This window comes from Arvicola amphibius, chromosome 6, assembly GCF_903992535.2.
Source record: "Arvicola amphibius chromosome 6, mArvAmp1.2, whole genome shotgun sequence".
In the NCBI taxonomy this organism is placed as follows: domain Eukaryota; kingdom Metazoa; phylum Chordata; class Mammalia; order Rodentia; family Cricetidae; genus Arvicola; species Arvicola amphibius.
The window spans coordinates 26,574,794-26,863,151 of NC_052052.2; the positions used below are offsets into that span (position 1 = coordinate 26,574,794).

A 288,358-nucleotide genomic window follows, 5' to 3' on the forward strand; every position below is an offset into this window, starting at 1 on the left:
GTATGTGTATAGATGCTTAAAGAAAGGAACACCCCTCCATCATTAAAATTGGCATTGCTTTGCACAGCTCAGCTATGCAGGTTTGCAGCCCCTCCCAGCTCTTGGGAGGCTGAGGTAGGAGGATTGCAAATTCAAGGCCTGCCTGGGCTACTTAGTGAGTTGGTGTTGATATTTTTTAAAAAATAAACTTGGGGGGGGGGCTGGAGAGATAGCTCAGTGTTTAAGAGTACTGGCTGCTCTTCCAGAGGTTCTGAGTTCAATTCCCAGCAACCACATGGTGGCTCACAACCATCTGTAATGAGATCTGGCGCCCTCTTCTGGCGTGCAGGCAGACATGGAGGCAGAATGTTGTATACATAAGAAAAAAAATAAATCTTTAAAAAAAAGTAAACTTGGGCTGGGAATATGCATAGCTCAGTGGTAGAACACTAGCATGCACAAGGTCCTGTGAAGCACAATTAATAAAAGTCCAGCATCAGAAATTGGGGTTCATCCTGAAGATCTGAAAAGCAAAACAGCCACTGGCTCTTACCTCAACCTCCGTCTGCAATGGCGATCCTGCCTCCAGGAATCTCAGAATGAGACTGCGTGTGAGAGCTGTCTCCTCCCATTATATATTCCTCTCTAGGGCTAGGATTAAAGGGGTGCACCACCCGGTTTTTATGGCAACTAGTGTGGCTACTGGGATTAAAGGTGTGTGTTACCATAACCTGGTCTGTAAGGCTGACCAGTGGAGCTGTTTTACTCTCAAATCTTCAGGCAAGCTTTATTTATTAAAATACAATTGAAATGCCACTACAGTCCTGGGTTCAATCTCTGGTACCAGACTGAAGGGAGGGAAATTATTTTTAAAGTCTGCGCTAATTCAGCACAGCCGTAGGAAGCTACCATACCTCCTGAGGCAGGCCCAGCCTCTTGTCCAGCGCCAGCTCACTCTGACCTGCAGCAGGGGACCTTGTGGGAGGATAGCACAACTCTCTCATTAGCCTTCACCCCTCGAGTCTTGACTTGGCACCTCTAAAACTCAGTTCCATTTCTTAACTCTTGAGGCTCACTTTGAAATCCCACCTGCCACAGTCGCCTTGGGATCTGATGTTTCCTTCCTTCTTGTTTTTACCCCCAGGCCTTCTGCAGACATTCTGAAGCCAGCGTGGCAGAATGGTAGGCTCTGATTTCCCAAGATCTTCTAGGATCCCAAAGCTGTGTACCCCTTACACCTTATACGACAGCAGCTGGCCCTGGGAAAAGCCTGCCATTGCCATCTCCAGGAGCAGAGAGAATGGACTCTTTGACCGTGTTCCCTAATGACTCCACCAAGCGGTCAGTTAACACTGAGCTGAACTGACCTCAACGATTCCCCAATAATCAAAGCTACTGTCTGCTGAGCACCCGGTGTCTGAACTGTAGCAGGAAGTTTTCATCTGCTTCACATAGCTAACCCCGGAGAAAAGAAATCCCACCACGCCCCTGCTCTCCCACTTTCCTCTCCTCTCTTTTGTGCTATCTTGTCCCCACTTTTTAGGCAGGCTTCTCCTCTCTTGTGCGCTCTCTCTCTCTCTCTTTCTCTCTCTCTCTCTCTTTCTCTTTCTCTCTTTCTCTCTCTCTCTCTCATCCCCACTTTTTAGGCAAGCTTGTTCAACGCTGCGCCTGGAATTCACTGTATAGTCCAGATTTGCCTCAAACTCAAGAGGATCCCCCTGCCTCAGTCTCCCAAGTGCTGAAACTACAGATGTGCACCACCATGCCCAGCTCAGTTGTCCTGTATCCCAGGGGAGAAAATGGGGTCAGAGAAACTATGGCAGAGCTATGATGTGAACCAAACTGTGGTTCGGTACCTCTCTCTACTCTTCCTTCCCCTCACTTTTCTTCTTTTTGAAATAAGATCTCAGTATATAGATCAGGCTGGCTTCAAAATTCTCAATTCTCCTGCCTCAGTCTCCCCAGAGCTGGGATTCCAGATGTGAGCATCCCGCACAGCAGCGCCCACCTCCTTCACGGTATTCTTTATGCTTTTGCTTTCTTTCAGGCTTCTTTTACCCAGCTGTGGGAGGATAATAATAATGACAGCAGCACCATCACCCCCTGGTCAGGGCTGCAGGATTTCTCTGGGGCTCTGGAAATGCCAAGGTGACTAAACACTATTCCTGAAGCTTCTGATTTCAGCCTGAATGAGTACCAACTGCCTTGGATTCCACCGGGATTTACTATCCCAGGGTACAGCAACAACTGGAACATTCTCCTGGTGCTCTTCATGAGATACTGTCTGTCTGGGAGGATGGAGAGCTGGTCACCAGCAGGAACAGGGATTGTCCACCAATCCTGCCCCAGCATTTCTCAAAAATGTCTTTTAAGTGGCATAGGCACCCATGTCTCTCCTGCGCCAGCATTGGTGGCTGCCCTCATTAGATTAGATCTGATTACAGAAGTGACTTGGGGGCTCCGGGGTGTGAAAATGGTCAGGGTGGTGGTCTTGGGATGGGGACCAATGTGGAATTCCCAGTGAAGCCGAGGATATGTGTTGACTCTTCAGGGACCCATTCCCTGTGATCTGCTCTCTTGGTGGCCTGGGTAAGAGGTTCTACCTTCATTATCTCTGCAGGCCTCCCAGGAAATAAAACACTGCGCTCCTTCGACACGGTTCTGTGCTATTTTGCTTTCACAATCGTTTCCTTTTAAATGTGTTTAGTTTTAAGCTCCTCAAATCCTGTTTAAGTACACGGGGATAAGCCTTCCATGAATAAAGCAATAAATGGAAGAGTTCGAGAGCTGTGTGCTTCCTCTTCCTCCGTCCTTCCCCCTCTCTCCCCTTGAGGCTCCAACTCACAGCAGCTGGGGCAAAGCCCTCAGTCAGGGGTCAGGGGTCACCACCTCTGGGCATCAGGCCTATCCATTGCTCCACAAGTCCACTCTTGAGTCATGGCTGGAATTGAGGGTCACCTGTGAGCCTTTGCACCCATTCTTGGAGCCGTGTTCTATTCTCTAGATGCCAGATGATGAGCCAGAGATGGGGCAGGGTAGCTATTGTGCTTGGGGGAGGGCTCTCAAGAGGAAGAGGTTGGGGAACCCCTAAGAAGCTGATCCAGAAGCTAGGCAAGGAGGAAGTTACAGCGGTGGTTGCTTCAGGCTGACTCCACCCATCAGACTCTAGAACTGTAAGTCGCGACTCTATGCGGGGTGGAACGACCCTTTAACAGGGGTGGCTCGACCAGTAGCAAAATTACAGTTATGAAGTAGCCACAAAATAATTTTGTGGTTAGGGGTCAGCACAACACAAGGGACTGTAGTAAAGGGTTGCGACGTTAGGAACGTTGAGAGCCACTGCTCTAGAATGAAGAGCCCACAGCGTCTCATCTCAGGACACAGGAGCCTCCCTAAGGCTACCTCAAAAGCATCTGGCTGAGCCTCTTTCAACAATGCAGATGGGGAAAGGGAAGTGAAATCCCACGGGGACAAATGTGCCTGGGAGGGGACTGCTGGGAACCCTGGCTAGCCCACACTCCAGAGCAGTGGAGGGATTAAGTGCGTTGTTGAAGGGGTCAGGTCAGGGTGGCGGGTAACCTGGTCTACCTTGGTGATTCTGCACCTCTGGAATGGTATTCTCCCACCTTGTCCCCCAGCTTAATGAACTGTGAGTCAACGCTAACTGGTCTCCCTGCACATCACCAGATCACAAGAAAGAATCTCCTAGAGATTGTGCTGTTGGTCCAAGAGTACACAGCTCTTAGCTGCCAGATGCTGGTTCACCTGTGGGCTGAGGGTCCGTGACACACACCCTCCTCAGAGGAAAGCCCTCCTTCTTGGTTTCTGGCCTGTCCTTTATTCAGTGAGGCTCTCCTCAGACACCAGGAGCATCATCTATCCAAGTCAAAGTTCATGGGGGCCTCTTGATGAGGAGAGACCTACATCCTCTGAGGTCCCGGCCGGCACCTCCATCATGTACATCCTTCTGGTGATGACAGATGTTTGTCGCGGACTCTCAGAGGTCAGACTACTGTCAGATGCTGGAGGCCTGCATACTGGGGTGTCACCAGGTTGATGACAGTCTCTTCAGCCACAGGACAGGAGTCAAAGGAGAAACTTCAGGAATAGCTCTCCTCCTGAAAGCAGAATCACTTGGAGGCCAGCATAAGATGGGGACAGTAAGGGCTTGTATTTTCTCTGCCGCACTTTGGGAGAGCACAGGACAGAAGCAAAGGAAGGAATGTAGAAAACTGAGTCAGGTTGACAGCTGGCAGTGGATCTCAGAGAGGTGCATGGAAGGGCCTATGCCAGTGAGCATGCAGGGAGAGTTCAGTGAGGCCCACCTGTGGCCAGCCTCTTATCCCTCCTGGATGTGGGGAGACACTTTCCTGGTGCCACCTGCCGGTATATACAGCTCTTGTCTCTGAGCCCCAGGTGGATGGGCTGTCTCCGCTGGGCAGAGGCAGAAAGAAACATGGCATATTTTCTCCAGCTCCCGTGAGGCGATGATGAAGGCAGCTCCCTGTTGCGATGGTAGAGACACAAGATTGCCTTACCTCTCCAAACCTGTCATGGTACCTCTTCACAATAGAGAACAGAAGGTTAAATTTGTGAGAGAAAAACAGATGTCAATGTTAAGCCACTAGAGGGACTGGTGGTCTCAGCATCACCTACCCTATTCCAATTAATGCAATTACTGTTTATTAATCACCTACCATGTGCCAGGTTCAGCTAACTCTTCCCCACCCATGGGTTTACCCAATTACAGATTGAAAAATAAGAAAACAATAGTGTCTGGACCTAACATGTAGACGGTTCCCCAGGCAATACAATATTATGATTACTGACGTAGAATTTGCATAATGTATTAGATATTATAAGTCATGTCAAGATGATTTAAAGCCCAGAGAGGGTGCGTGCCAATTCTGTGCAGATGCTGTGCCGCTTTGCGTGAGGGACTGGAGCACTTGAGGCAGAACTGGAAAACTCCTGGAGGCAATGGCCGTGGGCCCCAGGAAGAATTACATCATGCTTAAATGTTCAGCACAGATCACCTCTCAAGTTCTTGGAATAACCTTCTGGTAGGGTCTGTAGTCACAGATAAGGAAACTGAGGCTCAAGGATGAAGCACCTCCCACAGGTTGTCACAGAGAGTCAGTAGTAGAGCTGGGGCTGAAGACCAGAGCAGCCGGACTCCAGAACATTCTTCCTGCCCCATCCCAGTCTGTTGGGTTTTCTGCCCCATTAGGCTTTAGGTCTCCATGAGCACGTGAAAGCTGTCCAGAGAGTGTTCCAGACCTGAGTGTAGTCCATGAGCTGTGTTTAGCTCAAGGAGGAAGAGAGAATCAAGGGCTTCCGGCACACGAGTTTCTGCTCTGTAGAGCTGCTACACTGGCGGAGGACCCAGTGGGGCGTAAGTGTAAAGCTGGGACTGCACGGTGCGGGTCTGTGTGGGCACAGTTGTGGACATGTGTGAGGGAGTGGTGTAGAGAGGGCCAGCGAGGAGACAGAAGATGATAAAGGCGGAGAAGGAGAGGACCAGGGAGAGAGAAAAAATACTTCCTCCAACCAGGGGGAAATGGAGGTACGTGGCTGGTCTTCCTCGCCCACTCCAAAGCCCCCCACTTCCCATAGTTCAGCAGAACCCCATCCAGTGTGGTACCTGCTACACCCCAGGGCCTGCTGCTGGCTCAGACTACAGCAGCACTTCTGAATTTAGTTTTGATTTTTGCTAATCCAAGGGCCAAGTCCTGAGATTGGTAAAATAGGTAGACAGAGGCGTGTTCAATTCATATTTAACCAGTTCCCCCACGGTGACCTTGAGCAACTCTTGGCTGTGCGTCTTCATTTGATAAATGAAACAATCACATTTTCCTGGAAAGCCACTTGTGAGGACTCCCGGGGAGTTCTCCCAGCCTTCACATTCACACTCCGTGAAAACTCCTTCAACAGCCCCTGGTGACAGTGGCAGCGTTAGGTCCTCTTCCTCTTAGGAGACCCTTCTGGGAATCATTGCTGAATTCAGAGAGAGTTCTGCCTGAGGAGGACACAGGGGCCATCTGTGGGTGGCCCTGCCTTTATCCAGAAAAGAACGAGCCACTTGAGCATGAAGCTCCCCCAGTCTCTCCCCGCGCTATGTTCCCGGAGGGAGTCACAGGCCCAGTAATGTATGGCTCCATTTTTAGATGTTGCCGAATTCCATTTGCTGGAGATCTGTGTTTTATTGCCGTATCAGTGTTTCTAAATTGCACTATATTTTCTTAGCTTGATGGGAATTTACAGCACCCGGATTGGAGCAAAATTGGGCTCTCCCCGAGGCTCGGAAATCACTGGGGTCGATTGCTATGGCTGCTGTCTCCCCCTCTGAGTGTTTCTGCTAATTATTCATATTAAGAAGGAATCTGAGTCTGAGGAGGGAGGCTGGGAGGCCCATTGGGGGAGGCATCCATCAGGACGAGGAGTTGGTGACTGCTTCCTGCCAGGATCTGGGCCACCCAGAGGGAGATGGGAGGCCCTATGTGTGGGGTGTTCACAGAGACATGGATTCCAGACTGGAGAGATGGGAAAGGCCCAACTAACAGCCAGCTATAGGCCTGGCACATTCTGGGGAATATTAGACATTAGGATGCCAGCCTTAGTAACTGGAGCGAGAAAACTTCTCACCAGAGAACCCCTTGGGTGGTCTCCAAGCGTTTCCCTGTCTTTTTGATTTGCTTGTGAGGAAGAGAGGCCAGGGGACACCAACTCCATTTTACAGATGAGGAGGCTGAAGACCTAGGGGATGAAGTCACATGGTACAGCTGGGGTTGTAAGCGAGGCTGTCGGACTCTACAGTAGCTCTTGCTTCATCCTTGTATGTGGCTGTTTCTCCTTTTAGTTACCGCATGGGGACAGGATAGGGCTGCTCTCCTTTCAGGAGCCTCACTCTGCATGCACCAGACATTGCATTGTAAGTTCCAGGCATCATCATTTCAGAGGTGGGCACTCGCCCATTTTATGGGCCAGGCTCAGGATGATCTTCAGTTTTACATAGTCACAGGGGTATCTGCTTCCAAATGCCACTCTGAACCGCCGTGCTCTCCTGCTTCTGGTGACAAGGGCTCTTCCAACGTCTGCTGAGGTAGAACGAGCTGCCTGGCTCTGGGTGGCAGTCCCGGTGCATTCTGGGAGTCAGATGGCGGTGTCTGGGGCTGACATCCAGAAGACCCCGCAGTGATGGCTGGGTGCTTGAGCTGCACCTGTGTTTGGAAGTCACCATTTTCCTGACTCCCTCCTCCCAGGGTAGCATGATATGACTACCGGGGGCACTGGACAGAGAGAGGAGAGAGTCCCGAGGACCCAGCTGAGACCCATCCCTCTGGCAAGCCCGGGCAGTTTATCTCACTTGGCAGTGATGCTCTGTCTAGAAGCACGTCTGACGTTCTGTGCAATAAAGTTAATGGACTTCTCCGTCTCGGAGCAGCAGCTGAATTCTCTTGGAGCAGATGCTGAGGGTTATGGATGTTCTAATTAGGAAGCTGCCTTTGGCATCGAGGAAGGGAGGGGAGTCCTGGGATGCGGTCTGAACGCCCTGCAAAGACCCCCTGCTGAACCGCTCTCTCAGAGCTTGCCAGACCCAACTGGCTTCAGCAGAGAAAGAAGGTGGCATTTTCTTCCTCTTTTTACAGTCTTCTTCCTTTCCAGCCTCAATGTCCTTCTCGGTGAGCCGGAAATGACTGGCAGAACCAGGCAAGGTGGCCAGAGCCACCCAAGTTGGAGCAACCAGCAAATGGGGTTTAGTGTCAGTGATCAAATAAAACTCGCAACCAAGTTAATCTGACACATTTATTGATGTGCATAATTGTTATTGGGTTGCACTGCAATTAGGAATAAATGGTAGGTCGTTCCTGTGAGTGACTGTAATTAGTAATTCACATTTTGGGGCCCAATCAAGTTTGGATCTCCCTCCCACCCCATGGTATCTAAACAGCCTTGCTGCGGACTGCTTTCCGCTTCATTCCTTTGTTTAACTTTTCATTCCCCTGATCTACGAAATCAAGGTCTTAGACTGGAGGTCCCCTCTGCTGCCTACTGGATGGTTGTGGGGGGAATATTCTTCTCTTGAACTTTGTCTACCTGCAGTGTGGGGATGGAATGCCAAAGCTCAGAGTGATGTGAGACTTCTGTGAGATGTGGCATGCGGGGGGGCCTCACCGAGTGGCCACAAAATGAATGCTTTAACTTATTAGTATCATGTGACAAGCCTTCCTGCTGAAGCGCCAGGCACTAAGAGTTCTTAGCTCTATTCTCAGACAGGAGGGGATGCTGAGTGTCCACTGGGCCTTCAGGGCTCAACGTCTAGGTCATGTGGGAGGACACAAAGCTGATGACATTGGGTCTCGAGACTGCTATAACCTCCTTCTCGGTCTCAGCTGGTGGATCCGGGAAACTTCTATTTTTTCCCATCTTTCATTTCACAGTTTTCCAGGCTCTGGGAAATGTGGCGAGGGTCTGCGCTGCTAGCAGAGGAATGCGTCCACCCAGGGTGCAGTGCTGAGAAGGCTCTTGGGAAATTCTTGCCTGTGTTCCTACTCCAGGACGTGAGCTATCAGATTAGAGACTGAGTTACAGGGAAGGAGGGTGCTATGGCCGGCATATGTTTTAAGAGGTTCATGTGCTGGGAGTATGGGTTTTGATGGCTGTGTTGGGGGTGGAACCTTTAAGAGATGAGTCCTAGGTGAGTTGGGAGTGTATCCCTGGGAAGTTCCTGTGGGCAGACTGTGTGGTAAGAGCTCTGGCCTTGGTGCTCAGTGTGACTCCTTGCTACCCCACCCCTATTCCTGCCAATGCCTTTGGCCATGATGTAGCTGAATGGCTGGCACCAAAGCCAGGTAAGACACCCATGCAGCCACCGTGCCTCTGAACCTCCAAACTATGAGATCAGTAAGCCTCTTTTCTTTATAATGCAAGCCTGGCTCATCTATGTTATTGGGTGTATGAACGTTATTTGAACACACAGAGGAAGCTGGCTTTTGCAATAAGGTGAAAGCAAGGGCTTGAGGCACGGGGACTGGATAGAGACTCCCAGCCCCTTGAAGAAAACTTTCTCTGCACAGGGAAGCTGCTGGGTTCCCTGGGGAGACTGTGTGCTTTGTCAACATGTTTATCACTGAGAAGATGGCCCAGGGAGACAGCCTAGAGCCAGCTGGGTGGTGGGGAATGCCAGTAAGCCCAGAGCTGCAGGAGTTGGGGGAGGGCTAGACCTGATTGAGCTATGTGCTGCAGGGAGGCTAAAAGGAGGTAAGGTGCTGTTAGCTGCTTGATTTGGAGAGGCAGAGAGTCCTGAGTTAGCCGCTGAGTCTACTTCCCCAGACTCAAGCCAGTCATTGGTCTCTCTGAGTCTCAGGTTTTTTTTGTTTGTTTGTTTTGGTTTGGTTTGGTTTTGGTTTTTTTTGAGACAGGGTTTCCCTGTAGTTTCTAGAGCCTGTCCTGGAACTAGCTCTTGTAGACCAGGCTGGCCTCGAACTCAGAGACCCGCCTGCCTCTGCCTCCAGAGTGCTGGGATTAAAGGCGTGCGCCACCACTGCCCGGCTGAGTTTCAGTTTCTTCATCAATAAAGCAGCCCTAGAGCAGACACTGTCAGCATACATTTTCCACACTTACAGTTCCTGCAGCACTTGGCTGCACATCTTAGCTCTCTTTAGTTGAGAACTCTTATGTCTCATGGTCTCTGCTGGCTGCCCGAGGCCTTGCCCCAGAAACAGGATCACACTGCCCCTTTCTCATAGCATTTTGTTTCTTTTTCATTGTGCTGGGGATGGCCACTCAGTCTGCTGGGCTCTAGATATTGGTGAATCTGAGATAGAGGCCCGAATCCTATGGGACTGACAGTTGGGCCTTTGTAGGTTAAGGACCTCTGCATACCAGAAACCGTCCGGGGGCCTTACTGGGGGCCAGAGGAAGCCTTGTTTCAAGTTGGGGCTGCTGCTCTGGAAGCCATCTCTGTGGGTCTCCACATCCTGGATCCTGTCTGGAGTTGAGGCAGGCAGGCAATAAATCCCCTTGGTGGAGTTGGTCCCAGCATGGGCCACCCAGCAGAAAGGCCTCATCAGCGGCCTCATTTGCATAAGATAATGAACCCGCAGTAAAAATAGGGAAAGAAAAAAATGGCCTGGCAACTTTGTTTCCATAATGACAGATGCTTCTTAAATACTTAGCTTCTGTTTTCGGAGGAAGTGTCATTAAGGCCCTGTGGGCAGAATCCAGTCCAGCCTGCAGTCCCTGTGACCCGGCCTTGACCTCTTCTTAGCTTGCTCCTGGGCATTCCCCGGGGAAAGAAGCATCCCCCTTGAGAACCCTCTCACACCTCACTCTGAACATAGCTTTTGAATCTTTTCTGACAGGGTGAGCTCCCCAAGGCAGAGAAGCGGGCATTCCGTCGTCACACAGGAGAACCACCTCAAAGCCATGAGTTGTGCAGAGAGTAACCTGAGAAAATCGAGGCAGGGGTAGGAGAGTTTGAAGCTCATATCCTGCTCCGAGTCCATGTCGTCTGTCCTGTCTGCCTCAGGAGATGGTGGAAGAGAAGGTTCACATACTGTTGACTTCTGACAAGCTGGGCCTGTGACGAGCTGGGCCTGTGACAAGCGGTTTACACCATCACTCTGAGTGGACAGTCCTTACCGTTATGTGTTTCACAGAAGAGGAAACTGAAGCTGAGGGCACTCAGCCGTTTGCTCAAGGTTACACCTTCAACCAGAACTGTTGCATGGGGTGCTAAAGTCCTCAGTGGAGGAATGGATGGGCAAGTGGTCACTGCTCTCCCTCATCCCTGCCATGGTCTCCTTCCTCCTCACTCTCTGCTGGACCTGCAGTCCTCCCCAAGGCCTTGCGTGTTCACCTCCAGGACTTCTCCCCATGATGGACAGACGTCCTTCAATCCACAGAATAATGGGTGCTTCTTTTACTGAGATTGTTGGGGTCTTGCCTGACCCTTGTCTGATGATGAGACAGGAGGGCAAATTTTTCAGGATGCATGCCACACATGATGGGGAACTGCCTTCAGCCAATGACCTTTAAGAGGTTGGACCAAGTTGGGGCGTGACTTTTGGGTACCCAGAGAAAACTGCTGGCCCACCCAGCTCTCCTGCCATGGTTCCTGTCCTCCACACCTTGAGGTTGGACACTCCCACCCCTTGTTCTGGTTCCATGAGTTTTTCCTTTATAATAAAGAATAATCCTGGAATCTTTTTGAGTTACCTTGGGATTATTTGACTTGTGTTTTCCTCCCCTTTTACGTGTTCAGCTCCATCTGGCGTCCAGCTGCTGAAATGGTGCACCTCTTAGAACTTTCTGGCCAGAACTCCAAATAAGAACTTTAGAAAAACCCTATAGACTACTCAGAGATCATTTGCAATTATACAAGACAGTAATCTTGAAACTTAATCATTGTTTTACTTTTACAGGATCCCATAGAAAGAGCATTGCCCCCATGACAGCTGGAAGCAGTTCTAGGAGACTATGTCCCCTCTCCCAATAAAGTTTGTCCTCGGGGTTAGGGAGACTATTTATGGGTTGATTATTACTTGTTAGGGGTTGGGGGTTGGGGTGGAAATTATGTAGGCCCAGAGATCTTCTTGAAAAAAAAAAGAAGGAAAATTGTATGGAATAATAGGTAGATTAGTGTGAACTTACACTAATAATAATAATAGTGAGTAATAAAGTGAATACTTGTGAGCTATTATTTATGGACAATTTACATTTGTATAGAGTCTTGTATATTAATACAAGTTCAAATTATATGTTATATGGAATATGCTCCTATTTCTGTTTGCAATATTTGTATACCTACGCAAAGTTATTTTGTCAGATTGTATGCATGCATGTTTCTACCTCTGTTTAAAACATTTTGTATACGGATGCAATTTTTAGGATATATTTATCATATTATATATTTCTACCTCTGATCAAGATACTTATACATTGTTTACATTTTGAGATCATTGTCCTCATTTACTGCACAGTTGTTTAAAGATTGCTTAATATTCTGATATGAAGTCTTAAAGTTATACAGGTATTAAGTATAGGTCAATAGTCATTCATGTTTGTTATACTTATATTCAGACTAATTAGGTTCTTTAAATACATAGAGATTGTATTCTGCATAGATAGATAATCTTCAACCACTTCAAAGATCTGTAGAACATGGTATTTAAATAACTTAGGATCTCTGTTGACATGAGATACGATTGCTCTTGGCAGCACCAATTTATTCATGAGGAAATATTGAGCACCGAAGACACTCCACTTGAAATTTGTTTTTTTCTTGGCACACCTGGCCTTTGGGCAAGGAACTGCCCATGCCTCAACCAGTGACAAAGTGCATGGTGTCTGGACTGAATAAGCAGTACATAAGGAAAAGAACTGCCAAACCTTGCCAAGACAGTAAGATGGTTCTGAAAATTTTCCTGCGTCTGAAAATGATCTGTTAGTTACTCTAGGCCTTAGCCAAAGTTGGTTGTTCAATATTGCAAATGAGACTTTGGGTGATTGCCCAGGTAGCCAGTTGTCTCTGGCATATACTGCACATTTTGGAAGTTGCTTGATTGCACTTCCTGGTTACTCAAGTAATATTATCTCCCTTCTCAGGCCTTCAGTGGGGTTGAAGATTAGATAGTTGTAGTTACCTCCGCTTATGATCTAGCCAAGCCACTTCCAATGCAAGGCTTAGACTCCATAGGATAGAATGCTTATTAAAACATTTAACATATGTTCCTTGCTTAATATTGTTTATGCTGGTTGTAATTCTAATTTTATACTTGATATTTGTTCCTAGTATATATAGTCTTGTATTGGGTTTGGAACTCTTTTTATTTAGACAAAAGGGGGAGGTGATGGGGAACCTCCTTCAGCCAATGACCTTCAAGAGACTGGACCAAGTTGGGGAGTGACTTTTGGGTATCCAGAGAAAACCACCAGCCCACCCAGCCCTTGTGCTCTGTTGCCCACGCTCCACACCTTAGGGTTGGACACTCCCACCTCGTTCTGGTTCCGTGAGTTTTTCCCTTATAATAAAGAATAATCTTGGAATCTTTTGGAGTTAGCTTGAGATTATTTGACTCACATTTCCGCCCCCCTTTTTACGTGTTCAGCTTCACACACAGTCTCTGGAATCCTCCAGATCTTTCAATTCCTCTAACATTATGAGCCTATGTCTCATGACTATACTTAGTGACCTCTCTCTTTCCTCAGGTCACAGCTGATTGGACCACAAGTGGCCACCTGAGCCAAACTGCTTCAATCATAGCCACTCTCCTGGGAATTACAATTACACAGGCTTGAGAGTTTAACATAGGCCCACCCACTGGGAGAGTTTAGGGTAGGCCTGCCCAGTGAGAAACCCTGAACATATAGTGACTGTTTTCTGATTGTGTCATAGAGCAATGTGAAGGATTTTGAGGGAAGTCAGCCTCTAAGTGAATCTGTCTATGTGAGTCTGAGAGGCAGAGGGGCTGCAGAGCCCCCTTCTCGCTCTCATCTGGAATATTCTGTCTTGATAACTTGAGAATGTTAGCAGCATCTGTCCACTACCCACCTCCAGCTTCCTGGCCAGTGAGATGCAATTTTAACAGGGGTTCTGATGGTAGCAGCTTTTCAGGTGAGACTTCTAGAAGCCTGGTTTGCAATTCCTATGTCTCTCCCTCCAAGCTCTTGTGCCAGGCTGAGAAGAAGATAGCTGTCCATCTGGGCCAGCTCTGTAGTGTCTTGGGAACCATTCTTGCTCCCCACCTTGCACTGGCCTTCGGTCTTTCTCATCTGTCCCTCTGACATCCAACTCTTCCTGCTTAAAACAATCACTCTGAACTCTGACATGAAATCTCCATCCCCAGAGAGTAACCCACAGGGCCTTCTCCCTCCCGGCTGAGAACAGCTCAGGAGAGATCTGACTAGCCAACATCTGGTGACGCATCATCTGACCTCATCAGCTATGACCAAAGGGACAGGGTCACCCAGGGACACAGCCGCTCCTTCAGAACCTGTGACTGGTATATTGTGGTGGCACATGACCAAGAAGGGGGAAGACTGAGATCAGCCAGGTGACATTGTGGCCTTGATGTCTGAAATGGGACCAGGAGCCTGGGCTGGAAGCAGCCACCTGCTCAGCGCAGGGTCTCCTTCCCTGGAAACTGTCCTTCCTGGGAGGCAGGAAATCAGCATGAATTGCCTGTGACCTCTGGTTCTGAAGGGAGATGAAGAACAGAAAACATACCTCAGGAGGAACCCGTTTTCTAAAAACATTTATTTAAAATTTAAAACCATATTACTTCATACAGCAAACTGTGCACTTCTGATATATCACAGTGTCTTAAAAAGGAAAATAATCAGATTTGTTTGGAAATTTATTTACATCAGCTTAGAATGATTGGCAAGTAACACAGTTACTATGAAACCCAAATTGTTACAAAATGTTTACAAAAAACTATATTCATAGAAATTCTGCATGTCCACAAAGGGCACCCCCTGAATGGCCCAGAGACCAGTGTGTGGGAACCTTGTTGAGTGGGAGTCGGGGGCGTCCAGGCACTCTGGTCTGGGTAGTGGGACAGGCCAGGACTCTTGGAGTCCCATGGTGCTGTCTGGGGACTCAGCCCAGGAGTTGGGAGCTGAGGTCCCCACCACGGAGGCCCAGCCAGGAAGTCAGCCCAGGCAGGGATGGGCTGGGGTTTCAGAGCACAGTGGCGTGAGGGCTCCTGGAGCCTCTGGTCTCTACGGAGCCAGGTCAGGACCCTCCTCAGCGGCTGGATTTAGATGCGCTTGGCCATGGCTGCAGGAGCATGCCTGGCCTTTAAGTGCAGATGGCCTGAGGGCTGGGGCTGAAGCAGAGGGCAGGCTGCAGACCACACAGAAGCAAAACTCAGGTCTCTTCTCCCCAGCACACTCTAGTGATGCTTGGACCCAGGAAAGGGCCGAAGGCCTCAAATTACTGGCAACAGACAGATCCAGGCATGGCAGGGACAGAGGTCTGTGGCCTACCTGTCAGGGGCTCTTTGCCAGCTGCTGTTTGGAAGAAGCAACAGAAAGAAGGACTGGCAGACAGTAAGGGGCTGTGCAAGGCCAGGTGCCGCCTTCTTGAATCTTTCATCTCTCCGGTTCCTTGATAAGTCCCTCCCATCTTGTATCATGTCAGAATGAACTGGGGCAGATTCTTGGCTGGCATCTGACTGAATCTATAGCTCTTCCTTTTACGGGGAGGCCTCAGAGTTTTGGTCTAGAAAAGGAAAACAGACAACTACGGGGTGATTTGAGGGCTGCTCTTCTAGAAGGCAGGAGAATAAGAGCTAGATTCATAACTAGGTTATCAGGGTGCTGAACGGGCATGTCAGCCGTGCCCTCAGGCCTTTCTCTTTAAAAGACTCGCCATAGCTATGAGCTGTGGGTGACTTGCACACATGAGGCCTACGCCACCCAGGGTTCTCTGACAGCCAGAATGTTTCAGATGCAGCCTGACACCTTCCAGGCCATTCTGCAGGCAGGCATAACTGACTCTGCTTTCCCCATTCTTCTCCCTAGTACACTAGATACCGGGACTAGACTGTGATGTTGGCTCAGGGATCAAGGACCAAAAAGGCCTTGTTCTCCAGACATGCCCACAGCCCTGCCTTAGAGACGCCCAGGTGGAGACTTGCACCCGTGGCTGCCCCTTCCCTGGTTCACCTGCCAGCTTCACACTATTCTGTCCTCTCTGCATGGTCCACAGCATTGACGCTGATGCTGGCAAGGCCTGGCTTGTTCCAGAGGGCTGTGCAAGTAAGCGTGATTTTTCTGCTGCAGCCCCCATCTCTCACTGGGTCCCCACCCATACTGGCTGGGTTCTGTACACTGTGTGCAGACGTGCAGGGAAGGGTTGTATACACAGGGGTTGTGGGTCATATATACACTGTGCATATATATATAAGCATATATATATATTTTACATTCATATATATATTGTACAGAACATTAGCCTTCTACCTAAAACATTTCTGTGACTTCACATAAACCTCAGCTCTAAAATGTCAACTCCAGAACGTGGAGACAGAGGGCAAGGCCCCTCCTACTGCAGCAAGTGGCTCGGCCTATTCCAGCTGTGCACCTTGCCCCAACAACCTGGGATGTCCAGGATGACTCTTACTCAAAGACCTGCCCACAGGGCTGGGCCCAATTCTCACATCTGTCCATTGGGCTGGGTGGGTTCCAGATGTTTACTCCATACAGTTGTTTGTCCATGACAGCAGGGCCCTTCCAGATGGGCATCCACGCAGGGCAGTTCCAGAGGAGGACCATGGAGTTGTGTTCAGATGCTGGTGCCTACAGTAGCGAATGTCTCTGGAGTGCGTGTGCATGCGTGTGTGTGTGTGTGTGTGTGTGTCTGTGTGTGTGTGTGTGGAATGACCTCATGCAGCATGAAACAGCAGCAGCTGCACCCCACCTTCAGCCCTCCCTGGACTAGAAAGAAAGTTAGGAGAGGTAGAACGTTCTTGGGGACTATGGGCCCAGCATGACTTCTGGCTCTCCCAGGGATATATGTAATCTGCTCACCCCTCCCCCACTGCATGCCACAAGGGCAGGTCCCAGGAAGTGCTCTTCCAGATGAGACACAGTCCAGGCTGAAGATGGGCAATCTCCTACCTCAGGGATTCTAAGCGGAGCTCACTGGCCAACACCCTATCTTCCCCTCTTGTAAGACACCTGCAGATGGGAGCCACCCAGAGTGCTCAGGTTTCATCATCTGTCCATAGCAGAGAAACGGGAGTAGGTCATGGTGGCAGCAGAAGGAGGCTCCTTGTATAATAGCCCCCAGGGCCTGGACAGGGTAGATGTTGCCCCTCTGATGGGCTAGTATATGGAGGTGGAGCTCAGGCCCAGATATAGTGGCATGAGGTGCTCTTCCGTTCAGGGTTGGTCTACAGGACCAGACAGAGACAGCCAGCCGACACCTGCTTAGGTATACCCCATCTGCTCCACCCAAACCGGCTCCCGTGTTTCTCACCGTTCCTCAGTGCCTCTGTGTGCTCCAGCCCCAGTTCTGTGCACCCCTTAGGGGGTTGAGACAGGTTTCCACTTGAATGATCTGCCTCCCTCTTGACTTCTTTCCCTACCCTGAAAGAGACCCAGCTCAGCTGGGCAGGGTGGTCTCCAGGGTGGGCTGGCACTGGGATGGTCTCTAGGACAAGCATAGGATTTCAGCCAGAGGCAGGTATTAGCCATACCTCTGGATGTAAAGCTCAAGCAGAAGGGGAGATCCTGTAGCATGCCACCCCTTTCCCCATGAGTCTATAAACCAACCCAATGCCTTCACCCATTGCTCTTCATTCCCTCTCTGAACATCCTTCCTGCCAACTACGTCCCGCTCCTTCTCCCATCACAGTCTACGTATGTGCATAGCCTCAGAAGAACATGACACATCTGCCGTGTCATGCACAAAAGCACATGTGTGATATGAACACGGATGTGGGTGTGTGTTATAAAACTGTATTGGACAACATAAGACAGTGGTTAATGAATACAGTGGATGAGAATGCTTTCATTAGAATCCTGTTGGCAGGGTTGGTTTAAAAAAAAGAAAGAAAAAGAAAGGGAATGTTTCTCCTCCCAACAGGATACCATGAAGAGCAAAAAAGGAGTCACCAGTTGTGAGCCCCGAAGTCCCTGCGCACTTCCCCACGGAGCCTCAGGAAAGCTGTGGCAAATGATCCCTCCTACAACAGGCATGCAAACGAACCCTGGTGTCCTGACTGATTGCTCTGCTGCCTCAACTCATGATGTGAACTGGAATTTAGGTACACGTCTGCACATGCATGGGTATGAGTACACACATGCATGCACACATACACACTCACACTTCATTTTCCCATGACTTCTCCTGCACAGCACACATCCACCTGTGGGGCACACACAGCAGTCTGTTCTGCCCTCCCCTGCTGTCTTCAGGGCACACAAGGCTGCACACGTGTGTGTGTGTGCGCACACACTCATACAAGGACCTCTGATGACATGGCTTCTCCTTTTACATATATTTGGCTATACTGCAGGTTGTATCCTGCTCCCCAATCTGTCATTCAGTATACAGATGCACACACATGTGCATGTGCACGCATGCACATACACAGACACACAAATTCATGCATACTTACATGATCCATATACTCATCAGAACCCCATCTCAACATGGCTTCTCCTGTTTTTTACATAGATGAGGCTCTGTTGCTGGTCCTGATTGGGCTCCTTCCTCCCCATTTTACTCATGTACACACACACACACACACACACACACACACACACACACCATCTACAACCAGGTCCCAAAGGAGGCCCCTATTATTGCCTGCTACGGACTACTTATATACCCATGTCTGTCCTTTACCACCAGCCCCCAAGACTCACACACACACAAAGTCATACACACAGACATGTACACACTCCTCCCTCCTGCCAGCATGGCTTTTCCTATTGTTCCATGCACCGGGCTTGGCTGCAAGTCTCCCTTCTCATCCCTCCAGTGAAGATAGACAGTCAGAGCTCCCAAGAGCCAGCATGATGGGGTTAATCACATATGCCAGTGGGGGGACCCTGCTTGGCTGAAGGGGTTACTCTACTTCTGCTGAGAAGGCTCTTGATCTCTAGATGTAGCTCATCCAAGCCTGGCAGCACCAGGAAAGCGAGGGAGAGTGGGATTAGAGTCCCCCAGTTCTCAACCCATGTTGCCCACCCCGGTCTCTCATCGGAGACCAACTTCCATCTTTAGCAGCTGTGGGGGCCCTGATGGCCCTGTCATGCTCTCTGTAAGGACACTTTTTGCCTAACCCCTCACATCTGGATGTTTCCTAAGACTTTTATAGTTTCAAACCTCCAGAGTGGGAACCACAGGTCACCTTCTCACGCCATTGGTTGTCCCCTCCCTGGCTTCTCTTCTGCTTCTTCTTTTCTCCCCCAGACCTCCGAGACCATAGCTGCTCCAGATAAGAGACCTAGACCGGCATGGCCTTGTATCTCTGTGTTGGGTCTTTGGTTAATTTTCTAGGAGGCAGCTTTTCCCGCCCCACCCTGGAGGACTCTGGAGTCCTCATATCCCACCGCTGAAAGCTTTCTTTCTCTAGAGGGCTCTTTAGCTTGGGCATGCCCAGAAAGTTCTTCGGTCCACTCTGGCTTCTCCCGTCTACCCCAAAATTTGTCTGCGAAGGAGAACACCAACCCCTCTTTTGACTTGACTTGTACTTCAGTTGGGGCTCTTCTATTTTCAGGATAACAGAAGGAAGCCAAAAGCAAATGGGCAGGGACAGGAACTCACTAATGAATAGATGATGGAAAACCCAGGGTCCTGAATGCTGGCTTGCTTACCAGCAAAGCTGGTCTACTAGATCAAGGGCCTGTGGGATTTTCTTGGCATCCATATTTCTTCTGTTGGCCTTCCAATGACAACTGAGTCTTTGGACACTCCTTAATGAGGGAGGGTGTCTTCTCTTCTCCATTTCAGAAGTGGAGAAGAAATTTGCCATGGTTGTTACCTCTTTTACATTCCCAGAAGTGTGCCTTGGGACACTGACCTCAAACACCTGTGACCGCAGCCTCCGCCTGTGCATTCTCCTTCTCCCGCACCAAATTCCTCCTTTCCACACCGCATTCTGTGTTGCCAAGGGGCTGCTGTGGGTGAAGTCAAGTTGAGAAGACGAGACCCAGGTAAACAGCCTTTAAGGGCTGAAGACTTGTTTCTGTCCATGTGTGGGTGGCTGGCGGCCTTTGGACTTCCACCAGCAGCCTCATTAGAACATCCTTCAGGTGTTCAAAGTTGGAGTCTCCGCTCTCATGGCTGCATGCTAGAAGGCCCCGGGCTTGAGGGAAAGGAAGAGAGGGTAAGAGCCATCTTCAGAGGCCTCTGCGCAGCCATGGCAGGAACTCCTGGCTGTGGAGAAGAGAGGGGTGGTGGGTGGAGCCTGAGAGGCGTGTGCTTCCGCTGGCCTTCACAGCTTTAGAAAGCCATAGAAAAGACAAGAGGAGATGAAGCCCAAGCAGCTGGCCTAGGGCCCACTGGTTTCCTGGTAGGTAAGAGCCGATAGTCCACAGCTGGATGTGAGTAGCAGCTCCATCCCCAAGGCCAGCATGAGATGAGGATGTCCCTTCTGGTCTCCTTTGCTTTCCCCTGCGTGGACCAGGCCTGAAGTCCTCGCTGTACCCACGTCTAGGGGAAGACAGGGGCTAGCGAGGTGCTACAGCTCATGCTGTCCTTGCCTGGAAGCCTGCGGTCGTTAAACGTGTGCATGTTGATGACCGCATCAGTCTTGACCATCATCGGAGGCTGCGGCTTGTGCTTGAGGCGGCGCTGGCAGGTGAGGGAGAAGCGGATCTCATCGGCTACTGTGCTGCAGAAGGAGCGCTGGGGAGAGAGAAGGGGCACAGTGAGACAGACCCTCTCCCTCTCTCTCTTCTGCACTGTGGCCACCAACCTCTTGAGCCCCGGAAAGAGGCCTGGAAAGTTCTCAGGAGACAAAGGAGGAGGGGCAGATGGTATCACCTCTGTTTTACAGAGGAGCCCACAGTTCCCCAAAAGCCATGCACATAGAGCTTAAGGGGTTTTTGACAAACCTGCTGGGGGATCCCCTAGACTCTAACTTTTTGTTCCCATGAACAAAAACAGTAAGCCAACAATAGGTCTGGCCTGGAGTTAGGGGTGCAGAAGCCCAAGACACACATAGGGAACCCATTCTGACGGGTCCTCCAACTACTGCTTTCTGCTCAGGAGTCCAGCCTATGTCTAAGGTGGGCACCCGGTGAAGAGGCCCTTTAAAGGACCTTCTGATCATGGTTCCTTCCTGCAGCTAGGCAGAGGGACAGTGGGAGGGTCATCCCCACAGGTATCTAGGAGCAGTGGTCCTGGACTTACACGGTGCACAGTGGGGCAGGCTGATTGCCCAACTCAGACAGCAAGGCTATCGCTGGAGCACCAGTGCCAGGAGGGTGCACGCAGGCTGTGGTACGGGCGAGGTCCCCCACCTTTCCTGCTCTGTGTAGAACATTGTTCTCTTCAGCCTGGCTTTCTGCATCCTGTAAGTGTTCCCCCCACACAAGGTTGCATGCTGGAAGTTAGCACAGAGCACAGGTAAAGCAAGCAGGAGAGGACTTGACAAGGGAGTCGCCGGCTAGCAATGGGATGGGAACGGGCAGCAAGCACGTGAATGAGTAAATCCCCCAGCCAGTCAGTCATGCCTGTTATTAAGAGGCTAAAGCCGTGATGTGGAAGAGTGAAGGGAGGGCTAGTTAAGGAGGTGACAAGAGTTAAAATCTATACGGCCAGATGACGCCGAGAACACGGTGTACTTCAGGCAGTGCCCTCCAGGTAGGTGCAAAGGCCCGGAGGCATGCTGGGTGTGCTGTGGACTCTAGAGGAGTCCTGTGTGAGGGAAATCAAAGGGCGAGAATGGGGAGGAGCAGGTCTAAGAGGTGGGCCAAGGCCAGGTCTTCTATGTTTTAGTGAAATTTAGAAGTCAGTTCATTCTTAACGGGGATTCCTAAAAACCCTGGCAGCTGTTCTTTATCGAAGTATAATGTTTAACCGTCTCCTGTTAAACATTTAGGTATTTTTCCCAAGGTTCTATGTTGTGGGCTCATACTTAGACAACCATCACGAGACAAACAATCCATATTCTTGACCAAGTCAGACACCACCTAGTCAGCTGCGCGGGTGAGTTCCAGAGGGATGGTACCTTTCCACGCTTCTCAAAGGCCGTGGCTAACTCACACAGCCAGGGCTGTCTCTGCCCTCTCTCGGTTGCTTTCGGCTTGCCGATCATTGAGCAACTCCAGTTCATTTTGATGGATCTATCAGACACTGATTGTAATGGGCCCTCCACATGTGACCCAGCGGCAGGCTCCTGTCAGCCACACTGGGCCCAGATGCTTTTGAACTTCCGCCGGGAGAGGCGATTGCCTAACCCAGAGGCTCTTGGCTCAGGTGCATGCTTAGATCACCCCATGAGCCTTCTGCAGACTCTAGAGCTGGGCTCCACCATGGGCCAATTAAACAGAGTCTCTGGGAGTGAGGCCAGGGTATTAACACTTAAAACTCTCTCTCCATGCTTCTAATTTGCCACGGGACCCAGGGCTGCCGCCCCGACCACGCTTGAATTAATCAGGCAGGGGAAGACTAGCTTCGCTGTTTGCGCACTTGGGCCATCCCTCAGAACTTTTCGTTTTTAAACTTTTCATTATGGAAATTTCCTAATATATGCGAAAGTAGAGAGTACAATATAATGAACCCTGTGCCTCTGTCACCCAGCTTCAACAATTACCCTGGGGGTTCAGGAAGCTGACATGGTTTGAATTAAGTTTGAAACGGGGCACTGGCTGCTATGGAGCTTGTTGGTGGCAGTGGAGAAATGTGGTGGGCAGGAAGAACCGGAGGCTGGAAAGTTAGCCTTGGGGGGCGGGTTAACCTGGTGGAAGCTGGGAGGCCAGGTAGACGGAGGCTTCCAGGCCAGGTGTGGAGGCTGGGGCATTGACCTCATACTGGCTGGGGATGGAGTGGAGCGGGGGTTGATGGGAAAGCAGGGGTTGATGGGAAAGCATGCTCAGAGCAGGACAGAGGAGAGCAGGGAGGTGAGATGAGACAGCGCATGCCCTTGGGAGGGTGAAACCAGCTTAGTCTTGCCCTTGCCTTCCTTCCCTGTCCAGCGCAGCCTCCGCCAGGGCCTCACCTGCTCCCGCTCCGCCGTCTTGCGGAGTTTGTATATAAACTCGCCCACGGCCACCAACACGGACAGGACTAAGCCGGCGGCCAGGACGATGAAGATGCCGCCGATCTTCTGGATGCCCAGCGCGCTGGCCTCCTTGTTCTCCTCCTCGGGGCACCCGCTGCCTCGCCACCATTTTTCCTTCATGATGTGCAGCTTGTCCTCCTCCTGCAGCTGCAGAATGGCGATGGTGATTTTGTCCCGGTAGGGGGAGCCTGTGGAGGGGGCAGGGGCTTGGTCAGTGAGGGCTGCTTGCCAAAGCCAGCCACCATGACTGTGCCTTTGCCAGCCAAAAACAAGGGCTCCTCTCATTGAAGTCCGCTTCCAAGTCCAGGTACGGTAAGTGGGGAGGCCTTGCTCACTGGATGTGGGTCCTGTGGCCGTCCCCAGAGGCCCTGAGTATGTTGGTGTATCAGAAAGGACAGGGCAAGGGGAGGGGTTGTCCCAGCTCTCACTGCTCCAGGCGAGGGCTGCTCAAATCAGGGGTGTGGCTCCATCCCTCTGCTCCTGGCTGAGGGATCAGTGGACTGATCCTGAGGACTGTGTGTGTGTGTGTGAGAGAGAGAGGAGGGTGGAGGGGCTCGAGAACCTCCGTCTGCAGCACACCTCTCTCCCTGGGCCCCGCTCACCCATGGGTGTGCCGATGCCATAGCCCTTGGAGTCAATGAGGCCACCAATCTGGGTGAGGTTGCAGTTCCTCTGTGTGATGTATTCTATGGTAGTGGACTCCATGAGCAGAGCGTAGTCGGCCGTGAGTGTCCGCTGGATCCCTTCCTCGTTGTTCTTCACCAGCGCTGAGGGCTTGCTGCTCATGAAGGCCCACATCTTCTCGAACGTAGAGATCTTGGATTTCTGGGTGGCAAGGGACGGGACTGTTTAAACCGGAGTTATGGAGCCCCTCCCCGCTCCCCGCACGCTCCGCCCCCTTTGGTCATTCGACATGGCTCCAGTTATCTAGTTCTGGGTATACTCTTCGGGGTGCGGGAGCACCACCCATTGCCTGGGTAGAGAAACTGAGGCCCTGGGAGGCGAGGCGCCAAAGTGCACAGCTGGGGGCTACTGAAGCTGAGATTTGGACTCTGGCCCACTTCCTGGTAACCCTTCATTTTTTTTTTTTTTTTTTTTTTTTTTTTTTTTTTTTTTTTTTTTTTTTTTTTTTTTTTTTTTTTGCCAGAGCACAGTCTTTGGAATTAATTAATTACATTTTGAGACAGGTTTGAGGCTACCCTCAGGATGGCCTCAAACTCCACAGGTAGCTGAGGAGGACTTCAAACTTCTGATCTTCCTGCCTCTGCCTTCCAAGTGCTGGGATTACAGGCGTGTGCCATCGCATCTGGTTTATGTGGCACTGGGGGTTAAATAAGGCTTTATGTATATGAGGCGGGAACTCTGCCGGCTTAGTTGCAGTCCCAGCTCTTGGACTAATGTCTTCAAAATGAGTTTTCTCCAGCATTTGTCAGACAACTAACAAGTAGAGGTCTTGTTCTAAGGGCCTTATCTGTATTCACTCATGGATCCCTCACCGAAATCACAGGAAGTATGTGTTATTAGCCCCATTTTGCAGATGGGGAAGCTGAGACACCGTTAAGGAATCCACCCAAGGCTGTCCAGAGACTAAATGGCAGAGTCAGGCTTTAAATCCAGGCCCTCTGTGCCCACCCATACAGCTGCACTGTACCCAGGAACCACTAGGGGGCGCACACGGGGGCAAAGCTCAATGAATTTTTGACTCCCTGCTTTCACTTCAGGCAAAGCTGGCCCCCTTTTCATACTCTGTGTCAGGGGAGGACTTAGGCATGGTTCTGGTCTGTTCTTCTCAGGACTGAGAGAGGCACAGTGGGAACTTCAGGCAGGAAGGCAAGGCTCCTGGGAGCAGTGGTCTGCTCCATACCTGAGACCAGAGGCACCGAGTAGGATGGGCAGGCTGGTGGGTGGGCTGTTGTGTTTGCCCCAGATAGATTCAGGGGGTCCTTGGGACCAGGAGAGGAGACAGGGCTGGGAATGAATGCCTCCTGCTGTCGAGGCATGCTAGGTGTTCAGGAACCTTCCTGGTAACTGAATGCATGCCAGCTGCCTGGTCCCATCAGACCAGCCTTGCCTTGGTCCCAGGGGGAGAGGTAGCTCAGAGAGTCCCATTGTATCGGCTGTTTCCAAGTCTGGATGTGGCTTTCTGTGATGTCAGCCTGTCTGATTGGCACCCAGCCCAGCTCTGGTGCACGTGACAACATGGGTGCACTCCCACAGGCTGGCACAGGCTTGGTGGGGTTGGGGGGAAGGCAGGGAATGAGGCCATGCCTGCCAGAAGGAGCAGAGAGCCCTAAAGGAATGTGTACTTCTCTCTGGGTGCTTCTGGGTGCTGGCAAGGGATGGGCCCTCTGCAACTGGCTGCTGAAGTCCATAGCATGCCCCAGGGGAGGAGGTGACAGAAGAGGAGAGGGCATCAGAGCAGGAGGCAGGAGCCTTTGGACTCCATTTTAGGTAGAAGCAGCTGAGTGCCACAGGGCATGAGACCCTTCACCGAGAAGCTCCTCCCCTGCCTGCCATCTAACTTGCCTCAAAGCCAGCGCCCAAAGGGTTCTGAGGCACTGGCTCTCCTGGCTTCACCAGACTGCTCTAGCCTGCAGCCATCCCTGTCCTCGGCTGCTCCACCTGCTCCACCTCCAAAGCCTGCACCTTTTGCCCCACTCTGAGGCCTGCCACCTCCCAGCCATTTTTCCACCTCAGCTCATCCCCAAGTGCTCCCCCGCTAACACGCTAACACCTCTTCCCTCGACGATGACTCTCACTGCCGGCTTTTCTGGTGCTCCAGATGTTTCTCATTTTCCAGATAATTTCTGATATGCAGATTCTCCTCTGTCAGCTTCTCTTGGCCCCTGCTCCTGCTCTGCATGCCTCTTCTCTGGGCACTGCACAGCTTCTAGTGACCCCCACTTCCCGTCAGTCGTACCCTAGTTCTGTCTCCTCCTAAGTGTGGACTGGATCTCTTGACTTGCCTTTGGGTCATTTTCTGGAAGGCCCGGAATGGCACTTCTGAGTGACTCGACTTTGTCCTTCATCTCCCTGTACATTCCTCGGCTCTTCTCCTGGGTGGTGGTGGTGGTACTGTCACTATGAACTGCGCTTAAGAAGAGAGCCCCATGGCAAGGGCAGAGGGCAGCATCTGGCCGAATCATAGCAAAGTACTTTTCTTGCACAGTCTGACAATCCCAGGGGAACTGAGCATGTGCATAAGCCATGAACTAGAAGCCACACCTCAGAGTGACTGCAGCCTTGCGAACAGCTGGATCATAGCCCACTGAGGAGCCTCGAGCCAGAGGACTCTCAAAACCCCGCTGAATTCCTGACCACAAGTGACTGAACAACAGATGCTATTTTAGGACATGAGGTTTGCGGTAATTGGTTAAGCAGTGGATAACTAATACACTTGCACAGACGTGCTCCTGAGAACTGCACTGCTCCTGAGCTAGCTGCGTGTGCAGCTCTTCCTGGGACCAAATCACCCAATTCCAACCCCTTTCACTTTGCCAGACATGCTGCTCCACAGACGCGCTGCTCCACAGATGCGCTGCTCCCCAGAATCACTGCTCCCCAGACGCACTGCTCCCTGGACTCACTGCTCCCCAGACTCGCTGCTCCCCAGAAGTGCTGCTCCCTAGACTCACTGCTCCCCAGACTCGCTGGCATTCTGGGTGTTCTGACCTAACTTCTGTTCTCCATCCAATTACTCCAGCTCCTCAGCTGTGTTACATCCCTGCCTCCTGCTTCCCAAATTCTGTTTTCTACAGAGGTGGGAGCCAGGGTCGGATAAAGCACCACGACTCTCTTTTACCTCCTAATGCATCTACCTGTGAGTTCACCATCAATCCATGCATGCATCCATGCATCCAACAATCCACCATGCACCCACCCAGGCATGCATGTACCCCCTAATCCTAGCAGTCTATCGTCTAACCACTCTACAGCCCGCTCATGCATGTACCCAGCCCTCTTTCCTCTTCCCATTGGCCACCTGCTCATTCTTCCTACCCCACAGTACTATCCTCCTCATCCAGTCTATAACCGCTCTATTCACGTTCTTTTTACATATGTGCATCTATCCTCCTTCTTTCACATCTGTCCATTAGCCAGTCAGCCACCCTTGTCCCCTCTCACCCATCATGTCCACTTACCCTCCCATGCAACTTGTCACCTATAGCTTCTTGGCCTTGGCAAAAATGACCAGGGACCCTTTCTGCCAGCCTGCCCTCCTCCCTGTGCCTCAGGATGTGAGCAGAACACCTCTCTGTCTCAACTCCACCTTGCGCCCTCTCCCCTCCACTCCTCCTACTTACAGGCCTCTGCCTGATGCCAGCAGAGCTGCTTTTCCTAGATCATAGTCTTAGGCAGGGAATTCAGTACAAAGAGGGAGACAGGCTCTGAGGAAGACACATTGAGATCACCGGTGGGTAAAGGGACAAGGAAGGGTACCAGAGAGTATGGGCAGGTTAGGATGGCAGATGACACAAAGCGGAAGTCGGCTGTTGACATGCCTTTCAAGAACACTACCTTCCAGTTCCAACGCTCCAAACTCACATGAGTCTGCAACCTGCTTGCCTTGGATGCCCCGCACCATTCTTGACCCAGACCCCACTGGGCCCCATTGTCAAATACACATTATTTTTTATCCTCGAACAGTTCAGACATGCTGGAGCACAGCCCGAAGCCCACCCCCCCCCCATACGTCCACCACAGAAAGAAGCAAAGTCCTCTTCATCAGAGGCACGCGTTCCCACTACCGGCCTGAGCTGCAGTCACCGTGTCCCTGGGGAGTGAAGTCCCACATACCGATGGCTCCGGAGTCATCTGCTATCCTGGCTCTGGTGGGAACCTTAATAAGGGTGACTGCAGAGCCAGTCACCTAAATCAATTAATGGAATCGTTTGGTGCAGCCAACACGGGGCGATCTGCCAGGATGAAGATGCTTTATTTATATCAGGGAGAATTGGCAAGAAAGGGAGTTCCAGACTCACGACTCTCCATTTCAGCCTCCTCGAAGGAGCGGATTGATTTTCCCCAACCGAAGACACTTAATCTTGAGAATTTAACATTTCTGTACAAGAGAATGTATATGGGGCTATATGTGCATATATAAACACATATCTATCAGCTCTGAACGCAGCTAAATCTCAGGCAATGTGTGCAGAGAGGCAGCTGAGTGTGGCTCCGTGTGAGGCTTCGGGTATTTTCCATTATGGAGAAGAGACCTTTCCCAGATTAATTAATTAGTTGCCTATCCCGGGATGCATGCAGGGGTGAGGGGTGGGGTTGGGGGGGGGTTGTCTTTGGCCCCATCAGAACCATGTCCTGGAGCAGCTAATCACATCTCCTGGTTTATTTCTATGGGCACCAGGAGGCCTCTCTGAGTGCCCTTCTGCTATCACAGTCCCGAGAGAGCCTGCAGCTGTCCTCTCAGAGGGCTCTAGAGAGGAGGGCTGCAGCTGGGGATGAGAGATCACAGAGGGCTCAGCCCGATCACAGAGGGCTCAGCCCCGCTGCATGGACCCTGGAGTCACACCAACCTGTGTTCAAAGAACAGCTCCTTCTTCTGTCACACAGCACCACTGAGCCTTACCTTCCATGTCTGTAAAATGGAGCCTGTGAGGACGCCTACTGCCTTGGGCTACCAGCAATGTCAGCGGAGGAAAGGGATGGGGGCACTAAAGAACACAAGAGCCTAACCCTAAGGCTCTCTATGTGGCTGGCACCGTCACGATCCCGTAAGGCTCCTCAATTCTCTTTAAAGACTAATTTTTCCCACTTAGAAGGAGGAAGTACTCTTCCTAGTGCAGAGTAGTTATGGAAAGAAAATGACACAAAACTTTGGGGGAAGGGACTGCGGGAGCCGGCTCAGTGAAAGTGCTTGCCTTGCAAACACAAGGACCTGAGTTGGATGTCCAGAGTCTATGTCTTAAAAAAGAAAAAAAAAAAGTTGGGCATGGTGACATACGGTTTACAGTCTCAGCGCTGGGGAATCAGAGATAGGTGGATCCCTGGGAATCACTGGTGCCAGCCTAGCCTATTTGGCAAGTTCTAGGCTAGCAAGAGACCCTGTCTCAAAATGAGATGGATAAAGCCTTAGGAAGAACCTGCCTGAGGTGCACCTGCACACACATACACATGAACATCTGTGCACATGCATTCAGGCCACCCCCCCCCACACATACACACACACATGTGAACATGCATGCACACATACACACACACACACACACACACGCACACACGCACACATGCACAAGTGCTGACAGGGTCTGGGACACAGCTCCAGGCTAGGTAGGACTAGAAGCCAGAGCCGGTTGCTGCTTCTGTGTTTCAGGAGCCGTTCTGCAGGAGCGCCAGCTTGGAAATGCCAGATCGCTCACATTTGCAAGAGACTGGAATTCTGAATATTTTGAATGCAAAAGTCTCTAGATTTCAAAATGCCAACAACCAGCTTAAAAAATATTTCTGCAGGCTGGAGAGATGGCTCAGCAGTTAAGAGCACTGGCTGCTCTTCCAGAGGACCTGGGTTCAATTCCCAGCACCCACATGACAGCTTATAATGGACTATAACTCCAGCTCCAGGGAATCTGGCACCCTCACACTGATATATATGCAAGCAAAACACCAATGCACATAAAAACATTTCTGCATCAAAGTAAGCAACGGATGGCCTCAGAATCACGTCTATGGGGCAGATGGGCCTGTGTCACCAGCTTGCATTAGTAAATAGTAAGGCTGTTCAACATTATTGGACATCTCCTGTACAACGGAAACCATTCTAAGTTGCATCTAGGAATCGCCTAGCTAAACATTTCAATAATTCTGTAAAGTTGAGGACAGTACCACACCCAGTTTACAGAAGGGAAAACTAAGGCCCTGTTCTTCGGAAGTTTAGGCGCTTTCAGTGACTTCCCTGCCATCCTGAATTACCTTACCTATTGCTTTCTTTCTGCCAGCTCCTTCTAGAATTCTTCTTTTTGTTTTGGAGACAGGATCTCACCATGTAGCCCTCGCTGGTCTGGAACTCACTATGTAGACCATGCTAGCCCTAACTCATAGAGATCTGTCTGCCTCTGCCTCCCCAGGGATAGATTCCTTCTGTTTTCAGAGCTGACTCCCAGCTTCCTCTCTGAGCAAAAGTACAATGGTCAGGATAAGAGGCATGGAAATCTACCACAGAGTCCACTAGGCCCAGTCCAGAGGACCCAGAGAAAGGACAGTCTACAGGTGTCAAAGATGCTTTCCGCTTAAGTCATCTGCCTCGGGAGGGGACCTTGGGCAAGATATCCCCTGAACCCCGATGAACGCTGAATGTCTAGGAGCTCACTGAATCTGCTAGTGAACCATCATAGGTAGGAATCAGCGTTTATCTGTCCAGGTGAGCAAGGTGGGGTTTGGAGCAATGAGACACACCCAGGACACATCCCGGGGGGGGGGGGGGTCTGATTTTAAACGCGGTGTTTGATTGCAACAGGCTGGACCAGGTTGGTTGCTACTTGGTCCTCCCACCCTGCTTCTGCTGCAAGTTAGGAGGGCTGTGAAGGAGGGCAGCAGAGGGAGGGGCTGGAGCGACTGGGAGCTGAGGTCTGGGTAGCCTCCTGAGTCTCCAGCTTGAGGAAGCATCACTGTTCAGCTGGAGCACAGGGATGCAGGACAGTCCCTCCAAACTCCTTCCAGGTAGGATGCTGCAGTTGAGGCTGTGTAAGGGCGAGGGCTCCGCCATGCCCAGGGCTGGGGAGCCTGGCTTTTGAGGCTCTAGATTCCCACGGTTTTTCCCCAGCAACCCCACTGTGCTGAGCTCCCAGCTCTACCACTCAAAGAGGCCACAATCCCCGCAGAATCTCTTCCAGCATCTTCTCCCTTCAAAGCCGCCCAGCTCCCCTGCAAGGAGCTCACCTCCCCCACAGCCTCCTTTACATTTTTGCCTACATAGTTTTACAGCCAAACAGTGCTTTCAAAGGCCTCCTTTTTCATCTCCTAATTAATTTTTATCTTCCAAGACAGAGGGAGGACAACACAGGAGACGGTGTTTGTTATGTCTGCTGCTCCCTGACAATTCTTCCAGCAAACCTCCTTCAGAGCCAAGGGGCATACTTGAGCCACCCAGCTTCCTGTGAGCAGCTGGCTGAGCTCAAGGGGCCCAGGACCCAAGAGCTGGGCATCCTGCTTCCTGCTGCTCCCTCTCTCACGTTTTACTCTTAGCCATGGGAGTTTTATTTGCTTATCTATTTTGGGGTGTGTCTACATGCTCTCTCTCTCTCTCTCTCTCTCTCTCTCTCTCTCTCTTGCACATGTGTGTGTGTGTGCGCACGTGCATATATGTGTGCATGTGTGTGTATATGTGCAGATTTGTGAAAGCTAGAAGCCAATATGTGGTATATTTCTCATCTGGTCTTCATTTCTTGAGACAAGGTCTCTCGTTGAACGTGAAGTTTTACTGATTCACCTACACAGTCAGGCCACTGAGGTAAAGGGATCCTTCTCTATCCACCCCACACCCAATGCTCGGTTACAGGTGGGTTCCTACATGCCTAGCTTTTCCATAGGTGTCCAGGATATGAACTCGAGTCTTCATGTTTCCGTGGCAAGCTCTTTACTAACTGAACCATCTCCTTAGCTCCATGTGAGCCTCCTAACCAGGAACATGCTAACCACAGAAATAGCATTAGCTTGCTTTAAACTTGGGATATTTGAGGTAGGGGTGGGGTGCTGCATGCTTGCTGCCTATGCTCACACCTGCCTCCTGCACTGGCTTCTCTTGGCTTTGCCATCTTTCAGTCCTGCCCCTCCACAGCACTAGACACTCAACTTAATTAATAATCTGCCAAGTCACTACAGTGTGTCAAGACTGTGCTGGGCTAAGAGCATGGCCCAACTCACATGACTTCGCTATTTCCCAAGACTCTCTTGGAGTCTCTATGGAGGACTGTGGTGGGATCCTGAGAGAAGGTGCAAGGGCAGAAAGAATACAGGCTTGACAGTCAGGTGTGGTCCAAATCCCAGCTCTGCGGTTTTCCAGCTGTGTGTCATTAGGCAAGTCACTGAGCCTTTCTGAGCCTTGCTTCCACTGTCTGTAACATGGAGGGGATGAGACTCGTCTGCCTTGCAGGGTTCTTAGGAGGAGAATGACAGAGAAACAGGTGAAGTGTGGGCACACACCTGGGACACCGTGGCTGGTTGCAGAGAAGGATTAATTGGTGTCAGGAGAGCATGGGAGTAGGGCTGGTCTTGCCTGGGGACACTCAGCTGCTGTTTCTAGCTAATGGGCCCTGGAGCCCTAGAGTCCTGGCTAGGGAGCAGGTTCTGGGTCCCTTCTCTGCCCTCATCACTGGGCCACCTGCAGGGGAGGAGGGCAAGGGTGCAGGGGCTGCTTGATGCTGAGGACCGAGCTCGGTGGGGAGCTGGGACTGGGCTCTGAGAAGGCAATCTGAGCATCTCTGCATAGAGGGAGGCGGGGGCCTCCAATCAGCCAAGATGAGCCTGCACTGGGCTTATTTATGCCTCTTCGCTTTGATCGGGAGCCCTGCTTTGAGACGGGCTCATGCGTAATTCATGAGAAACTCTGGTAGTCAAAGGGCTGGGCTGTGGCCTGAGGACAGAGAGTGTGAGCAGGCAGGTTTGTGCGCAGGCACACGCATATAGACAGAGGCACACATGTATACATGATCACACACACACATGCACACACACATTTAAGTATATAACATTCTGTGCACACACACACACACATGCACACACACACACTTAAGTATATGACATTCTGTGCACACATACACACAGATACTCTGGCATGCACATCTGTGTTCCTAGATGGTGATCATGCATTTGTGCATTAGCACACATACACATACAGATGCAAACATTCATGTCCAAGCAGAGATCTACCTATGCACAAATGGGCACACTCTCACGCATGTCACGTGTGCATGAGGAAAATGCTCATTTACATGTGTCATTTATGCTATACATAGTCGGTCATACATGTATGTACATACTGTCAGCCTTGCTCACACTCTTAGGGCTTCAACAAGTGCCTAGTGTGCCTCTGACAACATTTTATTTCCCCTTGATCTCAATGCACACTGTACCCTCCCCAGCTGATGCTGTGACCAGCTTCCGGTGGCAGTAGCCATGGGCCAGGGTAAGCCCCTTTTCCTCCTCCCTCCTGCCTGCAGCCTCAGGAGAGACACAGGGAGCTGGCAGAAAGTGCTGGGGCTCGAGCACCCATGGGATGGAGGCATTTTACACTCTAACTTCTTCCTTTATTTCCTCGGGCCCCGCTGGGGCTCATTCCTTTTCTTGAAGTCTCCAAAGAGGCGAGGGCTCAGGGATGAAGAAGCAGAGCCCAGAGCAAAGGGAGATACACAGGCTTCCAGACTGGTAGAGGGCAGCTGATTAATAAGCCAACAGATGTACTGGCATGGTTCTCAAAGCCTGATGCTTCCAAGGGGTAATTAGAGGACCAGATCTCAAAGTATCCCTGCCACAGCTCCAGCAGCATTGGGAACTCGTTAGATCTCTCTCTCTCTCTCTCTCTCTCTCTCTCTCTCTCTCTCTCTCTCTCTCTCTCTCTCTCTCTCTCTCTCTCTCTGGGCCTCATGTAGTTCAGGATGATCTCCCACACCCTATGTAAGAGCTGCTGACCTTTCTGTTTCCACCTCCCCAGAGCCCAGACTACAGGTGTGCACCGCTATACCGTTTTTTACTCTGCTGGGATTGAACCCAGAGCTTTGTGCTCAGTAGGCAAACACTCTACCAAATAAGTTATTTCCTCAGCCCAGAAGACTCCTTATGAGTCCACCCTAGGCCTCCTGAGTCAGATGTGTGTGTGTGTGCGCGCGCGCGAGTGCGTGTATGTATGTATGTATGCATGAACACCAGAACTCAGTCTTTTCTGATATCATAGACTCCGCAGCATTCGGACGCACATTCAGGTCCACCACCACTGATTTAGCACCTAAGTTTTGGAGAAAAGCAGAAGAGGATGGGGCCAGATTCTCAGATGAGCCACTGATCTGTCGGGGCTCAGTTTCCACACATGGATTGGGAATAATTACAGTGTTCACCTCACAGGGTTTGAGAAGGTTAATAGAGACCATGCAAGGAGCAGAGTCTGGCCCGCTGGGAGTGCTCAGGCTGCAGCCATTGTTACTTATCTAGAAGCACACTGAACTACCACTTCTCGGGGTCAGGCAGAGTCCCTTGGCCTCAACTATGATGTCAGAGGGGAAAACAGCGGAACTGAGCCAACACTTCCAAAGCTGGAGGAGCAAAAGTCATGGCTGCTATGAAAGCAGTCACATGGGCAGGTGACAGGGACTTTCCCTGAAGGCGTTCTAAGAGAAGGAGGTTGCCTTGTGCTCTTGGAAATGGGCAAGCCAAGAGCAGGGTGCCAATGGTCCCAGGACTGTCTGGGACTGGACCATCTCTCTCCTCCTGCCTCATCTGATCCTTTCCTGCTTATCTGCCTTCAGTGATCCACATGGCTTGCCCCAGAAACTTTCAGAACTTGAGACCAATCTACATGGCTCGTCATCCCAGCTCCCTAGAGTTAACTGGCTTTACCAGAGAGGGACTGAGACCTGTGGTTTCAGGCCCCTGGATTCCAGGTAGTGAGAGAGGGAGGGGTAGAGCCTCCCCTCTACTACTCAGTAAAGAGTCCAGGAAGGGGAGCTCCAGGTGACGCATGGAAGAAAAGGAGACTCTCACCTTGAAGAAGGTCATGGTGGCCCCATCCTTGACAGCACCATACTCAATTTTGGTCTGCTTGGCCAGGTCATCGGCAGAGTCAATGGGCGACTCCATGCGCTCCACAGTCAGGAAAGCAGCCAGGTTGGCTGTGTAGGAGGAGATGATGATGAGCGTGAAGAACCACCAGATGCCGCCGATGATGCGGGTAGACAGGGCTTTGGGCATCAGCTCCGAGCCTGGGAGAAGGGAGGAGATATCATACAGTGTGGAGACCCTGACAGTACCTGGATACTCACACAGGCGCCGAGGCCGTTTCTCCAGACTAGCTGATCAGTCCCATGGTCCCTCGGTATCGCTGGAAACCTGACTGAAAGGCAAATTCTTTGATTCACCTCAAGAGTCAATAACTGGAGGTAGGGGTGGGGGAGGGATGGGCAGAGTGTGCACTCAGCCCTTCGGGTGAATCTGATCCAGGCTTGTATTTAATAATTTACACTACACACACACACACACACACACACACACACACACACACCATTTTATAGGTTCTTTGGACCCTCTGATGCCTATCTGTGGGCCACAGTATTGGGGTCAGAATCTATAGGTTCTAAAAGAAAATCCTGTTCCACGTTCTCTGGGTGGTCTTAGGCCAGACAATCTCCTGCTCTGGAAGAATTGTCCTTCCTCTGCCCCAGCCTCATGGAAATACTGAGATGCTGCAATGGTATAATTTGAAGAGAGATGCGTCAGAAATACGAGCAGTATACAAATATGAGATTGCTGTGAGGCACTTGGCAGGAGAAGAAAAATCAACATTTTCGGAAGCTTTTTGCTGAAATATATCACTCTTCCTTCCTGACCTTGGGCGCAGAGCACAATTCAGATGAAACCTTCTAACTGAAGTAATTAACTAGACGGCTTTCAAGAGATTTAAATAGTAAGTGGCTCCTGAACTTTCTGGAATATTTGGACCTGCAATCTGAAAGCGCCTGCTTTGATATGGATGATTTTTTCCCATCTCTCAAAGAAGTCACTCAAGGGAGAGATTTTCAAATACATACCTAGCTCTCCACCCCCACCCCCCCATCCAAACCATGCGGGGAACGCGCTGGGGCTTGGACTTGAGTAGCAGCAGGCAGCAGCAGAGAAGTTATCACTGCAGCGAAGGGCCTTCTAGGTCTTTCTCAACTGTCACCGAACAAAGATGATGGGCAAAGAAGGAAGGTGAGGCTTCAGGACGCTTGTTAACAGCAGGGACAGATGGAGGCACTTGCCATGAAAGCTGCCTGTCACTCCCCAGCTGCTGGAGACCACCGAGCGGGGGTGGAACAAGTCTATTTCCTCTTCTGCCACACTCGAGCTCCAGTGCTTACAGCCCAGTGGACAGCTGTGTGACGGGCAATAGGAGAATGCCCTTCCTCCTTCCTTCCTTCCTTCCTTCCTTCCTTCCTTCCTTCCTTCCTTCCTCCCTCCCTCCCTCCCTCCCTCCCTCCCTCCCTCCCTCTCTCACTCCCTCCCTCCTTCCTCTGGCATCTTTATCATGCCTTCTGAATAGCAGGGTTTGTGCTGGGTCTTGAGGTTTCACACAGGGGTGTGAAGGACAAGGGCCTTGCAGTTAGGGTAGGCGCTGTGTAGGTTCCCATCAAGTCATCAGCCTTTACCCATTGAGTCATCCTGCTGCATCTTCCCCCCTTTTGAGACAGGACCTTGCTTGTCTTGGACTCACAATAATCCTCCAGTCCCAGTCACCCAAATGCTGGAATCACAGATGCGAGCTACCATGCTCGGCTGTTTCCTGGACATTTAAGCATCTCCAGACATTCCAAAGAGCTCATGTCATGCTTAGGGCCAGTCATCTTAAAACCCTGTCTTCAGGATGAAAGACAATCTTCTTCTATGGACACTGTCTCTGATGCACTCATGTAGAAGCCCCAACCTCAGTCAACCTCCCCTAGCCCTGACCTAACAACCTGGAGTTCTCTTAGTCTCCTAAGCCACAGACACTCGCAGCACTGTTCTGTAGCCGCTCCTGCCCACCCTCTGCCTCTACGGTCCCAGCCTCTGGCTTGCACGGATCAGCTTTGTTCTGATGTGGAGAACCAGGGTCAACCCAGCAGGCAGCATGTTCTGGTCCATCCCAGCAACAGTAGAAGGTACTGGGAATGCCTCTCACGTGCCACAGGTTGGGGTGGCTGACCTGCTTCAGAACCTGAACTGGCTCTGGGCCAGAGCAGCATAGCAGGGTGTGAATCTGGGGCGAAGATACACACCAGGGTATCCTCAGTGTCTCCAACCATCTGACGGCTTAGAGAGATCTGACCCCCAAGGGCAGCTGACTCCAGAAAGGCCCAAGGACCCAGCGGGGAGAAAAGCTACCTTCCTCAGACGAGAAGGCCCGGAGAGGGCAGACACCCACCTTGTTGCATCAGGGAGCCCATTCCAAACCAGAAGCTGTTGAGCAGTGTGAAGTTATTCTCCACCACCTCGGAGCCAGGGTTGCAGGGGTGAGCATCGTACCACTCATAAGGGCTGAATCTGCAGGGCAGAGGGAAGCAGTGAGACCAAGCTGCAAGAAAACTGCTAGTTAGTAACAAAAGTACCATGTGGACCACCACCAACTCCAGAGTCCTTTTCTTTATCGTCTGTCTGGAGTGATAGACAAGGACCAGTTGGGACCGGGTGTCTTCCTGTCCTTTACTGCCAGTGCCCTTTTCTGGTTATAAAGTAATTCCAAAGCACCTTTTCAAATTAAAAGCATGCAATGCCCTTCTACCTCGGGAAGCTGCGAGTCATTATCCATGTAGGAAAAACATCAGACAGGCGCATAAAGGGAAGTCCTCAAGGATGTTTGTCAAAGTGTTGTTTGCAGTAGCATGCAAAAAAAAAAATAACCTAAATGTCCTTCAGTAGAGGGATGATTAAATACACCATGCCACAGCCACACTGAAATATCACACAGCTGTTAAAGAGAACAGCATGCTTCTAGATGTCCCGAGACAGGGGAAAGCTCTTCAACACAGACTGTTGGATGAACAGCGATCAAAATAAAAACAATACAATCACATTTCTGTAGGTTTCCTAGGGCAGCCACACAGCTCTGTGTGTATATGGATGCACACTAAGAGGCCTGGAAGTCTCTATAAAAACATCAGTGTGTGGCTCTGGGGACAGGGCAAGGAGGGCAAGAGGGGTTTCAGTCAAACCTGTTGCCTTATTTGGACCACATGGCTCTTTTGAAAATGAGAAGACGCATTTGAATTTCTTGTATAATAAAAAAGTGAAAAGATACTCATGATAAAATGTTCAAATAGTATACAGGAATCTGATGAGAAGACACAAACGCCCCAGAATCCTGCCCCACGGAGAAAACATTGTGGGATTTCATTTCAGATTTTTGTGTTTGAGTTTATGAATATAGGCTGGGCAGGAAAATGTTGTCCAAAGCCCCGACTCCACACCATCCCCTTCTAAGGAAGAGGATTCCCAACTGAGGGGAGGAAGCCTGGTGGACTGGCTGAATCCTACTTACAAATGGGTCAGTTTGAAGATGCAGAGACTGAGTAGTTCCTGGATCAGGGCAGTTGTATGTGTGTGTATTGGGGGTGGGATGGGGCAGGATACAGGAAGCAAAGGCAGATTTTTTTGAAACCAAAACATATTTCTGTTTCACTTTTTAGTGTGAAGCCCTTTATGGTAACTCAGTCTTCCCTTTCTGGCTCCCTTCTCAAGGCGGGAGTATTAGCTATCACTCACTGCTCCCAGGGCTCAGGTGAGGACAATCCCATTCTCAGGAAGCAGGATGCTGCCTCAGGCAGGAAATTCCCATGTGAGACTTCACAGTGAGTTGAGGATTGCCAAAGGGAAGGAGAGGAAACTGGTAGAGACTCTAGAATCCCCAAGGAAGAGGCTGAGGTTCAGGGGAGAGGGCCGGCAGACATTTGGGGGAAGGGGATGTAAGAGAAAACCTTTGGAGAGCCGGGTGTCCAGAATAGATTCTGGGTACATTTTTGTGGCAGGGCAGACAAACCTGAGTTGTCTGGAGGGCCGGGTCTGGTGGGTGCTGGTGTAGGTAGGAGAGTCCCTGCTTCAGGCCCAGAGTCTGCCAGATCTAGGGGTACTGGGTACACAATGCCTCCCCCACTGAGTTCACAGAGATTGGAACCTGATCCAGGTCCACTTTGGCTCCATGTTAGAAAAGTAATGGATTTCAGCAGAGACCATAGGCCACTGGAGACTCAGAGCAAAGCGGGGAATGCACTACCTAAGGAGGCACGACCCTTAAAGGCCCAGGGCTAAAGAAGAAATTATAAAAGAGTTAAGGCAGGGCTCTCACAAAATCTATAGAACCTCAGCCTTCAGCTTCTAGACAGAAACAAAGCTTGTAGCTCAGGGAGCCCTGGGACTGATCTGACAGCGAACCGAAGGCGTGGTTTGTACCGTGGACCAAGAGACCAGGCTCCCCTGGGACCTCTCCAGGCTGGAGGGCTGGCATCAGAAGAAAGATGAATTCTGAGCAGTGCTCAGGGGTCCAGCCCTTTATTTATTTATATTATTAAGATCTATATTACATTTATTTGTTTAAGGCACGTGCGGGTATGTGTGCCATGGCCGGGGGTCAGAGGATAACTTGCAGGAATCAGTTCTCTCCTGCCGTGTGGGACCCTGGGATAGAACTCAGGTCTTCAGGTTTGGAGCCAAGAGTGCCTTTACCAGCTGAGCCAGCTCGTCAGCCCTAGGTCCTGCTTGTAATGTAACACACAGACACAGACAGGTAAGACGGACATACACATACAGACACATGCACATACAGACACAGCACACACACGCACACACACAGACAGAGACAGGTAAGACAGACATACACATATAGACACAGACATACACACGCACACACACAGACAGAGACAGGTAAGACAGACATACACATACAGACACACACACAGATACATACAGACACACACACACACACCACACAATTTTTAACATAAAACATGCCGCATCACCCCTGTCATAGAAATTTCTATGTAGAAAGCTGTCAGTTACCCCTGTCCACACCAGTCCCTCGGAACCGGAACCAGACTGTGTCCTTCAGTGACTCACATGGGTCTTAACACTCGACCCTACCGGTGGGCACTGAAGTTGATCCAGTTCCCACAACTGGGGGAACAATCTGGGCAATCCTCTGTGGTCAGTGACAACAGAGGGGAGCTGGGTCCTCTGGGCGCTGCTGCACTGGCATTTAAAGATCCAAGGTGCCACTCAGTGGTGACGTTTTAACAGGACAAGTGCCCAGAGACAGAACTTGCTTATTTTGATAAACATAGCTGATTCCAGAAGGGGCCTTTTGGTAATGAAATGTTTTCAAAGGCTGAAGTTTAACCAGAAAAAGGATCATAGTACCGGGCACCCTTCTTACAGTGCCAGAGGGGGCAGGAACCTTACAGTGCGGGAGGGGGCAGGAACCTTACAGCGCTGGAGACAAGAGGGAATGGATGAAGGCTGGGCAAGGGTCCCACATGTGGTTCGCTGAACCTGCCTCTCTTGCTCAGCCCTAAGCCTGCAGGTGCCCAGTGGCACCCCCTTGAGCCATCTATGTGTCCTCTAGTTTGCAGGCTCCCCGATGCCCAATCCTGTGTTCAATTTAGAATGGGAAATCTTTGTGACTTTGGGTACTGACTTCACCTCTCTGAGCCTCACTTGGCTTCTGCTTCTGGAACACGGGGATCGTTCTCCCCACCTTATGGGACTACTGTAAGGGCAGACACGACGGTTGGGAGCTGTGCCGTGCGAGTGTTCCATGGGGTGAGCAGTGTACTTAGATGCCTCTGGTCAGCTCTGTGGCCCAGAATTTCCTCCCCTTTCCTCTGCAGGTACCTCACGGCATCCTGGCCACTGCAGAAAACCCCACTTTTCCTAAGCATCCCACACTAGCCTTAGGTGGAGGGGCCACTTCCCCTGTCTTCCTAGCCATGATGGGGAAGCTGGACACCCAGCTGCCTGCAGCGGATGGATGGCCCATATCTGAGGGGAGAAGAGACACACACATCAAACAGACAGAACTAATGCTGGAAATGCTCCTGCCTCAGAGGGATGGGTGGCTGAGAGGCCACTGGAGCTTCGAGAAAATTACGTTGAGAGCGCAAGAGAGCAGCTCTGCTTTCAAAGGCTTGTTAGACCATTAGTGAGGAGAGGCGTGATGAAGGTCTCTCCGTGCTGGCTCGCTGTTGGCTGGGCTGAGGAGGCAGGGCAGCTGCAGCCGCACCAGGCTCGGCAGCAAAGCCTAGGGAGGTTGGGCGACTTCGCCTCTCACATTTTTCCTTTGGTCTCTCTCTGGGTGGGAGGGGGCAGAGAGTGACAGGCACAGAGGCGAGGGGGGCTTTCAAAGGAAGCTCTGGAGGAAAAAGGCAAAACACCAGGTCCTTGGATCTCAAATTGCCTCTCCAGAGAAGTTTCTCTTTACACCATGTTAGGCTTTAGAGAAAAAAGGATCCAGGGCAGGGGCAAGGATGGGGCCTGGCGGGAGGGGCAGAGAGCACAGCTGGGAGGGGGTGGGGAGCTTGAGATGTGTGTGTGTGTGTGTGTGTGTGTGTGTGTCAAGTAGTGGCCAGAGGTATGAATGACAGACAAAACCTCAGTGGAACTAAGTTCACCTCCTAGATGTGTCACTTATGGCTTATCCGGCCTCAGTGGGTCTTGGGTGCCTTTAAGGGAGGCTGCCAGAGAAAATAGAAAGGTGGCAAGGCGCAGAACAGGGTGCTTGGTAAACGCTGGGCATTTGGTAAACCTGGGCTAACTCTGCTTCCTTAGTGGCCCACTTAGCAAGGATGTACTTCATCTGTTTCCAATGAACAATGCGACAAGGGTAAGCTCAGTGCATGCGTGGATTCCCAGCAGGAGGCACACGTGTGAATGAGTTGGTATGTAAGCATGGATCCCACGCATGCATGTCTGTGTGCCATGTTTCTGCATGTGGCGTGTGCGCAGCTAGTGGTGATTGGTTCTCCAGCTGTGTGGACAGCTTAGATATAATTTGTTTTCTATGTTTTGAGCCATTTGTTAGGCCATGCAATGTGCTTGGGTCTGGTCTGCCATCCCAGGTACCCAAGTCAGGTAAGCAATGGTCTGGCTTCCCCCAATCTGTTTTGGGCCCCAGGGTGCAATTTATCATATCTGAGTCATGGAGGACAGGGACCAGAGGGAGGATTCAAGCCCAGGGAGCCATGGGACATTTTCTGAAGGGACAAAGGATCTGAGCCACAGGGAAGAAGAGAATGTCAGGTGGTTCAGTAATCCAAACCTTGGACTTTCTCAGCCAAGGGGCACTCGCCTAGCTTCCTATGCTTTCCAGCTTGGCCCAGAGCTTCAGCCAAGGCACAGCCTTACCTGGCGATGACAAAGAGGACACAGCTGACACCCAGGTAGGCGAGGAGCACGTACATCCAGATGTCCGGGGAAAGGGGGTTGAGGAAGGAGAAGACACTGGGGTTGGTGCCATTGGGCTTGCGATATAAGATGCTCACTCCAAGGGTCATAAAAGGCTTAGAGAAATCGATGGCCTTCTCTCGGACATGGGTGATGGTTAGGGGAGCCACGGCCAGATCTGCTTTCTGTAACAAGACCACAGGTAGACAGACAATGAGCAAAACCTTGGGCTAGAGGTGATGAAGAACTCCCTTATGGGATACAGACTGAGGTGGTGCGTTAGTCCAAGGTTACTTAACCACTCGTGTGTGTGTATGTGTGTGTGTGTGTGTGTGTGTGTGTGTGTATGGTGTGTGAATTGCTGAGGCCAGAGGACAACCTTAGTGTCATTTCTCAATTGCAATTGACCCTTTTTGTGTGTGTGAGCTTTAGTCTTTAACAGCCAAACCATCTCCCCAGCCCTGACCTTTTTCTAAGGCAGACTCTCTCACTGGCCTGGAACTCACCCAGTAGGCTCTGTTGCTTGGCGATCAAACTCTAGGGATCTGCCTGTTTCTGCCTCCCTGGCCCTGGGATTCTAGGTGTATGCTACCACACCTGGCCTTTTTCCTCACGTGAGTTCTGGGGACAGAACCCAGGTCCTTGGCTGGAGCTTCTCTCCAGCCTATGTATTCACAGTTCAGTTTCAACACTGACTGACCCTCACGGCTGGACCGTGCCCAGGGTGTGGAGGAGACAAGGGTGCACACACGTTAACAGAGGACAACTTAAGCTTTGTTCTCCAGTGGCTGATGGAAGAGGGCCGTGACAAAAGCAGAGAGAATGGATACAATAAGGTCCTTTTTCAAGGTGGGACGGTGTCACATGAATTCAGCTTCCCCCTTTCAATCACTTCCTGACCACTTTAGCCCCCTCAGGATGCTCATTAGATCCTAAAACCTGCTCTAACGCTAGTTAGACAAAGATAATACCCTCCTAGAAAGTGGGGAGATGGCTCAGTTAGTCAACTATCTGCTATGCAAGCCCGAGAACCCGAGTTTGGATCCCCAACACTCATGCAAAAAGCTGGTCACCAAAAGAGTCCATAACCTCGGCACTGGGGTTACAGGCCCCAGAGCTCACTGGCCAGCTAGTCTAGCTATTTGGTCAGTTCCAGGTTCAAAGAGAGATCCTGTCTCATAAAATAAAGTGGAGTGTTATGGAAGAAGACAATGATTTTGATATGTGTGCGCGCGCGTACACACACACACACACACTCTCTCTCTCTCTCAACACACAAACACATACACACATGCTACACAGAATACATACAAAACAAAAACCAAAAAAAAAAAAAAACCTCTTTAGAGGGTGTGGGTGGACAAGAAAACTGGATGGACAAGCCCAAGTCCAGCAGTTCACCTCCCTGGCAGGGGTTGCCATGGAGGCAGGAGAGGCAAGGCTAGAGGTGTGATATATTCATACAGGCCATTGTATCACAAACTTAATGAAGGGGGTTCTTGAATCTGGTCTGGGGTTTTCCTGCTTAAAAATTAAAAAAATCCTCCCCCACCCCCTGCATCTTATCTGCGGTTCTCTTAACACAAGGTCCCTTTAAAGACCGTTCTGTCCTTAAGCCCATTTCTTCACACCCATGCTTGGCCCACAGTGGCCTCTTTGTCTAATTCTTCCTATTGTTCGTATTATTTCACACATGCTGCCTCTTCGAGATCCCTCCCCGGCAGTCTTGCATTCTCGATTCTCAGGAAGTCCACTCTTTCCCAAGGGAAGGTCTGCACTGCTCAGTGTGCATTGCTGCATGTCAGCAAGCATGCAGCTGCTTAGATTCACACTCACAGACTCCTCGCATGCTAGAGCTGTGGCTGGCCCACTGTCCTCTCCTCGTCTCAAAGCCCCTTCTTAGGCTCTGCAATATCTAGTAGTGCTTCCCTGGAAAAGGCTGCCTCTTAGGCTCCTGTAGGTATTGTGGCTCAGTTATGAATCAAGTTACAACTTCCCTTCCGTACATGGGCACAACTGAAGGGAAGTGCTGAAAACCCTTTGCCAGGAAGGAGCATGTTTCTGAAAGACCCTGCCAAGGCAATGCCTCTAGGTAGCCACTTGCTGGATTGACCCATTCATCCACCCACTGACTCAAACATTTATCCATCCATCCATTATCCCTCCACCCATTCTTCCATCTGCCCACCTTCTGGACCACCCATCAGTCCATCCATTATCCATCCATCCTTCCATCCACTCACTACCCACTTATCCATTCATCCATTCATCTATCTGCTTATCCATAAATCTACCAATCCAGATACCCATCAGTCGCCCATCTATCTATTCATCCACCAGCCCACTCATCTTTTCACCCACCCACGATTTTATGAGATCCACCAGGAACTACAGAGACAGAGCTGTCACCAAACGGATATGATTTCTGCTCTCCTGGCTCTGAAGGTTTAGTAGGGGACATATGTGCCAATCAAAGTGTTCATCTTATCAGTACTAACGCAGACGCCACTTCTCTCAGAATAGGAACAAGCACTTCAATAGAAATCACATCAGGAGATAAGGCTAATATGTGTGAAATCCCAGGATAGACCACTTGGTGAGTACCCCATGCTTGGTGCGGGAGGGGAAACTAGGAGATACTCTGATACTAGTATCCGCAGTGTTTCTCCTTCTAATGCTGTCTCTACTCCCCAACATGGATACTTGGGGCCCAAAGATTTGGTAAACTTCAAAATCCAGGAAAATGCCAGCAAGATGGTCCATGGAGTGCAAGGCACCTGCCACCAAGATAGATGATAAGCTGAGCTGGATCCCTAGAACCTACCTATATGGTGGAAGGGGGTAACCAGGTCCCAAAAATTATCCTCTAAACTCCAAATGTGAGACTTGACATGTATACATGAGCATGTACCCATATGCACATATGTGATGAACAAATAAACAAATAAATGTGAAACAAATCAACCCCAGGGAATACAGGGAGGTAAGGCCAAGGAAAAGGCTCAGGGCACTGGAGCCTCCGTTTATAGATTTTTTGAGTGCGTGAGTTAGAACTTACCTGGCTTTAAAGGTACAGAAATAGGGACCGGGCAGCTAAATTAGCTCCTGGACGCCTGTCAATTAAGAGCATGAACAAATGGATGGGGGGGGGGAGAATGCTTAGGGACAGTAAAGACTGTCTAATACACACTTGATCAAGACATACTACGCCCAGACACTGGCCTAGTTGGGATACAAGAACAAACCAGAGACCTGGTATAGCGAGTCCCTGCTTTAGGTATAGACATGATTCCTGGGTAGCAAACTAATTGAGGTGAGTGCCCCGAAGGTCTCCTTCAGTCTTGAAGTTCTAGGATCTTCTACAATGATGGGAGGTGAGAGAGATCTAGTGGTGTGTGAGTCTAGATTCCTGCCTCCCTTAGCCCAGTTCCTTCAGTTCCAAACAGACCCTGGGGATGCTCTGTTTGACTCCAAAGGTAGAATGCCTTGGTCTCTGAGAACGGCCTCTGGGTTTGCAGCGGCTTCTTAGACAGGACTTCCAAGTCAGTGGTGGAGGGTCCTCCGTGGACTCTTGACAGCAAGGCGCACGAGATCAAGGTGTTTGCGCAAAATGTTTATTCAGCAAGAAGGTCCCAGGGGCTGGAGAGGAAGCCAGGCCCAGGCCCTCAGCACCTCTCTTCCACTCTTCCTGCCTTCTGGCTCTAATGGGCTTGGGCAGCAGTTGCGTCCATGGCATTATGTGCCTACAGCAGCAAGGTAATTGGCCAACGTGACCTTCTCTGGGAGTTCAGATGAACGTTCTCCCTTGGGCTTCAAGAAAGGCTGGCATTCTCCACTTCATTTTTGGCTTAGGCAGAAAATACTATATTTCACTGTTGGTAACGATTTCCCTGAAAAAGGCATTATTTTGTCCAACTTCCCTTGAAAGACTGGAACAGATGTCAAGCCTTCGCGGTTTCGGTTCATTACTCAGAATGAAAGGCCCAGTCTTGGCGGCTCTTCCCACTCATGCATACTTCTTCCAGCGTGATTCACGAAATCACAGGCTGTCAGAGCTGGACGAGAGGCCTTCAGGAACATCTGCTCCAACCCCGCATTTTAGTACAGGAGGGAAACTGAGGCTTGCAGAAGTTTGTTCTTTCTTCTCACGTTACAAAAACCATGACCTCGAACAAAACCAAACCATATTTGACCCGTCCCCCCAATACCTTCACTCTCTTATAGGTGACATTGTTCGTCTCCTGCCGCGCTAAGCTCCTCTCTGTATATCTTCTGAATTTCTCGGCCAGGCAGGATGCCCTCTGAAGACATTGTTTTATCCCTATAAGTAGGTTTCCGCTTACCAAGGTTTTGTCAGAAGGCACCCAGTCCAGCCCTGCTCAACCCTCCCCCTCCATCATGAAGCCATCTGACCTTGGTTCCAGCCCAGATCCTACATGGCTGACAAGAAGTACCTTACTCAACTCCAGCTCTGTATTTTGGCCCTTGATAGTCAGTTGTCCTGACTTATAGGACCCTGAACTTGTTCCTATAATAAAACCCGGGCCAACTCCCATCAGGCTAAGAACTAAGATCTCATGGTCTTAGTTCTGGCCACTGGCCACCAGTCATTCTTTCCTTAGGACAAGACCTGCTCACTCCCTGGGTTTGCTGGTATGTTGGCACTTCCTGTTGGATTCTCCAGTATTCACCACTGGATTCCATATCTCTGTGTTCCCCCCAGTGTGCCTGTCTGCCCAGACAGTCAACTGATAAATTAAAATATTAAGAGCTGCCATCATTACAGGACGCTGCCTCCCTAGAGCCCCAGGGGGCAAAAGACATCACCACATTTTAGATGAGGGATTTGGTGTCTAGAGCAGACAGGATGCTTGTTCAAGCTGGTGAGTGGCTGAGCCAGTTCTAGTACTCGATTCATTATGGCTTAAAAACCCAACATTGTTACCACACTGTTGTACAAGCCAAGTATAGTGGGATGATGTGGCAGTGGCATATAGCCTTAATTACATTCCGCTTCTCTGACTGTGAGCTAATTCAGAATAAGGTCTTGCAGATAATGTTCTTGCAGAACAAAGTCACCAAGTTAAGATGGCCCCATCCTGAATTAGGGTGGCCCCTCCCAACTACTGGTGCCCTTTTAAGAGGACACAAATATATACAGAGAAGAGTGTGACAATGGAGAGAGAGGTGGGGACAGCCCAAACACAAGTCCAGGAGCACCAAGGGCTGCTGGTGGCACCAGAACCAGGGAGGATGGAGTCCATCCACCTTCAGAGCCGCTGGAAGGGAATCAACACTGCTGACACCCGATTTCTCACTTCTCTCCCATAGCGAATAAATGCCTGTGTTTTAAGGCATCTGCTTGGCTATCATTTGTTATAGCAGCCCAAGAAAACGAATACACCCATCACTTAGAGACGGTGTCGAGAACAGAGCTCCTTCTATCATCTGCTCTCAGTCCTGCAGTCTGTGCTCACGGGGCCTCATGCTGAGTCCCCTGCAGTATTCCCAGACACCCGAATTTCACCTTGGCCTCTGACCATGCCTGCCATTGGGGCTTCCCTGGGATTCATTAACATTCAGTGGGGTTTGGAGTGCTAAAGACTTCTCGATTCATCTTCTGTCTCTAGAGTGGCCAAGAAAACCACCCATGACAAGTCCCTTCCTGATAACCATGAAGGGATTTGATTCATCCTGGGAGCTCTGTCTGCTCCGTCTCTCCCATGTCTCTGGTATTGGGTGCTAAGGCTTGGACATGAGAGATCCCCCAAAAGGTTCATGGGTTGAAGACTTGTCCCAGGTTGATGGATCTAGTCACTGAGATCCCTCATGACTGGATAATGCGTGCCTTGAACGTATCAACGTATCAATCCACTGATCGATCCACCCTTTAATAGTGCTATTACAAAGGGAGACCCTGAGGGAAGTGGGTAACTGGGGTGTGCCTATGAAGGGTGTTTTGTCTCTGCTTTCTGTTTAGCAGCAGCTAGGAGGTGAATGTCACCCTCTGCTCCATGCTTTTGCTGCCAAGATGTCCTGCCTCACCACAAGCAAGCTGCAGTGGGGCAAGCCGACCAAGCTGCTGAAACTTCTGAAACGGTGAGCCAATACTAATCCCCCGCTAAAGTGTTTCCCTCAGAGGCACCTGACATGCAAGCATGAGGACTTGAGCTTCTTGAAGCCCCAGAGCCCACAGGAAGCCAGGCACGGTAGCCCCACCTACAATCCCTGTGCTCCTCCTGTGAGATGGGATAGAGAGACAGGGGAACCATGGGAAGTTTGTGGGCCAGCTTAGTGTGTTCAGCAGTGAACAAGAGACAGTCTCAAACAAAGCGGAAGGTGGGACCAGAATCCAAGGCTGTTCTCTGACCGCCACATGCACACCGATAGTTGGAGAATGCCAGCAGCACTCACACACGCACACGCATGTACACACATACAGGTTTTTAAAGAAATGTGTTTCTCTGTTTATCACAGTGATGTAAAAATTGATTCACACAGGGCATCCTCAGGATTCAGCTTCCGCACTTTCTCCCAAGTGCTGTTTCTCTAGCTAGGTGCTTTCCATCCAGGCTGAGGAAACAAGGTACCTCTTGAAGACAAAACATCTCCTGAGCCCCGACATCTGTAGAGACCCAGAGAGCTGCCAGACCAGCCTCCATGACCCACCTGGCCACTTTCGGAACTATAGCAGCCTCCATGACTGACTGAGCAATGATGTGAGTACCGTCCCCAGGCCTGGGGAAAGGCCCCACTCCTTCCCTGCAGGCTCCATCCTGTGCCAGGGTCTATCAGGAAGAATGACATGTCCGGTCTGCCTCATAGTCATTAGCACCTGGAATAGATGACCCATCTTCTGTCACCTTGAGTCCTCTCCCCAAACTCCACAAGTGCTGATAGTGGTATCAACCCAGACAGGACGGGACCTGCCATAGCAGAGTCCGAGAGGGATGGAGCTGTGACCCCCCCCCCCCACACACACTTGAAGCAAGTCTGACTCCCATTATACATCTGACAGCTCTGTTCCCCACACTGCTCCTTGCTGCTCTGCTCACAACAGGATGGTTGTGATCTATGTGATCAAATGCAAGCTATTGCTTAATCTCTGGTTTCCCTGTAAGTATATGAGCTCCAAGAAGGCAAGGATTAAGCTTGTTCCCCTCACCTATGGTCCTCTCAGGATTCATGCAAGGCCCAACATCAGGTGGAGACTCCAGGATATTGTATTGGAAAAACAAACATTAAAACACCCACCAAAACCGAGTTTGATTCCCAGGACCCACGTGGTAGAAGAGAACTGACTCCCACAAATTGTCTTCTGACCTCTACACACTTGCTGTGGCTCTCTCTCTGTCTCTCTCTGTCTCTGTCTCTCTCTCTCTGTCTCTCTCTCTCTCCTCTCTCTTCTTTCTCTCTCTCTTCTTTCTCTCTCATTGTAAGAAAAATAATGAAAGACCAACCTGCCAAAGGCCCTACTTTGCCCCCCCCACCTAAGGGATTGATCCTGGTCTGTTTCCCCACTCAGCATGCATACTTCTCCTGAAGTCAAACCGACTCTGACCATTTGACCTGTATCTTCTCAGAGTAGGAACTGCTGCCTGCGTGCTGGCCCTGATGGGCGAACCTGCACTTTGCTCCTCTCCCCTGAACACTCAATGGATTCTAGCACAGACGACTCCTCCAGCTCTCAGGCTCACCTTGGAATGGTCTGGGGTCATCTTCAGTTCCTCAGAGCACCATGTCACTGCCTGCGGGGCAATTCTGTCCAGTGTTGTCTGTTCCCCCATCCCACCGGCCCCAGCTCCCACATGTTCCTGTTCTGCCCCTAGGTGAGTGTCTATTGTGACTCATTTTGAAGTGTGCTGGTTCAGGGCTGGGAACAGGCTTGGGTAGAGCCCTCCCTGGCCTTGCAAACATGGCTTGGGACTCAGGCACATGGGCCAGAAGCAAGGTCTGGTTCTGGGGAGGGAAGGGACAGGATACAACACAAGCAGTAAGGGTGTGTCTCTGTCAGTTGCTACTCCTGTCACACCTGGAGGCTGGGAGACCAATGCTCACAGCCCTGCAGCCATGACTTCTGCAGAGTACAGCTTCCCAGGTCCTCTGTTCCTTTGCCATATTCATTGCCATAGTCTGTGCACCAGGGACCAGAAATGACCTCATGTCCTCCTTGGGTTAATCAAACTGCTACTGGTCAAGAGGACAGCAGTGATCGCCGTCTGCCTTGCATGAGTCTCTCAGACCTTCCTCTTGGGCCGTGATTCTCAAGCTGCGATCCCACTAGCAAACCTCTATTGCCCAAAATATTTACAATATGATTCATAACAGTAGTAAAATTACAGTTATGAAGTAGCAACAAAAATAATTTTATGGTTGTGGGGGTCACCATAACATGAGGCACTGTATTAAAGGGTCGCAGCATCAAGAAGGTTGAGAACCACTGTTTTAGGGCTTTCTGGGATGGGTCAGAGCAACTCACCACTCTCTCAGTCCGCCCTGTCTGGAAGCCAGGGCAGGGCTCCCAACCAGCTGCCTGACCATCAGCTTGGCTGGAAACTCAACCCAACCTCCTGCTTAGAGGTGAACGCTTACTGTGGCTGGAGATGTACATCCAGTTATCTATCCATAGTCTACTGCCCATTTCCTACACTAGAATGCAAGATGCTGAGGCTGGGTCACTGGGGGGGGGGGACACCTTGCCTGTATTTACTCCTGTATCCACAGCATCCAGCATGAGGCCTCAGGCGATAGATTTACTGAATTACTTGACCACTGTGAACAGCAGAAGGCTTCAAAAATGCCACCCAGAAAGCCCCTCCTGAGATGTGACATAATGCTCTCAGGGGTGCACTGAGTCGTGGGTGCTATCTGCTGTGACACCCTGAGCCAGCTGCCAATGTTGACAGTGAGCGCTGCAGCCACCGGTAACCCCAGAACTGGCATTCTGAGCAGTTCACATAAATCTAACTAGATGGGGGACAGGTTCTGGAAAATCCCCAAATGTCATCTGTCAGGTCCTCCATCTGTGGTGCTTGCATAAGCCACCTGAGCTGAGGATGCCTGGCAGTGGCCTCTCCTATGCCTGGGACAGCTGTGTGATTCCTAAGTCCCCAGGGAGGGCACTGTGCCTGACTCAGAGACTGGCTGGCTGGACAGGTTTCCCTGTGTCATGGCACACACCCTGCCCTATCATTCCTAAAAAAAGAATCCTTCTTGTCTCATGTACCCAGGGTGAAGATCCCCAAGGCCTTCTGAGCTGCCTGCACTGAGGACCTCCAAGCACCCAGCTATAGCCTCAGTCAGGCCCCAACTGTGGGAGACTTTGCAACCTTGGTTGTGGTCACCTCAGTAAAACTGGGCACCTCTTATGCACACTGTGCAAAACCTGGTACCTCTTCCTTCTTTTCCAAGTCACAGATCAGGAAAAGCTAAGTCATGGCCCTCTGTTTTAGTTTCTTCCAGGCGTCCCCATATTCCTTTTGCATCAGTGGCCAAAGTCCTGATGGCATTTCACTTGTCTGAAGACTGCTTCTCTCTGGCTTGGTCACACCTGCACCCACTGACACCGCACCCCAGCTGGCATATTGTCGGTCAGGGCTGGGTTCCGACACCTTCCCACACTAGTTCAAACCTCTGGCTGAGGCCAGTTCCATGCAGGTATGCTCAAAAAGCATCTCACCCCAGTTCCAGGGCTCTGGCGCACACTGCTGCAGGGTTCTGGACTGTTCTCACGTCACCAAGTTCAGCCAGGCTGCACAAATGCCAGGGCCAATGTGTGAGCCTGCCTCTGCCTCTCCTTACCACATGGACGTGTATAATGTCTCAAGACATTATAGGGCTTTTCTAAGGTGCAGAGTCACAGACTGACCCACTCGTCACTGTGCTGGTCAACACCATCAATTTGACAGGATCTAGCATCACCTAGGAAACAAAAGTCTGGGCATGTTTATGGGCGAGCTTCTCAACTGGGTTATCTGTGGCAGGAAGAGCTGCCCTGAGTGTGGGCAGCACATCCCAGGGGCTGGAATAAGCAAAAAGGAAAAAGCAGGCTGAACGCTGCATCCACGTCTCTCTGCTTCTTGGCTGTGTATGCTGTGTGCCAGAGGCCTCGGGCTCCCGATGCCATGTCGTTCCTGCCACGGGGGACAAAACCTTCAAACTATGAGCCCAAACGAACCTTTCCCTTGTTAGGGCCCCTGGGTCAGGTGCTTTGTTACAACAGTGAGAAAAATAAATGACACAGTCTTGTCTGACTCCATCTTCCTTGGTGTCACCCTCCCGGGCTACGCAATGACAGGCTTTTGTGTGGCTCTGCACGCTATGAGCCTAAGGTGACAGTGGCACTTAAGATCTTTTGGGTGAATAACAGGACCATGACACCTTGCAGGGGAGCTTGCCTGTCCCAGCCACTGGACCTGTTTCCCTCTGACTAGGAAGTTCTCGTGTGTCTGGTCCTCCTTGGCACCTGTCTGTCTGACCCCTTTTGCAGGCTGAGTTCTAGAGCTGATAGTCAAATGGGAAATCTCTGTGGGGTACTACGGAGGTACGTGTTCTTCCTGCCTCTCCTACCTGACCGCCCACTTGGTCCTTCCCATATTTGCGCTGATGACCTCTCGAACTCTCCAACACTCTTCAGGTCTAGCTCCGGGCAATCTGCTGCCCTGACAACAGCCGTCTGCGTCCCCTGCCCTAATGGTCCTGTCCCTGAAGCCTTCTGACTAGAGCCAGGAGAGCTCCCAGCATGGCTTGTAGTCAAGGGCACCTGCCCAGCCTGAACGAGGTAGGCTGGGCAGAGCTTCTCCTGGACTAAAGGGCTTGTGTCCAACGTTAGTGCACACAAGCCAGAGGAGCAACTGGCTTATAGTAGGAAAACAGTGGACCCATTAGGTGAGGAGGTCACAGCTTTGATGCCAGACCTTTCTCACATATATTTTGGATGTGAAGCTGAGTCATGACCCACAGCTTTTTCTCTGAGCAGGGTGAGAAGTCCATGCCCATTTATGAGTCTTTCTTTCACCAATGCCTGCTTTGCATCCAAGTGCTGGGCAATGGCCAAGCTAAGTGCATCGGAGAGTTCTGTCTAGAAGAAGAGTCCAGCAGAGGACACTGTCCTTCCTGGCTGTGCCACTTCCTTGGCTGGACTCTGTAATGGGGGGAGAAGGGACATTTGGCCGTGGCTATTTCCTCCACGAAGGAAGGATGACATATCAAGGTTACCTGTGACCATTCTTTGTCCTCTATCTTGTTGCAAGCTTATTAGAAACCAGGGAAAACTCTAGGCCACACATCTCAGGTATGAGCCTGGTCCTAGTACCCTCCCTACCTACTCTCTCCCCATTCTCCTCCTTGCTAGACTGGGCATCCTGGGTAGTCTCCCCCTTCACCCTGATCTGGCTCATTCGTCACAGCCTGTGACTAGTCACCTGCTGAGAAGAGTTCAACCATGCCTCAAGTGACTTTTCAGGGAGCCTGAACTTGGGGAAAGAACCAGCATCACCCCAGAGGTCCATGCCGGAATTCTGTCTGGTCCTCCATCACCACCCTTTCCTGACCCCTCCATTCACCCATCACCAGCCTGCAGCCTGCATGTCCTCGATGGGCCCTCAGTTTCCTCCTTTCCTACTGCACCCCCTCCTCTCATCCAGACCTTAGCCACACCCCGGGCCGGCTCCAGTTTGACTCAAGAGTGGAGGACTTTCCCTCTAGAGCCAGGCTGATGTTACCCTCTGGCTCCACCTCCTCTACTGGTGCTCTGTAGCTCTCAATATTAAAATTAAATAATTTGGCTGGGTATGTAGCTCAGTGAAAGAATATTTGCCTAGCGTGTACAAGGCCATAGGAACCACCTGCGGGATGAAAAAAAATTAAATAACTCCGTTCTTAAGGCTAATACCTCATCTTTCTCTCCATCTGTGGCCCTCCATTGGCTTCAGGATCTTCCTTCTTGGGTTTTTTTTCTTCACACTTCCTAACTAGGATCCTGGGTACCAGCAGAAGGACAAAGAAGCTCTAGATGGCAGGCAGAGGTTCCTGGTGTAAAAAACCATCATGTGCCAAGCAGGGCGGTACTCTAGTGTGTGCCTCAGTTTCCTATGAATTGGGTGAATGTGGGTCAGCCTTCAAGGCTGTTTATTTAGAGTCAGGTAGGGAGGGTTGAAGACCCGGTCAGTCCTCGGTTACATATTGCCTAGCAGGATGACTATGGCTGATGGGCTACTTTCCCCACTGCCCCCATGTTTGAGCACAGACCCTTTAGAGGGGTGGAGGAGGGGGCTGCACTGGGCACAGCTAGTACTGAGTAGGATGCCTCTTGCCTATGAACGCTCACTGAACATGAATCAAGACTGAGAGGCTCTGTTATCATCTGCAGCAGTGGGGGCGGGGAATGGAAGCCAGACAGGTCGCAGGACTCCTCTCACGTCAGCTGAAATGCTCAGCCTGAATCTGAGTCTATTTCCATTGGATCCTAGAGTTGCCAGGACTCATGGCAGGACTGAGGGAGTGAGCAGAGACACCTGGGAGGGGGTGAGAGCGAGCAGGCAGCGGTGGGGGTGGGCAGGCAATGGAGAGAGGTCAGGAGAGACTGGGACTGAAGCGTGTTTGCGGCAAGGTGAAGGTGAAGGTGTCAGGGAAGGTGAGTGTGTCTGCGGGAGGGGTTTGCTCTCCTAGGTGCCCACTGCCCATAGTATTAGCTCCTTGGACAGCCATGTGGTATGGACCAGAAGCTAGCTGAGTGTCAGGGAAGGACGTCTTAAGTTCTGTTGGTTGGAAGGTCTGCTCAGTACCTCCAAATAGACCTCGGGGGGCAGATACTTCCAGAGGTGGGGATCCATCATCTTTACACCTCCATTCGGATCCCTAATAAGGAAGTAATAATATTGCCAAGTCTTTACCACGCTCTCTATGAGCTAGTGAGAAGACTAATTATCTGACGACACTAATAAATGGTTATGATGTTATTAAAAATGGCACCAAGCTAGGATTAACAGGCTCATCAATTGTAGAGAATCGGGTTTAACAAGGTCCCCCGCATGTCCCATCCAGGCTGGCCTTGATGGGTACCAGGCCTCCAAAGCACTGCCCAGCAGCACAGAGGCTGTGGATGAGGTTCCCTGTGGTTCCCCAGCAGAGGGGCAGTGAGGGGCTGCTTGCTGCTGGCCCTTCTCATCATGTCCCGCTAGGAAATCAGCTCTTCAAAGTTTGTGGGCCACCGAGACATGGTGGTGGCGGGACTGACTGTCCCTCCCCTCCTACATGTGGTCTTGGCCATCCGTCTTACAGGAGCTCCGTCCTCCCCATTCCCATTCTGTCTGCAAATGCCAGGCTCCAAAGTCCAACTCACAAGGCTTGGGGGAGCGGCTAGGAGGAGGCGCATCCGGTCCTGCTGGCTCATTTCCATAATAATTACAGTTATTACTAATAACAGTGACAACACAGCTCTCCATTTACACGGAAGCCTGGAGCTCAGAAACCCCTTCCCATCCATTGTCTCCTTCTAGCCTCACAGTAGGCAGGGGAAAGTGGAGACAGTTATCATCGTTCTCATTGTGGAGCTTGGGGACACAAAATGAGTCCCGAACAACTCCCTCCTCGGTCTCCAAGGAACAACTGGGAGGATAAAAATAAAAACAATAACATCATGGCCTGATGCTCCGCCAACTACACCAAGCACACCTGCTAACGGAGTCCTCAGAGCACCCCTGGGAAGCAAGTTCTGTGCGTGTCACCCCCCCCCCCCCACTTTACAGGTGAGGGGACAGACACATTCAGACGGCCCAGGGACACCCAGCTACCGAGTGGCAGCATCAGACAGGCTCTTCAGTGTTGCCCCCTCCCACCAGGCATCCATACAGGCCACGTTTGCCAGGCCGGGGTATAGGTCCACCACGTCATACTCTCCCTGATTCTTAGGGTTCAACTCTCATCCCCACCACTTGCCTCTGAGGTCTCCACACAGCACCTTCCCAATGTCTGGTGTGGTGGGGCAGGACATCTGTCAAAGGCTGGTACAGCTGCCTCCACCTGGAGACGCACAGCAGTGAGAAGCCCAGACACTGACTGGGACTATAGGGCATTGAAGACTGTGTCTGCCATGAATGTGCTTCCGCCCTGGCTCTGGGCCAGCGTGGTCTCTCTAGGGAGATCAAAGCCCAGGGCCGCTTAGGGACATAGCCTTTAAAGACTCCCCGGCTTTGAATCCAGCCCACCACTCCATATCTGAGACTTGGTTCCCATCTCCCTACCACTTCTGCCTCAGTCTCTGTAACTGCCTCAGTGGGCTATTCTAAGGACAGGAGAGAGCAGGACTAGGGCACCCAGGGCAGATCTGGTCCTCGCCACCTTTAACTGCACGCAGCGTTTCTTTCAGGTAGGTATTATTTCTGTACTGCTGAGGACCCTGAGACGGAAGGTGGGGGAATATTTCATCTGTGCCCTGTAAGCCTGGCAAACAGTACCTGGTTATATTCCCATACCTTCCTTAGAGGCTTTGGTAGCTGCTCACTACTCCTGTGGTGAAAAGAACGACACGGAGCTGTTTTGTGTGTGTGTGTGTGTGTGTGTGTGTGTGTGTGTGTGTGTGTACAGAAGAACTTCCTAGGTCATACATATGCTAAACCTAAAAGCTGTTTTTTGACCCTCAGATCTGCTGATCCTGAGCCTGGACATCAAGAGGGAGGGTGTGTTTGCTGTTAGCATCACACAGGTACCCGTGGCTCTGCATCACTGTCCCAGTACTCCTGGTGGCGATGAGAGACAGGTGACCTTCACATTTCACCGAGAAGGAAGCTGCTCAGAAGCTGGGTGACTTGTGTCTGCACCCATAGCTGAGGGCCCCAATTCCTCCCTTGGCCTACAAATTCTTGTCTTTTTCCTTATTTTCTACAAACCCAGGCTCCTCCCATGGGCTTCTTCCCCTTCGCCCTGCCTGCATGGCTCCTTACTCCCTAGGTTTTCCCTGTCCCAGGCAGGGTATGAGGTTCTTGGTGCTGCTCAGTGTAGCCTTACCCACCCCTCCATTTTAGCCCTGAGCCCACCTTTTGAGCCATCTGCCTCACCAATGAACCCACAGTGACTAGAAGAAGTGACAGATATGTTGTCGTGCCCCTGAGCTGGAGAGTGTGTTTGTTTAGGCTCCTCAATCCCAGGACTGAGACATCTTTCAAGGACCAAAAGGCCGAGAAGATGCAAAAATTCTCTCCATAGCAACCTCACCAAAGATGCCTCAGGAAGACCCAGAATCAGAGGAGCCGATCTGTGCATGTAGTAGGGATGTTTGGAGGTGGACAGCCTAGGCCAGCCAGGTCTGGCAGTGCTGGGCAGACTTCTTGTGGATCTTGATCAGTCCGCAAGAACACAACCTTCACCTCCATCTCCCTAGTCCTTAGACCTTCACGTGCTGGGATGCCCAGAGGTTCAAATGGTGCGTCACTAGAACGTCCCACCCTGTCCTTACCCCAGCCTCCACGCCCACGCCCTGGCTTACGTGGTCAATGAGCTCCTTGACCATGCCGTTCCACTGGCCCTTGTCGTCCTGCGCCCCGTACTTGCCGTCTTCCACCAGCCGGATCTCGTAGGAGAAGCCCAGGATATGCGCCAGCTCCTTAAGCAAGTCGATGCAGTAGCCCTCAAACCGGTCATTGCCATAAAGGGTCCTATCAGACTTGCGGAACATGACAAAGGGCTCCTCCTGTGTGGATAGAAGGGAGACAGGATGCTAGGCTATGTGGTTGGGGTGGGCATAGGCGCTGTAGCTCAGGCTGACCTTGCCATCTCTAAGTAACTAAGGATGACCTAGAACCTCTGATCTTCCTGCCTCCACCTCCCAAATGCTGAAATTACAGGCATGTGCCTCACCTCTGGCCTAGGCTCTTGTACACACACACACACACACACACACACGCACGCACGCACGCACGCACACATACACATGCACACACACATACACACATATATTCATTGGGTACATTTGTGTGTATGGGCACATGTACATATGTGTGCAAGTACATGTGGAGGCCAGAGGTCAAACTTGGGTGTCATTGTTCAAGTATCATCAATGTTTTTTTTTATTACTTCCATCTTAATAATAATAAAACTAACATGCATTAAATATGTAGAAAATATTTTTAAATATTCCTCCCTGGCCAGCTAAGATGATTTGTGCCTTTAATCCTAGCACTCTGGAGGTGGAGACAGGAGGATCTCTGTGAGTTTGAAGCCAGCTTAGTCTACACAGAGTTCCAGGCCTGGCAGGATGACAATAGTGGGACCCTGTATAGAAAAGAAAAATCCCTTTGAAAAGAAAAGTACATGTATTCACGTAATCTGAATTAACCACTTGAAGTTCAGTTTGCTTCAGTGGGGTGGAATGGCTACCACAGACCATCATACATCCTGGTTTCGTGACGAGGTCTCTCAATGGCCTGGAGCCCCTCAATGGCCTGGAGCCCCTCAATGGCCTGGAGCCCACTGAGTAAGCTAGACTGGCTAGCCGCAGAGCCGCAGGGATCCACCTGTCTATGCCTCCCCAGCACTGGGATTTCAAGCGGGAGCCACCACACCTGGCTTTTTCTGCGCTCCTAGGGCTAACACTCAGGCCTCCCACTGGCCCCACAAAGCACTTTGCCGACAGCCGTCCATCTCCTCGGGCCCCGGAATTTTCTTTTGCTGGAAACATTTCAAATGGCTTGAACCAGGGAGAGGGCAAATCTATTTTCTGAAAGCCAACTGGGTGTCTTGCAATGGCACCTGCAGGGAAAGTCCCAGCAAAAAGGGACAGGGCTCTGCTGGTGCTGGCCGACTTAGGTGCCAGTGACCCTAGAGCTATGAAGTGGCAGGGAAGAAGCTACCTGATTCCATAGTGCAGGTTTCTGCTGTGCTGTATCCCAGGCCAACATCAGCCTGACCTTAGAATCTCTGAGGAATGCACTCTTGGTTTTTCTACTAGACCCACTGAGGCAGGAGCTGTGGGCAAGCCCTTCATCAGCTATGGTGCCTTCCTGACCTGTTCCAGATTAGACACCCCTCCAAACACTGCTCTGTTCCCAAGGTCCTCTCAGCACCCCAAGTCAGGACCTGGCAGTGAGCCAACACTGACCGTGGTAATAGCATCATCAGCAAGCGGCTGTGCCTCTCCCAGGGGTCAGTTGGTTCTCAGGAAAGCAGTTTGTGGGTGCAGGCATGCCTGTCCTGTGTCATGGGATGGGAAGCCAGTGGAAATCAGAGAGTAAGGTTTAGCACAGCCCTGGGCTACACCACAAATGTAAAACTATGGGGAGAGGCAGGAAGCCCATGGGGGAGGACTGAACTGACAGCATCCAGTTGGAGATTCTCAGATGTAGCAAGATCCAGACCCCCAGAACCCAGGAAAACAGGCGAGTCCATGATTCTGTGGGCCTTAAGCACCAATCTCCACCCACAATTCCCTATGGTGAAATCTGGGGATGGTGGAGTCGAATCCCCACCCCATCTGCAAACTCCACATTTGTTGAATTACTACTGTGTACCAGGCACCATTTTCAATGTGTGCCTGTCTGTTTGTTTAAGTCTTACTAGCATACAAAATAGATGGTCAAGTTTCCATTTGATACATGAAGAAAAAGACTCAAGAGATGGTAACTACATAACCCAAAGCCATACAGCAGTTGACAATAAATAGTTCAGAGGAGTTTAATTTCGGATAGACACAGACAATCAGCACCCTCCTTCACCCAGCTCCTTTCCTGTCTGTTGTCCCTAGGCTCAGACCCTCCTGACTTTACCTACTCCTGCAGGTCCTGAACTCAGGCCGAGAGCTGCTATACTTTCACCTGCTCGGGTCTCTTGGACCTCAGTCCTGACCCATCCTTTCCCCTGGCCTGCTAGCCACCTTCCCCCACACCCACCGTGGCACCCTGCTAAATGCCTCTAATCCTACCTGAGAGCCATTCACTGACAGAACACATGTTCCCAATAACACAAGTACTTACTTAGAGGGGTTTCTCATTGTTCTCCCCACTGGCAGGGTACTTTTCTTGACCCCCTGACCCTCTGGGAAAGGGTGGGAAGAGGAAGCCTCTGGTGACCATTGTTGGATATCCTCGGGCAGAGACCTATCAGTGCCTAATCCGGGTTCCTGACCATCTGGGAACTCCGAGGACAATGTTTTCCCATTGAATCACACAGGAACGTGGACCTTTGGGTTAGTCCTTCCCTAGACCTCAGTGCCTCTGATGCTCCCTGCAGGTAGGAGCCAGGCAAGCAGCTCAGCATGGGAAGGGAAGCCCATGGGGGCCTGGGTCAGGCTGAATGGAGGTTAAGGGAACATTGAACTTTCCCCAGGTAATACTGCCCTGACACCCTGGGCATGGGGCTTGGGTGGGCTGTCAATCCACTGACCCCTTTGACAGATGCTCTTGTGCAGTAGCCAAGCTGCACCACTGAACCTGGTGGCCCTGATCTTATTTAGCTTAGGAAAAGAATTAGAGAGAAGGCATCATCCTTCTCAGGGAAATTGCCCGGACAGGGGGAGATGCCCTCTCCCTTCTGTAGAATGGAGATTTCGACAGACCTATCCTAACGGGAGTAGGGGAAAGAAGAACCCACCAGGGAGAAGACCCCGGTGCCTGGCAAGTGTCAGCTGCCAATATTATTACATTGCTCTTATTACTATTTATACACACTCCTTCTTCCTGTGTACAAACTGGACTGTTACTTCAGTGACCTTTCCCTCATAGAGACCACACCCAATGTCACCAAACGGTAACGATCACGGTTACCAAGGGAAGTGGAGGGAATCTTTTGGGAAAAGCCCCTAAGACTGCTCCCTTCCTGACCCGCCCCCTCCACGCCTCTTCTTGGCCTTCGCCTCTAAAATTAGCACTTCATTTGTGAAGCCACCACAGCCCCAGAATCTATACATCTCCATCTAAATACGCTGCCTTCGGAGCAGCTGCAAAATGCCATTAATTTCGGAAAGTGCTTTGCGGATGGCATACATATTTAACAGCTGAAGCCCAGGGCATTAAAATGGTGCTCGCCTTAGTAATGCGTCTCCAGCCCAGCAACATTTCCTAGGGGGTAATTCTCAACTCCGAGACTACTTATTCATGGACTATTTCACAATTTATTACTGGAAATGTCCAGACAGCCAGTTCACCGGCTCCCTCAGCTGCTAATCGATTGCTCAGTGAAGGTGCCCTCAATTTCATAACTTCACGCTCTCCTATTGCTCCGGGAGAAGAGCCGTGGGACCAGGGGTAATATTTCTCCTCAACAAGTTACTGAAAACAGGGGTCCAGAAAAATAACCTTTCCCCACTTTCTGTCACAAGGCTCTCCATCTGGGCTCGCTACAATCACTTAGCAATAGAAAAGCCAGACCTAGAGCTAAGCTTCTGCCAGACACAGGGCCAGAAGGTTGAAAGAGGAGGCAGGGAGCGGGCAATCCCCAGAAGAGAAGGGTTCAGAGATTAGCCACCCGATAGCTGGGCCCCTGAGTGCCCTGACTTACTTAGGCTATGTCTCCTCACGTGTATGCACACTGGTAAAATGACCCACATGTTTCTGTACGCTGCCCATCTGACCCTGCTTGGACACACAGACCAAGAGCCTAGACCTGAAGCCTTGGCTGTTGCAGCACAGAACAAGACAGGGCATTCAGAGTCACATGTCTCTAGTGGGTGGATCCAGAATGGCCCCTGGCCCACATTCTGGCCTTGGCATTCCCCTTCTCCTGCTACTAGGTGCTGGGGTCAGCTTGCTTGGCAGCTGCATCGATGTGGGTCACAGTGTGCACGCTGTAGTGGTGTGTATCCAGAGGCCATTTGTGGCACATCCCAAGAATTCACATCTGCCCACACGCACCCGATTACCAGTCACATCCACAGCTGAAAGAACCTCGAACCTTCAAAAGCAGGGCCCCAGGAGCACATGGCGTGAGCTTTCTTGGTGTGAGCAGAGGTTTGGGTACATGAATTTTTCATGAGACTGTGAACAGCAGAGCCAGAAGAGAGGTTGGGCCTGCAGGGAGGGTGGTGGGGTAGGCTTCCAGCTTTGGAATGGGGATCTGCCCAGTGCTCTGAGTGGACAGAGGGCACAGTCAGGCTCCTGCCCATTGGTCTGTTCAGGGAAGGCACCCCGAGTACCAAACCCCAGAGGGTTGGCATAGTGAGAATGGAAGATGGGGTTGGTGAGCTCACACAGGCCTGCCACATCCCAGGAAGATAGCCGCCTTTCTCATCAGGGTTCTCACCTCCAGGCCCTGGTTCCCTGGGGCAGAACAGTTTGATGTTCCGATCCTGTACCTGCCTATCACTCAAATGTGGTTGCCTTGACAACGCCAAGGCAAGCCTGTGCTCTCAGCAGGAGGTGCTGGCCCCGTGCACAGGCAAACCAAGCAAGGTGCTGAGTTTTCAGTTGGAACAGCTCAGCCAGCGCTGGGCTGAGTCACTCCCTATGACGCGTGTAGCTGTCCCAGGGATAGGTGATTAGCCTGATCCTAGGGTCAAGAGCTCTGACTGTGCCCAAGGGAGGGGAGGGCATAGGAGCCGATCTGGAATGTTATGTCTCTCTGAGACGCCAGAGCTCTGGGAAGGTCCCTGGTGGAGGGGACAAGATTATATAATCTTAAAAGTATATAGCAGAGTATAGGGCAGTGGGGGTTGGGAGGGAGGCTCATTGGGCTTGAAAAATGTTCCAGTGAGGGCTGGAAGTTTGTAACACTGTGCCGCAATGCTAGGAACCGCCACTCTGACTGTGCTCAGTCTTTGTTGAAGTTCAGGGCTCTGACAGCGGCCATACACGGTTGGTGTATGACCAACCTGAGCTCACTGGGTCCCGGATCAACAGCAATCCATCACAATAACTGCTCTCACCCCACCATGAGTTTATCAACATCCACCCTCTCAACTCCAGGAAGTAGGTGTGATCGCTCCCATGTTTTCCTTATCAGATAGGCCACAGGTATAAAGTAGGAAAGTCATGTCTCAGGCTGACACATTACATCAACAGAAGCCAGGACGCAACCCCAAAGTCTGGGCTCTTAGCTACTGCTCATCCCCTGTTCCTACGGGTGCCAAAGATCATTTGGGCCATTTCTACCCAGCTGATGTGAAGCTGAGGGGCAGTGGGACAGATGGAGCTGTGTCCGGGCTATAAGCCAAGACTAAAGAGGGGCTTATCTCTCCCCATATCCTCCTGGGGTTCCTGGGAGCCAGCCAGTTCTGGGGATGGGACCTTTGATGATATAGTGAGCCCAGCAGGTTAGGGTCCAGTGCCACTTTGGCGAAGATTGACAGGTCAATGGTTTGCTTCCTGATTCAGTTAAAAAAAAAAAAAAAAAAAAAAAAGACCTGTGCCTCTGCAAAATATGCTCTTTTGGGGCTGGGCGTCGGGGGTGGGCAGTGAGCGGCTATCCTGGAACTCAAATGTAGACCAAGATGGCCTTGAACCAGATACACCTGCCTCTGCCTCCTGAGTGCACGCACCACCAAGTCCCACCCAGTTCCACACCCTTGAAACAGGGCAGCTGCCATTTGACCCAGTGGCCTTTCAAGGTGGCTGTGTTTTGCACCCTGTTGGGGAGTCCTCTGCTGGCGCTCCATTTGGAGTCTTGTTTCATGGCTGCATCCCCTCGGCTCCTGTAATCATCTCTCCTCTGCCTCTCTTAAATCATATTTCTCTCACCTCGTTTTAATCTTGCCTTGCAAAAAGTGTTTTATTTATATCTCACATTTCATGCAATTCTGCTTTTAATCTTTTACCACCTTTTTATTATTTTATTTTTACCCTTTTATATTTTAGCGCGGCCACACTCTCATCCCTTTGCTTTTGGACATTTTTTTTTTTTGGGGGGCTTGAGCATTTTTTACTTTGTCTAGCCAGCACTGTGAATTATTTAATTTTTCGCCTTTCTTAATATCTTCCCTTTTTATCTCTCTCCTTACCTTCATTATCCCCCTCAACCTTTCTACTTAGCTCTCCTTTTGCTGCCCTTTATCTTCCTATTTTTATCTGCATCCATATTCCTTTAATTGCTCATCAGTCTCCCAGAAGTCCCTGGGTGCTTTTTGTTTATTTTTATCATTTATCTTTTACATTCATTTTGCTTCTGTTCCCATTGCTTACAGCTTTGACCTACGGCGTTAGTACTGCTCTCCTTAATAAAAAGTGGATCCCTAAAGACTAGAAGGGCATGTGATTATTTGGAAGACGCCCGGGCTTCCCACTCACTCCCGTTCCCCCTCCCCCCCAGCCAAAGGTGGGAAGTCACCTTCTTGGCTCTCTTCCTGTGGCTTTATCAGCCACCTGTCCCCAAGACCCATTCAATCTCTATGGGCTTTAAGGGGATCTCTTAGGACTATGACCCTGGGGGCTGGAGCTGAGACCCATTGGCTAAAATTCCCCTCAACATATACAGTGCTCCAGTGTCCTCGAGATTCCTGGAAGAATGGGGGTATTTTATAATTGCTTCTCTAACCACCCAGATACTGCATACATACTTGGTGGGCACCATGACACTAGAGGGGAGGATGGTCTTGTTTGACCTGGCTGAACCGCCTCAGTTGGGGATGTCGGGGGAAGCCACCTCCGAAAAGCTCCAGTATTTGGGTCCAGGCCTCACCCATGGAAGGCTCCCCTAATCCTAATGGCCCCATTTTGCTTTTGTGTAGAGGAACAAGCCCAGGTATCCAGGTATGGGTCTTACAGATTTGGCTACTATATTCTAAAAGGTTGACTTGGGCCAGAATTGTTCTCAAAGGCGTCAGCTTCTGCTTGGCTGTGGTGAGGATCCCTGCTCCTAGGGTGGCCCTGGGGTAAGTGGGGAATTGTCCCTAAGAGCAGGGCTGTGACACTGACACCGTGAGGATCAGCTCTCAGCCTCCGTTTGTCTTTGCAGACTACCCAGGAGGCAGCTGCACGTGAAAAATGGGCACAGCACCAGTCAGTAAGGGGAGGGTGGTGGCTGCCAGCTGGGCAGCCTGGGAGAGGCAGGGAGCCACTTCCTGGTTGAAGCGGATCCAGAGAGCAAGGGCAGGAGGAGAACGGAAGGCATGGAGAAGGTGCCTGGCTAAACTGCCTCAGCTGAGGAGGCAGGTAGGAGCTATCCACATCTAAAAGATGAGACCCCGTCTCATCACAAACAGGGGATGGGATATGGCTCTCTTCAAGGGGAGAGGTACAGCCTCCAGCTCTTGGGATCTATAAACCTTGTGCAGTACGGGTGTGTATAGGCTTCTGGGGCTCTGGTGTGGCCCTAGCACCTGCCACAGCTGGAGGGACTCAAGGGAAGGGCCTTGGCCCTGGGTCTTGGAGTGGGAGAGTTGTGTTGAGCAGTCGCTCTTTCGTGGGCCTACTGAGAAAGCAGGGACTCTGTGTGCAGGTGGGCGAGACAGCAAGCACAGGTTTCTCTTGGGGGATGGAGAGAGCTCCCGGGTTCCAACCTTCCTAGAAGTTTCTACTTTCTTGTGACCCACTTTGCCACTGTCTCCTGGGAGCCTCCTAAGGGGTACCCAAGATGTGACAGGCGGGGGATGGAGGGGTCTCTTAGGTCAGCAGGGCCTGAGGTTCTTACCAGCACAGTGGTGACAATGAGCGACCTGTTGGTCAGAGAGTCGGTGACATTAGGACCTCGGCCTTTGGCAACCTCAGTGATGTTGAGACCGTCAGCTGGACTCCACACCCCAACCTGGATGGACAGACAGACAAAAGGCAGGTGCTGAGTCTTTCCTCTCTCCACGTCAACAAGGCCATCTGCTTCCGGGCATTGCAGCCAACGCTGCTAGCACCGCAACTGTGTGTTCCGAGTGAACGATTCTGATGACAATCCTGCTGCCCTCCCTCGTCTGAGGAGACTTCAGGGTGTGAATTTTTCCTTCTCCTCTTGCTGACAAAGTCTCAGCTGAGGGAGAAATGCAGAGGAGCTGCAGGGAGCTGGGAGGACGCTGCAGAAGATACCCAGCAGGGATAGAAGGGCCAGGGGTCCCGGGATAGGCCAGAGCAACCTCCTGACAAGACTCTGGGCACACAGCTACTTACTCAATGGTCTCTTCCAGGGGAGACACCTGCAAAGCCCAGCTCACCCTGGAACGAAGGCGACACCTCCCATTGGGATGAGGGAGAAGTGCTCCACATGTGTGGACCAAGGGGAAGGAAGAACTGTGGGTGAACAGGCAGCAGGCCCGCCTTGGAAGCTGTTTGGGGTGACAACGTAAGTCCTGTGAATTACACAAAGGTTGAAGGCACTTTGCTTGGTGGTTTTCCCTCTAAAATACACCCTGGTCACCATGGGAAACACCTCACAGCATCCTCACCAATATCAAGTCAGAGACTAGAGTCAAGGAAGGAGGAGCAGGGTTTAAATGTCATCCCAGGGTGATGAGAAGGCTCGGCAGGGAAAAGCACTTGCTGCTAAGCCTGATGACCTGAGTTCGATCCCTATGGCTCATGGTAGAAGAGAGCTGACTCCTGAAAGTTGTCCTCTGGTCCTCACAGGTGCACAGTGGTGTGATTTCATACATGCACACACAATGAATAAATAAACGCAATACATTTTTTATAAGTCATTCTAAAGCCCCGGGCCTCTTGCAGGTGCATTCTGAGCAAACTGCCCAGCTGGGCCTCATCTTGGCTCCTCTCCCACGGAAGGCATTGGCACGCCCCACTCTGTCCTTGGCCCAGTTGGGGGTACTCAGAAAGCCTAATCAATTAAACAGAGAGGCCAAGAGCAAACATCCCACTCAGAGAGCTGTGCACAACAGATAGCGGGAAGATACGTAATTATGCTTGGGTAATTCTGCCTTAATCCTCCCAAAGCCACCGGCTGGAGCTAGCTGGATCAGCTCTGACCCAGCTTAGCAAACAGAACGAGGCAATGAGAGGCTGTGGTTGCGGCGGGGGTTCAGCACGCTCTCTGCCTGTGTGGACCGCTGGGGCCACAAGGAGAGTTGACAGGCAGATGGGACTGGAGAGGCTCTTCTCTAAAGTGGGCCAAGTTCAGTGCGGAGATGTTGAGCAGAGGGTTGGGTGCTGAGCAAGAGGGCTAGGTGCAGGAGGCACTCGACAAACATCTGTCCAGAGGCCGGTGAGCAGCAGGGAGCTTCAGGCTGGCAAGCTCTTTGAAGCCCCCGATAGATGCCAGGCGTAACGGGAATGAAAGAACGGGAGTAAAGAGGCTCTCTGCTCACAGGCCCAGGTGGCTATGACCGGGAGCCTCTGGTGGGCACCCTGCAGGCCAACCTCCATCCAGGGATAATAGAGTTTTCCTTGAGTATTAGCTACGGTCAATTTGTACCAGCTGCCTGGAGGGCTGTTGGGAGATAGATGCTGTTAGGGTGGGCTCAGATGAAAGAGTGCTCCAGTGATCAATTACTGATGCCTGCCACGGGCACAGGAGCGGAAAGCAATGGCACGTGTGCCATCTATCTACTACCCCTAGAAGCTGATGCTATCCCTAGAGCTGAGAGGCTGAGGAAGCCAAGTTAGGACAAGCCACCTGTGAGCGCCCTGTCAGCTGTGCTGCTGCCCACGAAGGAGACTGTTCTCTAGTACTGGTGACCTTAAACAAGACTGACAGGAACTTGCGGAGTATACCTGGGGCTGGAACAGTGGCCCTTGGGCGATCTCAGGAACAGAGGCCTCAGACCCCGTCCTTGGGAATTAATGCCACGTACGGCATGAAGTAGCTGTGGATGGACCGTGAGGATTCCTGGCTACTCCTCCCTGTACATTGAGTGGGAGGATTCAGGAAAGAATCAGGGAGCCATGGCCATGTGTATAATGTTCTACTTGAGGCCACGTAGAACCAGGTCCATGCCTGGGGGCACTCTTACAGCCAGGACACCTGGGATGGGGGTCACACTCAGAAGTTTTGGAGGATGGGAACATGAGTTAACTATAGGGCATTTCAGGAAGCAGAAGAGACTGGGCTGGGCGGGGAGGCCAGCTGAGGAAATTCTCAGCATCTAAAAGGCCTTGATGAAGGGCTGCAGTGTACTGACTTGGAATTGGGGAGCCATCGGCAGGGCAGATCTGGGACGGCTTCAGTAGAACGTTTCCATGTTGGCCAGATGAAAGGCCCCAAGTCCAGATAGGATAGGTTTCTTGTACCAAATGCTGGAATCAGTGGTCTAAGAAGCTGGAATTGATGGAGGGGAGCAGACCCCAAACATCCCAACATCTCTTTGAGGTAAGGATTTTCTCAGTTTCCCAAACAAGCAATCTCTCCATATTTGCTTAGCTGCCTCCAGGAACTGTGAGCTTACTACCCCAAGCCAGAGCTTTGAAGGTTTAACTTAAGAACATATATGTCTTTATTGCTGACCCAACCCTGCAGGACCTTGGAGACAGTCAGCTTGTGCCATAAGTCTTTGATTGTGTTTCCCTGACAGGCCTAGCTCAAAGAGCGATGGCACAGGTGTCTGTTCTAGCTAGGCCACTGAACTCAGTACACTCAATTGTAACAGGCCCTCCGGGTCTTCTCTAGCACCCAGCCCTGCAGAGGCCATGCTGGCTTGGCTGAATCTCATGGGGATGCCTGCAGTGGGTCTGCTGCTCTTCTAGGAGTTTGTGGAAGGCACTCCCGACATCCCTGGTCCTCTGCTGAGCCTCCTCTAGCGCCTACGCACCTTCTCCAGGCCATCCTCCTTCAGGCTGATGATGTCCAGATCAAAATCAGTCCGCAAGCCACTGGTTTTGTTGAAAACAATCCGTCCAGTTAATCCTTCCCATTGAGCCTGCGGAGGGGAGAGGGCAGAGCAGCAATTCCTCGGGCTCATAAATCATCATTCGGTACAACTGTACAATGCTTCATTTTAATTACTCCTTGCACTGATACTGTTCCCCCAAGACCATGATTAATTAATAATCACCTCCATCATTGCTCGGGCTGTGGTGCGAGCCAGCGATTTCCATAAATTCTATTACGCTCTTTAGCCAGCTCTACATCTGCACCTTCTCGTGTACAACATCGATCTCGGATGCGCTCAAACGAGCCCCCGCCTCGAAGCCCTGGGAAGGGGGAGCCCGTGTCAGATCCCCGGAGAGGGCCAGGGAGGCAGGTGAGCAGAGCTGGAGCACGTAAGACCCACCAAGAGGTAGGAATGCCCACAGGCCCAGCAGGCTCTGTTTACAAAGTCCCTCAACCAGTTGCCACAGATGCATCCCACAGCTGAGAACTCGGGTCCAACTGCTGGGTTCAACTCCACTAGCTGTGACCTAGAGTACTCTCTGCCTTAGTTTCCTTGGCTATAGAATGGAATTAGTTGTGGTATCCATCTTTTCAAAATATGAGTGTGAAATAAGCCAGGGAAATCAGAGAGAAGGGCATGGACTAACACAGGCCCTAGATAAATGGCAACTTCTGTTTGTCATTAACGCAGAGAGAGGCAGGTGTAACTTATTGCAGACTATCTTCTAGGCCAGGGTGGGTCAGTCTGGCCTCAGTGTGTGCTTGTGAATAGGTGATAAACCCACAGTCATTCCCACCCATCTACGGGGAGTCCTATGGACCCATCTGTCTGCCTTCCCAGCACTGGAATTACAGATCTACACTGTGCCAGACTTATAGGTGGGTGCTGGGGACTTCAGCTTTGAGTCTCATGCTTGAGTAGCAAGCCCTTCACTAGTGGAATCACGGCCCTAGCCAGAGAGATGATGCCATAAGACACGACCCCATAATTGGTGTCGCCCAGCTTCCCTGGCAGCCTTGAGAGTTGGCCCAGTGAGGATCATGATTCCCATGTTACAGAAGGGCAAACAGGCCTGGAGGGAGAGGGTCTTGGGAGTGCCAAAGCTTGGACTACACAATAGGCAGACCCCTGGTCCCAGGCCCTCACCGTTTGCACCCCTTCCCTCTTCTTTCTCCTTGGGGCTGATGTTGGTGGTTATTTTACAGTTAGATTTCTGCATCTGAGAGAAGAAGACCCATCATCCATCCTGGGGTCCTGGGAGGGAAACAGCCAGCGTGTGTGTGTGTGGGGGGGTCCTTAGTTAGAGGAGTGAGTGGAGGGGAGGAATTAGGTACCCAGGGGAGAGGTGTGCACAGCAGGAGGTCTGAATTCTGGTAATCTGGCCGAGTGCTGGTTTGGACATAACAGGTTCCTGTTCACCCTCTCTTCTGAGTTGGGCACCTAGCCTCTCCCTGGAATGGGCATGAGAACCCATCAAATGACCACTTCTCAAGTTTCCAGGCCCAGAATCTTAGCTTTGGATCCTACCTAAAGACTTAGAGGGTCTCGTGTTCTTGGTCAGCTCGGAGTCTCTATAGACTTATACAATTAATGGTAGAGGATAGTTGGGTTAGAGGTAGGAGGATTGTGAACTGGGCTACTTACTGAGGTTCTGTCTCAAGCCCTTCTCTGCCCACCCCCAAAAGAGTAGATGGACAGAAGGTGTCCTAACTCAGAGGCAACATCCTGGAGCCCCAGAAGGCCACAGAACAAGAGGCTCAATCTATCTAACAACCCACTGATGTGCAGGTCCTTAAAGAGGCGGGTGAAGTGCCCAGTACCAGGCCTGTGGGTATGATCACGTATGATCATGACAAGTGTTACGGGTTATCACATTTCCTTTGTGGGTTCTGGAGCCTCAGGGTCTCCTGGAAATGGAGCTGGTCCTCAGTGGAGGAAGAGAAGGACTTTGGACACAGCCAGGCTCGAGGAGGGAACTTATAGCAGAGAGTTACTATCCCACCCTTAGGGAGCCCACTGAACTTCCACTGTGACCCTACAAAGTGGGCTCATCATTGTCTCTGTTTCCCAGATGAGAATACTAGATTCAAAGATGGACCGAGGCACCAAGGAGATAGTTCAGTTAGTAAAGTGCCTGACACGGAAGCATGAGGTATTGAGTCAGATCCCTAGTGCTCACATAAAAATGTCAGGTGTGCTTTCAGGCATCAGGAATTCAGCATTGGGTGTGGGTGGGGTGGAGGTGAGATGATCTCCAGGGTTCACTGGTCAGCTAGCCCACCTAAACAGTGAATGCCAGGTTCAGTGAGAGCCAGGCTCAAAAAACCAACCAAGGTAGAGAGTCGTAGTGAAAGATACCTGACATCTACCTCTGGTCTCCATGTGAATGTACACACACACACACAAACACACGAATGTGCAGTCGCAGGTACACATGCATGTGTCCTCACACACACACAAATGTACAGTTGCAGGCACACACGTGTGTGTCCTTATACACACACACATGAATGTACAGTCACAGGCATACACACATGTGTCTTTACACACACACACACACACACACACACACACACACACACACACGCGCGCGCGCGCGCCTGGGAAGCTGGGAGCCAAGGGGACAGAGATTAAAAACCACATCAGAGAAGGTGAACAGGTCTGTTTATGACTTCACAGGGAGGCCAGGCTTCCCTCAGGCTGGCTCTCCCATCCCTCTGGCTTCCATCTCTCTGTGGCAGCCCCACACCCTCTGGCTATCTGCTGGCCCCCAGGGAAATCTCAGCAGGTGTCTTCAGCCGCCTCCCTCAGACAGAAGAGGCCTTCCTTCCTGTCAGTGGCAGAGGAATTAAATGCCAGCAGGTGCAGCCTGTCTGTGGGCGGGTGGGCAGGGGCAGGGCAGGGAGCCACGGGCAGCTCCTCCCTGTGACATTTCCCTGCCCACCCGCCCCCTCTAGCAGCCGCTCAGGCCTCACTAAATGAAAGATGCTTCACACGCTCTGAACTCCGGCCTGGTATTTTCCAGCTCCTCTTGGAAATGCCAAGTCTTTAAAATGATTTACTGTCACGCAGTCAGACAGGGAGATGGGCAACTTGGAAATGGACAAAGGGAAGACTGGACTCTGCAGGGTACCTGGGTTTTGGAAGTGGCCGGCTACAGACCATGAGCATTTCCTGGCTGCTCTTGGCTGCCCCCCCAGGGTCCAAAGGAGAACAGAAGGAGTTCTGTAAGGCACGGGAGTGTCTGCCCCAGCCTGGGTAGGAGAGCTCCAGGAGGGGAATGGCACTTCTCTTTCTAGGCTGGGCAGTGGGGAATCTGCTCCCCTTGGGCATTCATGGCTGAGCCTCATGCTTTCCAAGGGGCAAAGGGTGAAGATGTGGGGTCCCTGAAGCAGTGTGGGCTGCAGACCCTCTGACTGGAACCCACTCTCCGAAAGGAACTTAGAGTGACTACAGATGATGGTGACTGAAAAATCAGGGCTGTGACGCCTGCTATCTCTGGGGAGGGCACAGCTCTGAGATCAACCCTCGGCCCGCGGCTGTCAGGAGATGAAAGAACTCCAAGAAATTAGCTTGCTTCTCTCTGTTCTAGTCTCTGAACACATACATACACTCACAAGCATGCACGCACATGTGCACGCACACACATGCATACGCACATACAGAGAGAGAGAGAGAGAGAGAGAGAGAATCTGAACCTTCCTAGAGGGCTCCACCTGAGCCCCTTGGTGTTGGTCATGGTCCACTCACCCACTCATTTTAGCCCAGGATAGCCCTGCCTGGAGCTCATCCTTTTAGCCTTGTCTTGCTAGGGAGGAGATGCTTGGTCAGACCCTGCGTGTTGCTGTCTTCCCAACAATAGGTGAACTGAGGTTCAGAGAGGTGGTCATCCCACCAAGCCATGTAGCCAGCTGCAACGCACTGGCACGTTAGGCCCTGATTGAGTGTATTTGTCTGTAAATGGGAGCCACAGACTCTGCATCCAGAGTGATAGCAGCAAGGACAGTGATGAGAGAGGATCCTTTGGTCTCCCCGGTTTCTCAATCCCCTGTGAGACTGGGGAAACTGAGGCTGGGAGATGTGAAGCGACCTGCCCGAGTCTGTGTGTAACAGAAACCACTTCTCTCTGACTCCCACACCTGGGCACTCCAGCTCTCTGCTCCTTGCCGGCCCTAGGGGGAATCCCGGGGAGGGCATGGGACTCACCTCCTTGATGAAGTTCATGAAGCGGCCGCCGAAGCGCCAGGCCTTGTGCCGATGGCACTGCAGGGAGTTCACGGTCATCTGCGGTGCTCGCTGGTAGCACACGGACACGATGTGGACAGCATCATAGAGCAGGGCCGCGTCGGTCTGCAGAGGGCACAGGCCTGCCTGAGGGCTGGGGCTGCTGCACCTCGGCTCCTGCCCCACCTGCCCCTCTCTCACTACAAGCTCACGGTGTCCTGGGAGGGAGCAGGTCCGCAGGCCCAGAGGGAGCCTTGTCCTTTTATCTCAGTGGCCTATGTGGTGCCTCAGTGGTCCTATGAGTCTATGGCGACCCCAGTGCCACCCTCTTTTCTGCAGCTCAGACTCTCTAGACCCTCTGCCCAAGCCATTACCTAATCCCACCCACTTCTTACTCCTTTCTTGTCTCCTCAGACTCACACCTGCCAGTCACACCCTAAGTCCCCCGTAGTCTTTAGCTCTTTTTTATGTAATCCGCTGGCTCCATCAGAGGTGGCCCTTGGGGTGGGACAGTTGTCCCCGGGGCTCTACTGATATATGGCAGATCTTACAAAAAGAGATGGAAGGAAGGAGAGAAGAAAGAAAATAAAGTAGGTGGAGAAAGAAGGGGGGGAGGAAGAGAGGAGAGCCCCTGGGGCCCATCCACCCGTCTGCCCACTGTACCATCATCACTCCATCCAACAGGCCGGATTCCGCCCGGGGAGCAGCCTGGAGCCGCTCCATGGACCACTTCTCCACAATGGCTGAGACATGGGGATTGTCCACGTTGAGGATGCGGAACCCGGTCAGATTCACCCCCGAGTAGCGGTAGGGTTCCAGGTCTAGGGCATAGAGATCCTGACGAGAGAGAGAGAGAGAGAGAGAGAGAGCGCTTGATGAGGTTAAGGGCTGGCCCCATCCCCCTCCCTCACCCTCCGGACCTGGGCACCCCTGGGCCTGAGCTGTGGCTCCCCGCAGAGCCCTCTGAATGAAAGTTGGCTGGAGTACCCACAGACAGACTGAGCAGAGGCCACCCCTTGGATCTCCTGATACTGACCCTTACATGGTGACTATGGGAGCCGTCACCCTGTTTCTTCGTCTACAAAATGGGGATCACTTTACAGGACCCAGAAGAACCCTCCCACTTTGGGAGGATGAAGGGTGCTGGGCCTGGGCATCTTCAAGTAATACTGAAGGAGGCAGAAAGACCTCCTTTCACGGAGGGGTCCAAATGGGGACCAAAGAAATCCACTACCGTCTTCCCTGACTCTTTGGGAAGTCCCTGCAAGGCCTTTTCATGCTGCCTCCTAGGATAGTTGTCTAGAGGACTCTCCATGGTCAGGTCCCACGCAGCCTGGTAGGTGGGCAGGCCTTGGCTGACAGCCCAGGAGAACAGGATATTAAAGCCCAACCAGCCCTGGCCTCTTTTGCAACCCCAGCTCAGGCCAATGGTTGGTGAGGCAAGGAGCCAAGAGGTAAGGCCGTGGAAATAGCCAGCTGCCCTTTAGCAGAGAAGACAGCGTATGGAGGGGGTAGTTAGCCTTCGTAGGAGCCGAGCCGAGCACCGCAGGATCAAAATGCCTCCAAACTCAAGGAGACACAAGAGAAACATCATGTGCTTTCAATTCATGGAATGGCTGCTTACGGATCACTGGGGGCTTCTTAACTCCGCTGGGTCAGGAACTGCTGTTAATGCCCAAGCTTCTGCTTAACATGAGATTTGTGTCCAGCACAAAAGGTCATCCCTACGGCTGAGGTTTTATTGCCTTGCAGGAGATTAATCTATTTTGTATGGAACCCGGCTGTTCCACTCTATGTCCCTTCCCCCTTAAGGCCCTGCTACTCGCCCCATTCCTCAAATACCCAGCTTCACCACAGGACTGTTCCCTTCAGACTTAGGAACACGTTCAGATCTACACTTCAGACTGCTGTTTTGATTTTCAAAAATAAATAACGTGGACAACGTTTGGCTGGCTGCAAGCCAGGACTGGGGAAACCGAGTCCTTTTTCTGTACCTTCCCACTTATCTTCACCGAGCTGCCTTCTACCTTGAACCTGAAGCCCACCCCCACCTCCACCCCTGCCCTAGTGCCAACCTTAGATAATAAAAGGGACACAGGCTGGAGCCCATAGAGCAGATCTCATGCAATGCTTGGGCATCCTGTGGGCTCCGAGATGCTCCTTCTTGGTGCTAAATTCCGGCTCTTCCTGTATTTCCAGGTGGACCCTTCTAGAAGGCACTGTGTGCAGTCATGTCAGAGAAGAGGAGGGCTTGGAGTCCAGGCAAGAAAGTCTCATCTTAACCTGCCCAAACAAATACGGCCAGCCTTCTAAGACTGTGCATCTATGAATTCAGCCAACTCTGTGTGTGTGCGTAATTTATTTTAATTGCCCATCTATACTGAACATGAAGACTTTCTCCCCACAACTCCCTAACAAAATCATGCACTACACAGCATTTACATCACACTGGGTACTGTAAGCTATCTGGAGTTGACTTAAGGGAGATAAGAGCATGTATTAGTAATATGTAAATACGATGCAATTGTATACAAGAGGCTTGAGCATTGTGCTGGCTAGTTTGATGTCAACTTGACACAAGCTAGAATTATCTGAGAAGAAAGAACCACAATTGAGAAAATGCCTCCCTAAGATTGACCTGTAGGTAACTCTACAGGGTATTGTCAGGATTAATGACAGATGTGGGAGGGCCCAGCTCACAGCAAGTGGGGCTGCCCTTTGGCAGGTAGTCCGGGGGTGTATAACAAAGCAGGCGGAGCCCATCGTGAGAGAACAAGCCAGTAAGTAGCACTGCTTTCTGTCCTCTGCATAAGTTCCCGCCCTGTTTGAGTCCTTGCCATGACTTCTTTTCACATTGAGCTGAATGTGGAAGGGTAGGTTTCTCCCCAAGTCACTTTTGGCCAGGGTGTTTCACGGCAGCAATAGAAACCCTGACTAGGACGGACATCTACGGAACTTAACTATCCAAGGAGGTCCTGGAGCCATTCCCCTGTGAATGTTATGACTATCGTGGAACAACTCACTATGTGGCCCTGCTTCCAGGTTAGTGTTTAGGATGGGGAGGATGCTGGGTAAGAGCAGGAGGCTGTAGGGAAGGGAGATCACACTAAGGTGGCCAGAGAGTGTCTGAATGGTACTGACCTCAGTGGAGAGTGAGTGTGGGGATCATCGCAGCATTTTAGCTTCCATAGCAACTTCCCTTCTCATTTTATAGGTGAGGAAAGAGCCCTGGGTTGGGGGTGACTTGCAGAAGAGGTAATTAAGTTACAAGGTCTCTGCCCTCAGCAACACTTCCAGAGGCAGTGGGTTACACGGGAGAGGAAGGCTTGCTTCTAAAGGCCAAGTTCCTGCTCCCATGTTCAACGACTCATCCACCATACTACGATGAAGCCTAGAGGTCCTCACCAGAGGCCAGCACCATGTTCCTGGACTTCTCAGTTCACAGAACTGCGAGCTAGAGAAAGTCTTGTTGTTTGCGGCTCACACAGACTATGGCATTCTGTCACATACCCACTCAGCAAGAAAAAAGAAAAAGAAAAAAGAAGAAAAAAGAAAAAGTACGAACTCCTTAGCATAGATCAGAAACTACCTCTGTATCCTGTTTTCCTGTACCCATCCCTAGTTTTTACTCCACGAAGACTGAACTACCTCCGCCTTGTCCTACCTACCCTAGCTTCTCATCCTAAGTCAGACGTGTTGTAGATATCCCAGACACCAGACCCATGGAGCTCACAGTGCCTCTGAGCCGCTCTCTTAGACTCAGACAAGCATCACGGCTTCCTGGAAGCCTCCCTGGTTGTTTCTTTACATATGCACAAGGTCTATCAGAGATCCAGCTCTGATGTTTGGGTTTTCAGGTGTTCACCCTCGCAGGCAGGAACAGTTAAGATCTGGCTCTATGGGCATTCTGATTCCCATCAGCCTGGCTAGTAACTTCCTGGGTGTTTACATATTTACCTCCCCTTCGGAGGAAGCTCTCTGTGAGGAAGTAAGTTGGGTGTAGCTTGGTGAATTGACCGGGAAGGAAGATGAGCTCTGCTGGATATTTGCTTTACAAGATCCAGGTCTTAGAGACCCTTCCAGAAAGGTCGGGAGAGCTGGCAGATTTTGCCTTGCAGTGGTGTATGCAAGTTTGGGGCCGGAGCAGAGCTACTGGAACCCAACCAGGATGGTTGCCATCCTCACCCTTCTCGACATGGGGCTCAGCCTCTAAGATGTGGCAGATGCTAACACAGTAGCCTTTCCAGGAACTCTGATTCAGTTTACCCACCCCTGGGCCCCGAAGCCGACCTAATTCATGTGAAGGACGGCATTTCTGCATTGGTAGGGAGGGTGTGTGCTACAGAAGCTGCCCTCCCTGGTCCCTAGCTGCAGCATTTGATCTGACAAGACAGCCACAGCCAGGGAGGGCTTGCTAGTTGCTTTTTGTTTTTCTATAGCTGTGACAAAATCGAGGGAATAAAGGTTTATTTCAACTCATGGTTTCAGGCAGCCCCATCCCATCACAGTCAGGGGGAATGGACAGAAAAGCAGTCGACATCACAGACGTGGGAGTCTTTCAACAACTATTCACGTCATGGTAAACCCGGAAGCAGAAAGGATGGCTAGAACCAGGGGCTGGGTGTGACCTTGAAGTACCTGTTTCTAGCAGCTAACCCCGCCTCCTAGAAAATAAGCAAGGCATGAGCTGAGCTGGTCAGGGGACATTCTAAATTGAAATCGTAGCAGGTTCTCCTGGTCGGCAAAGCTGGAGTTACTTTCCTTCACGCCATTCTCTGGTCTGGGCTTTCCTGCAAAGCTTCCAAGGGCTAGCGAGGCTGAGTACCCCCACCTCTGAGACAGAGGGCAGTGACAGTGGGGAGCTGGTGAAGAGGCCTCTTTTTCCAGCTCCTGTTACTGTTTTTTTTTTTTTTTTTGTTCAAACTGCCCTGGGCCAAGACCCTAAGTGCTCAACACGGTGAACTGTGGGCAACTTTGCAGCTTGGCAAAAAGTTGCATTTCCGATGCCAAATGTTGACACACTGAATTCAGTGTCGACTGGGGACCTTTTAGAAACATTCAGCATAACATAATAGACTAATTCATTAGCACCCCATGGGTCTAAATGGGAAGAAGCCGATGCTCGGAAAACATGGCCTCAAGGAACGACAGATGAAAATATCTTTCCCATGATGTAACTGTTACTGCCGGGAAGTGGCATTAATTGTGATTGCTTATCTATTAATTTATTATAATTCTCTCTTTTTTTTTTCCACCTCCAGGCTCTTACCTACACATGACATGCACCAAGGGCTCAGCTGGGGCTGATTAGCACAGGGTTATCTGGGAATGGCTCAAAGCTGGCTGACACCGATAATGGCAGCTGGGGTAATTAAAACGTCTTCTGCATGGGAGAAGCGACTTTGGAGAAATTTTTTTGAGAGGAAGGGTTGATGATGTGCCTTTCCTAAGACAAATGCCAAATGCCATTCCCCTTCCCAACACAGCCACCACTGACCAATGGGCATGAAAGAGAGAATCACGAGGTAAAGCCCTGAGCCAACAGGGCTGAAAGGAAGCTCCTGAAGCTGGCAACGGGCTGTGGCCAGGGAAGAGGACTGAGGGAGGCACAGAGGATGCTCTGACAGGTGGGGGCTACTAGGATTGACCTGGAGGATACCCGAACATATTCCACCATGAAGCTATTTGCATCATGGAGGCCACATCTTCCTGGAAGAGTCTCCTATGCCTCCGAAAGGGGCAGAAGGAAGAGCAGCGCCCTGGAGCAGCCCACGGGCAAGAGCCGGAGTGGGAGCCTACGCCAGCATCACTGATGCGGTGGGACTCTGGGCAAGTCATGCCATCTCTCTTGGTGTGGAGCAGAAAGCACACTTCCCCTTGTGGCCTCAAAGGGAAAATCAGAGGATGCAGGCAAATGACAAAAGTGGGGGCGCTGCTGGGATTTGTGGAGGCTCTGTTTACTCCATTAGTGTCAATCACCGCGCTGGACCATTTTGGCCAGGCATCATGAAAAGTCTATCTGCTGGAGAAGGCCGGGGACACTGCGGCGGCAGATGTCGGCAGAGGGTTTGGCAGCTGGAAAGCTGGTGCTGGACGAACGCCTGCCGTCTGCTTGTTGCCGAGTCACGTCTCTGAGACTCAGTTTCCATTTTTTCGGGGGAAACGGGAGAGTCACAGTTCCTACGGATGCTTGTTTTGAGGGATGGAGGACACACAGGAAGCAAAAGCAGGAGGGGCTTCATGGGTTTATTTTGACACTTACACGATAGTAAGTACCAAGTGTTGTTCTAGCCCTCACCACTGTCAGTGCTTTGAACACCGGCCCTATCAAGTAACACGGCTATTGCCATTGCTTTATAGATACAGGCATGAGGCAAAGAGAAGGAGGTGCCTTGTTTAAGGAAGTGAACCATCTTTGTGGTGGTGCTGATGTATGTGTGTGTGTGTGTGTGAGAGAGAGAGAGAGAGAGAGAGAAAGAGAGAGAGAGAGAGGGAGGGGGGGGAGGGAGAGAGAGAGAGAGAGAGGGGGGGGGGGTATGTATGTGATGACATTGGGTGACCTGCTCTATCATCTCCATCTTTGGCGCAGGGGCTCTCATTGAACTTGGAACCAGGCTGGAGGTCAGGAAGCCACAGGAACCTTCTGCCCCCACCCGCCACAGCCACTTCTGAGGTTGCAAGAGTGGGCAGCCACACCCGGCTTTTTGATGTGGGTTCTGGATATTGGAACTCAGTTCCCATGCTCGAGCATCAAGTGCTCTTAACTCCTGAGTCATCTCCTACTCCTTCACCCGAAACAATGAAGTCTCTTAATCCTGACCAGACACACCAGAGTCCACGGTCTTAACTGCCCGTGGCAAGGGATGCTAGGTACCGATAGTGCTCATCTACCACTCGGGCATCACCAAGCACCTGCTGCGGGTCAGGCACTCCATGGGCGTTACTCCGTGGGCATTCCAGACAGACAGCCTTGCTTACAGAAGGAAGTTTTGGAGCCTGTGTGTGAGCTTTGTGTCAGGTCCATCTCTGTGCACCCAGATCCGAGCCAGGAATCCCAGCATTCGCGGATGGATAAATGAAAAAATGAACAGTCGCATCAAGGAAGCCAGGTCTAGGGTAAACGGCACTGCGTGGGGCTGGAGGAGAGGTCTGGGGTGTTAGAATGCTTTTGCTGAGACCTTTGATCTTGGCCTCCTTGGAAAATGGCATTACTGCAGAAGACACTGGGGCCAAGGTGTTGCTATCTCTAGTCTTGGCCCAGAATGCTGCCAGGAATTGAGCACCTTGCCCTAAGCTCCTGGTGACTTTTCTAGGACACAGAATGGCAGAACGAGACTGGGGTGAGGTGAGCCCTTAGGGAGAAGGTGCCCTGTCTCAGTCCCCAGTTCTCAGGGTCCCTGTCTCCCCACCGCATTTTCATCAGGTGCCCAGGTCTGATTTATATTCAGCACAGTGGGTCCTGAGCTCTCACAGCATGGAGCTGCGAGAACACGGCTGATTCTCCAACTCGAGCGCGAGCCAACTCCAACACAGCACTCAAGAGCTAACCTGCCTCTTGGCCTTTGCTCACGCTGTTGCTTCTATGCAGAATACCCTTCCCATCTCCCCCACCTGTTGGTGAGCTCCTAGTGAGCCGTCATGGCCTAACTCAAGCACCTGCTTTTTCGAGAAAGTCTGCCTCAAGCTTCCTACCTGTTACCAGCCCTACAACTCCTAACATCTCCTCGTGCTGTGACCTGTGGCTGTCTGCCTGAGGTCAAAGGTCAGCTGTATCAGAGCCAGATATGTCGAGGAAGACAGACTGGAAGGTCTCAGTCCTAGCCATCTTGAAATCACCAGCTTAGCCCAGATGCAGGGTAAAGACCGGGGGCCGGAGCTCTACGAATGAAGAAATCATCTAGAGGATTGTATGGCTGCAGGGGTGGGGCTACAGGTCCCTGAATGGGGAAGGGTAGGGGGGAGGGTGGGGCTGGCTCCACGGCCAGGCTGCTCAGCAGTGGCGCCCTCTTTGGCACAGGAAACCATGATTCTGCTGATCTTGGATCACAACTAATTATTCTAATGGGTTTAAATGGCCCTACATGTTCTCAGAGTTTGGACAGGACCCATCTGGAGCCAGCAGGTGGGCTGGCCCCAGTGACAGCAAGGGGCTGACTTCAGAATGGATGGTGCAGGATCCAAGGTGGTCATTCCAGGTGTGACAGGAGACCTTTGACAGGTGTGGATGGGAGGATAATCTAAAGAGTGCTAATGGCCACTCTCTCTAGCGCTAAACCAACCAAGTTCTGCTCTCGCCCCTGGGCCCGATCAGATTGCTAGGCCTCCCAAAGAAATATAAGCCCATTTTGCAGAGGAAGAAACTGAGGCACAGGAGGTCTGGTGACTTACCCAGGGTTCCCACACTAGTCAGCAGAGGGCTTATTTGCCATTCTGGCTCCAGAGACCAGGCCCGTGACTTTTCAAAAGTGGGCAGTTCACAGAGATATCATGGTGGCCTCACCTGGAGCACCATCTACAGCCTTAAGAAAGCTTGGGTCTGCTCCAGCTATGGCACTGTCCCCAGCAGGCTGGCCCAGGCCCCTTCATTCAGGGAGGTCCCACCCCTCCTCACAGGACCCGGGGGTACATTACCAGTGTGGTGAAGATGAAGTGGTAGTACTCTGTCATCATGCCCATGGCCATGGCCTGCGGGGAAGCAGAGTGTTAGCCGGGGGCACAGAACACTCTGGCAGTCCTCCATTCGCCAGGGGCGGGGGAGTTGAGGGCCAGGCCAGGCCTGTGTGACGCTGTCGGCTCAGACCTAGGGCATCCACTGAGACCTTGGGATTAAGATGTAGATCGGCTGGCAGATGGTAGCAGGTTCCCACTGTGGTTTGTAACCAAATCACCTGGGGGAGTTTCCAGGCTGGGATTTGGGGCCATATTCTCCAAAAGTCCCCAGTTCTGCAGGGCAGCAGGGAGACACCCAGCTGTCTGGGTTTTCAGTCAGTGTCTCGGGGCCTCTCACTCAGACATCCTGACAGAAGCTTGAGCTGCCTCAAGAGCCTGGCTCTACATGGCGAGGCTCTCCCAGTCAGCCAGGCTCAAGGGGAATGTCCTTAGCAAGAGTGTTCCCCAGGAGCAATGAAACCTCCATGCTTCCCCGATCCCATCAGGCCACAAGACATACCATAGGCTCCTCTGGGATTCTTAGTGCAGAGCCACACGAGGTCTCTCTGTGATGTATCTTGTGTGTTTTATTAGAAGCCTGTAATCTATAACACTAATGACTGTAATGCATTTTCTACAGAGTTCCTCAGAAAGCAGGGCCCACCATGGGTTCTGGAGGAAAATGTCACAGGGTCAAATAGATCTTGAACTGCTGCGTGTTCTGTCACCGCGTTCATGCTGGGAGGGCTGGGAGGAGGCCAGCAGCCAGGAAAGGCCTCAACCCCCTTTAATCCACTTTTAGCTCAGCCCAGGGTCCTCATCTGTAACTCTGGATGTTTTGCAAGCAGCCAGCCCGGGGATTAATCCGAATTCCTAGCTGGATGACCTCAGGCCGGCCGCCTTTCCTTCAGCCTTGGTCTCCTCACCTGTCAAGGCTGTAATAATGATCCCCGGCTTCCAGGGTCAACGAGGAGGGACAGATACCTGCCGAGTGACTCTCTGATAGAGTGTCATTCTGTCACACTTGCAGGGAAGAGAGGGGATGTCCTACAACAGTGAAGGTTACAGGATTTCGGCGCAGGTATCCCCCACGGGGACCCTAGAGCCTCTCCAGGCACAACACCCGAACCTCCCATTTCTGCCGTCCTGTCTCACTGACACCCCCAGAGCTGCTTGAGGAGGGATTATGGATGAACTCTGCCCACAGCGAAGGAGGTGGTAATGGTGGTGGTGACTCCCTCATGCAACATGGAAGGGTTAGAGGCAGGACAACGGGAAAATATTTTCCCCACTAGGCAGGGCTGCCTGTACCCCAAGCTGACCTTGAACTTGCAGGGTGAGAATGACATTGAATTCTGATGCTCCTGTCTCTGCCTCCTGACTGCTGAGACTACAGGCATGTGCCATGCCACACATGGCTTGTGTAGTACAGGGAACTGAACCTGGGGCCTTGTGTATTATAAGTGAGTACTCTACCAATTGAGTGATATCTCCAGGCCTCAGATACTCTCTGTCTCTCTCCTAACACCGCATATCACTATATAGCCCTGGCTGGCCTTGAGCCATGATCCTCCTGTCTCTGCTTCCTTTGCAGGGCATAGATATGGGGGCTGCCAGTCAGGATGGGTACCCCAAATGAAGGGTGGTGGTTGAGCCCCTCAGGGCTTTGAAAATGTCCCAGTCCCTGCTTGCTAACCCCATCTCTCGAAAGACCTGCATCACCTTGTGTCTTTGACTCTTGTGTTTTTCTTGATCAAGTGTCAAAGTCCCCTCCAGTCACCAGAATATTTTAAGGGATAACTAATGGCCTTTTACATAAAGCACAGGCTTGGATCAAATGTCTGGGGTTTCACACTGTACGTCCTTTTGTGCTTGCCTGCCTCCCTCCCTCCCTCCCTCCTCCCTGCCTCCCTGCCTCCCTCCCTGCCTCCCTCCCTTCTTTCCCTCCTTCCTGAGACACAGTTTCTCTCTGTAGCTCAGGCTATTCTGGAACTCACTTCATAGACCAGGCTAGTTTCAAACTCAGAGATCTGCTTGCCTCTGCCTCCTGAGTGCTGGTATTAAAGGAATACACAACCATGCCCAGCTGTGGTTACTTTTTTAGGTGGCTGGCGGAGCTTGGCTTTCATTGCCAGCATGAGTCCTGTTTGGGAATGGAGGACCATCCAGGCTGGAGAACCATCTCCTTTTCCGCCATCATTGCAAAGCTCAGCAGATTGTCTAAAGAGCAACCTCCCAGCCATAGGCAGGTGCTGTGGCTAGGGGGATTTAGTCACTGGGAGAGACAGCGAAGCGTCTGGGACTGTGCTGAGCAGATGAGGCCCTCTGTGCACCCCCTACCCTCCACCAGGGCGGTTCTCAGGCCTCTTGGCAGCTTGGTGGAGGGGGGCTAGGAGGCAGTGTTTATGCTGGGGTTCTCTGAATACTAAGACATGCCATGGGGACGATTATACATCTTATCACAGTGGGAGTAAAAGAACCATCGTACTGCTGCTGCTACTGAGGCAGAGTCGAAGTGGCCCCCAGGTCACACAGGCAGCCAGAGGGACAGCTAGGATGCTCACTGAGGTCGTCAAGTTCTGTACCTGGAAAAAAGGAGCCATGGCAGGTCCCCACCTTAACCCCTCAGCTTGGACCGCGCTCACCCACCTGCTTGAGGATCTGGGCTGCCATGGTGTGGCTGCAATCGAAGATGATGCGGAACTCCCGGCCCCGCTTCATCTCCTTGAGCAAGGGTCGTGAGTCATCTGAGTCGATGGGGAGCTGGCGGATCTTCAGGCGAATGTTGTACCTAGATGGGGCCATGATGAGTTCCTGCAGCCGGATGAGACCTGGGGGGCCCAGGACACAGAAGACACACATGTACATGCATGCATAAAACACTGTAGGCATCTACTCGGATACCTCCATGAAGCGTTCCTTATTTTCTGTTCAGAAAGGGTTCCCTACCCTCAATCATCCCCCCACCCCATATCCACACCAGCTTAGAGGGCTCTTCCCTTAGTCTCCTCTGCCTACCCCATCCCCTCCCCCAAACCCCTCCTCATTCTGCCATGACTAGTGCCCCATAGCACCTGGCCCAGGGCCGTGACACGTAGGGAGTACTCAAACAACATTCCTGTAATTGGATTGACTTACTGTTTTCTTCTCCCCACATTGAAAAATCTATCCTCCTCCTTGGCATTTTGTAAAACCACTTAATCTGGGGACTTCCACGGAAAACGGAATGCCACTTCCTAGAGACAAATGGCTTGCTTAGGTCTAATTAAGTTCATTTCCTTCCCTATTTCAGGCTCCATTCTTGCTGACTCCTCTGTGGGTTCTGGGAGGGAGGCTGCTAGACGCTCTCCACCGCCCCTACCCAGGCCCACTGAAGTAGGCCTGAGCTGGAGGTGCATGCTCCCTTCCTGCATTGTGCCCTCAGCTTGGGCTCAGCAGCTGCACAGGTTCACACACCCACCTTTCATCCCCGGCTCACTTATTGCAACTCTCCTTGGGGGAGCACCTCCTCCCCATCCCTCGTTCATATACCCAGGAAGGATCCACCCCAGCTCAGGGAACAAAGTACATGGCCCCAACCTGACCAATCAGCACATTCACTAGGAATAAAAGCACAGAGGTTCCGTGATTAATTAGTGGCAGGTAAGAAAAGTCCCTTTTTATGCAAGCAAGGAGGATGTAAGTCTGGGGTCATCACATATAACCAGAGATAGGATCCATTAGGGCAGATGTCAGAGAACATGGAAAGGGGAGGAAACATAACCTAATGGTACCTATTTTAGTCTCTGGGTCAAACAATACTGTAAACTGATGCTGTCCTCCAAAATCTGAGTAAAAGGCTACCAATAAGAATCACATACACACACAAGAGCCTGGGCGGTAGTGATGCACGCCTTTAATCCTAGCTCTCGGGAAGCAGAGGTAGGCGGATCCCTGTGAGTTCAAGGCCAGCCTTGGTCTACAGAGCTAGCTAGTGCCAGAGCTACACAGAGAAATCCTGTCTCAAAAAAAAAAAAAAAAAAAAAAAAAAAAACCCAGCAAAATGTTGATTCTAAAGAACCACACACACGCACACACATGCCTGTTTCTTAAGCTAATGTGTGCTGAAATAAACTTCGTGGTCACCTATTACAGTGTTTCCTATCTGGACAGCATTTCTCTACTCTGTCATTCAACTCTAGGATCCTTCTAATGGAATCCCCGTTTCCAAAGCAACCCCTAGTAACCAGAGTAAGTCTATCTAGTTCTCCCATTCCTGGGGGTTTGCTTCCATCAGCCTCCTATGCCAGAGAGGCTGTAACCAAACCTCCCAAAGGGCTGCAAAACTTTCATGGGTTCTGGATACACAGGCAGAAGAACTCTGCTTCAAACAGGCCTCCGAGGTCCCCACACCAGAGTAGATAAGGGAGGGGAGGGGAGCAGCAGACTTCAGCAAACGAGGGGCCACAAGCTACCCCTGTCACACCCAAAACTCCATCTTCTCCAGGTATTCTGGGTTCTTCCACTGCTACTGCTGGCCTCTTATATCTGTTACTGAAGGCCCTCCACGCCCACTTCATTCCTGCCCACTCGTTTTTCTGACTCCTGTCCGGCATTAGCAGGCCTGTGGGCTCTGGAGACCCAGATCATGAGGACGGGGACAGGATGGACGCTGGAGTGGAAGCCACCAGGGCTGCCTTGTCAACCAAGCACATCACCCCGTGTAATGCATAATGACCTGAACTCTCCAGCAGCAAAATGTCTCTTCCCATCACTGTTGTCCCCAAGGAGACCGAGGCTCCTTCTGGCCCACCTCCAGAGGACCAGGCTGTGTATGTTTGCCTGAGACCGAGCTTTCTTTTGCCTGTCTCCTTAATCAATCCCTCCCAGAATATCTGCACTGAATCACGGTGGTTGGGATGGCGTTTTTCACTTACGAAGCACTTCTGTGCTCGTAGCATCGTTTAACCATCTCTGGATCCTGGGAGGCATGCAGAACAGGCACCTTCATGCTGGTGGGACAGATAAGGAGCTGAAGGGCCACAGAGATGAAGGGACCTCCCTTAATTCTGAACCACGCCACAAACAGGATCGGTGTTGGAGGAGCAGCGTTTTGCCTTCTAGGCAGAGACCTTTTTCTTCACCCTAAGACTTTCCCCCTCCCTCAATCTTTTCCTTTCAGCCCTGGCAGGAGTTTGTGCACAGATTGGATTAGGAAGGTGGAAACATGGCACCGCTCAAAGGTCACCTCCTGCACAGCCACTCTCCTTGGGCTACTGCTGTGAAAAGGATAAGCCAAACTCCTCACCCCTCCCTAGATTCATACCCTTTGCATGGAGCTGGGCAATGCCTGCCTACCAGGCTCTACACTGTCATTTGGTTTGTTCGGTGGGCTATTAATAAGCATGATGGAACTCCACACTGGCTGATTCTCTTGCTCCTTGGCCATAGCTAGGACAACAATGGCCGGGTTAGCCTGCTGGAGGACAGAAACACGTGGAAGAGAGCCAAGGGCAGCCTAGAGATACCAGCAGGCAGGCAAGCAAGCCAGCTGAAATCAAAGAAGTAGCTGATCAGGCCCAGTAAGCCACTGACCTGGTGGACTCAGGAGCTAAAGCAATGTTTGTTGTTTTAGGCCACCGGATTTTGGGGAGTGGTTTGTTACACAGCTTATTATAGAAAGAGCTAACAGATGCATCCTCGGCTGGCATGCCAAAAGGAGTGTGGCAATGTGCCAGTCCTTGTGACTGTTAGGAGCCAGTTAGTGTCAATCTTACTTCCATTTGACAGTGCCCAGGAGCAGTAGGCATAGGCTCTGTGAACTGTAGAATACTGTATTGTCTTCTAGAAGGTTGATAAGGGTTATGAGTCACATTAAGACAAATTCCTTTGTCTCTTTCCTGCATGGGGTGTCAGCATCTGGTGTTGTCTGGAGATGGCAGCCACACTATTGTGCCCAGGAAGAGAAGGTCAAGAGGGGTGCAACAATACCCAGACAGCACTGTGACCCTGTCGAGCTGCTAAAGGACACCGAGAAAGGCCCAGCTCATAACGTCTCCCCGCAAGAAAACTAAATGGCAATTACTTGAGTTGATTTGAATTGGGTCGTCCCGTCAGCGAGAACATGCTACTGGACATAGCCCTGCCACACACACTCAGAGCCTGTTAAATACACTGTGCTTCTCACCTGGTGGTGGCCCAGCCTGGTGAGGGTCTTAGAGAAGTATGGCTTCCCGTTACCAATTTTCAACACTTTATTACTGTTCAATGCAGATCTGAATCCTAGAACCTTCTGTTTTCTTGACCAAACCCTATTCTCATTGCCTCCACTATAAGGACCTTTTAAACGGAACTAAACTGAGACAAGTTGAAAATCAAATTGAATTAAATGTTAATAAAATGTTTCAACAAAGAGTACATTAGGCACTGAGAAGGTGAAGAAAAGAAGGCAGGGTTATCCCATATTTTTGGAATGGCTAATCAGATTATTGGAGAGTCGGGGTGCTGGGAGTGTATCTCAGCAGTAAAGTGCTGGCCTAGAATACACAAGGCCCTGGGTTTGATTTCTAGCAGCTTGTACAAAATAGAAGTGGGGAGGATGGTACTGTCTGGAGGTCACTGGCAATTCCAGGCCGTCAGCGCCAAGGACCAAGCTACATGGATTTGTGGGTAGACCTAGGGCTCAAAGACAGGAAGCTACAGACCTAAGCATCAGCTCCAAGCAGTCCCACTAGCATGGTGCCTACCATTCTGGTAGATCCCCCGCCTGGAGGCCTGCACCCCTGGACAATGGTTCAAGCAGCGATCTGCTCTGCCCACTTCCTGTGACACTACAGTCATTCTGCCCATATCTGTTTCTTCTCTTCCATTCCACTCCCAAGTTCTCTTCCAGGCAACCCCTTGAGATGAAGTCTAGCTTCCTTTGTTCCTGTGGGGACCATCCAGCCCCCCAGCTTTATGCTTTCCTTCCAAACCTTCTCACATTCGGCTCTCGGGGGCGTCTACTGAAACCCGGCTTTCATTATTCTAAGGCTATGCTCGACAGCACCCGGCAGTGCTCTGTTACACACAACATAAAATCTGAAGCCTGAGGTTGCATGTCAGACCTGCACAGCCAGGCGAATCCCGTCTGTCTCCCTTGCCCTGCTCACACTCCACACTCAATCCTCTTCCCATTCAGGCTGGCATCTTCATAACACTGCCCACCCCGCCCCATCTCCTCTCCTCTGCTCACATTGCTCCCTTCGCCTGCTATGCCCACGACATGCCCTATTCTGTCCTTCTGTCCCTCTATCTTCAAGCCCAGGGCAAATCTCTGTCCTCTTCTGGTAAAACAGTACACTTTAGCCAAGGCCACTGAGCTCTCTCTTCTACCCAGGTACCTGGAGCTCTGACTACCTGTTTTTGTTACTTGATTCTCAGCTCTGACGGCCAAGAATTACCAGTGTCCGGTAGCCAGGTACCTGCGCTCCTAGAATATGATTAACTCCTCAAAAGATAGGGTAGTGGTCTCTTCACTCCTGTACCCTTATGCCCTTTCTTGAAAGCCTCAGCTGAAACTCGGAGCCCAGGCTTTTCCTTCTTCCTCAATGGAGGAAGAGGCCCAAGCCCAGAGCTCATTTCTATAGACCTGACATTGGCTGGGGTCAGCAATCACCTAAGTAGGGGGGAAGCTGGCATCTGAGTTTAATTCAACATGATTTTCAACTAACACCAAGTCAGTTTAACCAATGTTTCAAAAATGTCCACATTGTACCAAGCCTTGTGCTGAGTCCCAGAGGCAGAAATCTGGAAGCTCACATCATAGACAGAGGTTTCTACAGCAGCCTTAACCTGTGGGCCGTGACCCACAGGTCATATATCAGATAGCTTGAATATCAGATATTTAAATTACGATTTATAACAGTGACAAAAATTACAGTTATGAAGTAGCAACAAGAGTACTTTTATAACATGGGGGGGATCACCACCACATGAGGAACTGTATTAAAGGGTCGCAGCATTGGGAAGGTTGAGAACCACTGGTTTAGAAAGGTAGGACCACCAAGTTGCAGAGCTGCTAGAGGGGATGAAGCACCATGGAGTGCCCCATGGTGACAGAGCCGCATGCTGGGATCTCAGGGATGGCTTTTAAGGACTGCTGGTAACATGAAGCGCGGTAGCTGTTTACAGAACTCTGAGATGGATAAACAGCATCCCGATTCTCTTGTCTGCAGGCTCCCATCCTGCCATCCACGCCCCCCATTTGGAAGCAATCAAGAGCTGACATGGAATGCAGGTAGCTGAGAACCGGAGGGCTTCTCAAGGCTGAATGCTCCGCCTCTCCACACGTGTGGGGAGAGCCAGGCCAGGTGGGTTAAGTGACTTGCCAAGGTCACTGTCGCAAAAGAGGCTGGGTTAAGAATAGTCTTGAGGCTCAAGTCTTTGGGAAGAAAGGGGACCCAGCTCCACGCTAGCTACTAGTCATGGCCTTGGGCTCAGACAGGCCTGAAGGATGGTGCACGCTGTGATACTGGCTGTTGATAGTGGGTGGGGTCTGTTACCTTGCTATATCTGTCTGTTGCCTTGTTTCTGATTTACCACCCCAAAGAGTCACCGAGAGACTTGCGCAATTAAATGAGGCTATCCTGGTGCTGCTCAGCTCATGGTACACACAGCAGTCTCTCCTGTGTGCTCATTGGGAGGAATGCCTGCTCCGTCTCCAGAAAGCGAACCTCCTAAGGGCAGCTGAAGGTGAAGGCAGGGTCTGGCAGTCGTTCTTTTCTCCCCTCCCCTCCTGACCCTCTCTCTGCTCACCCATAGCACACATTTTGCCAAGACAATGGCTGCAGACTTGTCACAGATCACAAGGTACAAAGGAAAGGCCCAGAATGTTTGTTGGAGTCCTTGGTGGCTCTCTGCTCTAGGCCTATATCAAGGGGCCTGGGACTTGGGAAGTAAAGGGTAACATACTATCCTAAGAGGGTTCTGGAAGGTGAGTACCATGGTAGATTTGGGTGGCTGGGCAGGACGGGGCTAAGCAGGCCCTCTGCAGACAAACGAATCTGATGTGATTCCAGTTCGGCAAGGCAAGAGTGTAGGAAGGGTGCCAGGACTTGGGAAATAAAGGGTAACACACTATCCTAAGAGGGTTCTGGAAGGTGAGTACCATGGTAGATTTGGGTGGCTGGGCAGGATGGGGCTAAGCAGGCCCTCTGCAGACAAATGAATCTGATGTGATTCCAGCTGGGCAAGGCACAAGTACAGAAAGGGCACCTCTGCCCCAGGGGCGTCCAGCCTCAGCTGAAACTCAGAACCCAGGCTTTTCCTTCCTCCTCATCGGAGGAAGAGACCCAAGCCCAGAGCTCATTTCTACAGACCTGGCATTGGCTGGGGTCAGCAGTCACCTAAGTAGAGAGGATGCTGGTATCTGAGCACAGTGGGGCATGAACAGGGGCATCTGAGAGTAGGTAAAGAAACGGGGGAAGGGTGCTGCTGCATGCAGGTGTCAGGATGATCAGGAGCTAACCTCCCCTGCACTGAGAATCAGGTTTCTATATATACTCTTCCCTCTTGATTCTGGAGCCTCCCCATGAGGAGGTGAAGGCACGGAATGGCAGCCCAGCCAGCAGGCAGGAGAGCAGGGATTTACGCACAGCACAAACACCCTGCACACCAGGCCACACAGCGAGTCAACTGTTAACGGGTGCGGCAAATATATGGGGACATGCCTCCTGCAGGGTACAGGTGTAGGAGCGCAGGCCAGTGATGGGTGGCCATCGAAGTATGAGCATGGGGCAATGCGTGGCAAGTGTCAATCACAGGTCTCAGCACTCTGCTGCAGAAGATTATGCAGGCATGCTGGGGAGGGGAGAGTCGAGTGTGAGCCAGGCTAGGGTTGAATAGGTTTTTGTGAGGTTGACGTGCATGGGTGTGAGAGACCCTAGGGACAAGTGTCAGTATAACTGGCTTCTGTTGGTGTCTTGGGTGAGATGTGACCTTCTCCTCAGAGGCAGCGATGCTAGACAAGCAGACAACCCTAATCTTGGGGCTCCGCAGGCCTGGCCACCCACCTGTGCTGTCGTCATAGACCACGGTAGCTGACCGCCACTTGAGGGACTGGACCAGGTCGAGGATGGCATGGCTGAGAGAGGCATAGTCGGGGTACAGGTTCACATAGAAGGTGTCCTTGTTGTCCAGGGGATGGTGTTTCCAGCGCAGCTGGATGTGAGGCACCTCCAAGGCGTTGCAGATGGACTGAACAGCATTGGTGCAGGAGCCCTGCGATGGCCCAAAGATGGCTACTACCCCCAGTGCCAATTGGTCACAGGCTGAAAGAGAGTGGAGGGGACACAGGGGTCAGTGAGGGGCGATGCCCACAGGGAGTAGGCAGCGATTTTGACAATCCCATGAACTCATGGGGGAAAAGATCCAGAGGCAAGCACACAAACAGACAAAAAGACTTGTGTCATTCCCTTGCCCCCACAAAAATCCGCTTCATGGGCCCACACTTGGCTCTGACCTTGAAACAGGCAACCAAGGATATAACATCCCTTCCATCCTCACAGTGGCCACTCTTATATGTGGTGCTCCTATCCTGGACCAAGGGCTGGGCATCATGTTTGACTGAGACAGGAGACAGTAGAACAGGCACAAGGTGTGTAACGCAGAAGACAGTGCTGAGATGCTGATGTTGGTGTGGAGGACATTGCTGGTGATAAAGATGTTGTGGCATCTTAGTCATGGAGAATGAAGCCAGCAGAGATGGCAAGAGATGTGAGCGGAGAGATAAAAGGAAATAAAAATGGGCTTCTGTGGAACACTGTACCCGTGGGATGCTGCTGCTGCTGCTAAAGATGTTGTTGTCAGGGAAATGATGGTGTTGAGGACCGAAGGAAGGATGATGTTGGTGTTGACAAGACTGGTGGTGATGACGACACTGTCATAGCAACCATGGATATGATGGCAGTAGAGGTAGGGATAGAGGTGGTAGCATGGATAGGGATGACAGTAATTGTGGTGGTGACAGATGAGAGTAATGTCACATTAGACTCCATTCTCCCAAAGGTGCAGGGTCTCGACCTACTTGGGCTCATTCCCGGCCAACTTCCACTTCTTTTTTCTCCTTGCCCCCTCTCTACATCTGTTCTCTAGTCCCTGCTATGTTTCTTCCACTCTCTAAGACACTTCTAGGATGGAAGAACTCTGCTACCAACAAAGCCCAGGACACAGGTTGTCACAGCAGCAGCAGCAGCAACAACAGCAGCCTTGCCTGCTTCCAGATGTTCCCAGAGCAGCAGCCAACCTTGTCCTGGCAGTCCTGTGCATACACTGCAGTAATTACATTATTTGTGGCTTCAATTTTGAATCCATTTTCTGGTCATTTTACAGTAACTCGATGGTTCACAGTCATTGTAGGAGTCCCCAGCCTGAATACGCCCTCCCTTCCATGGCAATTGTAGTTATAGCTGAAATTATCCCAATCAATTTGTGTCTTAAAAGGAATTGAGCCACCCAGAGAATAAGTGCAGGCAGAGGAGCCTGGGGAGTGCTGGGTCGATTCCAGCCTGCTCTGGCCAGGCTTGGAAGAAAACACAGTGTTTTCTGGGCTGCTGGCTCAGATCCTGCTTGGCAGACATTCTTCTTTTAATTTTCCACAAAACACTTCAAAATAAAGGCAATAGTGAAAGTCCCTTTTAATAGGGAAAGGCCTCCTGGGCCCCAAGCAGGAGGAAGAACAAATTCAGCCAGAGTCGGTGGGGTAGATGGTTCCAGGTTTTGTGTTGCTGTGTCCCTTTGCCCCACATGACCTAAGGTGGTTGGATCCAGGCCACAGGGGGAAAATGGTGGTGCTAACTTCCATCTAGGAACAATGAACTAACACTGGAGTCCTCGGAATTGGGCCCAAGTGCATCTCCTTGGAAGGGTCCTAAGGAAGCTCCTGAGGAACGCAGCTTGACAAGCAAAGATCAAAAGGAGAACAGACCAGGGAGTGTGCAGCTCCTGGTGGGGTGGGGCGGTGTTCTGTGGGAGCTAGCCCAGCAGAAGAAATGCCTGGAGGACCAGACAGCGTTGCTTCCATCTGTGGAAGAGCGAGGCTACCTGCCAGGTTTGAAAACCTGAGATACAGTGCCACATTCTAAAGCCCCGTGTCGGCATCTGTGTGCGCATGTATTGGAGATGGAACCCAAGGTGTATGCCAGACAAGCTCTCTACCACTGGGCCACACTCCTGAGCCTTTTTCTTTATGGCTGCTTAAAATTCCATTGTTTAATTATGTGCCAATCTGTCTGTTCTCTTGTAGATGGTCCTTTCATCCATTTCTAGCTTTTGGTTGTTAACAAAAATGACTAGATAGAAATATCTTTCTATCACAAGGTTTGGCAGATATATAATGTGGTGGTTTGAAAGAAAATGGCCCCCATAGGGAGTGGCACTACTAGGAGGCACGGCCTTGTTGGAGGAAGTGTGTCACTGTGGGGGTGGGTTTGAGGTCTCCTATGCTCAAACTACACCCAGTGTGGAACACAGTTCACTTCCGGCTGCCTACGGATTAAGATGTAGAACTCTGAGCTCCTTCTCCAGCACCATGTCTGCCTGCACGCTGCCATGTCCCACCATGAAGATAATGGACTAAACCTCTGACACTGTGAGCCAGCCCCAGTTAAATGTTTCCCTTTATAAGAGTTGCTGAGGTCATAGTGTCTCTGCACAGCAACAGAGACCCTAACTAAGACATAGGCACACACAAACAATGCTGTAGTGAACCTGAATCTACCCCACTAGCCTTGTGGACAAGAAACAAATCTCAACAGTCATGTCTCACCACACAGAGACAGATGAGAGAGCCAACTGTGAAAGACACAACCACAGAACTCCTAGAAGAAAACAGGGGAGACTATCTCTAGGCTAGACAAAGACTTTCCAACCTGGACACACAATGGGAATTAACAACAAATCGGACTTCTGACAATTAAAGACTTTGCTTCTCATGAGATACAACTACTTAGAGAGCATTAGAGACAATCCCACATGAAATGGATATAATGCGTATAGAAATGTACATATTCACACATACACACCCAAAATGACTCTTACCAGAATATATAAAGAACTCTTTTAAATCAACAAGGAAATGATAAGAAGCTCAATTTTTTTTTTTTTGTTTTTTGGTTTTTCGAGACAGGGTTTCTCTGAAGCTTTAGAGCCTGTCCTGGAACTAGCTCTTGTAGACCAGGCTGGTCTCAAACTCACAGAGATCCGCCTGCCTCCTCCTCCGGAGTGCTGGGATTAAAGGCCTGCGCCACCACCGCCCGGCTCAAGAAGCTCAATTTTTAAAAGGTCATTGAAAGGTTACAAAAAAAGCACTCCAGAAAAGAGAAAAAGAATTATTCAAAGGACCTATTCAATATTCAAATTAGCACCATGGGGGCATGTTAGGTCTTATGGAGCAATGGAACACAGAAGGACAAAACCTGGCACCACCTCCCCGACCTGCTCTGGCTGAATTAGTCCTTCCTCCTGCACTGAGCCCTACTTTCCCCATTAAAAGGGACTTCTGTTGTCTAAACATCTGATAAATATAAAAGAAAGCCACAATAAGACAACCACTTAACAAATCAACATAACACTTAAAACCTTAAAAAAAAAACCTTAAAAGTCTAAGTGACCTTCCTGCATGTTGGCACAGACGTGGAACACCTGCCGGCCTTGTGCGTGCTGTTGTGGGAGTGCAAATTTGTGCAACCACCTGTGAAACCATTTGGCTGAACACGGTGACCCTATGCTTCAGCTCCTGAAAACAAACTCAACAAAACCGGGTGCCCGTGCCCCTGGAGACAAGCACACAGCTGTTCACAGAAACACTGCAATAGTAACTCCCGAGTGGGAGCGACTCAAGGGCTCGCGGAGAGTGAGAAGGCAGGGCCATCAGTCATGATGACCCATGAGTGCAGGGCTGAGTTGACACTGGAGGGGACTCTCAGGGATGGATGGTGGGGCTCTAGGAGCAAACCTCATAAAGGAGATGTTGAGTGATTCTAACCTCCTGACCTCTGAGGCCAGGTCAAAGCAGTGCATGACAGCAGCATGTCACAAGCAGACAGCATGGTCACAGGGACTCCCAGAGGCCTGGAAGGGCTTGCCTGCTCTCTGGCTTGATCTGGGCCCTAGGATGCTGTCTTGAACTGGCTTAGATGGGTTTGTTTCTTCTGAGTACTCCCTGGCCAAGCCCAGGCTGGGCTCTCTTCCCCTCCATCATTCCCAGTGGTTCCCAGGCCTGGGGCCATCTTCCTAGCCACCATAAACAGAAGTTCTGCCTCCACCTTTCTCACCTTGTGACCCTGACCTCTGCCACACATCAAATGCTCCCCAGGGGTGTTCCAGTGCGTTCCTGTCGTCCAGCAGATCCGCCCTGCTTTGATGTTACCCTTGTCCTTACTGTTTCCCACCGACCTTCAGAACACAGCTGAGACGTCTCCTACTCCAGGAAACCCTCCTGCCTGGGCCAGCACGCGTGTGATTTGTTATTATTCTCCGGCTGTGTCGCTGGTGGTCTTATGACCCAGCTTCCTAATATCGTGGATGTGACCTGTAGAGGGGCAAAGCTTTGTCTCCCTCTGGGATTATCAGGAGATTTAAATTTAAAGTGACTTTGACACACCAGGAATTCGTCCATACTGTCTCTCACTTGTGCATTGGATCAAGGCCTCTGTTATGACTCTGGGCACTCTTGAGTGCGGGTCCATGAGGTGCTCTGGTTAGTATTGCCAACGTGGCACAAACTAGAGACACAACTGAGGAACTGCACCCGTCAGGTCGATGGGCCTGTGGGCATGTTTGTGGGCTGTTGTCTTGAGTGATGAGGGCCCAGGCTGCTGTGGGCGGTGCCACCCTGGCAGGTGGTCCCAGGTTGTATAAGAAAGCAGGCTGAGCACAAGCAGGGGAAGAGAAGCAGTAGGCATGGTCTCTGCTTCAGTTCTGGCCTCCAGTCCCTGCCTTGGCATTCCTCCAAACTGGATCTGGTCACTGTTTTATCATAGCAACATAGAGCAAACTAGGACACTAGGTTATACAGTACAGTAATGAAACGTTAATAGGGATTGCAGCCTAGTGACGACACACACACACACACACACACACACACACGTGCTTGCGCATGCGCGCACACACACACACACACACACACACACACACACACACACCAAGGAGTTGAGATTGCAAAAGAAAAGTCTAGGATTATCAAGACAGAGGTGAGGAGGCCTGACCTTTCCTTATTTTAGATAGAATATAAGGAAAAGAATGAGTTAGCTCACTACAAGCAAGGCTCGGTGTGGGCAGAGTGTGCCTATTTGAAGGAATTAGAAGCAAGGGGAACAGGATGTACAAAAGCCCTGAGGAGGGAGGTAGAGCCAGAAGACACAACTGAGTCTAAGGGACTGGGGGGTCCAGATGTGACAGGAAGTCAGGAAGATGTAGGGCTAGATCGGCCTGGACCTAAGGATGACCTGAGGAGGTGGCACACCATCTAAGGCTTCAGGGGAGTAAGCCGTGTGGTCTGATATGGAAGGAAAGACTATAGCTGACTGCTGAGAGTGGGCGTTCTGCCTCTGGTCTCTGTGAACAACCTGGCAGTGTTGCATATGAAGTGTAAATCCTGGAAGGAAGAGCCCTGGGAAGGCTCCCAAACAGTGCTCTGCTGCCACCAGGTTGGGGAAGGTGCCTGTGTGGGAATACTAAGCATCACTAGCCAGACAGCATAGCCTTCGGGCTGGCTAGACCTATGAGGGCCTCGGATCTGACGCCAGGCATTTGCTGAGCCCTGAAATTTCTGGGGCTAGGCCTGATCCAGTGTAGTCATTTGCATGTGGGTGTCAGCATGGCAGGGAGATGGACCCTTGGCTTCCTGGTGCTGGTCGCAGGGTGCAGGGTATGCCCGGAACAATCAAGACTAGTTCAGGGAGGTAGGGCTCAGGTCTAAGCTAGGGTGGAGTGAGGCTCATGAATGTCAGACATAACAGCTCAATCTCATGGAGCCTCTTACCTTAGGCACACACAGGAGAGGAGGGGCAGCCGGGAAAGCCTTTGTGGGAGTCAGGCCCCGCCTAGTGTGTGGAGGGCCAGGGAGCCCCATGTACCCAGAGCAAAGTCCTATTTCTTAGAGAACCAGACACCAATGTAAGCACTTAGCAGAGGCACTCTGTCCAACACAGCTAAGGTCAGGGTGGTAGCGATGCCAGTTTCTATGCTCTGCAGACTCTGACCTCAAAAGCTAACCCACAATGGGGCTTTGGAAAACAGCAGGTAACATCCTGGTGGCTCCACCCTGGCAGCCTAGGAGGCTTAGCAACCAGGAACTCCTTAGAGAGACAAGGCTAGCCTACCATGGATGATGCTGACCCCTAAGCTCAGTTTACAGCGGTCCTAGACAATGAATCTTAGGTTCTCATGGTTTACCGGTACAGTCAACAATCACTTCACTGAGCAGTTACTACAGTCTCTTATCCTTTAGGTGCCCCAGGAATAGAGCAAATACCAAAAGAGAGTCTTCCCTTCAGCAATGCGAGGGAGAAGAGAAAGTACATTAGAAACCCAATGATTTTACTAAAAATTGTGATATGAGCTTTGATGGGTTATGATATCATATTTCGGAAAGGATGACCTAGTCATTTTGGAAATGAGATTCCTTGGGCTCGAGATCTTTAAATGGTTACATGGAAATCTAAGGTTCTATGGAAGCTATTTCCAGTTATCTAAGCCTTTAAGTTGAATTTGAATTAAATATATATGTAAAAATATAGTTCAGATATGCAGTCTCCCTCAGGATCCGCAGGGAATTGGTTCCAGGACCCCCTGCAGATATCAGACTCACAGATGCTGGGTCCCTGGCACCGAGGGGCTTGGTATTTGCATATTTCTTCCACACACTACGCCTTATGCTCTGTCATCTTAAGATGCCTCATCCCACAATGCAATGCAAATGCTATGTAAATAGGTGCTGTGCTTATTGTTTAGGGGAAATGACACAGCAAAGTCTATATATGTTTAGTACGGAAGAAATTCTTTTTTCCCTCCTGGTGTTTTGGGCCCATGATTTGCTGAAACCAGAGCCCACCTGGAGGGCCGACAGTGTGCATGCACCCAAGCACGGGTTTATGTATACGAACTGTCATTTAAAAGACATTAAAATGGGGCTGGAGAGATGGCTCAGCGGTTAAGAGCACTGGTTGCTCTAGCAGAGGAGCCAAGTTCAGTTCCCAGCACCCACACTGCAATTCATAATAAAATTCCATTACCACAGGGATCCGACACCCTCTTCTGGCTTCTTCAGGCACTGCATACATGTGGTACCCATATATACATGTAAACACTCATACACATAAAACAAAAGTAAATAAATCTTTAAAGAACATAGTAACAACAACAACAAAACCCACTGGGCACTTGGGTATGCTTTATGGCACACTGACAACTAGCTACTCACCCAGGCACTGAGAAGTTAGTTACTGGTGTGTGTGTGTGTGTGTGTGTGTGTGTGTGTGTGTGGTGTGAGGCCCCTTATCTTTAAGAATTCTGGTGTGGAGTCACTTGAAATAGACTTACCATACCTTGCTATTGCGAGCCAGGATTTTCTAATGCAGGTGCGGGCAACAGAAAGTACAGACACACACCGAATATGGGACAGGGGTCAGACTCAGGACTCAGCTATAGCCTCTGGGGTCAAGCCACTGCAGGAATTGAGCAGCATGCCGTTTTCATGAAGTCTTTTTTATGGCAGGCAGATGGTGTGCTCTCGGGCTAATACGGTATCTGTTTTATATGGACGCTACCTATTGCTACTTGAGTAGGATACTAATGAAAGATAAAATAAGTTCCATAGCAAGGAGACTATGGTTAATAATAATGTAGTGCATATTTTGAAATAGCTGAAAGAGGGGATCTTCAATGTTCTTACTATAAAGAAATTATGAATGCTAGATGCGGTGGGTGTGTGAGGTCCTCTGATTTGAGCAATATGCAAGACACACATGTATCCAGACAGCACATCCTATACCATAAATAATTATAATATTTGCCCATTAAAAATAAAACTAACAGCCGGGCGGCGGTGGCGCACACCTTTAATCCCAGCACTCGGGAGGCAGAGGCAGGCGGATCTCTGTGAGTTCGAGACCAGCCTGGTCTACAAGAGCTAGTTCCAGGACAGGCTCCAAAGCTACAGAGAAACCCTGTCTCGAAAAACCAAAAAAAAAAAAATAAAATAAAATAAAAATAAATAAATAAAACTAACAGAAAAAACCTCAAGTTTGAAAATGTTCATGTTGGTTCAAAGGTCCTGGAAACCTTGGCTGGCTCCTTTAGGCAATCCCAGGCCCTGCCTACCTTTCCTCCGCTAACCAACCACCCTTCATAGCCTCTCAGGGTCTTGCGTGTAATTCAGGTTGACCTTGTACTTGCCACATAGCCCAGATTGGCCTGGAGCTCATGATCTTCCCTTGGCTTCCTGACTGCTGGCATTACGGGCTACAGCACCATGCCTGGCTAGCCTGAGACTTCCTTGCAGCCCCTGCCCCTGCTCCTGGGAAATTGGCACAGGCTGCTCTAGACAGAGAAAGAATCAGGCCCCCAGACCAAGTGAAAAAGGCTTCATCCCCGCCCCAGCCTCAAGTTGTAAGTGTACAGCGAGGATCCACGCACTCACCCTTCTTGGTGGCCTCGAAGCTATCATGGAAGTGAATCCGCTGAATGTCGTAAGTCAAGGTTGTGTTGGGCAGCAGAGTCCTGTTCCTGTTGATGATGTTGGCAGAAAATCGAAAGGCATGCTCCTCGGCGTTCATGACCTGGGCGTTGGGGCCGTCTGCATACTCAAAGATTCCTCCTGTGAGAGACGACAGAGCTGTGTGTGCGTAGGAGGGATGGGGCCGGAGCGAGGATGTTCCACGCAGGTCATATAGACAGGGTCTTCCCACCCCAGTGTTCAATAAGATCCTAGATAATTTCCATGTTCAAAAAGTATACATTTTACACAGCTGGCAGATTCCTGCTAACAAAATCTGACAGGCCAAAATAAGATTACCAACTTAATACTGCTATGAAAATTCTTAATAGAGTTCTGGCAAGTAGAACCTACCAGAATATTACAGGGCTAACATACCATGACCACATAGTTTTATTTCAGGAATGCAAGACCCGTTCAGTAAAGAAATCTGTGAGTACAATTCCACCACGTCGATAGTTCAAAGGGGATGAAAATATGATCAACTCTCAAAACTCAGGAAGGCATCTGATGAAATCCAGGGTCTACCACCATAAAGAACGTCTGATACGGCAGCGGCAGGAAAGACACTTCCTTCAAGCAACTTTAGCTCACGTCAGCCTTAATAGCACAGTGACTAATACCTAATGAAACCCTGGAGGCGTTCTTGTCAAAGGAAAAATTTAAAAAGTGTTGGTAAAGATTCACACTGCGCCACTAACCTGCAAGACGAGACAGAAAGTGAACGGGAGGCAGGGCTGCCACAAAGGTGCAAACTCCTATTTGCACGTGGGATAATTGCTAATATACTGTGATTGTCCTCAATCCCCACTATGTCTCTTATCTCCCTCCCGCTCCTTCCTGGTGAGGTCCCTGCTACCTCCATGGCTTTCTCTTTCATAGTGCATGTACGGGTCTTGTGCAGGTGGTCACGGATGCTGTCTGTTCACGACTACAGTGGCCATACCACACGCAAAAGTCAGCATTTCATGGCACTCCTCCCTAGCCTCTGGCTCTTACTGTTGTCCCACCCCCTCTGGGCCTCAAAGGGCTAATGGGGATATCCCGGTTAGGGCTGAATACTCAACACACACTTATTCTTAGCACTTTGACCAATCATGAATCTCTGCTCTGACCATCGCATATAGCCCACAGAGGTTTTCCTGACCAAAGCTGCCCCAATCTATGGGTTTAAACAGACAAAAGTAGAAGGCAGCTTAACTGCACAAGCATTTATCAAATCAGCAGCCGCAGATTTTCTCTGTAAGGCTTGTATATCCCTAGCTATAGGTTGTTAAGCAAGTTCATAGCACCATGCACACATTCCTTTCCATGGAGCTGACCTCAGATCCAGTCAGGAATTGGTTGGTTATGCCTGGAACATCAGTGCTACTAATGCATCAGTGGGTGCAATGGGGAAAAAAAAAATCAACCCTAACCACGAAGACAGGTGAGAATGGTTAGGAAGAGTTAAACAAGTAGTTAGCACATATTGACAGCACCGCTTTCTATCAGTGAGAACTCAGAAGGAAACCTCACAGTGAAAGGTCCCCCTTCACAGCATCAGCAAACACACTGAACAACAAATAATAACCCCGATATAAACGTACAATTCCAATAGCTTACAACGAAAGCTTATCAACACCGCAAGCAAGAGAGACAGCCAAGCCTGAAGTGGTGGCGCAGGCCTTTAATCCCAGCACCCAGCAGCAGAGGTGGTGGATCTCTGGGAGTTTCAGACTCGCCAGGCCTACCTAGTGACCCCCCCTGGCAGGAGGCAGAGACAAAGAGATGGACACACATAGCTCTGATGCTGCTGCCCCGGGGAAAGCAAAATTTCAGGTCTCAGTTTTCTCCAGCCATTTTTCAGTTTAATTCAGCTCCGATCAAGCCACAAAGGACTTCTCTTTGACTTGGAAAAAAAAAATGACTCCAAAATGTGAAAGCTAAGCACGAGATAATGACTGAAAAAAAATGTCTTTACAGAAATGATGAAAGGTGACGCGTATTATCAGATTTGAAAATATATCATTAAGCCCAAATAATTAAAACCATGTTGTAATAGCGTCTGAAAACACAGGAGATCAAGAGAATGAGATAAAAAGCTGTCGAAAGAGGCTCAAGCAGAGACAAGTATCTAAAACACGGATGAGAAGATGTTTCGCAGCAGTGGCAAAAGAATGAATTATTCATTAATTGTGTCCTGACAATTATTTTATTATTTGGGATTTTAGGTTTTTTTTTTTGATACAAGGATTGAATCTAGGGTTTTATACATGCTAGGCAAGCACTCTACCACTGAGATACATATTTGGGTCTCTAGATTCCAATCTTATTCCATGCATCACAATCATTTCCAGATGAGTTAAAGATTAGTAAGAAAACAAGAGAAAGGGGAACGAGAACACTATACAATTGCCAAAAATGGAAAATAAGGGCAAACAGTATATAATATTGGGCTAGAAAAAGCCTGTCTAGGGCTGGAGAGATGGCTCAGAGATTAAGAGCACTGACTGCCCTTACAGAGGTCCTGAGTTCAATTCCCAGCAACCACATGGTGGCTCACAACCATCTGTAATGGGGTCTGGTGCCCTCTTCTGGCCTGCAGAAATACATGCAGGCAGAACACTGCATACATAATAAATAAATAAATCTTTAAAAAAAAAGAAAAAAGAAAGAAAAAGCCTGTCTAAAATAAAGTCAGAAAATGTAGAGAAAGACTGATAACCCCAAAGAAGTAGCGTGAGATTTCTATGCACCAAAATCACCACAAACAACATGGACTTCTAAGAGGCTAGCCTGAAATAGCTGCATCATAGACAGCAGTGTAAAAGTTAATGTTATAAAAGGCACTTAGACTCAGCAAAAAAGACAGATACCCCAGTGTAAGCCAGCACAAAGGAAAAGAGTGGGTACTCCATTAACGACAGCAACAAAAATGGAAACAAGCTAACAGTGGACAGAGAGAGCTGTCAGCTTTCCTTGTGACTAAACACCCAGCTGAAATCAAAAGGAAGATGCTGGTTTAGCTCATCTGATGAGCAATGGGAGAAGGCAGGTTAAAACACTGGGGCCTGCTTCATTGTCGGCAGATGGGGAAGATGGCACACACAGCTTCTCCTAATGGCCATGCGTGGAGAAGATCTAGAAACCCAGCCAGGGGATAGTAAGCCATGTATGTCCACGGGACTGCAAAAACAGAATAGTATGACTCCTCATCAGAGAAACTTCTCTTTGTAACAAATGGTGTTTCAGCCAGGGCTTCTATTGCTGTGACCAAACACCATGACCAAAACACATGGGGAAAAGGGTTTATCTGGTTTACACTTCCAGATCATAGTCTATCATTGGAGGAAGTCAGGACAGGAACTCAAGCAGGGCAGGAACCTGGAGGCAGGAGCTGATGAAGAGGCCATGGAGGGGGGCTGTTTACTGGCTTGCTTCGCCTAGGTTGCTCAACCCGCCTGCTTCTAGAACCCAGGACTACCAGCCTGGGGATGTCACTACCCACCGTTAGCTAGGCCCTTCCCCATTGACCACCAAATGAGAAAATGCGTTATAGCTGGATCTCATCAAGGAATTTCCTCAACTGATGCTCCTTCCTCTGATGACGCTAGCTTGTGTCAAGTTGACACGCAACACCAGCCAATACCAATGGAGACCATTGCAGAAAACCCACAACTGATCAAAATGTAGAGTCTGGAGCTCAGCCCCAATGGATGCAACCTCACCACAGCTCCTGGACCTAAAGCTCAGGGATCCTTGCAGAAGGCGGGGCAGAAGGAGCCAGGGGACCAGGAGGTTTGCTGCAAGGTTGTCTCTCCTAGAAATGTCAGAGAAGCTATATCCAAGACGTCTCACCAACATGGCTACCTAAACAAGCCCCGAACAAGAATGACATCTCGTCAGATATGCAAACATGGAAGAAGGAGAGTGCACCAGGCCTCAACCCATAAACAAGAACCACAGGCAACTAAGGATGCTGGGACCAGGAGGAACAGGCTTCCCCCCAGGGATGGGGACATAGACTGGTTATCCAATATCAAATGGCCAGCCCTGGAAACATATATTATATTATATTATATTATATTATATTATATTATATTATATTATCTGATCAGGTTGTATTTCTATGTTTTGGAGTGTGTGTGCAACAACAATAAAGGAGAGACCATGAATTTGAAAAAGAGCAAAGGAAGTACATGGGAGGGGTGAAGGGAGGCAAGAGAAAGGGGAGATGATGTAATTATATTATAATTCCACACCTCCCTTTTTTCTGTGTGTAGCCCCGGCTGTACTGACTCACTCTGTAGACCAGGCTAGTCTTGAACTCAGAAATCTGCCTGCCTCTGCCTCCCGAGTGCTGGAACTAAAGGTGTCCGCCACCACGTGTGGCTATATTCAAAAACGGCAATGATATGGGAAATGGCCATGATGTGTTTTGTTTGCTGTTGCCATTTTGAAGAAATGAAGGAAAGAAAGAAGAATGAAGTGGGGTGGGGACGGGCTTGACCCTGGGGTAAGGGGGACCACTGCATATTTTATACTGTCATGTGTTTATAGATAAGCCTTTATTCTTTTCAGTAATGAGCTTTCTTGGGAGATTATTTGTGCTCCACAAAATTGACCCGTTTTATGTATATGGTGGTTTTGAGTAAGTGAAGAAGTCATGTGAGCATAGCAAACCCAATTTTAGAAATTCTCCATCTTCCAATAACACCCCCTGTGACTCTTTCACTGTTTGCACCAGCAGCCCCAGGGAACCACTAATTTGCTTTTTGTTTCCAAAGATTTTTTTTTCCCTGAGCATTTCATACAAATATAATCCCATACTGGGTGCTCTGTGACTGGCTTCTTGTGCTCAGCGGGTTTGAGGCTTATTGATGTGTAGCATGTCTAAGTACCTTGTTCTGTTGTATTGGTAACTATCATTACTGTGCATAGATATGCTACATTTCATTTATCCATATGCCAGTTGAGGGTATTTGGATTGTTTTCATTATTTGAGGAAACTAAAAGAAAAAAAAATGTGGCTTCCAGTTTCTGGTCGGCCATATGAAAAGCTTGAAAGAAGTCATCACTCCATCAAAGAAGCAACTGAGAAACCAACTTTTCTTGAGTCTGTAAGCATGAAGCCATGGAAAATCATTTCCCCCAAATTGGTCAGAGCAACTAGAGAACAGAAGAATCTCAATATATCCGAATTGTTAATGAGAAATGCAGGCTTAATGTGTTTGAACACTTGGTCCTCAGTTGGGGACACTGTGGAACCCTTTTGGATACAGGGCCTAGCTATCAGGCATAAAACCATAGGGACAGGGCTAGAAGGTTATAGCTGGCCCCAGTTCCAGCCTGACGTCTTAGCTTCCAGGTTCCCAACCAGACCCAAAACACGAGGCATCTACCAGCTCCCGCTGCTGAAGATGGAGTCCCAGACGCTGAACCTCACCCACGATGAAACCCTAAATCAAAAATAAAGCCTTCTTCCACGACGTGGTTTCTGTTGGGTATTTTGTTCTATCTATGAGGAGAGTCTGCGGAAGTACAGACCTGGGAGCAGAAACCAACACAGGATCCAGAAGTAAAACCCAAACTGCAATTGGCAGGTACCTGCAGAATTAGTGTAGATAAGCCCGAGGGATGAGATCTCCCCAACGTGAGTAGCACTTATCAGGGTCCTGAATCTCTGGGATCCATTTCCGAGCCCATCCAGGTTCTCAGAGTGAGTACTGTGGAGGGCGGGTGTGTAGTCGGCAGTAGAAGGGAACAGGACTGACTTAAAAACATGTCAGAGAGCTTTCCTCTTCACAAGGTCTGCCTCAAGTGAAATTAGCTGACTAGAGCCTAACCTGCTAGCGCTTGATTATGGCAGGATATCTGCAATTCTAGCACTAGAAGGCAGAGACAGAGACCCCTGGAATACGCTGGGTAGCCAGAGCCAGTGAGTTCTGGTTCAACTAAAGGAATCTGCCTCAGGCAATAAGATGAGTGCTTGAGCGAGGCTTTAAAAATTAGCCTCAGTCTCCACGGGACTGAACACCATTACACAAAACACACACACACACACACACACACACACACACCAGACACATACACATAAATAAACATCAGTTCCTTTATCCAGTTCTCTCCCCCTTTCCTCCTTTCTCTCCCCCCATCTCTCTTTCATACACACACACTAGAAAAAAATATAGACAAACAAGTAACAGACTCAGACAGAGAGATCTTAAGTATGCTGGAACTGTCCCACTAGGAATTCAAAACAACCGTAAGCACTCTCGTGGTAAAGTGAACAACATAGAAGACCATGAACTTCTGAGAAAAAGACAAAAAGAAATGCTAGAGAGCAGAACACTATACAGAAACAAAGAATGCCAGTGACAGGGGCTGGAGAGATGGCTCAGAGGTTAAGAGCACTGGCTGCTCTTCCAGAGGTCCTGAGTTCAATTCCCAGCAACTACATGGTAGCTCACAACCATGTGTAATGAGATCTGGTGCCCTAAACTGAACTGAAGGCATACATGCAGGCAGAACATTGTATACATAATAAATAAATAAATCTTAAGGAAGAAAGCAAACAAGCAAGCAAGTCAGTGACAGGTTCCTAGCAGGTGGACCATGAGCTTAAGGAAATCTCAATAGAAATCTTCAAAACCAAAAACTGGCCGGGCGGTGGTGGCGCACGCCTTTAATCCCAGCACTTGGGAGGCAGAGGCAGGCGGAGCTCTGTGAGTTCGAGACCAGCCTGGTCTACAAGAGCTAGCTCCAGAGCTAGCTGCAGAGAAACCCTGTCTCGGAAAAAAAAAAAAAAAAAAAAAAAGAAAACCAAAAACTGAAGCAGGGTGGGTGGCGCGGGGCATAGGACGGGGAGGAGAAAGCAACAGGACATAATATCAATATCTGAGAGCTGCAGGTTGTTTCAAATTAAAACCGAAATAGAAAGAGCAGAAGAGAGCCGTGAGAAGAAATGATGGGAACAATCGTTGCTGAAAACGTTTCCCAAATTAGTGTAAAACACCACACTGCAGGTTTAGGATGCTTGGAAAATACTGCGTAGGGTACCCATCCCAGTCGTATCTAAGCATACCATTTTCAAATAGCAGAAAGTGAAAGATTAAAAAGAATCCTGTTGGAAGAAAAGAGAAACACACCTTCCCTAGGGACGAGTGAAGTCGGGAATTGTATCTGACTTCTCCAGGAGACCACCTTGTTGTGGAGAGGGTGGTGTGAAATGTTTGGAGGGCAGTGGGAAACAAGCAAAAATTCTTTTTTTAATATTTATTTATGTATATATTTATTATGTATAAAACATTCGGCCTCCTTGTACGTCTGTATGCCAGAAGAGAGCACCAGATCTCATTACGGATGGTTGTGAGCCACCATGTGGTTGCTGGGAATTGAACTCAGGACCTCTGGAAGAGCAGCCGGTGCTCTTAACCTCTGAGCCATCTCTCCAGCCCCCAAACAAAAATTCTTTATCTGGAGAATTTAGCCTTCAAATGTGAAGAGAAATAACAACAAAAATGGAAGAAATTTGTTTACCGTGGACCTGCACTTCAGGAAATGTAAAAAGACATTTAGAGAGAAGGAGAATGATGTAGGTCAGAAATGGGAACCAAAACAGAAAATGAAAAACACTAGAAAGAAATTAAGTGAAGGCAAAATTATGTCTTTCTTATTCTGAATTGATTTAACAAATAACTGCTTGTTTGAAATAACAGTTAAACACGCGCATGCGCGCATGCACACACACGCACACAGTTATTTATAAACCAAATCAACGACATCACAGGCGCGAGGATGGAAGGGAGAATTGTCGCAAGAAAGGACCTACTTTGTGAGGGATGTAATGCTACCTGGGGAGGGCTTGGGTTAGTTGTAAATGGACCTTATGAACTTTGGGGTGACCGCAGAAGACGCTGAAAGATGGAAGGTACCGGAATCATAATATCTTTTTGATTAAAGCAAAAAAGGCAGAGAAAGAGTAGAAAATTGAAATGGGACAACAAGGGCAGAAAGCGGTGAGAAACATGGAATGTATTAGCCTAGCTCTACCCAATTTGGCTTTAAGCACCAGTGGCTCAAATGCATCTCCAAAAGGCATTGACAGAGTGAACAAAAGACGGTAAGAGCCAAGTGCTTATTGTCTGCAAGAAAGTACGCAGAGAGAAGGCGTGCAGAGTAAGAGCGAATGGATCGACGGTCAGTGGAATTCACGGCTGGAATGCAAGGACAGCTCGAAACACAAAACCTGATCAAGGCGAGACACTGGACTAAGCAGATGAAGTAGGGAACCTCACACGAGTATCTCAAGCCCTGAAGAGAAAGCTTTGGAAAAGTTCAGCCCATTTTTTTTCTAATAAAAATCCTTAAGAAACTACAAATTAAGTAAAAGCTGTATATGAAAAACCCACGGCAAACATAGTGAGTGGTGAAAGATGGGAGCTTCTCTCAAGGACTGGGAACAAGACAAGGATGCCATTGTGGACTGGACATGGGATGTCCATCACCGGCTCACTGGACATGGGATGTCCATCACCGGCTCACTGGACATGGGATGTCCATCACCGGCTCACTGGACATGGGATGTCCATCACCGGCTCACTGGACATGGGATGTCCATCACCGGCTCACTGGACATGGGATGTCCATCATTGGCTCACTGAATATGAGATGCCCATCACTGGCTAACTGGATATGAGATGCCCACCATTGGCTCATGTGTTTGAACATCTGCTCAGAGACTGTGGGACCTTTGGGGTTGGGACACATGGCTTGTGGAGGTAAGTCAATGGGAGTAGGCATTTGAGGGGTTATATCCTGCTTTGCCCTACATCGTCTTCTTAGTCAGGACCACATAAGAAGTCACAACAGCAAGCTCCTCCCCACAGACTGCACTACTGCAGCCACAGGACCATCTTTGCCATGGTGGACTTGAAATCCCTTAAACCACAAACCAAATACCCCTACCCACCTTAGCCCACTTCTCTCAGGTATTTTGTCAATTATAAAACAACCTAATACAGATGCCGACTTTTGCCTCTAGAATTGAACATGCTAGTGACAGTTCTGTCCAAAACATTAGGCAGTAAAAACAAATAGATACCTGAACTAGAAAAGAAAAAAATTAGATTATCTCTATTTGCAGATATGATTTTGTATGTAGGAAAATTTTAATAGTTCATAAAAACCCTTAGAACTAGTAAGATTTGTAAAGTAGAATACAAAGCCAAAATGATACAGCTGTATTTCTATGCATTAGTTATGAATAATAACCAAGAAGAAAATTATAAAAACAACTAAACTTATAATAACATCAAAGAGAAGGAAAAAGTATCAATAAGATTTAAAAGTTTTTAATTACATGTATATGGATGTGTGTGTGTGTGTGTGTGTGTGTGTGCTGATGGCTACAGAGTCCAGAAGAGGTTGTCAGATCCCCTGAAGCTGGAGTCTCAGGAGGTTGTGCGACACCCCATATGGATATAGGAACCAAGCTCCAGCTCCCTGCGGAAGTTATGTATATGTGCCCTTAAGCACCGAGTCATCTCTCCAGTTCCCATCTTTTAAGAAGGATAATATTTAAAATTTAACTTAACAAGGAGATAAAAGACATGCATGATGAAACTACAAAATATTGCTGAACAAAGTTAAAGAAAATGAAAATAGGGGCTGGAGAGATGGCTCAGTGGTTAAGAACACTGGCTGCTCTTCCAGAGGTCCTGGGCTCAATTCCCAGCAACGGCATGGTGGCTCACAGCCATCAATAGTGAGATCTGGTGCCCTCTTCTGGCATAAAGTCACACACGCAGATCGAGCACTGACAGATTAAAAAAAAATAAATCTTTAAAAATATACATAAATAAATAGAAACACATGCCGGGAGGACAGCATGATATCCAGGTATCAATAGTGCTCCGCTCTACAGAGTCAATGTAATCTAGTAAAAATCCTGATGCCTTTTTTTAAAACAGAAAATCAACACAGACGCTCACTGAACTTTGAATAATCAAAACAATCTTGAAAAGGAACAAATTTAGAAAACTCTCAGTTCCTAATTTCAAACTTTCTACTTACTAAATATAATGTCTAAAACTACAGACTCATAGAAGGAAATAGGGCAAAAACATAGGATTTGGCAGTGTTTTTCTTGATGCAAATGTCAAAAGCATCGGCAAGAGAAGAAAAACCAGACAATTTGGGCTTCATGAAAAAAAAATTGTGTGTCCAAGGACACAAGTAAAGAGTGAGAAAAGGTAACCTAGGGCATGGAGAGTATGGCCACAACTGACAAAAGATTAATAACCAGGATATACAGAGAACTTCTAAAACTCAGTAACAGAAACCTAATTTAAAGAGGTCTTACGGTGTGGGGGTGGCTCAGTGGTTAGGAGCACTGACTCCTCTCCCAAAGGACCTGGGTTCAATTACCAGCACCCACAAGGCATCTCACAACCATCTGTATGTAACTCTAGTCCCAAGAGATCAGATACCCTTTTCCATCCTCTAGGGACAGCAGGCACACATGCAGTATGCATACACACTTGCAGGCAAAACACCCATATACAAAATAAAATAAATCATTTTAAAAAAACTTGGATGTTAGCCTGACGATGGTGGTATATGCCTTTAATCCCAGCACTCAGAAGGCAGAAGCAGGGAGCTCTCTCTGTGTTAGACGCCATTCTGGTCTTCAGAGTGAGTTCCAGGACAGCCAAGGCTGTTTACACAGAGAAACCCTATCTCGAACAAACAAATCAAAAAAAAAAAAAAAATCAAAAGAACAAGACAAAACCTGGATGTATGGTTTTAATATTACCTGCTCCCCTCTCTGCCCTCCTCATAGGGTTCAAGCTTAATCTTCAGCTGATGATGCTAATTTGGCTGAAAACATTAAGGGGTGTGGCCTTGCTGTAGAATGAATATCACTAGGCTGGTTCCTTGGGCTACATCTTGTCTCTGTTACTTCCTGGCCCCTCTCTGCTTCCTGTCAGCCAGCAAGGGAGCTGCTTTGCTCCACCACCAGCTGCCCAGTGTCACCTCAAGTCCACAGCAGCAGAACCAACCAACCATAGACTGACCCCTCTAAAACTCTGAACCAAGACGGCTCCTTCCTTCTTTAAGGTGTTTATCTTAGGCATTTAAGACAGACAAGAGGAGACCAGAGAGATGGCACAATGGTTAAGAGCACTGGTGTTCTTCCAGAGGACCCAGGTTGGGCTCCCAGCATCCACATGATAGCTCACAACCATCTGCACTCCAGTCCCAGGGGAGTCAATGCCTTCCTCTGGCCTCCATGGGCACTGCATGCACTTAGCGTGCATACTAGAAGGCAGAACACCCATGCACATTGTCCTGGCTGGTTTTATGTCAGCTTGACACAAGTTGTAGTCATCTGAGAGGAAGGGACCTCAATTAAGAGAATGCCTCCCTTAGATCAGGCTCTAAGCACACCTGGAGGGCATTTTCTTAATGAGCGATTGATGGGGGAGGGCCCAGCTCACCATGAGTAATACCACCATGGGCGGATGGTCCTTGCTTCTAAGAGGAAGCAGGTTAAGCAAGCCATGAGGATCAAGCCAGTAAGAAGCACTCTTCCATGGCCTTTGTATCCCTATTCCTGCCCTGCTTGAGTTTCTGCCTTGGCGTCTCTCAGTGAGCTGTGACTTAGGCTATGGAAGTCAAATAAACCCTTTCCTCCTCAAGTTGCTTTTGGTCATGGTGTTTAATCATAGCAATAGAAACTCCAGTTATATAAAATATATAAAAACAAAAGTAAAGGTTCAAAAGGTAAAAAAAAAAAATCTATTAATAAATAAGGACAAAAAATCTGACCAATACAGTATATAAAAGGCTTGAGTAGGCACTTTGTTTTTCAAAGGAGATATGGAAATGGTTATTAAGTATCTGGGAGATGTTCAGCATCACTAATCCTTAGGGAAATACAAATTAAAATGGCAGTGACATGACCGCTGCGTGCTCCTTAAGACAGACGCGACTAAAATGTTGCTAAATGGTCTGGGGAAATGGCTCAGTTGGCAAACACCCGCGCCACCAAGCCTGATGTCTATGCGTGTGCACCGTGTCACGCACACACACACAGACAATACATATCTAAATGCAATTTGAATAAAAATAATAATAATAAAATTAATGCAAAAATGTAGATGAAGGGTTGGAAAAATTGGGACTCGTGTCCCCTGTTGGTAGAGATACAAAACAGTCCAGCTACTCTGTAGAACAGTATATCAGAAATAGAATTATCATAGTGAATATATCTATGGCTATATAATAGGTACATACATGGGAATAGACTCAGAACAGAGGGCCAGTATCTGTACACCCATGTGAATAGCTCCTTCACTTACAATGGCAATAACACAGGGGTAAGCCAAGGTGTACATCAGAAGATGAGACATTACACAAAATGTGGCACATATATGCAAGAGAACGCTACTCGGTTATTAAAAGGGTATAAATTCTGACACATGTTATGACATGGATAAACAATGAGGACATCATGCTAAGTGACATTAGCCCAAGAAGCCTATTGCTTTCTAATTCACTCGCAAAGAACAAGTGTGATTTGAAGAAATTAGAAAAAACCCATAATGCTACCCACATTAGCAATCAGAGAAAAGGAAGAGTTAATAAATCTAGAAATGGCTGTATAGGATCTATCTGAAGATGACAAGACTCTGATAAAGAAATCAAAGGAGTAATTTAAAAACGGAGAACTGTCCCATGATCCTGGATAGAAGAGTCAATATTGTTACAGGGCTTCTGACTTAATCTATAGGTTCAATGCAGTCTCAATCAAACTCCCACAGCAAGTTATTTTGTGGCGATTAGCAGAATGATTTCACACTGTGCTCGGAGAGACGAGAGGTATCCTTTTTAACGGTGCGCAGCTGTGGTCCACGACACTGTGTAGCAGGTGCCATGGGGCTAGCCCACATTGAAAGAGGGCAGAGCTGTAGGACTGACACCACTCCACTTCACAGCTGACAACGGGGGACCGAGGAGATGGCTTGATGGATAATAGCGCTCGCTGGGCAAGCTCGAAGATCTGAGTGTGAATCTCCAGAACCCTGGAGGCAGCGTGTGAGCATCTGTTATCCCAGCACCGCTATGGGGACACGGGAGGCGGAGACTGAGAGCCTGCCGATGCTTCTGGGTCAGCTAATCTGGCACACAGAGTGGGAAAACAATGAAGGTACCCTGTCTCAAACAAACCAAACGGTGGGGACTGGCACCCATGGTTGTTCTCTGACATCCACACGTGCAATGTGGCACACACACACTTACAGTCACACACACACACATACACGCACACATCATAATAAAGCCACAATAATCAAGACAGCTCAGTATTTGGCATGAGGATAGTTCAGAATGCACAGGGAACCTCCAAATAGATGAACATCAAGTACGGCCAGCTGATCTTTGCCAGAGGCGCAAAGGCAATGGAGAAGACACAGGCTTTTCTAACAGATGAGGACAGAATAACTGGATACCAACAAGCAAAAGAAAAAGACCTGGACATGGATCCCTCATCTTTCACCAAATAAGATGAATCGTGTGAACTGTGATGCCCTAGAAGATCACAAGAACCAAGTTTAGACCTTAGCTTTGGCAATGACATTTTAGTATAACATTAGTATATACTTTAGTATAAGGCAGGCTCTAGAAAACAAAGGCTTGATAAGCTGGACTTGATTAACTTAAAATGTTTGTGCTGCAAGAGATACTTAGAAGAATGAGAAGATAAGCTATGGGCTGGGATGCTTTTAGTCAAGGAATGCTGCTATCCAAAACACATTTCAAGTAAGAAAAGAAGAAACACAAGAGTGGGCCAAAGACATTAACAAGTAGCTCATCACAGAAGATATACATAAGATAAGCAAGAAAGGGCTGGAGAGATGGCTCAGTGGTTAAGAGCATTGACTGTTCTTCTAGAGGTCCTGAGTTCAATTCCCAGCAACCACATGGTGGCTCACAACCATCTGTAATGAGATCTGGCGCCCTCTTCTGGCCTGCAGGCATACATGGAGGTAGAATGTTGTATACATAATAAATAAATAAAATCCTTTTTTAAAAAAAAGATAAGCAAGAAAAAAAAGACACTTCATGTCCTATATTGTCCTTGCAAAGCAAACAGACAATGGTGTGTCTATTAGAACAGCCCAAATCGACAATACTGACTGGGATGGCTCATCTGCATTGCCGCTTGACTGGATTTAGAAACACCTAGGAGATACACCTCTGGATGTGCCTTTGACGGTGTTTCCAGAGGGCACTAAGAAGAAAAGACCTGCCCTGAATGTGGGTGACACCATCTTTAGGCTGGAGTCCCAGACAGAATAAAAAGAGAAGACAGAAGTGAGCTGAGCCCTAACATTCATGTTTCTGCTTCCTGGCTGTAGGTGCGGAGTAACCAGCCATCTCATACCATTGCCATGCCTTCTCTGCCACCAGGGTCTATATCTCCTCAGATTACAAACCAGGATAAGCCCTTCCTCCCTTAAGCTGCTTCCTGTCAGGTGTTTGGTCACGGCACTGAAGGGAACTAACATGCTGACACTAGCAAGTGCCAAGGAAGATGAGTCACCGCTGGTGGGAATGCAGAGCTGTGATTCCAGCACTATTTCAGACTCACTCCATGGCCCAGACTGGCCTGGAACACACTATGTAGCCCAGGTTGGCCTCAAACTCATAACACCCCAACTCTCCTCCTGCCTTAGCCTCTCAAGAAAACCAAACATACACCTTTTTGTAAGCAGAGACTACTCGTCAGTTTCTTGGCCACCCAGACCCAAATAATTACACAAAAGTAATTACAATTCTGTTTGGCCAGTGGCTCAGGCATATTCCTAGCTAGCTCTTACATCTGAGATTAGCCCGTTTCTATTGATCTATGTATCACCACGAGACTGTTGTGGTAAAGTTCTGGCGTCTTTCTCCTTTGGCAGCTACATGGCATCTCCCTGACTCTGCCTTCTTTCTCCCTGCATTCAGTTTAATTTTCCTGCCTAGCTCTATTCTGCCCTGCCGTAAATAGTAATAAAACATATTCACAGCATACAGATGGGAATCCCACATCACTACTTGCCACTCCATCCAGTGGCAGTGCTCTTGGGAATTTACTCAAAGGCGCTGCCAATTTAAGCCCACTTAGAAGTTCGTACAAAGGTGTTTACTGCAGGTTTATTTAAGATTGCTTAAACTGGTAGGCAATTGTAATGCTCTTCATTAGGTAAGCAGACAAACATACCAGTTCATCCATGCAGTGAGATGCTAGCCCACGCTTACATAAACGAGGCATCAAACTCTGCAAAGATTGTAAAGATACAGAGGAACCATAGATACATCTTACACAGAGACAAAGACCATGCAAAAAAGGCCACAAACTGGGTATGCCAGCAGTATTCTGGGAAGGAACAGCATAGAGACAGTAACATGATCAGTGGTCCCCAGGGGTCGGGAATAAGAGAGCAGCACAGGAGGAAGCACAGAGGCATCTTAGGGCAATGAGATCACTCTGCATGACTCCAGCCACTGTGGATTTGTCAAAACATAGAACGTTCAGTACTGAGAGTGAGCTTCACCCTAAATCACACACTGGGAGACAGTACGTCGATGCAAGTTCAGCGCTTGTAAGGAATGCCCCACTCACTCTAGTGCCTGGCAATGACAGTGGAGGAGGTTACGGACATGTGTAAGAGCAGGGCTTGTGGGAGATCTCCGTGCCTTCTGCTCCTCTCTGCTGCGAGCCTAAAACTGCCTCCCTCAAATTATGTCGAAAAGAGAAACGAAGGGGTAGAGGGATAGTTGAGCCAGCAAAATGCTTACCTTGTAATCATGAGGCTCTGAGTTCAATCCCTGAAAGCCATGCAACAAACAACAAAAATTACATTCCAAACTAAAGGCATGATGGTATGTGCTTATTACAATCTCAATCTCGGAGAGGCAGAGATAGGAAGATTCACGGGGCTCCACGGCCAGCCAGCTCAGCCTACGAAGTGAATTCCAGGCCTGTGAGAAACCTAGTCATAACAAGTGTGGAGAGCCCCTGAGGAACAACACCAGAGTTTGTCTTCTGACCTCCATATATACACACAAGCATGGGCATATGCATGTACATGAACATGCGCATGTGCACATGTGTGTGCACGCACACACACACACAATACAAACAGGATAAAATAAATAAAAATAATTAAAGGAAAAAGAAATCGGGAATAGTGAATATGTCCAAAAGTAAAAAGCAAATCCATTCCTTCCCAGAGGGCCTTAGCCCAGCTGTAACAGCTGAGTACACAGGCGTGTTCTCCTGTGTGGGTGTGCATAAACCTTCTCAAACGAGCATGAAACAAGATGAGAAGGACGTGTCAGATGGTGAAGAGTCATTGTCTCGGAGTGGTCATCTCTGGACGACTCATTTTCTTCTCTGTGTTCTCCCATCTCTCCAGAAAGTTCTGCATTGAGCATGTGCACCGTTTCTAATGAGAAGAGTCATCGTATTACATGCTTAATGGGAGATAAATGACCAAAATGCCATATGACATGGCAACTCCATGTCTAAACCTTATGTGTTAAGGCTCCCTTTAGATAATATTAAAAACAGAATCTCCTCAGCCGGGGGGCGGTTTAGTGCCACTTCCTATGAGCTTATGGAGGCCAATTATATTCAAACTACTACAACCTGTAACCCCATCACTGGAGCAGAGGCGAAGGGATGGGGCAGGGAGATGGTAAGATTGCTCAGGCTTGCTAACCTCCAGCCCAGCGAAAACAGCCAAAAAAAAAACCCTGAGTTCCAGGTTTAGTGAGAGACACTCAACAATCTCCTTTGCCCTCCATGCACTGATGTACACATGTGTGCACACTCGTGCCTCTCTCTCATGCACATATGCACACACACACTGTTTGCAGATGATGCTCATTAATGTTCCCTTAAAAACTCAAGGGAATCAGAAGAAAACAGAAGCAACTTAGCCCGAAGCTCACAAGGGCCAGCATACAAATAACCCCAAACATACAGCCTTCCTACATTATCAGCCATAAACAGCAAGGAATTGAAAGAATAAAAGAGACCCTACTCACAAAAGCCACAGCAAAATAATAATAATAATAATAAAATGCTTTACAATAAACGTAGAATTCCCCCATCAAGCCAAGTACAAAACTTTACTGGGGAACATAAAAGAAGACTTGAATAAATGGGGAGACACAACTTACTCCCAGAAGGGTTGGCTCAATATTGTAAAGATGTCAGCTCTCCTCAAATTAATTTATAAATTTAATGCGATTCCAATTAAAATCAAAAAGGACACACCAGAAGGACACACACCAAAATGTTAGTGGTACTTTCTAGAAAGTAAAAACGTAATGGAGCTTGTGCTTTTGCTGTTGTTCGACAAGCCTTCCATGTTAAGGAAAGGAGGTTTTAAAATGCTCTTAAAGAATATTTAATAGCACAGAAAGCAGCCATCTTCTTTCCTCAAAAGGCTGCAAATAATATCATATGATCCCTGTTTATCAAATGAAAAGTGGGTTTTAAAAGGTTATTTATAGCTACAGGAAAAAAAAAACTGGAAGGCTTTGTATGCAAATGTTACTATAGATTAAGTCTGGGTAGAAGGGGTTAATGGATTGCTTTGAGCTTCATGTTTCCTTGAGCTTTTTTCTCAAATTATTTATAGCAAATATGTACTCTTGCTTCAAAATAATTTTGTAAAAATATGTGTGTGAGTGTGTGTGCATTGACTCAGTGGGTAAGAGTACATTAATATGAGGGCCGGAATGTGAGCCCCAGCGTCCATGTAAAAAGCTAGGAGCAGCTGTGTCTGCAGCCCCAGTGCTGTGGGGATGGGGAGCTGCAAGGATGGAGACCACCAGAGCTTGCTCCAGGCTCGGTGAGAGACCCTGTATCAAGGGAATGAGGCAGAGACCGACGGCAGGACACAGGAAGTCCTCTTTCAGCCTCTAAACACGCACGCACATATATGCCAAATACAAAAGCGAAGAAATGGATAAACTGCCAAATAAAAATTTAAAAGCAAATTAAAAAGACCAAAAATAAAAAACAAAATAAAACCAAGAGCTCCTGGAGTCTGGTTGCTTTATATCTGAAGAGAACTCCCCCTGTACATCCCAAGGCTATGGGCATGCTCCTTTTCACGGGACTGCCACAGGCTGAGACCTAGCCTACACCATGCAGTTCATGTCCTGTGCCAACCTGCCACTGGACCCTCATGAGCATAGGCCCTGTTTTCTGACAGTGCTCAGCCCAGCAGGCTGGCTGATCACAACTAATGGGTGCCGGCAAGTGTGCAGCTCCTTTCTTACACACAGCGGTAGAAAGAGTCCCCCCTCAGGCTTTAGTGACATCATGGCTTGCATCAAACCCCACTATCTCCACCAGAAGAAGCTCCTCCATGTTTCCATGTGCAGAGTGGGTTCAACATCCAAAGGTTCACTGCTCTGGGGAAGAACCACCCCAGGCAAGCTGAGAGTGTTGATAGGCTGAAGTCTCAAAAGGCAGCCATTACAGGAGGAAACAGTGTGATTTAGAAAAATGAAATTAATTTCAGCCTTCATATCCCAGGGCAGGTGCTGATAGTCTTTTCTTGTAGAGATCCAGAGAGCCAACATTTCTGCCCTACTGGGTCAGCTAATCTTTGTTGCAGTGACTCAACTCTGCCATTGTAACAATGAAGGCACCCACAGATAACATATAAACCAATGGCTGTTTCAATAAAACTTTATTGACAGGGGCTGGAGAGATGGCTCAGAGGATAAGAGCACTGGCTCCTCTTCCAGCGGTCCTGAGTTCAATTCCCAGCAACCACATGGTGGCTCACAACCATCTGTACTGAGGAGATCTGGCGCCCTCCTCTGGCGTGCGGGCATACATCGAGGCAGAATGTTGTATACATAATAAATAAATAAATCTTTTAAAAAAAAACTTTATTGACAAAAACAGTACACCAGATTCACCACTGGACTGTGGTCTACACCCCGATTTTCAGGAAGGGAGGCCTTCATCTTGGAGAGATTATTTCCTTAAGAAAAGCACTTCTGGGACTTCCATTAATCAGCTAAGGTGACAATTAAATTGTTGTACTAAAGAAACAGAGAGTATACTGTGTCTAAGGCAACAAGACATGAGAGAGATGGAGACAGCCCTGGAGAAGTGAAGGGACTTGAAAGGACCTAAGAGGAAGAAAGGCAGGAACTACAAGCCATGGCTCTAGGAGGTGAGGCTGATGGGAAGCCCCTGGGGCAGCATGAGGTCTGGTGATTTAGAGCATGTAGAGTTGGTGTTGGGTCATTTTCCCTTCCAGAGCCCTACGATTAGAAATGCTGGCCACAGCAAACAGACATCAGCTCATGCTCTTTGGGAGAAGATGGAAACATGCAGCATAGGTGAATCAGCACAGGAAAAGGACCAGGGCAGCAGGGATGGGGACGGTGAGACGGAAACCCAGCAGAGAAACTGGAGAAGGGGGTGACCAGCAGACACTGGAATGCTCCAGAGCAGTGGGGCTTAAGCAGAGGGTCGCAATCTTTTACAGGGGTAACATACAGCTATCCCGCGTATCAGATATTCACACTGTGATTCATAACAGCAGCAAAATTCGTTATGAAGTAGCAACGTAAATCATTTTATGGCTGGGGGGGGGTCACCACACCATGTATTAAAGTGTCGTAGCTTTAGGAAGGTGAGAGCCACAGCTGTAGAGAATTCTAGAGACTAGAACGCAGTGCAAAGCTGGAGGCTCCTGTGAGTGAACATGTAAGGGCAACGTGACCCCAAAAGTTTGCCTGTCTTGCAATCCCTTAGGTTCATAGACTAGATTCTGGGTTCAGGCAGACCTCACTTGAAAACTTCCTCTAGAGAACTCACTCAATAGGTCTAGGAAGGGAATTCTGGGAAATTTCTGGAACAACAGAACTCAGAGGGAAACCCAGTTGTCTAGAAGTCAAGACCGCTCACAGGGTCGCAGGGCCAGCTCTGAGCCAATACCTGGTAGATACTCTTGTTCTGAACTGTGCCCCCCTTGCTCAAGGTGGGATAGCTCTGAGGCGTGACACATCCCAGAGCTCCTCTTGCCCTACCTCCACTTCCACCTGGCATCTGACATGGCGTCAAACCTTAGCTGAGGCTACCTCATCCCCCCAGCCTCTTCCTCTAATCTACCTTGCTCACCCCTCTTCTCTAGAAACACCACACACCTGCGTCCATGGGATCTGACCTATGATACGGGTGATACCTGCTGGGAGGTGCCAACCACACTTTAGTTGGGGGAGAAAAAAGGGCTCTAACCTCATCCACTGATAAACAGTCAAGGACCCCTCTACTTTCCCTTCTTGGTCTTCCCACTCTCTGCACACTCTCAGTTTCAGAAGCCCAGGTGCCCCGTGACCTGGGTTCTGCAGCAAGCAGCGCCCCCTGTGGAACACAAGCAACGCCCCCGTGGAGCGCAAGCCCCGCCCCTGTGGAACACAAGCAACGCCCCCGTGGAGCGCAAGCCCCGCCCCTGTGGAACACAAGCAACGCCCCCGTGGAGCGCAAGCCCCACCCCTGTGGAACACAAGCAACGCCCCTGTGGAGCCCCGCCATTGTGGAACAGGAGCTCCTTTAGGCTTTGGCTTCTGGAGAGCGCTCCAGCCCCACTTAGAGGCAGCTCCTCAATTCCCCTGGCTCATCTCCATTCCCCCCCCCCTTCCCATACATTCCTCATGAACAGTATTTAAAGAGGCTAATAAGTAGGTTGGCACCGTTGATTAATGCACAATCTTAATCATGATTGCATAGTGTAATTGGCATTAATTTGAAGAGCCAGTTCATTATGAAAATAATTGTCACTGCTTTCTGCTTTAATAAAATGGAGCAACGACACCAGGGCTGCGGAGAAAATGGGATAGGGTGTGTGTGTCTCTGTGCGTGTGGTGTCCCGGAAGATGTGAGCGCTGGTGGCTTGCAGCACAGCTGGAACACTTTCTTCAAACAAACCCTTTCCTGAAAGCCTAGCGTGCAAAACAAACGACGGTCCTGACAGAAACTGATTGTTCAAGAAGAAGACGCTTAGTCCCAACCCCTTTGTCACACACTCCCCCAAACCTCTGCAGTCCTGAGAGACAGAAGCTATGGTGCCCCATTTTATATGACAGGGAAGAGAGGCCCGTGAGCACTCAGTGTACCATGAATATTGACTAAAGGCCAAATCCTCTTCTGTCACCAAAGGGCTGACCCAGGTCAGCTTGTGAGTTAAATCTTCAGGGTCTTTTGAAGCCAGAGCTCATGCTGCTGGGTGCTTGAAGGCAGCCATAGCTAGAGAATTGACATCACAGAAATCAGCCGAAACTACCAAAGCAGCTTGCTCTGTGGACAGTGCTTTATCAGCAGGATGCCGCTCAAACGTGTTTTCATGGCCTAGGCTCTGAGAAGGTAGGGTGTCACAGCCTCCGAGGGGCTCCACCCTGCATGGCAGGCAAAGCCTTGCTTCCCTTTCACACCTGACCCAGGGCAGGAGGGAAAGGAGGGACAGGACTTTGATGGATCTTGTTCCTTTCTCCTTTAGTATATGACAGTGTATTTTCAGAAACATCATGGATCAGATTCCTGTGTGTATGTTTGTGGCTATGTGTGCAGATGTATGTGTGCACATCTGGAGGCCAGAGGACAGCCTTGGGTGGCTTTCTTAGGAGCACCATTCATGTTGAGACAGGCTCTCCCATTGGCCTGGAGTTCACCAAGTGGGCTCAGCTGGCCAGTCAGCGTCAAGGATCTGCTGGTCTCTGCCTCTCCATTACTGGCCTGGCTTGTTCACATGGGTTCCGGAGGAGTATACTCAGTTCCTCAGGTTTGCATGGCAGGCATTTTACTGACTAGCTCTCTCCCCAGCCCAGTTCCTCGATTTTCAAGATCAGTTTTTAAACCCCTAGGAACGTACCTATGTGGTAGAATCTCTTGTCGTCCATATAAAGATGCTATGATAGCATAGTCAAGTTGGCTATAACTGTAAATACCATCACAGAAGACTGTTGGCTCTGAACACTTTATCATCAAGACTACAGGTTCAAGAGGAGGCTCACTATCCCGTATCTCCAAATCCTTGTCATCAAGATGGCCCCAGAGAGTCTCCAGGCGGGTGGGACAAAAAGTTGGCCTCCTTGTTGAGGTTCTTCTTTAATTTGGTCCTGGCAGAAGCAGTCAAGCCAACAGGTCCCTAAACGCAGTGAGCCTGAGAGATGCAGGCACGGCCTGCAGCAAGCTGTCTAGCAGCCAGACCCAGGAGAGATGCTCATGTTTCTAGTACCCGCCCTGGGATTGGCCTGTCCTTGGGCAACAGCTCTGCTCTTTCTAGTCAGTCTTCTTTGTTCTCTTTCTGAAGCTTCTCAGGTGTCCTAGAGATTAACCGAGCACTGAGAGTTTTGCTAACTCCTCTTTTTCAGGCCCTTTCTCAGATACCCTTCTCCCGCCAAAGCTCCCCTCCCCCATCACCACGGTCTGGGAGAAGTGGGCTCTGATATCACTCAGGCAGCCCTGAATGGCACACAGAGGTGAGGGGCTGTGTGCCTCTGAACTTGCTTCTTAGGCTTCTCGGTGCCCTTGTCTTTGGGGGAGGAGGGGTAGTGGGGTAGTGGGTAGAAGGATATGGTGGCTAGCTTTCCCTGCTGGACGCAGCACAGACGATCCTGACTTACAATAGTTTGTCAAGTTTACGATGGAATGAGAACAAGGCATACTGAGCAGTAATTGCCTTGGAATTCTGACCTTGTCCTGGCCTAGCGGGACAATGGCATCAGATTTCTGTGACGCTGGAAGCAATGAGTGGCAGTTCTCAGTCAGCCGCACTCACTGGCAAGAGGGAGGTGATTGATATACCAGAGTCCTGTGTGCTCGACTTCAGTGCTTGAGGCTTGCATGTGCAGGATGCACGTTCAGCGTGTACTTATGGTAAGTTTAGAAAGATACTCTGTATGTGGTTTAGAAAGGCTAAAGAGCACCCAGCAGAGAGGCCCAGGGATGGGCTTTCCGCAGGTCTGTGTTCCGGAAAAGGAGACAGGAGATGCATGTCTCTCTTTTCCTTCCTTCCTTCCTTCCTTCCTTCCTTCCTTCCTTCCTTCCTTCCTTCCTTCCTTCACATATTCATTCATCACGCAGCTCCTGACTGACCACAACTACAAGAAGGATGGCATAGAGCAGGTACCAGGTGAGTATGAGCCATTAAAGCATCCTGGCATTGCAGGAACTCAGGGCATAGGCAGGAAATGACTGTGGGCTGTAAACAAAAGCACTATAAAGGCTCCAACTCTCCTGTGATGAGATCACTTGAAACAGCAGGGGACTCAGGAGAGAAAAGGCTGCGGACATTAGAGGGGAGGCAACCTGTGACCTGCCCTAAGCCCAGCTGTGGAAGGAACATGGCAGCCTAGGTGCAGGAGACTGGCCGTGGTCTATCATGATGAGCAGGACTTGTGCTTGGAAAGAAGGAAGGAGGATGGAGGTGTGTGCCTCAAGGATTGCTATTCTAGGCCTGGCCAGTGGAGAGCTGAGTAGGCTCTGCGAAGGGGAAACAGATGAATGGAAGATGTCCCCAAGGCTTAAGCAAGGACACTGCACAGTTAAGTCACCTGGCATTGATGCCACCACTTCTCTACCCACATGACCTTGATCAATTTTCTCTGTGGCCCCGTGCTTCTGTTGCTTTGCCAGAAATGGGGACACCAGTGGCGTTTACCACGCAGGGTACCCTGAAGCTTTAGCAGCATAAATCCACAAACAGGCTTGGTCAGGTCTCAGGAAGGGACGGTTACACTTATGGGGCTATACGGGGGCTGAGGGCCTTTGCCTGAGATGCAGGTTTCCAGAAAAGCAGCAGTTCAGTTCTGAGGAGGGTCTGCGCCCACCCCTAAGGTCCCAAGGGGGCCTCCTGATTGAGTCCCGGGGACTGGTGGCAGTTGTTTTAATTGATCTGGTGATATGTGGAGCTTTGTCTGTACAACTCAGGGACATGCAAGTCAAATACTGGGACATCGACTATGTCAGGAGGATGGCCGCAGGCTCCTGAGCTGCCCGGAGACCCTGATGAGGGATGGGCTGTCATCAGGCGGGGGAGTCAGAGCCTGGCTACTGGGGAGAGGGCTGTGCTCGGGGAGCAGTGGAATGTCCTTGCCAGAAGGCAGTAGGATCGGAGATCTAGAACTACCTCATGGGCCTCTTAGAGACAAGCAGGGCATCTGCTTCTATTTACATGCAGTACATCCCCACCACCCATCCTCCTGCAGGCCTGCGAGGAGTTGAAAGGCTAAGCCCCTCATGAATGGCTTAGACCCCCCTCTCTAGCCCCAGCCCTTTATTACAGTACAGACTCATTGCTATCCTCACCCCCCAAATGCCCTTTTGCTCATGACTTCCCTCAGTCTTACAGTCTCCCCCCCACACCTCCACTTCAGCTCCTAATTCTGTTCTGAGCCTGAATGGCAGTCACCACCTTCCTTTCATCCTACCTGGACACCATCTACACACAGCAAACCTGCAGCCCTTAACATTCTCTCTGTCTCTTGGCTTTCTCTAAGAATCACAAAGCTTGGCTGGTGAGGGGACAGGCTACAAGGGCCAGACAGTGACCAACCCCACAGCAGCTTCAACCAGGGGGATGGAAGATGTGAACAGACATGCAGTTCCTAGTCTACCACACAGTCTACCCGGTTGCTCTAGGTTCCAGCATTAAGGTGCCTAGCAGGAGTTCCTGGTGCGGCTCCACAACCTAGGAGCCGAGCCCTCCTGGTTTTCTTTCTTTCCTATTCTGCCCTCCCTGCATTTCAGGGTGCTGCTTCCTAGGGACTTCCCCTAAATAATCTTTCATATCCTTGCCTTTGTCTGAATTAGGGTTCCCCCCAACCAAGACACCTTTCCTGAGCTCTGAGGGTGTCTTCCCCATGTGGTGACACTCTGTGGAGACAGGGTGTGTTTCCCACTCCACTCCCTCCCTATTTACTCTGTGGTCACCTGTCACCTGTAGGGTGGGGCCTGCCCCTTTGTCCTTCAAGTGCCTCCTCATCTTTCTCAGGGTCTAACACAACAGCCAGAGGCTGTTGAGAAAGTAAATGCTTACACACACACACACACACACACACACACACACACCACACCACACACACTGTTTGCTTTAAGAAGCTAATTCCAATTCAGACTTTGATATTTACATGACAAATCAGACAACATACAAATACCCTCAGGGCTATCAGCAATGAAGATGCCCAGCCAGGAGGATCCCAGTTCTTGCAGCCCCTCACCCCTATCCAGCATGGATTGGTCATTATTAGCTGAGGAACGCTGAGGATAAGACGCCCTGACCCTCCTGTGCTCGGAGAGGATACCAGTGACTGACCTGTGGGTAAGTGGCTGAAGAGAGGCCCCGCTAGTCCCTGGTGGTCGAGGGACTTGTTCCATACAACCCAAGTAATACATCTCTACACCAAACAGGCATCTGCTGGAGAGAGCGGCTAGCACCAGGGAAAGAGCGCTGCCCCAGCGGTCACTAGGAAACGGGAGAGGGCAGAGTGAGGTGTGGACGATCAGCAGAGAGAACCCTGTTAGGTGCAGTCACTCTTATCCTCGTCTGTTTTAAATATCAATTGCTATGCAGGTTAAATACTTATTCAGATGCCTTTTAGCTTAAAAGCAAGCTAATTGATCTCTGGAGATGGAGAATGAACAGTGAAGAAACTACACTAATTAAAGAATCAACTTCCACTCTCTGTTTTATTTTGTTCTTTTCTGACAATGCTGCTGGAGCGACAGAAATGGGCCTGGGGGAGCGAAAAAAAACACATGCTGTTTTTACTACTTGATATCCAAACATGCTCCCCCTCCTCCAACAGGGTTTCTGATTGGGAGGAGCTCCACCCCCAGGCAGGGCTCTCCTGCAAACTGTTCCCATACAGTATGATGCTACAAATGTCAGCACATTTGTTCTGAGTCAGGATCCACCAACGTTCCCTGCTCTCTGCCCTCCACCCTCCAGTCCCCACCTGCTCATGTGGGAGGGGCTTGCCTGAGAGGCCAAGGAACTCAGTGTTGCTTGGACAGGGGCGGGAGCTTCCAGTCCTTTATATGGGAGTAAGAAATAAACATCTACAAGTGTGAAACTTTCTGAGTTGTGCTATGATGCTCCAAGAATCTCAGAGTTTGAAGCCGTCCAGATCTCGCACTTAGGGATGCTCTGTGACAATTCAGGCGAAGATTTCGAAATCATGAAGCTGAGATCTGACACACTGCTTGTCCCAAGTATCTTGGATAATGGGCACTCAACCTATAAGGTACAAAGGACGCATCCCTCCTTCTGTTCTCCTGAGGTCTGGAGAGATCTCGGGGTCCATTGGGTTTCTCTTCTCATCCCACCCCAGACTCTCACAACACCTGTGTACCCTGTGGGGCAGAGATCGAACGACTCTGGCTTGCTGATGGGACTTCAGCCCCGGAAGTGGAACGACGTGCGGGCTCCTCAGGGCCTTTGCTCCGCTCACTGTGCAGTGAACCTCTAAGACAGGGGTCCGCAACCCTGCCACACCGACTTGACAACCGCGGAAACCTTTTCTGGCAGATCATTTCGCCAGAAACGCGCTTTGGGAATCGCTATGTTCCAGTGATTTAGGCAAAAGTTTTCCTTCCCCTTGCTTCCGAGGCAAGAGGCACTTTTAAATCTAGGGCTATATTCTCCACGTCTCAGTCAGCTCCACGCACTCGGTGCTCAGCCCCTGAGCACTAGAGAGGAACATGACAGAATGCAGAAAAGATGAAGTAAGGGTCTACTTGTCCCCAGGGGGTCCTAGAGAGACAGGTCCCTCTCTCTCCTGGGCTGATTTCCGGAGCCAGGAGGCTGGCGGCTTTAAATAAGCCTTAGAGGAATGCATGCTCATACGGCTCTCATTAGTGTGTCGCTGTGTGGTGTGTGCACACCTAGGCAGGTGTGGGCACACGTCTTGCCGAGGTGTAAGCCCAGCAGGGAGGAGAGCATGGGGAGCCAATTCATCAGCCTCATGCTTTGTGCCTTTCTCCCCAGGGCCCTTGTCTGAAATAAGAGACTCTGACTTAATTATGATCATTAGCAAACGGGGCTGCTTGAGTCTTCACCAGCTTGCGGCTGTTCGAAGGAATCCCCAGCGACCTTGTCGTCCACCCACGCCAGTGATAGAGACGTTCAACCATTCGACTCGCCTCTCACTGAACACTCAGCGAGGCCAAGACCGTGTGTCAGGCACCTGAGCCACAGCTGTGAACATGGCAAGCGATGAGGACACCTCCACTCCACACCTCTTGCTTATTCCCCTACTCTATAACGTATTTCACAGATAATTGCTCGTAAACATTTCTATTACGCTACTTTCTTGACTGTGTGTGTGCACCATAGCACAGGTGTGGAGGCCAGAGGGCAGCTTGTGGGAGTCAGATCTGTTCTTCCACAGAAGAAGTGTCCCGGGGATCAAACTCAAGTCCTCAAGCTGTATGACAAGAGCCTTACCTGCTTCGTCATCCTTCCAGCCCCCCAGTTCATGATAACAGAAAAGATCTGTTTGTTACTTTGTTCTGTCGGTCTGTCTGTCTGTCTGTCCATCCTCCACCTTGCACAACGGAATATAAACTTTGTCAGTCTGTATATCTGGTCTATCCACAACACAGAGGGCTCATTCCATAAACACTTCTTAAATATATATATATATATATATATATATATATACATATATATGAATATGAATGAAACATATGAACCTGTATAGGCAGGCATGCCATTTCTAGCCAGCAAATCTCCAGAAAGGTAAGAAATGGACAGCAGTTTTGAATCAGAGCTTCTGTCTCAGGGTGGCAGAAGGGGACACTGTACAAGGTTAAGACTATAATCCAGGTCTTTAAGCAATGGGATGGGGCGGGGCACCCACAGAACTATCAAGATCAGAAAGCTGAACGAACTCCTTTAACCCAAAGCCAGAAAGACACCTAGGCCCTCCCTCATCAAGGCCACTCAGAGAGCCCAAGGCGGTTTGTGACAGGGAGGGCAGCAGGTGCGTCTTCAGGACTGCAGCTAAATTGCAACCTCCAAATTTGCATGGGCCGTCAGCAGCAACAGAGAAAATAGATAGTTTTGAATTTTTAAAATTGAGGTTTACAGGTGCAGTCCCCTAAAACCTGCACATTGAACTAATGCAAAGGCTGGGATTCCTGTATCTCCATCTGACAGAGGTGGAGCAGGGAGACTCTCCCCAAGGCTATACTAGAGCCAGCAAAACAGAACCATCAGTAGCAGCCACTGAGCCCGCCTTCCGAATCACTACCATCACGATTTCATGTAGTCCTCATGACAGCCCAGTGTGGTGGGTTCTACCATGTGTCCCTGCTTGCAGAGGAAGGGAAGAAGGCTCATCAAAGCCAGCAATCTGCACGGAATCCCATGGGCTCTGCAGATCCGTGGGTGGTGAAAGACCATCCCAGGGCCCGGTGAGCTTTTCCTAAGTCCCACCGAGGAAGGCTGTCCCCTGGAAGTCAGCCCTGCAGCACGCGGTCCTCAGAACTCCAGGTTCTCTGCCAGAGGCCGCTCCGAATCCATCCTTTCTATGGTACGTGGCATGTGGCTCTCATTCCGGTCATTTCCAGTGAATTCTTTCATTGCCTCGCAGGGTTACGATTAACAGCAGCTAAACCTACTTCCCAGTCGAAGCAATTGAGCCATGAGACTACATCAGAGGCAGACCTTTCCCCAGAAGGACTGGCTGGGTGACAGCCTCGTGCAGAATGTAACTTTTCCATGTTTCGGTGGTCCCCTATCCAGCTCCCCGTCTCCCACACAGGTATGGTTTTCCATGGGAGGCTGTGACCTCTGGGCTGTGGCTGAGGGACAGGCTCTAACGAGGGGCAGGGTCTCTGGACTACAGGGTACACTCAGGTCCTTCACTGTGTCACCAACACATTTCTACAATCAACTGCCCGATCTGCTTCCCAGACCTACTCTGCCCTTGGGCCTGCCATCCAAGGACATGGATGACCCTTCCACAGTCCAACTGGAAAGCAGGGTCATTCTCACCCTCTCCGTCCCTTGCTTTGTGATCTGCCCTGCCACTTGCAAGGCTCCCACTCTACCTTCCCTGCTTCCCCTTGCTCTCCCCCTTCCTGCTATTCCCAGGGGACTGGGGGCGTCACGAATCTAGCTGCCACCCCCACTCCGCCTTACTTCCCTGCAGCCTCCTCATGCAGTGTGCGATTTAGTCACACCAGAGTTTCGCTCAGCCCAGCTGAGAGCTATCACTTCCTCATGACCTTGCTTTGGTTTATTCGTAGTGACAACGTATCGGAGCACTTTTCACATATCGGATATCATGCCAGATGCCTCACACACATCGTCTTGCTTAATCTGGGCCATGTCCCTAAGTATTAGACACTCGCTGACATGGCAGAAGAAGCTGAGGTTCCAACGAAGCTGTAACCCGCTCGTGGCTCACACCTAGAAGCCAGAGGTGCCAAGTGTCTCCTTCCCCTAGACGCCACTTATTGGTGGTTAATGGCCTTGTGTGTTTGCCCCATGGCTCTGCCCATGTCAATCCCCACACTTGACAGTAAAGTCCTCAAGGAATGAACTGCTCACTCCAGACCCAGGAGCGAGTAAACGGCCCTGTGTGGTGACTCAATCTGTAACTTATGTTAATGATAACAGAAAATTCACCAAATGCCCGCTATACCACCCTATTCTAAGCATGGGGAATGTAACCTGGAGCTAAGTGAGCCAGTCCCTGCTTTCAAGATGGCATCCTCTTGTGCCAGGAACTAGGAGGAGAGTGTGCAAGGGGAGGCTCTGGAGAGAGGCAGGAGAGACTCGACACAGCAAGCATATCCAGTCCCTTGGTACTACAGGCGATAGGCAAATGGGCACGTGTTTCTGCCCACCACACACTGCTCACAGCCTAACCTTGGGCAGGGAGCGGGTAGTAAAATACAGCAATCACCAACAACAGGATGGCCCTCTGCTGCGGATCCCATACTCTGAGTACCGAGGATGGAGACAAGGGTCCAAGAGTTTCCTCAGACAACAGGATGTAGGCAAGGCCTTTAAGGGCAAGAAGTGGACAGAGCAGAAGAGAAACTGCCCAGCAGGCAGTGGGAGCAAAGAGGGAACAGCGCACTGTAGTTGGGTGTGAAAATCACGCCCTGCCTAGTCATCTCTCCTCAGAGAAATCCTTTTCTGCCTCTGGAACCTCAGTTCCCTCCCGCGGTGTGGCCATGCTGTCTGAGAGCCAGCTCACTGCAGTGGTACCTCTCCTTTAAGGGGTGCTGGCTCTGCACGTGAGCACAAGAGGTGGTGGGAATATTCCAAAGAGAGTTGTGGCCGCTCAGACCTTCACGCAGCCAGGGCATCTGAAGGTCTTCAGAAGAGCACATGGTGCAGGAGAAATGAGGTGGCATCCCACCCGGCTGGGCAGCAGATTGCAGCCACCAATGCTGAGTGGGTGACCCGGGGTTCCCAGTTCTCAGCAGCAGGGTATGTCCCATCTTGGCCTCTTCATGGAGTGAAGTAGCTACAACCGACACATCTCCAAGGCCAGGCTTCTCACCAGGCATCCTCCAGAAGCTCACCCTGCCTGGCTTCTCTGTTTCATGCCTCGTTTTCCCTGGAAGGACCAGAATACAGTGGCCTGGCACTTGGCTGCTTTGGTGCAGTTTTGCATCCCAGCTACTCACCAGCTGTTACTTATCCCCTAGGTGAGTTAATTTTTACATCTGTGAAATTCACCTTCCAAGACTGCTGGGTAGGGTAAAAGAAAATGTCTGTGTGCCTGGCACAGAATGGCTGCACCTTGCCAGCTGCAGGCTCTCATTCCTTTCCACCCTACATGCGAGGCTCCCAATAAGGCTTATCTCTAAATTCGCAAGTCCTGGATTCAACTCTATCTTCTGTCCATGTCTGATGCCAGAAGGCACCACCTGCCCTGGGTTAGACATCAGGTAGATCCTGACCTCCTGTGTCCATGCAAATTTAGCCGAAGAACATCTTGGTACCGCCTCCCTAGTGCACCAGCTCCCTGATCCAGCCCCAGTTCTTACTGGAGGATGCTGCCCCAAGTCTCTGTGCTCCTCTGGAAATCAGCCACTCTACACTGTACCATTCCCCATGCCCGCCCACGCCTGGCTTTTGCTCCAGCCACCGGCCTCATGCTAGCTGCCTGGTAATGGTTGGGGAAGTGAGCTGATGGGCAAAAAAAGAGGCTCCATTGCTCTCTGGGACCAATTTGTGAGTTTTCAGCGGCAGTTCTTGCTCTCAGTTTCTGCTTTGTCCTTGCCTGCCTGCTGCTCTGCTCGCATATCCTGGCTGTTAAGAATCAGAAGGAGGTAGGAGAAGTGGGGATCACCCTCCACCAGGAAGTTGGCAAGGGAAAGTGACTCTTGTTTAGAGGTAGGCTGGGCTGGGCTGGGGGCAGTCGGTAGAGGAATGGAGGGCCTGAGAGATGACAGGTTTGACCCGTTCCATGCAGATCCAGAGACAGAATCCACTTCATCTGCTGCCTTTTCCTTCTTTGGAGCACAGGCTACAGATAAATGGGGCAGGTTTGGAAGCCCAGCTCTGTCCCTGCTTGTGGATCACAGACCAGTGGAGTGGCCAACCAAGGAGTTCTCTGCCACCTGCAAGCGATGTGAGCCTCATCATCCTTAACTGAAGATGAAGGAAACAATCTTGAGAGGCCATGATCATCCTTGAGAGCTCTCAGAGGACTATCTTTTGACCTCCCCACCACTGCTTGACCTCACTGAGCTATATCTCCGACCACAGGGTTCCACGAGGATCTAATGAGATGCCGCCATCGACAGAGTGCCCGGGGCACAGAACCCTTGGTAAACCACAGCAATGCTATTTTCATTTCCATATTCCACTGATCCCACATCACACTTTTTTTTTCAATTTTAACATCCCTGAAATCGAGATGGGTCTTGCAATAGATGATAAGAAGGTGCCGTGTCATAGTTTAATTGGTGGCATTTTTTTTCCCTTAGGGAAGTACATGAAAGTCTGAGCTTACAGCTGACAACATCTCAGGCTTTAGGAAACCAAAACAGCCCCCAGGCAGGAGGAGTAGCTCCCATAGAGGACCTGACCTGTTGTGTCCTGAGTATATTGTACCCACCAGGGACCTTGTCCAGGACAAGTCCTCCGCTCGCTCACTTCAGGGACACTGGAAGCCTTCAGAGAGAAGCTTGCTTCATTCACACACATCCCCTGGGCCTCATGACCATAGAACCAGGCTGTAGAATATGGCAGTGCCATGTGGGCTGACGCCCAGCCCAGCAGTCTCCAGTTGTTTGGTGGGAAAGTGGGTTTAGCAGTGGAAGGGGAATCCCCCAAATCCCCAGAGCTTTGTTGCACCATGGCTTCTGGGGTAGGTTAGCAAGGAGTACCCCAGAAGAGAAGAGGTGAAGGAGGTTGGGGATGTTCATCCACTCTTTAACCGAGCATCTTCTTAACCACCCCCACCCTCCCTGTGAAAGTTCTCTGTTGCCACAGTTGCTTCAACGCCCCCTTGATGAATCCTTTCCCTGAAATACCCCTTGACCCAGGAACTAAATGGCCAGTGTGTCAGGCCATGTGAGTGGAGCGTGGGCTACTTGAGGCTCCTGCCCTCTGAACTGGTGGTTACACGTACTGAATACAACCCTTGGTTCACAAAAGCCACTCAGACTTGCAGCCCTTCCGGGATGGATCTCAAAGATGTAGGACCAACAGTGTTTTATCAAGGAAGGAACCCTTCCTAGATTGATGTGGGAGTCCCCTCTGTATGCTATGAATATGTTTTATTATCATTGGTTATTAAAGAAGCTGTTTCAGACAATGGCTTGGTAAAACCAGGCGGGAAATCCAAACAGAGCTATAGAGAGAAAGTAGGTGGAGTCAAAGGATGCCATGTCCCTGCTGAAGGAGAAAGACGTGAGCCACCAGCCAGAACCTTACCAGTAGGCCACAACCTCATGGTGATTCACAGATTAATAGAAATGGGTTAATTTAAGATGTAAGAGTTAGCTAGAAATATGCATAAGCTATTGGCCAAACAGTGTTGTAATTAATATAGTTTCTGTGTGATTATTTGGGTCTGAGCAGCCAGGAAATGAACGAGCAGTCTCCGCCTACACTAGATCAAGCCAAAATGGCCTTTCTTCCTGAACCTTCCCAGTAATCAGAGGTCAACAAGGATTCAGGTGAGCTATGTGGCCAAGGACCAGCAACATAAAATACCAGAGCTCAGATCTTACAGCTAGCTCCTCCCCCAGCTGCTCTCCCTCCTTGAGCTGTGAGCAGTCTTCCATCTTCTCTCCTAAGCCACAACCCTCAACAAAGCAGATATCAAAGGCACAGGTGGGAGGCGGCATAGTCAGAGCCCCAGGGTGGAGAGAAGCCAGGCTTCCAAGCGGCAGCCTGGGAGCCCACGTGGCATCCCTGGCCCTTACCCTTGCTCTGAGAAGCCATTAACTATGCAACATCTCATCTTGTTCCTGGGCAGCCAAGGGCTCTGAGTCACAGGAGGTGACATTGCTCTCCAACAGGTAAGTTGTTCAACAGATGGGCAGTCGGGTGGCAAAGAAATACATTATTAATGTTTCTGGTTAAATTAACTGATTAAAACCACCCCAGGTAAAAACGTACATATCAGCGCTTTGCCCACAGCAAATGAGGAATTAATGGAATATGGCTGTGTCTCTGTAATGAGACACAGACAGGGGCTGTCTGGAAAAGTTTGCTCTCTTTAGCTCAGCGGCAGGGGGTTGGGGGCAGCAGGCTGGGATCCGCCTGTTAAAGGGACCTCTGCTAGACTGGCTCTGGGCAGGGCAGGGAAGAGCGGCCCAAGAGCTTCTTCGAGCCTGAAGGAGATCCCTTCAAAGCTTCTTGCTTTGCCGGAGGCCTAGAGGGAGCTTGAAGCAGAAGCAGGTGCCCACTAGCAAGAGCCTGGATCAGGTACGGAAGGGTGCCTGCGGAGAGCCATTATAGAGTGAGGCCTGGCGTGTCCCTGGTGACTTAATAAAAATCAGTCTGCTCAGCAGGCCTCACTTTCCTTATCTGCAAAAAGGAAAAGAGACTACGATCATCTTGAATGTTCTCTTCTAACTCTCGCCCCTGCATCTAGCTTCTAGGTAGTACCTGGTGTTTGTCCTGTCCTCACCCTCTGGCTAACACTAGCGGCAGCTGAGCCCCACGGGAGATGTATGTACCCACACATCTTCCCTTGCACGGCTCCGAGGAAGTCTCTCTTTAAACACAAGCACAGGAAAGCACTCATGCGAGTCTAGCTGTTGAACACACATTCCTGTGCTCTAACTGATTCTTCCAAGCCCACATACAAACACAAGCCAGGCTGTGCACAGACACACACCTCAGGGTCCACCCCCCCCCCAGCTCAGTACGAAGGTGACGCTCCATGGTGCAAGGACAAGAGGATGGCATGCTCAAGTGGGGGCACTTGAGAGACAGCGCTACAGCTGAGGGGCACAGAGAGGAAGCTGCTAACACGGCAGACTAAGGCCAGTTTTCTCCTCGGTAAGATCAGTTCTATGCCAGGGTTTCAGGAGCTCGGGGAAGCTGTGACCCAGTTCCAGCAAGAGTGAGATTTTGCATTCATTAGCCAGGCATTCATATCCTAACCAAGGCTTTCCTTGATCCAGAGACCAGCGGTGGCTGGAGTCCCACAGGCCCAGAGGACCTGCCCATGCTGGGTGCTAATGCAGGGGCAGAGGCCTGGCTGCTCTGGTAGCTTCCGCCCCACCCCCCAGGAGTAGGTGGTAGATGCTGATGTCGGAGGGCAAGGAGGGATTGGCTAAGAAAAGCTGTTTTTCTCCGCTACTAAGTCAGCTGGCTGGGAGGAGAGGAGGGGAGGGAATGTTGAATTGCGCGACCCTATCACAGGCCTTTCTGGCCCGGGGTTCCACGTGAGAGAACAGGGAGGGCGGCACCAGCTGATAGCCGCCTAACAGCTCCCTGCTGGTAAGGGGGCCTGCTAGGGGGTCAGCGGCGGCAGGCGAGGCAGTATCATTAGCTGTTTACCCTGAGAAAGTTCACACATTCGGAGGCCGCGCTCTGAGCTGTCAAAAACACAGCATGCAGGGCTGGCAGCTCTGCCAACTGCGCTCCCCAGGGCCCAGCAAAGCAAATATTTAGCAGGCGCCTGGCTCTCCAGTGCACGTGCGCACACCTATCCGCAGGGGGCAGGCATGCCAGCACACAGCCTCAAGCTACGGAGTAGGGTTACTAGCCAGATACACAGATCCTAGGGCACAAGTGCCAGGACACACACACAAATGGGCACACACTCTCAGGCTGATAGCCTGCTGCCTCACACATGAAGCAGTCATTATGCGTCAGAATCCTCTCCAAGAGCACACCAACACACATCTGCTCACTCAGACACATGTATGCCGACGCTCACAGGCATCGACTTAGACTCACACACGTGTGAATTCACTGAAGTATTCTCACAGGCTCATGTTCCTGTCCCTGTGCCACAAGCCCACAGCAGTCTGGCTCCCTAGCTCTCCCTCCCAGCATCTGGACCCTCTGTCCACTCTCCCAAACATGTCCTCAGAGCCCTTCTGGAAGCTCTCTAGCCTCTGGTCAGACTACCTTAGCTGACGTCTTATGACAGCTCCTGGCAACCACAGAGAGGGATCCGCTGATGGGGAGTAGGTCCAGATGGTGGTAGGAAGCCCCAGATGTTGTGTGGCAACAAACAAGCCTGCTAAAATAGAACTTGGCTCCATCTTGGCCCTGCAGAGTGCCCCTTCCACAGGCTGGGGCTATGCTGCCACAACGCAGGCAGGGTGGCACTGTCATAAGCCAAGTTCAGCCAAGGAAGGGTTCAGCTTTGGGATCTAAATTTCTTAAGAGCCTTGGCTGCTTGGCTAAGGCTCTCTGGAGCACTTGGGTCCTGGCAGCCCTGAGGAAGTGAGGGTGTTCAGTGCTGAGGTGGGCATCTGGGAGAGGACGCCTGAGCAACTCTCCACTTCCTCATCCCCCACTGGCCTGGCCATTTAGGCCTACAGCCTCCTAGCAAATACGGAACCCCCAACCCTCAGGAGTTTCACTTCAGGCCCATCGCTGCACTGATTTTTCAAGGTCACTGTCTCCTAGTTCCCAAGGTCACTTGAGAATAATGCTCTACCCACATCAATTTTGTATTAATTTTTCAAGGTCACTGCCCTCTGGCACCCTAAGACATGGCATGTGTATCTCAGAAGTCGTCAGCTAGAAATCCTCAAGACCATTCTCTGATGACCTCTAAGGTCACAGTGACTCTCAGATTCCTGGGGCCCTATTTCTCCTTTAAGAAGGCTCTCCCTGCCTTCTACCCTTTGCCCCCTATTTGGTGGTCTTGACAAGACAGCAAACCTCCCCTCGGAGCAAATGCCATGATCCTTCTGTCAGCATCAGAGAACAAACAGAGATGGAAAAGAACATAGGGAAAAGATGATTGGCAAGGAGAGGGCCCAGGCTTCAGGGCCTAGAAGACTGTGGCAGTTCACACACCGTGCACACATGCACACACCAGGGTTTGCCTTTATCTCTCTCTTCCTTCTTCCCTTCCTCCTTCGCTTTCCTTCCTCTTCCTCTCTTTCCCTCCCTTCTTTTCCTTCTCCCTTCTCTTCCTCATCACCTCTTCTCTCAATTCCTTCCTCCCTCCTCCTCCTTCTCTCTTCCTCCCTCTCCTTCCCCCTGCCTCTCTCTTTCCTCCCCCATCTTTACATTGTCTCTAGGGTCATGAACACAGCTCAAGCTTAGACTTCCAGGATTTTATACTCAACTAGCCTTTATGATCTCCAGAAAAGATCCTGGCCCTCCCTCTGATCAGACAGGTCCAGGTGGCTCTGCGGGTTCTCCTGGGGAGGGGGAGGGTGGCATGAAAAAGTACCAGCGACCCCCTCCTAAGACTTCACTGAGGCACAGGAGGAAACTCCTCCTTCGAGCCCAGTAGACACATCCCTGTTCCCCAGGCACTGCCTGAATTGCTAAGCAAGGAAAACATACACAAATAAAGTGTTGTGTCTTGACATTTGATAATTTAAATCCAGCATGGAAGGGCACCTGCTTAATTACACATGGAGGGAGCAGCAGAGGAACAGCGAGACAGACTCCAGGGGAGGCGAAGACCCCTGCCCGAGAGCGCTAACAGCTATGCAGCCCAGGGCCTACCGACAGCCAGATTCATCTTTTGAGGTTAAATTAAAGCCTGAATTTCATTTTTGACTCAGCCTAATTCTTCTAGCTTCCTCGGTCTACCTCCGAAAACTGGGGCTGTAAGTGGGAAAGATGCATTGAATAGCAAATGCAATTCAACAAATATTATGACACACTGTTCATCACGAGCCCTAAATATTTAACGGTTCAACTTTATGGGCGTTTCATTTTGTTTTATTTTCACTTTTGCTAGATGCGATGAATTCCACACTAACAGGCCCCGTGCAGAGGCGCCACCATGCCCTACTTTGCAGGAGGAACAAAGTGAATCCGGTTCAGATGATTGTGACCTCTGGGATCTTTTCAGCCGTATCTTGGCTCTGCCCAGCTGGCTTCCCAGGGAAAAAAATAATAATAAAAGTGAGATAGAAGGAGAGAAAGGGGAAGAGGGAGGCAGGAACACAGAGGGTCGCAAAGCCTCCCCTGGCCAATTCATTTCTGTTTAATCCGCCTGCGAGCTGGGCAGAGCTCCTTTGTGGTGGCTGAGACCAAAGGTCGGTAATGGATTTCAACAGGTTCCAAGAGCTGTTGACTGCGCACAGCTGTGGGGGGAGAGTGTGAAGCCCCCAATAGGCAGGGGGAGGGAGATAATTGGAGACCCCAAGCCCCACTTTGCCCTCGCGATTCCCTGATTTCACAGATGCAAGAAGAAACAGGATGTCTGGATTTCTGCCTGGCCTCCTTCAGGTCTGCTGGTATGTGGCCTTCTGTGATGCTTAAAGAAAAGAACTGGGAGGAAGTTGGGGTGCCTCCCATCTAGCCTGCCCGAAGGGACCTACCTCCGGGTGCTAGGAAGGCCCTGGGGCCATCCACAGGGCTCTTTCAAGGCTGTGGCTCAGTGAAGAAAGCAGGATGGCTCCCTCACTGAGAGGTGGGTGGAGGAGTGAAGGGGCCAACAGAGGCGAGAGCTGTGGAGGCAGACTCTCATTGAGATTTCTCAGCTGGCACTGCCATCCTGGGTGTGCAAAGCAGCTGTAGTCAGAAGCATTCCTGCCATGATAGGCCAGCCATAGCCACGGCTGCCTGGAGATCTAGCCTCAGGATCCATGCAGACTCCAAGTCACTGTTCATACCTTTCCCCGCAGGTCATCTCGGTAAACAGAAACGAGTGTGGGGTGGTGTGGCAGACTGGCATGGACGGAAGAGCAATGTCACAGAGGCCTTGGTTTTGGATTCAGCCCCTGCTGACTACCTACGACACAGAGCCAGGAGCAGCACTCTGGTGTGTGCACGTGTGGCTTGGCACATCCCAGCCATAAAGGCTGCACTAGACCTGAGCCTGGCTGCGTCTGCTCTCAAAAACCCAGAATTCACCCTAGTCAAAATAGCACTCCCCCAAATCTACCTTTTCCAACTTCATCCTCTGTCAACCCCTAAAACACCTGCAGATCTGACCACGCGGGGCCAAGGACACGTCAGCCTCCAGATCAGGCATGGTGGGAGCGGATCTGTTGTGCCAGTAGAGTAGCGCAAAGACTTTATGGAACAGGCCCTTGTGACCTCTGAACTCTTGATCCTCCTAAGTCCTGGTTTATGCAATGCTGGGGGTAGCTCTCAGGACTTCATGCATGCTAGGCAAGCACTCTACCAATGAAAACTACAGCCTCAGCCCACCCTTCTCGTTTTCTTCAGAAAGCTAGCTAAAATGAATGTTTATTACTCACAATTAAAATAAGCCCGACTAGTCTGGATAGAATATCACTTTCCTAAAAGGTTTTTACTTTGTGTGTGTGAATGTTTGGCTGCAGATTCACTACCGGCATGCCACACCAATGGAAGTCAGAAGAGAGTGTTGGAAACTGCGGAACTGGAATTACAGCCCATTGTGAGCTACCATGTAGGTGCTGGGAAGGAAACCCAGGGTCCCTGCAGGGGCAGAAAGTGCTCTAACCACTGACCCATCTCTCCATCCCCCTTATTATAGCTGTTGTTTGTTGCTGCTGGGGGTAGGGCTCACAGCCCTGTATATGCAGCCACAGACATCGTATTGTATGGGAAAACGACCAGAATCTCTATGATACATACGTGCATTTTTCTCAGATACCTCGTTTTCAGTGGCAGAGCTATGGCTAGAGTCTAGTCTCTCTTTGGCAGACATTTTTCTGGCCAACACTAAAAAGAAATCTCTTGAATGAATGAATGAATGAATGACTGCATGAATTCACTGAATTGTTCCATTTTCCTGGGCGACTCTGCCATCACCATCCAAAGGAACATTAGAAGCCAGGAGCTTTCTCTTTCAGAACTGGCCCCTTGAGACTCACCTGCCTCTCCTTGCATGAGCCACTACAAGAATCACAGAATCTGCTGCTATGGGCTGGGAAAGAAAACCCTGCACACCTACCAGAGAGGCCTGCTAGCCCCGTGTCTGTGAGTTGGCCTAAATGGACATAGCCCATTCCTGGGAACTATCTTCATCTTAGTCCTGGTCCAGGACTGAGTCTTGTCACCATGGACCTATATTAGTGGCGTCTCCTTTTCCCTTCTGACTGTTGGAACTCAATGTATCCCGAGTTTTGTAGCAACATGCTCTATCTCCGCAAAGTAAATTTGTCAAGCTATCTTGGCAGGCGCGATGACTCTTGATAAATGCCGAATCAACAGGGAAACCCAGCAAGGTGGGGAAATGCGTAACAGTGGAAGCACCTTCTTCAGGGTAACTCCATCTCAACCTGCTGCCCCCTGGGGAGTGGACTGCTGGGCCTGTGATGTCAGCCTCTGTCCCATTCCTCCAGCCCTTGTCTCTAAGATCTCCTCCCTCTGCTCTTCACAGTGAATCTGACTTGTTTCATTCCTGCCACTTAAGATATTTTGCATTTAGACATGCATTTATTTACCTGCTTCTGAATGAGCGGCCAATATTTTGTTGTTGATTTTGCAGGGCCAGAGATGTGAGGCGAGCACTCTACCATGGAGCTATATCCCAGCCCTGCAATGACTGTGCTCTCCATTCTTGTGCTCCTATGATGCTAGCACTCAGTAAATGGACTGTCCTTGTCTGGGTAGGGGCGTCTAACCCTGGCCATAGTGCTGGAGAGCTGAGACCTTTCTGGGAGAGTCCATCTTCCTAACTCAGTACCATGTCCAGTGATCCCTTCTGCAGCCTGCTCCATTGGCTGCCCCAAGTGTCCCCTCTGTCTGGCTCCCAGCTGCTGTGTCTCGGGCATCTGGCATGGAGCTCTGTCTGCTTCCCATCTGGCTGGTTGGGGCTGACCTCCATCCTGCCCCTTGCTAGCCCCACTTCTCAGGTGTGGATTGCCCATTGCATCGTTATCCACTCTGGCCTTTGTTGGGTCTTCCCAGATGCTCTACTCTGCCTCAACCTTTCTGCCTGATCTTCTGTCCCTCCATGTCCTATCCAGTTCCCTGATTCATGATCCTTCTCTGCTCTTGATAACTGCTATGACAACTTGGACTTGGCATCTCCCCTTTCCTGAGTTATCTTATTCTCTCTTGGGCTTCCTGGAGGATCAAAATCTCCAGGCCAGCTGACCTTTCAGCTTGATCCTCCTTTGCTCTCTAGGCTTGGCAGAGAATTCTGTTGCTAATTGTTTCTGCTGATGGTTTTAAACTCCAACTTGGCCAGTCTTAGTTTCCACTTAAATTATTATTTGTTATTATTATTGTTATTGTTATTATTATTATTGTGTGTGTGTGTGTGTGTGTGTGTACAAGTGTCCTTAGAGTCCAGGGAAGTTAGATCTCTTTGGAATCCGGAGTTACAGATGGTTGTGAGTGACCTGGTGTTGATGCTGAGGAACAAACTCGAGTCCTATGGAAGGAGAGAACAAGCTCTTAACTGGAGCTGTCTCTCCAGGCCTGGGGATGTGAAGCAGTATCTGTGTACCCACCACAGACTCTCCGGCACAGCGTCTGTCACACAAATATCTACTGCAAATGCGCATGCTCAGATCACGGTGACGGGGAGGCATGGAAAACCCCAGATCACTGCTCACCCTGATAACCAAGCGTGCCAAAGCAGATTGAACACGACCAGATCCTGTTACAACAGCCTCGCTATGTAGAACCCATTTACCATTCGCGCTGCAGTCTGTTACAGTCTGCTTCCATCCCAGATAGCATCCTTTTCTTCTTTTCTCTGTGAAGAGAGAACAAAGCCTACACTAACAGGGCTTGTCACCCAGCAAGCGAAGCTCTTTGTTTCCTAATATTCCGGCAGCCCATGTGGGCCAATATGACTAGGTTCAGCAGCTTCAGTAAGACCCACCTTTCCCTACCGTACACCGCCTCTGGGCTGGGTGATGGCACTGGGCTTTAAGTGCCAGCTCTCAGGTCACATAAGTTACAGCCAAGCCACACTCCCTCCCAGCAGTGTGCGCTGCCTTGACTGACGGATGAAAGGGGGGCCATGATGTGGACCTAAGAACAGACTATTTAGTTCCAAACAGTGTTAACCTTCTGATAGAAAGATGCGACCTCTGATGGGAATCAGCCTGAAACACCCCTCCCCAACTTCTGCCCTGCTTAGGAGTTCCTTTATTTTTGTTTCCTCGTGGTTTATTTGCAGACCTGTTAATTGCTCATGGCAACCGGGTGTCTGTATCGAAGCCAGAGGTACAGTACAATATGTCTTGCGACTTTGGCTGACCTGAGGCAGCAGAAGACACTCATGTGCCTTGCACACTTTTTCCCAACATTCCTGGGGGCAACACAGTGAGTTCTACATGAAGGCGTGTAGACCTGAATGCTAGGATATTTAGCTGGAGATGGTGACGGAGGTTACATGTGAAAAGGACTAGTTTCTTCCATACATTAGAGGGAATGATCTTCAGTGGTCAGGAAGTGGTGGAGGCGGGCTCACCTTAGCCCTCCTCTGACGATTCTGCTTCTCCCAGGAGCTTCTCCCTGTCTATGACTCATCTTTTTGCCCCACCCCCTCACAGAATGAGAGATCATTTGTCTGTATCTGCAGGGTCCACTGGACCACGCTAGCTATGACAGGGCTACAGGGCCTCACCAGCCATGACCACTGGACCACGCTTGCTGTGACAGGGCTACAGGGCCTCACCAGCCATGACCTGAGCAGTGTTGCCCCCAGAGCCCCTCCTCTGCTCTCTGTCTCAAAGCATCTATCTGTGAGTGCATGGGCAAATGGGGACAGCAGTTCTACCATGGGGACCCAGCAGTATCAGTGCCATAGGGCAGGACAAGCAAGCTTCTTCCATCCTGGACTTTCTGGGCAAAAGTCTGGATGGTTGCCGAGTAGCCTCTGCTGCTGTCCTGGGTCTCTGTGCCCTTCCCTGGCACACAGACTAAGCTGGTATCTCAAGGCCTCTCTGTTCACTCTACTTGCCTGCTGGCAGATTCCAGGGATGTGGCTCTCGTTTCCTGGTTACATATACATATTTCTGAATCTTTCCTTCATTCAGATGCCAAACCCAAAGCTACTTTCTTCCCAGGACACCCTGATCTTGAAAAAAGATGGGCTTTTCAAAATCCCAGCAAAATTCTTCACAAACCTCGAAAGAACAATACTCAACTTCATATGGAAAAGCAAAAAACCCAGGATAGCCAAAACAATCCCGTACAATAAAGGAACTTCTGAAGGCATCACAATTCCTGATTTCAAACTCTACTACAGAGCTACAGTACAGCTTGGTATTGGCATAAAAACAGACAAGAGGACCAATGGAACCAAATCAAAGACCCAGATATCGATCCGCATACCTATAAGCACCTGATTTTTGACAAAGAAGCAAAAATATATAAAATGGTAAAAAGAAAACATATTCAACAAATAGTGTTGGCATAACTGGATATCAACATGTAGAAGAATAAAAATAGATCCATATCTATCATCATGAACAAAACTCAAGTCCAAATGGATCAAAGACCTCAACATAAAGCCAGCCACACTGAACCTTATAGAAGAGAAAGTGGGAAGTACACTTGAACTCATTGGCACAGGGAACCACTTCCTAAATATAACCCCAGTAGCACAGACACTGAGAGAAACAATTAATAATGGGACCTCCTGAAGTTGAGAAGCTTCTGTAAAGCAAAGGACATGGTCAACAAGACAAAATGGCAGCCTACAGAATGGAAAAGAAATCTTCACCAACCCCACATCAGACAGAGGTCTGATCTCCAAAATAGACAAAGAACTCAAGAAATTGGTCATAAAAATAATAATCCAAGCCGGGCGGTGGTGGCGCACACCTTTAATCCCAGCACTCGGGAGGCAGAGGCAGGCGGATCTCTGTGAGTTCGAGGCCAGCCTGGTCTACAAGAGCTAGTTCCAGGACAGGCTCTAAAAAAAGCTGCAGAGAAACCCTGTCTCGAAAAACCAAAAAAAAAAAAAAAAATAATAATAATCCAATAAAAAATGGAGTACAGGCTAAAACAGAGAACTCTCAACAGAGGAATCTAAAATGGCTGAAAGACACTTAAGGAAATGCTTAACATCCTTAGTCATCAGAGAAATGCAAATCAAAACAACTCTGGGATTCCATCTTACACCCATAAGAATGGCCAAGATCAAAAAAATGCTGATGATAGCTTATGCTGGAAAGGATGTGGGGTAAAGGGAACACTCCTTCATTGCTGGTGGGTGTGCAAACTGGTACAGCCGCTTTGGACATCAATATGGTGGTTTCTCAGAAAATTAGGAAACAATCTACCTCAAGATCCAGCAGTACCATTTTTGGGTATATACCCAAAGGATGCTCAATCGTATCACAAGGACATGTGCTCTACTATGTTCATAGCAGCATTATTTGTCATAGCCAGAACCTGGAAACAACCTAAATGCCCCTCGACCGAAGAATGAATAAGGAAAATGTGGTACATTTACACAATGGAGTGCTACACAGCAGAAAAAAATAAGGACATCTTGAATTTTACAGGAAAATGGATGGATCTAGAAAACATCATATTGAGTGAGGTAACCCAGACCCAGAATGACAAACATCATATGTACTCACTTATAAGTGGCTTTCAAACATAAAGCAAAAAACAAAACAAAACAAAAACCAGCCAACAATTCACAATCCCAGAGAACCTAGACAACAATGAGGACTCTAAGAGAGACATACGTGGATCTAATCTACATTGGAAGTAGAAAAAGACAAGGTCTCCTGAGTAAATTGAGAGCATGGGGACCATGGGAGAAGGTTGAAGGGGAGGGGAGAGGAAGGGAAGGGATTGCAGAAAAATATATAGCTCAATAAAAACAATAAAACAATTTAAAGATAAAAGATGGGCTTTTCCTCAACTCAAGATTTCCACGGTGTTGGGCTCACGGCTGGGACGTCCTAGTCATCTTTCTGAGCTCATGCTCACCTTCAGGCCTCACCCTGAATGTCACATCGTCAGTTCAGCTTTCCCTGACCTCCCAGCCCTTGTTCTTTGCCTCCATCACACTTATTACAAATTGTAATTATATTTGGAAAATATGAAGGTGACAGATCGCTCCCTGGGCCACCTTGATTCAGTGCCACTGGATTTTCCCTGCCAAAGGAAGACACAGGCAAAGATGGTGCAGTGGGCCTGCACACATCACCCAGCAAAAGCACCCTAAATTCCTCTGCCATCCTCTCTTTCCCGAGAGCCCCATACTCAGAGGCAGCCTTCTTTTCCAATCTGGTATCTTCCCTTTTACATCTGTAAGCCCTGTTTGTGTGTGGAGCAATTCAGTTCTCTTAGCTCCTTCATCCTCCTCCTCTCCAATGCCCATCATTCAAAGACAGAAAGGTGCATGAAGGTTACTAATGACTTGGTTTGAATTTTATGATGGGCATTTATCTGCTAAATGGTCTCAGTTTTCTTCGTGTGATCCATGGTGTTGAACGTCATAGATGTTTTAGTCACCACTGGATACCTGGCACTATGCATAGCCAGGGTACTTGTTTCTCTAAGTGAACATGTTTTTAATTCCAGTCTGAACGTCTAAAGCCCCTGCAATGCTGAGAGCCCACCATGCCCAGTTAGGAGGTCGCCACTGCTGGCTGCACGGCCCTTGCCCTCCGAGCCTCGCTGTGCAATCGCCAGTCTCTGGAATTCCCAGCCACAACATTCATAAAGGTTTGTTCCAGTCAAGTGGAGGAGGGGTCTTCTGAGTCTGGGATCTTGGGGTCCCTGCAGCATCTCTATGTCTAGGGAAAACCAGCTCCCCTCCTCTCTCCTGCCCTTCCCCCAGACCCAGCAAAGATGAGAATGACTGACACAAGCATTAAAGATCTGGAAACTTCCCTCCTGGATGATCTCACTAATGGTAAATTGATGGGATTGAATACATTCGAGTCGGAAATGATCCAAATATATGCTAATGAAGCTGAATATGCATTATTTAGACTAAAACAAACTAACTGCGAGTCAGGAAATAAAGTAGGTGAATTATTAGTTTGGCAACTCAAAGAATCGGAAAACTCAAGCACCGTTCCAAAGACAAGGCAGCGGCAGGCAGGAAAATGTGGTTAATGAATTCTAAACCAATTAACCGCAAATTGATGGTGCGCTTGAAGACTTGCCACCCCCGACTCCCCCAGAGTGCGGGCTGAAAATGTAAAAAGGAAAAAGTGCTGTCACAATGCAGTTTTTCTTGCTTCTTCCTCCTGAAACACGCGCTCCTGAAAACCCGAGTCTCGTGGAGGGAGGGAAATTCCGGGGGTGGGGGAGAGCTACAAATTGATTTTAGAGCCAAGGAATGGGACTAGTTTGGTCAGGGGTGGAGAGAGAGAGAGAGAGAGAGAGAGAGAGAGAGAGAGAGAGAGAGAGAGAGAGAGAGAGAGAGAGAGAGATTATGCCAAGAGAAACTTCTTGACTCTTAATCTGAGAAATTTATTCTCAGAGAAGAGACTCGGCATGCTTTGAAGAGGAAACCTGAGCAGGTGAAGAAAACACAAGGCCCTGCCTTGCTGAGACCTCAGCTGGAGCAAACCCCTTTGTCACTGGGGAACCCTCAGGAAAAGGAAACATGGTAGAAAGCAAGAGGTGGGACAGGAGTCCAAGGGTAGAGTCAATGAATAACAAGACATTTGGGGACAACAAAGAAAAGGCTGAGGTGACTTAATTTCCAGCAGAGTGGAGTCTATCAGATCCTAAGAGAAGAGTGAACTGGGTGTGGTGGTGTGCACTTGGGAGCTGAGGCAGGAGGATTGAGTGTTTGAGGATAGTTTGGTCTATGGCCTGAGGTCTTGTCTCAGGAAGACAAAGAGATGATCAAAAGGAAAAGAGAGGGAGGAAGGGAAAGAGGGAGGGTTGGCTGGAACCGGCCTGGGTCCACCAAGAATTAGACATTTACTGAGTCAAAGAAACAGAAATAGTGGAGAAGAGATGAGCCCTCATCCCTGAATGATTCGGGGAGGGGTTAGAGGTAGCAGAGAGGCCACATTCCTGCTCTCTTAGAACTGACCATCTATCCAATCGAGAAAACAGGTCAGGCACACACAAAAAAAAGAAAGCAAACAGCTCTTGAGACTCAGCCCTTCTGATAGGGACACTTCAGGTTTATAGCGAATGGGCAAGTACCACATCAGTCCACAACAACAGAGGGACCGTAGTGGTCTCTCCGTGAACTCATGTGGCTGGAAGAGATGCCCCACCATCAGCCTGAAGGGCCTGCCAATAAATGCCGGCTGGGCTGCATTGAGCAGACTCTGGTACACCCAGCTCTGTTAACCTCGCCAGCTTGCATGCTGATACATAGGTCAAGAAGCATTCCCCTAAGGACAGCTGTGTGCCCGGCGGGTCAGGAGTTAAAGACAAATGCCAACCCTTGTTCTTCAGATGCTCATGGGCCAAGACAGAAAAACACACCCTTTCTCGACGTCATCTGAGGCTGTAGAAAAGGCAGCAAACAGAAAAAGGACCAAGAGCTGGGGTTGGGAGCTGGGGTCCCTAGAGGAGGAAATGACGGCACTATCCATAGGTCTGCCATGGCAGCTCTAATACAGGCTAAGTGGAGACACAGGATGGGGACGGGAGCCACGCTGGGCTGGGCAATAAGGTGGGACATACACTTCATTTTCTTTTTCATAAAGATCATGGTGTCACTCTCAGCTAAATACAGCATTCCCAGAGCTGGACCATGCTGCAGCCTGTAATGTCTGCAATGATCAAATAGAAAGACCTTGACTCTGGCTGCTCAGGAAGGAGCAAGGGTATCAGCTAGGAATGCCGTGGGGCTGAGGGGCTGCTTGCTAGGGGAATGGGTCTTTCAGCCTGCACTGACTCTCAGAGTTCTCTCTCTCTCTCCCCCTCTCTCCCTCTCTCCCTCTCTCCCTCTCTCCCCCCCCCTCTCTCTTTCATGCTGAAAGGTCAGGAGATGAAACGCACCCCCCATGATGTCCATGACCCGGAAGGACTATTTTGGAGCTCACACCATTCTTAAGCAACAAGGCCCGTGCCGCTCCCAGACTACACTTCTTTCAGGACAGCAGCCCTCTTATTTGCCAGCTCCAGGCTGTGTTGTGAGCAGGAACGCATATCCTCTCTGTCCCAAGTCCCTTGACTTAAGCAATGGTTTGGGATCAATGGATGACCCAAGTTCAGCCAACTCCATCCTTTCCTGGAGTTTCTGAACACATGTCCTCTCTGGCGCAGAAGTACAACAGATAAAAACCTCGAGCTCCCTCAGGCCCTGACTCTCGGAGATTCAACTTGCCTCATGGAGAAGCAGGTCCCCCCAGACAGAGGATGACAGAAGTCAGTGTTTGAGCTCTTGCCTTTGGCTGCCCCAAGCTAGGTCAACCCTGTCCTTCTTTCACGTGGCTGGATAAGCTAGCACCCACCTTGACAGCCACATGAACTCTTAATACTCAGTTTCAATCTTCTGCAGCCAAAACCAAGACCCTTCCAACACATGGAAGTTGGCCATAAAGAGCTGGGCTATGGTGGCGCACACCTTTAATCCCAGCACTCGGGAGGCAGAGGCAGATGGATCTCTGTGAGTTCGAGGCCAGCCTGGTCTACAAGAGCTAGTTCCAGGACAGGCTCCAAAGCTACAGAGAAACCCTATCTCGAAAAACAAAAACAGAAACAAACATTAAAAAAAAAAAAGAGCTGATTCTGGTTCCATTCGCCCAGTGCTGGGATTGCAATCATGAGAGCATATGTTCCAAGAGGAGTTTAAGCGGAAGCTCTGGTCCCCAGGTGTGGTAGGCCTGGAGAGAAGGCAGAAGTCCTGCCCCTGGAAGGCTGTGACGAAGAGAACAGAAAGGACCTCCCAAATGAGACACTGGGAAGAGAACCGTGGACTTGATTGAGCGACCACTGATGCTGGCTGCGCCAAGCCTTCAGAGATGAGGTAGGACTAGGCAGGGGCAGGAAGGAGGAAGATGTGTCTCTTAGGAAGGACAAGATCGAAAACAATGGCGCAACAATGTGACCCACCCAAGCAAGAAGCCACAGAAGCAAGCATCAGCACCGACCTCAGTGAGCTAGCTGGTGTCCACAACGCTTTCGGAGTTTGCTAGAATAAAGTTATCAGCAGTATTCTGTAATTGTCAGCAACCCAGTTGTCACCATTATAAAGTTTATAGTCGGAGAATGTCCTGCGCCACTCACTCCAGACCTAGCTCAAAGACTCTAGTCATGGGATTCGTGAGTGGACAGACGGGCAAAGCACTTGCCTGAGGACGTGGGTTTGATCCTTAGTACCTACATACAGGCCAGGCGTGCTAGCACACATCTATCATCCCAGCACTGGGGAGGTGGAGGCAGGTGGAGCCCCTAGAGCTCACATTCTAGACAGCTTAGACGAATCTTTGAGGTCCAGGGCAACAAGAGACCTTGTCTCAAAAATATAACATTGACTCGGGAGGATATTCTAACTTCTGCGTACACCAGTACACACGAGCATGTGTACACACATATGCACACACACACTACACACACAAACCACACATCACATACACATGCACATCATGCACATACATATCACACATCATACACACATACCACATACACACCACATCTCACATATACACACACACCACACACACAATATCACATACACACATCACACACACCACATATCTCACAAACACACACCACACATACATCACACACACACACACACACACACACACCAACTCCTGGAGGTGGAGACCAGGACCATTCGCCTCCCCTGACACCATCCTGGACCCTCCTAATACAGTCGTCCCTGTCATATTCGAGAAGCATCAGTAAATGAGGTCCCAGGGCCAACACACCAGTCAGCATCATCATCAAGTGTCTGCTTGCTCTAGCTACTGTCTTTGGAGCTGAGTATATGCGGGGAACATGACAGACAAGGCCTCTGTCCTCAAAGACTTAAATGACAGGCAAGGGCACAAGCAATAAGCGAGTAAACAAATAAAGGAACAAGGCAATTATAGCCTGTAATAAAAATAGAAGACATTTTCCTATTCAGCATCTCACAGAGAGGGTGGCTGAGTTACCCAGGGAGCAAGAGCCCCATGAGATCGAATCCAGCAGGGCCCCCAGCTGCTGTTTCCCAGATGTTTCTCCACCATCATTCCGAGGCCCTGAAAGCCCCAGGCGTGCTCAGTGGCTCTATCCCAAACCGTCCAGCATCCTTTTGGGCACCTCCTGAAGGATGCCTGCTCTGCTTTTGCTTCTGCTGCCTCTGGCTGATGGTTAAAGGAACGGCACAGCTTGCATTGCAAGGGGCCTTTGCTGTGCACACACCTGTTGTCTCTGAGTAATTACTAAGAGAACCCATGGCCACAGAAGCATTCACATGAAGAAGGCAGGTTAAATGATGTCCCCATTCATGGGGTGCCCAAGTCTCTGGTCCTGGAACATCTTGTACCAGAATGCTGTTTGGCATCTTCTCTGGTATTACATAATACTAGAAATGTGCTTCTTCTGCCCAGAAGCCCTGGGGGCCTCCTTCCCGACGTCACCCCATTCCAGAGGACCTTCCCAGAAAGCAAAATAGCTCTCCTTCATGCCCCCTACACCTGCCTGACCCCCAACTTCCATGCCAAGCCCTGGTTCTTCCCTGCCTTTTTACACCGCTGTCCCACGGATCTCTAAGAAAGATGATTTCCCACCATGTTAGGCATTCCTGCCACAGTTAGGCAAGAGGGAGCATCAGTCTTTCCTCTGAAGGAAGACAACAATGTTGGATGAGTGCAGGTGGGAGAGAAGCTCGTGGCTTGTAACTTGGCCGGAATGCACATGCTAGTCACTGTCATTGTGCTACTATGTTGCTCTGGCTGGCCTGGAACTGGTTAGGTAGACTTGGCTAGACTCGTGGCTGTCCTCTGTCCTCTCCCTCCTGAGGACTGCCGTGCCTGGGCACCGTCCTTCCCTAGAAAAGTCCACTAACGGGCTAACATATGCACCGGGTCTCTGATGGGACAAAGGCCTGGCCTGTTGAGTTTCTGCCTCCAAGAGTGTCTGACTTCTTGGGTCCCAAACTCTTTGGTTAGAAGCCTTACTTGCCCCGACAATGATAGGTAGGACACAGACTCGGATATCCCTGGTGGAATGATCAATATGGACACCTTGGATGATAGCTGGGATTCGAACCTAGGCAACCTGGGTAGGACGCTAGATGGAGAGCTGTCAGTCCTTACCTGTGCTCACCCGCTGCTGACTCAGGCCCTCCCTGCAGCCCAGCCGGCACAGCTGGGTGGCAGCAGGCAGCCTCTTCATGCAAATTAAATAAAACAACCTTTTTATCTGTTGGCTGATTCCCTCTTTTGAAGAAATCAACTACAAATTCATTTTTCGGGAGAAGCAATTATGATGATGGATGGAAATGTCAGGGAAAGGAATCAGACAGAAGTATAGAGGCTTGGGCTGGGCCAGGCACTCCCGGGACAGGAGGGTGGGGGCCGCTGCTTCCAATGCCTTTCTGGATGTCTCTCTCTGTCCTCACTCTAGAACTCCAGGATAGGGTACTGTACCAAGGGCCCCTCCCACCATGGCCATTGGTAGAATTTGGCTCTGTCTGAGGTTAAGACAATGCAGAGAGAGCTTGGAAATTAGTCTCATACACTTATGGTGCCGGGCACTTTCTAAGGAAGGTCCTGTCACCTGATCCACAATGGCCCTGTGAAATAAAGGCTGCTTTCCCATTTCACAGAGGGAGAACTGAGATGCATAAAGTGACTTTCCCAGGATCATGCAGCTCAGAGAAGAATTAGGATCCAATCTTAGTCTGCATCAAGATGAGTCCTTTCATGGAAAGCCTGGGCTGGACCAGATCCTTAAGACCAGCTAGCCCAGCCCTCTCTGAGTTGATCTGTTTTCAGTCTGAGTCCTTCTAGGAATTCATCAAAGTTATTCATCTGTTAATAGCATAAACAGCCAGGAACGTGGAAGAATAGAGTTCACAGTCAAGGGTTTCTGCTGCCTAGCCGAGGGACTCCTCCACATCACCCAGCAAGAGAGGACCACACTAGTGCCACCGGAGGGATTCACTTGAACCCTGAGCTGCCAGCCCAGAGAGAGGAGCCCCTGGCACTCAAGCAAGGGCTGAGCTGTGTTAGCGTCTGCCAGCCTGTCAGTACTGGGGAAATCCTTCACAGAGATGGGTCTGGGCTCTGACTTCAAAGGCTCCTACGGTAAAGACCTGCTAATTGTTTGAAACACATTTTCACTGACGTGTGAATTCTCTCTCTCTCTCTCTCTTTCCAAACCTCCCATGAATTCCAGGAGAGCTCCAGCTGCAAGAAAGGAGCTAAGAAAGAGGCTCCCTTGCCTGCAGTTGGAAAGGACTAGGGAAGTGAGAGGCCAGCCTCACCCTCTATCCACCTCCCAGAAGGGCTGAGATGGTATCTTGAGATTGTTAACCCTGTGCAACAGGACTGTTGGCTGGGAAGGTAGAGGCTGAATGTTGGGGGCCCAGAGGTTAGGGGTTTGGGGCTCTCTGCAGCCCCTCGAGTCTCCAGGTGATGACAAGCAGGCTAGCACATGTAACATTTCCATGGAGTTCACCATGTGGCGTGCACTGTCCTAATGGGGTGTCATCACCTGGCATCTGTCTCCCCCAGAGTCCTCACTGCAACCCACTGTATAAGGAAGACCTTTGTGCTCCGTTTTACTGGAAAGGACACTGGACCATGGGGAGTTTAAGTGACTTGATGAAGGCCACGTCCTTCCAGAGAAGAGAGGGCGAGGAACATGGTGCAATCAGGCACCTAGTGCCAGTCAGTGATGGAGTGGAGAGATGCCCAACAGAGGCAGCAAGCTGCTGTGACTCGTCCTTATTCTGCTAGGCCAGGGCCTTGCTCAGGGACCTTGCCGCTCCTAAGCAGGTGAGGCAGGGAAACTGAAGATCACCCACAGGCAAAAAAGAAGACACAGAACTCACCCAGGCCTGGGGACAAGCATTGACCCATTCTCTTTTCCTCATCCATACAAGAGAATCTCTGTCCCTACCAGCAAGATTGTCTGGGGCAGCTGAGCTGGCCAATCACCCACGTGACCCCCGAGAGGGACTGGCTCCTTCAACTTTGTGCCTGAGGCATTTCATTAGTCTGTCCCTGGCCTGGCCCTGGAGATAATTACACATTAAGAATCTGGACAAGAAAATTCCTGGCAAGGGTAGGCAACAAGTGAGCAAAGTGAATGAAAGAAAAACGAATGGCTAGTGGCTGAATCAATGATAGTATCTTGCATTCATTCATTCATTCATTCATTCATTCACTGGCATGCATCATCCACTCTTGCCAGGCATTGTGAGTACAGCCATCTCCCGAGGATCTAGAATGTGCCATGCCCTGGAGAGTTTGCAGGTTAGAGAGGAACCAGTGAAGCTGATGAAGCCTATCTCTGCCCTGAGCTGGCATCCCCAAGCTGGTCTCCCCGGGTATCAGCTCTACCCTGTGTCTCCTGGCCCTGCGGGTAGCTGTCAGGGATTGATAGGGCTCAGGGTGAAAGCTGATCTTGGCTTGGCTCACTGGATGCAGCAGTACTTGAGACATCTGCCCCCACCCTGGATACCTGCTCTCCAGGCTGCACCCAGCATCTCATATGGGGTATCAGGACGGCAGAAACAAGAAGACAGGACCATGTCGTGTCAGCTTCCACCTGTGCTACACACAGCTGGCATAGGCAGGCAGGGCAGGCGGGGCTCCTTCTACGGCTGCAGTCACAGCCCTAGGAATCCCCAGGGCACAGGAGGGGAGGAGGTAGAGAAGGGAGGGGGTAAGGGAGAACAGCTTTCCCAGGGCCTGCTCTGATAGTAAACAGAACAGCTGGAAGGCACAGGCAGGATGCACTCAGAGCACTAGAGAAGGCTGTTCCCTGGAGACAGGAATTAGGGCTGCAAAGGAGTACCCTTTCTGGAAGGCTTGCTTAGGCTGGAGGGTTTCCAGACCTCCCCTTGGCTTCTGTAGTGGCTTGTCCTGGAATCTAGGGCTGGAGCAGGAGACTGAGGGGTACAAGATGGAAGGTGTGTGTGAGTGTGTGTGTGTCTGTGTGTGTGTGTGTCTATGTGTGTGTGCGGTCTTGCTTTCATGTTCTAAAGCAGAGCCAGATCAGAAGGGAGGACTGGACCCTGGAGACATTAAGTAAAGGCTACTGCTTGCAGTCTCCCATTCCTCCTGGGAAGCTGCCCACTGCTTCGCCGTTGCTTTCCAGGTCACGAAGCGGAGTGGCTAGGGACACCAGCTCTATACTCAGAGATGAACCTCCCTGCCTCTTCATCTGCATAATGGGAGAACCATGCCCTTCACCTCTCACGGTTGCTCATCTTCAAGGAGGTGACGTCTGCAGGGCACTTAGCCCAGGCCTGGCACACGACCCAGGAAGAGCCTAGCACACTGTGGTTGCTGCCATCTTTATATTAAAGCCATTAGCAGGGACTGGGCTGACCCCAGTGCCCTCTCTGACCCAAAGGATCAGCTGTTGAGCTGGGGTGGGGTGGGCTAGGCAGTACCCTGCCAGGCTGCCCAGCCACTCTGGCCAGTGGGCAGCAGGTGTACTTGGCTGGCCTCTCCCCTGGCCACCTGCCACGCTGCTCATTAGGCAAATGGACCACAGTGGCCAATGACAGAGAGAAGCACGGGGTGGACGCGAGCAGGCCTCATCAAAGGCGGGCGCTGAGCAATTTCCAGACCTAAGTGGAACATATTTTTCCTGATGTGGCAGTTTCAATCGACTTGTATTGTCTCCAAATAAACAGTGGAGTCAAAGCTATTAGTCTTCTGGACTACATGCCAGTTTGGGGTAGAAAAGACCGAAGGGGTGAAGAGGGGTGTTGGGGAGAGAGACTGGGTTGTTGGAGATGGGTATGACCTTCTCTTGAGGTATGGGCCCTCTGCTTGGGCAGAGCTGGGGTCTTAGACATCTGGGTTCCCACTAGGGAATGGAAAATTCCAAGTGTCAATCACAGACCTTCAAAGCTGACAGGAACTTGCGACATTATTTAGACTGATCCTGTACCATCATTTAGACTGATCCTTCATGAGGACAGATTGGAGGACACTAGAGATTTGGGAGAGAATCCAGACAGCTCAAGATTGTCCATCAAGTCAGAGGCTCAGTCTGAGTCTCCCGACTCAAGTGCTGGTAGGTAACCCATATTCCCAGCATGCACAGCTCCGGAGGAGCTTTGGGTGGGTATAAACTCCTTCCCTGAAAAGGGAGAAGTGACGACCTGTACCTCAGTGTTCGGAAAAGAGAAGGCCAGAGAAGGCAAGTGACATCTAAGGTCACACAGCTGAGGGACAACAGCATTGGATGTCCTGCTCTTCCCCCACTGAATGCTAGATGGCAATGGATTTCTTAACCCCCAGGTATTCCTGAGGGTGGACACAGCCCCTGGTAGTCCAGGAAGACCTAACTTCTGGGTACCTTGGATTCCCCTGGATGACAAATGCCAGACCCCATCACTATCTTCTAGAGACTTCCCAACAGAAGTGAGAAGGGACTTACAGCTCCAAAATGCACCCAGACAAAGTGCCACCTGGGTAGGGGCAGGACCTGAGGTCAGCCAGGAGAACAGGTGTCGGGTGGCATGAAAGCTGAAGCTCCAGCCATGGGCAGGAGCAAGATCTGCATCTAGGGGCCCTCCAGAGTGCACTCTGACACTGGGCACCAGCCTTGCTCTGTCCTAGGACAGTCAGGACACTTGTCCTTGGTTTGGGGAACATAGGAAAGGTGTAGAAAGGGGCCCTTGCCTTGAGGCAATCCAAGGTGTGAGGTTCCAGCAGGTGGGAGAGTCTGCAAGCATCCCTGAGTCTCTGTAGGGAGGTAGTGGGTCTGGGAGTGGGGATCATGGATGTCATCAACAGTGAATTCCACATAGTCTGGTTCTGAAATACACATCCCTTACCAGTGGACAGTGAGGCTCTGCTACCCACAAGCCCCATCTGGGTGAACAGTCTTCCCGTTGGTGATACCAGCAATACAAGAGACAGCAACAGCAATGGTCACTCACAGACCATCTGTGCCCCCACACTGTGCTCACACAAGACTGTATGGTAGGTAGCTGGTTGAGGTCTAACATCTTCCCAGACATCGGGCTGCTTGTGGTAGCAGAACTGAGACCCAAACCAGGGCATTTTGTTGCCCCTGGCACTGCCCCTGCCCATCAGAATATCACTTAGCCTTGTGAAGACCTTGAGAGCTCGCTTGGCGATTTGATTTTCAATATCTCCTCCAAGGAGTGAGGGAGAACAGAGCAAGACACAAGACAAGTATATCCGGATGAAGACGGGAGAACAGCCGTCTCCAGGACTTGGACAGAGGTGTTTCTGAGACTGAGGGGTGGCACTGCAGGAGGAATGGGAGGACACAGGACACAGAGTGAGGCAGTGCTCAAGGTACAGAGGGGTAGGGAGGACCAAGGGCAGGTGTGTGCGGGGGGTGGGGGGTGGTGCAGCCATCTGCTTCCCTGCCCATTCTGGAGCAAATACTTCTGCCTACAGGCTGGGTTCACTCTTGCACACCTCCAGGCCCTGTGGCCTCTGTTCCTCCTTTCCCCTCCCCCATTGTATCAGCATAGGGTTCATCCTTCCATCCTTCTCCCTCTTCCCAGCATGTCCTGTCACTGCTCACCATGCTGGCTTCCCCCTCCTCCCTGTGCCTGTCTTCCCACCCCTCTGCTGTTTGGAAGTCCCTGGTTTGGCTGCTACCTACAGCATCGAGTCCCTGTTTTCACCCTGGCTGTTGAGACCCTTTGAGATCCAGTCTCCACCCGCCCACCCTGCTGAATTTTCCACACTGGGCTCAGGCCATTTGATTAAAGAGAATTCTGAAGAGCTCACACTTTCCGTCACCCCCCATCTTTCCTCAAGGCACTCGCAGGAGCCGCCATCTAACACACTGTTGCTTCTCCTGTCCTCCTACCCCCACAAGAGCAGGCAAGGTTACATCAGAGCCATAAGGCGCGGCTACCCACTGCCTACAGCCCCGGCAGCCATTTTTGCCACAGTGTGGTTTCATCCCCCGCCTAGAGTGTGGGTTATTTGCTACCCTCAATTGGTGATGCTTCCCAGTTATCCTGTCACACCCAACTCATGATACCGTCTTCCTGTGGCATGTGGATGAGATGGAACCTTGAACCATCCCAGGTAACCCCCTCCAGGCAGTCAATTCTCCATACCTTGTTCCTCCTGTTTTCTGAGGGGCCTGTACTTTAGCACCAGCAAGGATGGAAGGTCAGTATCTCACTTGACTCACCCATCCATGCTCCACAGGGCTGGGTACCAACCAGGCCACAGACCAGGTGCTTGATTAGCATTCCTTTGTAGAAGCAGACATGGATCAAAACTTGACCCCACGAGCATCTGTCTGGAGTCCAGCCCCAATACCATGCCTGATGAATGCCCACTGTGGTCTGGTTCTATACTAGAGAACCCCTGCTATGTGCCAGGCACCATACAGAGGAGGCATCCACTGTGTGCCAGCCTGGACTCCTGCATATAGACCTTGCTTGGATGAGTTCCTATGATGGAGGAGCAGTCAGTGCTGTGCTGAGAGGACACCTACCGTGTGCTAAGAGGACACCTACTGTGTGCTAGACCATTCCTCAGGATGAGGAAGAAAACGCCCCACCTTCAGGCCTCAGTAACAGCATAAAAAGGCACAGGAAGGGGAAGAAGGGAGCACAGGAGAGATTAATAATAACTATTTATTCTGGCAAATTACAAGTGTGCATAGGGCCATCTGTGCACACAGCTCCTCACCAGCCAGCCCAGCGCAAGAACCCAGCTCGGCTCTAGGGAGCAGCTGGGCCCTCCATCAACCTGTCGGTGCTTGGGAGGTGTGCCCAGCCTGCCTGTCTCCAGTCCCGCAGCCCAATATCCTCCAGGTGGATACCCAGGAGCTGTTCTAAATACAGCCAAGGTTTGACACATGTGCTGTGGGGGTGCTCCCTCCTGCTGAGCGGAGCTGGAGACTCCTTGGTAAAGAAGATATTTAGGGGCCCAGGGCACATAGGCAGCTCCTGGAGCCCACTGAATGTGAGTCCAGAGTACTGGAGGCCGGCTCTCACTGCAAGGGGAAAAGGCACCAGCCAGCCCGCTGGAGGCCCAAGGGTGGCTTTGCACAAAGGACCCAGTGAAAAGTCATTCTGACCGTGCAGCTCAGCCGTACAAAGCAGGCCCTGGGCTGTGCTTAACCCCACTGGGAAGCAAGAGACCAACATGAGCCCAGTCCCAGACAGCAATAAGATATTTCCCCCAACTTAGTCTTGACCTTGACCTCAAATTGAATGTTGACTTTAAATCATCTGACCTCTGATCCTAGTGTTAGTTGAACTCCAGATGCTATAGTCCTAGAGGCCTGATACTTTCTCTGCCCTAAAACAGACAGGCAGACAGTGCCTCTCAGAGAAAGCCAGCCACAGGATCACAGGGCCTTGAATATCAATGGCCTTGGAAGACAGCAAAAAACAAACAATATCCACGTATTCAAAAAGAAAATGGGGGGCGCTGGAGAGATGACTCAGTGGTTAGGGGCACCTACTGCTGTTCCAGAGGACTCAAGTTCAATCCCAGCACCCATGTTGTGTGGCTCATAACTGCTTATAACTTCAGCTCCAAGGGATCAATGCCCCTAGTCTGGCTTCTTCAGTTACTTCACATGCGCATGCGCGCGCGCGCGCACACACACACATACACACACAAACACACACACACACACACACACACACTCAAATATAGACACAGACACACAAAGAATGACCCAGCAACCTTCCTAAAATCACAGTTGGAAGTATCAGGGTCAGAGTTTGAACTCAGGCACCAACGGCTCCAGAGTTCCTATGTGCCCATCACACTGGCATTGCCCAAGTGAGTGCAGGTCTTGCTTCAGTGTGTGAACCCATGTATGCGTGTGCACGCACACGTGCACGTGCTTTCTGGAGTTATGATTACAGCCCTAGAGGTGCAGAAATCAGAACTCTGAAAGGAGAGGTGGCTTGCCAAAGTTAGCTGAGACACCATGGAATTGGCATTCAAACTCAGATTTTTAATGTAGTCAGTCCTTACTAAACACACATCGACTGAATGCCATAAGGGACGATATTAACACTTGTGGCGATGCCATCCAGCAAACCCTGTTAGTGTCTGGGCACAGGTCCTTCCACTCTTCTCTCTGTATATAAAGTAATATTCTCCAATAAAATGCACATGCTCCTTAATTTACTTGACAGGTCCTAACAGATTGGCAGCCAGGCCACAGCTCGAGTGTGGATCCATCTTCCCACACTTCTGGATAAATTAGATTTCAGGGGAAGCAGTGGGAGTGGGCACTGGGCAGCTTTAAAAAACTGGGGCAGTGCAGCTAGGGTGGTGGCCCCGAGGCCTTGTCGCATGGTATGCCTGGATCAAGGCTGGCCTGTTTATCCTCAGGACGGCCTCTATGCAGGATTGATGGTTCCCTGTGGCAGAGCAGAGATGCCACTTGGGGGGGCGGGTTCGTGTCACAGCTGGGAGATGATCTCAAACGGTCCATGTCCCGATCTACCAATCACAACCAGAGGACTGAAACTGGACAGGGGAGGGGGCAGGAAGTCTGGAGCAAGGCATAGCAAGCCTCCACTGTGGACCAGAGCCAGAGGGTCTCCAAAATGGTAGCCAAGATAGAGTAAAACAAATGCCCCCAAATCCAAAGGTAAGAGTTCCCAGAGTGCACACAGGACAGGGGAAGAGTGGGTGTGAATACCAAGAAGAGGCAGTGCCACCTGGGTCAGGGTCTAGAATGCTCTGGGTCACCCAGCATGCTGGCTGTGTGATTTGAGGGCAGAGAGACCTTACCTGAGCGACCTGAGGTTAGTACCCATGAGCTGAGTCCGACACAGGCCGCGGGACCCTCCAAAGGAATGAACTGGCATGACCTGAACTCAGGGTGAGGAAGGGTAGACTTCAACCAAGGACACACTCCAGAAGAGGACAGGTGGATCCAGGGTCCCTGGGCTGGAGGAAGGGGTGTGGAAAAAGGGACTGCAGACACCGGTGTCTTCGGCTTCTCCTTCCCTCTCCTTCCCTTCCCAGGGCACACTTAAGAGAGCGGTCATGACTGCTGGGGGCCGAGTGGCCAGAGCCAGGCCTTCTCAGAGTTTTGCCTCTGCCCTACTTATGTCGAAGCCACGATGGCAGCCTCATGCAGATTAATGAGGCCATGCTGAGGCCCTGCGTTGGGGGACTGGCCCTGTTTCCAGGTGACCAGATACTTGAGCCTAAATTAACTCTGACTACCTTTGTGTTCTCCTCCTCAGGCAGGAGGAGAGAAGAGAGGGAGGGAGGCGCAAGAGAGGAAGATGGAGGGAGGCATGAAAGAGGAAGACGGAGGGAGGAAGCAGGGGAGGGGTGGAAAAAGAAGGGGGGGAGAGGAGAGGAGGCTGCTTTAAGTAGTGTCCCCCACCCCCTGCCAGGAAAAACCAAGTTCAGGGCCTTTGGAGTGTGACCTCTCTCTCTCTTGCTGGAGGGACATCCCTGCAAATGTGCTTCTCTAGCCCCAACCCCGCCAAAGCAGGACTAAGCACTTGGTGCTAGTGAACACAGTCAGGCTCCCAGAGAAGCTGCTTTCTTAGCAGGATGAGGGACAGGGCAACAGGGACAACTGGAACCTTACCCAATGCTTTCTGATGCTTAATACCACACAGTGATGAAACTCTATTCATCCCATAAAATCCTACTTCAAGAGCCCCCCCCCCCAGTGTGTGTGTGTGTGTGTGTGTGAGAGAGAGAGAGACACCCAGACAAGAGTGAGTTTCCATGTTTTTTTCAAACATACTTAGTGTTAATTATACAACCCCACCCCCCCTCTGCCCTTTTCTCCCTTCCCTCTTCCCACATCAACCTCCCTCTTCATTATTCCATTTTATCCCCCCCCCCAATTTCCCTTTTCCTTCATATCACCTGTAGTCCTTCTTGGGGCACAGCGTTAGTGGGAACAGCAGACAGTAAGAGACATGGGATGAATGGAGGCCCAACTTCTGTAAGATCCAAAGGGAAGCATAGGACGGGACAGAAAACTCCCAGTGTGTGGTTCTCGTGAACAAGGCAGGGGACCTCTGCAGGGTGGAACAGCTCAAGCTGTCAGAGGACAGGCAGATTGACTGAGGGTGGCCTGGAGGAGGAGGAGGAGGTGGCGAGGAAGAGGAGGAAGCCCGCCTCTCTGTGCTTCCCCTCCAGTCTTTGCCTCCACTCAGCCTGTTTGCTGGGCTCAGCTCTGCTTTCCCAGTGTGCCTCACTCACCCTGGCACCAAGGATTATGTGGGCAGACCTGCCTCTCAGAGCTTACAGAAGCCACGAAAACAGTGCCCAGACAATCTGTGTTGGGCTGCGGCAAGTGCTAAGGCGTGAGCAGAGTGGAATGTGGACTTATTCTGGCACGAGAGGTCACAGGAGCCCCCCCCCCCCGAGAAGAAGTCACAGGGCTGAGAAGTCTTTAACGTGCAGTGGAGTTTGTGAGCCCTTCTGAGGGTTCTGGTCTCATCCTAAGAACAATGGTGAGCTAGAGATGGTACCAGCTGGGGAGGGGGAGGAGCATCCAAACATATTTTCAGAATCTGCAGGTGAGAAAGACTATGCACGGGGTGGGGTGCGGGGGTGTCAGGTAGGGCTCCAAGAACAGCTCAGATGACAGTGGCTGTGGCCAGGATGTGCTGGGGGCAGAGGAGGTCAGGGAGAGCAGAAAATAAAGCCGCAGGATGATGGGGGTGGGGAAGAAAACATCATCAGTGACCCCGTGGGTTTCAAGCTTGGGGTCCCAGCACCTAAAGGGGCCATCTCTGTGGACTCTGTGTCTCTGAGATGTCCCAGTGGAGATGTGGGGCTGTGGTGGGACCTGTGGTCTGGTAGAGAGAAGTGGTACCCACATGAGCATCCCCAGCTTCCCTGACGATGGAAGGAGCCTAAAAGAGCTCTCTGCAGGGGAAGGACAAAGGGGACTTGAGAGGTGATGGCTGGAAAGGAAAAGACTGCTGGGAAAGGTTAGCCCACGGAGAGGATGCACGAGGATGTCTCCCAGAAGCTGTCTCCAACATCAGACCACCCTAAGCCTCCATCTCCACAGGATGCTGATCCAAGCCTCTGCTGGGGACAAGCTCAGTCCAGAGCAGGAGAGGGATTTATAGGGCTCAAGGCTGAGTGTTTAGACCGCACAAAGGGCAATTTTGACTGGGAAACAAAGAGATGGTTCCAGGGAGAGGAGCTGGGCAAAGGACTTGAGATCGGGGGTTTTTCCCGGCCCAGATGCAGACTGGGTATTGCTTTCATGACAGAAGACTTTGCCCCCTAGGGCTCCCTGCCTTGACTGTCTGTGCCACTCCCTGCAACCAAGCTCTGGTGTCTTGCCATTGTACTCGCCTGGCCTCTCAGAGATGGCTAAGGGCCAACAGTCCAGAAGGCTCTTCTGAGAAAGAAGCACAAGCGAAGCCTGGAGCAGCTCTGCGCTTTGGAGGCCAGCAACAAGCATGGAGCCTTTCCTGAGTAAGTAATAGGAAGCCAGAGAAGGAATCTGCACAGGAGCAAGCAGCCTTGGTGGAGCACTGAGGCTTGTAGTGTAATTGGAGGTGTAGAGAACTGAAGCCAGAGGCAAGTCAAGGGACAAAGGACAGGTGGTCCCGCCTGAAGACTGTAAGAGTGTGTACCTGTCCATGAAGCATAGAGACCCAGGAGTGCATGTCTGTGTGCAAAGTGACAAACGTAAGCGCAGATATCCCAGATATCCAGGTATAAACACACAAGCTCACGCTGGGCAGAGGGACCCTTTGGCCTGCAAAAGAAAGTACAGAATGGTGCAGATGAAAGGTCATTTCTATGGACATCCACATGGGTTTATAGGCCTATAGGTGTCCCAGGTGGTAGCCTGCTCCTTCCAGGACAAGCAGGAAACCCTAGCCAGCTCTCCCCCACCCCCAGTGGCGGTGCTTCAGGCTGTGCCAGGTCACAGGCTTGACCCACCTTTTCCTCAGCTCCCAGCAACACTAACAACCCCTAAAAGCAGAGGAACAACGTGGCCAGAATGGGCCTCCAACTCATCCATTCACTGAGGTCCAGGGATATGCCAGCTGGGTAGCTGGCTGCTTCCCTTCCTAAAATGGCAGCCATGGATAGATGGTTAATGAAGGCTCCATGCCCCTATCGTCAACCCAGTCGGCAGGGCAGGAAGAAACAGATAAGGGACTCCAATCCCAGGTGGACTGTGCACACGTGGGCATGGTGGATAAGCACCCAAACATATAGACAGATGAATGGAGGTTGATAGACAGTATTAGTGTGCATACAGCCCCAAGACCATAGAGAGGAACAATTGTGTACTGAATCACCCAACAGAGCCCGGACATGGGGTGCACACTCCCACACTGACAACTTCTTGGCTTTGTACATGTGCAGGCACGCATACCCACACACACACCAGAGGTGCTCGGACCCACACACCCTCAGGCAGCACATGGCTCGCTCGCATGCATGGCATGACAACAGATGGCTGGTAAACACCCTGACACATGCTGCACGGGCACAGATGCCCTGTGCACTAACACACGCGCGCATACACGCACACAGACATCCACAGTGCCCATTGGCTTCTGGCTCACAGCCTCAGCCCTGTCACTGTCAATTAGGGTTCCTTAGCCTCTCTCCCGCCCCCCGCCCCGCTCCTGGCCAACAAGACTTGGGCTGAGATCTGCCTGGTAGACCACAAAGGGTGGATGTGGCCTGCAGCCAAGGACTTCCGTGACAGGATCAGCAGCATCTAGACAAGGATTCTCGGAACTGGGAACAATGGATAAAGGGACGGAACTGAGCATTGGTCTACCGTGACACCTCCTCCTTCAGACCTCTGGGCTTCCTCAGCAGGCAGGCTGTGAAGAGCGGAGCCCTGGAAGCCAGAGGGGTGGAGGCACTGATGTGGGGTGGAGGCACTGATGTGCGCTGGGGCGGGAGCTTCAGCTACTGGCTTGAAGGGGCTGAGGTGCTGTGTAAGCAGAAGAGGAAAGTTCCTTCGCGAGATTAAATCAGTCAATGTAATGTCTCCCCACAGCCATTTAAGTGACTCAAAGCCTCGACAGTGCAACTGCCACCGTTTATCCGAGCGGTGGCCCAGAGGCAGCGTTCCAAACACACCCAAGAGGGGGAAAACACACTAAGCCCTTCCTCAATACAGGCAGAAACACAAGGCTGCTCAGGGCCATGGAGACCATATTGCCCCTGGCGGCTTTTTTTCTTCCTTTGCCCAGCAAGGCTGTCAAAGGCCCTAGGGCCAACCCTGGCAGACAACCTCAGGAGAGGCTCAGAGCTGATTCTCCAAGACAAAGGAAACAGTTCTGGTGAAAGTGGCAACCACAGCTGTCCCCAAGCACTCTATAGTGGCCCTGGGGGTTGACATGGCTTGATCAGGTCTACTTTAGCATGTTGTTCTTAGCATTTCTAAAGTAAAATTTCAAACTTTGCACCCTCTGTCTAGAGATGGCACCATTCACAGTCTGTGTATCGTTCCACCCACTCCTGCACTTCCTCCAAACTGCTCTCAGTGAGGGAGGGAGGCAGCTCAGGACCTCCATCCAGCCCTGAAGTCCTAGTCAGCATCTCTGGGACACCATGGCTAAGCCTGGGTCCTGACTCATGCTCTTCACCCTGGGCAAGCTCCAGGACACAGAGCTGCCCTTCCAGCTAGCTCTGGTGCCTGGACAGTATCGCCCTTCCTCTCTCGCCCTTCCATAACCAGCCGTGCCCAGGAAGTGAGAACTCCAGACCTTTTTTACACCAGGACCAGCTGGGAAGCTGACCCGGGGGCAGAATACAGCCCTGTAGAGCAGAGGCACCGTGGCGGCCTCTGTCAGGGAACCACAACACCCGTGTCACCACCATTGCTGGGGTCGGTGGTCCCTCCAGAGCTGGAGCTGGTACGAGAAGAAGCCCCATCCTTAGTAGTGACATTTCAGGGACAGCAGCTCCCTTGTCATCTCCTCCATGTTCCACTGACTTCAGCAGACGTTTGGTGCCAAGATGTCCCCTGTACACAGATGGAGACCTCACGCAATACACCGCACCTGAGCACATGTGCCCTCCTACACACACACACACACACACACACACACACACCCTCCTACCTGCCCTCTAGGACCCATCATCCCTCCCTGAGTACCTGAGCAGATCTGCCTGACTCAGTCCCTGGGACAGGTTAAGGGACACTCAAAGGCAAGCAGAAAAGGGGCCTCGTCCTGAATCCTACAGTCTGAAATAGCCCACCACAAATTATCTTTGTTCTGACAGGCTGATTAGCATAATTATCCCATCAGAGAAGGGGAAAAAACAGGACAAGGAAGTGGCAGACAGAGAGAGAGAGAGAGAGAGAGAGAGAGAGAGAGAGAGAGAGAGAGAGAGCGCCAGGGGCAGAGCCAAAGACAGCAACAGGCACTGAGAAAGCAATGTCTCCAAGGCTGCTGCAGTAGCAGCATGAACAGGGATATCCAGGGACCCAGGCAGCAAGAAGCCCCTCCCTTCCAGCAGCCCAGGACTCTGAGTGAGCCTCAGGGCCCATCCATACAACAGGAGGCTGGCAGAGTGGTCCCCAAGGTCCTGCTGACTCTACCTTTTAGGCCTGAAAACATCAGGACCCGGGAGGTGCTGGCAGGCCCACGGTGCCAAGGATGCAGCACCCTCAAGCTGCTTCCTTGTCTTTCCTTGAGACAAATCACACATCACCTTCCCTTCCCTTTAGCAATAGCCCAGGACCTGTGCACCCTTCCTCTGTCCCAGGCACCATGCAAAGCCCTTGCAGACACAGCAGCACCAGGAAGCCTCAAGTCCTTATCCCCCCTCCCCCCGAGAAGGGCGGAGAAACTCGGCCAGGGGACTAAGAATTGATCCAGTCTAAGGACCGGGGTAGGGTGCTTTGGGAATTCTGACAAAGGATAGTTGCTCTGAGTTTGTGGGTGGGAAGACATGGGAATATCTCAAAGCAAGGACCAAGAGGAAACCTAGGAAAGGAGAGCTCTCAGTGGGAGCGGGAGCAGGGGCCTGCTGATGCTTGACAACCTAGCAAGGTCACAAGATTCGGTATATGGCGCTCTCCACTCCTGTTGGCTACCAACCTGGGCACATAGCCAGCTTAACGTACCCTCATAGAACACACAACGCAAGAGCTGTGGCTCCCTCCTGCCTTTATTTCTCCTCCAGAGCATTCATGTCCCCCAAGTATGTGCAGGGGAGGGCAGTCTAACCCTACCTCCCCCTTTTTTAGGGATGACGCTTCTAGATTCTGGAGGAAGGACAGGAAAAGGACACCCAGCAGCAGGCCCGGCTAGAAGATCAGGAGTTAGGGGTGGGAAGGGGCAGTAACAAGGACAAAACGAATGAGGGACAGGGCCAGAGATTGTCGCAAAAGAGGAGAGAATTTTGGGATGGAAAGAAAAGGAAGGGGGTATGTTAGCTGGGGCGAAGTCAGCCCTGGCTCAGGACCCTGGGCGGGAAGCCTGGGGTGAGAATAGGCTGCACGCCCGGTGTTGTCCTCACCCACCTGTCTGTCCACAGGAGCTAATCTCAGCCTTCCACTCCATCAGGCTGGCAGGACTCTTGCCCTCGCCTCCTGCCCACTTGGCTCTTTCCATGTGTCTGGAGGAGGTGGCAGGAGGTGGGCAGCAGAGAAAACAGCTCGGGGAATAAACACAGGCTCTGCTCAGCCTTCTGAGACCAGGACACTCAGGACACCAGGTGGATCACAGCAGCTAAACTTGTCATGCTTCCTGATGGCCCCCTTCGTGCCTGGGAGAAGCCTTTAGTAGTTGAGTTACGTGAGTTAGCCATGAGGTCAAGGACGATTTCCTGGCCAGCACCGTGCTGGGCTTTTCCAAGCATTATCTTATTGAGTCTACACACCAGATCTCTGAGCTTTGCACCAGGAGTCACTCCCTTTGAACATCTAAGGCTCAGAGAGGCTTAGGAACTCACTGAAAGTTGCAAAGCAGGGAAGTGGTGGAAACTAGATTTGAGGCTGTGCTTTTATCTTAGATTCCTTGTGATCTATACAGAAGGGTGAGGAGCTACTGGCCTCGCTGTGAGAGCTCCCCACCTCTGAATGCCCAGGCTCTTTCTAGCGATCCCCAGGGAGATGGCCTTTGGCATGCTATCCAGGTTGCTTTGCCCCCACCTATACCTCTGAATGAATGGAGGTCTGGAGGGGATGGAGGTTGTGTGCGTGTGTGTATGTGTGTGTGTGTGTGTGCGCACGTGTGTGAGTGTGTGTGTGTGGCTGCTGTGCCTCAGCGATCTGTACAGAACTGGTCATTTCCTCCTGTGGTTCTATCTCTGCCTTATACAGGCATATCTGAGGGTTCAGGATTTGTTATGATGGTACCTATGAGCCTGACAGCCATATTATGTGACTAATGAGGAGACTGAGGGGAGAAAATCAGCTCCAAGGATCCCAAGTGACCCAAGGTGGCCTCAGCATATTTATCTCTCTGTCTTCTTCTTTGCATAGAACCCAGGGACAAGCCCCAATGCTCACATGACTCAGCTGACATCTCTGGCCTTCTGCTGTGATCGGCCTGGACAGGGCTAGCTATATGACAAGCTGACTTAGAGGCTTGCTCATGCTCCATCATTAACAGTCATTGCGGCCACTCTCCAGAAAGCAGACCCTGGTGCCCACTTGATAGATGAGAAAGTCGATGGGCAAGGAGAACTTGTTCAAACCCACGTTCACAGTAGCCTAGAATCAAGGCTGTTTGTGTTCCTAATCCTGCCATGTCCATTGTCACCACGCTGTGCTCCCATCACCAACAGCATCCAACCTGAGTCTCACATATCACTTAAAAAGGGAATCCCAAACTAGGGGAACGGCTCGATTGGTAAAACGTTTTCTGTTCAGGCATAAGGACCTGCGTTTGGATTCCCAGCACTTGGATACTGCTGTATCCATGGTTTTCACATCACTGCTGTGGGAAGGACAGACAGATCCCTGGAGCTCATTGGCTGGCCAGCCAGGGCAATCTGTGAGCTTCTGATTCAGCTGAGAGACTCTGCCTCAAAAAATAAGGTAGAGAGAAATCATGGAAGACACCTGATGTTAGCCTCTGGCGCACACACACCAGCACCAGCACCAGCACCAGCACCACCACCATAACACAATAAAAGAAAAGGAAGAAAGAAGGCTCCTAGCTTCCGGGCCCCCATCTCCACCAAGCTCATTAAATGAGTCCATTTCTAAGAGAAGGATTTGAAGTGGTGCTGACTCTCCCAGTCATAACATACATGCCTGCTGCCCCCGTTAAGGTTGATCACACACGGGAGCTGCAGAAGTGACAGGGGAGCGGAAGGGCCCTACGGTATGTGGTAGAGAGCCTGGTGGACCTGGGATGGGAGGCCCAGGCACATCCCAGAGCTGCTCTCACTCAAAGACTGACCTTGGGCCAGTCTCTTACCCATCCTAGACTTCTCTTTCCTCATCTGTCAAATGAAGGAGTTGAATTATGCGGTCTCCAAGGTCCCCAGTAGGCCGACCCTTCTAGGAGCTGGTGATTCGTGATTCAATTAAAGTTTAGCAGACTGTCGATCAGCAAATTTAATGACTCTTCAAAGTTGACCACAGCAGGCAAAAAATAAAAAGAAGATTATAAATGTAATTTTACCAAAATGGGAGAAGATGAAAAAAAGCAAGCAGAGGCCACGCTTACCAGTCCGCCGTGAGTCACCGCCCTTGCCTGGGGAAGAAGGGGGAGTGCAACTGGATGGAGAGCATCTATGTTTTTCTTCCCAGAGCCTGGGAAAGAGCAGGTTATAGCCAGGGGCAAAACAGGACCTTTGGGACTAATTTGAAATGAGGGGGAGAGAGGAGGGAAGTCCCCAGGAGAAAGTGATTTAAGCCTACCTAAAAGAGGGGCTTATGACAGCCACAGTCAATTCCTCCCCGTTTGACCCCAAAGCCTCCAAGTCTCCTGGGATACGGCCGGGGAGACTCTGAAATTGGAACCCCAGGGAAGTTAAAGGGTCTCTATGCAACCTCAATTCCCCCCCAGAACCACTACAAAGAGGGTGATTTAAGGCAAAATACTGTTTGTTTCCAATTTACAAGCAATTACACATGATTTACAGCCCAGCCTGCCTCTTGCACAAGCGGCCCTGTAATTTACAAGACCATAAAGTCCGGGGGCTCCCATGCTCCCGACACTGTAAATCTGGCCTGGATGGTGACTCTGGGAGGAAATGATTAATCTGTCCTTCCAGGGATGAGCTTGCACAGGGCTACATTAGCAGGGGGAACATCCTGCTGAGATGGCACTTCTTAGCCACACCCGTGACACCTGTTTTGCACTGGAAGAGAAATATGGTCCAGGTCCCCCGAGTATCCAGGGTAACAGCCCGGGATGCAAGCCCAATCACTTAAGCACTGGTGTTTGTAACGCCTTGTCTGTTGTCCTGACATAAGCGCTTAGCCCTTCTCCACAGGCCCAGTTCCTCAACAGCCGTGGCAGCCCAGACTGGACTTGTGACATCTCAAGCAGGGGATGCAATCAGACAGGCAGCAGCCAAGTGTCTGACACATAGACCTTGGTTTGGCCTGGACTGAGGCTAAAGGCTCTGCCAAGCCAACAGGGGCCTTGGAAGGTTCAGCAGCCAGCTTGGACTGGGTCAGCCTGGTTTAGAGGTCTGCCAGGACAAAGATGGGCAAGGAGGCCAGCAACCAAGGAGCGCTCCTAAAATGCTGCATGCCCAGAGACTGCCAGAGACGACTGACCCACCTGAGGCGTGAAGGCTAGAGAAGTCCTGACCTTGAAAGAGAGGCTAGGGCTGGGAAGGCAGATGACCTCTATAGAGGGGCTGGTCCTTCATCCACCCAAAAGCCCTGTCCCCTTCCTCTTGAAGCTGGGTGTCTTAAGACAGCACTGACTCAAGGGTAGCTTACAGCTAAGGGTCCTACTTCCAGACTGTTCCGACCCCAGCATTTTCTCCACACCAGTTTTGACCTAAAACAGATCCCTAGCCTTGTGAATGGACGAGGATAAATAGGTGGATGACGGTTATCACTGATGTCTGCTGACTTCTTGCTAAACACCAGGTCTTACGGTGGCCCCTCTGGGAAGAATATCCCACTTAACTCTGTGAATGGAGGCTAAAGACTTTGAAAGGCCAACAGCCCCACGGAAGCCCGAAAGATGACTCAGGAGGTAAAGTGCTTGCCACGAAAACAAGACCTGACTTCCGTCTCCAGCATGCTCATAAAAGATCAGGTGTAGGAGCACGTGCCTGTAATGTCAGAACTGGGAAAGTGAAGACAGAAAGATCCACGAGCCTACTGGCCAGCCAGTCTATTCAAACCAATGAGAAACAGGCGTAGTGAGAAACTCCATCTCTTGAAATAAGGTAGGGAGTGACAGAGAAAGGTTAACTATCAACTTCTGGTCTCCATGACACCTGCGTGCAAACACACACACACACACACACACACACACAGAGAGAGAGAGAGAGAGAGAGGAGAGAGAGAGAGAGAGAGAGAGAGAGAGAGAGAGAGAGAGAGAGGGAGGGAGGGAGGGAGGGAGAGAGGGAGGGAGGGGGAGAGGGAGGGGGAGAGGGAGAGGGAGAGGAGGAGGAGGAACAGACACCCCATGAAGCAAATGACATCAAAATCTGCCCCCTACTATAGCTAGCAGAAGACACTAATATGTGACCCCAGCCATCCCAACCCCAGAGCCTGCCTTCTTAACCACTAGGTGACAGTGACTCAGTTAGATGAGCACTGTGACACAGGGGATGAGCCAACAAGGACACAGATTAACCTTTCAGGCCTGGGTTCTCACCACCAGCTCCTGTCCTCCCTGTTCCATGGACAACTAAGAGATCAGGGAGTGTGGGCTCAGTAGCCCAGGGCTCCCTCCTGAGCCCCACAAAGCCTTGAGCATTTCCCGGTCATTGTCCCCTGATCTGGCCATATTCCCATCTCCAAGCACAGCAGGCCCAGCTGTAGTCTGGCAGGGCTCCCTACCTCCTGCGCAGGGTCCTGCTGGTGAGGAGAGGGCAGAGATGTGTAAGTCAACGGTGGTCAGCTGAAGAGATCAACACCAGGATGCAGGCCACAGCCCCAGGCTTGGAAAGGATGCAAAACAACATAAGAGGCAAAAGAATAAAGACTGATACTTGACATGTAGAAAACAGGGTGGAGGAATATATGCCAGGAACTGGCAGGCAGAAGGGTCAAGAAGATGCCCGAGGACATCTTTCGAAGCCCAGCTCTGCCATTCGTGGGCAAGTTACCTAGACTCTCTAAGTCTCGGCTTCCTTATCTACATAATGAAAACAAGGACTCAAGTACATCCTTGTGGGAATGCATAGAGGTGGAGGATCTGGAAGCCGCAGTGAGCTCTCAGCAGATGCGATTCCTAACAGCCTGGTAAGGACTTTCACTGTTGGGGAGCCTGTCCTGAACTGCTTGGACCAAGAACCTGGAACGGAGGCCAGATTCAGCCAGGGCTGCCCAAGAAGCTCAGCAGCTATAGCAGCAGGTATGCATGATGGAGGTGACCCCCACTGATACAGATCATCCTCAGCATCTCTCAAGTAAGAGGCAGAATACCCCCCCCCCGTGAACTCCTAGCGTGGGACATGGCAGGTTCCTCTCCACCTGCCCCTTGTCTACTCTGCCTCTTTCCCCCTTTTCATCCCTATCTCCCTCTGTCTCCTTTTCTTCTCCGTGACTGTGTTCCAACTCTCTGCTTGCCTTTTGTCCCTCACCCTTTCGTTTCCAACATCCCCCGCCCCATCATCATCCACAGGACAGAATACCTGGTTGCTATGGGTGCATGTTACTAGGAGACAAGTCAGGACCATCTTGCTAAGGGTTTGGTTGGATAGCTACATCCCAGATAAAGACATCCCTCATCCTCGGAGCAGTAAGCATTTTTACCTTTTCCTATGATCAGTTGTGGGCAGCTCAAATACAACTATCCCCTGTCCTTCTGAAGGTCCAGCTTCTGATTCCTCCAACTGTCAGCATCCCCATGGTCCCAGTAGCCATATCCTCCTTACACCCTGAACAAATCCCATTCCCTATCCCCATCCCTCACTCCATCTGAAGCCAGGATCTCATGAGGCCCTTGCTAAGACTTCCTGACCACTGGAAAGTGCATGGCCTATTTCTCCAATACCAGGTGCCCCCAGGATAGATGTGCCACTGGGCAACACTGAAACTTCCACCTGAAATGCACTTCTACTGCTGTTGGCAGTCCATAGTGTGAGGGGACAGAATGACTCATCCCAGAGACAAAACCCAAGCAAAAAACCTTCCCTGCTCTTGCCCAGGGGACAAGCTAAGTCAGTACCTCATTCACGAGCCTGCTACCATGCCAACTCCCAAAGCCTGCTCCTCCAGCTTCCCTCAGGAGATTAGAGTCATGTGACAATAGCAAATGTCACCCCCTCCTGCCCAAAATGACTCTGACTCCCATAATAAAAGGACCTTGCTAGAAAACATCATAATTCAACCACTCAGTGCACATGGGGGGGGGGGGCGTATCTCTGCCCAAGAGTCTTCTTGGAGACTAAGAAGGAGCCAGTCAAGGCACCCACAGGGAAGAGGGAGAAACAGACACAGACAACTTAGGGGACCAAGGGGCCCCTTCAAAAACCATCAGAGGGGATTCAGTCTAGTGATGATGACATCCTTACATACTCTGAGACCAGCTTCAGGGTAACCAGGAAAAGGGAGCCAGTCTGCCACCTGGAAACAGAACTGATCTTCTGGTTTGGGTTACAGAATTCTTAACCTCCCCCTGCATACAGTCTTCTTAGTTTCTGTTTATTTTTTTGTGAACATACGTGTGTAGGTATCTGTGCAAACGCATGGGTGTATATTCAGGTCCTGGTGTATGTGTGAATGTAGAGGCCAGAGGGCAACATCCAGTGTCCTTTACCTTAGAGTCTGCGACAGGGTTTTTCACTGAACCTTGACCTCGCAGGTTTGACTAGCCCTGCTATCTAACAAGCCCCAGGGACCCTTCCCTCTCTGCTTCTCCAGCACCAGGATACATACTCTCTCACACACAGCCTTTTACACAGGGGCTAGGGTACAAACTCAGGTCCTCATGCTGTACCATCAGCACCTTACTAACGGACCTATCCTCAGGCTCCGGGGTAGAGTCCTTGGTAGACCTGTCTCATCGATCATTCTTCAGTCACTCACCTACCATCTGTTGGCATCAGCCATACTGATGCTGATGAGGTACGCTGCTAAGCCTTACTAGCACACAAATGGAACCCCTCAAACTGGGGAAGTAAAGAGTGTGGGGTGCGTTAGGTGACTTATGTGCCTGGAAAGGAAGGTAGGGAAACTCACTATTTCCTGAGGGTGGCAGGAAGGGCTTCACTGCAGACCAGACAACCGAACGGACACGCAGACATACAGACTTCTCAAGGATGCTCAGTGTCTGTGAAGTCTTGGGTCCTGGCTTCAGTCTTCTCAAACACATTTAGAGTACAGTACTCTCGCCAAAACCACAAAGCCATCCACAGAAAGCCATGGAAATATGGATATAAGGTGTGAGCCAAAAAAACATTCAGCTGAGGCCACCATGATCAGGAGCCTCGTCCCCAGTGACAGTGAGAAGGGGAAGGGTGACAAGGTGGACAGAGATGCTTCGTGTGGAAGACAAGACAGCCATTGGCCATGTCAGCTGCTACTGCTCGCTAGAAACCGGGGCTTTCAGAGCTGCGGTAATAATACACAGGGACAGAGGTGACTACATAGATTATCTGCACAGTTTCTGTGTCTCGAAGATCCCTCTGATTTGAACCATAGAGGGTGACTTTGCTCCCGACTCCCTTGTCTGACCCAAGAGGACTGTTCTGGCTGCATTTCTGTCACTGAGATAAAAATCCTGACAAAAAGCAACGTAGGGGAGAAAAGCATTTGTCTTACAATTCCAGCTTATAGGGCCACCGTAGCAGAGAAGTCACAACGGCAGGAGCTGGAAGCAGCTAGGCACGTCACATCTAGTCAAGAGCAGGGAGAAATAACAGCATGAATGCTGCTTGCTTGTCTGTTTCTTTTTTCTTACACAGTTTAGGACGCCATGCCTAGGGAATGGTGCTGCCTTCAGTGGGCTGGGTCTTCCTATATCCAGTAACAATCATGACAATACTTCCTGGACAGGCTCATGGGCCAACCTGATCTAGACTATCCTTCAACTAAACTCTCTTCCTAGACAAGTCTAGGCTGTGTCAAGTTCCTCCTGTAGCTTGCCCAGTGGCCCAGGGCCACCCTGGAGGAAAGAACAACATCATTAGGGACTTCCCAGGCCTCACTGTCCTTTCAAGATCTTTAAACATGCCAGTCTGGCAATAAAGGTCCTAAATTGTTCCAAACAACCTTCCAGGAGCCTGTTTCACGATAGTACTCTGTACCTAGTTGGCTGATCCAAGCATCACCGGCCTCCCAGGTTCTATGGCCCCCCTCCCCGTGGTAAGCTCAGTTCTAGACACACAAGTCACAGTTGATAAATGTCTCATAAAATGGAAGTAGGGTGGATGGATAAATCTGGTGGGTGGGTAGGCAACTGAATGCAGTAGCATGCCATCTGCTCGCCTGGCACTCCTGCCCAAATCTATCTCATCTTTGCCAACTGGCTCCTGACACTTCTCCCCTGGGATCCTTCCTCTCCAGGTCTACTGCACCACGATGATTGCCCATGCCTCTTCGTTCCCGGGGAATGGGTCTCCCTGCTCACTGGAAACGAACTGGGTTTGATTCCAGCCTGCCCTGCAGTGCCATTTATAGGGATCGTAGTCTTGCAACTGACTTTTTCGTGACTTCTCCCTTCAAGCAGCTTACAAATGCCCTAGGAAAGATGTTGTTCTTTCCTCCAGGGTGGCCCTGGGCCACTGGGCAAGCTACAGGAGGAACTCACGAGGAGGTGTGGGGCTTGTGACAAGGGAGAAATTCCAAGCCACAAAACAAACAAACAAACAACAACACATACACACACACTGGTAAAGCGTAACTTTCGTACACCACACACACACACACACACACACACACACACACACATACACACACACACTGGTAAAGCGTAACTTTGTACACCAGCACGGGCTGGGTGATCTTGGCTGACTTGTCTCTGGACTTCCAGGACATGCTCAGCCTGGCTCTTCTGCGGTCCTTCCATGTGACACCAGTGTCAATTATGGTGTACTTTCTCCAAGCCATGGGAATGGGTAAGTGTCCAATCTGGCAAGGTGGCAGTCATCCTCTGTGCCCAGACATGGACTCTGGGATGGGCATGGGCATGTGACCAAACCCAGGCCATTGTGGAGAGTGTGGCATGGGGCTTGGCAGAGGGAAAGTCTTTCCCACCAAGGAAAAGAAGCCCATACTATAGAACGAGCAGAGGGAGGCTACGTCTGGGTTCCACAGAAACCAAGGCAAGTGTTTCATGGCCATTGCCCAATCCCCTAGCTCCAGCTATTCCCGAAGCAGTCTACACCTAGAATGTCCAATGGCCACAGCCTGCTAATTTCTTTCCCTTAAGCTATTTTGACTTGGGCTTCTAAAAACAAAGGACGAGTCCTACTTGTACCACGAGGAAAGGCGAGAAAAAAGCAAGTGGCTCTGTTTTTGCTGGGTAGGGGTGTTTACACTCGGAGGTCAAGAACCTTGCCTCAATTCTAGGAAGGCTCCTGGGGCGGCCCTCAGCAGCTCTGACCCTCCATGGCAGACTTCCAGGGGGACAGTAGAGGAAAGGACAGTACTGCTCTGTCTTCTCTGCCAGAGTCACCAGCACCCACCTGCCCCCTCCTTTTCTTCTGCTCATTATGCAAATAGAGCTGGGAGTCACAGAGACCTAAAACACTGTCGGTGTGTGTGTGTGTGTGTGTGTGTAGGGGAATGCCTCCAGCACACCCCTCTGCCATGTGTAATCCCTCCCAGGGCCCAGCACCTTTGTAATGAGAACACCACACACACACACACACACACACACACACACACACACACACACACACACACCCCAATGCTGGAACTTCTCTAAACAGAAATGACTCAGGGATCCAGGCAGGAGAGGACTTGAGGAAGCATGGAAGTTTACTCAGAGGCAGTCATCACCCCAACCACAGCACACTCAAGAGCTCCGGATCCATTTTCACCAGGGGCTCCTCCATTCGCTTGGCATGCTGCAAGGCTATTTCAGAACAAACTCTACCAGACCCACGAGCTCCAAGGGCTGCCTCACAGAGTCCCATGGGTGCTGGAATGGTCTGGAGGCTGCAAGGCCTCCACTCTTGCCAGGCCCCAAGATCCAGACAAGGCTGGACACAGGCAGATGCTATTGGTGAGGCTCAGGCCTTCTCGATGCCAGCATCTGGAAGGACATAGTGGGTGCATCCTACCCCAGTCAGTTCCTAGATGAAGATCTGCCTGGTATTTAGTAGCCTTGCCTGATAATCGCAGGGCAGAAGGGAGGGCCCTGGAGAAATGGATCAATCCCAATAAGGCTTCTACCACCCAATAAGGCTTCCTTCCACTTCCCCTCAGTCAGGCAGACCCAAGGTCAGTGGGCCAAGCTTAGTGGGGATACTAGAAGGGACATGCCCCATATCTTGAATAGATAGTAAGATTTTTCTCACAATGCCTGCTCAATAACCATGTAAACGAAGCATTATTACGCCCATTGAATTGACGAGGAAATTGAGGCTGTGGGGAAATGGGATTTGCCCAAGCTAGCCAATGGCAGAGGCAGGACTCAACTCCATGAGAGCCTTTTTCTACACTGTGGGCTGAAAGAGGTCTTAAGTTCAACCGAGGAGCCCCAAGGGGTCTCTCTTGCCCAGATAGGTTATCACCAATATGATGTCAACTCTGAGTAACAAATATCCATCAGCCTCCAAAGTGCAAAGATCTGAGGGGGACTCCCACTGGGGTCCCCTGGAGGCAAGGGAAGAATCAGCACTCCTGAAAGGCTGGCATCCACCCCCAAGCCAACAGAAGAATGGCCAACCTCTTGATGACCGGTCCCTGGGTTTAAAATCCTCCTAGGGATGTCAACAGCTCTGAGGACAGCCCAGGACCTCCCTGTAGGACCTGGCCCCCATCCAGGGCACATGCTTGCTATGTCTGTCCTCGGGGTCTTCTCGCTTGAGATGCTTTCTCCTTCACAGTCAGGCCAGCTGCTGCTCTGTCTTCAGCCATTAGCCTGTCACTTTAAGGAAGAACCCTCTCCAAACCTGGGATGAGGTGTCAAAATGTTTTTTGAGAGCACAGCAGGGTTTCACGATGCAGTGAGCAGCAGCCTGCACTCACCTGCTTTCAGCACAGCTGTGGCGGACAGTTCCCCACTTCCTGTTTGTATCCTGTTTGCCTGTTTTTCTCAGTTTGGGGAGAAGGGGTGCAGTAGCTGGGGACTGGGGACTGCCAATGAGTGTCAGCCTCCTGTCCTCCAGCGGGATGAGTCTGAGGTGTGTCTACTCAGTTCCTCAGACCTTATTAAGATTGAGCCCCAATTGCCCACAGCAATAACCAGCTCAGTATGCTACTGGCTTTGATCCCTTTCCTGTCACACGGTCTCCACTCCTCCACTCCTGTTTCTGTCCCAAATAAGCTACCTGCATTCATGTCCTCATCTGAACTTCTGCTTTCAGAAGCAATGATAAACAGAAAACCATGCAGGACTCCAACAGTGATTGAGTCGCGGGAGCATAGGTTAAAATACCAGCTGTATATATCGTAGTCCAACCATCCCTTTCTGACCAATGGATAGACAGTATGGTCCACACACGCAGTGGAATGCTATTATTCCCGCAAAAAGGATGACCTGCTACATGCACTACAACAATGATTAGCTTCAAAGGCATCTTAAGCCAGACACAAGGGCATGCGTTTTGTTATTCCACTTATGGGAAGTACCTAGTGCCTACTATAGTCTCAGAGAGCCGAGGTTACCGGGGCTGAGTGTTAGGAAGAAGGGGGAGCATGAGGAGGAGAGTGAATGGTTCTAGATGAGGTGATGGGGACGTCCTAGAAAGGGGCAGTGCTGACTGTTGTTCACCATGAATGTACGCTCAGGGCCACTGCACTGTGTACAAAAAGGCTAAATCTGCCAGGCGGTGGTGGCGCACGCCTTTAATCCTAACACTTGGGAGGTAGAGGCAGGCGGATCTCTGTGAGTTTCAGGCCAGCCTGGTCTACAGAGTGAGCTCCGGGACAAGTCAGGACTGTTTCACAGAGAAATCCTGTCCCGAAAAAGAAGACAACAACAAAATGGTAAATTCACACTATGCATATTTTACCATAATTAAAAACTTGAAGTTTCTGTTTAAAAATTAAAAATTAAGGCCCACTAATTCACAGGAGGTGTTGCTGCTTAGGCCAAGCAGCACAAACCAACAAAGTCAACTTGAAGCTTATTTAAAGGCAACAACAGGAAGTAAACAACAATACAGATGGCATGCTGATATGGGGAATCCCAGTGAACAGCATGGGAGAAGCCTTGTCCTGCAGAGACTGAAACCGCACGGCTGTGGGCACACAGGCAACCTCCCCTCCCCTGTTATGTCAGTGACACCCAATGCTTCCCTGACTGCTTCTCTGCTGGCCCTTGAGTTCGTGAGAGCAGCAACCCGCAAGTCTATTCCCAGACTTTGGCAAGTAGAATAAGTCCAGTAAATATGAACAACTGCCCTATTGAAGGAAAAGGAAGGAGGAGTGAGCATGGAGGTCTCTAGGAAACATGGAGTCTAAAGTAGGCAAGAGCTACTTCAGCTAAGTCAGCGAGTGTCCCAGGCCAGACACAAGGTAGGAAGTTTTATGCTGCAACCCAGGGGCTCTACTGTGTGGCAGAGCAGAGCAGGGGACAGGTGTGGGGAATGGGAGGGGTGTGTGCTGAGGTGGTCAGGGAGGATGTTGGAGGGAGATGAACTCTTGCTGGCCCACCTAAGGCTTCTGGATGAATCTCTGTCAACTAACAGAGGGCTCTCTGTTTTTTTCTCCGTTGCCAGGGTCTCAGTCCAAGAGGGCATTCAGGGCTGCGTGCCTAAGTGTTACACAGAACTTACTCTACAAATCTGAAAGTTCCTGATGAACTATCAGACGGACTTTCTGGGGTGGGGCGAAACCAAGTGGAGAGGGTACCCTTCAAACTCTTCCTTCTTCCAGGGACCTGGGATCTTGGCAAGAGAGGGCAGAGGAGCCCACCTACCAAGTTCAGTCACTCTCCAGATACTAATGATCCAGATCTCCCTAATAAGGTTGGGGACCTGAAAAGTATGAGACCAGCTGCATCTCAGTACTCTAATCCCCTCGCCATAGTCCTTGGATTTCCCAAGTCCTTCCTCCCTCCTGGAGTGTGAATCATTACCTGTGCCTTAGCCTGAGTGGCCTGCCACTCCTTCCTTCCATACTAGCCCATTCCTAAAGCGCTGAGACCTTTTGTGACCTCTCCTTGGAGACCTACTTCCTGGGTGACAGGGACCAGTCTATCCCGTCTCCATCTGAGCACTCCTGTGAACCACATCCCTGGCACCTCCAATCGTCTCCCTCACCAAATAGGTACGAAGAGTCCAAGGAGGCAAGCTCAGCAGCTCCTACCGTTGCTGCCAGCTGTCTCGCCCAATAACACCGACCGTCGGTCTCCTTTCTCCTGAGAAGCCAGCTCTGCCATTGAAGTCAAGTAGACTAGGAATCAAATCCCATGTGGGCCATTGGCCTGCTCTCTGTAAATTACGTCCTCACGGGTCTCCATTTCCTTAGCTCCGAAATGGGGTTAAGATCCTTAACTTCTTCAGCGTTTTACCAAGTCACAAATGGAATCACGCCAGCCCCTCGCACACCAGGCTCTGCTGTTTGCAAAGTTCAAAAACCCTTCTGCCTGTATCTTAGAGACCTGTATATCATGATTATGCTAAAGGCTCTGACAAGTTCTGCATAAAAAGGAAGCCAGTGCTGGACCTCGAACCCACCAATCTGCCCCGATCCTGCGCACAGCTGTCTGAGGAGCCAGCCGAGCTGGTGGGTACGAAAATAGCTCAGTGGATGGCAGACAGTAGATGCTCAATTAACAGACTCTCATCCCCCAGCGCTCCCCCTGGAAGAGCCAGATATGCAGAACATGTTGAAAATTGAGGTAATAAAGCCATCCCCTGTGAGGCTTCTTGTGACAGCTCTGATGACACTTTTAGGGGAGGGGGCTCGAGAGATGGAGGTACCATGGCACAGCTCTCTGGACCAGCTGGCTGATTCCGGAGAGGCCGTCCTGCCCTGCTGAAGGGGGCGGATGAATCCTGCCAGATTTGAATGCTTCCTAATTCTCCTGAGGGTTTCTCTGCTGACAGCCAAGACCCACCCACCCATTAGCAGGACTTGGTGGCCAGAGCAGCGGGAAGGGAGAATTCAGTGAAAAGGAAACAAGCCAATAAACAGAGTCCACCCATCAAGCAAGCCCCAGAGCCCCATCTGGAGCTGAGTCGGAGGGCGGGACCCACAGGGCAGCACCTCCCCCGCCTGGCCGAGAGACCCAATAGGGCTGCCCTCGGCAGCTCCCAGACCCTTCTCCACACTGCCTCCGTCATGTCCGCTGATTATGGCAGTGTTCCCTACTACAGCATAAACGAATGCATTATGTCTTTGTTATGCTAATGTCATAGCACGACGCAATTTAAATAGCACTTCCAGAGAAATTAAGTATGTTCATTGACACAGTGAAATGTTTTCACCCTCGATGTAACCTTCACAGATTCTGTACAAAATCCATCAGTCAGTGAGCTATTCATTTGCGAATGCTTAGCAATTATTATGCTAATGCCTCACAATGCATTACAGCAAATTCTCTGTAAGTGGCAGGAAGTGCAGCTGCCTGGCAAGCTCGGCAACCAGATTACAGGGCATCTATCAATATACCAAGTCATCATTGCATCTTGGGTCCAAACACACTTTTCCTCCTGCTTTCCAGAGCAGACCACCCTAGTCTCAGGGACTGAGCCGGAAAGCAAGTGTTAGCATAATGTCTGAGGTCTCAGGATGGGAGAGGTATATCAGTTAGCTATGGCTGCATAACAAACATTTTATGACTCAGCAGCCTAACGCAATATAAGCATGCATTATTGCTCAGGATCTGGGCTAGATCAGGTAGACCTGGGTGGAGTGGGATTGATAATCTTGGTTGTCAACTTTGTTGGATCTAGAATCAGTTAAGAGGCAAGTCGCTGGGTAGACCTGTGAGAAATTTTCTTGTTCCAGTTAAAAATGTGAAGGCTCCCATCTAAATATGGGCAGCATCTCTGGTTGCAGCCTAGATAAAGGAGGTGGGAGAAAATAAACTTTGTTCTTTTTGCCTGTTTGCCTTTGTGTCTTGTTGGTGAGCTCATTTACCTTGTTGCTGCTGCTGCTGTCACTTATCTCAGAACCCGACTTTTTGGAGATTCCAATGTGGACCAAAGACCAGTGGCTCTCCAGGAATCCTCTGACTCTTCTGCATCAGATGGGGACTGCTGAAACGTGTGGATGAAGCAGCTACCAGCTCAGCTGCTCTAGTGTGCAGCCATTGGTGGACTACCCAGATTGAATCATGGGAGCCAATCTAATAATTCTCTTTTATATTCTACCACTTCTGTTTCTCAAGAGGAACTTCTTTAATACCCTGGCTGCTAGGTTGTGGATTGAAGGGTCCACCAACATATTTAAGATGGTCTCATTTGTGCCTGACTATAAGCTGGCTATAATCAGGGTACAGGGTAGAATGGTGGTGGTGGTGGTGGTGGTGGTGGTGGTGGTGGTGGTGGTGGTGATTTGCCTCTTGCCTCCTATCATCTAACATACCATGCTGGTTTGTGTGTCAGCAACAGGAGTCCAAGAGAGCACCATATGCACGCATTAAATTTTTTAAAAATTTTAAATATTTATTATTTTGTGAATGACTGTTTGTCTGCATGTATGTATGTGTACCACATGTGTGCCTGGTGTCCATGGAGGTTAGAAGAAGACATCAGATCCACCAGAACTGTAGTTGCAGATGGCTGTAAGTCACCAAGTGGATGCCGGGAATCAAACCCAGTTATTTGCAAAAGTTATTTGAGCACCGAGCCACTTCTCCAGAGCCCTTGTGCAGGAATTCTTAAAGTCACACAATATCCCTTCAGCCAATTGCTACTGGGCAGCGCTACTGGAGGAGAGAAAATAGATTCCTCCTCTTGATAGGAGACATTCAGACACAACATGAAGATCGTGGGTAGAGAGAGGAATGACGATCTGTACCTATCGCCATAAGCCCCCCTCCTGGAGATGTATGAACACACCTAACCAAAGCCCCAGTGAGCCCAGTGCTAAGTCTCCAGTGACATTTTTCTCAGCTGGAGCAGCAGTGAGTTATTAATGGTCACAGTGTGGTATGCGGTTCTGGTCAAATGCAACCATCATGAGATGACCCGACACCCTGCCCTTACTATAACAGAGCCCTGACTTTGTGGGAGGTCCTCGAAGAGCCATTTATTTGTGGCAGTTTCCTCTGAGTTCTACATCCAGAACAGCTTCAAGACTGCTGGCTGAGATGATCCAGCCTCACAGTATACTCCAGCCAGGACCTGATCACAATCCTGAACTTACTTTGGGCCCCCATAAGATTATCAGAGCTCTGAATCAGCAGGAAGTAATCTAGAAAACTATGCCAACATTCCCCAAAAGGATTATGGATGTTTGTCTTTGTTTATTTAGTGTGTTGGTTGCAAGTTGTTATGGATAATGGTCAGGACAAAAGCTAAACAAAGGAGATTACATTCAGGGTCTTGTTTTGAAAAGTAAAGAAAAATGATGTGAGATAATGCTCTTGTACAGTGTAAAGATTTGTCACTCATATTGGTTTAATAAAATGATGATTGGCCAGTAGCAGGCAGGAAGTATAGGTGGAGCAACCAGACTAGGAGAATTCTGGAAAGAGAAAAGGCAGAGACACGGTCACCAGCCAGACACAGAGGAAGCAAGATGAGAAAGCCTCACTAAGAAAAGGTACCAAGTCATGTGGCTAAACATAGATGAGAATTATGGGTTAATTTAAGTTGTAAGAGCTAGTCAGCAATAAGCCTGAGCTAATAGGCCAGACAGTTTATAATTAATATAAGCCTCTGTGTGTTTCTTTGGGACTGAACAGCTGTGGGATCAGGCAGGACAGAGACTTCCCTCTACGTTCACTCTCTTGTTGGGATCAATGGCATGGTCAGTGAACCCACAGGACAGGATTAGTACTATGACTATGACCAGGGATCATGGCCCAGTTCTGACCTACTTGAAGCTCAAAGTCTGCTTTAGGTCTTCTGGCACAAGCCACCGCATCATCAGATGTAGAAGAAAAGCCAGAGTTCAGAGCTCTGGTTCAGAAATGCTCCCAGTCTACAGGAGCCAGTGCTAGACCTGCCCTGTGTGCACTCTCTCCAAGGGAACTTTCTGTCTTGGAGGCCACACGCAGAACCCCATGTTCCTTGGGCTCAGCTGGTAAATAAAGAGGTCAGGCACTTAACCCGGAGACAAATGCCCTATGGCCTGGCTCATCAAGAACGCTTGAGTCAATCAGTTCATCTCCTGGAACTATGAACTCAGAAACAGAAAGGAGTTGCTGGCCAGGGGTGCTAGAAGCTACTGCTGAATGATCATGAGGCATTGCCAGGCCAGAGAGGGCAAGATGTGCCACCTGGGTACAGCCGTGACGGGGCCCAGAGCTGTGAACTGTAGAGGACAAACAATTGGTTCCTGAAGCTACAGCGCTCAAAGGGAGGAGGGGTGGAGGAGGGAGAGAAATGGAGGAGGAGAGGAAGTCTGTTCTCCAAAGCCCCTGGATTCCAGCAGCTTTGTAGTTCCAGCCCAGCTTTGCACACATCTTGAGAGGAAGGCCTCTTGAGCCGCCACTCAGCAAGTCCAACACAGCTCTCCATGCGCACATGCCCAGACTGTCTTCACTAGCTTCCCAGCAGAGCTCCCTCCGAGGGTCTGACTTTATTGCTGCAGGACTGGCAGAAAGAACCAAGCCATAGCCTCCCAGCCTTTTCTCCACCCAGCAGCCAGATGGAAACTTAAAAGGACAAAGTAGGGGGCTGGGGGGACAGCCCAATCAAATCAGGTAGTGCACTCAGACCGAGATAAGGCCCTGGTTTCACACTCCACCTTTCCCTGTGACTTCCTGTTTGACACCTTGTTTGTCTGTACTACCATGTGAGGGGCATGATGGGGGACTTTCTTATGCTGTGTGCCCATTAGGTGCTAAGCTATCTCAGGCACAGGGGATACCACACTGAACAGTCTCTTCCAGAGAATAGATGCCCGTTCAGAGAGTTAGCAAAGTCAGGAATCCAGTAGGATGTATTTTGAGCAGCACAAGACAATAGCCAAGCTCTGTCCCCCAGATTCTTCAGGTCCTTCCCACTCCCCTAGCTCCTCAATCTTTGGTGTCATTAGCTCCCCAACCCAGCCAGGACAGGTACCAGTACCCCAAAGTTTCCTATACATGCTCACCCCTGCTTGTCAGGGTAGGCGGTCAAGGTTTGGACCAGGTGAGTATAGGCCTCCAGGCCCTACCCAGTTTCACACTCTATCTGCCCCTATGGTTCCATGGAAACAGGGCTTAGCCCACCACCCAGAAAGAATAGCCAGAAGAGATGCAGTTCTCAAGAGAGGCCAATGAGTTCCCAGCCAAAAGCTTGGGCGCTTACTCTTCCAAGTGTGCACCACCGAGAGTCTTGTGAGAAACGCAGACAGATCACTCTCCAGGATCATTGTGGAGAAGTCCCTGAAGCCAATTTTTTAAGGGACCTCCAGGGGCATGCAGGAACTAGCCAGTGCCCTGCCCTCCAGTCCAGGTGGAGTCTCTGAGGGACAGCCACTAGCCTGTCCAGTCACTGGTCAGGCCAAGGGCAGAGCACAGTCCTATTAAGCAATGTGGAAAGGGGACGGAAAAGGAAAGCTGGGGGAGCCAGAGCTGAGGCCAGGACAGGAGGGAGGAGGGCAGGGAATGGAAGACAGTTGAGAGGGGCAGGTGCTGGCTAACAAGCAGGGCAGGGTCACCAGCACTCTCAGAGGGCCCTGGACAACCACATGCCCTCCAGGACCTGTCACTCCCGTTAGTCACAGGCCACTGTCTCCAGATGAGCCCCAGCAGACCCAGGCCCCCATGCTTCTGTGGATGCACCTGCTGCAGCCCTGCACATGGCCCATGCCTGCCCTTGTGCACAGGTGCACACGGCCAGTCACATGTTCACTGCAGTCCTTAGGCATACAAGCATGCGTTTACACCGAGTCTTTCCTCACGGGCCCCACAATCACCTGTGGTCGGGCATGGTGCTCATGAGCACACGGCCTTTCCCACCAACATGAATACTCACCCCACTACATATGTACATGTCTATGCACACTCTACTGTAGGGCACATGAAGTGCCCACTGACACCCCTCTTCTCCACGCTTCTGCTAAGCTCTCCTAGCGCCAGGCACAGGGGAGCAATCACTGCAGTGAACAGCTGGTGAGAGTTCCTCACATGCCAGGTTCTGCTCTATGGATGCTCCAGGTCTTTTGTGACCTGGAAGAAAAGGCCATGGCCATTCTCATGCTTCTCATCTGGGGGCACAGGGATGGAGGGTTTTCTCAAAGTCATGGTTGGGCCTCCCATCCAAGCTCTTGAACGCTGCTCTCTCTTGCCTTATTGCATGATGTTCACAGCATTCGGTCTTCCTAATGGAGGGCTTTCTTGCCCCTCTGGTTTGTGTTAGGCTCCTCTGACACACGGTCTCAGATCACATCTGCACTTCTGTCTCTGTAGAGCATCCAATGGGTGTCAGCGCCACCAGGTACCAGGGTTCTACACCCTGGTCTCTGACTCTCCCTACTGCTGCCCACTGTGGGTGAGGACGCTGCTTTGAACATGTATGCTCTCATGCATAAGAATCTAGAGTATAGGGTAATGAGTGGGCTGCACAACCACACTGTAATACTCTTATTCTGCACACATGAGCATGCAGGCGAGGAGCCTTGGGTCCCCAGCCTCACAGGCTGATGACTGGAAGCCACATGCCATCCTCATTCTCCAACTTCACATAGCAAGCACAGTGTACACACACAGTAAGGATCTAACAGACTCACACACTGGCACGCCCTCATATTCTCTTATGACCCTCATTCGGATAGACACACACACACACGCATAGTTGCTGCAACCCTCAGTCACACTCACATTTACACAACTACTGAGCGCTATCTACACACACTTTCAAATTACATTCACACTTACGGCATAAGCAAAAGGGGGTGTGGGGATGGAGCAGGGTGGCTACAAACCCTTGGGGTTTAGTAACCCAGGCAGAAGGGAGACGGTATCAAGTTACTGGTGAGGGAGAGCCCGAACCCTTCCCTCCAGGCCCCTTCCCCTGCCAGACGAAGGGGCACCTTCACACCAGCAGCATCTGACCATATGGCCTATGAGCATGGAGCCCTGCCAGGAGGGCCATCGTGAACAAGCAAAGCACAGGACTGAGGGTTAATCGGGACAAGCCAAGCCTCAGGGACAGCTCAGGAGGAGCCTGGCACATGCAGAATGGGCAGCTGAGGGGGTTAGGGGGATCAGGATGGCAGCGCTCTGCTCATCAGTAACAAGAAGAGAAAGAACATTCCTGGTCAGGAGTGAGGGCACACACCTTTAATCCCAGAACTCTAGAGGAAGTGGATCTCCATACGGTCAAGGCCAGCCTAGTCTACAAATCAAGTTTCAGGGCTACATAGAGAGATCTTATCTTAAAAAGAGAAGGATGAGGAAGGAGGGAGGGAAGGGAGGAAGGAGGGAGGGAGGGAAGGATGTAGGGAGGGAGGGAGGGAGGAAGGGAAGGAAGGAGGGAGAGAGGGAGGGAGGGAGGGAGGGAGGGACGGAGGGAGGGAGGGAAGGATGGATGGAGAGAGGGAGGGAGGGAGGGAGGGAAAGAGGGGAAAGAAAAGAACTTCCCTGATCCTCAGCATGCTCTGAAAGAGTTACCCTGCCATGGTATCCAGGACCACTAAGATTAGGGTTAAGGACATAAGACAGACCTAAGATGGCAAAACAGGACCTGTCTCTTCAGAGCTCTCAAGGGGAAACTGAGGCAGAGCGCAGGTGGGCTGCTGTGATTCTGCTTATCTTGTGCCCTCCTCAGACCCCAGAGCAGTCTGTCCATCCCTAGCAATGCTGCCAGAAGTTCAAGGAGCCTGGTGTTCCCTAGGGGCTAGATCTCCGCCTCCCAGCTGGCCCACAATAATGCCAAGCCCACCCACTTTCCCACAAGGCCATGTTCAGAACAACGGTCTCAAAACGAGTCTTCCCAGGGCTCCTATGACCCAGGAAGGTCCTGTGGCTAACGGAATGCGCATACATCAAGCTTTTGCTGACCAAAGGCAGTGGTCCCTTCCCCATGTGTCCCTGGAGCCGAATCAGGTGCAGCATGAGCTTTCCTTGAGGGACAATGGACAAGTCTGGGGCATGCTTTCTGATTTACAAGCCACAACTGCTAAAGAGGAGAGCCTTTTCAGCGTTTTGGGGTCAGGGCTGTTATTAAACCTCAAAGGCTCTGATGCTTCCTATCCCTCAGGGCTGCCTCTGGCCTCTGCCACCTCTGAGGCCTCCCACTGCAAAGCTAGAACTGTGTTTGAGTTCCTCCCATCCATGATGTGTCCCCCCTGGGGCCCTTCTCAGTCTAATCTCTTACAGAGCAGCCCCCAGCAATGAAGGGTGTGCATGCACCCATCCCTCCTCTCTGCAGCATCTTTGTGAAGAATGCGGGGCCTCTGTGCTGGGGAAGAATGCTGGTCCCTTCAGGCTAGAGGCGCTTTTATTCAGGGTCCTATACCTAGAGACGCAGACTTCCTGCTTCCTCATGGCTGACATTCATTCCCTGGAGAATGCTCAGGCATCCGCTGCCCAGGAAGAGAGTCACTGGAGGAAGCTAGTGCTTCAGGGTTCTGAGGCTTGACGTAAGTACAGAATACGATGGTTCCATAACCCCACGTGACAGTCTGCATTCATCCACACACCAGTCAGTCCACCCATCATCCTATCTGCTTATCATCCGCCTGTTTGTCTGTCTAGACATTCATCTGTTTATCCATCTAGCCAGCTGTTCATCTACACACCTGTGCATCTACCATGGTTGGTTTTAACTGTCAACTTGACGCAACACAGAAGCAGTTAGAAACAGTTTCAGTGAAGGGGTTGTCTACAATGAGGTGGCCTGTAGTTATGTCCGTGCAAGGCTGTCTTAGTTAAATTAGGTGATGTGGGAAAACCCAGTTCACTGTGGGTGGCACCATTCCCTAGGCAGGGGACTGTGAACCGAGCTGAGTAAGAATATAGAACTCAAGCTGAGCACAAGCAAGCACACACATATTCGTTTCTCTCAGGTTTTTGGCGATGGGTTTGATACGTGACCACCTGACTCCAGCTCCTGCCACTGTGACGTGCCCACAGTGATGCACTGCAACCTGCTACTGTGAGGTTAAAATTAACCCTTTCTTACCTAAGGTATATTTTGTCAGTGGGCAACGTATTTTATTACAACAACCGAAGTGAAACAAAACACCACCCATCTATCCATCCATCCATCCATCCATCCATCCATCCACCCCCTCCCTATCTGTTAGTTCAGGACACGTTCTGTGAGTTGGGGCTGTGCCAGGCACTAGGCTCTTAGAACAAATAAGATGAATCGAAACTGTTCCTGCCCTCGAGGAGCTCCCAGCACGGTCAGGAAGAAGGCACAGAGACAGATAAATGACAAGAGAGGGTGGTAAGCACAATTACCAAGCTATGAACAGAGAGCTGTGCAAACACTCCAGACCAAGCCTGGAGGAGCACTCAAGAAAGGTTTGGCAGAGGAAGTGACATTTCAGCTGAGTCCTGAAGAATGGTTGGCCGTGTAGAACCCGGGGACAGGAGAGAGCTCATTCCAACGTACCTCAGAGGTGTCCTGTGACAGTCTTAGTTCCACAACTAATAACTTTGGGGTTCACACTAAATCCACTTCAGACATTAAGTTTAAACCTTAGTCGTTCATTTCAGACCGTGGACTAGGAATAGAGCCTCATAGAAAATAATCACCCAAACCTCTGGAAGACACATCCAGCATGCTCATATAGAAACCCAGCATGCTCATAGAGAAGACTGTGCTTAACTCGGGCTGGCTGGACACTCCAGCATGCTCATATAGAGGGCTGCTTAACTCAGACTAGCTGGACAGTCCAGCATGCTCGCATAGAGAGCTATGCTTAACTCAGGCCAGTTGGACACTTCTTTGCCCTGTCAAAGAAAGTCTGACAAAGGCTGAACCACCAGGAACATAGCCCAACACACTGGACTACCACTTCTAAAGCTAAGGAGTCAGAGTTCAATATCCCAGCTCTAAAGTCATCAGATAAGTGGTATGGTGGTTCAACACCCCATCCACTAGGCAAAGAATCGCTCAGAACAGTGGTTCTCAACCTGTGGGTCATGACAGGGGTTGAATGACCCCTTTTATAGGATTCACCCAAGCCATTCGGGAAACACAGATATTTACATAAGATTCATAACAGTGGCAAAAGTACAGTTATGAAGTGGAAACAAAATAATTTTATGGGTGGTGGTCACCACGACATGAGGAACTGTATTAAAAGGCTGCAGTGTTACAAAGGTTGAGAAGCATAACTTGAGACAGGGTTGGAGTCCAGGTCATTTACTTAAGGGCTATTCTAGAAAATATTGATGAAGGGAAAAAGGGAGGTGAGACAGGGAGAAGGGAGAGGACTGTGGCCAAGGGCAGGATGGGCTGGTCCTACAGGGAAACCTTGGAGACATGCTGACTTAGTTTGGGTTTCTATTGCTGTGAAGAGGCACCATAACCATGCAACTTTTATAAAGGAAGACACTTAATTGTGATGGCTCACTTACAGTTTCAGTGATTCAGTCCATTATCATCATGGTGGGACACGGAGGTGTGCAGACAGACAAGGTGCTGGAGAAGTAGCTCAGAGTCCTACATCTTGCAGGCAACAGGAAATGGTCTGAGAGACTGGGTGGTATCTTGAGCATAAATCAGACCTCAAAGCCTGCCTCCCCAGTGATACACTTCCTCCAACAAGACCACACCTACTCCAACAAAGCCACACCTCCTAATAATACCACTCCCTTTGGGGCCATTTTCTTTCAAAACTACACATGCTGACCCCGATTTTACTCTGTACTAATCTTGGCAGAAGGCCAAGGAATAGGGTATCTGTCCTCCCATTCATGCACACCACTGGCTGAGGGCCACCTGCTATAGCTTCAGGGACCCAGCATGTGGTGCCTGGAGAGGCCCTCAGTGGGGTCTTAAGTGTCTGCAGCAACCCCCTGCTGAGACATGAGTGCCACAGGCTGCAGAAATAGTGCTAAGGCCAGGGTCACCAGAACCCCAACAGAAAGGGAGAGTGGCAGGGAGGCAGGAGCTATCATTTGGGATGAGGGGAGTCTTCCATTTGGAGACATTCAAAAGAAACCTGGGTAATTAGGAAGGCTCTAATTACTCTGAGCAATGATCAAATGACAACACAAGCAAATAACGGACCCCTAGGGTGAACCTACAGTCCAAAGGGCTGAAGTGACCAGAAAGGCCTGACCTGAGCACTGTCCTCCCAGGATCCCAGCACCCCATGGCTGGCGGGCATTAGGCAGGGCCTTTATGGGACAGGAGAAAGGGACTTGGACAGACCTGCGGCGCACCTAACGACCCTGACCCAAGGCAGAAAGCAGCCATGAGATAGACCTGACCCACAGTCTCTCTGTGGGTGGCGCGGCTCCCAGCTCAGCAGGACGGACTAACTTTCTTCAGAGCGCTGCAAAGTGAAACTCCACGAAATGCCGAGTCACAGGAAACGCCAAGATTCTTCACACATAGAATAATGAGGCAATAAAACTCAACTATAAAGTTAAATAATTTACCATAAATATCTAAAGCTCTCAAATTATTCTCTACATTAACTGCCTATGTTTAAAATGATCTTTGCATTCACTATGTCACAGATGGCGAAAGCAGACAAGAGAGCCCTTGACAACTCTAACTGCAATTAGCCCTTCCCAGCTGCCATGATTTAAAGGCCTTTTCAGTTAAGCTGAATGAAACACCCGCACTTTATAAATAAAGGCTTTACCAGGGCCGACAATGAAGTATTTGAAACATACAGGCCTGAGCCACTGGGGAGGGGCTGGTAGGGGAGGGATGTCATCACATCTCCAAACTTGCCTCCCCACGGCCGCCCCCCTAAGCCTCACTCATTTGCGCTCTATGCTCTCTACTACACACACACACACACACACACACACACACACACACAAACACACGGCAGCCCCCTCCTCAAGCTCAGTCCACGCCTCCCACTCTTACACAGACACCTGCATCTCCATTCACCTTTCTGTTTCTCTAAAATCTTGTAGCTTAGTGTATGTACTCACACACACACACACACACACACACAGAGAGAGAGAGAGAGAGAGACGATGAGAGAGACGGAGAGACGAGAGAGATGACGAGAGAGAGAGAGAGAGAGAGAGAGAGAGAGAGAGAGAGAGAGAGAGAGAGAGAGAGAGAGAGCTCTCAGGAGATGGTGCATCTCCCAGGTCCTGCCAAGTGTGCAAGACCATGAGAAATTCTCTATTGTGTAAAGGCCAAATAACGTCAATTGTCTCCATGGGAGGCCTGTGTGTGAGTGTCTGTGACCGAGTCAGGGAGTCAGGAGACCCTGGCTTCTGCTATAACTGGCCCAGAAGGCGGAGTTCTCTGTGCTGGGAGGAGCTGCCCTTCAACAGCACTTGAGCATCTTGGAGCCTGGCTGTGTGTAGCAAAGGAGGTCAAGGTTACCCTGATTGCCGCCAAATGTCCCTCCCTGGGGCCTGGCTGGTTAATTGCTTGGAGTCTGGTGAGGCAGAAGCTGTCAGGAAAATGGCCCTTTGAATCACATGCTTGGATCTCTGGTATCCTCATGTAGATAAGGCTAGGCCCCTCCCCGCTGCCAACCAGCCACACCCCTAGCTCAAGGGAGACAGGCACAAGCCTAGCCTGGCTCAGCTTCAGTCACCTGGGGATTGCAGGGTCTTCTTCCTCTGTGGGATGCAGGGGCCAGAGTTGCCACGGCTCAGCCAGAAAGAGCAGGTCTAAACGAACTCAGTCTTCCTCACTCAGGCATATACAGGCAGTAATAACCACGCCCCCTTTCATTGAGCTATTACTTCATGGGGCATCTGGGCACCATGCCCAAGGCCCTTGCAGACATCATCAGTGCCCCTGGGACTTCACCAAGAACCCATGAGCAGATGCTGAGATCTTTATGCCGTCTATGGATGAGGGAGACAGGTAACTTATCTAGGTGTGTGTGTTGGAGTGGGGATAGATGCCAAGAAGGGAGCAAGCTGCCCAACTCAGCTCTGCTGCCTATTCACAATGCAGCCCCTCAGATCCTTGCACCTGCCTAATGAACCATTAAGATTCCGCCCAGCCCTTCACCCCACTTGCCTTAGAGACCTGCTTCTGAAGGTGAGGAGACCCGGAATACCAAAATGCCCATCGATTCGCTCTTACATTGTCCCCCTGGATCCTCCAGGGTGAGGCTTGCCCTGTACCAACTGTACACCACTCCTGGGCTACCACCTGGGTACGCCATCATAAGATCTCCCCTTGCCAGTGGCCCTGCATCGGGGCCAGCAATGTGCCCAGATCTCAGAGGCCAGGAGAATTCCTGGAGGAAGCCAGATCCAGACTGGCTCAAACCGGTGGGAAGACCAGCCAGAAGTTCCGGAGGAGCATCTGGACCCCCAGGGCTGCACCCCAGGCAAGCTCTCATGAATGTGCTGTTTATCATATTTTGAGTTCCAGGGAGATGCCTGGGCTGGGACCCAACTCACAAAGGAAGAAAACAAAACGCCTTCCATCTCTGGTGGGAACAGAGGCATTATGGGATCTGGAGATGGTGGAGGGGAGTAAGAGGCATTGCATGGACATATCAAAAGTACTGATTCTAGATCCTAGGCAACTAGGCAGCAGTGGAACTAAGCCAGGGTCCTGGGGTAGCAGCCAGAGCTGCAGGGCCTGGGGTGGCGGGCCTGGGGGTGGGGCTGCTGTTCTCAGGGAAGGAAAGGCATTTGACTGCAGACCCAAGACCAGGCTCAGCTGGTGCCAAGAGCCTCTGGGAGAGAGTCATAGTTTATAGAAATCTCTAAGGAAAGGGAGCACGGGCCTGGGGAGGAGCTACTGCTGAATGTGGGGCAAGGAGACTAACTTTCAAAGTGAACAACATCAATGAGAAAGATCCCAGAGAAGGATTTGAAGGGAGAAACCAGGGCTTTAGTGAGGCCAGGCCTGAGACTGGGGTGAAATGAAGGTTCAGTGGGGGAAAGAGGGCCTCCAGTGTCTATCTGAACAAGATGGACCTCCTGGGGACCATGTGGAAGTGCCTATAGTACCATTCAACTCTGTGAGCCAGGGGACAGGGCAGGGAGAAAATAGCCTCCTAGGAAACAGAGAAAGATAGGGACATTACTGAGGAGATAGAGGGGGCTGAGGGTGAAGACTCGGGACACAGGAAGGTTAAGGGGAGACACTCATCTCATGGGAGGCATAGGATGAGTGAGTACCTGCTGATTGCTCTTGCTTGGAGGCAGAAACCAGGCCTGTCCTAAGTACTTTGTGTGTGTGTGTACATACACACACATGCAAAGGTGTGTGCTTGTGCTCATGTATGTGGAATAGGCAAACCAACAGTGCTATGGGATGGGCAGACCATTTTTATCCCCATTTTACAGATGAGAAGGATGAGGCACAATAATCTAAACACCTTTTAAGGCCAAAGCTAGAGACTAAGTACCCTCCTAAGGACATAGCCACAGATTAAGTACCCTCCTAAGGACATAGTTACAGACTAAGTACCCTCCTAAGGACATAGCCACAGATCAAGTACCCTCCTAAGGACATAGCCACAGATTAAGTACGCTCCTAAGGACATAGCTACAGACTAAGTACCCTTCTAAGGACATAGCTGGTGCACAGTGTTAGACTCAGGATTTTCACCTCCTGCGACACTAGGATCAGCTGAGCCAGTACTAGAGATGAAGTCTAAAGTGATCCTGGGATATCAGGGTGGGAGAGCTGTGAGAAAATAGACATTCTAGAACCATCTTCACAGATAGGAACATGAAGCCCTGGGTTTGGTGAGGCACTATAGGAGAGGAGCATTCAGTGGCTAAACCACCAGGCAAGGTAACCAAGCATGGTAAATCCAGGTGTCACCTGCCCAGGGGACTCAGGGATTTGCTGTGAACTGCAAGCCACCAGGTCAGAAGCAGATTTGGGAGTTCACAGGCGGCGTGTCCTTGAACTGGCCTTTTACATTCTTGAGCTTCTGCACCCCCTCTCTCACAAAGCGGGGCCCTGGAGAACATGAGGTGAAAGAGGAATTCAAGGCCTGCTGTTCAGGGGAGCTCTGGGTGCCCTTGGTGCATGAGGATGCATCTGGGCAGGCATGAGGATGGCAAAGCTGACGCAGCAAGGAGCACGGTGGACACCACGATGACCTGCAGGTCACCCTCAGTGCTGTGGGCTAGCCTTTACCCAGCACTCCCTTGGGATTCCTCAAAGTCACACTCTTTCCACCGGCAACTGTTCCACCCTGAATGGACTTCGGACTGGCCCACCTACCCCAGTACAATTAAGATCCCTGGCCTCTCTGTTCCTCAGTTTCATTTTCAGGGAAACAGCATCCGTTCCACAGGGTTGGTGTGATACTACACCCAGAACAGTCTTGAACACAGGTTTCCATAAAGGTTATTAAGCTATCACCTTCAGAGTTTTCCTTTCGTCGGAGGTACCAAGACTAGTGCAATGGGGATACCATTACCCACCCCCTGCTGTTTTAAATCATTTAGTTATAACAATGCTAGAATTTTTGGAGAATAATTCTTATCAGTTTCCATACCACACTGAACATCATTCTAAACTTTTTGGCAAAAACTAAATACACAAACACACACACAGAACAGAGAGAGAGAGAGAGAAAGAGAGAGAGAGAGAGAGAGAGAGAGAGAGAGAGAGAGAGACAGAGAGACAGAGAGAGAGACTGAGAGAGAGACAGAGAGAGAGACAGAGACAGACAGAGAGAGAGACAGAGACAGAGACAGAGAGAGATAGAGACAGAGAATTTTCCAATACACATCTGATTCCTGCTGGAATAGGCGCCATTTTCCACCTGTAAAATCACTTTGCATGATGTGGTCAGCCTGGACGGGATCCTCCACAAACAGAACATGGATGAATACTTGCCATCCATGACCTATGTTAAGCTGAGGGGACCAGAGAGCAAACAGTGGAAACCTGAAGCCCCACGGGTGCCTGGGCATGGGACAGGGTGATTTCCTGCAGACTCCAGAGCCATGGAGATGCTCGGACATGTGGCTGTTGTCACCCAAGGAAATTGCAATTTCCCACCATTTTGCCTCACACGTGAACTTTAATAAGCACGTTGCAAACAAACCACTAATTATCACCACTGTTTACAGGTCATGTTCCAGCCACAGCTCTGGCCAACAACAGTCCTCGTGTGCCATTTCTTTGGCTCTCATTAGCTTCCCCATCCGCTCAAGCTTCATCGTACCTGCTGAGGCTGGCCATGATCCATTATTCAAGACCCATGGAAAAAGCTGGTAGCCCCACCAAGTCCTTCCCCTTGGAATATGAAGTGTGGTGCCATTGGCAAAGGGATCGAGGAGATCATCCTGTGAGGGGATAGAGAGGCCAGGGCACCCCAGGTCCAAATGGCTGGCACAAGGAAACAGGAGCCGTGCGTGAGCACAGGTGCAGTGGCAGAGAAGTAAGAAGGCCTTAGGCAGGACGCGGGGCAGACAGCTGTGTCTGTAGGAACTCCAGGGACAGTCTGGATGCTCAGCCTCTGCTCTACCCAAGCTCCAAGGCCTACCCTGGTGCGGGGTGCAATGCACACATGTCCAGCTACAAACCCTCATCTGGAGATAACAAAAGGAAGTCTGTCTCCGGCAACCAAAACTAATAGAACCCTCTGACTCATTTACTCACAGACAGAACTGGCAGCTCTGTCTCGGGAGCCAGAGTTGGGCCAGTTACTGATCCATCTCATTGACCTTTTTCTTTAAGAATCTCAAGTATGTCAGGCTGGCCTTGAACTCCCTAGTAGTCATCCAGTAGAGGGTGACGTCTAATTCTCCTGTCTCCAGGTCTCAAATGCTGAGATCACAGGCACATGCTACCGCATCCAGGGTTACATGACGCCAGGGAGGGACACCAGGACTTTGTGCATGTTAGGCGAGCGCCCTATCATACAAACTACATCTCCCGCCTTTATCATCATCCTTCTGGATACTTGGAATTTCTCCATCTTGTGCACAGTAGAGCCCAGGGACAGGTTTTCCAAATATCTCTCTGAATCCAGGAACACTGCACCTAAAGTTTGGCAGCCTCCTTTACCCTGCAAAAGAAAGTTTAGCCTAGCAGTCATTGGCTGTGAACCTGTCATAGCACGAGGTATAAGATGGATCTTCAACAAAGCTGTGTTTCTGTCGATGGGGTTAGGTGTCCCCAAACCTTGGCCCTGCTGATTTGTGATTGTTGAAGATTTGTTCCTCCTATTCTCAGGCTTCCAGAAAACCCCATCCTGTTCTGAGGTCACAGGTCACTCAACAACCTCAGGCAAATGAGCTGGTACCCAGGTTCGGGGCTTCTGTATTCTTGCTCACCCGGATTTCCTTCTCTTCCCGAGGGCCAGCTCAGCCCATCCTTTCCTCATGGGTCAGGAGAGAATGGAGTACCTAGGTGGCATTTGTCACCATCAACATGAAGCCCCTTGCCCGATCTCAATTGGGAAAGCTTTGACTGTCTCTGGTTCCCACTTTGCTGCGTTCTCTTTCCATCCCTTAGCTTATCCATGGCTTTGCCCTGTACAGTCCTCGGAGCTTCCAAAGGAAAGGGACCCCACAGGGGCTGAGCATAAGCTGCACACCTGTCCCTGTGCACACCCGTCACACAGATGAGTTCAATGTGACCCGTCTAGAAAGGAAAGATCAGTAACAATAGTGAAGGAAGGGACCCCACCATGATGGGAGCCAGAGTCAGTGTGGGGACACTCACACGCTGTCTACCACTGACGACAGTGTTACACTAGGCATGTCATCTGGAAAGCTAAAACGTCCAATTCCTCCTCCATGTGGGCTACATGAACACTGGCTAGTTGTGATCCTTCCAACACTCAGCACCACATACAGCAGGTGCTCACACAGCTCATGGAGACTGGGTCAAGACATTCTCCAGCAACAGACTCGAGGTTCTCCTGGGGAATGGCGTGGCCAGGGATCATGTCATTGGGCACGTACCCTCTTGATCAACCCTATTTCTTTTCCATCCTTGAAATGCACCTTTTACAAACCCAGCCTCCCTAGAGCTTCCTAGAGAAGAAACAGGTTCCTCAGGGCTCAGTTCAAACCCGATCATCTTAGATCAATCTACAAGTTGACCCTAGGTACCCACCGGGATTTTGTGATGATCTGAATAGGAAATACCTTCACGGGCTCAAGTTTTGACCAACTGGTCTCGGATGGTGACGTTATTCTGAGAGGTTTCAGAAACTTTGAGAGGTGAGGCATGGCTAAGTCACGGAGATGGAGGTCCTTGAGAATGCTTGGCCCCACCCACTTCCTGTCACACTCTGCTCTCTGCTTCCTGACGGCCTCTGCCACACACACCCACTGCCACGATATTCCAAGGGAGGCTGCGAGGTCAGAATCCCATATTTCCAGGCCCCGACTTGGCTCCAGTCTATCCTGGGCAAAGAAGAGGTGAGAACAGAAGGAAGACCAAGACTGTAGGCAGAAAAGTTGGTTCGTGGGTGTGTGTGCCCCCTTCTGCCCAGCTCATCAGCTCCCAGCCTGCTACTTCTCCCAGGCTCCGAGGAACCTCTATTGGTGTAAAGCAGAGGCCTTTGTGGCCCCAACTGTTAGAATTTTCTCAGTTTATAGGGGAGGTAGCAAGAATCCACTCCTAAGGGGTTTCTTCCCCCAGACCACAGGGAATCCAATGGTGGGAACAGCGGTTAATCTCCACTGCTGCTTGCTTATGATGCTCAGACTGCAGCTCTGACTGGATTTAGCAGCTCCAGGGAGATGGTGAGACACACCTCTGGGTATGTCTGTGAGGACATTTCCAGAAGAGATTAATTGGATGTAGGGGTCACTACCCCATGAGTTGGGGGTCCAGACAGAATCAAGGGAATAGAAAGCCAACCAAGAGAAAAAGTTGCCTTTTTTTCTCTGCCTACAGTATGCTGAGAAGTGAAGGAAAACCTCTGCTACACGCTCCCCTGCAGGGACGTTCCACCCACATACAGGAAGTCTTGTGAGCATGGACAGAACCTTCTGTAAAAAACAGGCTTCTCCTCCTTTAAGTTGTCTCTGCCAGGTAGGATCCTGATGGAAAAGCAAGGGATGGTACCGCTTTGGAACAATGGTACCCCACCTGTTGGGGGGCATCTGAAAACATTTTTGGTTGTCACCACTGGCAGGGAGGAGGTCACTAGCATTCTATAGGAGAGTCCAGGTGTGTTCAGGACAGCAACTCTAACAAGGAATTATCTGGCCCCACATGGCACTGTCCCTGAGTCTGGGCCATCTTCTGACTCCCTGAGATGGATCCAAGAAAGGGAGCTAGGAACCCACAGGTTCCAGGAGCTCCGCCTCCAGGGGCTGCCCCTGGGGAACAAGCTAGATGTCTCCACCCCTCCAGGTCAAAACCAGAAGGAGGGAAGCGTCACCAGCATGTCCTGGAAAGAGACCGCAGTGGGGACAGGGACGGGCACTTTTGGCGAAAGGCTGGCAAGGAGCAGGCTTTATGGCTTGTTCTGTTCAGAGTTTTAATTAAGCGTCTCAAATAAGGATTTAATTGGGCTGTAACAAGCCAGGCTATTGTATGCAGGAGAAACACCTGGGGATTATTAGAAAACATTTTTAAGGCAGGAAAGCTGCAGTGAACACACACAGATGTGAGGGCAGGAGATGGCACTGCAGAGCTCCATGCCACCCTCCCCGCCACCCAGGACCCCAGTAAAGGGGCGGTGTGGTCTAGAAGGATGAACCCTAGGCTTCAGAGGACAGCTGTGGAGGGCTGTGGAGCCCCAGGCAGGGAGGCTCAGGTGAAGACCACCACCAGGCTCTGCCTCTGGGGCTAAAAGAAATGAGCAAACAGGCTCAGCCTAGAGGGGGACTGGAGTGACCCGACCTGAACAAGGGGTGCCGTGATGACCAGGCCTGGTCAAATCCCCAGATGAACCAGGAATGATCGGGCTTAACCACAGCAGTGCCAAGAGTATCCAGGCCTGGGTCTCACAATGGGCCTGGAGGAGGTAGGGATGACCAGCCCATTTTAATGGCTACCTCTCCTTCCATCTGAATTTAAGCTCTGCCAATCCAGGGACAGGCGTATGTTTTGCTCCCTGCTATGAAGTTCAAAGCCAAAGACAATGTTGGGCATGTGGTGGGCCTAGCTGAACAAATTAAGAAATGAATGAATGAACGTGAACGGGAAGTGGACTCCATGCCCATCATACACAGGCCAAGGTGGCCTGGCTGCTGTGTCCCATTGGCCAGGCATTCTGAAATTCCACCCAATAAGAATGGTTCTCCATTAGAACCAATAAGGCCCCTTCTGTGTCCCTATCCCGTCCTGGGCTCCTTACCACCCTGCCAGATTGCTCACTAAGGTTCCTTGAACTTAACCCTGGCTTTCTGATAACAGGAGCCTCCCCAAGAACCAATGTTGGATGAGTTTGGTCTGCGCAGCAGCCAAGGCCCCCAGCAGGGAAAATCACCAGTGTGCGTCCACAGACATGAGGAATCCTTAAGGATTGACGTGCTTGCTTAGAGTGTAGCCTCCTCTGTCCCCATGGCAGCCTCTTGTCAGGTTCCACTCAGGGAGACTATGCCCGACCCTTCACCTGTCTTAGTCGGTGTTCTATTGCTGTGAAGAGACACCATGACCAAGGCAACTCACAAAAGAAAGCATCTAATTGGGGTCTGGCTTACAGTTAAGAGCCTGAGTACATTATCATCATGGCAGGGACCAAGGAGGTAGGCAGGCATAGTGCTGGAAAAGCAGCTGAGAGTTACATCCTGATCCACAAGGAGAGAGAGGGGGAGAGAGGAGAGGGGAGCAGGGGGGGAGAAGGGAGGGAGGGAGAGAGAGAGAGAGAGAGAGAGAGAGAGAGAGAGAGAGAGAGAGAGAGTGGGCCTAGCTAGGGTGGGCTTTTGAAACCTCAAAGTCCACCCCCAGTGACACACTTCCTCCAACAAGGCCACACCTCACCTCCTAATCCTTCTCACACAGGGCCAGTCCTCGGTGACTAAGCATTCAACTATATGAACCTATGGGACCATTCTTGTTCAAACCACATCACCTAACACTTTCAATGGCTTTGTGATATGAGATATTATCACATTTTACAAAAAAAAAAAAAAAAAAAAAAAGATGAGTTTGAAGCTCAGGGAAGCCCCCTTGCCCTGTTCTCCCAGAATTCCTAGTATTGGAGGGAGCCCTTCCCCCAGCCTGTGACCAGCAGCTAGAATTTCAGTTCAAGGCAATGGGAGGGGCAGGGTAAGTGAAGGTCTAGCCTAGGCTCCAGCTACAGTCTCAACATCTATCTGGCAGGACCTTGTCTTATACTGCTGAGCTTTTGGAGAGAGAGAGAGAGAGAGAGAGAGAGAGAGAGAGAGAGAGAGAGAGAGAGAGAGAGAGAGAGAGAGAGAGAGAGAGAGAGAGAGAGAGAGAGAGAGAGACAGACAGAGAGAGAGAGACAGAGAGAGAGAGACAGAGAGAGAGAGACAGAGAGAGAGAGAGACAGAGAGAGGGAGGGAGGGAGGGAGGGAGGGAGGGAGGGAGGGAGGGAGGGAGGGAGAAAGAGAGACTGGGAGGAGCTGGGGACAGAAGGCAAAAATGAGTTCTGAGAACTAACGGGAATGATGGGGACAGTAGAAGGCTCAGCGGTTCAAGGTTGGAGGCTCAAGTACACAAAGTGGAAGGCAGGGTGAGTCTGTTGCCCCGACAATGGGGGGATGGGGTCTGTGAGGTGGAGTGGGGTCAGGCCCAAGAGCCAGGAATGGAAGAGGCACTTGAAGGGTGGATGGTACATCAGACACACGGTCCCAGCTGGGACAGACCTTGTGTTCTCAGTGAGAGGAAAGCCATACCGCAGGAGCCAGGTATGGAGGCCCTGTGAGCCTCAAGACAGCCGGAGAAGACAGGATTCAGTGCTTGGCTTTCCAGGATGCTCCATGGGCAGCGCCTGGGAAAGCACCCCCATTCTGTCTCCTTCTTCCCCAACAGGGTCCCCAACACTGCTTTCCAGCTAGCGTCATTTCATCCACCAGCCCACCCCATGCTGACCCATTTCAACCCCCTACTGCCAAGACAGACAAGAAAACTTTTCATTAGCTCTGTTGCATACATAAGGGAATAATTTTGGTCCCGATACCTGGCTTTTATTGAGCACTTACTGTATGCCAGGTCCTGCAGTAAAGGTTTCTCATACTTAATCTAATTAACTGATGTTTCCCAATCACCCTAGAAGGTGAACACTATTAACCCAATTTGCCTAACGGAGAAAATGAAGTTCAGAGAAACAAAATGACATATCTGAGCTCACACAGCCCTGGGCCTGACACCACGCTGAGCACTTGATGTGAGATTCACCATGGATGCCAGCGACTTTCTTTTTTATTTTTTTTATCATTAGGCAATAACTCCAGTTTACAGAAAAAGAAATTGCGGTCCAGAGACACATGACTGTTCAAAGACAAGCCGGATGCAGAGCCAAAACCCCTCCTTCAGCCATCCAGATCCAAATTCTGTCTCCTCCTAATGCTCACTTGTTAAGCCGAGCCTGTCGGGTCCCCATGAGTGTGCATCTATCCCACCTCGACCAAAGGTCAGAGAGTTCAGGCTTATTCTTGCTCCTTCAAGGTTATAACAGGAGATTTGACCCAGGCAGTAGCTTCCTACAGGATGCTTGGCCTAGGGTGTGGTCGCTGCATATCCTTCCTAAATAACAGAATACTTAACTCAGGATATAGTTACTGGATGTTTCGGGTAGTGAAGAGGTAATTTTTCTGGTTGTCCTTTGTGTCATGTTAAAGCAGTCTTTTGTCCCCCCACCCCCGCTTTTGATTTGGAGTGTATAATTATATGGAAAATAAACGTGGGTGTATACAGTATTCACTCGGTTGTCCTCCCAACTCTATTCTGTGTCTCTGTCTATTTCTTCTGTGTCTCTGTTTTGTCTGTTTAACGTTTCTAATCCACGTGCCACCACCCTGGAAAACATGAACCCATCGAGGCTGGACCCCCACTGGAGCCCATCAGAGGTGATTTTCAAGGGCCTGAGGTCACACTGGGGAGAAGGTGAGCCTTGAAAATTGTGGCCAAATCTAAATGCCTTTCATGATGTGAAAAGCCTGTGAGGGTTTCCATGATCTTAAAAGTACATTTGAGGGACAGTGACTGCACTGTACAGGCCCCCAATTCATTAACAGCTGTCTGGGAGACAGCAGAACTGTTGCAGGTAGGGGTGATGTATAGAGGTGGCCCGGCAGCTCCCACGCCAATTCCTGCCAGTAACTTCTCCATGGTGCTCCTGAGACTGCCAGTCAACAATCTGTATGCAATAATCCAAAGAATTAAATGCCATCAGATTCGATCAGTGAGAGAAATCTGTTATGTGTGTATGTGTGCACATTTGTGCTTTGAGGTATCTATGCCTGTGTATGCATGTATGTATTCATAATGTATGTCTGTATATGTGTATGCTTATGTGTGTGCAAGTGTGTGCATGTTTGCACATGTATGTATTCATAGACTGTTTATATATATATAAGTCATATGCATGTATGTACGGTGCATATGTATGTGTATTATGCATCTGTATGTGTGTGCATGTATATATGTATGTGTGTATGTATGTATGTATGTATGTATAGATAGATAAATATGTGTTCATACATGCGTGGCTATGTGTCTATGTATGTATGTGAATTGTGTCTTTGTATATGTATATGTGTGTCTGTGTATGCATATGTGTGAATTACATTTCTGTGCCTGTTTGTAGTATATGTGTTTATGTATATATATGCCTATGTTTGTCTTTGCGTGTACATGTCTGTGTATGAGTACATTTATTTCTGAGTATATGTATGAACCTGTGTACACACTTGTGTCTCACTGCCTCCAAGGCTCTGAAAGATAAGCTTCTGAGCCAATTGTTCTGTTTTATTGTCACAACCCAAGAGCGGCTGCAATAGACAAGTGGCCCTTCATCTGCCTATTGTCAGAAAAAGTTGGCCGGGATCAATCGTCCTAAAGCAAAAATCGATTGCATTTGGCAGTTGTCCTCGCAAATTTAATGAGCTTATATTTAAAGCTCCCTTCAGCTTACAACTTGATTCAGTTACTCCCCAGGCACGCCACACAGATCTGCAGGTGGGAAGCCAAACAGCTCCAGCCCCAGCCGTCTTGGACTTTCTCCCTGCTCTTCCTCAGGGCTCAGAACCTTCCATATGAAAATCATCCAGGCTAGAGTCTCCACACAGCACAGATCCGCCCACTCTCAGTGGGGCAAAGAGGCACAAAGAGGAACTGATTTTCCAGGGGAAGAAAAGCCAACTCCTCTTTTGTTGGTCAGAGGACGATGTCCTTACTGGATTTCTTGATTTCCTCAAAGGAGATCCACCCTCACTGCGCTTCCCTAATGCAGAGGCTGAGAGGATGGGATCCTGTGGTTCACTTGGGAGGTGACTTCAGGATGCATGGATAAGGAAGAGGAAGACAGGAGAGGAGGCTCCTGAGGTTGCCAGCCAGCCTAGCATGCCTGGCCAGTTTCAGGTTCAGTGAATGACCCTGTCTCAAAATAAGATGGAAGGCTTTCTTGAGGTTTTTCTCTGATACAGACAGCGCGCGCGCGCACACACACACACACACATACACACACACACACGTGTGTGTGTTCATGCATTGACGCTTTCTGAGCAATTCCCTACAGACCTGTCCTTCCTCTTAGGCTCTTCCTAACTTCCACTTGGCATCCTCAAACAAGCCACCTGGGTACCTAGGAACTACCATAGCTGTCACTCATCTCTCTGCCACCTCTCCTCACTCCCAGGTTCCCCAGAACCAGCTCTTCTGCCCCATACTGTCCCTGCAGAGGAAGAGGGAAGGGCTAAATGACACCTGCCACTTCTTAGGATCCCAAAGCCAATGTGAGGGACGGCAAGAAATGAGGAAAACATGTGGCCTATTCTTTCTCCTTGCTCCCACCTGCTGCTACCGGAAACTTCAGGACATTTTGGCCATATGAAAACTACATATCAGAGTAGAGGGGAGCCAGCCACTCTAGACTAATCCTCGCCCTCAGTGCTCTCCCTGACAAGTCACGGGACCTTCTCCAGCCTGTTTCCTTATCTATAAAGCAGAGTTGACAATGCTATGTGATCTGGCTATTGTAGGGGTGCACAGAGGGAAATCACACAAAAGGCTTGGGGAGGGATGAGGATGCACAGACAGTGTCATTCCCACAATGGTTCCTTCTGAGAACCAAGTGAGCCTAGAGGATGTGGATGACTGGAGTGGGGGCCCCACCACGAGGCTCCCAAACCCTCCCTCCCACCCCTCAAACCAGCAGGTGCCAAGTCTGAAACAAGAGGTCTCCAGGGCCATGGAGGGGTCCTTGGTCATTGCTCTGTCTGTCTGTCTCTCCCCCTCTGCCGTGTGTGTGTGTGTGTGTGTGTGTGTGTGTGTGTGTGTGTGTGTGTGCGCGCGCGCGCGCAGGCACCCACACTCATGTGCACATGCGCACATGCATGCACGTACACCCTCTGATGCCTTCCAGTGGAGGAGACGGTATGCATGACTCGGACATGGTGACAACAGTGGAAACAGCCACTATCTACATAGCTGCAGATCATATTTATAGTTATTAACATCCCCCTCCACCCTCAGTCCCAGTTCCCGTTTGCAGGTTCAGCACAGCTGAAGTAGGAGGACCCTAAACAGTTGTCCCCAGAATAGCAAAGAGCAGTCACCATCAAAGTCCTCTGATGGCCAGTTGAGGCCTAACCTTAACCCCAGGTGTGGTACACAGTTCCTGCCCTGTTTCTAGCCCCAGGGGCTCACCTCAGACGCCTTCCTAGCGGCTGCTTCCCTTCCCAAGCACAGCTTCTTTGATGACAGAAACCACATTCACCTGCTGCCTCAAACCTCTGATTCCCTCCCACTCCCAAAATTCCTGTTCTGAGCTCAACGACCTTCAGGCTCCATGCTCTGCTTTTCTGGGATCCTACTGATTCCAGCTTCCCACCCTCCTGAACCCCTCAATCTGTCCCGAGCAGACCTTGAGCCGTCCCCTACCTGGGATGATATCTCCTCCCCTCTAATCCACCAGGGCTAGTTCTGCCCCATCTTCCATAAGCCACAGAGGACCTAAACGGGTTGAAGGTTACAGGTTGAGAGATGTTTTCTTTCCACAGATCTTAAGGAGTATCAGTCATACATAGAAGCAGCTGTGATGTGAGATTCCCCTCTGTATGCTGTGAATATGTTTTATTACCATTGGTTAATAAAGAAGTTGCTTTGGCCTATGGAAGGGCATAATAATGTCAGGCAGGAAATAAGAACAGAGATATATATAGAGAGAGTAGGTGGAGTCAAAGAGACACCATGTAGCTGTCAAAGGAGAAAGACGCCAGAAACTTATTGGTAGGCCACAGCCTTGTGGTGATACATAGATGAATAGAAATGGGCTAATTTAAGATGTAAGAGTTAGTTAATAAGAAGCCTGAGCTAATAGGCCAAACAGTGTTGTAATAAATGTAGTTTCTATGTGATTATTCAGGTCTGGGTGAACAGAAAACGAAAGAACAGTCTCTGTTTACACAGCTGTGCTACGGAAATACCCAGCAAGAAGGGTATTGGGCTGGGCCACCACAGAGGACCAAGTACGGTGAAGGTCAAGGTACACAGGGATGGAGGCTGCATCTCACTTCACTTTTGAGACATTAGCTTGGCAGGCATTAACGGATCCCTAGTGTTCTATTTACCCTCCAAGACAGCCTGTGGCCAATGACACAGACGAAACCTATGTCCCCATGGAGGCTTTCTCTCAGAGAGGCTTTGGGCTGCTCCCGAAGATGGGCTTTATTTATGGGTAACAGGAAGCCCTTGAGGGTTTTGGAATGAGGGTAGGATGACATACAGAGCCATGTCAACAAATAACAAGCTGCCTCTCCCAGTACTTGACAATTAACCACAATTTTTCTTTTTAGGATCCCCTAAAGATGCCATTACCCTCCGACAGTAGAAAGTAACTTTAAGAACATGATGTCCGGGGACTGGAGAAATGGCTCAGCAGTTAAGCCTGCTCTTCCAAAGGTCCTTAGTTCAATTCCCGGCAACCACATGGTGGCTCACAACCATCTGTAATGAGGTCTGGTGCCCTCTTCTGGCCTGAGGCACACACACTGACAGAATATTGTATACATAATAAATAAATAAATATTAAAAAAAAGAACACGATGCCCACATTCCCAAGAAGTGGGGTGGGTGCTTTTTGATCATTCACTGTTATGGGTATTTGTCATTGTTTTGGGGGACTGGTTACAAGCTCTTATTGGTAATGGTCAGGGAAAAAAGCTCAACAAAGGAGATTAGATTCAGGATTCTTGTTCTGGGAAAAAAAGAGGAGAATACAGATATGATAGGCTAAAAGGGTAAATTATTAAATCTACTCTGAAAAGAAAAAAGGGAGGATATAAATATGATAATATAAAAAGATAGATTATTGAATCTACTTTTAAAAATAAACTACTAGTTTTAAATATTTTACATTAGATTGGACCTTTGTATATTATATACAAATTTTGTATACTAATACAAATTTGAGGTTAATTTTGTTGGAACACACTGTATATACATTTATACTCTTGTTCAAAGTATTATACCTATACAGTTCATTTAACAATGTAATGCAAACTTCTAGTCCTTGAATGCTATTATTACCAACTATTTAGGATAATAAGGAAATGTAGGTTAGTAATTGATCTCACCTATTACAATAAAACTTACAGTCATATTAAGTATGTTTTCAAGGTCAAACAGAGAACTATTTTAGATATTTCAAACACTTTAGAGATCTATTTAAGATGTTCTAATAATCTAGGTTCTTCCTTTTTGTGACAATGAGACATGTTTGCTCCTGGCAGCACCAATCTACTACAGAAAAGAAGATGGGCATTGAAGAAACTCCACGTGGAATTTACTTTCTTGTAGCAAAGGTAAGTCATGGGGCAAGAAAGTGCTCCTGCCTTGATTGCTGACAGTATGCTGTCCTAACTGGACAAGCCGGACACAAAAGAGAGTGACTGCAAAACCTTGTCAAGATAAGGCGGGACAGTCCTTCAGATATCCTGCTTCATAGAAAAGCCTGAAGAATATTCTAGACTGTAGGCTGAAGACTGACGCCCCAATGTTTCAGAGGAACCCCGGGTGACTACCGGGCAGTCAGCTGTTTCTATCATTTCTTACAATTTTTTGGAAATCACTTCCTGGCACTTCCTGCTTACTCAGTTTCATATTATTTCCTTCTCGGGTCTCTGAGGAAGTTGAAGATTAGATAGTTATAGTTTTTCTTGTTTAACAGACTCAGAAAAAGAATTTCACTAAAGAAATGTAAAGTATATAAGGCTGAGAGACATAAGAAGAAAATTTTGAATTGGTAATGCAAGTTAGAATAGAAAGTGAATTAGGTAATAACACTTTGGACTCACCAAGATAGGATAGATAATATTTTCTCTGAATTTATCAAATGCAAATGGACTAGACATTGTTGATGTATTTACTGCCTATACATGTTGTATATAGTTATTGTACTTATTGTATATAGCTTTCCTTATATTAGTTATAGCTTTCTTTCTTAATTTTACACAAAAAGTGGAAATGTAGTGATAATTTGTTTATGTTGTAACAAATACAGCTTGACTGAAGATCAGAGTGCAGAGCTAAGCCACCAGAGGCCAGGGAGTGGTGGCACACACCTTTAATTCCAGGACTCGGGAGACAGAGGCAGAGGGATCTCTATTAGTTCAAGGCCACCCTGGGCTACACAAGATTGAATATGTCTGAAAGAGAAACAGAGTTCTCACAAAGGTGACTCCAGCACTTGGGATCCCACACCTTTAATCCCAGTATTAGGGAGGTGGAGACAGGACTTTGAAAAGGCTGGGTGGAGAGAGGAATTTAAGATGGCAGGAGACAGGAGCTCGGTGCAGTCTGAGGTTTGGTGAAGAGAGTTACAGTCTGAGGAGGCAGTCTGAGAGTCTGAGAACGGGATCACCCTTTGGTCTGAGCATTGGTAGAGGTAAGAACTCTCTAGTTGCTGGTTGCACTGCTTCTCTGATCCTTCAGCTTTCACCCACTAATATGTGACTCCAGGTTTTATTTATTAAGACCAATTAGAATTCATGCTACAATGTTGGGATTTGCTGGCAAGAAAAAGTTAGAGGGCTGGACTGAAGGAACCTATGGGGGTGGCCTCAGGACATAGAATGCCCAAGGCTGGAAGCTGCCCTCTCTGGTGGACGGCTGTCTGTGTTGTCAGAGCCTATGGCCCTGTCCTTTCTCTCCTGCCCACCTGAGTAGTCCCAGACCTTGAAGGGGCCTCTAGTGCTCACTGGAGTAAGGGCTTTGTCTCAGCCCTCTAGGCTCAGTTCTTTTAGCAGGATCAGTGACCTTAATAATGCTCGGAGGGACAGAGGGTCTCCAAGGTCTGATGAGATCTAAATATAGCACTAGGCCACATGCGATTGAAGCCACTCAGGAGCAGAGGCTAGTGGATCCCACAGGGACTGACGCCTCCAACATCACAGCAGCCAGGCCAAAAAAAAAAAAAATGGCCATGGATCTTTCCCTGTGTGTGGAAACATGAAATATTTTTTCTGCGAAGCCTCACTGTGAGAGGAGGAGGCAGCTAGGCCGGGGAAGGAGGGAGGTCTCAGGGCAAAGTCCTCCACGTGAACTCCAGGTGCTGCTACCCCGGGCAAGGGGAGTCACCAGGCAGATAAGTGTTGTAGGTATGTGGATGCTGGGCCCTTCCCTGAGTTCCTGGAGGATGGAATGGGGGAGGCTAGTTACCCCTGCCTTCAGTGAACCATGGATGTGGGCAGGCCATAGCCTACTCTGAGTATCTTAGCTGGGGTTGATTGGTGTGCCCTCTCCACAGATGGGAAACTGAGGCCTGGGCTGGTTAAGGAACATTATCTGTCCGTGGTTCTGAGCTACAAACACTGTAGTCCTATCCTGCAGCTCTATCTCTTCAAGGAGTTGTGTGAAGCTCCAAGACAGTGAAGGAGGCTGCCAAAGGGGACGAGCCCACATCCCTGTCTCCAAGGCTTTCAGGGAGGCAAAGAAGATGCAAGCAGGGGGTACCAGTGTTTAGAGTGTCAAGTCAATCCCAAGTGGGGTAATATAAAATCATACCCAATTTGCATATGAGGCAATTGAGGCACAGAGCAACAGGTAGCTGACTCAAGGTAGACGGTAGGCCACAGATGGGACCCAGGAGTAGGTCTTGGCCCCAGGCTCTGCTGCTAACTGTTGTGGGATTTCGAACAGTTTAGCTAATGACTTTTGGGGTAGCAAGCCCTAGGGAGTGGCCTTGTCTGTTTACGAGGCTGCTTAAAAGCTGATGGGGAGGAGTCACACTCTCCCACTTTCTCACTTGGGTGGTCGGACCCCAGCCCACCCAGGCAGAAGGCAGGACATAGCAGCTGGATTGCAGTGGCGTCTAATCTGCATCATGAGTATTTATCCCCATTTTATACCTAAATAAATTCTTGAGACCCTTGAACAGACTCACGTGGTTCCACGTCACAAGTGGTTCCAACGTGGGGCGGAAACCTCCAGCTACAGCTAGCCTCTGGGTTCTGTGCTGGGGGAAAGAGAGGCTTGAAGGACCTCTAGGAATGAAGGCCTGACCTTGACCACAGGAGGACCAGACACACAATGCCTGGAGACCTGAGTGTACTTGACAGTCACAGGGCCTGGGGCAGAATTTCGTTAGAAAAATTCTAGAAGATAACGCAGGGACAGCACCCACACAACACCCCTACTTGCACCAGGCTCTGGGTGAAACACCCCTTCACTCTTTCCTTCCTTTATCGTGTGTGATGTTTTCCTGCATGTGTGCAGGTGTTACTCACCTATGTGTGGACATGTGGAAGCCAGGTCAGCTTCAGGCTTGTCTTCTATCGCTCCCCACCACACACTTTTGAGACAGGGTCTCTTGCTGAAGCCAGAGCTTGCTGTTTTGATTATACCGGTGAGACAGGGTGAATCTGGGTTCAACCTGACTCTACCTCCCCCTCTCCCCCAGCAGCAGGGTTGCAAGCACACACTGCCACAGTCGGATTTGACTTAGTGCTGGGGATCTGAATGAATCCGGTCTTCATGCCCATGGAGCTATCTTCCTGCCCTCAGGTGAAGCTCTCTCCAGGCACCATGGAGCCATCTCTCTGACCCACAGGTAAAGCTCTCTCTGGACAACAGGGAGCCGTCTCCCTGCCCCACAGGTGAAGCTCTCTCCGGGCACCACGGAGCCATCTCTCTGACCCTCAGGTAAAGCTCTCTCCGGGCACCACGGAGCCGTCTCTCTGACCCTCAGGTAAAGCTCTCTCCGGGCACCACGGAGCCGTCTCCCTGCCACACAGGTGAAGCTCTCTCCGGGCACCACGGAGCCATCTCTCTGACCCTCAGGTAAAGCTCTCTCCAGGCATTTTCTCAGCATTGTCAACCACCTATGGCTGACTCGGTTCACAGCAGAAGAATGGCCACCCTGGGAGCCGTGAAGAGCCCTGGTCCTGGGTGGACATAGAAGGAGCTGTGGAAGGCTTAAGGGGGCTCGGTTGGAGTCTTGCCCAGGCCCAGCCTCCACCGTGGCAGCAGCACGGGTGAACTTCTGGGAACCTGCCAGCCCGGGCTGAGGTGTGCCTTCCCTCCCAAGCCATGGATCTTTCCCAGAACAGAGTGCACCCGGCACCCAGAGAGGTCTATGCGAGGGAGGTGCTGCCCAGAGGACTGTGTCCTACAGTGACAACAGAAGGGAGGAGTGGGAAAACCAAGGCTGTGAGGGCAGAGAGCTCTGGGGCCACTCCTGGCCCCAGCTCTGGTGGCTTTCACACTCTGAACAAATCCCTTTGTCCAGGACGCTGAGAGGTGAGAAGATGCTGACCCTGACCGGCTAACTGCTGATACATGGCAGGCCAGATGAACTGCAGCCACACGCTGGCCTGAATACAAGGACACTGACATCATCATCTTGGGATAGAAACACTACAGCAGCTCCATCTCTTTATCCCAACTCCGTTCTTTCCAAAGGAAGGGGGAAACTGCGGTCTACTTAAGGCTCGGGCTCTGAAGCAGCGTGGGGACAAATCTATCCTCCACCAGTACCGAGTGGCCCTGGGAAAGAACTTACACCTTTGGGCCTCAGTTTTCTCATCTGCACAATGGCCATATAACAACAATGCCAGTCTCAAAGTGTTACAAGAATTAAGGTGCCTGATTTAACTTGTGGCAATCCACCAAGCAAACATTAAGCTATTACGTTTGATTTGAGGAAGGAAAAAGCTTAAAAGTAAATGAGCTAAGGACGTGAGTATGGTGTGGACTACAACTGCTATTTTCTTCACTATTTCTTTCACAGAAAGAGGGGAAACCGAGGCTGGCAAATTTCCTTGGGAGAAAAATGGCTTCTTCCTTTCTGTTTAAGAAAAGAATCTAAAGAGCTAGGGCTGAAGTAGCAATATCACATCTATGACTAAACCAAGGGGTGTGTGTGTGTGTGTGTGTGTGTGTGCAGTCCATTCGTGCAGAGGCAGAGTTCGGGGAAATGTCAGATTCTTGGAGAAGGAGATTTTAATTAGGTTAGAGTTGCCTCCAAAAAGTACTAAAATTAAATATGAATCCATAATGCATGGCATCATAGCTAATGGTATGCAAATGGGGCCGGGCCTGGCCAACTGCGGTAGGAACTTAGGCTATCGAGGTAATTGGGAAAAATGTCCCTTGGCCCAAAGCCACAGTCCTGAGGAGGTTGCAGGAGAAAGCAGGGCATGGGTGTTGGGCCTGGCGGGGTAGCTAATGTTCCTTTAATGGGAGGAGGGCGGCTAATGTGGGGACTGCGGTGGAGAAAAAGAAGCCACACCACTGAGGAAGGGGCTGGGACAGGACTCTGCTGCCTGAGGAGGCTCGGGCTTCCCCAGAAGCCTGGGGCTCTGACATGGAAGACACCCACAGCTGGCAGTCCGAGTCTCGCCTGGTCCACCCGCCAGCTGTGGCTGTGGAAGTTTGGATAAGTCCCCTACACTGGGCTCCGCTATAAGCTAAACTCCACCCTTGAGTCTCCCAATGTTATCTGGGGTCACGCTGGGCTAGAAATATACTGAGAGTTGTAAAGACCAACAATTACCGTTTTCGTTATAGTGGGAGAATGAACGAAGTTGAGTGTGGTGACGGACGCCTGTACGCACAGCCTGCTGGATGCTGAGGCAGGAGGATGGCTGAGAGCTCATGGTTAGCCCAGGCTACGTGGTAAGACTCTGCTTATAATAAATAAACAAAAGAAAATATGTAAATACTCAAAAGCAGACCGCGAGTATTTTTTTAATACACTCCTCTATGCTTTGATCACAGTCTCTGGACCCTTGCTACAGCCCTAGGGAAACCGAGGCAAAGACAAGGGTGAGGGCTTCGGAATTTCAATCTAGTGATTCTGATTCAAGAACCTGTTCTCTTAACAGCTCCAGCACAGCGGGGTAAAGATGCCGCTGGCCGGCATGTGGCACACATCCGTAAAGCCACAGCACTTGGAACAGCTGAGAAGGTGGATTGGGACGGCAAGGTCATTGTGGGCTCACTAGAGAGAACAGGTCTCCAAGGCGGAGAGGGGTGGATGTGTCCTGGAGCGGAGGGGGCTCTATTCACACCTACCTAGGGTGGCAGGGTAAACAGTCTGCCACTCCCTCAGATGTGTCCACTGTATCGGGAGCCCCCGAAACCATTGTACGTTCTCAGTAGTCACTCGGTTCCCTGGGAGTCTGTTTGTAGATGGTACCACATTCAAGCCCTTGACCCAGCTTCCTTCAGCTCCTTTCCAACTCCAAAGAACTGTGACCGGCCCAGTACTGGGAAGAAATGCCGTGAGTGGAGGAAAAGGCAGCTCTGTGAAAGCTGACATCCACCTGGCCTCAGGGAGCCTCAGTCTTTCTCACCTACAAAGCGGAGCCTCACAGCGCTTCCGTGTAGCAGTGCGCAGTCCCACGAGCAGGTGCTGGCTTCTGTGCACGAGCTCCAGGTGACAGACACTGGTCTGGGAACTGTATGCATTTGTCCTTTTGTCCTAAGTGGCCAATGCAGCTCCCATGGGGCTCCCCAGCCCCCGAGACCTCACTCTCCTACACACAGACACACAGACACACACACACACACACACACACACACTCGCCTCACAGATGGATGAACTGATAAGGTTAAGAACTTGAGGATGGTTGTGAGGCAGGCTGTAAACCAGGGTCATAACCACCATGCTCCATGGCCCCTTCCGACCTTCAGGACTTCCTGCCTCATACACAAACTGTGATGGCTTCTGTTGTGTCCAGGAGGTAGAAAGCTCATCTCAACTATCAAATTCACCAAGACAGTTCCAGCAAGGATGAGGGGCTTAGAAGATGTAACATGAATGAATGAATGAATGAATGAGTGAAAGAATGAATGAGTCGGTGACTTTAGAGGGTCTATTCTGACTCCTGGCTCTTCCAGTGACACGGTACCTGATGATCCCAGCAGGACAGAGGTCTCAATGCCTAGACATAGCAGTGGCCATATGTACACCACTGTCCAAGAAAGCAAAAAACCAGTTCTTTGGGGACCTGACAGGTGGATCAACTCTCTCTCTCTCTTTGTCAGGCCTCCAATCTCTAGGTCAGGAGAGTCCCTGCCTGTGACCCCCAAACCACCAGGGTCTTGTCTAAGCAGGTGCCAGCCCAGACAGCAGCCCCTGGGAGTGGGACATCAAAGAGGAAATATGGCTCTGGAACAGCTGCAAGGTTTTAGAGATGGAAAAGCGCACAGGCCCTTCCTCGGCGAGGGAATGAGTGCCAGGGGCCTTTGCCTATTGAGTTTTCATCAAAGTAATTTATTGATCAATACAGAGAACATGGCTAGTTCAGCGATTTTGTAAAAAAGTCACCATGTGTTGAATACGAGGAGCACTTTGCTGGATTGTGGCATTCGAGGCCTGGCAAGACCATGCGTACTTTATGGCCTTCAGGGAACTGGGCCCTGGCAGTTACATCTCTGTGCCTTTATCTTCATGACACCAAAACATTTGGATGAAGGAAAAAAGATGGGTCAATCTGTCTACCTGGTAACAAATATCAAGACGTTTCCCGAACAAGGTCACGACGGCAAACCTCGAGCCCGGGAGGCTGGGAAGATGAGTGGGCAGAAAACCATGCTGCTCCTTCCCCACTCCCAAGGCCAAGGCCAGAGCAGAAGAGGGGTGACATGCACTCAGCACCTGTTTGCCAAACCCCACCCCCACCTGAAACTTTGACACCTGTGATTTTGCACTTTTTCAGACGAGGCTGACTTTGAGTTCCCTGAGTGACAAAGCAACTAAAAATGAATGGACGGTCCCCAAACAGATGGCTGTCTGGACACAGCTTTATCTGGTTGGACCTCAGTTTTCTCATGTGCAAATTTGGGGGGCAGACTGGAAAGTCCCGAAACACCATTACTGTGAAATGAATGCTCAGCAGACATGGCTGGTTCCAGTAGACGCGGGTGGGTCCAGTAGATGTGGGTGGGTCCAGAAGATGCGGGTGGGTCCAGTAGACGTGGGTGGTTCCAGTAGACACGGGTGGGTCCAGTAGACATGAGTGGGTCCAATAGACAACGCGGCTGGTCTCAGTACAGTTCTTCTGTTTGTTTGCTTGGTTTGAGAGGTGGGCTGGAGTCCACATTGGGCCAATAAGGGGAGGTTACCATGGTGAAAGACAAAAGAAAAGCCCCAGCTCTCTGGTGACAAGGAGCTACAGGAGAAACTTCAGGGGTCACCCCTACCTAGGTTGGCTCCTTTCCTCTCAAGCCCTAGAGGGGCCCAAGGAAAGAGGTTGGTGCCTCCTGCCACAGTCGCTGCCTCTGCAACAGGAAGGGGCAGGCCCCAGGGAAGGCACCTGGGAGGTGAAGGCCACACAGATTGGCTGCTTCTTGGGTGGGTAAGTGACCCCAGCATGACTGGCAGTGAGGGGCACTAGGACAGACTCTCCCAGAAGCTGAGCCTCCACTCTGATCTCTTAGGCTGCTGTCACTTCCCTGGATCAGGACCTCTCCCTTTCCATGGTGGGTCATGAGATCATAGCAGAGACCAAGGACATAGGGCTTAGACAACATACAGAAGGAACCCTCCTTGGTATCAGGACCAGGATGCTGCTTATTCGACATCTCTGACACAATATCCCATACCATCAACCAAGGACCCTCTATCCCCAGAGAGGGACTTGATTCCAGGCCAGCAAGGCCAGATGTCTAGAATCTCAGACTGGTACGGTTGGAGGCTCAGGATCCCCAAGTTTGGATAAGGGGGAATAATCCACACATCCAGCATGTATCCCAGCAGGCAGAAAAGCAAAGCCAGCCTCCAACGCCAAGAAAGCGAGAGGCCGTATTTGATCCAGAACTTAATCCACTTGCACAGAGAACTGGAGCCGGGCAAACAAAACAGTGCCCACTCTCATCTAAAGCTTCCCCGTGCCACCTGCTTGCACCAAGGAGCCAGCAGGATGGTATCATGGCAGGACTGGGCCATATCCACAGATGCTTGCACGTGGAGAACCGGGGGTCCTTTGTTGAGTCTTCCTTCTGACAACACCCACAGAGCACTGTTGACAACAGACAGCCCCTACTCCTGTTACAGATAATCCCCAGGGTGGTGTGAGGTCCCCAGCACCCTGCCTGTGCCTGCCTGGAACAGGGCATCATCCCCTTCTAGACACAGTTCTCCCCAACTCCTGCCCAAGCAGAAAGAAGGCTGGGCTTTGCAAAACTGCTCTCCTGCAGTCCAGAAGGAGATGGGAAAGGGTACATGCATGGCCTATTATCCGGACCCAATTAGCGGCTGAGACCGTGTGAGAGTGATGAGCCTGCGGCCACCTCGAGGACTAAGGAGACTGAACAAGGACAGAAGTTGTTAAATGTTCCTGCCGAGCTTGACACCGGCACCATGTCCTCCTGCCTCAAAGACATGGTAGTGCTGGTGGGGGAGGGCTCTCAGCATATCTCCGCCCAGCACGCGTTCGCGTAACTTAAGGAAACACCACCCCAGAAAGGCACAGCCCTTCCCAATGAAGGGAGGTAGAACTGGGAACATCAGACACATGCCACTTGCTCATTACCTCAGAGAGGGGACGGGTCCTATACGGTCCATCTCACCTGTGACTGCCACTCAACCTGACTTATCAGTACTTATTAACCACTCACTGGGACCCTAACTGGAGCGGCCATTGGGAACAAGCAAAGGGGTTCCACTGTATCCAGGCAGACCAAGAATCATATTTTAGGGACACTCACCCTAGGCACCTTACTCACTGGCTTTTTTTATCTGAAGCTCCTGTTCCTTACCTGGGACAGGGACAATTCCCTGTCCCAAAGAAACTATGAGGCTCACAAGAGACCAGCAAAAGTCTGGGGGCTCCACAGCTGTGAAAATGATAGCAGACAGAGACCAAATACCCCCCCACCGTGGAGAAGTCCTTGTCCTCACGGGAGGTCAAGAGTCAGCCAAACGGGAAGCAGGTGAAGTCAGAGCAGGAGTAGGAAGAGCAGCCCTGTCTCTGGCCTTTGTGTCCTCCTGGGGATAAACATTCCCTTTCTCTCTGAACTTGACTAAAAGCCAGTTCGAAGCAAGACAGGGATATCCTGTCACAGGGATGATTAGAAAGCAAGGGGATGTGCCTCCACATCTGTTATTCGACATAACAGTAGTGACAATGCATAGGAACATTGCACTGTGTCCCCACCTGTGTGATATAATATACACAACTACAATCTCTCATTAGAAATTCAAAACAACATTTAAACAAAGAAATAAGTAAAACTGCTTTGCCCTAAAAATAACCAAAGCCTCTGCCCTGTTGGCGATAAGGAAAACAATACCACGTGGGCTGAATGAACTGTGCCCTCTCTGCACGAGTTAGCCTGTGTCCACACACTCCTCACTGAGGCAGAGCTGCATCCTGACTCTTAAAGGTGCTGCGTGCATGACGGGACTCTCTGGAACACTCTTAGCCCACTGCTTGGCATGTGCCAAGTCGGCAATGGGTTGCTGTCGTCAATGGGTCGCTGTTGTTAATGGGTCACTGTTATCAATGGGTCGCCGCTGTCAATGGATCACGGTTGTCTGGATTCATCAAGAGACACTGTATTCACAGAGCGGGTTGGAAATTAAACGTGGAAGGGAAGAAAGCCCAGCCCAGCAAGATCTCACGGAGCGCATGCTCCTGGCCCAGCATCCTAGGTACTGCCCCACACTGTGCTCTCCCTCCCCCACTCCATCTGTTAAAGAGAAGTAAGACTGCCCCATGTTTAGCACACAGAGGGGCTCCCAGTTCACCCCAAGCTCCAGACCCCAAGAAGACGGCAAGGGCTAAACTGGACAATGACCCTGTCACTTTCTTTGTCAGACCTTCCCGCCGGATCACTGGGAGACCCTAGGACTCGCTGCAGGTCCGACTGGTGGCCGGACACATCAGACCCCGCCTGAACACCAGAGGAGGCTGTGAGATGACTGGTCCGCCATCTACAGGGCTTGCTCCTTGGGCAGCAGGGCATGGAACTTTGAGTAGATTTTCAGTGCAGAATAGGGAGCTGTGCATGGGGCTGAAGGCCTAGCTGAACCGGATGACATCCCGATGAACAGTGTACTGAGCAGGCCTAGAGGCACAAACATAGAGCTCTCAGGAGGCCCGGGACCCAGCTTGCCTCCACTGCTTAGGCCCAGGGCAAAGGGATAGTCAGGCCTATGGGGAAAACTCAAAACAGTGAGTCAGGGTGCTAGCTCTCGAAAACAACCCTCTACCCACCCACAAATGGCATTTCTTTTCTCACTTGGACTTCTGAAACAGCACCCAAGGGGCGTCCAACTTCCACTGAAGTCGTCCCACAGCCACCGGAATGACTTCTCAGAGGCGTGGGTTTGGTTCTGCTCTTCTCCCTCACAAAGTCCTCAGTAGCTCCCCAGCGTTCTCGGGATCTGGCCCAGCCTCCTCACTGCCACTCAAACACCCTTCAGGAGGGTCACCTGGACCACTTGTCCATCACTGCCACTCAAACACCCTACAGGAGGGTCACCTGGACCATTTGTCTATCACTGCCACTCAAACACCCTACAGGAGGGTCACCTGGACCATTTGTCCATACTACTGTTGCTCCCTCTTGGGCTTCCTTGAGGTTTTCAACACGTTTGCAGTGTGAAACCGCTGGTATTTGATTGTGCTTGCCTGCAAAGCTGATGGTCTCACACCGCCCAGCTTATGCCACCGCCAGTCTCTTGGACGTTTGAACACCTTCTATCCGCTAACTGGGAGCTCTTTCCTCACTCCTCCCCCTTCACAGTCACCTAGCTGTTCTTTCTTGCTGCTTTGAGTCTCGTGGCATTTTCTTAATCCCGAACTTTCCCCTCGGAAACCTGCTTTGATATCTGCCTCTGCTGCCAGACTGTGAGCTTCCGAAGGACGAGGACTCTGCCTGCCTTGCTGACCTTGGCATCTGGCAGGAGACTGACCCATGATGAGTATGCAGTAAGCCACCTGTGGTGAGTCACCACTCCGTGAATGAAGTCCCGACTCTGAGGGTTTGCTGCCTGACCCCAGGCCTTCTGTTTCAGATGTCAGTCTCTGCTCCTGCAGAAGGAAGCTCCATACATCAGAGATGGGGACCAAGCAGGTCAGGTCTGTGGTGCGCTTGCTGGGACTTCCAGCAGGCTGCAGGAACCGGTTTCCTCATTGACCCAGAGCATCACCACAAGATGAGCCGTGGAGGCAGTAGGGTCTGAGCTCCGAGGGTTCTCCGCAAACAGCACCTTGAGTTTGGCCTCTATGGGGTTTGCGGAAGCTGGAGCTGGCAGAGCCTTGGCCTTTTCAGGAACTCCGAAAACCTGGGTGGCCTCAGCAGCCTAGGCGTACAGCTGGGCAGACTGCGAATTTCCCTGGGAGAGAATCCCGGGCTGCTCTGTGACGTCAGCAGCCAAGCTGTGTGTGTCTTCATTACAGGAAGCCCACTACCCCCATGAGACGGTTTACTGACTCTTCAAATAGCACAAGAAATAAGAAGGCTAGTACTGGCCGGCACTCACCTCTCTCAATCCTACCGGGACTTCTCAGGCCAGGCCTGCTTCCCACTTGCTATAGAGCCGAGACTTTTTTTTTTTTTTATTACATATGTGGAGGTCAGAAGATGATTTGTGGGAGTCAGTTCTCTCCGGCCACGGGTAGCCTTGGTGACAAAGGCCTTTACTGGCTGAACCATCTCACCAGCCTGAACCTAGAGATTTTCAGACAGTTGCTCTTGCCTACAAGTTCCTGTCCTTTTCATATGTGTCTCTCTGTGTGTATGTATGAGTGTGTGTTCATGGAAGTGTGCATGTGTGTGAAGCAGCACATTCACACATGTGTGTGCAAGAGCACATGCACAGATGCATGTGTGTGGAACATCAGAGAACACAGATTTCAGGGGTCATCCTTAGGAAGATCGTCGCCTGCTTGGAGACGGGTTTTCTCCAGGGTCTCCTCGCTGTCCTGGAACTCCGTAAGGAGAATAGGATGGCTGGCCAGTGGATTCAGTGACTCCCCTGTCTCCACTTTCTCAGCACTGGGATTAGCAGTGTGCACCACCACACCTAGCATGTTCATAGGGGGTTCTGGGAATCAAGCTCAGGCCCTCGTGCTTGCCAGGCAAGCATTTTACCAGCTGCGCCATCCCGTTCCTCAGTCTCCAAAGCTGTGTAATGGGGGCATCGTGCACTGTGCCCATTCCCCTGGGGTGGCAGAGATTGGTGAGAAGAAAGGACTATCTGTTAGCTGGAAGGAGTCTACAGGAGGCTTAGTCCTTCCTCCCAAGGCTCTCTGTCCAGTTTCAGCCGCAAAACAACTCACAGGGAAACCTGCCCTTTGCCTGATGAGCCAGGCTGTTAGACCGCTGGCCCTCCCCAGCCCCAGGGAGATGGATGCTTGAACTGACGGATCACTCCAATGTATTAGGTAGATAAAGAAATTGATTATTCCATAAATCATTGTCTCCATGAAAAAAGGCCCAATTTTTTAAAAAAGAAAATATTATAAATCTGTCCAAAGCCCTGTGAGGGAAAGTGTGTAGTCATTTTAGTTTAATTGTCTGAGAGCCTCTTTGCCGCAGCCCCAGAAAGAGAAGCCCTGGAAACGAATGAGCCTCGAGCTAGAGGTCTCTATGCCCCAAGGAGAGGTGGAGAGGCAGGTCATGCCCCGGAACCGAGAGCTTTGTCCTGAAGCAGAGGAAGAATCTGGACTAGCTGGAAATAAAGGAGAATCACATCTCTTAGACACTCAAAAAGTAGATTCTGGGGGCCAGGGAGACAGCTCAGTGGGCAAAATGTTTGTGGCACAGCATGAAGACTCAAGTTCAGCTTCCCAGCACCTCTGTAAAAGCCAGACATGGCTGTGAACATCTGTAACTCCAATGCTGGAGGGCAGAGACAAGCAAATCCCAAGGTCTTGCTAGCCAGCCAGTCTAGCCAAACTGCACTCCAGGTTCAGTGAGGGACCTTATGCAAAACCTAACGTGGAGGAGTAATTGAAGCTACCTACCCAAGCACTCTTGCATGGGTCACCCATGCACGTGCCTAAGTTTCTCTCTCTCTCTCTCTCTCTCTCTCTCTCTCTCTCTCTCTCTCTCTCTCTCTCTCTCTCTCTCTCTCTCTCTCTCCTACCTAAAAAAGTTAGAAGGAATTTCTGTCTAAAGGCAGGACCAAAATGAACCCTGGAGGGGAAGGTGAAGCATGACTGTTTCTGGGAGAAAACAAACTGGAAAGTTTGTCTGGTAGAGGAAAGGTACGCCAGGAGGGCTGAAGAGTGGCTGGAGAAGGTGGGCGTCCCTCCCATGCCTGTGGTGTGTTATGGGTGCAGCTCAGCTCTGAGCATCTCTGAACTCCGTTACTTCACCCCAGGATGCAGGAAAACAAGGATGCTCCAAGCACAGGGCTTTTATGTAGGAAGTACACACCTCAGTATGTTATCACTACCTGGATCTACAGGGAGGACCCTGAGAAGCTCCCTAGTTCAGGATGCTGCTGCACCCGGACCCTGCGGTTCCCGGTCCTGTGTATTCTGCGACACAGAGTGGGCACTCCACTAATGTTTGGTGAATCAATGAGTCAGCCCAGAATCCATGTGAAAAAGACAGGAAATAAACACAAAATTACAAACAGCATAAAAATAGCCACATTTCCAAAGCAGCTTTTCTTCTGCTTCTGCTTTCTTAAGGGAAGGAAAAAAAAATCCCCAATCCCTTCATGCTGACATTTCTCAAACCAGGGCCTCAAAATCAGCTCTAATTAAAGCCGCCGCAGCCCACTCTCCCACTGCCCGTTCTAGGTCTTGCTACCTACTGTAAGCTTCTGGGACCATCTTTCTTCTGAAGTCCCAAGAGCCCAAATGGCAATTCTTCAGTTGTTTTGACATGTGTGGCTGTCTTTGTCTCTTTGGTTTTTGATGCAAGTACTCCCAGCCAATTCTCAGTCCCCTGGTGACGGACAAAAGCTCCCCCATCCTCTGACCTCTGAGACGTGTGACCCTCTCTCCTGGCTGGATCTTCCTGTCTCGAAGATGCTTCTGTCCCCCTCCCCCTTTTACTAGGCTTCTCTGACACATCCAGGTGACAACGCACCTGGAGCCGGAGCCGGGGCTCTTTGAGGGAACACCACAAAGCTGTGACACGTTGGTTTCCCTTCACCTGAATGAATAGTAATTTTATTTATTAGCAGAAAATAAGGTTCTATTACAGGGGTTCAGGGCTCCACAGCTCAGGAAACAATAACACAGAAAAGACATTTAAGAAATCACATTTAGCAGGATAAAACTGCATTATAGAAGCCCACTTACCAAATGCAATGTGAAAGATGACGCCGGCAGGCCAAGCAGAGACTCACGGTTATCAGGTGTGTTATCTGACAGGCGGATGCTCATGCATTTTGTCATCTGCTACCGCTCCCTAGCAGACAAGCCGTACATGGCACCGAAGATTTAAGAACAGTTTATGTGGAAGGGAAGAAAAGGGAGAAATTCTACCCAGAGGCTTCCCCTTCCTTAACCATGTGTTACTTGACTCAAACAAAATTCCCAGTGTTTCTTCACCAACTGTGGGCTTCTTAGAAACTGCTTCCCTGTATGTGACTACCAGAGCCCTGGGGGACCTACACTGGAAGGCAGAAACACCTGTTTAGTGTGACCTTAGCCACACCAGGACTAGAAAGAAGAGTCACAGAACAAGCAAAACTAGCCGGTCCTAGCCCAGAAACTGGCTGCTCTCCGTGGTGCTGAACGTGGCAGCAACTCCAGGGCAACCACCCACCCACCCCCACCCCCGCCTCTGAGTGAGCCAGCACGGTTATTATCTGGGAGCTATTATAAACACATACAGACCCAATCTGCATTCTCTCTCTGTGGAAAGATATTTCAGAGGCGTTTTTTTCCACACTGGACTAGTCTGTGTAGATCTCTAAAGACTGCCCGTCTAGTCAAGCAGAGTTGCTTGTGCTACAGTAGCCAGAGCTACTCAGGTAGCTGATACAGGGGCATCACTTGAACTCAGAAGTTCAGGAGCAGCCTGGGTAATAGGCTGAAATCCTGTCTCTAGTAATAAAAAAAAAACTATAAAGTTCAAAGTGATGTGTGTGTGTGCACGTGCGCATGCGCGTGCTCGTGCATGTGTTAAGAGATCAGGGCCAGGAGTCCGTGCTTTACCTTCATTTTCCCCTATGGCTCACCAAAAAACATAGAACCGGTCATTTTTCTTGTGACCTCAGTATCCTGAGAGCGATACCCATAAGGTTCCAACACTGGTGATGGCCACACTGGTGCCCTGGTTCGTCCATGGACTCTGACAACATCAAACACTATGACCTGGTCTCCTCCCACATGAGAAAGGATCTTCCGGATTCCGGAGAAAAACCCAGGCTCTACTTCTCTTATAATAAGTCAGGGACTCAATCTTCCTGTTAGAGGCTCCCCCAAGCCTCCCTCCCCGGGGATCAGCTGTAATTCAGTTTAACCTGAGAGTTCCCCCATATTTTATTTACTGATTCGATGTTACGAGACAAGTAAAATAGACGGCTGTCACCTCTATTAAACTGGAGTAAAAATGGCCTTGTCAGCAACAGGCTCTTGCTGCTCATGAAGTGTCACCTGATTCCCTCCAGAAGGACATGAGAAAATGGAAGTGCCTGGCTTCCCCCTCTGCTATGTCCCTAAGGGCATGGCGAGGGCTACTTCACTGTCTCATATCACTCTCAGTTATACTACAGAGGTGGACAGGCTGTACAGACACTCAGGAAGTGTGAGGACCACAGTCCTCAGTTTCCCCAGGAACCCAAAGGGAAGACTGCTGTCACGCATCCGGCTTTGGACAAAGAACAGCTACCAAGCCCCCAACCTGGTGATCTAGCTCGACAGGATCAACGCCCCTTGAAGCATCTCTGGCCAGTATCTAGCACATGCACACGCGTACATGCACTTCGAGCACCCAGTCGGGATGTGCAGATCTCCACGTCACACCTCAGCTGTCATGTCAAGCTACTGTCTACACATCCCAGCAGGATCCAGACAGGTGGCAAAGAGAGGAAGAAGGGATAGCCGACCTATGACTGGAGGAGGCGCAAATGGCTCAGCCACAGCCCTCTGCCTGACAGCCGTCCTGAGTAACCAGGCTGTTAAGGACCAGGTGGTACAAGTTCATATCCTTAGGGCAGTCTCCAAAAGAGCATCAGAGATGCTGAGGAACAAGTGACAAGGTTAGAAAAGCAGAAGGGTCACGACTGCATCCTCGGCCTCTTCAGGAAGGGGACAGCTGTGTCTCTCAGGAGGAGAGCTATCAAGACATGGAGCAAGAATGGAATGCCTAGTCGTGGACTTGGAAAGGAAGGGCTCACTGCCCCCATCACTCCAGTGTAACCCAGTAGATTGGATGGGTCTTGGCAAAGAAGAGGCCTCCTGTGTGTTGGGAGATTACCAGAGGCCTTAACTTCAGAGAAAAATGCAGGCTCAGAACATCCTCATGGATGAGACAGAAAAGGTGCTGAACTGAACGGCAGGGCAGTTAGGTGACCTTCTGTCCATATGACCATAGTCATGGAAATATTCGTTTGATTGACAAGTGTTTACTCATTGTCGATGATGAGTCAAGCACAGACTGTGCAGGACACAGAGTCCAGCAAGGGCAAGCACAGCGTGCTCCATGCCGTCCCCGTGCTTATTGCTGCGGTGACTGAGAACAATACAGTGAGCATTACACCCAGGGCAGGGCAGGGGGCTGTGAAGATGTGCAGAAGGCAGTGGAGATCAGAAAGGCTTCCTGGAGGAGAAGATGTGTTTGCTGAAAGGTGAGTATGAGCAGTTGTCCAGACAGAAAAGCAGGGCAGAAGTCAGGGGTGAGAGTGGAGAAGCAGAGCCTTCCGGGAGGCCTTAAACATTTGGTAGAGAAGAACAGAAGATGTGAGAAGAAGATGGGCTGAGCCTGAGTCCAGAGACTGTGGCCGCTGCCACAGAGAACACAGAGGCCTAAAGATTGAGGTGACTTAGGGTGGGAGAATCCAAGGTCATGTGATGAATCCAGCAGGTACTGACGTCAGCCATGTCCTGTATCGAAACAGACATGGCTGTAGGAAAGACCTGTCCATCCCAGGCTCTGATGGCACGAGGCATGCTAGACAACATAACAGGCAGTCCCCAAAGCTTTGCTGCTGAACAGGGCTCCCCAGCTCCAGGCCATAGCCACTTCATCTCTGCAGCCCCCAGGGAGGAAGCCACAGAGGAAGGTCTGGTGACATTCATACCCACTTTCTGAGATGGAACTGTGGCAACAGGCCTACGTGGTCCACCGACCGTGAACAAGGAAAAGAAAATACTACACAAAGATGCAATGACTGAACTCCCTGGAGATACGCCACAGGCCCTGCCTTGAGGTGTTGAACGTCACTGTCACCAAGAGGATGAGAGAAGTTATAGGCTGGCAGTGACTCTTGTGGCAAAGACCTCAGAAACTGGGTGGTAGTGGCGCACACCTTTAATTCCAGCACTCTGGAGGCAGAGATAGCTGTATCTCTGAGTTTGTGGCCAGCCTGGACTACATAGTAAGTTCTAGGCCAGCCAAGGATACATGGTGAAACATTGTATCAAAAGAAACAAAAAGAGATTTCATATCTTAGGATACCACCAGCTTGGCACAGCTCAGTAAAGAGAAATAGCTGTTTAAACGCCTGATGTGACCAGGGGTTGCCTTATTAGAGGCCAAGGTTAAAATCAGGGAGATGGGGACCTTACCAGTTTCAATAAATAAGCAGTATCAAGGAAGGCAAGGTGCCCGTGGAGCTGGGCATCTTTGGAACAAAGGAAATCCTTTATATTTGTCAGGGTAGGACAGCGGGACCACCTGGACCAGTGTCCAGGTGATCTAACAGCAAGAGCAATGGGGAGCAGCTACATAGAGTGCCCACATAGGGAATTCTAAGTGCTTCCTATGCGTTAACTTGCCCAATCTTCACCAAACGCCAGGAGACAGATATGATCACTGTAGCATTTCGATAGGTAACTGCTCAAGATTGCACAAATGGGAAGTTACAAAGACAGGCTTTGAAGTTAGTATGTTGGAATCCAGAACCTGCAAACTTATCCACAATGCTCAATAAAAATAAAAAAAAAAAAAGGTCTTGTGTTTCTCACCCACCCCACCCCACCTTATGCCAAGCCTGCTAGTTCTCACAAAATCCCTTGAGGAGAAAGCTACTGGTTCCGATTCCACAGGTGAGGGAATCTAGACTGTGAGAAGTGATTTACCCAAATTCACATAGCCAGGAAGGAAGGGATTTTAAGCTCAGAGAGCTGGATGCTAGAGTTCACATTCCCAAGATAGGAGTCCTATTGGCTTCTCAGAACTGGCGCAGATGTATTTTCCCTTCCAAGCTGGGTATCTGCAGCCAACACTGAACTAAAGAAGGGGGACCTAAAAGCTGCAAGCTCCCGAGACTGGTGATATTTAGCTAGAGGCTGGCCCCAGGGAGATCCTCCATCATGTTGTAACAATGGTCTCTCAAAAGGTGGCACCCAAAGGGGACATGATGGTTCTCTATCATTCTAGCACTCCAGAGACTGACGCAAAAGGATGGCAAAGAATTTGACGTCTGCCTGGGCTGCAAAGTGAGACACTGGCTCAAAGCAAGTAAGCAAGCAAACAAACAAACAAGGGAAGTGGGGAGAGAAAGGGAGAGAGAGAGTTGGAAGGGAGGAAGGAAGGAAGGAAGGAAGGAAGGAAGGAAGGAAGGAAGGAAGGAAAAGCGTATAATCTCAGGCCAGCAGCGTTCACTTTACTAGGGAACCCTTAACAAATGCAAACCCATAAGCTTCACCCTAGGTTAGCTGAATGGCAGCCTTCTGGGGCTTGGGTCCTGACAGTAAGTGTCTGAAGGAGTTTTCCATGATTCTGAGGAACGCTAATATTGGAGAACCAGAAACCCAGCATGACTTCTGGAGTTCTCTGCAGCCTGAATTCTGCGATTCTTCACTGAAGACAGGAAGTAAGATGCTTGGAGCCCTGGAAAGTCCTTGGCTTCCCGCTCCCGCTTTTCCGCCCAATTGGGCAGCTCTTTGGAATAGCGCATTCAGTTCTGCAAAGCAGAGACAGGGAGGCTTTGCAGAGTTCCCTGGCGTTGCCATATTTAAAGAGCTCGTTCCTGCAGTTTTTTTTCTGAGAACTCTATAAAACCCCTTCCACCAGCAGCCTGTCTGTATCTGTATCGCCTCTTGAATAGCATGAGACTTAATTGTCTCCTATGGACTGGAACCCTCTTGACAACAAACAGGAATCTTCGCTCCTTTTCTCTGTCTGCAGTCCTTAACCACCACTGAGAACAGCACCAAAGGATCTGGAGTGGAGGCTCAACACTCCCCCAGTTTCCTCCCGGTTCATTATCTCCAATCCTTGCATCACCACGGGGACAGCCAGGGGCTCCCCTCCCCAGCTTTTGCAGAGGCCTTCATTACCTGGCATCTCCCACAAAGAGCCAGCAATCTCTGTCCCTCTGACCTAGCCACAGACCATCTCCCATCCCCACTGACCTGTCCAAGAAACAAACATTGAACACTCTATTCAAGAAGGGTGGGCTAACCAGAATTTCCCGGACGACTCCCTCAAGAGCATCCCACTCCCATCCCCTGAGTCTTCCTAGCTCTGAACACGTGCTTTTAAAAAGCATTTCAATTAAATGCTGCAAATGCAAATGCAATGCCCCAGGCTGGAGGTGTGTGATAAATAATGGTCCAGGAGTGTCCTAGGAAGGGCACCTCTTTTGCTCTGGTAATTGGCACAGCGGTTTGGACTTGCCCATTCCACATTAGGGTACGCTGGCATGTGTGAAACAAGCAAATGCCACACCGAGAGCGCCTGAAGCATGAGCGCCAGGGTAAACATAAAGCACCAGCACGAGCTTTAGAGCCCCATCTGACCGCAGAGACACAGCCTCCATCCCGGGGAGCCCTTCCTTCTCCTTCTCAGTTATTAAATGTTAGGCGCCATACAAAGAGCTTCACACACTTTTCCTTCAATCCACAAGGTGTCCCTGTGAAAGCAGCACTATAAGGCCCAACCATATGAGGTATTTGTCGGTCAAAAACAACAGACCAAGAAGCTCACTAAATGCTACTGCTTCTCTCCCGGCCAAAGAAGAGATAGAGGTTTGGAGGGGAAGTGACTCACCAGAGGTCGTGAAGCAAGCACACATGAGGAGGCTCACACTAAAATGACAGTCAACTACGTCTCATCAAACCCAGTCACATCATTATTTAGAGGTGCCAAGAAAGGAAAAAAAACCCGTAGGTAAGCACAGACACAGCACGTGACGCCCATGTTGGCGTCTATGTGGAAACATAAAGGAAAAAGCCTAGCTTAGCATCCATAAAAATAAATCCTTAGGAAGCATCCATTTTGGTATGATTGGGAAAGACGGCTGTTGGCAACCTTGGGCAGACCCTTGTCTAAAGCAGGAGGCAGGGTCGCAAGCATGAGAGAAAACCCAGATCCATCCCAAGCCTAACCACAGTCAAGGTCCATAACACCCGCAAACAAGGTGTAAAGGTCAAGAGAAGCAGACCAGGAACTTGCGCTGTAAATGAGCTATGGGGAGAAGGAAATGCCAGCAGGAGGGGAGGCCAGTAGAGGAGAGGCAGCCCAGACTCCAGAGGCAATTCCAAAGAGACGGAACAAAGTCGGGTGGGGGAAGGGTGCAGGCACGGGAGGCTTTGAGGCCTAGCTGCTGTGAAATGTGTTAAAAAGGGGGAAGAAAAAAACAAAAACCAAACAGCCTGTTGCCCTCACCTCCAGCTCCCTGGCCCCTCCTCCAGCCTCACCCCTCCAAGCTCCATTGGTTAGAGCTGTGTCTCACAGTTCTGCCTCTCTAAATCCAAAAACTATAAAACCAGAAGCTCACCAAGATGGGCAGAGCCTGGATTTAAGGAGACACTCACGGTTGCATCGTCGAGGCAAGCTCAAGGTCCTCATCTTTTGAGAGCTTCCTTAAATCCTGACACCCTGGGAGTTTCACCCCGGCCCAGGCTCTGAAAGGTCTCTGACTACCAGAATAACAGCAAAGAACTAATGTTGGTCTTTGGAGCCACTTAAGCTTTTTTTTTTGGAAAGACATCACGACTATCTGACTCTGGGAGACCGGCATTTTATATCTCCCCGCTTTGCAGACAGGGAAACTGGACAATATACGACATGCCGACCCCTCGGTCCAAGCCAGTCCTAAATGTGTCACTGCTGCAGTGAGCAAGGGAGACAGCTCCATTTACTAGCAGAGTGGCAGCTGCTGACAGCAACAGCCATGCCCTGTACGCTGCCCACCAGTCTCGGTTCCAAACCAGATAGACTCCATTTAGAAGATAGGCATGTGACTCTTGCTTAAAAATAGAGCAACATAAAAACTATCGGTAGCCTGCAAAGGATGATGGGGAGCAGAGGGAACGAGACCAGGGTAGGAAAAGGGCGAGACAGGGAAGAAAGAACAAAGAGAAGCCCACCCACCACATAGCTTCTTTTGCCAGCTCAAGGGTGATAGAGAATGGAGGTGACACACAGGACCCTTTTGGGACTCAAAGCTTTGACAGCATCTTTGAGGATATCCTGGGAAACTCCAAGCAGAGGGATTTCTGTGGGTAGACTGGTCTTTCCCATAGAAGAATCCAGTCTTTCTCTGGGGCTTGGATTAAAGTCCTGGACCATCAAGAAGCCAAGGCTAGGTGGGGTACAGAAAAAAAAAACATAAGAGCGTGCGTCTTCCTGGATATCCACCCCTTTCCCCACAGAAGGAAGCAAATCTACCCTATGGCTAAGCAGCAAGGCCAGCCTGACGCTGCACATGAGCCCTGACAGGACTAAACCGTGGTGCAGAAACCATCCTGGTCCAGGGAGAGCCCTAGAACCACCCCGCAAGGCCTTCCTTGCTCAGCTTCCAGAACCATGGGCGAGAGACCTGCATTTCGCCCCTTTATAGACTGCTGCCATCTTCAACGCTCCCAAGCACCAGATCTGGAAGCGGACTGCAGTTCAATCCTGGGTCTACCAAGAACTAGCATGGGCTCCTGGGGAAGTGAGTTTACCTCGCTTAGTTCTTTTGTTTGCAAAAAAATAAATAAATAAAACGGGGGTGGGGGTGGGGTGGGGAACAGCAGCATTGTAGATGCTCAATCAGATAATGGAGAAAATGCTGCAGCTACATTTATTGAACACTTACTATCTCTCTGCTACTTGTCATTGTTTGGAAAGTGTTCCAAACAGCCTGGCAGCTATTAAGTGCCCAATAAACTATGGCCATGGTATTGCTGGTGTTTTATTATTTTGATTATGCTCCAGACTCAGTAGGGGCCCCAGGCAGGAGACTCGGGTGGCCGTCTGAGCACAGACACACTGCCCTCTGGTGCTGCTGCTGAGGAATCAGCACAGGGAAGAAAAGCGCTCCAGGAAGCGAGGCCAAGGTGCCAGCTCTGTCTGACCTTCTGGGGGACTATACCTCCTCGGGGCTCCTACCCCACCACTTTAGCCTGTGGAGGATATGCGAGGGGCTGCTGGCTGCGGGCTCTAGAGGAGGGCCTTATTCTTGGACGTCAGTCCTCTCTCTCTGTTGCCAGACAGTGCCTGGAGACCTCCATCCCCTACCCACTTGCCTCTAAGAAGGTCCTGAGCTGAGTGGAGATGGTAGGGCTCAGGCTGCAGCTGCAGGAGGGGGAGGGGGCGGCCGGCTGTGAGAGGATGGGGAGGCCTTGTCTCGGTGCATTAGAGACAGACCTAGCTATGGAGCACGAATTCTCCCCCCTCCAAGACTACCAGAAGTCTGCAGCTTTCCTTCCATAGGCCCTGCCTGCTGAGCGAGGAAGGGTAGCTCGAACCTACAGGCTCACCTGGGCCTTCTGTCTCTGCAGGGTACTCTACTTCCCAGCGCTAGAACACCGTGCCTGTGTGAACATGGGGACTCCCCGGGAGTCATGAAGGATGCTGAAGGGAGCCAAGCACTCCCTGCATTTCTGTAGGGGTGCAGAGCAGAGATCAACCTCTTTAAAACAGCACTATTGGGCAAGACTTCTAAACTCAACCCATCAGGCACAGCCACAGGGGGATGCCCATGACCTCGGAAAAGCTTAAACAGACCTGGCCACCCCACCCCATATCCTAAAAGCCCCAGGTCATCCAGCCGGCCGTCAAAAGACAGCTCAGCGCAGTGGGATCATCGAGGAGAAATTAAACTCCAGCTGGAGAAAGGAGGAAGCCAGAGCTGACAGGAGCAGCTGGGCTGAAAAGTGAGCAGGAATTCCTCAAGTTAATGCTTTCTAAGGCCCCTCAGGCCACTCCCAGGTTTTGTCTGAAGCTATTTACTTCGGGGGGGTGAAACCCTATTGATCTTCATTCAGCGGCTGTCTGTTCCTACAAGGCGCAACATCTCCGCGTCGCCAGTCACGAGAATCCCTCATTGTTTTACATGCGATGACTCTCAAACTCAAGGGGCGAGTGTTCAGGACAATTTGGATGATCTGATCAGAGGAGTGGCACGTGGGAGAGGGGTTTTATTCCCCTGAGAAGGGTGGATGGATCCCTGTACATTCAGAAACGGCTTAGGGCTGCCCTGTTTGCAGATGCTCCAAGAACGCAGAGCTAGGTGTGCCCTTCCCTCCCATCCTGCCCCCACCCCTCTCCTTACTCCTGCTTTATGTCACTGCAGTCATTTGGCTTTGAACTTCCCCACTGGCTGGCCAGAGTTCACTACCAGCCACCAGGCTCCTCGTCACAAGGAAGACTCGCCAGGTTTCCCCAGCTGCTGCCACCACTGCTGGCTTCCTTTTGCAAATTCCAAGCAGCCCTCGATCCTATAGTATATCTGCAGTCCTAGGGAAGATAGAACCAGGAACCCTACAAGGATGATAACCGTTTCCTGCTGGCCTGTTCTAAAGGGAACTTGACGCCACCATTTCTGTCCATCACATGTGTCCATCTGGGGAAACTGAGCAGCCGAGTCGGAAGAATAGGATTGTATCCAAGTGATCCAGTTCACTAGGAGCAAAAAGAACAGAAAATCCAAGCCTCTAGCTTCTATGTCTGTCACCTTCCTCTTCAACTTCTTCTAGGTTATGAACCTGTAAATTCAAGTCCCCACAGAAGGTCACTAAAGCTCACTGGGCTGAGAAGACCCTGCATTTAATTGCCTATCCTAAGTTAAGACCAGGATCCATTCCAACAACAATAACAATGACAACAATAATAATAAAACGCAGACCAACCTGCCTCACAAGCCTTCGATGGAAGCCCTTGATAATCACATACAGAATACATCTTCCACATATTCATATAAAATAATCAATGATCATTTTCCCCCCGCAGACTACAATCCAATTACTCTCTCTCCCTCACTCTCTCTCCCTCACTCTCCTTTGTTACTCGCAAACCATCCAAGCAATCAATGCCTTGACCTCTTCCTCTGATAGACACAATTACAAAAAGACAGAGCAATGCAATTCATCTATTCAAGACGGATTGTTTGAACACTCAGTCACACGGCTGAGCTATCCATCTCCTTGTCTAAGGAGGAATTTCAGCCCCCAAAAGAGGCACAAAGAGAAGGGGGCGGGTACCATCCTCCCCCAGGCCAGAGGAGCCCATCTTGCACCTGCAGGTAAACCCTCTCTAGTCCCGTGTGCTCAGCGACGCCTGGCTGCTGGAGAAGGGATTCGGGCTCCAAGCTCCAGCAGTTCTGGCAGAAGCACCCAGCATGCTTCAGAGGAGGCCAATTTCCAGGGCCTCGATCCCTGCAACCCCAGCCAAGAGGCCTCAGATCCCAGAGATGGGAAATGAGAGATGGCATCCAATCTAGCCAAGGCAGGATCTTTGGGTTGCAGTATGCCTCCCCCTCCCCACAGTCTCCCGTGTTCTGACTCCAGCTGGGGTTCAACCTCAAGCTCCGGAAGGACAGAAGCTCAGTTCCCAGGGCAGCTCCAAAGAATCCCAGGAGCCTCAGAGCCTTCCCATCCTCCAACCAAAGCTGGCCCTGCTCCAACAGTCACGTTTGGCATCAGTACAGCACCCCAGTCCTCGGGCTTGGAATCAAATAGGGAAGGGTTCTTGGATATAAATGGCCTGGGCCGACACGCTAATTAATCCTCGGGCTTAATATAAAGAAGATTAGAAGGGGGGAGGCTCTGTCATCCTTAATTGCGCTATTACACTGTGGCCCAAGAAAGGGCCACAGGTTTGGAACGTGCTTCCCTTCAGGGCAATGAAGAGACCCCTGTACAGTTCTATGTACTGTCACAGCGACAAGGGCAGGTGAGGACCACGTACCCTACCCATTTGTAGCCCATACCTCTGAGGCTCTGTTCACCTGCACCTGTCTTCCTAGGCCTTCCATTCCTGACAGTGGGCTGGACATACACCCATCCCACTCTGTATGGGGAAGACCAAGAAAGGCAAACCTGCGAAGCATACAAGAGGCGCACAGCACCCTTTGAGATTCCCTTTCTATCTCAAGGACACTCTACCATGAAGGTCCCCTAAAAAATCACAAGAATTGAGAGCAGAAATAAAGAAAGCAGTGGCCCACTATTAAGGGACTAGCTGGAATGGTGTCCAAGCCAGTACTGGGGCAGGAACAGAGATAGAGAACATTTTTGGCTAGTCTAGAGAAACCTAGGCTTCAAAGGGTTAAGCTTGACTGGGAGGGCTGTCCCCAGGGTCCCCTCAGATGCCTGGCCTTCTCTGATTCTGGTCCCTGGGTCCTGGGCAGGCACTGGAAGACCTCAACGACTGCAGAGCTGACTGTTTTCTGCCCCCATTCAGAAGCTGAGTTCAAGGGGACAGGGCTCTAGGGAGAGTAAGCGGGAGGGTTGCTTCCTAGGAAAAACCTCAAGTGCAGATAACCAAGCATGGCCCGAGTTTCCTGCATCTTCATCAAACCAGTGGTCACCCCAAAGTCCGCTCTTGTAGGAGCAAAGTCGGCTCCCGGTGGAGAGCCCCAGAGGAGGAGGAACTGGCCCTGGCTGGGTAGAACTGCGCACCAGATGTTGGTGCCTCGCTAACCCGGGCTGCCCAGGTCTCCGGCCCGGCGCAGGCGCTGGGCCCGCGGTAACGGAGGCTCCTGGGTAGCCCATCCTGGCCCAGCCCCGCGGGTCAGCTGGCCAGGAACACACGCCTGCTCCCGCCCAGCCCCGAGAACTGCCGCGCAGGGTGCCTCAGGCGGCCACAACAAAGTTAAAGCCCAGAGTAAGAAATCTGCGGAGGTGAGAGAAGCGGAGAAGCCAGAGCCCCAGAAAGCCGCGCGCAGATCGCCAGCCGCCGCCAGCTGCGGAGGGATTTCGGCTAACTTTAAAAGCCACTCGCATCTCTCAGCTGCTGTCTCCGGCAGCATTGGGCGGCCTCCTGCGCTTCCATTCCCTAGCCTCGGTTACCCCTGGTCGAAAGAGGCCTGGGCCTGGGGGGGGGGGGAGCGCTGGAGCGGCATGCAGGAGACTTCCCCTCTCCTGCTCCGCTCCTTGGTCAGCCAGGAGCAAGGAGATCAGCTGCCCTCGTTCGGCGAATCCATCCCCTGCACTCCCTGCCATCGTCCGTCCCCGAGCTCCGGCGAGGAGCCCATGGGGGCGACAAGGGGAGAGAAGTTGTCGCCTTCCCCAGGGAACCCACTCTGCACGGAAGCCTGTCCCAGAACTCGGTCTGCGGCCATCCGTGCTGACAGTCGCCACGAAATTCCCCCGAGGCACGGGGTTGGGGCTGGAACCTTCGCCACACTCCACCGCGTCGCCTTCCCCGGAGCGTGCCCAGGGCCCCTCGCCCACAGCGGCCCGGTTGCCTCCTCCCCGTAAGTAAGGCCCGCGACCCGGGCTTTGGAACTTTGTCCTCTCCACCAAGAGCTCCCAGCAGACATCCGAGCCCTGCAGCTTAGAGGGAGGTTGGTACAATCTCTCGGATCACGTTCAGAGCACCCCCACTCCAATTCCTGTCCCCACCCGAGCGCGCAGAGACCCCCGGCTCCAGGGGAGCCCTTACCGATCCGGATGACGTGGGGCATCCCGCGCGAGTCTGGGATCCAGAAGGCGCACACGAGGAGCCCGGCCCAGTATTCCCAAACCAGACTCCGGAGGCGCCGCCAGGGAGCGGTCATCGTTGGGCGCCACCGAGCGTGCCCGGGGCGCGGCCGTGGCGGGCTCCCTGGGGCGGCAGCTCTAGGCGCGGGCGAGCAGCAGCCCCCGAGGCGCCGCCTGGCCCAGCCGCCCGGCTCCCGAGCGCCTCTGCGAGTAGGGGGCGCCCCGCGGCGCTGCGCACATCTTACTGGGGGGCCGCCCCGCCGGCGCCCGCCCCGCCTCGGCTGCCGCCCACGGGCCGCCTGCGAGCGAGTGCTCCTGGGCTCCGCCCGGGCTCCGCTCGGACTAGGCTGCGGCGTCTCCGGTTCGTGTCGGCTCGGCTCCCGCGCGGGCTTCCCACCTGCCCCGGCTGCCGAACGGGCTTGCACGCGTCTCCGGCCGCTCCTCCTCCAGCCGCCGCCGATGCTATCGCCCGGGCTCGCACAAAGCCCCGGAGTGGAGTTGCACGCGCGCACACACTCCCTCCCAGCCCCCTCCCCCGCGCCCTGCCTCCCGCCTCCCGCGCCGCCCGCCGCCTGCGCTCCCTCCGCGTACTCCCCCGCGCACACACGCTTCCCACTCACACTCGCCCGGGCGCACACTCGCGCGCTCACACCTGCGCAGGGGGCGGGGAAGGGGACCCTGGACTGGATTTGGGGGGGGACCCCCGGAGGATGGAGACTCTCCTCCGCAGCTCAGATGTCCCCATCTGCCCTGCCGCCCCCAGGGCAAGGCAGGGAGCCGAGGAGCTAAGCGTGGAGCGGCAGAACTGGCACCGCGAGCCAGGAGACGGCGACAGCCCAGCGGCCCGACCAGCTGGAAGAAATGCGCCCGCCGGGAGCCGCAAGACCCGAAGCCCGCCGTCTGCGGAGCTTCGCCTTTCAGCTCCCACGCGGTCGGAGCTGGCTGGACGGCAGCGACAAGAGACCGACCTAGAGCTGGTTTCCCTCCTGATGTCCAGCCCTTGGGATAGCAGGGCTAGCCCTGGGTTTGGAGGTTGGCGTATGTGGAGCGGGGTGGGGGGGATAAAATTCAAAGAACTGTCGATGCTGGGCTAGAGGGTGAGGAGCTTCAGGAACTAGCCCGAAGGGAGAGACCAGGCCAGACCCTCTGCGTGGAAGGTAGGACTTGACCACGCACCATCAGTAGGAGGGCTGCGGAGAAAGACCGCCAAAGCCTTCACTTCCGAGGGCCGCTGGAGTTGGAGCCCGCTGATCTCTCCGTCCTCTTCCGCAACTATGCGGGAGGAACGGGAGCCCCCTCTCGGATTCCTCCTTAGAAACAATACAGAAAAACTGATTTTCCGTGGGACAGAGTAGGACCCACAAGGGAGCAAGCCGAAAGGGTTAAAAATAAATGTTGTTTATTACCAATGACAATTTTTTTTTCCGAGTGGCGCTTGGTGTCGAGGGAAGAGAAGGGCTGTGGAGCGAGGCAGGAGCAGGAGGCAGCGAATTACCCAGCTAGGCGAGTTTAATGACCTTTTTGACAGAGACAAAGCGGTACCGATACAGTAGATAAATAAACGGATCTGTCACCGGGCAGCGGCTAGGCTGTGTGCGAATTTATTTTTCTCATTTAAATAATTTGATCTATTCAATCACTTCCAATCTCTCCCATTTGCCAGCTGTCTGGTAAGAGCATGGCCCCCTACAACTAAAGAGCAAATCTTTAATTTTCTTACAAATAGATAATGCGTTGCGCTCCAAACCCGCCTGTTAATTTTGCCGTCTCCCCCCACCCTTATCTGGGCGCAGGGAACCGAGACTCTGTGTGGGGGATGAGAATCGGGCAGCATAGCCAATTGGAAAATAGGAAGGGGCCCCTCGTCGGAACTTGCACCGGTGGCTTTGGGAGCAAAGGGTTTCTGGGCCCTGCCCAGGAAAAGAGAGATGTGTGCCTTGTCTTCGGACAGCGACAGCGGAGGTGATCAGCTGCTTTAAGGAGGTCTACGAATTTGCCTTACTTAGGCCTTCCCTGGGTCTAGAATGGCTCCTTCTCCCGAGCACCCTCTGACAAGTGTTGTTCTAAATGGGGGGGGGGGCAGGGGTTAGGACACAAATCCGCAGTTATAACCTCTCCATAGGGAATGGAGATCTTAGAGGGTAGGCCCCAAGCAACCAGCATGGGGGCATGCAGAAGAGTGGAGCAGAGGACACCACCATTCCCCCAACCCCCAACACACGCGCGCGCGCACGCACGCGCGCACACACACACACACACACACACACACACACACAGCTAGGAGCCTCTTCATTGGAGACACACCCGCTGCCGACTGCATGACCTCCGATCTCAGAACTAGGTTTGGTTGGTTCCCTGAACCAAAAGAACTTGACTGTTTTCTCTGGAAGATCATTCTGTGTCCTGATGGAGAAAGGGAGGGCTGGAAAGAGTACAGAGTCCAGTGCCCACGTCTGACTAATTCTATAGGCTGCCCGTTCTGCAAGCAAAACCCCCTGACCTGAGCAGGCTGGAACAAGTGGTTTGGCAGGAAACCAAAGCAGCAGAAAGGTAGATACGTGGCCAGAGGGAGGAACACTTCTGAGGCCAGCTGGAGGGAGAGCTAAAGGGTAGGGGGGAGATGAGTAGGCTCCCTAAAAGCTAGATGCAATGGCACTATCACAGCAAATGGATGAAGAAGGAAATCGGAGATCTTCCAAAGGGGAAAGTATGGCTCTGTCACCAGAGCCTCGTCTCCAGCCCCGGGAAACAGACATCCCAGCCAGCTGCGTCCCCAGGAAAGTGGGTTTCCCTAGCTAAGGATAGAGGCTTGTCTTGGTTTCCTTTAGGTTGCAGTAGGGACAGCCTCCTGGCTGCAGAGGTGGTGAGGCTCAAGCAGGGTTTGACAGCCCCTCTTGGAATCTTGGGGTAGATTAGGGCAGAAGTTGCTATCCCCAGCCCGGGGCCTGATCCCTTGTTCTTGCCCCAGCTGCAAGTCATTGTATAACACAATGTCTCCAAACTGATAGGGCTTCAGTCCCTTCAGTTGTGAGGAAAGGGTGAAATGGGCCACCCAGCAAAAAACACCCTTGATGACAGCCATGACTCTTGTGCTTATTTACACGTCTTCTGCGGTCCTGGCAAGGTACATACAACCTTGCCTGTCACTTCGTCCAGTTCTCTCCACGACACACCATGATAGTCTCTGTTATTTTTCCATTGATCAGATGAAGAATCTAAGCTCAGAGGGGTTAAGAAGTCCACACACACACACACACACACACACACACACACACACAGAGCTAGCTTCCTTTCTCCTTCCCTCGCTCCCTTCTTTCTTTTCTGACTTCCTTCCTCCCGCTAATACTTATTAGGCATTACTGTTTGCCTGGGTTTGAACACAGACCCAGCAGGCTGCTAAGTTGGCGGCATTGTCCCTGTGGTGTCCTACACCGCCTGTGCTGAGCAGCAATGGCTCCACTCAGAGCCTCTTGACCCCAGCAGAAGCCCTTGGAGCCTCTGGCTGCCTGAGGGCAGGCTGGAAGCAGAATGGAATGGGATCCTTCACTGGAGTAAACTGGAGCGTTCAGCTCCTACCCCACACCCAAATCTTAAGAGAGCTCTGCAGTCCTCTCTCATGGGCCTCGATAGGCCACCCCAAAGCCAGCAGATAGCAGGATTGGCAAGATCTCAAGCCCCATCTCTGGAGACTGGGAGCCGCCAATCCTGGCTTTTGGAATTGTTGGTAAACAAGTCTATCCACCAGCCAGGCTTCAGCTCCCCACTCCCCCACGAGGCAGCCAGCACTGGATTTATGAGGCCTCCAAACCTCATTCAGACTAATGCAGCTTTTCATTCCCAAATAAAAGGGGCCGCTGTCTGAAAGGACAAGTGCTCCCGAATTTCATTAACATCCCCTAAAACGGCTGAGCTGGCCCAAGCCGCTGCCAGCTAGATTCATGCCTCCCACTGGCTCACAGGTGGGGGTGCGGATAAGGCTCGGAAGAAGGGGGTGATACTTTCAGGGCTCCCAAGCCCTCCAGCCCCTCCCTCTATTCCCTACTTCTGTGGTTAAGGAGGGGAAGCCCCCAGGGGTGGCCAAGCTAGCTCCTTTGGATGAGTCCCCTGTGTGTGTGTTTTGTTTAGGCTGATCCACTCAGCTCTCAGCCCGTCTACAATCACTGTGAGTGATGAGGCCCTAGGCTCGAGTTACTGAGATTCATGACTCCGGTTCCCCGGGAAGCCACTGAGCCGAGCGCGCAGTTCCTGAGTGCAGATTCCTAGGACTTGAGTGCCCTCTGCTGAAGCCTGCTTATTGTCAGTTCCTTCACAGGCAGGTGCTTATGGGCTGGACACCGCAGCGCAACCCTGGCCTGGGGGCGGGGGAGGGGGGCAGATCCTGCCTCCTGGTCACAGAATACGGGTCTCTTGGGGTTGTGCTCTGCAATCAATTCTTCTGGCGCTTTAGCGAGGACAGGAGAAGAATGCCTCTCCCCTCTGGCCCCATGGGTTCAGGCCAACATCCCAAGCCCCAACCCCTGTGCACCTTGAGCCCCACACGTGATCTCTGCTGACTGCTCAAGCAGGAGGTAGAGAGATGGAGGCCTCCATGCCCAGACCTCACTCTATTGCCCAGTACCCTCTCAGAGGGCAAATGCATGCAAACCACAAAAGCCAAGCAAGACTCCTTCACCTTATGCAGAACACTGTGACCTATAGGCTCAGAGACAGGCACACCAGCCTGGGCCTTTATCCCTTCCCCCCTGTCCCAAGAAGGGAGAAAGCAACATAGGTCAGCAGCCATCTGAGCAAGCGGTGAGCCGGTGAAAGTGGCGTCACAGTCACCTTCGAGTTTTGTCAACAGTCAAGCAAGTTCATTCCCACCGAAGTCAATTCCTGTGTTTATTGTCAGCTTAACCCGCTGCTGCGAGTTGTTTCTCATCGGTGAGGGAGACAGGTAGACAAGCCACTGGAGATACACTATTTTACTGACATCGCTTTTCAATGGTTTGGGCACAGTTCTGGCCGAGAAGTGAACGACACCCACCCACCCACCCACACACCCACCCCCACACACACACACACGGAGATCCTTATTATATGTGTACATAATGAAACAGCTGCTAATGGAGAAGGGGCCCCAGGGCGGGGGATCCATTGCTGCGAGATGAGGGGAAGTAATGAGTGCCCACAGGAACCAGCATCTCCTGGCTTCCTGACTCCAGCAGTGGAGACCACAACCACTAGCCGGCTCACTCCAATAATCATTCATAGTCCCCAATTTATTTATGCAATCATTCCTTCATTAATTCATAAGACCGCCCATTCATTTTTATCCCCTTAGTCCGTTATCCCCCTCATTGATTCGCCTTTTTCTCAATTCCTTACCAAATTCTCCCCTCACCCATTCATCCAGTCAATCTCTAATTAATTCATCCAGCCCCCCCCCCCCGCCATTGATCCACTTAGACATCCACTCCCATGAGGCTTTTGCTTGTTTATTTGCTCGCCGGAGCTCTCTCACTTGCCTCCTCATTCATTCTATCTCACACTCACCAGTTCCCCCATTCACAGATTCGCCCAGCCATCCACTCCTCCACTCTTACACACTCATCCACTAGCTCTCTGTTCCACCTCCTATTCACACACTCCTTCGTCTGTCACCCTCACACGGCTTCCCCAGCAGACCCAGCAAAGACACCTGCCTGCCACTTATCCCAGTCACTCAGGGCTGCGCCTCCGACACCGTCCAATCACTATGCCAACCCACAACGCCCCAGAAAGGGGCTGAGCTCCCCATCAAGGCATCCTTTAGAGCCCTGGTCCTCCTGCCTCCCGCTGTAGTTTGGGAATTCAGCCGCCTTCAGGATTCAGTCTGCATCTCAGCCTGGGAATGGTCTCAGCATCTGTCCTCCTCAAAAAGATGAAGAGGGTCCAGAAAGACCCAGCGCCTGCGTCTGGTGATGGATGGAACACTAGCGAGGTCACGTAGTGCCGCCATCCGGAGCCAGGAGTCACACTGGCTTCCAGTTGCAGCTCGCCCCCTCTTGTCCTTGAAATAACCCAAGCAGACGGGGACAAAGAAACAGGCCCGGAGGAGCCAAGGAGCGTCCCTCCTGGAACTTGCAGTGAAGAGTGGAAGCAGGGCCATTCCTTGGCTTGCGCCAGGGAGAGAGCAGGGAAGAATGAATTGATGGGTAAACAGCGAACAAGCACACGAATGAACAAGTGCATGCATGACATCCGCCTCCCCTCAGAGGTGATGGAACCGAACTTCCAACCTACATTTCTAACCCTCAAGTCCACTGCTGCCTCCGCTGCTTAAAGACCGCATCCTCTATTACCTCACGGGTTTGCAGGGCACAGCCAGAGGCAGGCTCAGAGGGGGCAGGAGGCAGAACTAAAGCCTAAGTTGGCCCACAATAGATCTGGGTGGAGAAACACCTTCCTGGAAGGCAGCAGAAGCAGTTCTCGGCTGCACCTGTCGTTATCATCATCATCATCATCATCATCATCGTCATCATCATCATCGTCAGGAGGCTGCAGCCACCCCGCCTTAGAGAGAAAGAGACGGAGTGCACTGTGAAAATCCAATCACTGAGTGATAAGAAAATAAACAAGTGAACTTCTCCAAGTTTGCCAGACTTCCCTGCCCGAGGCCAGCTTAATTAAAGTTGATGTAGAATTTGAAAGTGGGAAAATAATTAGGGCAAGTGGTAGAAAAGAGAGAGGAAGGAAAACATTGTTTTGTTTTCTGTTTTGCTCCCGCTTAATTATGCCACAGACTGTCTCTCCCGTGGATCCCATCCCAAGCCCGCCTTCCGCCAAGATTCCGGCAGGTGGTACACTGTGTGTGTGGCGCGGGCACACCTGTGCCTCTCTGGCACACAGGTATGGAGCTTCTCTGCCCGCAAGACAGGCACAGAGGCAAGCAGCCAGGCTGCCAGTGGAGAGAAGCATGTGCTGTGGACACTTAGAGGGAAGAGACTGGGACAGCAGGCTAAGGGAGATGACAGTGTCTGCCCACTGCATTTCATTGAGGAGTAGGTACCAGGCTGCAGGTTTAAACACCCCTGCCCACACACACACCTTACTGTCATGTGGCAGATCCCCGGTGGTACATCCATCCCGTCCCACCTTGCTCCAGAGAAAGAAGGTATTTCTAGTAGTGGGCAAATGCTGGAGAAAGCACTTGGGGTTTGTGCCCAGAATAGGGCTGAAGGCAGCCAGGATTTCAACCACAGCAGATGATGGGAGTCGTGCCCATTCCACACACAAGAACCTCTGTATGCAGATGTGCCTCGGTTTTTGTTTGTTTGTTGCTAGGAGGCCAGAGGGCCTTGCAGACTTGACCAGAGATAGAGAGGGAAAAGCTATAGTCTCACTGGGGGAATGAGGGCAGAAGAAAATTCCTCAAGATTTCTTTAAAGCGAACAGACCTGTGTGAGAAAGGAGAGACTCCATCCCCAGAATTGTGTTTTGCTATGCACAGCACACAGTTGCAGATGTATGCCCATGCTACTGCATACACGCACATGTTACAAAGTTCTACTGCACACCTAGGATGAAAGGAACCACAAAGTCTGAAAACAGTATGGCTGCAGATGAGCCCTGTCCCTTCCTAGGTGAGCATCCCTAGCCACTGATCAGTTTGCTGTGCTTCTGCCTTCTATCTGTAAAATGGGAATGCTAATATGATCCTTCCTGCAGAGCTGTTTGGAGGATTAAGTGAGCTGATATGTGCAGGGTGCTTAAGACTGCGTCTGGCACTCTGTGGAGGCAAGCAGCCCTTGGCAGTCAACTGTCCCAGCTGCTTGGACATGTCAGATTTCAAAGTTGGGTCCATGGTAAAATTTTCTTCTCTAACCTTTAGTAGGGAAAGCAGTCTTATTATGTGTGCTACTATATGCTTGTACACACACACACACCACACACATATACACATATCATGCATATACATAATACACACACCACACATATAGATACACATAATACATATACCACACATACTATACACATATATATACATATTACACACTACATGCATGCATATTCACATATATACATGTACACTACACACAGTACATACACATTAAACAATATAGACTCACACACTACACATATATTTCACATATACATATACACATTGCACATGCACACAAACACACACAAGCTTGCCTCTCAGCTGCTACCGTTGGGGGTTTTAGGTTTTGTTTTTGAAACAGAGTCTCACGATATATAGCCTTGGTTAGCCTGGAGCTCAGTTTGTAGATCAGACTGGCCTCAATCTCCTGAGCACTATGTTTAAAGGCAAGTGCCACCACACCAGGTCGCCACCTTTGGATATCTCTCTGGCTCCCTTTATATGGATCCCTCAGTCCCACCTACCAGGATTTCCTCTTGATCCCATTGCCACAATACTGCTGACTCTTCCCTGTGTCTCAGCCCAAAACCTACTCTTCCCAAGGGAAGCTTCCAGGCCTCTGAGCTGAAGGAACATTTCAGAAGACTCATTTAGAAACAGAGGTCCCTATTCCGAGAACAGAGGCCTGGAAGACCCCAAACCAGCCAACAGAAGGTCTGACTGTTTAATGTAATATACCTCAGTGTTTCTAGGGACAGAAGAAATGGAAGCAGATGTAGGGGCAGCGGAGAGGAGCCTAGGGACAAATCTGGGACCATGATGGAGGAGGTTGGGCTGCTGGAGCCACGTTCAGCTCCGTTATCTCTGAGGCAGCAGGAAGACAGAGTGACAGAGAACAGAGCTCTGCCAATCCGTTAATCTCATGCTCTGCCCTTCACCTGGGTTTGGTTGGGTTTGGCTGGGTACACAGGCTCATCTCTCTGACTTGGCTTCATCTCATTTTATAGACTCTGCCAGCCAAGTCTCGTTCCTCTCGTATGTACACACCCATTCCTTCTAACCCCAAGGGTACTCAGAACTTGGGGACAGGTGGGGACCAGGTAGGAGGGCAGAGAACTGGCATCTCTTCTTCTTTCTTCAGGCATCCGGGGAACTCTGACACAGCCTACTGACCTACCCTGCTGAAGTGGTTTGCTTTCATCAGGCAACTTCCCTGCCTCAGGGAGGAGAGGAGGATGGTTTCAGCCACCCCTCTTCTCTGAGAAGAGTTGTCTGTCCCTGAGAGAGCCTCGGGACACCTGTCTCAGGGAATCAAGAGCCCCTGGCTAAAGGGGCTTGCTGATTCTTACTCCTTTGACCAGAGGCAGGAACTGAAAGGCAGAGGCATGAAGGAAAAAGACTCCTGAGGCCTATGTTGGGAAGCTTGGGGCTATGCCCACATCTGCACACAGGCCACTGAGTAAAAATAGAAGCGAGTCTACAGATGATCCAAGGGAGAACACTTTAGCACCAATCACAGTGCGATTTACTTCCCAAACCTGCCCAGCTGCTTCCCTTGCCCATTCATTATTGTATCCCGAGCAACACTGGAAAAGCACTGTTCAGGCCGACTGAGCCGACACAGGAGAGCGGGATGTAGACTCGCAAGTGAGCTTTCGAGACATCAGTGTGGGCAAGCCAAGGTGCACAGGCAATGACAGAAGAGAGCCCCACAGAGTTCCTGGGAACAGAGGAAAGGACCAAGAGAGGATATGCAGGGAGCAAATGAGGACTTGCCATCTCACTACAGAAGGCAAGCCTAAGGCTCCGAGGCAAAGCAGGGACCTCAGGGCGAGGCCAGGTGGGAATTGGGTGCCCAAGAGAAGAGCAGAGGGAAAAAGTCCGAGACTTGGGCATCCGAGGCAAGGCCTCTCCCTCATAAGCAGGCCTCAGCCCCCAGCAAGAGAAACACTGGTGTGAGTGGAGAAAGGAGGAGAGGCTGGAGACGGTCTTGCCAAGGGTGGCTGCTACAGACAGCAGGAGTTGCAGGCCAAGCTTCTTACATGGGAAGATGGGGCAGTATACAGCTAGGGCACTCAGTCTGTGTTCTGTGGCCACCCACTCTGTGTACAGCTCTGGGTTCCTGTCCTTAAGAATCTCCCAGGACACCTGAAGAGCCAGGTCTGGCAGCAGAGCTTCCATATATTGGATCAAATACAACCAAGCTGGTGCTGTGGGAGCTGAAGGGAGGAGCCCCCAGCACACACCAGTGACTTCCTTGATGGATGGAGAGCAGCAGGGGAAAGGTTTGCTGGAGGGATTTTTCTAAGATAGAAAGAGAGATGAATGTTTTTGCTCCTAAATCTACAGTTACTTCAGTTAGATATGTCAGGAGAGCAAGCCTTCCTCTACCTCTGTCTACCGTGACACTGCACCCATGGGTCCTGCAGTCAGAAACTAAGACTGCATGCATATGTGCACGTACACACACAGAGAGACCAGACACACACACCATACACACACGAATGACTTCCTTACTAGAACCATCTGGAAGATTTCTTTTAATGGCTTCATTTAGGTATCCTTTATGTAACAGAAACACCCTCTGTTCAATGTATCCAATTCAATGATTTCTAGTAAATCCTACAGAGTTGGGCAACTATCCCCACAATTCAGGTTTAAAGCACTTCCGTCATTCTGTTTGAGGTCCCTTGGGACCCTTATCTAGGAGACTTTGACTTGGCAGTTGGGGAGTGAGGTGCTTAGGAAGGTGTTCTAAGCATAATCTCTAGGTGATTTGGAGACTTTTGGTTTCCAAACCACTGAGAGGAGGGGCTTCTCCAAAATACAAAAGAGAGAGAACCTTCTGCTCCTAAGCATCAAACTACCCCCAGAGAGGAATCTCAAGGTGGGTTAATAAAAAGAAAATAATGAACAGGTCACAGTGGTGCATACTTGCAATCCTAGGACTTGGGCATCTGAGGCAGGAAGATCTTGAGTTCAAAGCCAGCCTGAACTACATAGAGAGACACCTCCCCACCCCACCCACCCCACTCACACACACAGAGGAGTAATCATAGGCTATGTCAGACAAAATTCTCAGCATTTAGCATAAATTAGTTCTTAAATTCTCACAATTCTCCTCTGGGGTGGGTCCTATTGAGAGTCTCAGGTGATGGGTGATCCAGAGAGACCCAGCTAGGAAGTGATCATCCTAGATTTCACCCAGCAGCCAGCTCCCGTTGCTTAATCTCCAGACACACTACTTTGCACAGACTTCCCTGTATCTTCTATGGCACTGTGTCCACTGCCCCTCCACCCGCTCCTCCCCTCTCTACTTCTACTCAAACAAGCCAGCTACCCTTTCATGCCTTTGGGCCTTTGCACAAGCTTTTCCTCCTAGCCTCCCCCACGCCCTTTCCCCCACCGGGAATTGCCATTGATGCTTCAAACTCCAGCTTCAATGTCAGTGCCTTTGTGATCCTTTCTTCAAGTTCCCCAGACAAAGTCAGTTCCCGCCTTTCCCCTGTGCTTTGCAGGCATCTCAGTTAAGGGGAGGATTTCCTTATATGACAATGAATGCCTTGCCGCTGTCTGGCTCCCCCATTTGACCATACTCTCTCCTCCAGATCAAGGGCAGTTATCGCCCCGTGTCCACAGCCCCCACAGTGCCTGGACCATAGGATAGGATTGGTGAAGAGCCATGGGCCAGACAGAAGCTGTGTGTGTGTGTGTGTGTGTGTGTGTGTGTGTGTGTTGGGAGAGGGCTTATGCAGCAGGTTACGCATCCATCTCATTTTAGATCCACTGGAGAAAGTGTCTTTCTCCTCTCAAATGTAGCAGGCCCTCCCTTCCCAGGGCCGGAGCTGCAATTTTTCAAGTTGCAGAGGATCACGCGTTTCCAGCTGTAGAAGTCACGCTAATTTATCTCCTCATCTCCTCAGTATCCTGAGTGTGAACACATGATATGGTCCATAGTGGACACTGGGTAAAACGCTGGTGTGAATGAGGGAATGAGACCCCCATGCCAAGTTCCCTAAAAGGAGTCTGTCTGGCTCCCATCTTCTTCCCACTTAAAGACACAGGGATCTTTCCTAACTCCACTTATGCAGGAGGTTAATTCAAGTGCTTTCCAGCTTAGCAAGCAATAAACAACACGGTGTTGGGTTGAGTTGTTCAGCACGTCATATTGACGGATTGGGAGGGGGAGAGAGGCTGGGGGTGTTACTGGGTTCAGCATTACAGGAATGTTACATGCCCTTCCTTAATTACTTTCCTCCCTTTAATTAGATGTTGGAGGAGGGGTGCCCAGGGGAGAAAGACTGAAAGTCACAGCAGAGAGAAAGATTGTTGGCAGCATCCTGCTGTCTGATAGGACAGAAGTCATCAGGGGGTCATAGGGAGTGAGGAGGGGCCATCTCCTCTCTAGATGGGACCCTAACAGTAGATAGTCCCAGAAGTATCCACTCTCTGAGGTCTTTCCTGCCAGAGGTATTGCTTTCTACTTTCATTGTTCCTTCCCAGTTTCTCTCTTTCTGCCTGCCAGGAACAGTCCAGCCTCTTGCTCGCTGCCAATGAGCCTTTCCTGCCTCACACCACTCATAGGCCCGTGACACACAGTCCTCTGCATTGGCACAGAACGGGGACCCTGGACAGCTCTCCACTTGGCCTGGCAGGCCAGGAGCCCTAGAATTAATCTCCTTCCTGCTAGAGTCTAGCAATCATTAGACCCCACTCTCTATGTAGAACCCCAAAATGTCCTGATCAGGGTGTCGAAGGCTGGAAGTGACCTGCAGGCACACACTGCCTCTCAGCGGTCTCATTGGAACCTCTTAGAGACCGACAAACAGCACCTATGACCCATGGTGAGCGGTGGGGCACAGTGAGAAAAGCACACCAGCTGTGTTTGATGCCCGTGAATCTCTTCCCAGTGCCACTGCAGACTAAGCATGGATTCCATAAACCTGGAGCACATGGCCCTGCTTCGCAGATCGGATCCAAACCCACAGGGCAGCCAGCACAGCTGCCGCAGGCAGCAGGCATCACAGGGTGGGGCAGCTTCCCCAGGTCACAGTGAATGGGCACCCGGTGAGAGGCCCACCATCCCTCACTCAAGCCAGCTTCCTGTGCCAAACTGCTTCCTCTTTTCCCCCCTGCCTGTGGGGAGAGGAGCTCCAAGCCCAGCCCATCTGCCGCATTTTCCCCGAGACTCCCGAGACGATCCAATTCCGCACACCAGATGGGAAATAGCATGTACATTTCGGATGGTGATTAGTGGTTTTGTCTTTTTCCCCAAATGCTCCTGTTAATGGAGCTCCTTCCTGAAAGTGAATTGGAGAGACTTCAGTTTGAGGAGCCTCATCAACCTCCACCTCCCATCCCCACCCAGGATGCAAGCCCTGCTTCTCTAGTTCTGCATGCAAGGGCCTCCCCATCCACCCCTCTCTGCCCCTTCTGTCCCCTCTGCCTTTCTCTGTCCATCTCTGCCCCCTCTGCCCCTCTCTGTCCCATGCCTCCTCTGCCCCTCTCTGCCCCTCTCTGCCCCCTCAATTCCCTCTTTCTGCTCCCTCTGCCTTTCTCTGTTCCCCTCTACCCCCTTCTGCCCTCTCTCTGCACCTTATGCCCATTTTTCTACTCCTCTCTGCCCCTCACCTGGGCCACCACCTGCACTAACTTGGGCTCATGCACTGAAGAACCTTCCAGGCTGCCAAAGGACTGTAAAGTCTGGTGACCCAGGGAGAAAAAAATTCCAGAGCGCTTCCTCTGCAAAGAAGGACCAGGCCCAAACAGGCCTCTTTGCATATACTATTACCCTATGACCCCATGAACTCTAACCCAGGAAGGGGGTTAAGTAAATTATTGCATTTTTCTCTGGGTTTTAAGTTTGAAAGGAAGTTCATATTGGATGCCAAATGCTAAAGGCCAGAACTTTTGTATCTTTGTCTGTATTTGAGCCACTACACGGGACATGGAGGTTGTCAGTAGATGCTGAGCACAGGAACAAATGGCAGTTCAATGGCAGGTTTTCTGTGCATGCTGTTACGTGCAGAACTCATTTCCTTTACACGAATGCCAATTCACACACATACACTACTCTCTCAAACCAAAGAACCGAAATTAAGAAAATACATATTTTATGCGATGCACATGCATATTTATACAATATATAAAACATGTTTACATAGCATATATATTGCATAAGACACTTGGTCGCACTTTCCCGTGTTGTTGTGCTAGGTTTTCATCACTCTGGGGCATTCTAAGAGGTCTCACCAGGAAGTCCTGCTCCCTCCCACAGGTCACCAGCAGCAGAGAGGGAGATTTGGGCCAAGCCACAGGAGCCCAGGAAATGGGATGAATGGGAGATAAGATAACCCAGTTTTCGGTGTTTTTTAGAATTGAGATTGAAGCTGTGGTCTTCTGCATGCTAGGGAAGCCTTCTGCCCTCTGAGCTGCATCCCTGGCCTTGAAGATGAAGTGGAAGAACCTGGAAGGGTGACGGTGACACTGTAGGCACCATTAGGGCCCTGGGAAGTTTAGGAAAAGCAAAGGAAACAGTTTTGGGCCCCCGGGTTCCAGATCTGTACAGAGCATCCTTTGCGGGTGTGAGGGCATGGAAAGAAGTCTGTCCTGGAGGTGCCTATTTGATTGGGTGCTTTGTTCTGTTTCCTGGAGAGAGGAAGCTGTGGACAAAAATGAGTCTTAGGAAAGACCGTAGACTCTGGAGGGATGTAGAAGTTGGCTCGATTCGGGAAATAACCAGGCTAGCTAAAAGATAAAGCAATTATATTTTTACTTATTATAAAGGAAAAAAAAACCTCACAAAACAGGAACAAGAATTCCAAGCTTAGCTGTGATGCATGGGAACCACAGAGAGAGAGCACCTGTGCCTGTTTTTTTTTTGGGGGGGGTCCCAGAAAGCCACACCCACCTCTTGAAGTACACACACACACACACACAAGACACATGCGCTCATACATGTGTCGCATATAGCATGCTCATGTGAGTATATACACACACATGTATAGATTCACACATGTGACAGAGCAGAGTCTCACACAAGCTAGCATGTAAAGTTGGTAGAGTGTTTACCTAACATGCACAAAGCCTTGGTTTGGAGAATCGGCGCCATACAAACAGGGCTTGTTGGTGCAAGCCAGTTAGGAGATGAGGCTGGAGAATCAGAAATTCAAGGCCACTTTTGCCTATATAATGAGTCGGAGAGCAGCTTGGACTATTAGAGATTGTATCTCAAAAAAACCAAAGTAAACAAGTAAAAAGGGTGAGAAAAAAGTTCTTCAGGTAAAGCAAGGCTGGGCATGAGGAGGCAGCCCCTGCTTGGGTCTTTCCCCAGTGCCTTGTACTCTGCTCACAGCAGCCTCCTGGCTGGGGACAAAGCGCCCAGTGATCAACTTCATTGCATGGCTGTTTCTCAACGTCTGTCTCACTAGGAGTGCGCTCATCTCTGAGAGCCCACAACTGGGGTGTTCTAGAGTGTAGGAGGCAGCCTGGCCAGTCAGATGCCCCATCGGCCTCCACAGATGGTTGTGGCTTTGCCATTACCTGGAAGGATGGGGAGAGAGGGCAGATTCCAAATGGCAAGTCTGATGCCTCAGTCTTCCCAGGGCAGCTATACCTGATGGTTCTGTGCATCATGTGCCCAGTCCTTTGACATGCAGGACCAACCGCCACCTAGCGATCATCCCCCATCTTCAGGGAACCTGCTTGGGTACTTCCTCTCTGGTCTCTGGCTCAGGGAAAGGCACAGTTAATGTGTCGACTTAGGCCCTGGGGGAGGTGACTTGGAGCAGAGCCAACCAGACAAAGGGTGAAGAGGCTATGGGCCCCTGTTCCCTGGGTGAGAGCAGGGCTCAGAGAGGCCAAGGTACAAGCTGTCAGGATCCTCTCCCCTCAAGTCTTCTTAGACCTTGCCAAAGCTGGCACTGGATGCTTCGCCTCCGTGTATCCCTTCCACTCTTTCTCGTGAGCTAAAGAAAGTTTCTCAAGTTATCGGGCTCGGATTTTTGTGGTAAGAGTATCTGGAATGTTCTCCGCTGAGAACTCGCACGGTCTAATCCCAAGACTCAAAAGGAAAAAAAAAATTAAGGCTTAGAAAGTTCTGTATGTGGTCTACAAGAGCTAGTTCCAGGACAGGCTCCAAAGCTACAGAGAAACCCTGTCTCGAAAAAAAAAAAAAAAAGAAAAGAAAAAGAAAGAAAGAAAGTTCTGTATGCCCATCTGTCTGTCCGTCTGTATGTATGTATGTCTGTCTACAGAGATGTGTGTAAGCGGTTTTCCCGCAATAGCTCTGTAGGAAAGAGAGGTAAGGTCGTTCACTTTGCGTCTGAGGAAAATGAGGATCTAAGGTCATGAGGTCAGTGGGCAGCTGCATGGAAGTACTGCCTGATATTCAGGCTGGAATCCAGCAACTTGCCCTGAACTCTAGCTTTGACTTTTGGTTGCATGGTGTTAAACAAATTATCTAGCCTTAGTATCTCGTCAGTAGAATGGACTAGTAACACTGTCCTAAGCATTTTTTTGTGAGATTTGAGAAGATTCTGCCCAGGTTGGGTGCACTATGGTGTCACCGGTATGGTAGCTTGGGTGGTCCTTCCCTCTCAGCTTTACTTGTCCTCTGACTCTTGATCTTGCTTCATTGCTGTTGTCCGACATGCTGGGAACTGAACCCAGAGCCTGGTGCATGCGAGGCAGCTGTTGACTGAGCTATCTGGCACCCTCTGGTCTGGGCTGCACCTAACAGATCACTGAGAATCTTCAGCTGGGTTTGCTGCTACCTTCTCTGTTCATTTTTACTTGGGCATTGGCTCTGGATCGCACCCACCATGTCTGTGCATGGCACTTGAACAGACGTCTGTCTGTGTGGCCCTGTCAGACTCCGCCACTGTTAATCTGGACTCCTTTCACTACGAGTGGAAAGCCAATGGGTGATCTGAGAAAAGCGCTGGAAGGTCATGCTGAGTCTTCAGGCCAGAGATGTGGTGCTGTGCCATTAGCTAAAGCCCGTCCCATGCATGACATCTGAGCCCTCATGCATGCCATGTGAACCCTGTGTAAGCCATGTGAGTTCCATGCATGCCATGTGAGCCCTTGTGCATGCCCTGTGAATTCTGTGCATGCCATGTGAGCCCCCATGCATGCCATGTGAGCCCCCGTGCATGCCATGTGACCCCCGCGCATGCCGTGTGAGTTCCATGCATGCCATGTGAGTCCCATGCATGCCATGTGTGAGCTAGCCCTGTGCATGTCATGAGAGTCAGCCCTATGCATGCCATGTGATCCCTGCACATGCTGTGTGAGTCCCTGTGCATGCCATGTGAGGACTGCATAGACAGGCCACTTGGGCTGGAACATGTCTGGTTTTCACTGGGGGAGCAATTTCCTGCCCAGGTGCCCAGGAAATAGCTTCTTTCTGGCCCATCTTCCTCTGTTCTACTGCCTCGCCCAGTGTTCTCAGAGTCTTTGGTAGCTGTGGGGTCCTAGGTTTGGGACTCTTTAAAAGGAGGCTGTAAAGTATTTCCCAACTGTGTGCACGCCCTCAGTGTCCCTCCCTCTACTAGCCCCTACCTAATTTCAGGGAGGGGTTGGGCTGTCCACAGGCCTATCCGGCTGAGCTGCCTGCTCTAGGTCGGCCCCTGCTTCCCCTTGCAGCTGTCACATCTCTGAGAGGCACAGAGTCAGGGCTGCTAGCCAGGCTGGCCTGGACAAGGGAGGGGAAAGATTAAGGAGAGCCCAGAGAGGGGTTCTGTATGCTCTCTAATACCTGATCCTGAGATCTCTGTTCGGCGATTTGTAGATGTAGACGTTAGCAGTGGAGACAGGAAAAAAAGCATAAGGCCCACAGGCCTGTCCCCTAGGACATCAGCCAGGGCCCAATACTTTTCTACCCAGAGGCCTTCCCTCCAAACATCAGAAAGGGCTTCCAGTCTCCACAGCTCTCCAGCACTCCTTGGACTTAAATTTTTTATGGTTGGCCATTAAAATGCAAATCGCCTGAAGAATAGAATCCAGCGAAACCTCAGGGGCTCCGAGTGGATCAGATCATTTCCTGAACTCAGAGGACTTGAGTGACTAGACGGGGCACAAGGTCACACTGTTCAGTGGGAAGAAAAGTAGGGCAGGATTGCAAAAACTAGAAAAAAAGCGTCGGACCGCATCCAGGAGCCCAGGCTCCATCCTGTCCTTAGAAGCAATGTCCTGGATTGACAGAGGAGACCTACATTCTCATTAAGGGATGAGATACTCCCCAGACCCCCAGAGGCAAAGACTCCCCCCTTTCCCTCCCTTTAACTAACCCTTTTGAGCTGTAAGGAACTAGCCACTTTCCTGTAAGGGAAAGTTGTTGCTTTCCCTTGTGTTCCCATTTGCTTAATTGTCAACTTGTCATAACCTAGAATCACGTGAGAAGAGAACCTCAACTGAAGAAATTAATAGATCAGATTGTCTTGTGGCATGTCTGTGGGGCATTGTCTTGATTGTGAACTAATATGCAATAGCCCAGGCCAGTATGGACAGTACCATTCCCTGGGCAAGATGGTCCAGGGTGAATAAGAACAGCAGGTGAGCATAAACCAGTGAGGCGGTCAAGCATGAGTCCGTATGAGAGCCAGCAAACAGCATCCCTCATGAGTTTTTCTTCAAGTTCCTGCCCTGAATTTCCTCTGTAGTGAACTTTCCCAAAGAAGCTGAAATAAAGCTACTCTTCCATAAGTTGCCTTTGGGTTGAACGGTTCCTAACAGGTGGGAACGAGAACAGAGGTGACGCTAGATTACCTTGTCACCTCTTCAGCTCTCCTTCCACCTATCAATTAACCAATAAATACACCTGGAGAAGCCACCTCATGACAAACACATGGGTAAGAGCTGGAAATCAGAGGTGAACTAAGCCACCTGCTGACCACCAGCCTTGTGAGGTACAGACCCAGGTAAAGAAGCTGAGCAGAAAGAAATGGGTAAGTACAAATGACAAGAAGTATTCTCATTTTATCAATGCAGCATAAAGATACTGTGTGGCTTGAAGCTACTTCCCATCATGATTATTCATGCTAATAACAACTCTAATGTTTATTAATCACTTACTATGCTCTCTGTAAATGGATTACATTCCCCATAGATTATCTTGCAATTCAGTCTGGTGGGTATGATTCGCATCCACATTGCAGAAAGAAAATGCAGTTTCAGAGAGCTAAGGAAGGGTGCCCAGGATGGTGCAGCTTCCAGATGATGACGCCTAACTAAAAGCTATCCGATTCCAAGCCCCTTAGCTTGACACTGTGATCCTAGCTCTCATAGGCCCCCTAAGATCATGTGCAAAGCCTGGGGTATTGAGGTGCCTGAGAAACTCTTGAGGGAGATGCTGAGCCTCTATCAGTTTTTCAAAATGGTCTAAGACCCCCAAAAGACAGTTGAGGTTCAGTTGCTCAGTTGGTCCTGGAAGCTCAGCCAGACTGCTTGATTAGTCCCACAGGGAGGTGGCCACATGTTCTGTGTCTTACCAGCAGATTTCCAGGCTAAGGCAGAAAGAAAACAAGAGAGACACACAGAGACCAAGAAAGAAGATGCTCCACATGCATGGTGAACATATGGAGCTCAGAGGACAACCTCAGGAGTCTATCTTCACGGTCCACCCTGACTGAGATCAGCCTCTTGCTGTTTGCTGCTGCAAAGCCTGGTTGGCTAACTCAGAGGCTTCCATGGGTCCTCTTGTCTTGGCCTTTCATCCAGCCATAGAATCGCAGATACATGCTACTTCTGTGCCTGCTCTTTACACGGGTTCTGGGGAACCAAACTCAGGTCCTCGAGGTTGCATGGCAAGCTCTTCACCCACTGGATCATCTCCGCAATCCCTGCCTGGTTTTTACCCTCCCAGCTCAGTTCTCCATGTGACATACTGTCACCTCTCCACAGTCGCATTGGAAGCCAGGGACACCTGGTCTTTGGAGCTCTTGCCAGCCCTAACCTGGAGTCTCAGCCTCTTGCAACCTTCAAAGGCAGAGAGATAGATAGATGATTTCATCAATAGAACCCTTCAACCCGGCTAATGGGTCTGAAAACTCGAGAAGTCGGAACTCTGTGCTGAAGCATTCATAACTTCTCCATCCCAGTGGCTCCATTGATCGGAGAACTCTGTTCACTTCGGAGAGATCCTTGGTGAGGGGGCAGGAGCCAGCCCTTCCGCAGCACCGCCCCCACCTCGGTAATAGCTCATGATTGCCGATCAGGCAGCCGGCGGCGGGAGCGAGCCTACAAGATAACTGATTGTTCATAATTGTCAACCAAATTGCATCCATCGTATTGAGCTTAAAAAACAGAACAGAAGGAGCATCTCTTATTGATCCCTTCGGGTTACAAACAAGATGCGACGGCTCCTCAGAGCGGGAGACGGGGTTCACATTGATTTTTATTCTTTTTCTCCTTTGAATAACCTACAATGGAATCTGAGAGCTGATTTTTAACCCAGGATTTCTTAAGGTCTTATCTTTCTGGAGGTTTGTGGGAGAGAGGCTGTCGGGTACAGCCGTGGGTGTGAGACTTAGCTGAGGGACTGGCTTTCTGGCCAGGCAGGGAGGCAGGGAGGGTGGCCCATCTCCTCTGACCTCCACTGTTGTCACCCCCGTACCCTCGCACCCCTCTCCTGCCAGTACAGAGGTTTCTCTGCCAAGCGTAAACTCCTCCACAGATCTCAAATCCAAAGGACTGATGGACTGGCCAGAAGTGGCCCAGCTACTGTTGATTATCTGATGATTATCTGTTGATTGTCTGATCAAAACTAAAAGGCCTGCCCCTGCTCCAGGCCATCACCTCCCCACCACCAGGCTGTCTCCCTTTTCCATATCTGATAACACACATCCACCCATTGTCCCATCTGCAAACACAGTTACCACCATACATAGGCAGCATTGTGTTTTAGGAACGTGATTTTAATTAGTACTCACACAAATAGATGCTTTCAATTCTTCCATTTCATAGATGAGCTATAGTACCCGAGGCCCACGAGAGCAAACAAAGCCAAGACCCAAGTGGCAGGTCACCCACCACTGTCACAAGGCAGTTCTTGACATGAATCTTAGCCTACCAGAAAGGTATGTGAGCTCCCCAGATGAGACTCGGGTTCATCAAACCCCTGTCTTCTGTACATTTTTCCATGCTCTGGGTGTTCCACTCCCAGCAGCCCATGTGGTCCTTGAGTATGGTGGAGCAAATTCTGGGTCCTGTCCTTCATGATGGACAGGTAGAAACTCAGAAAGACATACCTTGTCCAAGGTCACACAGGCAGTAAGCGGTGAGCTGTCATTGCAACCCTCCTAGCCCTAACACGTACCCAAGGACCCATGCTTTCACTTTCCTCACTGGTCCAAGGTGGTAGCTCCCAGGGTAAACACCAACGATGTCAGAACCCTGTAACAGAAGCAGACCCATTACGACCTGAGTTGGTTACCCGTTTCCAGGAGACAGTGGCCATTGTCCCATTTCGCAGGCAAGGAGACTGAGATGTGCCGGAAGTCGGAAGTGCCAGCAGATCTGGTGATCTTTGCCAGCAGTGAGGCTGGGGAGCTGGGCTGGGGAGTTAGAACTGGCAGGCAGGCAGGACAGACTGGCCGCAGGATAGGGTCCTGCTGACAGAACTCAATGTGGTCTCCAATAGGGGGTGTCTTCTGAGCCCCTGAAAAGGGCTTGGGAGGGGTTTGAAAGCCTGCACTGGCCTTGGGCTAATGAGGATGCAGGCTGGAGGGGGGCAGCCATGAGGAGCTGTTCAAACCCTCACAGCAGGCCCGCCAGCTGGGAGGCAAGTGGCCAGCCTGCCCTCCTGATCTTGTCTCTGCAGTTCTGGAGCCCTCTGCCCTTCCCCTGATGGGTGGGCCTGGACAGCAGCTGTCTTGTTAATAAACATCTCAGCTGTTTGTGCCAAGCTAGCTGAGGCCAACACTCACAGAAATGCTTGGAGACATGGATCCTCCCAGGACAGTGCCAGAACCGTCCCCACAGATGACTTGCAACACTTCGGTCCTATTCCTCCTGGCCAGGAATGACAGTACATCCTTTAGTCTAACCTAAACCTCTTCTGCTTTTCCTTTTCAATATCCCATTGGTGATGCTTGTGTTTGTTTTGATTGGTTTCGAAACCTGCTTTATTTTAAAACCTTTCTTGGAATCTCACAGCTATGAATAGACAAGGACACTTAGTTCACCTTGAGTTTGATGGCCCAGACCTGAGAACAAGCCTCACCACGCCAAGTCCAGATTAGCTATGAAGAACACAGAACATCTCAAGATGCAGCCATTCTAGAGGGCTTGTTAAGACTCAGCTTCCTGGATGCCATCCTCAGAATCTCTGATGCGAGAAGGACTGGGGTGGGAGCGGAGGGCTGAGAATTTGCATTCCAACAAGTTCCCAGATGACGCTGCGAGAAGCCTACCAGCCACTTGTCTAGACTGCAGAATCCTATGCAGACATTCAAAATAGTGCTCCAGAAGAATGTATGTTGATTTGAGCCAACGCACACTGGAGACGCTGCAAAGTAAAGCAGAACCCGGACGCTTAGCAGCCCGATGATGCCGTCAGCATAAGTATAAATATAAGTGCACACACTCGCAAAGAGAAGCAGGAGGCATGGATGGAACCTGGGCAGGAAGCTGGATGGGACTTCAGAGAGTTCAGAGACAGGCTGGCTTAGGTGCACCACCGGCTCGGCCTCTGTTTCCCTAGTGCAAATGATCGTGAGCAGACTGGACCTGAACCTTCTCTATGTGTGTGAGAACGCTCTAAGGAAGCTCTGTGGACAATCCCACTCTACAGTTGAGGGGTATTCATCCCAAGACCTCACCTGTTCAGTGACTCTGTTCGTTCCTTCTGGATGCTGCAGTCATAATACCTGACCGAGACAACTGAAGCTTCGGGTTTCCTTCATGGTGGAGAAGGCACAGGAAGGCCTGTCATGGCAGCTGGAGTGTGTGGAGACTATTAACATCATCAAAGACCAGGAAGCTTGGAGAGAGACAGGGACCAGGCATCAGGTAATAGCCTTCAAAAGCCTCCTCAATGACTCATGTCTCCCCGCCAGGCCTCTATCTCCTATCCTAAGGATTTCATGGGTTCCCCAAGTAATGTGATTAGCGGGGAAATGGTCTCTCTCTCTCTCTCTCTCTCTCTCTCTCTCTCTCTCTCTCTCTCTCTCACACACACACACACACACACACACACATGCACACACAATAACACAATTCACATGATTAATTTTAACAGTGGGAATTTATGATAATTGGGTCTTTTTCATTTTTTCAGTTTGCTTTTTTCTGGGTTTTACAAGTTTCCAGGTTGAACATATGCTACTTTTATAATGAAGCAAAAGCCCATAAATATTGCATGTGTGCTAATGACCAATTCCCTAAGTTATTTTTGATCACATTTCTTTATACACGTTTAACCAAAAACCTCAAGCCTTTGGAATTGATGAGGGCAATTTTAAATGCAGACTAAGAGCCCACAAGACGACTCAGGAGATAAAGGGGCTTGCCAACAAGCCTAAGAATCCAAGTTCACTCCCTGGGACCAACATGGTAGAAGGAAAGAACAGAGCCTGTGAGTTGTGCACTGACTATCACATGTGGTACCAAGACGTGGGTACACACACACACACACACACACACACACACACACACACGTGGTCTAAAAATTAAAGGCAGGGACACTGGTTGCTCTTCCAGAGGACCCGGGTTCAATTCCCAGTACCCACATGGCATCTCACAACTGTCTGTAATCTAGTTCCAGGTGATTTGACTCCTTCATACCAATGCACATAAAATAAATTTTTTTTTTTTTTTTTTTTTTTTTTTTTTTTTTTTAAATCCTACTGGTGCTGGGCGGCGGTGGCGCACGCCTTTAATCCCAGCACTTGGGAGGCAGAGGCAGGCGGATCTCTGAGTTCGAGGCCAGCCTGGTCTACAAGAGCTAGTTCCAGGACAGGCTCTAGAAACTACAGGGAAACCCTGTCTCGAAAAACAAAAGAACAAAAAATCCTACTGGTAATTAAAAAAATAAAGGCAGACTGAAAGCCTGGGACCCTGAGGAACCTGTGCACAAGCAGCCTGTTCTCATCCTTGGCTCCCTTTCATGCTAACCTCAGCCACAGCTGACCTCCCCAGCTCCCTTGAAGGCTCCATTCAGAAGGTTCTAGAGCATAGGTTTCACATGTATGGCCCCAGAAGCTGGCCCCAGGTACACCGTTGAGAAGCTGGCTCTTTTTTCTCTAGTTCAAGCACCAGAGTTGAGGTCCTTGCTGAGACAGAGACGCATGCCAGCACTGAGCCCCAGGGGGTCCCTGCTTCTACTTCCCTTTGGAGAGACACCAGCCACCAGCACTGAGCCCCAGGGGGTCCCTGCTTCTACTTCCCTTTGGAGAGACACCAGCCACCATGGTAGCAGGTGGGGACCCTGAATATGTCCTGCTCCAATCATCCCCAACAACACCTGCTTTGCCTCTCACCAGCTGGACCCTACCTTTCCCCAAATGTCAGCTTTGCTGTGGTGGTCCCATCTGGGTCCCTAACCCTACTTCACGGTATGAAACAATGGAAACTTCTGCTAAGGCTTTCCTGGGTGTTGTCTTGCTTAATCAATACAAGGTGAAGTTGATCTCTCTTTTATAGATGGGGATATTGAAGCTCAGAGGAGTCACAGACCCAGCCTGAGGCTCAATGAACCAGAAAATGATATAGAGAGATGGGAACCAACCTTATATCCAAATATATATCCAAATATGGTGTGCTTATATCCAAATGTGGTTAGATGTCTTAGTATCATTTTCTTACACACCCCTCTCCCCAACCATGAGTCAAGGCTTCTGACTGTAACTGGAGGCTTTTCTGCCAGTTCCTGAATAACCACTCTGAGGCTTATATTATTAAAGTTTGGCCAATGGCTCAGGCTTATTACTAACTAGCTCTTACTTTAAAATTAACCCATTTCTATTATTTTATATTTTACCATGAGGCTTGTGGCTTGTTACCTCACATCTTGCTTCTCCAACGGCTGCTGGCATCTCTCTCGACTCTGCCTTCCTTCTTCCTGTATTCAGTTTTGCTTTTCTGCCTAGCTATATTTTCCCCGCTTTAGGCCAAAACAAAATTTTTATTAACCAAATGGTAATAAAACATATTCACATTGGGTGATGGTGACGCACACCTTTAATCCCAGCACTCAGGAGACAGAGGCAGGAGGATCTATATGAGTTCAAGTCAAGCCTGGACTACAGAGCTAGTTCCAGGACAGCCTCCAAAGCTACACAGAGAAAAACCCTGTCTTAAAAAAAAACATAAAACAACAAAACAAAAACCATATTCACGGTATACAGAGTAGCATCCCATGTCACCTGACCTTATTGATAGACTAGTCTCCTGCTCTTTACAGCCCACAGCTTCCAAGTTTCAACTCTACCTCTGTCTGCCACTTCTGTCTATTGAGTCCATGTGGATTCATGTGGTCTGGCCATTCCTTTCCCCACCAAGCACGTCTCCTACCATGTTTCCCGAATTGTTTCTGCACTACTTAGATTGTACTAAAGTCCACAGATACAAATCAATTCCTTCTGCCACAGGACCTTTGCACATGTTTTCTCTGCTTGTCTTCCTCAATTTCCTTTCTGTGCAATTAACTGAACTTCAGATGCCAGCCCCAACTGTCATCCTTAGGGAAGCCTTTCCTAGTTTCTCAGATTCATTCCAACACCTCCGTTGGCAACCTCAGAACACCATATCCCTATCCTTCATAGATCCTGTCAGATTTCATTAGCTATAGGCTTACATGTTCATTTGCTTCATATTTTGCTAACTGGCCCTGAAGCCCAGGAGGCAGGAGGCAGATCTATCTCATTCTATCACACTCTTGGCTCCTTGTTCATTACCAGGAGATGGAAGATTTGGAGAGAGCAAAATGCAAGAATGAATAACATTCTTCCTTCTGTTCCTAAGCAACCCTTGGGTCTTCTCCCTGGAGACCTGAAGGCCTCCTTCTCAGTCTGTGTTTCTTGGAGTCCCTTTCTGACCAACCCTCTTTGATCTGTTTAACAGGCTGCCTGGGCTCCTCCCCTGGAGCACTGTCTCCCTAGGTGTCCTAGGACAGGGAACAGCGGGTGGCCAAAGAGAAGTCCATACCTTCCAGGAGCTGCCTGAGCTCTCTCCTGGACTGAGTTCCTTGCCAAAGTAGGGGTGGTTGTTGTTGGAGCCTATGGGTGTTCTGGGACCCATGGGAGGTTCTGAGCTCGAGATCAAGGCCATCGACTTTTTTATATTTATTTATTTATTATGCATACAATATTCTGTGTGTATGTCTGCAGGCCAGAAGAGGGCATCAGACCTCATTACAGATGGTTGTGAGCTACCATGTGGTTGCTGGGAATTGAACTCCGGACCTTTGGAAGAGCAGGTAATGCTCTTAACCACTGAGCCATCTCTCCAGCCCCCAGCCATCAACTTTTGATACAGGTCTAGGCCAGAGACTAGCCCACTGTGGTCCATGGATCCCTTCCCAAATGACTCCTTTGGCCGTGTGATAAATGCCTTTGGGTTTGAAGATGGCACAGGGGACAGAATAGTGGCATGACAAGGGACTGGGGACATCTTTGTGTCCCTCCTTCTTGAACTCTCTGGCTGAGCAGTTTCTGATGAAAATGCTTTCTGCGCCCAGTCAGGTCTAGTCCAGGGTGGAGATGGACCCTGTCAGCATTGCCTCTTTACACGTTGACACCCACTTCTGGCTGGGGGAGCTTGGGAACCCTGGAGCAGAGGAAGGAGAGTGTTGAAGACAGTTGCAAGCTGTCTTTTGCTTCAGCAATAGCATTATTTGGAGGAGCACCCTATGGCGGTCCTTCTAAGGTAGGCCTGCCCACGAAAACCAGCACAGACACGCTTCAAGTTTCAGATACATTGAAGGTTTCCCATTTTCCATTATTGTTTTGGGGTTTCCGGAGATAAGGTCTTCCCTATGTATTCCAGGCTGACCTCAGACTCATAGGGATCCTCCTGCCTCAGCCTCCTGGAATTATAGGTGGGCACCACCATGCAAAACCAGTTTCTATGTTTCAAGAAACATTTTTCGAAATAAAAAGGAATAGAAGAAACAAGGCAAATCGGTCTGAACCCTGGAATTGATTCATCCCACTTGAAGTTTTATCATTTCAATGTGTAATCAATGTGAACATGTACGTGGGATCATTTTGCACACTGGTTTTCACAATCAATTATTGGAAACTGGTGCGTGTTTACACCCACCTCTCACCACTGCCTAGGCGGGCCTTGTTCTGAGCACTTGGGCTCACTGGGTTGATGTCTGGACAGCAAAGGTGCTTCCTTCACAAGTCAACAGCGGCCCCTCCTGGCCCTTGCTGAGGCTCTGCAGACTCGGGAGACCCAACTCTGCACCCCTCCCTCGCATCTCTTAATCCATTTCTACTTGATGGTTCCAGTATCTGCCCTCCAGCCCTGACCTCTCATTGGCCTCTGGTGTGAAGCCTTGCACGGCCTCCCTGCTCGTCGCTTCCCCGGGAGACCATGCAGTCGTCAGTCAGGCCTATGCAGTCCTTGCTTTCTCTCTCTCCATCCCAGACTTCCACCAGTTCCTGCCTTTCCCAGCTTAGCTCCTCCAGCACCCTCACCAAGGCACACGACGACGGTTACCCTTCCCAAGTCACCTGTATCTTATCATTGTTTCCACGGACCTTTAACGTTCATGCCTGGTCCTACTGTATATGGCTCCACCGTGGTGACCCCATTCAGGGCTACTGCCTCCCTCACGTGTGGCCACACCTTGCCCAACTGATCCCCTGTATCTCTTCCCCATACATGAGAGCGGCAAAGTGAAAACACCAGCCCTAATTCTTCTCTCCTGTGCTTCAGCTGCCCCTTGAGCTAAGCACAAGCTCCAACTCCATAGTGAGTGCGTTAGACACGGTCGTCTGTGCTCTGCTCTTCCACTCTGCACCCCCCCCCTTCCTTCTTTCTGCCTCTGACTTCCCTCCTGCCACATGCAGCTCCTTCATGCTCTTGGGGTTCTCCGTGTTCAGTCCTGCTTCTGAGCCTTGAATGTGCTGGACTCTTTCTACATTTGCCCACCCCTTTATACACCTCTGTGATGATGTAACTTCTTTGGATACCCTTTTCCCTCTTATAAATCACCCCTCCCCTTATTCTCAGCTATGACCTTCTACTATCTCCTTCCTCTTCTTCTTTTTCTGGATACAGGAGCTCATGTAGTCCAGGCTAGCCTCGACTCCCCTCCCCCCGAGTAGCTGAAAATGACCTTAAACTTCTGACCTTCACTTCCCCAGTGCTAGGATATACCCTGCCTGATTTAAGCATTGCTGGGGTTTGAATCCAGGGCCCTGAACATGCTAGGCAAGCACGCTACCAACGGAGCTACACACCTGGCCCTTGTCACTCATCCTGTTTCATATCCTTCACCCCTTTCTATGCCGGCCTGGCATTTTCTTGTTTGTTTTCTAGGTACCTTGCTGTCTTTGTTTCCTCTGTGCAGAGGTACGATCCCTGAAAGTGGGCCCTCAGCCTTCACAGCAGTTCCCCGTGCTCCCCCGCCCCCCCGTAGCTGCCATAATGGCTGCTGAGTGAATGAGATGTTTGCATCCTTGCTACTTAGTCACTGTAACTATGAGCAAGTCCCTCAGCCATTCAACGGCCATTCTCCCCATCTATAAAAGGGAGAAATGTCCACTGGTCCACACTTGCAGCAGCAGCTGTCCTGGGATCTTATAGCTTATGGTGAGAAACATCTCTCCCTCTGCTCTCGTGACATGAGGGCTACAGCTCACCTGCACTTGGCTGCACTTGGCTGGACCACACACATCTTTTCATCCCAGGTCCCAGGATGAGGGAGCCACTGTGGCTTAGCCCACAGGACTTTTCTGGCAGCGGCTAGAGGAAGAAAACCATCAGGGAACATTCTTAAAAGCTCTTTCACCCACATTCCCCGTAGCCAAGGGGAGTCACAGTCACACGGCCAAGTTCAAGGTCAATGAGGTGAGGTCGCACAATTGTCTTGAAAGGAATTGGAGAGTGGGGACAGCTCTTCAGGCCACAGTGAGAGAGGACATTTATGCACAGCTCGCTCTGTTCCGGGTGCTGTTCCAAGCATTTTGGTAGATGCCGTTAACTGGACCACATAGACAGAGAGACAGAGGTAGGCTAGTTAAGACACATGGCCGAGGTCACAAGCCAGCGGCTGTTTTCTGATTTTGTCCTGGCGCTGCAACAGAGTCGGCTTTCTGGTTCTCCTTAGTCAGTGGTTATAGTTGGCACCATGCTTGAAACCCACTGAGCCCATTGGTCTCCTGTGCCAGTATCCCACTGGTGGCTCTTCCCAGAAAGTCTCCTCCTTCTTGTCTGGATGACTTCTCTAAATCTGCACATGTGACCTGGATCACATGATACCAGACAGTCACCAGAAGCATGATGGACCCCAGGGGATACTTGCCGTGCACCGCCCCCTCCCCTGTGCTCTATGCTCTAGAACCCAGTTTGCGAACTTCGGGCAAGGGGCTGGAGCTTGAGGAAACACACGCAGAGACAGACCGACACACGGACCTCCAATCACTGGTACAAAAGCCCTTCTTTAATAGCACCATGGAGGCTTAAATACCCCGCAGTCAATGGCCAACAGGTGAAAATCCCATCCTCTGATCCTCTAGGCTAGGCACAGCTTCTAGTAACTTCAATTAGAAGGCTCTAGACAGGGAAGAGCAGCTGAAGACCAGGACTCAATTGGTCCCAACAGATACTGGTGTTCCCATGGAAGTTAGAGGTCCCAGTGCCTAATGGCCCCTCAGAAGATGAACAGATGGTCCCTGGGGTTTAAAGATGGCCTTGCTCCAAAGCCTGTGGATGCTCTGGCCTAAAGACTGACCCTCCTTAACAGCCCTAGGAACCAGTATTAAACCAGTGCCATATTGTCAGATTCCCCACAGTCCCTGCAAACCCACGAAAGATGAACACGTCCATAGAGGATGAGCACGCCCATGAAGGATGAGCACACCATGTCACAAAGAAACTGAGGCTCAGAGAAGCAAAGTCACTGTTTCAGGGACATAAGCCAAGAACTGAAAAAGGCAGGAGCAAAACCTAGCTATCTGGTCCGTGTTTCAAAATTAGAACTCTGTGGATGACAGCAGAGCTCCTGTCACTAAGGATGAGCAAACACAATCGCCCTTTGCAGTGAAGTGTTCCACTGAGACTCGTTCCACACAATTTCCCATTTATTGGCCTCACCTCCAATGACAGTGCAAATGCTATGTCCTCAGGCACAGGCGCAGGGCTGGGCTCATTTTCACCACACATTTGGTGGCTCATCCATTTGCTCACATGTTCCCTGATCCCTCCCCCCTTTCTGTTTATTGAGTTATTTGAGTTCATTCTGCAGGTCCCACACCAGACAGGCATTACCTCTCTTGGGGTTCTTGCTTCTGCTCAGGAGATCTGCGTGTTATATAAATTAAAGGCTTGACACAAATAAACCATTCCCAGTAGACATGAGTGTCCACAGTGGACATGAGTGTCCACAGAGTACAAGAGGAGAGTGTGAGGCAGCTTCAGAGTGGGAGATGGCAGTGGGGGAAAGGACCCAGTGGAAGTGGAGTCCAAAGCAGGGAGCTGGGAACACTCCTTTCATGAAGCCTGAGAACTTGGAAACCAGAGGCTCTAGACATTGGGTGGAGCAGGTGGGTGGCTTCTTCCTCAGAGGAATGGCAGGGTCAAGAAGGACTAGACAGATGCTGCCATTAAACATAGAGCACGGGGAGCTACCGTCCCCTGCCCCTGGATGCCAGCGCAGTGTCCCCTTGACTTCTTCACCAGAGCTTAATGGAGGACCTGAAGAGGATTGGAGGAGGCAGAAGCTGGGAAAGGTTATGTCTGAACTCCTGTCTGTATAAAAATCTGATGCATTCACGCACACCTGTAATCCCATCACTCAGGAGGCTGAGGCAGGAGAAAGAAGAGAGGCCAGCCTGGGCTACGGAGTAAGACAAAGTCCCAATCATTCAGTCAGACATTCGTATTCGACATCTTAAAAAGCAATGCTTTCACACAGATGGGATGTTCATCTGCACACAGTCCAGCATCTGTGGGTTAGAGACATCTTAGGACTTACCGAACCTTCCTCCCTGCCCAGATGTTGGATGTCGCAGAGACCCAGCCAGAGGCAGAGAGAGCTAGAGGGAGGCCAGGAACAGAAGGGTGAGGGGAGGGAGGAGGAAATGTTTGCCAAATGATTAAAAAATTAAAGGGATTTTTATGCAGAGAAAAATATTTAGCTTGGCATTGTCTTCTCAACCAAACGTTGGCTTCCAAGAGAAAACACTGGTGTTGGCAGCGAGTGCTTGCTGAACGGAAACAATTGTCGCCTTCCCAGCAGCAAATGCCTTTGTTTGGACTGGTGGTGCCAGGGCCAAAAAAAAAAAAAAAAAAAAAAAAAAAGAGCTGTGTCTTCAGAAGCTGTCCCCAATTTCTGAGAGTCCCCAGGAAGCAGGGCTCGCCTCAAGTTCATTGTCCCCCAGGCACCTGCTAGTCTCACAAGTGATTCTAAACAGAATGGCCATGAACCTCTCTCAGGGTCTGGGGGGGAGGGAGGCAGGTGAGAGGCAGAGGGAGGAGAGGAGGGGCTGAGAGAGGGGAGGTGTGCACATGGCTGTCCAGGAAGTGTTTGAGCAGAAGGTGGTGGCAGAGCTGAGTGGAATCTGACAACAATGCAGCATGCAGGGTGGCGGTGACCACCCTGCTCCTGTGTCCAAACCCGGCTGAGCCTCAGGACCGCCTACCTGCAGAGGGCGGTGACAGTCACAACAGGGACCAGCATGGCTTTGCAGGCTTTGCCTAACCACATCCTCATCTATGCCTGAATCCTTGTAACCCCTGTTTTCTCAGGAGATGGAAACTGAGGCCCAGTGAGGGACAGTGCATGACCCCAACTATAGTCCAAAGGATGACACAGGGTTAGAAATAAGCCACAGGCTGAAAGAAAGAAAGAAAGAAAGAAAGAAAGAAAGAAAGAAAGAAAGAAAGAAGGAAGGAAGGAAAGAAAAAAAAAGAAGCCACAGGCTTGCCTCAGCGAACAAGCCCACTGGCTGAGGACCCTGGACTGGATACAAAAGATTGACCTTGTGCAGCTTCCTTAGAAAATTTTATGACATTTTAATTTATTGTGTGTGTGTATTTGTGTGTATGTGTGTGCATGTGTGCATGCATATTGTGTGTGCACATGCGTGTACTACAGCACATATGTAGTGCTCAGAGGACAACTTTGTAGGAGTCAAGTCTCTCTTTCTACCACATGAGTCCTGGGTATCGTGAGGAAGCAAGCCATCACCCCTGATACAGCAGTGTTGAGAGGTGGGACCTTTAGGACGTCAGTGGGTGGGTCTCACGCTGTTATCACGGTGTGGGTTTGCTACTGCCAAGGCTCAGCTCTCACTGCTCTTTCAAATGTGTGCCCTCACCTTCTGCCTTCCTCCATGGCACGGTGGAGCGAGAAGCCCTTCGGGACAGGAGTACTTGATGCCAAGCCTAAGGAGCTGAGTTTGATCCTTCGGACCCATACCCGCAACATACATTGTGACTCCTGTGTCACTCGGTCAAAGCCGCAATCCTTACAGACTGGTCTGGTGTGTCTTCCTCCTCCCTGGTCCCTGAGTCTCCTCTGCTGGGCTCTTCTTGCCATTCTCTGAACCCCAAGAGCGGCCACACACCTCATCACTGCTGTCCCCACTGCCCCTTCTGACTCTCACTCCCTTGGTTACCTTCCAGGTTAGCCCCCTAAAGGATTCACCTCAGTGCCTCTCTGCTTAAACCTGCTCTGAGCCCAGGCTTTCTCCCCACCCCCCACCCCGCTCCCCAGCACCCCCTTTTCTTGCACAACACTTTACAGGGTACACTGGGGTTTATCAGGCTTGTCATGTTTCTTGTCCATCTCCTTTGTCTCTTCCCCACCAAGGGCAAGGGTGTGGTTCCCTTTGCCAGACACTGGAGCCAATGCCAGGCACAGGCAGCTCTTTAGCCAACACCCTTGACAGAGGGACGAGCCAGGGAGCTATGGATACAGCTAGGAAAGGTAGGAGGGACAGCGACATGATTTCTGAGCCTCTAAGTCTTAGTTTCCTGTGTGCAGAAAGTTGTGGTGAAGGGAGCGAGGAGGGGCTGAGACCCCAGGTGCAGAGGCCACACCCAGATATGGAACAGATGAGGAACAGCTGACCTTCTCCCATTCTGGTTAAGTATCTCACAGGCTCCCCTGAGCTGGAGCCTGGGGACAAGTTAACCGCAATAAGTGGTGGCTCCTCTGCTCGTGCTATTACATTGTTTCGTTTGTTTTCATTTTGAGACAGGGTCACAGGTAGCTTAGAATGGCCTTGAACTTCTGATGCTCCTGCTTCCGCTTCCCAAGTGCTGGGACGATAGGCGTGCGCTACCATGGCTACGTGAAGTGGTGTTGGGATGCAACCTGGGACTTTGTGACTTCAGAGACTGCTCTGCCAACTGAACGGCATCCCAGCCCTGAGGGTCAACACTTGCTAAATGTCCCTCCAAGCTGAGCACAGATGTGAGAGGTGGGTGTCTGTAGGAAGGGAGCAGTCTGGGGCAGAGGACACTCCATGGCAGAGTCAGGTTGGAGAAGGGGATCCCAAAGGAATTTTTTTATACCCCTGACCACAAAATTGGATTAGTACGAAGTTTTATTTTGGGGTATTTGGTCTTTAATCACAGCCCTCTTGTTTTAATATTTGTTTTTGTTTTGATTTAGTAACAACCAGGAACCCAGGACTCTGCCCTGCCAGTTAGAGCATGGCCAGACCCCTGGGACTCCTCTCGTCCTACACTGACCCTCCTGCAGCTGCTTCTTGAGTTAGCTTGCCTTGTTTTCTTCTTGCCTCCTCTTTTCCTTCTGTCTCTCTCCCTTGCCCTCCCTCCTCCTTTCTCCTTTCCCTACCCTCCCTCCTCCTTTCTCTCTCCCCTGCCCTCCCTCCTCCTTTCTCTCTCCCCTGCCCTCCCCCCTCCTTTCTCTCTCTCCTGCCTGCCCCCTCCCTTCTCTCTCTCCTGCTCTACCTCTCCTCTACATTTTCTTCCCCTTCCTTCCCTTCCTTTTCCTCCCCCCCATATTACCACGAGCATGTTTGCACATCTTCAAGTTTTACTTCTTTTGGTTGTGGTCTTTGGAGACTTCCCTTTCTTCTCCATCCCGTTTCTGGGATTTATGAAGGTTATTGTGTGTGGTCTCAATGCCTCCCTTTTCCATTCCTCTGTGTGGGTCTATTGTGGGAGCTTCACCACAATTCACCCAACCATTCCTCCAGCGTTGGCCGTTTGGGCTGTTTCCAGATGCCTGTGTTATGTTTAAGAACAGATTTTGTGAGGAGCAGATGTGTTTACCCTGACAGTGACGAGCAAGACTGCTCTGTGTCCCTGAGCATGTTTCCCCCGAGGCATGGGTGACAGGGTCTCTGTGCATCCGTATCTGGGAGAGGAGCCACGAGGGCACAGGGCATTTGGGCTGCTTGGTTTTACAGCAGGAAAGAAGTGTGCTCTGGGGTAGTGCTGCCAGTAGCCCCCTCAGCCTTGGCTCCCCACCCTCTTCCACAAGGTATCGCTGTGGCTGTGCTTCTTTATTTTTACCAGTCGAATGGACAAAATCAGGACCAAACTGTGATTTTCCCCCAAAGTCTTCACAGTTTTCTGCACCTTCAAATTTTAGATTCATTTTTCCTAACAACTCAACAGTGACTGCCTGGTGTGGCCTGGAATTCTTGACCAGAACCAGCCTGGATCCTATATCCCAGGACAGGCTGCCCTGAAAAGACACCTTTCTCTAAGGCTCTTTCTATCCCCCTCCCCATATTCCCTGGCCACCACACTTCCCTAAGCTCAAATGAATGTTGCCATGACAACTAGCCAAAGCCTAAGCCAGTGGGAGGGATGTACCTGGCCCCTGGGCCTTCTAAAAGGGTATCTTGGGGGAGGCCCATGCTACTCTGTGTTTTCTATCCTGACTGCATTTCTCTGCCTGGTTAGCCTGGCTTTCCTCTTACCTTTCTATTCACTTTCCTGGCTCCTGGCTCCATAGTGAGGCTGACCCCTGGAGCAAGGAGCAAGGAACAAGGAGCTAAGTCCCAGTTAGGGGAAAAGCTATGTGCCCAGCTAGGTGCTACCTGCTGGCCCTAAGCCAGCGACTCCACACTGCTTATTGGAGCCCCTCCAAATGTTTAGAGGAAGCAGGCCACTTCACCCCTAGTCCCATGTGTCTGGCAGACACTGACCCAGACCCCTCCCCCTACCCACTGCATGTAAGCCCTGGCTTCATTTTGCAGTCCCCGCACAAGGCAAAGCTTCGGCCCCTCAACCTCTCACTCCCCTTCAGTCTTCTTTGCCCAACACCTTCAGCACACAGCCAGTCCCGCTCAGCTGGTCAGAGTGCAGAAGGCCTCCATCACTGTCTGCAGGGGTGGCTGGTGCCAGCCCTCAGGCACAGGCGGATCCACGGGTTGGCACTGAGGACTCATTAGTCAGGTCGTCGCTGACACTTCCAAGTTCATTTCCTACTTCCACCTTTGGCTCCTCTCCCTGTCCCCACCTCCCTGTCAAGTCAAGGATGCTTCCTCCAACTTCTCTTGATTAAGAGGAAATAAAAGCACTTGAACTTGGGGCTTCAAGTTCACATTCGGGTCTCTGAGCTTTGTCTTGACATCCACTTTCCAACCTAATTGCTCTGCAGAAACTCTCCCTTGAAGGCCGGGCACACTGGCTCAGAGCAGGTTCCTAATGAATACCTGCGGAACAAATAAAGAAATGTGTTTTGCCCACTTCCCTGGGAATGCAGGCTCTGGGGAGACTCCTGAGCTGCCTCGTGTGGTATACCCACCCTCTGCCATCCTGGCAGACCAGCCAGCACCCACTCCTCCAGCTCTAGCCCTTGTTTTTGGTGTTCCCTCACCGTCCTTCATCTGAGAGCTCATCCCGAGTCACTGAGGGCCACAGAGATCCACGTTAGGTTCAGTCCACTCCCTCAGCACTCAGGGGAGCAGGGTAGCCTGGTGTTGGGGAGCATGGCTTTGCTGTCAGGGTGAACTGTGTACGGCTTTCCCTGACTTGCCTGCCTCCCTCTCCATCATTCTGCCTTGAAACCCAGGGTAATTGCTCAATTTAATTTAATAGACACGCCGAATGGCTGCCAGGGGAGTGAACTCCACGAGGCCTCCCCAGGGGCAGGAGTGATGGGCATGTTTGGAGCCTCCTTGTGTTATGTGGGTTCTCAGCAGTTAGGGGGGCCTGAGGCAAAGGGGCTGCAGCAGTGCCCCCTCCTCCACAAGGGTCAGAATGACCTCAAGAGGCATCTGTCCCTCATTGGCCAGAGAGCAGATGTGGACCCATCCCTGTGGGCTGTCTCACTCTGGGATCTGGCTTTCAACATAGGTTGCCTGAGCTGGGCTTGCTGGGGGTAGGTCTGTAATTTCAGACATTGGGAAGACTGTCGTAAGACAACTGCAAGATCAGGCCTGCTTGGACTAGAGTGAGTTCAAGGCCAGCCTGGGCAACTTAGTGTTTTAAGTAAAGAGCAAGCCAGGTGTGGTGGCACACGCCTTTAATTTCAGCACTCGGGAGGCAGAGGCAGGCAGAGCTCTGTGAGTTTGAGGCCAGCCTTTGTCTACAAGAGCTAGATCTAGGACAGGCTCCAAAGCTACAGAGAAACCCTGTCTCTAGAAACAAACAAAAAAGTAAAAAGCAGGCTAGTCATGAATGAGGCTTACCTAGTAGCTGAGACTTGGCCCTGGTTCAGTCTCCAGTAGTACGAGCAAACAAGTTGCCATTTTGGAATATGGGCAGGGCCTCACCTCTTCAGCATGCTTTTGTTAGCAGTGCGGCAGCTCAGAGCTCTTCAGAATGCCTGGGGAATGTGGTTAGGACAAGTTCCCATCCTCACAGAGGTTCTAAATGGGGCAGGAGCAGCCGCAGGCACACTAGCAATGGAGAGGAAAGAGGAAGCAGTTTCAAAGGGACACCAGCAAGGAGCCAGGACCGCGGGTGGTGGTGGTGGCTTGGGATCCTGTAACCAGAGCTGAACCAAGTGAACTCCAGGGAGGAGGCAGCTCCTCCTGGTGGGACATGATAAGCCAGAACCAATTTTTCCTGCAAGCAAGCACGGGCTGGGCATTCCTTGGAGATCAAAAGTGGGGCCTCATAAAAGAGTGGTGTCCTCTGCCATTGTTAGTGATGGTAGGACCTTAGTGCTCGAGAAGGCAGGAGAGGAGAGGAAGCAGGTATAAGGGGCCCCAAGAGGCCTCCATAGGTCTGGAAAGAAGCCAGAGAGCAGCTTTCTCATTTCCTTCCAAGCTGCCCATGGAAACAGGAGCTAGAGTGCCATCAGGCCCATCTTACAGATGGCAAAATAGAGGCTTAGTGGGAAACTCAGTTGATGCTCATGTGGTTTCTATTTTAATGTTTATTTTACGTTCTTCTTTACTTTGACTAAATCTCTCCTCCCCTTGGTTGGACCACATCTCCTTAGAGAGTGGGGTCCCCAGCTGCTTCTTGCCCACCCAGTGCAGATGGCTGCCCATACCTTCAAGAACCCCCTCTGACTGTGGACAGTCCCTCCACACCCCAGACAGCTCAGGCAGGCTCTAATGGCCAGCGGGAAACATGTCTAATCTCCAAAGAAAAGCAAAAGAAACGGATTACAGAGTAAAGATCCCTCTACAGCCAGAGATCTGCGGCTGCCCGCAGCCCAGGGGAGCAGAAACCGCTGTCAGAGGAGGCTTAGTGCTGGCAAGGACCCTAACAAGACTCCAATCTCCTGTCGCCTGTCCTCACCCTCTGGAATCCTTTCAAAGCTACCAGCAATGGAGGAGGCCAAGGATTATGCCCCTAAATGTTCAGAGACCTGAATGAGGGATTAGCTACTTAACAGCCATTGACTTCAATGATCTCCAGCTCAGGGGTCTTCAGGCTTTCAGAAGCTTGTGTTTCCCCCTGCATGTATCATGTGTACATATGAGTGAATGCCACCTGGAGGGAGGGGGACAGATCCATGCAGATGTGGAGCACACTTTTGTGGTATCTCTGTCCAGGAGAGAAAGGGGCATCTGTGTGTTCAAACACTAATTCGTGTGTCTAGGCAGCTGTGCCAGGTCAGCGTATTCTCCTGAGGGCTGTATTTGTGTTTGCTATACCCATGTTTGTGCACAGCTCTGTGTTGCCTGTTCGCAGGTATGCAGTGTGTGTGTGCTTGTTCACACAGGCACACTGTGAGACTGTACCTCTGCGTGTGCTTGGCCTGCTTGCTTGTATTAAGTGTTGAGTCTCCGCACAGTTGCCAGTGCAGGGGCTGTACTCCCTAGGAGCACTGGCTTCCATCTTTCAGTCCTTGAACATGTCACATGTTTTCCCCTCTGGGCTTCTGCATGACTGTGCCCCACGCTTAAAACCACCCCTGCTGTTTGCCTCTGCGTCTGACATTCAAGTACATACTCCCCGCTATTATTTCTCATAGAGCCCTGTTGATTTCCTGCAATGCATTCTTTCCATTTGATGTTGTGTGTTTATTTTGTTGTTGTTCTGGCTAAATTGTCTTTTCCTTGTCTCCCCAGAACTAAGCTCCTTGGTTTAGGGACTTTGTCTCTTTGCATTCTCCCACCATCCTCGTCTTGACCGTGTGAATTCTGTGTGTGTGTGTGTGTGTGTGTGTCCAGGCACCTACTAGTGGGTAAATATGTCTTTCTGCATGCCTGCCTACCTGTGTGCATAAGTCTCTGTGCAGTATGTGAAGTAGGCACCTGTATATATGTGTATATATGCACCACATACATGTGCATTATAAATGGAAAGTTTTATTCTGTTTATTTCTGTCCCGGGTCTTGGAGAGACTCCTGAGGAAAAAATCTGGCCTGAACAAATAACACTTGGTGACAGCAAAAGGAGCCAGGACCCTATCTGGCCAAATCTGTATCATCAATGGGGAAGGGGTAGCTATGGGCAGGCGGCGTTGGAAACCACAAAGTCATGAGAAAGGGCTGGGCAGGTGTGTGGTAAGCGGGTGTTTCAATCATGTTGGATCCTGTTCCTGTCTTAGGGACACTCCTTCATCAGACCCTACAGGGACTGCCTCTGGGATGCGTTCTGATCTGGATCGGATGCTCCCATGAGTAGTGAGGACCCACACCTTTCCTACAGATGAGTAAGTGAGGGTTTTCCTACTGGACTCTGAGCTCCAAGAAGGCAGAAATCTTTCTACTTTGTTGCCGCTGTATTTCTGGGTGGACAAGGCCTAGAAGAATCATCATCCCATAAGAATAAATGAGTATGGGAATGAATGAAAGAATGAAAGAAAGAACGAATGAATGATGAATGAATTCCTCTCCCATGTCCAAAGTAAGAATGGCTTCTTCTTCTGGACTGTGAAAGCCAACATCAGTGTAGCCCCCACCCTTGGACTCCCCACCCCTACCCCTGCAAGGACTTGGAAACCTTTCAGCACTAGGAGAAGCTTCAAAAGCAAAGCAACACCCAAGCAAGCAAAAGCATGGCTAATAACAGGCATAGAAGGCTGTGGACCAAGCTTGGTCAGGCCAGCAGAGCCTAAATAAAGCCTGCTAATGAGACATTCTGGGAGCAAACAGATAACGTGGCTTAAAGAGCTGCTAATAGCTGGGTTGAGAGCCTGCAAGCCTGCAGAGTCCTTTTGGCTAGAATGGTTGAGGAGGCTCCTGCCAGCAGGTGCCTGATACAGGGAAGGCAGGCCAGGCCCACAGTGGGAGGCTTCAAGGTCACTTGGCCACTCCTGCAGCCTCGTTCCAGCAAAAGGCAGATCAGAAGACAGCCCCCATCACCTCATCCACCCTCCCCACATGCTGCAAAGGCACAATGGCAGCTCCATTCATTTCTGCTTCTCCTTTCCCTATTGTCCGAGTCTGTGACAGGATGGTTTGCCCTGCTCATCCCTGGGGCTTAACACACCCATATTACTGACATTAGCTCAAGATCTCCAACGCCCTGGGTGTATGTTGTGTGCCAGATCCCGAGATGTGCACTGCGTATATTACCTCCTTTACTACGCAGGACAGGTTCCATTTAACAGATGAAGAAATGGAGGCCAAGAGGGTTAAGTAGCTGTAGCTTACAATTACACACAAGCAAGTTAATGAGCGGAGCTGGATTGAGGGCTCTACTCCCAAGTCCACATTTCTAACTCACAGGCTTGCAGCAAAATGATTCAGCATCTCCATCCATCATCAACCACTTTGAAATGCCCAAGCGCCAAGACACAGGCTTAGACAAGACCAGGATTTCTAGAATTTTGTTAGTATGCACTAATACCAGCAGGAGCTGGACTTGCAAAATAGAGAGAGAGCTATTTGGATTGACAGGTGGGAGAAGCCTCAATACCTTTCTTTGCCCCTCGGCGGTGGCCTCTGCCTTCCTGGGATTCCGGAAGTTGTGGTGGAGAGTCACTCCATGGGAAAGGAGGCGAAATCACCATCATCCCTCGCTTCCATCCATAAGTGGAGAAATCGACTAAGTCCAAAATAAAGAGAAAAGGCTGCCTTGGGAAGTCTTGCAAGCCCCCTGGCAGGAGTCAGCCCTGAGCTGAGGTCCTGCCCTGGGGGCTGGGGCTAGAAGCCCAACTCTGCATCCACTGCTTGCTGCTTTCCCCAGCTTTTCTCCTGGGAGGGACTAGCGAGCCCCTGGCCTGGATGGAGAGCCTTTGTTTGAAATCCTGATTTATGCGGCTTCTCCTGGCAAACTATGCATTAAGTTGCCAGGGAAGATTCAAAATTGTAAAATAATTGTGGTGGTGAAATTATTCACAAATCCATCCAGGCCCAGCGCGTCAGGAAGGCGGTCAGATTTACGCTGAGCACATAGTGACATAACTCAGGCTAACAGATAAGCTTGTTATGCCCCTGACAGAAGCAATTCCCCAGAGACCACTGGGGAACACCAGGCCAATTATGTACCCAGCCCAGGGAAGCGGGGAGTGGGGGGGGCTACTTACCACCAATAGTGACTTGCAGTGATAAGAGGGGCAAGTCAGTCCTACTGGGAGGGGTCTAGGCAGCTCCTGAGCATGCGCTAGGGGCTAAGAGCTGGTGAGAAGGTCATGTGGGCAGACAGGGGCATCTGAGAGGAGAGTGAAGTCAGCCATCAGGTCAGTGAGTTAAAACAAGGATCTTCTATGGTGGGGCCATGGAGGAGGTTATAGGATGCTTCCGGTGCAGAAATAGACCATGACCCTTCCTGGCAGCTACATTCTCTTAAACAAGATCAGGTGAAACCTGTAGACTTTGTCAAGATCTTCCCTGTCAGGATTTACCTAATTTACCACCACCGTCACCACCATCATCACCACCACCACCACCACCATCACCACCACCATCACCACCACCACCATCACCATCATCACCACCATCACCACCACCACCACCACCATCACCATCATCACCACCATCACCACCACCACCACCATCATCACCATCATCACCACCATCACCACCATCACCACCACCACCACCACCACCATCACCACCATCACCACCACCACCACCACCACCATCACCATCATTTTGCCAGTAGGACACTTTACCAAGGAAGTGGCCATCTTTCTGCCCCTTGAGAAGTAGACAGGTCATAGCAAAAGCTAGCATCTTGTGAAGTCATTGCCGAGACGTTCAGAAACATCTTCATGGAACCCTCTAACGGGGTGACAGGGTGATTTTCAAGCTTTACCATGGCACCTGACCCTCTTGAGAAATCTGAAAACCACAGACTGCTGAGCCCCAGCCCCAGAGTTTCTGATTTGCATATCCCAAATGGGACCCGAGAAGGGTGTTCTGTTTCCTAAGTGGCCCCGAGGCTTTGGGTCTGTGAGCGACTGAGAACACAAGTAGACCCAATGAAGAAAAGATGCAGCTATGAGGGCTGGGGAGACCCTCGGTTGGCAAAGCACCCACTCACAAAATGTGTGAAGTCCTGAATTCAATCGCTAGAACCCAGGTACCACAACTGGGGAGGCAAAGAAAAAAGGCTCTCTGGTCAGCCCCGTCTATCCAAATCTATAAACTCCATCTTCAGTGAGAGACCCTGCCTAAAATAGATAGATAGATAGATAGATAGATAGATAGATAGATAGATAGATAGATAGATAGATAGATAGATAGATGGTGGTCACTGATTGAGAAAGACACCCCATCCCTGCACAAGCACACATACACTCGTGCACCACTGCCCCCATATACACTACCAAACACAAAAAGGAAGTGAAGTCTTGTTCTCCAGCCGTGTGTGTGTGTGTGTGTGTGTGTGTGTTGATCTGTGAACACAGCCTCTGCATGCTGCTGTGCTTGAGAGGGAGAGCATTCTGTGGTCATAGGCTGTTTATAGTGTTGTTCTGAGCAGAACCAATGTAAGACCTCCCAGAAATCGTGAACTGTCTTATGCTACTATAATACACCTGGAGGTCACGCACACGGACATGGGACCCCGTGGACATGGCTGCCTGCGCCAGAACTAGATCTTTAGTTTTAGAATGTCAGCACCTCTGGTCCAGCACGCACATCTGAGTGGTCACCAAGCTTACCCCATCTTCAGTCTCTAGGGTACTGGTTCTTAACCTTCCTAATGCTAAGTCTTTAAAATGTTGTTCCTCATGCTGTGATGACCTCTAAATACAAAATTATTCCGCTGCTACTTCATAACTGTAATTTTGCTACTGTTATGAATCACAATGTAAATATCCGTGTTTTCCAATGATCTTGAGGATCACAACCCCTGGGTTGGGAACCATTGCTCTAGAGTCTCCCAGGGAACTGGGCAGGTCTGAGACAACCCTGTTGAAGGGCTTAACTGAGATCCAGCTACACATGCCCTGGAAATCTGGCAACCATAAGTATATCAGGGTTGTTTTTTTTTTTATTTTAGGTCATCAACCAACTCCCAAATCATGACACAGAGACTTATTATTAGTTTTGAATGCTTGGTCTAGTTTAGGCTCATTTCTGGCTGGCTCTTTTAACTTAAATTAACCTGTTTCTCTTTATCTACTTTTTGCTTTGAGGCTTTTTACTTTTCTTTTTTTCTGCATATTTTACTTTCACTGCTTCTTGTGTCTGTCTGTCTGCTGACTGGCTCGTGGCTGCCTGGCTTCTTGCCCCGGGCGTGTCTCTCTCGCTCTCTTCTCATTCTCTTCTCCTTCGTTCTTCCCTTCTCTCTCCTCTTATTTTTATTCTCTCTGCCTGTCAGCCTCGCCTCTCTCTCTTCAGCCTAGCTATTGGACATTCAGCTTTTGATTAGACCAATCAGGTAACTTAGGAAGGCAAAGTGAAACAAATACAAACATTTCTTTCATCATTACATCATTAAACAAATGCAGCATAAACAAATGGAACACATCTTTGCACAGTAAAAGTAATGTTCTATAACACATAAGTGAGTCTGGGTGGGGTCCCTTGCAGCTACTGCTGGCTCAGGAGCCACGCTCTGGTCGGACCGGAAATAGAGAAGACACTCAGGGACCAGCAGTGCAGACACCCAGAGGAGAGGACTGAGCTGGGGGAAACCAAAGCCCATGTGAAAGCTACAGACTCAGGCCCTGGGGCCCTGAGCTCTCCATTCTAAGCCATATGTATGGCTGGCTCAATACCACTCTCTGATGGGAGCCCAGAGTGGCCTCTGGGTCACCCAGAGAAGAGAGGCCAGAATAGCAGCCTTAACGCCACTGCCCTTCCAGGCAGAGCAATGAGATGTCTGGTATTAACCCTGCTGCTTCAGCTTCCCCTGCTGACCCCCAGACACTCCAGTCGATGACTGTCGCCCCTGTGATCCCTTGCATGATCTGTGGCAGCCCACACACGGGCAGGGACACAGAGACAGAAGGTCATGAAGTCTGTCCTTTGCAAAGCTTTTAGGCCTAGTATTTGGCTCCCATCAAGCTGAATCCCGGCCTTGTAACACTTCACCCAGGGAGGACCAAGCCGGTGAGGGTCTTAAAGCATTCCAGGAGGATCTGAGGGGAGACAGAGGCCTGTGATCCGACCCTCTCACCTCCACCTTTTAAGTACTGGCTGGGATTCAGTACTGTGCCTAGTTTACACTGTGCCGAAGACTGAAGCCAGGGCCTTAGGCAAGCAAACTTTCTACTAACTGAGCCATATGCCCAGCTTGCTTTAGTGGCTTCATCCAAAGAGGAAGAGAAACCTGAACTGGTTCCCCTGCTCTGCCTCTCATGTCTTCCACTCTGCCATACTATGGTGCCACAAGGAGGCCCTCCTCCAATGCCAAGAAGACGCTGGCATTCTGGAACCAAGAACCCAATCAACACCAAATGACTAAATGGTCCAGGCTCTAGTTGTTAATGTTACAGCCACAACCACAGACACAGATAGAAGTCAAACTTCTCTTCCTTCCTACCTCCATCTCCCATATCCATCTCAATATATCGATTAGCTATTAAGTGCCAAGGACCAACAATACAAACATACACAGGTCAGGTCCCTGCTTCAGAGAGCTCCCTTCTGAATGAAGGAGACTGACATCTGGCCAGAAAAGAAGGAAGAGAGATGAAGATGTGATGGGGGCTACAGAAAGGAGGCATGGATTCTGCTAGGGGAGTTGGGGGAGGCCATTCACAGACAAGGTGTGCTTGGTTCCTGGTTAAAGGAATGAATAAAAGAAAAGGAAGTGAAGGGCTGGGCATGAGAGAGGCCTGAAGAGGTTTTCCTGGACTGGGCTGGCGTGGAGCTCCGGGTTCAGCGGGATGTTTGCGAACTCTCCTGCTCTCCTCTGATTGGACTGGCAGCTGTTGATTGTCTGCTGTGCCCAAAGTCCCCTTGGTATGGGTGCAAGAGGCACCACGGTGGGGCCGGCAGCCTCCGAGACTGCACTCGAGAAGCTTGCATGCCAGGCAGGTGGCCTTTTCACCCCAGCAATGGCGTCAGGTTGTAAAGGATTTTGAATGCTTTACAGGAGAACTACAGCTTAGATTCAGCATCCGGGCTGTTCCAACGCTCTTGTCAAAGAGCCTCTGCCGGAGGGGACGGCTGGCCACAGTCAGGCAGTGTCTCTGAAATCTCGAGTTCTCGTCCGAAATACACACCTTGGATATTCTTTGTATGCTACTCCCTGATATTTCCACGTTTGTTTGTGTATGAAGATAATAACAGTTTTCTCCTCAATCATCTGAATTCAATTGTTCAAAACAAATAATAAAGCAGGCACCTGGGAGCTGAGGATCATGCTTGCCCGGGGCTCACTCCGCATCCCCCAGACCTGGTGTCCCAGGCCCAGGAGAAGCTTTGAGTTCTGTAGGGTCCCCACCCCCACACTCTGCCTCTCTCAGCACCGTTCATTGAGGGGCCATGTTCAGGTCTTACAGAAGGGAACTCTGTTCCTTCCACGCAGGAAGCATGCCAGCAGCCCCTCTGACTGTGGCTCCTGAGCGTGGCGAGATTTTACATGGAGTGCCTTTCATTCTGAATTGGAAGCTTTAATATGTTTTACAGGAAGCCCTTTTATGTGCCAATAAAAAAGGAGCGACAATAGCAGGTGATGAAAAGCAGCCACTGCCTCAGAGACACCATGTATTTAGAAGGAGCAGGTATGTTTCCCCCGAGAGTGACATGATGGGGCCTTTCTTGTTCATTCGAGAATCTGATGGAGAAGAGCTTTTGTTAAAGATACGCGGAGCCTCTCACAATTGCTGTGTGAGAATGTGTGTGTGTGTGTGTGTGTGTGTGTGTGTGTGTGGTGTGTGTGCCCACGCACGCACGCATACAAAAGAGGTGGGGGTTTTCTTTCTTCTCTGTGGAAGAGGAGGTGGACATGAGCCAGGGCAGGAAGCCATGGCCACTGGGACAATTAACCCAGTGTTTAATTGTCTTCTCCATAGACGCCAAAACACTTGCCTTTTCTAGAGCTGGCACAGGCCACAGTCCAAGAATGTGGAGAGGCGTCCCCTCCCCTACTCCATGAGCTCAGTGGCAATCTCTCATGTCCTTAAGGAGGTGGGCTTGGTCCTTTCCATGTTCCCAGGACAGCTTTAGTGGGTGAGACCCCCTTCTGCTGTTCTGAGATGGATATGCAAGGAACCATGGCAGAAGCTAGGGGTCAGCTGGAGAAGCCATGCTCATGATACGCACAAGGTTGTTGTCTGAGTCTAGTCACAGCCAGAAATAAGAGAGGCAAGTGGCCCTGGGCAGGTCGGAAGAGCAAGTGCCCTCCTCTGCGGTCCCAGCGCTTAGAGGGCTGCTAAGTGACAGACGGGGTGGACTCTAAAGCGAGTGGGGTTCAATTTTGGATGTCACTGGCAGTGCAGTCTCAGGCAAAGGCTCAGACAGATGGAAGCACGCAGTTGTGGAGCTCTGGCTTTGCCACTCATTAGCTATGACCTCTGAACAGTGGCTCTCGACTGAGGGGTCACTTTGCTTTCTCTGCCCTGGAGACCTTTGGCAAGCTCTGGAGAGCTTCTGGTTGTCATGGCTGAGGGTCGCAAAGGGTTCTATCGTGGCAGGCACCGAATGACCAAAACCAAGGCTGCTGCTGGACATTCGTCAATGCTGTGAGGTCTAGAAAACACCCCGCCTTAAACAAATTAGTAAAACTTTCTGTGCCTCAGTTTCTTTGTGTAGAAGACAGAGGTGACAGTTAACAGTGTCCTCCCCGTGAAGTTTAAAAGAATGAATATATTCTTTTAAGGCAGTACCTGGGGCAAAGATAATGTGACAGGGATTTGCTTTTAACCCTGTGGTTGTCATCTTAGTCAACAGAGGAAATCAGGGCTGGGGGAGCTGAACAGGTCACTGGGAGAAGGGGACAATGCCCAACACATCGGCCAAGCTGAAGGCTGTTCGGGGCTGAGGACTTAGAACTGGGCAAGACAAGATGAAGAGAAGAGGGACAGAGAGCAGTGAGGTCTTGAGCAGCCCCCACCAGCTCTGGGTGGCATCTGAGGGCTTCCTGCTTGCAGGGCAGACAGCAGGGGAGCAGGCCATAGGGGCCACCTGCTCCACCCACTGCTCCAGTGTCTCCCACTCACTCCGTATTCTTCCACTCCACGGCGGGTCTCTAATGTCATACAGCAGTCATGAGGTGCCCTGGACAATGGTCATCCCTAGAACTGGGCAGAAGATGGAGACTGGAGACAGCCCAGGATCTGAGTTCTAAGGAACACAAAAGTTACAATGGATGGTGGAGTTTTCTCCAGCCTTCAAAGTAAATGAGGCTATGCCATCTGCAGGAAAATGAATGAAACGGGGACAGAATGATCATATTAGGTGAATTAAGCCAGTCTCAGAAAGAAATCGACAATCTATTTCCTTTTCGCATGTGACTCCTAGATTTCACATAAACACCCGATGTCTGGATGCATAAATGGCGACATGAAACTGTCTAGGGAAACAGAGCCGACTAATGCAGAGCAAAGGGAAGAGGAAGGGAAGGGATCTACTCATCATACATCGTACTTGTAGGAAAGTGTTTTCATGCAGTTTCGTATCACATACAAGGAATACATACAAGAGAAGCATTTCGCGTTGTGTTTGGTCCTGTAACTGTTCATTTGTATCCCCCAGAGATAGATCCACCTGGAACCTCAACATGTGGCTTTGTTTGGAATTAGAGTCTTTACAGAGGTACTCAAGGTTGTGACCTGGAGATGGGCCATCATTCTGGGGTAGAGTTGCTCTTAACCCTAGCAACAGGCATGTTCAGAGTAGACAAAACAAGTGAACACACAAAATATAGAGCCTAAGGTAATAATAATAATAATAATAATATAGTAAAATTAAATTTAAAAAATGGAGTTTGTGGTTGTAGCCAGTAGCAAGGCAATGAAGCCTGGGGATAGTTGGCAGTGGACCAGGTCCTTCCTCAGACACTCCTTAAAGTGCGCATCTTGATTTTTCATCCAGATAGGAAAGGATGAGGTTTGAGTGCAGTCATTTGTATACAGACCCCACCCCAACCAATGCAGTGACGTTTCTAGTCTGAAAGCCCCAAACCTGGTATAGTTCAGTGCATAGCCTGTGAGAATGTTCTAGAAGCTAAAAAACAAGACCCAAACTTTCCAAATCTGAACTCTTCTGGTCCTAAGTCATTCTGATACAGTTTCTAAGACAGAAAACCCTCATCACCAAAAGGCACCATTGTGGGCAGCAGCGGCACAGGCTTGAGAGCTGGCCCTGGCCCAGGATACTCTTCAGTTATGGGGCCAAACTTTCAACATCTTGTCCTCAGATAACACCCTTGAGCACGGACCTTTTCTTCCTTGCATCCAGAGCACTACACACTTGGCAAGATCAAAGTCTCTGAGCCAGTTAGCAAGGTCACTGGATGGTCAGTCAGGCTAAGGCAGCGTAAACAAGCCAGTGGACAGGAAGCAGAGAAGAAACGAGAAAATGAAAGGACAACCGAAGCTTTATTCATTGTCCAAGCTATTTAGTAGAAGGGGTTGGAAAGAAAGTGGTTATTCATTGAAGGTGGGGGGCCCAGAAAATCCCAATCCTTCATTAATCTTTCTGTGCTGATGTCAAACAACCATTGTCAGGGTGGGCACAAAGCCGGCTGTGGTTTGCAGTGGAGAGGCAAGGACCAGGCAGGTGGGAGTACAGGGGCTGGGGAGAGAACAGTTCAATATGGAAAGTGTTTTCCGCACAGCCAGGGGTGCCCATTTCCAGCCCTTTTCAATTTGCACACTTTCCCTCCAATGACTCCTTGAGGGTAATTACGGTTCTTTTCACAAATGAAGTATGGAAGATGGGAGAGAGGCAAGGGCTGTCGATAGCCGGTTCTGCAGGAATGCACAGGTCTGTCTCCAGGAGACACAGAAAGCATCGATCTCTCTTCCTAGGGGAGGCAGAGCATGAATGGAAGGCGCCTTGGGCAGGGAGGTGGGGGAGGTACGTACATCACCTCCACCTCCCAAAGGGGCTTCCAGTACAAGGACAGGTGGCTGAAGCCCAGAGAGGAGCCAGAGAGAAGATGTGGGGTCCTTCCACCCTCAACAAGTGTTTGAAGACCCATGGGGAGTGGCTTTTGTATTTTTCTCCCTTGGATAAACACCAGGGTTCCAGCTGCCAGCAGTGGAGGTGTTCTGGTGGTCCAGGAGCCTGCATTAGATCTACCAGAGACTCAAGGCAGCTGCTTACAGATGTGCACAGAGAGCATCCAGGGAAGGCTGTGGAGCCGCTGCTAGAGATCTGGGGTCAAACAGACAACCTCAGGCTGGACCAAGAGGCTGAAATTTGCAAGACTGAAAGCGAAACATCTTAAGTTACAAATGTACAGTTTGGCTGTTGAGGCCCGAACTCAACTGCTGGCTTACACAGCCTGTGTCCTCCAGCTCTAGGGCCAAGTTCAGGGTCAGTATCAGTCAACACTCTGCCACCTGGGTGCCGATGCCCCAGCATGCTCTTCAGCCCTACACCTTATACAGAGCTCTGTGGTAATGACCATCAAATCCCCGTGCCAGCCTGAAGAGGTCAATGCTGTCTTCCGAAGAGGAAATTAATGCTGAGAGCAGTGAAGGTTGGTGCTCAGGAGTGATGGACATGGGATCTGACATACAGACAGACAAGCTGGCTACAAAAATCATGCTCTTAGACTCTGCCCCAAGTTGCCAAAAAAAAACAAACAAACAAAAAAAAAAAAACCTGCCGGGCGGTGGTGGCGCACGCCTTTAATCCCAGCACTCGGGAGGCAGAGGCAGGCGGATCTCTGAGTTCGACGCCAGCCTGGTCTACAAGAGCTAGTTCCAGGACAGGCTCTAGAAACTACAGGGAAACCCTGTCTCGAAAAACCAAAAAAAAAAAAAAAAAAAAAAAAAAAAAAAAAAAAACCTACTAAAAGCTGACGGCTTTAGCAGAGTACCTAAGGAAGGTGGCCATCCACTCTGCCTTTCTCGGGCATGGTGTAGTTCCAGAATGGCATGCAAAACCGAGGGCAAGAAGGGCAAAGGGACCGACGTGCGCCATGTTCCCTTTTGATTGTACCTCAAGCCCGTGCCACTGGGCTCAGCCCTGACATGGAGAGCCCATTTCAGGGCATAGCGGCTCTCCAGTACCGGACATCACTTCCATCCCTGCTCTCTAGAGATGTAGCTGCTCTCAGAGTGGCTCTGTTCTTGCCAACAAAACACCCTCAACCTTTTTGTCTTTTCTCCCCCCAACTTGTTCAGTTAAATGCCAAGTCTGCTTTAATCTAACTGATCCCTTCTTTATTTGTTTTTCCTGCCGAGGTATTGGCTTTCGGAGGGGAGCAGGATTAGAGAATGCTAGACTGTCCACAGTTCAGGCTCCACCCCGGGTCAGACCTCAGCTCCATCGGCCTGACCTTCCCTCTGTCAACTCCATCTGCAGCTCTGCCAGCCCCACCTTCACCCACCTTTTGGGTCCTCATTCTTCTCCATAGCCCTCATCCCCATCACACTGCTCACCCTCAGTGCCTGGTCTCTGGGAGAGGAAGGGGCCGACTTCAGGGGAGGAGGCGCTCGGACAACTTATTGCCCAAATCTTTCTGCTTCTACAGTCGCATTATGAGTTGTCATTTACATGCAGTAAAACCTGCTTGTCTGACACATACAATTCGGTGGTTCTTGGTGGGTTGACGGAGTGGCACAGCCATCACTGCATTCCGTTCCGAAGCCTTCGCATCACCTCAGGAAGGAGCTCCTGCCACTTGCAATCACTCTGCTCCCCACCCCCAGCCCAGAGCCATCACTAATCTGCTTTCTGTCTCTCTGGATTTGTCTGTTCTGGACATTTCATATAAATGGAGTCGTGCGATATGGGGTCTTTTGTGTCTGACTCCTTTTATTTAGCATAATGGCTTTGAAGTCCTCTGAGGAGCACCTACCAATAGTTAGTTCCCCTTTGTTGTGGCATTGTGTGGCTCTAACACACAAGCTTAGGAATCTGCCACGGAGGGATGTTTGGGTTCTGTCTACTTTTTGTTTGTGAAGAATGACATCACCTTAACAATATGTAGCTCTCTGTGTTTACACATCTCCTTCAGTCTTGGGTGGACACCGAGGATGGTACCAATCTTGTAAGCTCATCTACATCTTTCTAGCCTCCATCCCCAGCATCACGGACTGCGGTGTCTACTGTAGTTATAGTTTTCTTTTTCCTGCTCTCTGTACACTTTCCTCTCCTGTTGCTTTGGGGGTTTTGTGCACTCAGTGCTCTCTCTCTCTCTCTCTCTCTCTCTCTCTCTCTCTCTCTCTCTCTCTCTCTCTCTCTCTCTCTCTCTCTCTCTCTCTCTCTCTCTCTCTCTCCCCACAGCATGAGGTTACTAACAAGACTCACCTTAGTGTTACTGTGAGGACCAAGTGATGAAGTCAGGGTGGACAGACTCTAAGATGGCCCCATGGCCCCCACCTTCCCGCTGTCCCAGCCTTTCCCTTGCATGAGGGTGAGATCTATGACATATTTCTCATAGAATGTAGTAGGGTGCCACTCTGATGTTTTTCACTTTATAGAAACTTCCATCGTAGCGACCTGGAGATAGAAACTACAAGCTTGATGAGGTAAGTGGTCTTTTTGGAGAGGCTGAAGTGTCAAGAAGCTTTGGCACCCTCTATGGGTTCAAATGGTCATCAGTGGCTTCGAGTAGCCTCTGGAGGGGCTGTCAATGGTCTCTAGAGACTATAGAGAAACCCTGGCAGAGAGCTAGCAAGGAACCAAAGCTCTCAGCGCTGTAACCACGGGGAACTTAGTTGTATCAGTTCCCAGAGTAAGGCCTTTGCCAGCTGAGTCTCCAGATAAGATGTGCCCCAGCTCCATGCTTGGAGCCCGTGAGACCCTACGCAGGGGACCTGGCAGCCATATCAGGACTCATGGAGACTGTAAATAAAGAAGTGTGTGCTGCTTGACTCATTGTCAGGGGTAACTGATCAATAAGCAGTGAGCTCAGATGAAGAGCACAGAGGACCTGGCCCAACCAGCAGCCCTTGAGTGTCAGTTGGTGCTGATGGCCACAGCTCAGCCCTTCCCTTAGTGCATACTAGCTAAACCCACCACAAGAAAGGGGCAGAAAGAGGCAAACCCTCTTCGCTCGCTGCCCAGCTAGTGTCTTCCCAGGTTCCCGTATTTGCTTCCCATCACCCCACTTTGCTGAGGCTTCACCCCTCTGATTCCCCCTTCCTAGAAACTCTTCTTAGCAAGGTCACCATTCACTCTTAGTGGTTACACCTGACAGATGGCTTGGGACCTGTCTATGTTTGACTTCTCTGTGACCTTTGATGTCTTTGACCAGAGTAGCTTAGCGCTTCGTCCAGAGGAGAGCTGGAACCCAGGCCCCTTTCAGAAAGGCTCCAGGCTGATCAGACTCATCAGGGTGGCTCCTAGTAACTTCTATTCATGCTTTGCATCTATTCTTTTTGTTTGTTTGTTTGTTTGTTTGTTTGTTCTTGGAGACTGGGTTTCTCTGTGTAACAGTCCTGGATGTTCTGGAACTCACTTTATAGACCAGGCTAGCCTCGAACTCACAGAGATCTACTTGCCTTTGCCTCCCGAGTGCTGGCATTAAAGGCACGCACCACCACCACCACCCAGCTTGCATCCATTCTTATCAATCCACTCGGCCATCAATGTATCCATCCGTACATACACTTGCACACTTTGGATGCTGCAGATGTAGTCTGAAACTCTCAGTAATAGAGAGTTGGTCCTTATCGTCAGGGGAGAGTCTGTTCCAGGCACAGAGGGAGCTGAGTTGGTGGCTAAGCTAACAATGAGATTTCATAGGACTGTGTATTATGAAGAAAGCCAGGCTGAAAGAAGAGATAGAGACTGTAATGAGACAGGCTAACTTAGACTTCATGGTTGGAGGAGGCCTTCTCTGCAGAGGTGGCATGGGAGCTGAGTTCTAGAACAAAGCAGGAGCCAGGCGGCAGATGATTTGGTCTCGTTGAGTGTAAGCTGGGGAAAAAGACACCACCAAGGCCATTGTGTGAGAAAAATCACAAGGTTCAAGGACACACAGAAGGCTGGGAACAGGAGCAGGGCTGTGAGAACAAGCAAGAGGAGAGCCCTGAGCTCAGCTAGGTCACCCCAGGACCGAGGACAGGGAGCATGGATGGTGTTCCCAGGGCAAAGGGGAAGCAGCAGAGCGGGAAGCAGGGAAGTCATTGACCTGATTTCTACTTTATAAAAAGTCACTCTGGTGGCTGCATGACGAATAGATTATTTTGCAAGAGCAAAATCGGAAGATGAGTTGGATGTGATTATAGGGCTGTGAGGGAAAAATCAAGATGGCTTTGACTAGCGATGTGGGTCAGGTTTCAAGTCACGAGACGGACCTTGCAATCCAGGGCTTTGTGTGCAGGTCATCTGCTGGGGAGTGCCTGTGAGAACAGCACCTGGGGAGGGGTTGTGAGGACAGCAGGACCAGCAGAGCAGGACATGTCACCAAGTTGTGACAGAGCCTCAGCAGGAAGCTCTGAACTGCTTGAGCCCTGGGAGCTGTTGTGCCTTAGGAGAGAGAGTCTGGGTCCCAACCACCAGGACTAAGCCCTGGATGTGGATTACAGGCCTGGGAAGGACACAGCCTCAGGCACAGGCTGTGCTTTTGCTGAAGGGACACACCGGAGAAGGGTCCAGCAATTAGCACCCACCACAGCACCCACCAAGGGCCCGCATGGAGGTGGAGAGAACCAGGGGACCTGCATCCATGTCGCCAGGTGTCAGCACGTGAGCATTCTTGGTAAGGGAGAATTTTCGTTTCTACTGAAGTACAAGGCCAGGGGAGGG

The 288,358-nt window shown here is 50.4% G+C and overlaps 1 protein-coding gene across 2 annotated transcripts; it reads right to left on the reverse strand.

The window, feature by feature from the left end:
- Positions 1–20,155: 20,155 nt before the first annotated feature.
- Grik3 (glutamate ionotropic receptor kainate type subunit 3) lies at positions 20,156–234,810 on the reverse strand. 2 transcript variants are annotated; one of them, XM_038333725.1, is made up of 16 exons: positions 234,696–234,810; positions 100,034–100,210; positions 91,407–91,664; positions 84,025–84,206; positions 81,358–81,411; positions 73,390–73,563; positions 72,709–72,852; positions 68,440–68,547; positions 65,388–65,501; positions 57,322–57,525; positions 41,799–42,022; positions 36,832–36,950; positions 34,434–34,651; positions 23,333–23,555; positions 22,668–22,918; positions 20,156–20,350 (listed from the first exon to the last, which is right to left on the reverse strand). In XM_038333725.1, the coding sequence occupies exons 1-16, from the start codon at positions 234,808–234,810 to the stop codon at positions 20,156–20,158; spliced, it is 2,760 nt and encodes a 919-aa protein (XP_038189653.1). The 2 variants fall into 2 exon arrangements, with proteins under 2 accessions (XP_038189653.1, XP_038189654.1); XM_038333726.1 differs by having other exon boundaries at positions 20,322–20,350; positions 22,628–22,918.
- Between the last annotated feature and the right edge of the window lie 53,548 nt (positions 234,811–288,358).

Coding starts and splice junctions, on each gene's coding strand:
- Grik3 (XM_038333725.1), bottom strand. CDS start 234,810: ATGACCGCTCCCTGGCGGCGCCTCCGGAGTCTGGTTTGGGAATACTGG. Junction 84,207..91,406: donor GGTCTATGACGACAGCACAG/GTGGGTGGCCAG, acceptor TGGGCCCCCCAG/GTCTCATCCGGCTGCAGGAA. Junction 68,548..72,708: donor TCATGAACTTCATCAAGGAG/GTGAGTCCCATG, acceptor TCCCCTCCGCAG/GCTCAATGGGAAGGATTAAC.